The sequence below is a fragment of the Cyrtonyx montezumae genome, unplaced genomic scaffold (genome assembly GCF_038088225.1).
Source record: "Cyrtonyx montezumae isolate F1298 unplaced genomic scaffold, pur_monq_1.0 scaffold_3, whole genome shotgun sequence".
Classification (NCBI taxonomy): Eukaryota; Metazoa; Chordata; class Aves; order Galliformes; family Odontophoridae; genus Cyrtonyx; species Cyrtonyx montezumae.
This window is the reverse complement of record NW_027072034.1, coordinates 1,181,020-1,469,377: the sequence shown is the minus strand read 5'-3', so window position 1 is coordinate 1,469,377 and position 288,358 is coordinate 1,181,020. Positions and strand designations below refer to the sequence as shown.

Genomic DNA, 288,358 nt, shown 5'->3' with positions numbered 1-288,358 from the left:
GCCCTGCCTATACCTCTCCTCCTGTATTTACACTACAAAGTGTAGATAGAGGTTCTTCTCACTATCTACCTTTGAAGACAACACTCAAAAAGCCATTTGTTTCCCTCTACAACTACTGTAAAGTCCTCAGTAATTCATTAATGGTTGAAAACAGGAGTTTGCAGACTGAAGTTAACACAGTGATTTTGTCTGACATTACTTTACCAGCAGATGAAACAAGAAAGCCTGAGCAACAGAAGTTTTGAGGTAATGAATATTAAACATTGTAGTATCTTTTTCTCAGTACAGTGTTTTATTGTAAACTTTCTTCTAACAGTCTCTTTCAGGGAGAAAAACAACAACTTTGTGTGAGTGGGTCTTTGAATTTGCCTTCATTATTTAAGAAATAACTAGTGCAGAACTATACCTTGTGATAACTAAATGAAATGTTGTGTCTTCAGATAACAGCAAGTGGTGATTTAAACATATGCAACTTTATTATAATGGATGGTGTGTGGGAACTGTGAGGAGTCCCATCATTTAAGTCTTTGAAAATGGTGAGTCCATCCATCACGAGGAATTAGGAAGGCAATTCTGACTCTTTCATGAGTCTTTGGCCTGGTCTCCCTGTACCTTATTGAATCCAAAATGAGCAACAAACTTAGAATCATAGAATCACAAAATCATTAAGGTTGGAAAAGACCTCTTAAGATCATCTAGTCCAGCCATCAGCCCATGTTTTATCTCCACGTGTCTCCTCAGTACTAGAGGCTCTACCTGAGCTGGAGGAAGAGCGGTGAATACCCCAGAGGACCTCCCACACCCCTGCCTTCCCAGAGGATTACTTTTAGCTCTCTTTAGCTTTTTTTAGCGTTATCAGTACTTCTGCAACTAAGTTTCCTTCCACAGCTATAGTAGAGGAAAGTCTTCCATGGGTTCCACTCTGAGAAAAGGGTAAAGCTGTGTTTAACAACTTGGTTTAGAGGCATTGAGGTCCTCCTAAAAGCTGACATTTTATAATTACTGTGCATGAATTCAGTCTTTTTTCTCTCTGAAAGCCAAGTCTCAAATGTATTCCTTGGTATCAGTTTTCCACCACTGACAAGTGAGTAACTGTGACTCATGGGAAGAAATGTTTGCCTCATCCTTCCACTGTGGTAGTCTAGCAGCAGGTATACAGTTATTTCTGTACTATTGCTATAAATCATTAGCACAGTGGAGATGGTGTGTCACTGTATGATAATAATATGAAAGGTGGAAATGCACAGTCTCAAATAATGGTCACACTTAGGGATCATGTGTGCTTTGGCGCAGGGCATGCAATTCTGGTTGCTTATGTGTGGTTCTGTTGCACGGGTTGCACAGGCACAACTTCAAGAGGGAAGCCATTCCACTGGCAGGAACTCATTTCACTGTGTTCAGAGAAATGTGAGAAATGGGATCCATTTTGTAAGAGAAAGGTGATGAAATGCATGGGCGGACACTTGGCTGCAGAGTTCATGTTCCTAGTTGTATTCAATGTACCCCACCCTGTGAAAAGCTAGAAGCAGTGTTGTATGGTTGGCATGGGCTTTTCTTCAGGCTCTAGTCGGACCACACAGCTTATCCAAACTCTGCATGTGTGGGAATACGGGTGCTGTGTCACTTGGGACCACAAAAGAAGTTTTGAGGAGGTGAATTGCACATGGAGACTTCATCCTACTGTAAAGGTATGTTGTTAGAGCAGTACTCTGATGTGGTTCTTTTCAGCAGCACTGGAAAGAAGGGAAGTATAATAAATCCAAAGCATTTTCTGAGGCCTTGTCTCTGCCTCTCCAGTCTCCTTCAAGGTCATCCAGGCTGGGAGTACTGGTACTGTAGTGTCTCATTCTCCCTCTCTTCCTCAGGCAGTTGCATCCCTTCTTCCTAACTTTGGGTGTTATTTCAAAACCATTTTTAAAGAGATCAGTGAAGCTGGCAAACCACTGCTACCTTAAGTAATAGTGTGGCAGACTCCATGCTGAAAGTGAAACCTAAAGAAGGCAGTTCATACCACCCAGTCTGAAATCCCTGAAGTTGATCATTTAATCATAACTAATAATGCATGCTTCTTCTTTAACCCATGAAAGAGGGACAGAAACTTCCAGAAGGCAAGTACTAACCCAAGGAAGACAACTAAGATGAATGGAATTGGTGAAACACAAGATAGACATCTACTTCTTGTCCATTTACAATAAAAAACAGTTTTGCAGTGTCATTTGCTGAGTGACACTTTATGTTACATACCCATGGTCAGCTGCAGAACTGCGTGAAAAGGAGCAGACCATGGCAATACTATTTTAAGCTCAGAAACTCATAGCTGTTCACAAAAGCCAGAAATGAGGCTCTATTCTGTGTTGCTGCACCACAGATACAGATATGGTGATTGAGGCTTAGAGAAAGGCGTTACTTGAGGTTAATTGAGAAAACCAGTAGATTGAATGTGTGCAGCTGCTAAGCTATATATTTGTTCACCTCCTGCTAATGGTCAGGCAAATTATTATCTGATGTCAATTTTTAGTGCTGAGAATGCTTTTCTGTGAAACTATTTTGTAACAGTGTCAGCACAAACCTTTTTATGGTCAACCTTTTTATGATCAGTCTTAGTCTCAGATTTCCTAGGACATAATTGCTCCTCATGTAGGCTGGGCCCAGCTGGCTGGAGAATGTTTTGCACAAAAGCACAAGAAGACCTGGTGGATGACAAGTTGAATGTGATCCAGCATTATGTCCTTGTGGCCAAGAAGGCCGCTCACATACTGGGGTTATTTTAAAAAGCATAGCCAGCAGTTCAAGGGAAGTGATTACAAGTTCATATTCAACACTTGTAAAACCACACCTGGAGTACTGTGTCCAGCCTGAGACTCCCCACTGTGAGACAGATATTGATACGCTCCAGCAGAGGTTGACAAAAATGGTCAGGAAGCTGAAGCAGCTGACATATGAGAGAGACTGAAAGTTGGATTTGTACAATCTGATGAGGAGATGCTTGAAGGGAGGTCCTACTACAGTGTTCAGCTAGTCAAACTCTTCTCATAAGTTCAAGGTGACAGCAGAAGAGACAACTGGCACTATCTGGGAAATGGAGAATTCTCGTTAGATGTAAGGAACTGTTGGTCAAACAATGGCTCAGATTGCTGGGAAAAGTGGTAGTTTTCCATCCTTGGAGATATTCAGCAGGAAACGGCCCTGAGCAACCTGATTTAGTCCTGCTTTGAGCAGGGAGGCGGATCTGATGATGTCTCAAAGATCCTTTCCAAGTGGAATTATTTTATGCTTCTGTGTCTTTCTTGAACCTGCTGAAGCATTAAAAGTAATCTCTTATATTTAAGGTCTTACTGCATTTGAATAATATATAGGACTTTTGTGCAATCAGATTCTGAGCTGTATGTATTAAGTAGTCTCTTTCTTGTGCATGCAACGTCTGCTATTGCTTTGCACTTCTCTTTAGAAATGTTCTTGCAAGAGAAAACAAGAAAATCTGATTTGCCAGAAAAAAAATTTGCAAGAGGAAAAAAAATGAAAAAGCATATATTATACATTACGTTAAGTTAACTGAGCCTGATTGAGAAGAAGCACCCTTTTCAGGTACAAACGAGGTTTATGTGTGATGGTCGTAAAATGGCACTGCGATAAATCGAGCCCAGAAGTATGTCATGACAACAACAGCTTGTAGGGGGCTACAGGCACTGCATGTTGCAGCTGCAGAATAGTGGAATTGTAGTGTAACAAAATAATCTGCAGTCTTGACCTGGCTTTGAACTGACAGTGAGGTTGAAGTCACAAGACCTACCTAAAGAGCTCAGGAGAAAAAGGCTACTTCTGAACCTTTTTGGGTTCAATAACAGTCCAAAATGATGACAACCCTGTAGTCTCTATCTCAGCAAATAGCCACTATCGAAGAAGGCAAAATACTGTCATTACTGTAGGCCATAACCCAATTCTACTCTCAGCCTCTCCATTTTGTTAAAATTTTTTGTCTGATTGTTTGTTTGTTACACAAATACCTATTCTTCTCCTATCACAGGAAAGAGAAAGGAAGAGATTGTGAGGGACCTGCAATCTTTATATTTCTATGCAAGCATTCACGAGTCAAATTTATTACTATGTGAGAGTCTTGTCTGTGTTTGGCAACAGAGGATATAAGTTATTAGATTCAGGAAGTCTGCAGAACACCTCTCATTCAGTCTTTATTATCTAGTGTTTGCTTTCCCCTAGGAAATTCTTTAATGCTTGACACCCTTATTCATATCATAGATGCTAATGATGCCCCTGACAGCAATACTGTGGAGGATGATTGGAAAACCAGATTCCATTTTATGGCAAACAGGAAAGGTGAAGAGGAAAAACTGATGTTCAGATCCCAAGTGAAAGTATGGCATTGTTTCTTGAAGCAGAAAGCTGCTCTCAGCCTGCAGGTACAGCCATTAAAGATTCAGTATGCATGTTGCTGTATTTAATAGCCAATGTTCATTCCAAGTATCATTTCGCTTTGCAACATCATCCACAGGAAAATAAAAAGAAAAAGAAACCAATCTTAAAATTGTTCCTGGACAACTGCATGAAAAAGAAAGGACTAGAATGATTCAAAGTGGTTTTGATAAAATTACAGCAGCTGTAGGAATAGTTCTTTTACATGCTTTTCTTCTATAGTTCCCTTGCCTAAAGACTCCATCGTTTATTTATTCTTTCCCCTGTACTTTCACTGTCTTATTTTCTTTCTGATGCATCCTGCATAATTTTCATGGCATTTGCTTTGCATTATACCTTCTGCCAAAGTGTTTGTAAAATTCAACCCAAATTATGCCAGCACCATCAGATGTGGAAAATGAGAGAAAATCCCTCCTTCTTTTGGTAAGAAACCAGCAGAGATTTCATATTTCGGGGTTTCCGTGAGCTTGTCTGATGATAAAAGCTTTGTACACTGATGGATGTGAACCAGCCGTTGTTAACAGATAAAGCTTCAACCAAATCCATATTTGAATTCTCTGCCAGAATTTGTTTCTGACTATAAATTAACGCAATGAAATTGTTTACTAAGCCACCTTTATATAATGGTTTGTAGGTTTCAAACCACTGTCTGCTGCAGGCCTTCTTCGGAGTAGGAGTTGGTATCTGGATAAGCAAAATCTTTCTTGGAGGTAGCTAGTGTTTCACATGTGGACTTTAATATCTCAGAATAAATATATCTAGTCAAAAGGTAGATGGGGAAAAACTGATCAGGGGTTTGGGGAATAATTCTAGCTTGTACTTCCTGGTTTAAATGTATCTCAGTCTTAAGCAAGTGCTCTGGGTAAATTAACTGTAAGTATTTAATTCCTTTACTGGGATCTTGAAAGAACTGGTATTATAGTTTCCCATTCTATCATCTAGAAAACCTATTGAAATGTCAGTGTTCCCAGTGAATTTGTTAGGTATCTGAAACTGCTCTGCTGTGATGTGGCTATCTGGAAGAAATGATAAGTGTTTTGTGTTGTTTGCCAGCAGCAATATGGTAAAAATGTTGACTGATACCAATTTATTTTAAAGTTCTCTGCTACCATATGCATAAGAAAAGTTGTTATCGAATTGAGCAGATTCTATTACTTTATTATCCATTTCCACAAATTTCACCAAAATGGAAACTGGCGATAACAGGGATGGAAATACCAGAACTATCATCATGAGCTGTGAGTTCTCTTTTTTAGTACTATAAAAAACAATTATTGATTTTTCACCTTCTTGCCAACAGTACCCTTAAGTGACTGTAGAAAATGATATTTATAGAACTTATTTCTCTTTGCTGAGAAGTGGACAATTTTTTAACTCTTCTCATATATTAATAACCTCCAAAGCCTCCGAATCAATGGAGCTGCTCCACACTTTACCAGCTAAAAGCTGAGAACCTCAGCTGATACATACTCTTTATTTTATTCAACTTATCCACATTTTACCTAGTAATTGTTAAGAGAATTATTTGCTGACATTGCTGTCATTCTGCAGATACTTTGAGATGACTCACTGGGCCTCACCACATGCTAACAAGATTGGTCATCACTGGTGAAATCTTCCTTGTTGAGTCTTCTTTGAGCTGAGTCTTCTTTGTCTAAGGTATATTTCCTCTGAAGCATTAAAAAAGAAGTGTAGATTCATTAAAAGATGAAGTGACAATATTATTTTCCTGGGTCATCAAGAAATTTCTTTCGTGAATAGGAAATATTTTTCTCTGACTGAGAAAGGTATTAGGTATGAAAGCAGGTTTTCATGCAACTCTACAGTAAGTATTGCTTTTGTGATTGAAGATGTAATTAGAAGCTCCAGCAAAAGGAATCCTTTAACTAAGTGATATCTAACCACAGGTTTTTTTGTTATTAGAGAAATTTATCTGGCTTTTAGGCTTTTATGATCCCACCAGCGGACAGGGACCAAAGCATCCAGCTCACTGTCTTGTTCTTGGAGAAGTTAAAGAAAGAGTTCTGTCTGAATGCAGAATGTGATGAAAAAGCCAAACCTTCTAATACACATGGCCCAGGAGCTGACTCCAGAGCACTCTGAAAAAGGCAGGGAGGGACAGAGATACATCCCTTTTCCAGTCTCACTGGCTGCCAGCTCTCCTGCCTGGGTTCAGCTGGGAATTCCAATGCCATCATCTGCTTTAAGCCGAAACAGGACAAAATTCTGGAATTTGCTGCTATTTCAGAAACCATTCACTCATTTAGGAACAGAAATACTGTGAACTGAAAAAGGGAAGGGCTTGTTCATGAAGCAGAACCACTTTAATTCACACAGCTTAGTAAATGTCAAGATATTCCTTCTTAGGTAATCATGTTAATTAGAAGGCAAAGTACCTCTGTTTTTCTTCTACATCTTCAAATATGGTTGTTTAGAATCAGAAAGAACTGTTGCAGCTGTTTGCCATAGCTCTGAACTTGGTTTCATATGAAGAACTGACACTTGAGAACTCATCTGTTCATAAATTACCCAATTTGAAAGAATTCATCAGCAAAACAAATTTAAATCCATGACAAAATCCTTCTAGTATTTAAGTTTTGCTCATACAACATCTCTTGAAGATTTCACAAGCACTGGCGAGAACGTCTGTACTGGATGTTCAATTCTGCTAGAAACATTTTTCCTCTTTACAGTGAAATTTTGCGGATTTTTATTTATTTATTTTTTTGACATCTACAAGAATTTCCAGTTTGGATTTCAATTTTAAAGAAATATAAAAAATCTTGGTGCAGTCCTGCAGTATTACCATGGGAAATCTTCAAATAAGATGTTGTTTTTCCTGCAAAACAGATTCAAGGAGTCTAAAAAAATTCTCAACTTCGATGCAGCATGTAAATCCCATTTCATTATAGTATTATCCACAATTTATGTTCATGTATCGATTTATTATAACTCTTCAATTGTATTGTATTATAACCCTTAGATTTACACTTGATATGACCACTAGCAATTTAGTAGATAGTGTAAGTTATGTATGCTGCCTATGTGCCACGAAAATGACAATTCTGGCTTACAAGGAACAAGATGCTAGGCTCATATATCCCTTAAGGCATATTTGAAATTGTATGTGACATAAATTAATTATTATCTCAGCATTTATATCATTAGAGGCTGTATAGGTGAATGGGAACTGTTGAATCATGGCCTGAACCACTGATGGATCACCTGAGGCAGGCACTGTGGCAGCCATGGGAGCACAGGTGAAGGCAATGCACCTGTGTGACTGGAAGGGGTGGAGTCTGGCTCCACCTCTCCCAGACCCCATTTAAGGGCTGACCACCACTAGGGAAGGTTCTCTTTCTGGAGATTGTTCCCTTTGGAGTTTTTCTGCTGCAAGCCTGGGACGCAGGTGAGCATTCCATCTATTTTCAGTTATCCTCTTCTACTGCAGTAATCTTTCTCATTATACATCTTGACTACCATACTATTTGAACTACTTATTCTGTTAACTATGCATCTGTTACCTCTACAGATAGGTAACAATATCCATGTGTTTTCCTGAGGGGTCATAATAATGTAGAAGCAGCACACCCCCAGCAGAGCTTAGTATAAAACTTCCCATGTTAGAATTGAAAGTAACGTTTTAATAAAGGAGCAACAAAATGAAGAAGAGTTTTGCTGCCTGATGTTTGGATTGCACGTTTTAGAAGCATTGGATCCACTTTAGAGAGTATGCTCCAGGACTGGACTAGATGGGTTGAACTATTAAATCAAGTATGCTTTAGGAAGGTCACAAAGGGAAGTCTAGTATAGTTTGAACAGCATTAAAAAGCAGGGGAAGAAAATAAGACTGCAAGCCAAACATTACAGAGCTTTAGGTAGCTACAGAACTGGGCTGCTTATTTAATGGAACAATTAGGAAAGCAGCTAGAATGAGGGCACTAGCATGAGAGGAGCTTGGTGCTCTTAGTGATTGCAGGTGTAGATATTGCATCAAGTCTCTCTGTGCTCTATTGCATGTTGGTTCTCTGATCTGTGTTAGGAAAATATTCATTAGTCTACAGTCTTTTTTAGTGTGCACAAACAACTCCCTCTACAACAAAAATTTATTGTAGATCTGAAAGTAGCACCTGATTTATCTTTCTTTTCCATGTTCGTTGAATGCTTTAGGGCTTTTCTTCCTGCTTTTCTTCCTCTATTATATAAACCATTGCATGCTCTATTAAGTATGGCAGGCTTCAGGAGATGCCCTCGTGTTATTTCAAACTGCAGTCTGAAAACAAAAACAAACCTTGCAGAATAGTAATTATAAACGAAAGCAGAAGGGAGATCCATAGCCAAATGTTATGCTGTGTAAGTGCAGTCTGTTCTCAAGTAGGTGAGCCAGGCAGGGCATGTGCCACGTGACCCATGGCAAGGGATTGCTTTTGATATTTTGAAAATGTAGAAATTTACATTCTGGACTGTGCCCTCACTTGATAAAAAGAGGTTATTTGGATGCAATAGAAATGAGGAGGAATGATGGTGAAGGACTTCGTGGCAAGAGGGAAGATGGGCTAGGCTTTGGGGTGCTAACACTGTCTTCAGGCATATCAGTGGTGCTGCTTAGGCTGACTCCATCCAAAGGAGAATCAAACTGTGGCATTTGTGTCATGAATGTTACATCTGTGAACCCTTTTGGAACTGTTCTTAAGGATGCTGCTTATTGCATTTAAGTGAAAAGACTGAGAGATTTCCTTATGTTGCTGAGCCTTTTTTTAATATTTCTTTTAGGCTTACTTTTTGCTTCACCTTCCAGACCTGACCCTTTGATGGATACTTTGTTCTGCACTAACTTGCTGTTTAATAATTTACTCTTCTTTCCTAAGGAGGTATGTACTGCTCATTTTCCTGAACTTCACTAAAAATGATGCAAGTCTGGAATTCTATTGTTTGGATATAAAAATTAACATTCAGCAAGCTGTGGTTTAAATGCAAGTGTTATATCACAGCTGTTTAAAACAAAAATAACAGTTTAGTATTAAAATATGTATGGTTACCTGGGGTTTTGTAAGAATTATAGGAAGAGTCACAGAAGTCTTTGCAACTGTCCTCCCAGGCTCCTGTCTGCTCTCACAGCTGATGACCTGGCTCATCTGATGATGCAGACTGATGTATCCATGTTGGGATGCTGTGGACATTTCCCTACTTTTTGTTTTACCTGGCACTGCACAGTGTAGCACACACACACAGTTCTGCTCCCTGAGGCAGTGGAAGCTACACAGTTACATGGTCTCCTCTGTTCAAGCTATGTTTGCATTGATAAAGGCTGTCCTTGGCCAATCTGATGGTCTAGATACAGACTGGAAGGGTTCTGGATGTCCTCCAGTCCAAACTCCCAGTCAGAGCAGTGCTACTTTAGGCCTTCTGATGTCTTCCTCAACAACACAAAGCCCCTGAGCTATAGGAGGCAGAGCAATATTTGTCAAGCTTTTCCAAAATGTGATCCTGCCTTTCTGACTCACCATCTGTACGCAGCCAGGCATACAAGAGCTTAAGAAGTGAGATGAATAACTGAAATAATAGTACTCCTAGTAGTTAAGTTTCTTTTGGAAACTTTCAACTTTTTTTTGTGATTTTAATCCACGATTTGAAAAACACTGTGGTAGTCCTTTCAAAACTAGGATTCATAGAATCATAAAATCACCAAGGTTGGAAAAATCCCCAGGAACATCCAGTCTAACCTTCCACCTACCTTTAATATTGCCCACTAAGCCACATCCCTCAGTACATCTAAATGTTTCTTGAACCCCTTCAGGGACAGTGACTCTCCACCTGCCTGGGCAGCCCCTTCCAGTGCCTGACCACTCTTTCAGAGAAGGAAATTCATCAAGTTGAAGAATATTCATCAGGTTGTTTCTGTAAGGTCTTTCTAAAGACCAAACAAAAGGTATTTTTTCTCAATTTCCATTCACATATTTTTAGCAGAAGCATTTTTGAAGTAGACATAATAGAAATTGAAAATTGCATCTTAAAAAATGCACCAACAGAAACAAGGCATATCATCAGAAATGCTGAGCGGCCTTAAAAACCAGGAGCACTAGCAACTCTTCTTGCAGTTCTCCATTACAGTGTTGTGTGATCAATCCAGTAAATGATTGGCAATTGTCTCATGCAGTATCTGCATTAATGCTGTCTATATATAGTAGTTGTACTAGCTAATCTTATTGTATTTATTTCCCTGTTCTTCCAGCATAATATACTGTTACTAGAAATGCAGAAAGCTTACAACAGATCAATGACATGCTGTATGAGGAACAGCTGTTGGTTTTATCATTCCCTGTCCTCTTCCCTTCTCAGGTGCTTAATGTTAAATCTTTACAAGTCCTCATGCTCCAGTGCAACCCCATTAGAAAAATCCCAAATGACATTCACAGATTGAAGTCACTGAAAAAATTTACAATTTCCTTTAATTTGCTTTCAGAACTTCCATCTGCATAAGTTATTTTTTCATTAATTCCTGGAGAGGTTTGTGGTGTTTATAAGCATGTACATAGATTTATCTTGAACTGCATTCACTGACTTTCATTTTAGCCATGCCACTAAGCCAAACAGAAAGACTTTCTCATGTCAATAGAGAATAGAAGTACTGAAGTAGTTAATTGTAATTGCTTGCCTTATTCAATCTTCACTAAGAATATACAGGTTTACTAGTTTGCTGTAGCTCATTTTCAGTAAACAGGCATTTTAGCTGAAAATAACTTGGAAAGACAGTCTTGTGGCTTCCTTTCTTGGCTCTACTGTCTGCCTTTGTGTTGCAGTAAAAATAGGTGGATTTTAAAACTTAGTCAATACATTAAAATGTGACTGTTCTGTTCAGATGCCGTGGTAAGGGAGTAAAATTCCTTTTTAGAGCATTCTGCACTGCTAAAACTCAGCTTCAACCCCTTGGCTTTAGGTATTTGAGGCATCCATCTCAATATCCACAGCCAGTGGAGAGAATACCTCTGGAGGTCATTTCAGCTCATGTCAGAGCTGGACCATAGTTTTGGATACCAAACAGAAGCTAAAACATCATACATTTTCATGCAAAGTATAAAAAATAAAGGCCTACACACTGTGAAGTAGTAAGGAATGGCTTGAGCTTTGGGGCTGGACTAGATGAACTCCAGAGGTCCCATTCAGCCTATATTTTTCCAATTGTGTTTCTCTGCCATTTCTATTTCTAATTTTTAATTCTTTCTTTATAGCTTGTTTTTATTAGATTTCTGGTATCTAGGCATTGCCTATAATTAGCTCTATTCCTAGTGACATCCAGATTCTCAGATATCTAATTTCAGTTTTTGTTGCTTATATACCTACAATGTAACATGTGGACTGTATTTGGCCATTAATTTTATAAGTGAACATGTGGGAAAGATTCAGTGCAGCCTCTCTCCCTTCTATCTTATGTGAAAAGCTCATTTAAACTGAAACAGTAAATGACAACTGTATAACCATGTCACTTGATGATAGCTCTAAGTCAAATATCCACATGCAGAACATGCTTATTCTCTCACTTGGACTATATATGTACATATACTCTTGATTCCTATAATGAGGAAAGAGAGGATGTGTTTCCAAGCCATGTGTGATTGCTTTCAAGCAGTGTTGTTTCAGGTTAAACAAGATTTAACACCAAGCTCTATGGAACCTGCACAGTAGAAACTGTAGAAAAGTAATTAGTCATACATGTCCTTATTGCTAGTGATCTCTGTGTATATCTAATGCATTAAGATACAACCAGCCTTGTCTTCTGAGATAACACAGATATTTAAATTGTGTAAATTGTACATATTTAGAAAAATATGCACGAATTTTATCCAGTATGTAAAGTGTGCTGTAAGAAAGTGTTCTATGCATACGTGCCATCTTGGCTAAGTAGTTAATCTAATAAGAGTTAGGGAATTATATAAACCATGGTCATGTTAGGATACAGTGTGAACAACCTAAAATGCCTGGTGGTCCTTAAGATTATGGAAAGCTTGAGGTTTTTGAACATTGAAGGGAACCAGCTCTCTGCTTTGCCATCTGGGGTTTTGAATCTCCCACTAAAATTCCTCAGAATAGAAAGTAATTTCAAACACCCATTGTTATGGAATAAGAAGTTGCAGAACCAACCTCAGAAGTTTATTTATCTGGCTGCCCTCTGCTTCTCCACAGATAACCTGAAGGAAAGATACAGCAACATCACAAAAGATGCTAAATTGATTTTGGGCCCCTAATCAGAGAGTCTTCAACTATTAGGAGTGTGGAAGTCCATTCTTTGTCCACTCTTCACATGAAATTAGTGTTGATCAGTGATACTCAATACTAAAGTGTATGTAATAGTTCCATGTTAGGTATACTCAGTTTGTGTTTTGAGCATACCTGAGTGAATGTGAAAACACAAGATTTGTCAGATGCTGCATACAACTACTTTCTTCCCTTTAATATTCCTAGGATTTTACACAGCCACCTGTCCTTCAGACAAAACTTGCTTACGTTGCAGCTTCATGTTCTGGCTCTGTGTCGAGCCAGTCTGTTGAGAAGGGAGATTGACCTGAAGCTTACAGCTGAGAAGAAAATGATGTCAACTCCATTTCTGGGAACTGTGGAATTATTTTCTTCCCTGCCTCTCCCCTCCACCCTAACTGTACAGCACATCTTTCTATTTTCAATGTTCCTGTCTCCTTCTTCCCCACGGGAGCCATGTAGACTGTGCATTAAGGTTAGAGTAATTTTTTGGAATAGAGTGGGCCTCTGCTAAAGTGGAACTGAGGAAGTTTAAGCATCTTTTGCAGTGATGAACCACAGTCATTTTAAACTTCTATAATTTGTGCTAATTTCTTACCATTTTAGTTTTACTGTCTGTGACTGCTGCAGCAGACCTTGGTATAGCAGAAGACTTCAGCTCATCCAAATGTAGAGAAATGTATTTCAATTTGGAAGGCTTCCCTTTTCTACGGTGTGACAATGAGCAGGCATAGAAGGAAACTGTCTTGGTTTTATGATTTTTTTTTTGTTATCAGTATTCTACATCAAAACATCATGTAGTACTCTGGTGCACACTGCACTCTAATGCCCTTGAGTCATGAAGGAACAGAATTGATTTATGTTTCTGGAGTGACTGGGGGCTCTCAGGAATTGACTGTACTGGAGGCAGAAATAAGTCTCACTGGTGAAGACTGGCAAAAGCACCCTATTGTGATGAGCCTGGGGCTCCTTGTGTACTTGGTACTGATTACCTCAGAAGGGAGCATTCCAAGGATCCCAAAGGGTATCTATGGGCTTTTGGAATAGCTGCTGTGGACAGATGACATTAACAGCTGTCTGTTTTGCCTGGCCTGGTGGATTATCTGTTGCGGGGTTACTACAAGTGGAGGAGCAACAGGTACCAGTTGCTACAAACACGGTGCACAGACAGCAGTCCCACACCAGCAGGAACCCCTTGCTCCCCATTCATAACTTGATTTGTCAGCTAGAGAGCCTGGGAGTGATCAGCAAAACTCACTCACCTTTTAACAGCCCCATATGGCCGGTGTGTAAAGCCCTAGGGAGTCCTCCTTCCCTTCTGGGGTCATCCCAGCAGCGTGTGAGCTCCATAGCTGTCTCACCTTCAGCTTTAATGTAAGGCCTTCAGTTTTTGGACACTCTCTCATTTCATTTGCTTTGTTAACCTCAATTCCAATGATATTGCATTTTATTTTGTATTTTGATATCTTATTTACTAAATAGCTTCCCTCCTCAGATCATTGCTGCTGTTTTGCTTTCAGGCCCATCTCCCTGCCCTCTCCCTTTTTCCCCTTCCTCTTTCCCAGGGCGTGGGACCATAAGTCCCCCCCACCTATTAATCGTGGAACTGGGCCAAACCAACCAGTAAACCATTGATGTTCTGTGTCTCAGCCCAAAGCTTGACTGCAGTACTTCATGAAATGGCATCTGCATTGCAGAGAAACTGTGAATGGGATCAAGTAGTTCAGAAATGAGATCTCATGTTGTGTTATTCAGGTGGACAGCCTGTGACTCTGCTGGCGTGATGGGATCACTTGCTGTGACTCTGTCTTTCGTAAAGTGCTTTCAGCTCTGAATGGTCTGCTTCATATCAATGAATATGTACTGGAATGAAATGCAGGCTCAGCCCTACGAAAAGTCAATGGAGCTAGATGCTGACCCTGTGTTTCCTCCAGTGATACCTAACAAGGTATCAGATACTTCCCCACAGCTGGCAATGTCCTTTTACATCAATGTTCTTATCACTGCTTTAAAAACACATCACTTTATTCCTGAGCTGTGTATTATAGCCTTCAGTTAACTGTCAAATCTGCAGTAATTTTGCAAGTCATGGAAGGCCTTGTAGATATTTTATTTATAAGCATTTCTTCTACTGTAGCAGGGAATCTTGGTTTCTTGTTGTTTTTTTTTGATTTAATGAATTTCAGTCCCCAAATTTGAAATGCCTGATGTTTTTCTAAACATAAAATAATAATAAAACAAAGCCCTCATCAGAATGATTTGCTGAGGAAGATGGCCTACAACAGAGCTGGGATCAGAGCACCTTTCTGCAGATTTGGTGCTCCCTAACCACAGTACTTGTCAGTGTTGGCATGGTCAGTGCTTTGCGTTGTTTCCCACTTTGTAGCAGTGAAAGTGTTAAACTATACACAGAGGTTGAAAGCCATTTGCCATTTTAGGAAAGAAAAAAACCAAACCATCTGGCTTTATTATCAATCAATACAGCTATTGAACTATGAAGTGTAACACTTTTTTTTAGTTAAATGACAAAAATCCACTGTAAAGGCAGCTATGACCCAGGGTCAGTCCAAAGGGAAGAAGAGGGGAAAGCTAAGGGAGAGATGAAAAACTGGTTGTGTTCTTTGTATGCATGCCCTCCCATGATCAGATGACAAAACTAGTCTCGGAATTATTGTTGTATAAAGTGTGTCAGCAACATCAAGGCCGTCCTCCTATAACAACGTCATCAGCATTGGACCACAAAGTCATCTTCTGCAAACTTCTCTGGTCCCGTGAGTTCTGGATGCCTGATGGCAGCTAGGTAGTATCAGTACACAGCAAGAAGAGCAGTCCCTATATCCATCCCCATCACTTCCTCTGCTTTCCACCCCTTATCACATTGCTCCTGCTGACTGACCTGTAGCTGCTTCACTCTGCTGATGTGGTTACAGGGAGTCCAAACTGACTCAGGGTAAGAAGTGCTTTGCGCCTCCTAATAGGTGCTCCAGCCTCTGCACGGGTCTGAAGGAGCTGAAGCAAGTGATGACAACCACAATTCAAAGACAAGAATCAGGGACCTGAGGATTGCCATTTGCTAAATTCTAAGCCTTCGCATGCAGAGTAGGAAATGAGTTAAGATACCACAGCACCTGCAGTGCTGCCACTGAGCAGGTGATCTGAGCAACCACCTTGTAATACTGAGAGGAACTAGAAGAAACCAGCTCCTTGGCAGAGGAGGAAGAGAGATTTTTTTATCTTCATATGAAGTTGTCTGGAACTTGGTAGTCCTTCCAAAAGCATTTGCTAATGTTGAGATGCTCTGGGGACGTCTTTCAATAGTTTCTTGTATTATTTTAGGAATGACTGCAAAGCTTCCCAGGACTAATTAATAGAAAGTATCTGTGGATTGAAAGAGTTTCAGATGCAGTCAGGGTTTCTGGATCAGAACCAGAGCCTCACTGCCAGGCTCTGGGGAAGATGACCATACTCTCTCTGCGTTGCTAACCAGGCAGCAGCAGATCTGGCAGCTTGCGTGGCTACACCCTAAGTATATGTGCACAGGGTGAGGCTGTTCATTAGGACTGCGCTGGACAAATAAATGCCTGCAGGGGAACCGAAGCATTAAGACAGGTACCGCGCTGCTTAACCCTGCAGTTCATAAACCGGAATTGAGTTATGTACATCCAGCTCCCTCTGGTGGTACTTCTCCCGAAGTTCTAATGCCTTGTGAGATTGGGTTTTGGTTTGAGATTTTGTTTGGCTTTGCTTTTTATACACACACCCTAATGTGAAGAGGCTATGACACGACCAAGGTTTAAGCTCTCTGAATCAATTCCAGGCTCTTCGGTTCTTGAGGACAAGGCACAGGGAGCAGCTACCTGCTGAAACTCCTATCAAAAGGTGAAATGAAAGTCACAATCCAACCAGGCAAAACTGATCAAAGTTGCTTGTTGGCAGTTGAATAATGGCTTTTCAATTCAACTCTTCTTTTCTCCCATGTGAAGGCCTTTAAGCTTTCTTTTTCTTTGCCTAGGGTAAGCCAAATGAACTTCCTAAACTATACCTGAGAATTTTCCTAGTAGTAGTTATTGCAGTGTAACTTAAAAGTGAGCACAGGCATCATCATTCAGTGCCAGCAACTTTTCTCTTGCTTGCTCTTCCCCTGACCCAAGTGGAACTCATGAGTGAAGTCCTGGCTAGATCCAAGTTGTGTGTTTGGAAGTGTTTTGTACAATATCTGTGGTCAGTCAGCAAAAGTTAGTGGCAAAGAGCGCTGGATATCAATGAAGGGCTTTACACTAGAGGGCAGTGGGCACAGCCCCAAGCTGTTCGAGTTCAAGGAGCATTTCAGGTCTCACAGGAAGTCAGGTAGAGATTGCAGAAAGGATGAGCGGTGAAAACATACTGGGCAGAAAGCAGTGGGAATTTGAGTCATAGAGAAAGAGAAGTTAGTGATGATCAGAGGCTGATTCTTGGGATGTGCTCTGGAAAAGTAGAGTTCTTTGTGCCACTGCTCTGGAGGAGGAGCAGCAATAGAGAACAGCAGTGTACTTGGGCATGGGGTAATCGCCCAAGGAGATACAATGGCTGGGGGCAATGAGCTGCAGCCATATTTGCATTGGTGGCAAGTGAGGTGGAAGGAAGGAAGGCTGAAGGTTTTGGAAAACCGCTGTTGGCAAATGCTAGAGGAAGAGGAAAGGAAATGCTAAAGGGAGAAGGGGTGGCTGTAGAAAGCTCTACCCCTGATAGAGTCCGAGTGAACGGTGTGTTTGTAGGAACTCATAGAGAAGAGGATGGAGTAGCATGGCCTGAGGAGTCTTCCCATAGAAGGGAGACCCGAGGAGACAAAAATGTGAAGAATACTACTGTGAAAATGTCAGGTTAAGGTAATCGTACTTGTTCAGTGAGCATGAAACATAGTATTGGGATGAGACCTTCATGGAGATGTGCCCTGGGTCCAGCAACAGAAGCCTAGGGGCTGAATCCAGGGCCAGCAGATGGGCTGTTTGTGGATTTTCCCACCTCTTGGAAAGGAACACGGAGCTGCAGGGAGCATGTGAAGGGTCCCAGCCAGCACCTGCTGGAGCAGCAGTTGCATGTATTTGTGTTGTAAAAGGGGAAGTGCATTTGTTAACTAGAAAAGGGTTTTGAAATAGGAAGTATGTAGGATATGCTAGTAGTTATTTCTGCTTTCCCGTCAATCTGTCAAATACAGAAATCCTGGGGGGAAAGGGGTCTGGCCTCTCCAGTTCAAGAACGGAGCTTGAGTCTGACTGCTGGAACTTCCTGAAGGTGCACTATGTCAGCAAACACAGTGCTGCACAACATGAGGAGTGCTAGGCATCTTTAAAGGCATTGTAGTGTGCTCATGGACACTCAGATCACTCATTCTAAGCATACTCTGATGAGTGAAGCTGTCAACATCTTGGCTAAAACTGAAGAAACACAGCAGAGCCAAATTTCCCTTTACTACAGGGAACAGACAGCGCCTCTTCGCCCTTCTTTGTGCATTTTGTCCTTCTCGAGAAAGTCTGCCTCCATTCCTCTTTGTCTCCAAAAGTCAGAGAGAATGACGTGCCTCAGCTCAGGATGCTGGCCTAGATGTGGGGTGTGCTTCCTGCTGAACCAGCATCTTTGCTGGGGCTGCTTTAGACTCAGCTCCACTTTGCTTTCATTTTGCTCTGCAAAAGAATGCCAACCCTTTCCTCAAGCTGCTCATCTTTTCAGATTTCCTTACTTCAGCAACTGCTCAGTTTTTCTGTGTGCTTCTATGCAGCCATGGGGCTCTGCTTCAGTCATAGACCCCCCCACTTTTGTCTAGCCTGATGCAGACACATGTGGATTTCATTCCCAGCTGAGAAACAGTCTGACCCTGCCAGCACTGTGCTGAACAACTTATCCTGCCATTGCTATTACAACCAGATGTTACTCGGGTCTGAGTTAGATTAGGAAATCCTCTGCTACAGAAGAAGCATAAACATATCCTCTGCTGACTTAGCACAAAAATACTGCTTGTATTCATTTGTCTCATCCATGAAACGTGTAGGAAGCCTGAAAACATACTCTGTGCCAGTGAAACCATTCCAGCTTTGATCTAGTTTCACCTTCTGAGAAACTGGAGAGAGGGAACTTGATTTACAGTAACCATTGGACTGAGATGAGAGCATGGGAAAACAGCTCCCAGTTACCGGTGAGGCAAATAAATTCCTTTCCGCACCGTGCTCCTTAATGCACAATGAGCAGCATTTCTCAGCTACTTCAGAGTTACTGGCTTGCTTTGAACTGACCACAACACCACCTTCCATCTGCTTTATGCCTCTTTCTCTCCTCTCCCTCTCCTCCTTCTCCTTTCTTCTTACTTCTTCTTTCTCTTTTCTTCCTCTTCCTTCTTGGTTCTTCTTTCTTCCTTTTTTTATTTCTGGCTGACACCACCACAGTGAATTTGCCTCCTTTTTTCTTAGGTTGTAGAGTAGCATTCTCACGTATAGAAACCAGTCCCTCCACAATTACATTCATATTTTACTATCATAATTAATCATTATATCTCAAAGAAATTCAGCTGGGCTGTAAAGAGAGAAAAATGGTTTAGTAAGTGAATAAAAGAGACTTAGAAGAATGGCTGGTTCAGTCAGGTTCAGGCAGGAAACTAGTGATGAGCTGTTCAGATGAGGACAGCTCTGGATCTGAGGAGACCTCTAGGCAATGGGAAGAACCTTACTGTGAAGAACCATGGGAATTTCGGCCTCTGTAAAGTTGCCCTTTTTGACTCAGTTCTTCCTTAATCCCAATTTCAACACCTTTTTCACTGGATCCTGGCTGTTGACGTCACTCTGCCCGCACCTACATAGGCACCCTGTGGTATTTTCACAGATACGCTCACCGTAAGGTCTGCAAACACTCTACAGAGAAGCTGGCTCTCGCTCAGCAGAAAGAGCTGGATCATTTCTTCAACTCCTTTTTGATTCTTCTGTATAAATCAGCTGGCTTTTCAGGTAGCCTTGATGTTTCTTCCCATGTCTTCAGCATGCTCAGGGCATTTACTTAGCCCTGCATTCCCTGTTGGCACTGGGTTTTGTTTGATTGTAAATAATAACGAAAGCGATAAGAGAAATCTGGGGGCTAAGGGGAAAGCTGTACTGTGGAAGGAAGAGAAAATGGTGAGATGCCAGCACTTGCTGAATTCTGACAGTCCCAGTCCCTGAAGGTGTTTAAGGCCGGGTTGGATGGAGCACTGGACAACCTGATCTAGTGCCCAATTTAGGGATTGGCAACCCTGCCCACAGTAGCGGGGTGGAAATAGATACCTTTGGGTTCCCCTCCAACCCAGGCCGTTCTATGGTTCTATGATTCTGGTAGTGCTTGTAACACACAAATTAAGCAGCAGCTCTGGGCACTGCAACACAGATATCTGCACTGGCCAGTTGTTGGAATCAGTGTGGCATAATTATGCCCAAGCCAACAAATGCAGGCTTTATTTCTAATAAAACACATAGGTGTTTTCTTCTCTGGAAGTGAATGGGTGTGACAAGCATCCCCGGAATTATTCAGCTCCATAAAGCTCCTTAATTAGTCAATTTATTTGCTTACAGCAAGACTTGTGTTTGTGAGTCCATACTAGACAGCAATTAATATTATTCCATTATTCACAGTGACAGCTGCATGATGGACCATGAAAGATCTTGTCAACAAAACACTGTTAGCAGAAGGAGTGAGATGTTCGTACCCTTGGAAAACTTGTTCCTACAGAAATTAGTGATTGGACTGTGTCGTCTTGAACTCTGTTAGCAGACTGAGACAGGCAGCTACCAGGAGTTTCTCTGCCTTGTATCCCCAAGAGCACCCAGCCAGTCGAATCCTCAGCAGTGCTCCTGTTGTGTGAACGTGGCATCATGGAGTATCGCTGCAGAGAACAGGCATTGGTCCACACTGCTTGAGCAGTGCCTGATGAGCTGTGTCTCTTGCATGGCTGTTCTTTGTGAAACACATTCATCTTCCCAGCTAGCAGTTTGCCTGACTTCTTGAAAAGACAGTCTAACCCTTCTTTGAATTTGTAGAGATTTCCACGTGCGGGACTTCCTGCAAAGAAATTCACTGCAGCTGCATCCATATTGTTGTTGTTTCTTACCTTGGACCTACATTACAGTCTAGTTTAACCTCATAAAAAATCAAACTCCACACTTACTTACAGAGATATGCTCAATAACAATATATTAGTATATACAAACCTCACAACATGATTCAGAGAACACTGTTCATAGAACAGTATTCTTGTTTGAGCTGGAAGGAATCTTTAAAGGTCATCTGATCCAACTCCCCTGCAATGAGCAGGGACACCTACAGGGAGGTCAGGCACTCAGAGTTCAGCCTGACCTTGAAGGACTCCAAGGATGGGGCGTCCACCACCTCTCTGGACAACCTTTTCCACTGCTTCACTACCCTTACTGTAAGACTTTTTCCTTATTATCCAGCCTAAGCCTCCCCAGTTCTAGTTGGAAAGCATCTTCTCTCATCCTATCATAGCAGACCGTGCCAAAGAGTCTGTCCCCTTCTTCCTTGTAGCCCCTCCTCCCTCCTTTAGATAATGAAGGGCCACTCTCAGGTCTCACTGGAGCCTTCTCCAGGCTGAACAGCCCCAGCTCTCTCCATTATTACCAGCATACCTGTACTGCTCACTAGCATGGGTACACCTTCTTGTACTTTCCTTTTCTGGTTACTGTGCCTGTAGAAGCCTTTCTTGTTCTTTTTTGCACTCACGTACCAAGCCCAGTTTCAATCAGGCCTTAGCCTTCCTGACCCCATCCCTACACAGTCTAGCCAGTTATGCCCTAAAGACACATAGAGGGGGTATAGCATAGAAGTCACTCCTTCCTTTACAAAGCCACATGATCACCACACACACAAAAAATGTTTTCAGTTTTGATCTCATTATTTTGTGCTATCCCAAGATGGCAGCTGGTAAGAAGAAACTCTCCTCAGTGGCACTGAGAACACATCATGGGTACAGGCTTTAGTCACTCATGCCCTGCTTCTCATGACAGAAACAAAACTATGGTCTCGGCAAGTTCCTGTCCTGACCTTCTTCAGTCCACTACCCAAGAACAGCAAATAGCCCATTATTGCTTCCAACGTGACCGACAGTACCAAGGACAGGTGCCTCCTCCAAAGAGTCCAGCAGAGGGCTACAAAGATGATAGAGGGTGTGGAACAGCTTCCTAATGAGGAGAGGCTGAGAGACCTGGGGCTGTTCAGCACAGAACAAAGGAGACTCAGAGGGGATCTGAACCACATCTATAAATATCTAAGGAGCGGGAGGCAAAGGGACGAGGCTGGACTCTTCTCAGCAGTGTGTGGTGATAGGATGAGGGGAAATGGCCACAAACTGAAGCACAGGAAGTTCTGCACAAATGTGTGTGGGAACTTCTCCCCAGTGCAGTGACGGAGCAGTGGCACAGCTGCACAGAGAGGTGGTGGAGTCTCCTTCTCTGGAGACGTTCCAGACCCGCCTGGACGCCTACCTGTGCAACCTGGGCTAGGGAGCTGCTTTATTGTTATCAGCTGAGCATTTTTACTAGTTTTACTTAATCTACAGCAGTAAAGATCCTTTTGGGTCTTCCACTTCCCTCTAACTACTCAAGTTCATCAAGAATACTCTCTTGTAATTAACTATATTCAACTTAGGAGGAAATGCTGAGATCATATTAGCCATGATTAGCAGGAGGGATAAGCTGTACATGCTCTACGGAGACCTGGACTAAGCCTGGACTCAACTGAGTGGATGTAAAAATGGGAAACTTGCCCTCTGGTTCCCCCCTACCATGTACATCTTCATATCTCAAACATTTGTGAGAAGCACGGCCAGAAACCAGATTAGCACTTCTAACTATGTGACTAATGAAAAAGATGTATTCAGTTGCCCAGCAGGTTATCCCACAGAAGGATTATTTAAGTGAGCTCCTTTGTAAGGAGCAAATCCCTAGAGCAAGGCCTTTCATGTGATTCAGTTAGTTGCGCACCCGACTTAAATGAGAATTTACCCTTGCATAACATTAAACACAGTCAGCTATAGAAGCAGGCTCCTTCTCACCACATCTTACTGTATGTCAGTCCTCATTTGGTGATCTTGAGTAAGAGATGATAATCTTGCTCGAGCAATAAGCAGTTAGCTATTTTTTTTCTGTGGCCAAAAACAGATTAAGTGGAACAGTTGGCAAGTTCACTCCTTTTGCATACTGCGAGCATTAGTGGAGAGGTGGACTCAGAACAGAGCCTGGTTACAGACAGCCATCCTTTTCCTTACAAAATACTGGAGCCAGAAGGCAGAGAGATGAAGAACAAAATGCAAAATGGAAATCAAAATATTAGGAGCAGCTTGGTGGAGAGAGCACAGCTTCAAGTACATGCTTTCAGGGTCCGAGGTTTCTCTGGGCAGGACTGTTGTGGCAGTGGGTACATCATTGTTGGAAAACTCTGTGAAGGACTGTATCCCACGCGAGGGGAAAGTGGGAGGAGAAAGGAGCAGCAGTTCTCCATTGTTGTGGTGTGACCAGCACCCCTATTCCCCTGCACTGCTTGGGATGAAAGGAAAAGGGACAGGAGTAATGTTAAGCCTGGGAAAAAGGAGGGGAAGGTGAGAAGCTGGTATTGCTGTCTTTGTTTCTCACCCTCCTACTCAATTTTTAATTGTCAATACACAAAACTGACTTTCCCCAAGCTGAGTCTATTTTGACCATGACATCAATCATTAAGGGACATACATGTCTTTATGTTGGCCCACAAGCACTTCCATCTTATTCCTCTGTCCTGTTGAGGAGAGGGAGTGACAGAGCAGTTGGGCAGGAGTTTGGCAGCCAGCAAATGGAAACCCACCACAAGCTGCTGCAAGTCTGTCTGAAAGACAGTCTTACAATCCACGGTTCACATCAAGTGTTTGCCAGATGAGAACTTCAAACCAGCTTCTACATAAAGCTTGCAGACGAGCTCTTTATATTGTAAAATCTTATGTGAAAATGACTTCAGATTTTAACATTTTTCTTTCTTTTTTTCCAAAATCTGACACAGGAAAGGATTTCCAAGACTTGTTTACTATCTATACATTATTTGCATAATTACAGAGAAGAATCATTTTTACACGGAAAAAAATACAATATTAAAGATTTTATATATACGAGGACTAAACAGCAACAAAATGCAGCTCCCAGAATTAACATCCAGTCTTCCTGTTACCAGTTCTGACAAAACTCCTTCAGGCAGAGTTCAAGGATGGCATGAAAGGCCTTTTTTTTTTTCCCTAAAGGAAACATGCATTAAAAATAGTAATGTCTAAAACAACATCATTCAGCTCTTAGTCAGGCACCTGAAGACTTGGCTTTGAGCAATCACCATCAGAGGAATGCAGTTTCACAGAGGCACCTGTGATGGGGTTTCTGAAAGCGTCCTCCGAGCTGCGATCCGCAGACACTTAGGGCAGCCTCCAGATTTGAAACAGGCTTTGTGAAAGCATGTTTTGCACTCTGTTTGTGAACACAACTAGTTTAGCATTCAGGTACAAAAAAAAAAAAGAATCAGTAGCTACATTCTTTTAAGAATGTTCTACCTAGCTCACCCAAGTGTACAAGAGAAGCAACATAAAAACAGGACAACATTAACCAACCAGCCAGCACAGGCTGGTTCTCAAACATCCTCATCTCAAACAGTTTTCAAATATGCAGGCAATTCTCAGTCTTTTCCTACAGTAGAAGTTGGAACAGCTTTACACAAGGAAGGGGGAAGAAGCGTTTGCTCTGGAACGTACCTGTGCACCTTCTGCATTTGGAAATCTGAAATGCAAAGAGCAGATCTGCACTCTGACAGAATTCGCAGATAAATCCCTTTGCTTGACAGAGCTACAAGAGTGGAAAGAAAATGTTTTAAAACATTTAACCTAAGAAAAAAAAAACAACAAAACTTGGGAATGTCAACAGGACTACTCCTCACCTCAAGGACCCCGAGGGTACCGACTCTTCCTTACCTCACAGCCATCAACATGAGAAGTGGAGCTTTTCAGAATTTCTTTAAGAAGGGGCAGTAACTGCCCTCGTTTGACCTTCACCAGATCATCCAATGAGAAGAGATGCAGCTCCTCTGTTAGATGGCTGGGGACCTGCTCAAATTCTTTCAGTACACTGCAAAGAAAATAGAAAAAGAAATTCCAAACCGAGTTACAAAAGATGTCTTTCAAGCATATTTTAAAAATAAGCCTCTTTCACTTCTCCAGTCACTCAGAGATCACACAAATCAGATTCTTGCTAAATACCGCCTCCTTCTCTTCCAGTCCCAGTTCACATTAACAAAAATTGAGTGTTTCTAACCACTGTTCATGCCCTTAGTTTGGGGCGGTGTATGCCAAAAGTCTGTAGGTTGCAGCAATAAGCAAGACGAGCTTCATGCCTTCTCATATTCTGTTATTTATCACACTGGGTTACTACTTTCATTTTAATATGTGGCTACAACAAACTGAACTGAGCATGACAGATTTCTAGAAGAAATCTTTGAACATTTAATGATTTTCCTTTTGTGTTTGCTTTTTTTTTTTGCTTGAGACAAACCATTTCAGAGAGGTTGATAATATCTGGCCTTCTAGGAGCTAGTGACAACCAAAATGATATGAAGCGAACAAAAATACATATGTAGCAAAAATCATTCAGCTTGCACAACTTAATGTCTGAGGAGTTATAAGAAACAAAGCTGCCACTTATTAGCTGCTCTTCACTCAACACTTGTAATGCAACAGAAGGAAGTTCTGTTACCAGAATCTTCTCTGATGATCAGATTAGCTCATGGACAATTGCACTTAAACATCTCTAGAAAAGAAGACTCCAGGAATACTGTACATATGTTTTAATAAGCTGTTTTTCATGCATGAGCATGGCCCATACCTTTCACCAAACCTGCAGGTTTTCAAAAGCTTTTTTAAATGAAAAAGCTGCTCTTGTGCCTCCTAAAAGATGAAAAGGAGAAACAATTTGTAAATGAAAAAGAGTAGTACTTATAAGTGAGAAAAAAACAATCAGGAACTCATCAGTATATCATCCATTATCTGAAAGATATAATTTCACACTCTGCACAAAATTTAACAAGTGGATTTTCTAACGCATGAAGGGACAAGGAATGCAGGGACTGCTTTTAATTCACTGACATGAGAAACAGTTCTCAGTACTACCACCTGCTCTACATCAGCTCACCAATGTGCTAAATCCAAACCCGTGTAATAACAAGTATCAGTCTCTTCAGAAAAGGAGGCAGCTTAAAATCTTCTGCAGAGCAGCCCTCCTCGTAGGAAGTACAACCTTTAGATGAGTCAAGGGTGTTTTTTTAATGGCTCATAAAATTAAGGAGTCATTCAAAACTTCCGGAGCTGTCCAACAACCAATTGCCAAGTTAAATATGTGCTGCAGAAGCCCAGCTGTTCAGTGAACTAAAATCAATTAAGGGAATGCCCCCCAAAGATGGAGAGACATGAAACTCCTGGCATAGGTTGGAGACTTCTCCCTGCTCCCCCATCATCTGTGAGGAAAGAGGACAAGTCCCAGTAAGTACTGATGAGACAAGTGAGAAGAGACAACTTAGCCTCCTTCCCCTACACACAGCAAAGGACAACTGGCTCCAAAGAGCTCTTCCCAAAAAGTCTCAGATCCAGACTCAAAGCAAAAGAAAACCTGCCACTTACCCTCACTCTGTCCATTTCCTTTGATTTTGTATAGAGGGCTTTGTTGATAGACGACACGTTGAAAATGGGCTGCTTCCAGATGCTGTCCAGTAGGTGTTTGGAGAAGTTGCATACGTAATATTTTTTGAAGTCCCACTTCATCAGTATTCGGGCAGGAATGGCAGACTGAGCATAACTGTGGCAACAGTCACAGAAGTATTTCCCCAGATAGTCACAGTAGCGGAGTCTCCTGATATATTCTGCAGGGACACAGATAGCAATGACACTGTGAACGGATGCACCTGTTGTCTGTATGCATGTTCTGTCTGAGTAACATCTACAAAACTGAACTTACATCCATCGCCATGAAGCCTTAGAGACTCCATTGTTGCTTTACCCAACAAAACACAAGCAACACAAAAAACACCAGTCCAAAACCAAAACCACAACACCAAAGTACTTCCACCGATCAGAAAGACACTGATCTTGGTGATATGTTTCTGTAATAATTTTTTCCCCTTAAAGCCTTTTTCTTCCTAGCTCTCTCAGCATCTCATGCTTGCTCAAGTTCATGTGCCACCACAAACTCTTGCTACTTCACAGGCCATCACAAATGCTGCTCTTTGTCAACAAACCCAGGCCTTCCAAGTGGTCCTGAAAGCCATTTCAAAGACTCCTTATGTAAGGTGTGGTTACCAGACCTGAAAAATCATCGTGCTGTCAAGCAGCTCTCACAAAGTATCACTCCTTGGATAAGTAGGATTTTGTGATCAGGATTAAAAGAAAAAAAAGAAGTTTAAGAACATGCCCAAAAGAACAAAGGTACACGTTTCATCAGCTTGCTTTTAGAGACTACTGGAAACAAGTAAGTTGGAAGAGAGGAAGAATTATTGAAAGAAGCTGTTGTAAAATGCAGGAGTATTTTCCAGCCTGAAGGCTTAATTATTTGTAGCTTTTCCTGTTTTGTTGTTGACTAATTTTAACTGTGTCTCACAAGGACATCGAGTATCAAGTACTGTATTCTGTCCACAGTGAGAAATTCCAGGCAGTGGTAACAGGCTACAGTGCTTCTTCTATTGTAGGCACAACCAGCAGTGAGATCTTCCTTCTAGCTCAGACAGATTATATAACTAGGCTGTATCTACACTGATAAGTATTATAACTTGATTATCACTTACAAATGTATTTTTTTCTTTTGATAATACTTACTGCTTTCTATTGGGGTTCCACAACCAACGCACGTGAAGTTTTGGGCAGCTACCACTGCATCTCTCCTGCATAGAGATAAATGGTTACACCTGCCACTATGAAATGCAGTTTTTATTATTATTAACATGCAAGTTACACCAACATCAATATGTCTATTACACCAACATTAATATATCTAAACTGGGAGCTGACTTCTCCACTAAAAAAAAAAAAAAGAATTTCGGGCAGAAATAAAGTATTAATTTAGTGGGAGCCTCTAAGCTATTCTGTGGAGAATATCAATTACTGCTTTTAAAGATGGTCTTTTGCAAGAATTTAAGTTCTCTGTCACTGCTTAAGAAAGCACCAATATAAAGGGGAAAAAAACCACACATCTGTAAGTGAAAAAGCAGCTGGATCTGCGGTAACATAAGGAATTAGCCAGTCTGACTCTTCTGTGCGTTCAGCAACACCTTACGCAGAATGAGACTGGCAGTTTCCCCAAACACCACCTGTTTTCCTCCTCCTTTCTGAAAACCTACTGCGCATGAAATATGAGATGGGAAGAAACAGGGAAAGCTTTAAACATTTACTCCAGTTAATCTTGCAAAATGGAATTCCAAAATGGAGTCTGGGTAAGCACTCCACTGCTGTAATATCAAACAGTATGTGTATTATCACACAGAATCACAGAATCTCTAAGGTAGGAACAGAGTTCTGAGACCATCAAGCCCAACTGTCCACCTACCACCAATTTTGCCCACAACATCACGTCTGTAAGCACTAAATCTACTCTTTCCTTGAACACCTCCAGGGACAGTGACGTAACCACCTCCCTGAGCAGCCTGTGCCAGTGCCTCACCACTCTAGGAAACTCTTCCTAATACCCAACCTGAACACCCCCCAGTGCAACTTGAGGCCATCACCTCTCATCCTATCACTGTTACTTAGGAGCAGAGGCAGAGCCCCACCCCAACATAACCTCTTTTCCAGGGAGTTGTAGGGAGCAGTGAGGTCTCCTCTGAGCTCCCTCTTCTCCAGATTGAATCATCCCATTCCCTTAGCCCCTCCCCACAGGACTGTGCTCCAGAAGTACACACAGAAGTACACACACTGTGTTAATCAAGGGTGTGCCAACAGAGGCGAAAAAGATGCCATCTGCTTTCTGGAGCTGTTGACAGACACTGCAGAATGCTACGTCAAGCTAACCTCTAGCTTCTGTTAAATCAGCCTGGCTCCTTCCATTAATTTCAGCATGTTTTAGACAAGTCCCCATTGCTATGACAGTGATCACTTAATTAGACTTACTTTACTGAAGGGTGAATGCTAAAAATAATCTGGGATCTGGGTGGGGACCAGCCAGAAGATCCTCTTAATTTGGACAGCAGCTTTATTTCTTCAGCCAGATTCAAACTGGACTCCAGCTCTCTTGGAATCTCTTCTTTTGCAGACTATTGGGTAAAACAAACTCATGAAGATCAACAGTTCATACCCAGGCATATGTTAAATGCTAGAAATCTTCTCCCTTTATACTTCAGGATTTTAAACTTTGATTTTCACCATGCAATCCCCACACTTTAATTCCTTCACATCAGTCCCAGGAGAAGGGCTTCCCACTATCCATAACAGGGAGACAACTGCAGTAAGATAATTACTTGGGGAACCAGAATAAAGAGCCCACTGTTTTTGGTTCAGACTCACTCTCTGTTTAGATGAGCTCAGGCACCCAGACAGTTGCAATGCAGATTCTGTCTGCAACCAGTGTTTTCTGAAAGCTCTGCACAACTCCTGAGCTATTGCTTCAGCAGAATTGCTGCCTGGTTCAAAAGATGATCTGAAAGTTAAGCAACAAAGACAGTGAAAAATGGCAGCATGACATCAGCAGCTCCACTGCCTCTTCTGCATCCCTGGAGAGCTGTCTCCTTCATTCCTATTCCCTTGCTTTGATACACCCAGGCCCTTGAAGAGCCACAGACACCACCCTCCAGCAAGACTCCAGGACCTGATGAATGCTTTGTAAAGCCAAGTAGCACAAAAACATTTGCTGTCAAGCAGCATTCCTTCCTCTTCCTTGGTGAGTACCAAGTTTACAACTCCCACACCTTTCCCCAATCTGTCCAGAAGAGTCCCCAGGCCTAGCAGAAAAGGTAGTGCCACTCCACCGGGCTTATGTGGCAAGGGCTATTATATTAAAGTACAAAGCATTACCTTTCATTTGAGGTCACAGACAGATTTTCAAGGTGTTCAAGTTCTGTGGTAAAGGAGAAAACTTTATCAAATTATCCATGAAACAGAGCATGTATTACTCAGCACTGTCTAATACCTATCTTCTATTTTTATATGGGTGTCAGTCTCAAATACATTCATCTTTACAACCATACATCTTTAACCCTTGTTAGATGTGGGAAATAACCTAAGGTTGTAAAAAGGCACAAGGAGCCCAATTTTCTGCAGTTATGACATAAATAAAAAGTAATAATAATCTGTTAACAGGAGCGAAATAAGATAGAGGTTAAACATTGCCCAGGCCACTTCTAAGGGTTCATATTTCTGTATATGTAAAAACCAGATGGAAAGTAGAGAAACATCAGGATTCTCTGGAGAAGAGAACACTGGCCACTAAAGCCACAGCAACAGTCTGCTCTAGTCCAAGAGCAGAGGTAGGGCGGCCTAAAACCTAATCATTTTCCAGTTAAACTGACAACATACTGCCCTAAATTCTCCTAGATGATGCTGCTACAGTTGGCTGAGGCTGTGAATTAAATGCTAACTTAACATTTGCTCACCTACATTTATTTGCTTTAAGCATAGCTGTAATCCTTCAGACCAACAAAGATATTCATTTGCGGAAAGGAAATCCTGCCCCACTCAAGGGCTTCTGCATGCTTTCTTATAATACTCATGTCTACACAGCTCTTTCCATTTTGCCATTCAATCTCCCATTCAATTTTCCAAGCAATGCAACGTATTCAGCTGAACAACAAAGCTGTTTCTGCAATTAAAGTTTCAAAGTCTTACCAATGATGACATATTCGTCCTCTGAGTCACTGTGGCAAGGAAGTCCAGTAGCCTCATGATGCAGTGGTGGATGTACGGAGGAGCCGCCCACCAGCAGGGCACAGCCTGTGCAGAACAAAGAAGGCACCAATAAAGCTATATCCAACATCTAAAGAGTAGTTGCAATTACAGTCATCGCTTTTCTCTGCTTCCCTAAACTTTAGGGCACGGCCTCCTATATGTAGAACAACTTGTGGACGGACAGAATGGACTCTTGGGAGCCTGTCACGAAGCATGCTTCCTGGTTTCTTAGGAAGAAGCTTCTGGAAACTAAAATAAAAGTTTAAACAGCAGTTTCTCCAAGTGCACACCATTCATTTTCCCTAGAAGCTGTCATTTAGACTTAAGTGACACCTCTAAGGCTTGTATTACACAAGAGATTTAAACCTACTTCAAAATGCATGTGCTGACACAAGCATTACAGTGCCAGAAACACTTGTTACCTTGCCTCAAACTGAATGTGCATGAATACTTGGGGCACTTTCACTCCAATCAATAGCATGGCCCGATCTGCAAACTGCAGAACTATGCACAGAAGGTACTCGGGAGCTACGCTTCAAGTCCTGCCAAGGAGGATTTAAGCAGAGGAAAAGCAGAAATACTTTATAGGGAGCTGTGCTCAGGGTGTGAAGTAACTTGCCTTCATAACCGCTGTCTGTGGAGGCAACAGAAGAATCAGACTTCTTCTCTCCAGGATAAGAAGATAACTCTGAGTCAGTGTGATAGCTGCCATCCGACCCGCTCGTTTCATCCACACCCCACGACTCTGCTTGCTGGCTTAGGATATTGCATTTCATCTTTTCCAGGGATGCTATAATCATATCTGCAACAAAGAAGTGCGCGTTCTCCTGGACACGAGATGGGAACACTCATCAGTACGCTGCGCACTCCATACTCACTTAAGGGGATATTAAGCACATAATTTTCCACATGCTTTTCCTATTCAAGAAATGAAAATACAAGGCTATTTCACCTCCAAAAAGAAAAACCACCCCGAGGGCAATTTGGAGACAATACTCACAAGGTGACTGCCCAGATAATTGTCTTGCCCTTGATTAAAATACACAGTTTATCTTTTATCTTGCCCATCTTTAGAATCATAGAATCATAGGGGTTGGAAGGGACCTCAAGAGATCATCGAGTCCAAGCCCCCTGCCAAAGCAGGTTCCCTACACCAGGTGATAAAAAGAAACTTCGGATAAAAAGAAACTTGATTACACACCTACCAGATGAATATGTATGCATTTTGGGGCTTCTGGTTACACTGCATTTTTTAGTATACAAATGTTCACCCATGGGTATTTAAGAGGATTTAATTCCAAGTCACAGTATCATTGCCAGTTGAGTACAAGCAGTTTTGTGTGCATGCTAACGTGGATAAGGCCATAAGTGGTAGGCTATAAAACAGACAGCAGGACCTCAAATCTGTACAGAAGCTCAGCACTCCCTCCCTCTCTCCCCTCTCCTGTATATGCACTGTTAAAAACCAAACCTCTCAGTTCCCACAGTAATACCTGAAAGTACAGATCCTCAGTGGAGAACAATTCAAGTTTTCTTGAAGTGACTTAAGATCAGGAAATTGTACCACTTGTGTCGGTATTCAGGACAACTCCTACAGCATGAGGAGTGCTCAAAAACAGCCTGAATCTTACAGAGCACAGCAGACATCTCTACTGCATTCTCACTGACCACATTAATCTCAGAAGTCCTGGTAAGAGTCTAAAGAAACTTATCTATCACCTAGCACTGATCACTATCACGTGCTTAGTTCCCCAGCCAACTTCCAGTGAATCTCAAGACATGCCATTAGCAAAGGAAAGTAATGTACAGTACTACAGTACTGTCTTGTCATCTTTATCTTTGTTTATAGGCTCAAGTGGGCTGCCAAGCTTAAACTACTGCAGATGTTCCAGTTACACAGTTACTCATTTTATTGTTCCTTTACAGTAATCACTCATGCTCTTCATAAGCAAAGGCAGAGAAAACAGACTCTTCTCACCTCCTGACAGTAAAACCACAGGTAAATCCCACTCACATGAATGTGGCTCTAAAAATTTTTATTGCAATGTGCTCTGGTATAGTTACTATAAAGTTATGGTAGAGTAACTCAACTTTGATCTTGAGGAATTTCACTGGGAAAACGTATTGGTGATGGGTGGGTAGTTGGACAGGATGATCTTAGAATCACCAAGGTTGGAAAAGCCCTCTATGATTCTATATTTCCTGGCCCTTCCTAAGCAGGTAGGCCATAGCAGATGGCCTCCAGAGGCCACTTCCAACCTCAATCCTTCCATGACTCTGTAAAAATGATGGAATTAAAAGTTCTAAAATATGTCCATTAGTTTAAAATAACAGGAAGAAAAATTAATTATGTTGGAGCAAGAAGAAAACTAAATGAAGATACAGGCATTTTAGGTCTGTAGGTTGACTCACAAGGGGAAGAAGAGGGAAAATACAGTAGGAAAAAAAGAACTTTCTGATAAGTCAACCAGACAGTACAGTCCTGCAGAGATGACAGCAACTGACAGCAGTTACTGAGAAATGCCTCACATCACATGGTTTCATCACTATAACAATGGAAAGTAACATTATAACAGTGTATTTTTGCTGTTCTCACCTTCTCCACATCTTCTGGAAGCACAAAGATGTCCTGTAATGTACGATTCACGGGTACAGCACTCACATTCAAAAGGGAAGCAGAACCTGCAGGTGTAACAAGAACTTTATTAGTAATAATAGCACACCAAGATCTGATGAATCTTTGTCCAAGACTTCCTAAAGCACTGCTGGTACTGTGCACCCACAGCAGTTTGGAAGAAATTTTGACGTTATGTTTCCATATCTCAAGGGAACCTCCTTTCTTTTTTCAAAAGCAACCAATGCTACATGGCAATACATGCAACTGGGGCAAATGCATTAACTACAGCACTCTCTGCTTTGCAAAACAGCAGTCCAGCAGTCTTGTTTTCTTGGCTGCTGACTCTGATGAGCACCTGGAAAAAAAGTAATCTCTTTTTCCCACTAAGGACATTCACAAGAGCAAGCACACGTTTTTTTCTGCAGACTTGCAATGCAACAAGGACTGGTTTTATGTATAAATGAATGCAGCCACAGTCTTCTCCAAAACAGTGAGGGTGTCAAATCATACCTTAATGCTTTACACTCAGATCGCTCACAGATGGTATAAGAAATTTGCTAAAAATGGTGGTTAACATTACACTTATTTCCTGAAGCTGTACACACCAAGGAGGTACAAAAGGAAATAATGGAGGGGCTGAGGATCTGATTTTTCAGAACAATTTTAATCCTTGAAGCAAACTCGTCACCTAATTAGGTTATTGCCATACCTATCCCTTGACTCATTTTTTTCTGGAAAAGCAGTTCCTGGGGAGTAAAGTAAGTGCTAAAGACCCTACAGTTTGATAAAAGCCTATGTTCTTATCAACTTAGTTCCATTTTACATGAAAACGAAGTCCTGCACCACAGAAGAGTTACAGCATGTCACATGTTACTAAAGCTGCTCAGGAATGTAAGGAGGGGTAAAATTAACAGTTAACAAGATTGTTTTCATTTTTCTTAAACAGAAAAAAAATAATTGTGGGAATGAATTTTCAACGAGATTAAAAAAATAGACAGAAAAGGTTCCAGAGACAGACAAAAATTTATAAGAATGGGGAATCTCAACAGGAGGCAGAATGAGATTTATGTTCTGCTCAGGAAATTCACCAGTAGATATTAGTCTGCTTCCCTGATTTTTCAATAGAAGAGGATGCCATGTCCACGCTGAGGCAATGTAGTTGGGATGACAAGAGTAAAAGCAGGAAGAAAACTGGACAAAGACCCATACTAAGGGATGTATATTTTGTAAAAGCACTAAAAACACAGAATGCATCACTACAGATGGGTTTTCCTGGAATCAAGTTGTGCTATGACACTTAGCTGAACTAAGTGTGAAATGCTTTACTCCCTTTCCCAGAAGCCAGGTGATGAATGGAGCATGTCGTAGAGATTTGCAACAGACCTCTGGACTCAGGTAACAACCAAATGAGCAGTGTAGGAACCATGCGAAGCAAAGTCCCTTCCCCGGCAAAGGCATGGGGAGAGAGCTTTGTGCCAGCTATGTGCCTCAGCAGACTACAGGGAAGGAATCCAGTGCATCAGGATTCACTCTGGGTCTGAATCAAAGTAACGTGGTTGCCTTCTGTCCCTAAACACCATCCACTGCCTGGAGGCTGCTAAGGCTGTGGAAGGAGTGCTTACTTGCTCCAGGAGGAAATGACCTTGGCATACCCAATGGCTACATGCAGGAACAACTCTCCTGAAATTCCTGTGACACAGCAGCCTCAATAAACTGTCACAGACTCTTTGTTAGCACCATGGACCCTTTCCAGAAGGCCACACGGGCCACTGAACTATGACCCTTAAAATGGGACAAGTCCTAGCAGGAGTCTTGCAGGATCAGCAGAAGGAGCAATCTTGTTAAATCCCACTGAAAAAAAAATTATTTATTCTGATTTAAGTTGTTTTCTTGTGCATCCCTCACCTGTTCTCCAATAAGAAACAAAAGAGAATCTACCATCCTTGAAACAACAATCAAAAGGAAGGCCAAACAGCAGATGCCTTTTGTGAAATTCTTGCTCTGAAATTAAACATTTCTTCTTTTTCAGCTCGCCATTCTTTTTCCTGTCCTCACTGTCCCAAATATCATAGGGGAAAAAAAAAAAAAGAAGAAAAACCATATCACACTTCACAATCTCTAACAACCCCATTCTGGACCACCCAGCAGAGATTTAAACAGCTGGAAGCAACAACAAAAGATGAAATCTGTACTGAACAGAAGCCTAGGACTGAGGCTGAGCCTGCCTCATTGCACAGTGTGTAACAGCATTGTAGATTATAAGCTAAAAGTCAACATCACTGCTTCTTCAGCCACCTGGCTGCTCTGTTCCTACATTCCCTTTGCAGAGGACCACGAGTATTACTGACCCAACAGTCCCACATGTGCCAGAAACCTGAGTCACAATTTACTCCGTCTCACACACGTGCCCTGTGGTCCCTGATGACATTTGGAGCCTTGGCTGCTTCCCAAACTGAGCAACCAAAACCTGCACGACTGGCTGAACCCAGCTTCCAGAGCACGGGGTGTGGTTTCCTTCTCCTTGCCTCTGCCCTGCACGCTTCAAACACTTTGTGCCTGGGTCAGCAAACAAAACAGGCAGCGGAAGCAAATAACCAGCATCCCCACTGTCCTAACTGTCCACAACAGCCTGCCCCAGATGACAAAGCACTGACTATTAAAGGCTCCCATTCCTGCGGAGGGGAATTCAAGGCGTCACAGTCAACTTGAGGTTTCAGCAAACAGCTAGGAAGCACCAGTCCTTGAGCTTAGCAGAGAAGGCCCAACACAATTCATTAGCAGTCATTAGTCTTCCCCTTTTTGCAGAAGGCATGGAGAACAGACATCCATAGAGACTGCAACTGGTAAGGAGCAGAAGGAACCTGCAGAGGTTTTGAGACAGTTGGTGCAATTGAGAAAGAGAAGAAGAGTGAAAATAGCCTAGCTCCTGTACAAGTTCACGTAGTCGAACTGAGAATGGATGTTAATTCATTCTCTCCAAAGAATAAAATAAATAAAATCAGAATTGCAGGACTGCCTTTCCTCTAGTTCACGTCAAACACAGGGAGATGTACCAAGGAGTCTGTCCACACTCACACCTATGCTATCTACTTTCAGAAGAACAGCAGTGGTGAAGAAATGATGAAGCTACTGGAAGTCTCATCTGTGGGATGTTCTAGATTGACTGAAGCTCAGTGACACTGGCAGGCACATACCAAAGAAGCATTTCTGTGTCAACAGGCAGCACCGCAAGCAGGAATGCCTTGTTTCACTGCCTCCTTCATTTTGAAGCTTCCTCTTTCTTTCCTCCCCCCTATTTTGAATGACAGCATTAGCATTCTCCATAAGTAGGGCCAATTTCAGTTTCACCTACATTGCCTTTCCTAGCACAGACGCCTCAAAACAATAAATAAGGAGCCTGTGAAATGTACAGTTACCTGTTTGACTGAATGGCTCCAACTGAGGAAACTCACTGGGAGAACTGCTGTCAGCATTGCTGACTTTTGCAGGCACTGAAGCAGCAGGGTATTTGGATAGATCTGCTGGCTTACTAACAGTTGAATCTGGAAGAAGCCTGGTACAAGACAAGCCTTGTTCAGGGCAAAGATATTGGCATTCTTTCTCAGAATGCACCACAGCTGACATGACGGTGCCTCCTGTTAACGTCACTTGCGTAAAGCAGTCTCGCTTCAGAGGGGATATGTCTGAAAGAGTAAAGCCATTCAGGGAGGAAGTAGCAGGATCCTTGTCGGAATAACACGGATGAAAGAAAGCATCCAGGTCAGGTGCAGAGGAATGGCAGTTCGTATTGTCCCAGCAGGCTCGGTGCCGTGTAAACCTAACGTCTGTTTGTGTGCAGGCAGTGCTCTTATGTGCAGGATCGCCGTCACTGTCGTCGTCGTTCTCCCCATCGCTGCTTTCCTCCCATCGCTCCGTGTCACTGTCAGGGTGCTCGGCTCCCTGCATCATGGTGTTCTCTGACAGCAGAGGGGGCTTCAGACCAGATGCACTTAGAACAGACACCAGAATGTCTTTGATAGCTTCGGCACTATCCGGGTATGATGCAAAACTTCCGGCATGTCCAATCACTGCTGGCCTGGAGTACTCATCTGCTCAAAAAAAAGGAGAGCAAGACAGTTAGGAGACAATAATAAAAGAAGTTCATAGGTTCATAAGGTTGGAAAGGACCTACAAGATCATGTAGTCCAACCATCCTCCTATCACCATCCCTACCCAACTACTAAATCAAATCCCTTAGTACCTCATCTAAACGCTTCTTGAACAGCGCTGGGGATGGTGCCTCAACCACCTCCCTAGGCAGGCCATTCCAGTGCCTGACCACTCTTTCAGAGAAAAAATGTTTCCTCAGGTCTAATCTAAATCTTCCCTGGCGCAACTTGTGGCCATTCCCTCTCGTCCTGTCATTATTTATCAGGGAGAAGAGGCCCACCCCCTCCTCACCACAACCCCCCTTCAGGAAGTGGTAGAGTGCAATAAGGTCTCCTCTGAGCCTTCTTTAATCCAGACTAAACAATCCCAGCTCCCTCAGCCGCTCCTCATAAGACTTGTGCTCCAGACCCCTCACCAGTTTTGTTGCCCTTCTCTGAGCACGCTCCAGGGCCTCAATGTCCTTCTTGTAGTGAGGGGCCCAAAACTGAACACAGTACTCGAGGTGCGGCCGCACCAGAGCTGAGTACAGGGGGATGATCACCTCCCTGCTCCTGCTGGCTACACTATTTCTAATACAGGCCAGGATGCTGTTGGCCTTCTTGGCCACCTGGGCACACTGCCGGCTCATGTTGAGCCGAGCATCAACCAACACCCCCAGGTCCTTTTCCTCTCTACATTCTTCAAGCCATTCTGCCCCAAGCCTATAGCATTGCATGGGGTTATTGTGGCCAAAGTGCAGGACCCGGCACTTGGTCTTATTGAACCTCATCCCATTGAGCTCAGCCCAGCTGTTCAGCCTATCCAAATCCCTCTGAAGGGCCTCCCTACCCTCAGGCAGTTTGACACATCCTCCCAACTTGGTGTCATCTGCAAATCTACTGAGGGTACACTCAATTCCCTCATCTAGGTCATCAATAAAGATATGAAACAAGATGGGCCCCAAAACTGACCCCTGGGGAACACCACTCGTAACAGGACGCCAGCTGGACTTAACTCCATTAACCACTACCCTCTGGGCACGGCCCTCCAGCCAGTTCTCCACCCAGAGAAGAGTGAACCTGTCCACACCACGGGCTGCCAGTTTCCTCAGGAGAATACTGTGGGAGACCGTGTCAAAGGCCTTGCTGAAGTCCAGGTAGACTACATCAACAGCCTTTCCCTCATCTACCTGTCTGGTCACCCAGTCGTAGAAGGAGATGAGGTTGGACAAGCACGACCTGCCCTTGCTGAACCCGTGCTGGCTGGGTCTGATCCCCTGGTTGCCATGCATGTGTCGTGTGATTTCCCTCAAGATCATCTGCTCCATAACTTTCCCTGATACCGAGGTCAGGCTGACAGGCCTGTAGTTCCCCGGGTCTTCCTTACAGCCTTTCTTGTAGATGGGAGTCATATCGGCAAGCCTCCAATCTTGTGGGACCTCTCCAGATAACCAGGAATTCTGATAGATGGCAGAAAGTGGCTCGGCAATCACCTCTGCCAGCTCCCTCAGCACCCTTGGGTGGATCCCATCTGGCCCCATGGACTTGTGGCAGTTCAGATGGAGGAGAAGATCTCTGACCGTCTCTGCTTGGATCACAGGGGGTACATTATGCGCCCCATCCCGGACTTCCAGGTCAGGGCAAGTACCCTGTGGACAACTGCTCTGTCTATTAAAGACAGATGTGAAGAAGGCATTGAGAACCTCAGCCTTTTCCTTATCATCTGTGGTTACATTCCCTGCCTCGTCGAGTAAAGGAGAGAAATTTTCTCGTTAACCTCTCGCGAGAACAGCCGTAGGGACTGGCTGCTCTCACTCGGCTCCCGAGAGACTGGAACCTCCCGAAAACCCGCCCTGTACCTCAATCAGCCACTGCAGCTCTGGCTGTGCCGATTTCAGAGCAGTTGATGACGAGGACTGAGTGTTACTTCCGGGTTCTGACCGTTTTAAATCCCCCGCCGTTGCCTGGCAACGCCTACGCCATGTCAGCCTCTCGCGAGAGAGAGCTGCCGGGATCTGTCGGGACTGGCCGCTCTCACTCGGCTCCCGAGACAGGAACCTCCCGAAAACCCACCCTGTACCTCAATCAGCCACTGCAGCTCCGGCTGTGCCGATTTCAAAGCAGTTGATCACGAGGACTGAGTTAACTTACAGCACAAATAAAATGTTCATTATTTTCAGCACGAGTGAGAAGAAAGGGGAGAAATGAATGCACACACCACTGCTTCCTCCTTCAGGAAGGATTTTGCTTTATGCAGTCAGGAAGCAATTCTATCACTGATAAGGCCAATCATAAACCAACAGTAAAGAATGCTTCTTCTAGCCAAACATCAGTTAAGACTTTAATGGTGGCCAATTGTCAGCACGATCAGAAACACCCCAGCTCTGCAAGCCTGGATGAGGTACCGTTGGGTAACTGTTACAGCCCCACTACCAACTGCTTGCATGGTTTGGTTCCATGGCCAGTAAACAGAAAGTCACATTACAGCAGGACACACGCAGGATCACTACAATGACAAGGAAGAAAAAAAAACCCACAGCAAGTAATAAAAGGTCACGTGCTTGCATGTTTCAGTTCAGCCACACATTCCTCCATCAGAAAGAATAAAGTAACCTTCACTCTCTTATTCAGGAGTGGCAACATTTACAGTAATCCACACGGGAAATCAGTCCTGTCACAGTGAGCTCATTAGAATGCCCCTGTGTGCCATGGCCCTAAAGTGATGCCCCTACTACAAAAAAGGAGCTCAACAGAAAGCTGGAAAACTGTGTTGAGTGGCAACAGAAACGCAATGTAGGACTGCATGCTGCAGTCAGTAGATATTCAAGAATAAAGTGAAGTCCTACACCTTCCATGGAAAGCTTCATAGCAACTGCCATCATCTGAGAATGGAAAGGTCAGACACAAAGTGTGTGTTCAGAAGAAACTATCAACCACATCACGACAGTGCTAATAACTGTCTCCTTCAGGGTAGATAAGACTGTTGTAAAACACTAAGAATAGGTACAACCAAGGAGATTCATTTCCAGGGCAAACAGCTGTTAGTTACGACCACAAGGAATGTTAAACCCCACTGGTGAAAAAAGCAGCAAGTCTTGCAGACAGCAGACTTTGCCCAGAGGTTGTTCTCCTTGGGCACATCTCAACGGAAAACAACAAACCTCCCCATGAGTAACTCCCCTGGAAGCCAGCATGTGCTCAAACTGCTTCTGAGATAAGAAAGTTTAGTAATGAAGAGATCCAAAACAAAACACGCACTCTGGAAAAGCACGTCCATAAACAGCAACCCCTTCTCAAGAAAGAAAATGGAAAAAAATAACTGTTTATCATGTTCAAACTGTACTGTGAGAGCTCCTGGTAAATTGTCCTCATGAAGCCAGGTCAGGATTAGTTCACCACAATCTATCATTGGTTGAGAGCAGCCACCAGGAACAAAGCCCTTGCAGGAATAGCAGCAAAACAGCATTTTTTATTGGCTGCATTTGCAAAGTAGACTGTGCTAGAAGCACCTTGACAACACAGCCAGCAGGAATGGGAAAATGAAACCTAGCTGATTTTCAAACAAATATATTTTCATCTTCTAAGGAGGAGAGTACAATTTTGATAACTATCAGGGGTTTCAATTGTACAGGTATACTGTAACCTGAGCTGATAACTTCTGTGCAGGACACAACATTTAGTCTTACTGTCTCCAATTCTGCTCTGCTGACCTATTGCAAAGTCCATCCTGGCAGCCTTCCTGCTCACTCCACAGCATCACAGAGCACAAATCATACAACCGTCCGATGTAATCTGTTAAATTTGTGTTCTCAGGTGATTCAAGAAAAAGGAAATTTAAAAAACATAACACATTTTTCTACACTGTCAAGTCTGGGGGAAAAAATAGACAAAAAAAACCAACACCAACACCACATCTTAAGCAGCTTCCAGAAACAGCTTGGTTCCAATTAAAAAAAAAATAATCTCCATTTCCATTTTGTAACTGATAGTCATGTGAGTCATTATGGTAATACAAAAACCAAAGAAATGATTCCTTCCATAGTGTACAATGCGTTTTGATTTGTCCTGTGTTAAAAGCCAATTAGCAGAGCTCTTTCTCCAGCAAGACCGTAGTTTTAGCTCACACCAAGATCAACAGCTTCCACCAGCACTACAAATACCAGTAAAGTTCCCTAAGAGGCATCTTGGAATGAATTAGCATACCTGAGAGAACTGAAATTTGAGGTGTTGGAGCAAGACAGCTAATCCTCACCGAGAGATCTGAAGAATACGCCGACTCTGTAAAATCCACCTTTAGGCTTTCATCACTTAACTAGGATAAGAACACACAGACAAAATTCGTTTAGAGGACAGCAGTACAGTGACACCTCAGTCACACAGTCGGGGACAAAGAGCTGCGCTGTGCTAAAGCCACCGCCAGTGCTGAGCATTCTGCTTGTCTGACAGTCCCCCCAAAAGCATGCTCTGCATGAAGACCACTGGCATGGCACCTTAACTCTGTATTCTGCATCTTATTTCACAAGGCAGGTGACTTCCAGTGCCTAAGCCTAGAGTTCTAAACACTTAACTAAAAAAGTAACAAGATAGAAAAAATGATCAAGTCCTTTAATAGACTCTTCAGAATCAGAGAGTTAAATGTGTGCATGTGAGACAAAATGCTCAGTTCAAATGTATACACACTCGTGAAAACAGCAGGAATGGAGTGGAAAAGAATTCAAGGAGCTGCAGTGCATATCTGGAAGGAAAGGCCTGTTCAGATGTACGCCAGGCCCTGACCTACAGGCTGCCTGACCACTCAGCAATATCAGCTGACATCAAATATGGTCACGCACCCATGGTGGCCCAATTTGTTATAACATTACTGCACAGAGTTGACGTCAGCAAGGTGGTTGCACAAAGCCAGTGACACAACTGGATAATACTTGACCTGGCATACAGCCTGCCAGTTTAAGCTGGCATAAAAACTTTGAACACGTTTGAGCAGATTGAGCAGGTTTATAGCAGATAAGCACTTCGCTTTGTGTGGTCAGAACATTTCCAATTTCCATTATTTCGACCCTCTAAGCCAGATTTAATCAGATTGTCCATCCAGCATGAGCTGAATCAGGGCAAGCAGTTTAGCACAGGTTCTGAGGGAAGTAAGAGACACTAAAATACTGCCGTAAGAAGGCAAGATACACCTGGACCATCAAAGCAACAGGTCTCCTGCCTAAAACTGCAAATTCCTCGTAAGGCTCATGCATTAACCTCTCATTCCTTCATAGAATCACAGAATGACTGAGGTTGGAAGGGACTTTAAATCCCATCCAGTTACCATCTCCTGCTGTGCGCCAGTACCCAGTAGATGAAGCCACACAGGGTCCCATTCAACCTGGCCTTGAGCACCTCCAGGGATGGGGCAACACCTCTAAAGATGGGCTTCAGCACGCCATGGATCTGCAGAGCACACTGCAGAATCCAGGAGAATCAAAGCAGTGCCTGGTTCTGAAGGGCATACTGTCTCACAGTTAGATGTGTCCATGCAGAAGCATCTACAGGATCACATATGGGATCACCGTGATCACATACAAAGAGAATGGATCAAAGAGGGGGAACTGCTCTGTGCCGCCCGACATTTCCCTTTACATGGTCCTGTGGGAGAGCAAGGTGATCCAAATGTCTGATATAACCCAGATACCCTCAGACTCATGGAAAGCAGAAGTTTCCAAACTACAAACCACAAAGCATTTCCCTTTCAACAGAAGAACAACGCTCCAGAGCAAGAACAGCATGCTAAACTGCAAATGCTCAGTGTCAGCACTTACTAAATACTCTGTTTGTTATCTGATTGGGCCTTTACTCTTCCTCTCTACCAGAGAGAAAACAGGCAGACTTTATACATATATTATTGATAATATTTGATAAAATAGTTCTGATATTGCCTTCTGATATTTAAAGGGCGTTTATCAACATGAGGGAAATCAACTTTATACACGGGTAGACAGTGAATGGGCAATGAGGAATGGTTTTAAACTAAAGGAAAGGAGATTTAGATTAGATGTCAGAGGGAAGTTCTTTTCTGAGGGTGGTGAGGTGCTGGCACAGGCTGCACAGAGAGGCTGTGGATGCCCCATCCTTAGAGGTGTTTAAGGTCAGGTTGGATGGGGCCCTGGGCAGCCTATCTAGTGCTTGGTCTAACAGCTGGCAGTGCTGTCTGCGGCAGGGATCCTCAAGGTCCCTTCCAACCCAAGCCATTTTAAGATTCCTACAGGAACTCGTTTTTTCAACAATTACTTCGAGTTTTCATAAAAACAAATGGTGCCTTTTTGCCTGGCCAGTTTGCAAAGCCAGCAGCTAACTGGTTCTACGTCTGAGGGCATCAGTGCCACAGCTATTGGACACTGGGCTGAACACATGGATATTACAGGCAGGCACGAATGGCCGAGCTTCAAGATTTTATCTTTAAAAAACAAAACGAAGCCCTCCCATCTCTCAAATCACATCACAAGCCATCAGTGTTCTGAGAAATCCGACAAAAGACGCTGCGACTTAGCTGCACTACAGAAAAAAGCTCTTTTAGTACTGAACTACCAAACAGCAACAAGTAATCAAGACAGAAGAAAATAAACCAACAGGGCTGCACGAGGTGCAGCCAACCCCACAGCCATCGGCGATAAAGCCGACTGACGCTCCACGCTCTCCATAACATCCTCCCAAAATCCGGCTCAGCACTTAAAACCACGGAGGGAGAAAAGCCCCATCTGACAGGCTGCATCCCGCAGCCTCATCCTCCTCACCTTTGCGGAGCCGCGCTGCCTGAAGGCTCCCAACCACTGCATGGACAGGCATGACGAGGGCACGTTCATCTTTCGCCCGCTGGAAGCAAAGGGTCGCTACGAGTCCCGAGCGAGGACGGGGAGTTGAGGCGGGGCGGACCCTGCCAGGCCCTCGCTGCCCACCTGCAGCCCGGGCAGCTCGGAGCAGCTCGGCCCGCCGCGGTCTCCAGAGGGAGGGATGCGGGAGCGGGGCGGTGCTGCGGGGCGGGGCGGGGCGCCCGCCCCCACTCCTTCCCGCCCCCATACCTCCCTCCCTCACGGAGGGGGGTAGAGTAGGTCTGTGGGAAAACAAGGAGAAAATATAAAGCTCGTTGCCTTTGGGTTGGATTTTTTTTTTTTCAGGGCGCTCAGAAATTGTTGATTGACAATAAAAATGCAAAGGAGCTTAGCAAAGCGCGAGGAAGTAGGAAGGACACGGAGTCCAGATTATGCCACGCAGGAGTAATTGGAGGCACCGAGCGAAATGCAAAATAGAGCTGCAGCTGAAAGCGTGAGCTTCCAGAAGCCCTGCAGTCACTGCTGGCCTTTTTATATTGTAGTGGCATCATTCAGGCTCAGATTTGGACTTGGCCAGCAAATAGAGCAGTGGATTCAGATTGTGTAAACAGGTTTCGCTGCTGGCCAGGCTGCACAGCTGTTGTCTGAACTTGGTCTCTGTGTCATCCAGTGCTGCGTATTTCGAATTCCCAGCTATAAAATGGTCATTTCATACCATTAGATGCAAAAATAAATTCTGCTTTTCGGTCCACTTTCAGGCAGGGCAGAAGAATTAGTAAGGGAAAAGCTACAGACATACCCTAGTTCTGCTACGTTTCTTATTGAAGCCTGGCAAAAGTCAGCAAGAAAAGGGCAGACGTCACATTGAGGGACATGGTTAGTGGGCATGGTTAGCAACAGATTGACAGCTAGTCTGGATAATCTTAGTGGGTTATCCAACCTTAATGACTGTCTGATTCTCCAGTTCTGTAATCTGTACTGCACTCCCATTAAGTTTTCCAGAATCCCTACATGAAAAGCAAATTGGTAAATATGTCTGAGAGCAGTAACGTGCAAGAAGAATGATACCATTTCAAAAACTTTGTGACCCATTTGGTGCTCTTTTCTTTTTTTTCCCTCCATGCTGCCTTTTCTCTATATATATTTTCTTGGGAACTCTTGCATTGCCTCATACCCTTTTTGTGGATTTCACCAGCAGAAACATTAGAAAACGTGGCAGATGCAGAATCATGTGGAAAAAGAGGAAGGAACTGACGGCCTCTTTTTAAAGCTGACAGGGGGCAACTCAGCAAGTGCTGGGGCACAGCACGTGAACGTCTTGCCCTAATACCAGAACAACTCAACACTGGATTAGGAAGAGTCAAAAACAAGCCAAATTGTGTAGTGCATGTAGCAAAGTAAAAAGTTTGCCTGAAACTCTCAAAAAACAACCACTGAAAATGGAAAAATGAGTTAGGGAGGAGAGAGAGTGGATTAAGTGCTCATATAAATGTTATTTTACAGAGGAATCTTCCTACTTCCCTCAAAGTTAATGGGGACAAGGAGGTCAATGGCTTGTAAACTTTGAAATGTATAGCTCAGTGAGACCTCTGAGCTACAGGAAGATGCAGTGCAGGGAACTGGAAGCCCACATCCGTGGTGTCTCCAATACTGTTTAGCTAAATGCATACAAGGCATCGCTCCTGACAGTCCAGGGCAGTGCTGACTCCATAATGTTTGTACTGAACTGTATGAATTGAGCAAAACTGCTTTCTAAAACAGGGAAAGGAGTTAATCACACAGCTAAAATAGTTTGATCTTGGCAAGTACCGTTTTGAAGACCTCTGTAGAGAAGCCCCAGAGGCTTTTAAAATTCTGTTTTATTTTTTAGGGTTAATGTTGTAGAAAGACTGAATTCTACTGTTTGAGCAGCATCGTATTTCTTAATTCACAAGTAAAAAGCTGCCAGGAACGGGCTGAAAGTTAAAAATTGACATCAATATGTTGACAAAACGAAGAATAAAAATAATTACATGTAAAAACAAAATAATTGCAAGGGTAGGATAACTATCACAAGCCAAACACATCCAGGAAGTCAGTGGTCAGCTGACCTCCTGAAGAATTCCAAACATGCTGATTTGCAGGCATCTGGGTTACAATACAAAGCGTGGCTGAGGATGCCTGTACCCTGGCAAAGGAAGATTGCTGTGATGATGTTCTCAGCTCTCCACCTGCTGCTGGGTCTGTGGCCACACTTCTCCTGAGCTAGCTACCACAGCTTCAGATTGCTGGCAGACGTTGCAGTTGTGGAGCACCTATCCATCAAACAACGCACGTTCTGCTCTGTTTAAGCAGATATTTCTCCACAGAACGATTGCCCTTAACAAGGAAGAATTAAGTTTCTGTTTGTACTTCTTTTTAACCAGTGGAATTTATAGAGAAGAGGGAAGGATGGAGCAGAGCCAGCCTTAGGAGGAACAGAACTGGCCTCAGGAGGTCAAAGGAAGAATAAAGAGCACCTTCCAGTTTTCCATTAGAACAGACTGCGAGGCAGATGGGAAAACTTGGCATCCTGGGAAACGGATCCTTGCAGCTATGAAATGAACATCAGAAACAGTTGGAAAAACATCTCTTTTGGATGTTTTTAATAAATAATTGTACCGATACAACTGCTGAGGCCGGGATTGTACTGCATCTTAAATATTAGCAAATACCATCTGTGCACACATATACAAGTAACTTCTGTTTTTATTCTGTTGCGTAACTTGGGACATAAGAATTACTTACAAGTACAACTAAACCCCGTATTAATTTAGAAACATGATTTGCATAGCAATTTGTGAATTAAAGCTCCTCCGGAAGGGTGGACTAAATAGAAAAAGTAAGAAGGGTGAATCACAGGGAGACACAGGAAATGGAGAGGCTTGAGAAGTTGCCCTCTGCTGTAGTAATGCCCCTTTCTGTAGGGTAGAGCTCTCACTCTAGTTCACTGGGAGAACAGATACTGCTAACACTACTGTATTTCTCCACGTCTCATTGGAGTAAATAGATCATATATTTTCTCTGATGGTAAAATTGGCTTAAGAAGTTAATGTCTTTGCTGCTGCCCATCATGTTTTATAGCTATTTCTGTAGCGATGTCTACTTGTCAGTTGCCAGTCCCTCTGTAATTTGGGCTGCACATTAAAAGCAAATGTGAAAAGCTAATGCAGATTGCTCTCAAATTTCATTATTTAATGAAATAGCTCCACAGGCAATCAGGCTGCTACAGCTGTGGAGCTGTGTGTGAGAAGAAAAAGCAGATCAGGCAAAGAATGGGGCTGGTTTCTTGTTAAAGCAGCTTTGTCTCAAAAGAAAATGCATCAAGGAACTACAGCAGTATCACTAATCGCTTACAGAGAAATGGTTTTGTTTTGTTAAACCAGTAGACGCTGCTCCTTTTCCTCCAGTCTTTTCTGGCACACTCAGGAAAATAATGTGAATCAAATGAACATGTGAAGATAGTACAAATATACATTAAACTTTCTCCTTCATTTAAAGAGGACAAAGGGAAAGGCACGGTTCTTTTTGATTCAAATGTTTAGCTCCTGACAGGTGAGTGATAAATGGTTTATTCCCAGAATGACAAGTTTGACTTCTGACATCTGAACCTTGTAATTGCTGAGCTGGGGAGCTGCATGATGAGGAAGTGATTCTTCATCTGTTCTGGTGAGAAGCGGTTCTCAGGCAAAATAATGGAAGAACTGGGTATTTTCACAGGGTGCCATACCCTGTGAAGTGTTAGAGTGGCTGCTGGGAGAGATCCACATCTCAAAGGCAGACCCTACAGAGCTGTTGTGTCATAATGCCAGAGAGCATTCTGTAACATCTTATGCCATTTCCTCTGGCTGCTGGGCCTCTGCTTCAAAGGTCAGTTTCTAAAATAAGTCCTGGCAACATCTGCTGTTTTGTTATGAAATAATAATAATAAAAATTTTATAAAGGAATTATGGAAAAAAAAATCACTACTGAATGCTGAACAGAATAAGCCAAAAACAAACAAAGAAACAAAAAGAGTGACATCATATTTCTGAAGATGATCAAAGGGCTGGAGCATCTCCCCTGTGAAGAGAGGTTGAGGGAGTCAAGCTTGGGAGGTTGAGGGAGATCAGCCTGGATATAGGGATACCTTATTGTGGCCTTCCAGTAATTAAAGCAGGAGGGAGAGCGACTTTTTCGTGACAGTGATAGGACTGATAGGACAAGGAGGAGTGGCTTTAAAGTAAAAGAAGGGAAATTTAGGTCAGATGTTAGGAAAAAGTATTACAGACAAAGGGCTGTGAGGCGCTGGCACAGGCTGACCAGAGAAGCTGTCCATACCCCATCACTGTACTTAGAATAATAGAATAATAAAATAGCCAAGGTTGGAAAAGACCTCCAAGATCATCTAGTCCAACTGTCTACCTACAGCTATTATGTCCCCACTAAACCATGTCCCTTAGTACCGTGCCTGAATGTTTCCTGAACACCTCCAGGGATGGTGACTCAACCACATCCTTGGGCAGACTGTTCCAGTGCCTCACAGCCCTGTGAGGATAGTACTTTTTCCTAACATCTGGCCTACATGTCAGTGAAGAATTTTTTCCTAATACCCAACCTGAGACTCCCCTGGCACAACTTGAGGCTGTTCCCACTTGTCTTATTGATAATTACCAGGGAGAAGAGGCTGACCCCCACCTCGCCACAACCTTCCTTCAGGCAGTTGTAGAGAGCGATAGGTCTCCCCTGAGCCTCCTCTTCTCCAGACTGAACAATCCCAGCTCCCTCAGCCACTCCCCATAAGACTTGTGCTCCAGACCCTTCACAGCTTCATTGCCCTTCTCTGGACATGCTCCACATCCTCAATGTCTTCCTTGCAGTGAGCAGCCCAAAACTGAACACAGTACTTGAGGTGCGGCCTCACCAGAGCTGAGTACAGTCCTTGTTCATCCAGGCCAGTCTTCTTCCCCATGGCTCATGGTATGGCACAGAGGGGTAGCCTGCTCCCACACCTTTAAGACTTTCTTCCTGAAGGAGCTACCAGCCTTCCTGGTCCCCAGTGTGTGCCTCCCTACCAGTGTCCTGAACAGTTCGAAGTCTGCCCTCTGGAAATCCAAGGTATCAGTTTTGCTGGCTCCTCTCCTGACTTCACCAAGAATAGAGAACTCCACTGCATGTTCAGTGCCAGGCTGGATGGGGCCCTGGGCAGCCAGATCTGTTGGGTGACAGCCCTGCCCACAGCGGGTGGGTTGGAACTGGGTTGGCTCTAAGATCCCTTCCAACCTAAGCCATTTTATGATTCTGTGATTACAAAATTGCTTGTAGGGCAATATCTATTTGGTAAAGTACATAAAACTTGTGCAAGTTTAACAAAAAAAGTATTTTTTCTTTCCAAGCTTCTTGTCTTCCTACTAGACTGTGAAGTATAACTACTGGTACTCTTTGTTGCAGTTAACAGTGTTGATGGCAATGCACATGTTCACATTTCTGCACCTTTGAAACAGATGGCTAACCACACACTTCCATGTTCTGTTTTTAAACAGGAGTTGTGCTATTTAGATACCCGCTGTCACTTCAGCTGCATCATGAACCAGTCTGTAGACTGAGGTTATTTTATTAACTTCTGCTTTTCACTACTTGCAACTAAACCAATGTAGCAAAAGCAGTTGAAGGTGATCTCCAGGACAGCCGTGCATTTGTTTAAAGAAAATCAGTGGCAGTACTTGCCCTTCAGTCTGAACTATTGCCAGTGGCATTAATAATAGATAGGTGATTTATTGATGAAAATTACCTGACAATCACTCTGCTCCAAATTTAGGATCACTATCAGCAACACAACAGATAAACCCTAAGGTTAACAAATACCTCAATACCTTAATAAATACAACACTGTCTGTGAATAATCCCCCCAAATTCACACCCCCTCCCACATACACAGAGCTACAGGCACCCATACCAGACCCATCCTGTGTTAATGGGGTGGTTTCTCACACCATCAGGTCAAGTGTGAAAGCTGCCCTCTTTCCTCTCTCTACTCTCATCACGAATCTGGATGCCTTGTTTGTACTTCTTATGATGCTGACTCTTCTATTCTTTTTTTCTCTCTCTCTTTTTTTCCCCCACTTAGAAATCTAAATAACTGCCAGGTTACTGTTTAATCCAGCTGATGGCCATCTCTTAAGCAAACATTATTGTTTGTTTCCGCCTCAGCATGACCTGCTGTGGGGCAAACATCCTCTCAGGTGGTTTCAGGGATTCTGTTCACTCATGTTTTTCCCACATTTTCATGTCACACCAGCTGCTGTCACCCACCCTGGTGCATTGCCCCTGTATTGCAGGCGAGGACCCACACGTCTCACCTATCACTTGCTCCATTTCTGAGCTACAATCCTAAGGCAGGCTGGTGCTCATGCATGCCAGGGTGTGTTTCAGTCCTCCTAGGAGGAGGTTTCCAGAAGAGATTTGAAATGGATGCTGCAGACATTTAAATTAGGATCCCAGCTTCAGGCTTCAGAGAATGAATATGTTGTTTAAAGCACTTTGTTGGATGGGAAAGCAGAAACCAGGCCTGGCTCATCACGACATGGATAGAACTCATCACAAAGTGTATCAAAAATACATCACAAAAGCTTCTGTTCTTGAATTCACTCATAAGGTGACAGTGAGTGACCTCACTTCATCAAATTTAGTTAAAATTCTAATTTCCTCCCACTTTTCTTTGTGCAGCCCAAAATACTTCTGTAGCAGCTCTGTGAGGGGCTTGGGCTTTGGCTGTAGATTGTCCTGCACATCTTGAGTCCGTGCCAGTGGGTTGTGAGCCAGCACTTGTTTGCACGCTACGTTGGCTCCCTTCGTTTCCTTGCAACACGCGCAGTGTCAGACCCCAGTTTCAATTTGGTGCTAGTGCTGCTGAAACTGCTTTCCCAGCTCAGCTCTCTCTTCATGAGCACTCACTCCTTTTACCAGTGACCCACCCCTGTACCAACCCAGCAGACAACACTGAGGTTGTTTGCCAGCCAGGTCAGTTCCTTGGCCTGTTTTGCCACACAGCTGTGCACACACATGACTTGCCTCAGCCAAAGGATGGGATGGAGATGAAAATTTGATGGGGGAAATGGGAGCTCCAAAGCCAATTAAAAAAAAAAAAAGTTGGTGCCCTCAGAGTCCATCAATTAATGTAAATGAATTGGCTGTCAGGTAGCATGCTACAAACTTGTTCTTGGCTGCTTTGTGTGCTTTGGGAAAAGGATGTAGTGGTGAAGCCAATGGCCTTTACAGCAGACTTGAGTAAGGAGCTCTGTGCCTGCGCCTTTATTGGCTTCTTCCAAGACACAGTTTCAAACTGTTGTCTCAATATCAGTCTTGGTTAAACGCATTAGAGTGCTGAGCTGTACCTCAAAGTCATCACATGGCCTGTAAAAGGTAGACTGCTTATTTTGCATCATTGATGCTGTCTCTTAAATTCAGAGCTAAAGGGCAGTGGCTAAGTAATTAGCAGCAGCAGCCCTCTGCTTCCTCCCTGAGATACCCCTCACCATCCCTCAAACATCTGTATCATTTTGTTGCTATTTTGAGCAATTCAGAATTATTCTCCATATGTAATTTTTTTTCTTTCAGAAAATTCCTCTGTAATTTTGCTAACAAATTAGTTGCCTTTTATGTTGATGGATGAAAAAAAAATGGCAAGAAGCATCAGAATTTCAATTTTATTATACTGAGGCAGAAAATTAAGTACTAACAGATACAGCAATACTTCAAGTTATCTTATTTTTTCTGTTGCTGTGTAAATGGGAATATCAGCTGTTTCTAATACCATAGAATGGGACTGCATTACTTTACCAAGATATTAAAACCAGCTGCTTTCAGGTCAGTTCTGTAGCTGAAATATTTTGCTGAAATATTATATGGGTACAGTTAAACTGAAAAAATAATAAAAAATCCTACAGTTTGTAACAGTAAAACCAAACCAACTCCTCGTGCACACCACTTATTTTGGGCACCAGAAGCTATCAAAAAGTTTATATACTGACCAAACTAAATTTCAAAATCAAAATGGCAAACTAAATTTCAGAATCTCCTACAGATCCAAAAAGCTGTATTTCAATCACCTGACATGAAAGAAAAAGCTCTTTAATGAGTCACTGGGTCCTGCTATAACGTTTAACTTATAATGAAGGAGCTGGTTTTTTGATAGTTCAACACAAAAGTGAGCTTTTGTGAAGGTTTTGGTTGAGATTCATATGGAGTGACATTATTTGCAAGAGCATATCTGAGCAAAGGAGGTGAATAAATGTGCATGTTCTCACTTTTCAGCCTGATACGATCTAACAGTTCACTGCTGCGAAAGGGAAACCATCTCCCCCAGTAATAAACAGCTCTTGGGTCAGGGAGGTGAACTCACACAGGTACACATTTGAGACAGGCACTGTGAAAATGGGACTGAGCTGGACCTGGGGGAAAGGTGGGGGAGGAAATGTGGAAAGCATCTCCCATTTCAATGTCTGTATGTATTTTGTCTCTAATGAACACAGTGAGTCTTAGGGTACCTCCTACCACTCTCCATGGCTGATTCAAGATGCATTTTGGCAGCTGTTCAAAGCTGCCAGCAGAAACCTGTGCTAGCAGGGCTTCAGCTGGCAAAGCCCTTCAGTCCAGATAATATCTAAATTACCTGTAAGGAGCAGGACAACCAGTTATGAGAAAAGCTGTTTCTTTTACAATACAGAGGAGACAATCCAGGTTTCAAGTTGTTTGTCAATTAGACAGCAATTTGTAAATCCACAGTGGACAGCAAAAGTTGGTGTTGCAAAATGCAGGGTGTGCCCGTATTGCCAGATGAGCTTGGGTTTGAAGTTGCTCTCAAGTGCAGACTTGTCACTGAACTTCTCTGTGTGCGTTACGAACATGGAATTAATAGAAGCTCTGGAGTCTGCTGGGTTTCATTGGATCCAAACTCTCATTAATAAGATATATGCAAATGGCCAAAAGCCAAACCAAATCAAATCTTCATTTCACAGCATCAACCAGCAGCTAGGCTTCATCTTATGGGGTCTGGGGAACACATGTGAATAAATATGTATAAGGAGCATCTGACAGCTCTTCAGGGAGCAACTTCATTCGAAGTGACCCTGCATAGTTGCACTAGCTTAGTACTTGTGTGGTTTTAACTGAGAAAAACAGACCTATAGGTGTTGTAGTACTGCGAAGTAGAATTACTAAATAAGGAAGGGAGCTTTGTGAAGGAGAGCTGAAGATTATGATATTTTAGAGCATTTAACATGTAGAGCATGTGAATTATGCTGAAGCTTGGGCTACTAGTAGTGTTTCTATGGGTGCCATCAAGCCAAGTGAAGTTTTTGCATAATTCTTAAAAATCAGTTCATAATGAAGGTAAATTGTTGCACTAAATAACATAAACTGTTTTCCCATGTGGAAGAGAGCACCACCTCTCTGTGCAGGCCCAATAGTAAGGGTGCAGTTATATGTGAAAATTTGGAGTGCATTCCCTAAAATGAGCTGTTAACAGCTGCTGAGAAGCTCAAAATGTTGGAGTAAGCAAGGTTCTAGGGAGGGACAACTTTCTTTGACCCCTAAGGTCAACTGGCATTAACTGAAGTGAAAACAAACAGCCTTCTGGATTTGCAGTCTCTTATCATTTCTCAGAAATATACTGAACCATGCAATGACTACTGTAACCTCAAGTGGTTCTGTGTTAATACTGGACCTTTGAATTTAGGACTTTACAGATTATGAACACATGGCTAGGACTATTCGCAAAACTCTTATTTTAATTTGGCTGCTCACCTGAATGGCTGAAAAAACAAGAGTTTCAAACGAGCTTCTCAAAACTGTAAACATTAATAATTTAGCTTTACAGAAAACTCAGTGGGAATTGGAGAAAATGCTCCATTTCACTGGTGGGGAAGCAAAGAGCTATGCCCTCTGAACGAAGCAATGATCTTGCATCTCATTCTTACTGAAAAAGCTGCAGGTTTGTTTGGTGGATTCAGTTTCTTCCTCATTGTGAGGAATAGCAATTACATATGGAAATCAGCTCTGAGGGCCCCGGCACCATCTTTTGGGCTACTTGGACCTGTGTGTGCTCAGGCTTCTTTTAGCTGAAGATGCAACATGAAACAAAAATTAACTGAAAGCCCCAGAAAAGAATAAGTTGAGTCTGTAAATGAGTTGTCAGAACATTCACCTGAGGATAGGGGATACAAGGAGCTAGTTCTCGCTTTGAACCCAACTCAGCATAGAGTTTCTTGGCCAGGAAGTCCGCTCTCAGGGACATGTTGGCCTACTGTGTTGTAAGCTTAATGACTGAAAAAAAGAGACTCCAGACATCCTTGGTCACCTGAGGGAGTGTTAATCTGACAACAAAGAGTCCAGCATTCATTTCATAGAATCATAGAATCATAGGGGTTGGAAGGGACCTCAAGAGATCATCCAGTCCAACAGCTTTGGTGGAACCAATAACAGGACCTGCTTGGTGTCTTTCTATTCTGCCTTCTTTGTAGAAGCCCTTAGGACAGCTGCTTTTCTTTTTATCTTTCCCTCTCTGTCTCATTCTAGTTCTGATTTTTTGCTTCCTGATTATGTCTGCAGCGATTTTGAACTGTATGTATAGACATCCTGAGTTTTTATCCAATGAGTTACTAAATTTACATGGTCAGCAGAAGTCAGCTGTCCATACCACTGCTTTTCTTGGTTACTTTTCAAAACTAAAATAGCTCAGAGATCTCTGAAAAGAAAATCAAAGATCTAGTTTGAAGGCAGAGATGTTGATATGTATAGATGACTCTAGAGATATGACTTAATTGTGAAGAATGAAGGTACTGGTTTTTGTTGACTTCAGTGGCTAGTGAAGTCCTTGAAGCTGGATGAAGCCCTGGCAGGTGACTGTGCATGAGTATCACAGTTTGTCAGAATTGTGTGGAGCCTGCATGGGTAACATCCCTGAAATACAACTCACAAACTACCACCCCTTCTAAATGTGGGATTGATGATGATGAAAATTGTCAACAGGCAGGAGGACTTACAAAGGAGGGAAGTACTGAATCTTTGGAAATCACTTCTACATGCAGGGGTTATTCCAAACAGAAAACATAGATATCCTATTTTTCAGTCTTGCAGGCATCAAGCCAAGGTATGATTCTGTTCTCAATGAAATCAGTGGAAATTTTTTTCTCTATTTGAATGCCACAAGTAAATGCAGGATTTGTTCTTTTGCTTCAGGCATGCAGTGTTCCTTACACATCCTCTTTTGCTCTTTTTTTTCCCCATTCACTTTCTGTTCTCTATTTAAGTGAATTATACTTGTTTTTTTTCTTCCCTTTGCTTGACATTTTGATTCCTTTTTATAAAAGCTAATGACATAGCTCTGACTTCATGGGATCGGAGCCTTGAGTGACGAGTCCTTCCACGCTGAATGAGATGACTATTCTGCAGAGCTCTGGTGAGGCCAGCATTGGAGGGCCACTTGGTAGCTGTTATTGGCCAAGGCTCTTCTCTATTTCACTACTGTGTTGATTAACCGGCCACTGTATACCAATATCTCAGGGAATGATGTACATTTTGATAAAGAGACCAATGCTGTATTTAGACTTGAGGGAATTTAGAAGGACTGAGTGGGTGGTGTAGAGGTACTGGATTTTTCTGCCTCCTGGGGTCCTGAGTGACAACAGGCCTTAGGTGTCCTGACCAGCCTTGCTGGGAACCTCTAGCTCCCAAGGTTGGCCTTGAACCAGACTTATCACCTTGCATTTGTGCAAAGATCATTACACCCTGGTTACTGGTTACTGGTTACTCAGCTCCTTGCTATGTGCCACAGGGCTTGTCTTGAACCATGGCTACGTAGCAGGGGTTATGGTACTTGGTAAAACCACACTCCTGTGGCTCCATGACAACTACCTAAGAATGTCTAGAGCCCTAGATCAAGTGCAGTGGGACGTAGCCCTGAGGTATGGAGAATCAGCCCCCTATCCAGTTCCTCCACAGTCCAAGGTGGAGACCAAACTGTACAGGAGGCTATGACCAGCTTGCAGAACATCCAGAGCCCTGACGGCTCTTCTAATCTGCTTTGTGAAGCCAATCCTAGCTCCCCCAGCCCCACATTGGTTTGCCAGCAGAGCTTTAGTAGTAATCAGGCATGGTTAATCCATATCATCTACCAGGGAATCTGTTGAACACATACAGTTACTTCAGTGGTAGTTATCTTCCAGCTACTGGAGGTAGTCCCAGATTGGTTCATTTCGTGTAGAAGACTCCCTCTTCCTGAACCATAGAACTATTCATTTTTTATTGTCTAATCTGGTAAGAAGATGGCTTTTTCTAGCTGAGACTCAGATAGTTGTCACTGATGACCAAACAAAGAAAAGGCTCATAGGTTCCATAGGAACTGTTCATAACATAAACTGAGACCTTGAATGAAGGTAATTACTGAGAATAATTAAGAATGAAAGCACTGGCAGCAATGCAGGCTTCTTGTTTTGAAGGTAAATGAGCACAGAAGCCTCCCTCATTTCTCAGCATTACTTAGCAGCAGTGAGACGTGTCAATAGTTGAGCAGAGAAAAATAATGTGCTAGATTTAATAAGTTGATAATTAATGTATCTGAGGCATTTATAGCAGCGAAAGGAGGAATTAATACTTGAATGTTATTAAAAAAGGATAGCTTTTTAAAATAAGATTTCCAATTACTGCTTTCCTGAGGTGGGGGGTTGGAGGGGAGTGTTGATGAGTTCTCCAAAACACTTTGTTTCATTTCTTGATAAAATCCAGGTCAACTGACTTAGGTGATCTAATCAATCTGTGAAATAAAATGTATTGGTATCCTGAGAATAGAAAGTATGCTGGTGTTTCCAGGTTTGTTTAGGAAAAGTACTAACTTAATCAGAAATCACAGAATTTCAGGGGTTGGAAGGGACCTCAGGAGACCACCGCTACCTGCCCCCTGCTAAAGCAGGTGCCCTACATAAGTAGGCATTCAGATGAGTCTCACCATATAATGAGATCCCACAACCTATCTGGGCAGCCTGTTCCAGTGCTCCATCACCCTTACCACAAAGAAGTTCTTCTGCATGTTAGCATGGAACTTCCTATGTTCAGTTTTTAGGCTATTATTCCTTGTCCCGTCATTATGCACCACTGAGAAGAGCCTGGCCTCATCCATTTGCCTCCCACCTCCCTTTAGATATTTCTAAACATTAATCAGATCCCCTCTCAGTCTTCTTTTCCCCAGGCTGAACAGACTCAGCTTACTCAGCCTTTCCTCACACAGGGGATACTCCAGGCCCTTCATCATCTTTGTAGCCCTCAACTGGATTCTAGGAGATTTCTAAGAGATCCCTGTCTTTTTTTTTTTTTTTTGAACTGAGAAGCCCAGAACTGAACACAGTATTCCAAATTTGGCCACTCCAGAGCAGAGTAAAGGGGGAGGATCACCCCATTGCATAGTGGCAATATAAGATTATGCCAGGAGTCGTTCCAGGCACGCCTCTAAACTAAACTTATACCTTCCTCAGACTCAGCTGGGGGTTGAGTGTCTCTCTGGGAAGCCACAGATGCCAACTTCTGGCAAGAGAGGGAAGAAAAAGAGGGAGATGACCATGTTAGCCTCAGATGAGATGGGTTTAAGGCATCACAAAGTAGTTGTTTCTTATTTCATGCTGTCTGCTTGCTTTGGTGGGTACGTGACTGGGAAAGCACAGTTGTGGGATCTAGCCTTGTGCCACATCTGTGCACATACTTCCCAAAGCTGGAGTTTCTAGTCTGAAAAAGGAGAAATGGCCATGGAGAAATCATCATACTGGCATCTTTGCTTATAGGTAACTAAATAATGTTAAGTGCTTTCAGTTTCAGCAGCCCATGCAGAGTATAGCCTTCAAATATTGCTTGCTGCATGGTACTTAACCAAACATATTTGCTATGTTACATTTCATACCTAATGCTGTATAAGGACACCTTTTTCTTTCTGCTTTTGTCTTAAAAAAAAAAAAAAAAGCAAACATTTTGTATTATTTTTTCCAGGAATGGTTACTGGAATTAAAGAAGTGGAGGAATTGTTGATCTGCCTGAGGGAAGGAAAGCCCTACAGAGGGATCTAGTCAGGCTGAGGGTAATTGGATTAGCTTTAACAAGGCAAAGTGCCAGGACCTGCAATTTAATCACAACAACCCCATCCATTGCTACCGGCTTGGGGCAGAGGGGCTGGAAAGCTGCATGGAGGAAAGGGATCTGGAGGTATTAGTCAACAGTTGGCTGAACATGGGCCAGTAGTGTGCCCAGATGGCCAAGAAAGCCAATGGCACCCTGACTTCTATCATAGATAGAGCAGCCAGCAGTAGCAAAGAGGTGATTATCTGCCTATACTCGGCACTAGTGAGGTCACAGTTTAAGCACTGTGTTCAGTTTGGGCCCCTCACTACAAGGAAGACATTGAGGCCCTGGAGTGTGTCCAGAGAAGGACAACGAAGCTGTGAAGGGTCTGGAGGACAAATCTTATGGGAAGCAGCTGAGGGAACTGGGATTGTTCGGTCTGGAGAGGAGGAGGCACAGAGGAGACCTTGCTCTCTACAACTGCCTGAAGGAAGGTTGCGGGGAGGTGGGGTTCAGCCTCTTCCCCCAGGTAACTGTGATAGGATGAGAGGTACTGGCTTTAAGTTGTGCCTGGGGAGGTTCCGTTTGGATATTAGGAATAATTTATTTTCAGAATGAGCGGCGACAATACCAGCAGAGCCTGCCCTCAAAGACCATTGCCCCGCTCTTATCGCGGGAAACCACAGCATCGAAGAGGTGCCCTCCCGCCGCAGGAGCCATGGGAGCCATGCCGCGCTGCTGCGCGCTGCTTGCGGGGCTCCAGCGCCCAGCAGAGGGAGGCAGAGCCCGCCGCTGCCGGGCCGCTCATCCACGGAGCGAGGGGAGGGGAAATGGCCACAAACTGAAGCATAGGAAGCTCCGAACAAATGTGTGTGGGAACTTCTTCCCAGTGCAGTGACGGAGCAGTGGCACAGCTGCACAGAGAGGTGGTGGAGTCTCCTTCTCTGGAGACGTTCCAGACCCGCCTGGACGCCTACCTGTGCAACCTGGGCTAGGGAGCTGCTTTGGCAGGGGTTAGTCCCAACCCCTACAGTTCTGTGGTTCTGTGATTGGTGATGCCCCAGCACGTCCTGCAAGCCAACCTGTTCCCAAAAATTTAAGAGCTTGAAGCACTCCTGCACTGGGCCATGATCCTTCAGTCTCTTTGAACCATTGCAGAGACCTTTTCCAAATCCAAATTCAGAAAAAGGGATGTGTAAACTCATTTACACACATAACCTCAGTTACATATCTGTGTAATCCATTTTGCCACTCAGTATTGTGTCTATACTGTGTTTTCCCATGCCAGCTTATTTCATTTCAAAGACCTATATGAAATGATGTCTTCGTGACTTTTGAATTCAAGCATTGCCATTTTCAAGACAAGGTAGACATAATGGCTGCATCCATTGAAGGCTTTTTTAACTTTTGAGAAAGTGGGTGGACATTGATTTCCAACATGGTCAGATAGTGCAAGGGTAACTATCCAAAAGCTTGTAAGTCAGCGGAGGAACAGTGAACCCTTGTGCTGATATTGCTGGCAGGTACAAAAAGGAGTGAGGTAAGCTGTTTCTCTTACTTCCACCTGGCCTGGCACAGCTTGCAGGCATCAGTGCCTGATCTCAGCGAAAGCTGCCATTCACATGTACAATTGCAGAAAATGCAACTCTGCATTTAGGTTGTGTAACTTCCCAAAATTGTGCTTCAGTCACAAAAACATTACACTGCCTCATGATATCAGCTTTATCGATACTGAATTTATGGGGGAAAATAGTGAAGGAAGAAATTGAGATAGAGTGAAGGAGAATATCCAGAGGTAAATAGCAGATAAATACTTTTCTGAGCTGACAAAGGCATCATCAAATATCCTGTGAGAGAAGATTGTTTCCCTGGCTCATGCAGAGTTATAAGGACAAACAGTATGCGGCATTCAGATCTCCCCTATCTGATGCCTCCATTAAGCTCAAAGGCAAGAGAGCTTCAGGTTGGATATCAGGAAAAATTTCTTCTCAGAAGGAGTGGTGAGGCACTGGCACAGGCTGCCCAGGGAGGTGTGGGGTGTCCCTGGGGTATCCCTGGGGGTGTCCAATAGCTGTGGAGATGTGGCACTGAGGGACATGGTGAGTGGGCATGGTGGGAATGGGCTAATGGTTGGATTAGATAATCTCAGAGGTCATTTCCAGCCTTGGCGATTCTATTATTAGAATTATAGAACCATTAACATTGGAAAAGACCTCTAAGATCATCTAGTTCAGCTGTCCTCCTACCACCAATATTTCCTCACTAAACCATGTCCCTTAGTTCAACATTTGAATGTTTCTTGAACACCTCCAGAGATGGTGACTTAACAACTTCCCCGGGCAGCCTGTGCCAGGACCTCACCACTCTTTCAGAGAAGAAAGCTTTCTCAATATCCAACAGTGCACCCGTCCTTAGCAGAGAGATCCATAACTCCTTTAGACTTACTGTCTCCCTTTGACTATTAGTAGAGGATATCAGGTACTTCTAAAGTGACAGCTGGGAGATCAGTGGTCATGTGGGACACAAGAGGAACAGGTAGAAGGCGCTGTTCACAACCCTTGCTCCAATGTAAGAAACAAACCCAAAACAAATCAGGGAGATAAATAGTAAGCAAAGTAACCAAGCTCTCAACCCTCACCTGAAAAAGGCCAGAGAGAGTTTGGCTTCTGGTCAGATAATTTCATGTCCTTGCTTGGGTTGGACAGGTCTGTAGTGGGAACACTACCACTCTCCTTAGGATAGCTGCAAGTTCCAGGAGAAATATAACTGAAGCATCAGCACCAGGGCAGTGTCCCTTAGCTTCCTCATGGTCAACATAGCTAGAATCAGTATAAACACCCATGTGTGAAGCAGGATGTGCTGCAGATCCAGCTTAGAAGTTTGCCTTGGCTCAGGCTCCAATGCAAAGGCAGTGGCTGCAATGGCGTTTTCAGGTAATTCAGCAAGTGGTTGTCCTTTGGTTAATCTTTGTTGCCTTATTTGTATGAACAGAGCTAGGTAAGTTCAGTTAAGCGTTTAATACACTGAACTTTGTTTTGATTGGTAAATATATATATATACATTATTGTTATCATTTTTACAAAATATGTGGTAAGTAAGTCCATTAATCATTCACAGAATCATAGAAAGTAACAGGGAAGATGACCAGTGAGTTTAGTTCTGTCTGTCTTGTTTCTATGACAAATTATTCCCTGTACTGCATTCTGAATATTTAATCCAATTTTAGTTGGGTACAAGAAGTTCAAGGTTATTCCTCATGCAAGACAGTCCACAATCCAGCATGCTTTACTGTTCCTATTTAATGTAAATTTTCCAATGTTTTATTTCAGTCACACCTGTTTCCTCCACTAAGAAATTAAAAATCATCCTGTGGTTCCATGAGATGACATTTGTGTGTGTTTGGTGGTACAGCTCCATGCTCTTGTGCCTAATAGTGACTGACCTGTGGATTTGATACTGAGCACAGCTATTCCTTGAAGCAGATAAGTCAGCTGGAGATGCACTGTGTACTGCCAGTACCAACTCCCAGCTAGATATGCACTCCTGTAGTTCATCTTGTTTTCACACTCAAGCTTTGATCTCCACTAACGCCTTCTGCACCATGCACCATTCAGTCCAGCAAGCCCATTGCCTTTCAGTTGTAACTTAAATGAACTGGATTTGCATCCCACTGGTCTATCAAGCAGCTCTTGCCTCAACCTGCTCTTCCAGTCTGTGTCCCAACAGCTGATATCAACCCTGGCTGAGTACTTCTGGGTATGGCATTAAGTATGTGTGGTAACACCAAGTCTCATCAGCACCTCTGGGCACTGGAATTGTTAAGAGTTGATCCTTCACCTTTAGCTGCACTGACATAGAAGCCACTGGTGCTAAATAGCTATGGGTCTTCCAGTAGGGTCTCCTTAAAAACCAGTAGGAGCCTTTCTTAAATTAGGGTCTTAAATTAGGTGCTTAATTCAGCTTACTGAACTTAAATTCAGACTCATGGGAATATTGATAAGGTAACTTTTGCAGTCTTTACATGGAGAAGATGTCACTTAGCTTCCAATAGGATGGGAAGGGCTGGTTGGGATAACTGATCTTTAAGGTCCTTTCCCACCCAAGCCAATCTATGATTCCAAGATAAGACTAGCATAAGAAATTAACAGTGCGTAGTGCCTCATCTCAGAGATTCAATAGATATGCAGCAGTGTGTCCGTGTTTGGACATGAAATCATACCACTGCCTGACCAGGTAATGTACTGATGAGTATTAATCATAGAATCGTTACGGTTGGAAAACACCATCAGCCCATCACCACCATTCCCCTGAACTATGTCGCTCAGTGCCACATCTCCATGTTTCTCGGACACCTCCAGGGACAGTGACCCCACCACCTCCCTGGGCAGCCTGTGCACTCATTCTGAGAGGAAATATTTCCTAATATCCAACCTAATGACCAAGGAGCCAAATGGGAGTCAGAATAGCCAGGCTGTGCTAAAGCAGCCCACTGGGACAGGAGGTCTGTGCTGAGATGGAACAGATCCCCCTCACCAAGCACTGCAGCAGCCCATGTGGCTGTGCCATCAAGTGGATTATTGAAATAATTGAAGTGAGGGACTAAGGAAAAGGTTTATTTTTAAACCAAGATCGGTTAGCTGATCGTGTTTACAGAGCAGTCCCCAAGCCAGCTGCCTCTGCACAGCCCGGGGGAGCACGGGCTGCTGCCTGTGGGAGGCAATGGGGAAGAGCAGATTTTTTCAGCTACTTTTGTCACTGTTGGGGATGTCTGCTCTGCAGTGACACCTCTGAATTTTCCCCACCTTCAACCTTAGTTATTGTGAATTTCAGATTTCCTAAATGGTGCAGTGATACCACTGCAGGCTGCGTTTTTCCCGTTGGAGGATAAGTGTTTTGAAGGGGGGAGCAGGGAAGGTGACCTGAGCTGCTGCATTCCTGTTATTCTCAGCTGTTACAAAGCCCACGAGGGGCTGCAGGGGGGCGGGAGACAGCAGCTTGTGGCAGCTGAACATAAACCATAGGAGAAAGGAGATGTTTGCCCCGGTGATAGGGAAGGCAGCCCAAGGGAGCAGAAAAAGGGGCTTAAAAGCCCTGTCTGTTCCCTGCCTTTTGTTCTGTGCTTGACAGTCTGATTTCAGAAAATGGACAGGCCCAGGAAGTCCTGTGATCACATTCCTCATCTCCAGGAAAGCGCTCTGCTGTAACTGCACTGTGTTACTGCTCAGCTGGTCTGGTCCCAGCACTGTGAGATGCTCTCGCAGCACGGAGTGAAATGACTGAGCAGGGAATTACAAATACCAAGAAGATCAGGCCGTGCACACTAAATCCCAAATGCCGACGGTAAAAACATTTCTCCTTAAATGGATCTCATCTGACTGCTGCTGACAGGCACAGCTCTGAGGGGGAAATGAAGATATTAGACAAAGTCCAGGATGCAGCAGTGAATGTCTCTTTCATGTGAGCGAGGATCGTGTGGTTAATCCACTCTCCGAAGTCACTGTCTCATTAATTAGGAAAACATACTTAGCTCGTAATGGAGATTTACTGGATTAAAGTGATGCCTTATTACACAGTCATTTGGCTGTGCATGGCAGCTTTCATCCTAAAATGTACCCAAATCACCGTGCCCTGGCTCGTTTCTGCTGCAGTTAGTGCTGAAATTAAGCCTGACTCTCCGTCACCCTGCAGACCTGGCATCACCAAGGGGACATCCCTCCTGAGTCACCCCTTGCTCCCTCTGACCCCATCGGGGCTCATGTCTCGTTGAGGAATGGTACTTGCATTCCAGTCTCCCACAGGCAGCTTACCTGTTTTGCATTCATCTGCATAAGCAGCCCTCGGAGTAAGGATTAAACTAGTTTTCTTCCGCCCTCGGTGAGTTGCTTGATCCATGGACTACAGCTATGCTCTTTCTTGTATGCCTTCTGTTGCTGTCACCTTCAAGCTTTGCTGCAAAGTAGGGCAGCTTCCTGGGGCTAAGCAGAGCCTTCCCATCAGGTGTGGCAGGGAAATATGGGCTTGAACCCTCTGGCTTTGCTTCTGTTGGAAGGAGATTGGGCCCTGAAGTCAGGGCTGTGCTTTATTCCCCAAGACTGCTATGGACAGGGCGTTGTGGCACTGAGCATCTCAGCACCCAAGAGCCATAGTGGGTCTAATCCATGCTAACAGTGGCTTTGGCATCCTCACTTTCTTCTCTGAGTTAATGCCTGAAATATCCAGTGAGACAGGAGTGATTTTCAGCTGTTAAATAACTGAATTGATTTCCCTAGTACTTGAAGACTTAGTCCTAGAAAATCTGCACCATAATTTAGCCTTTTTATGTGGAAGGAAAGAAGACAAAGTGCAAAGGAACTGAATATTTTTAGGCTTAAGAATCCAATGTTCCAACCTAATCTGAAGCTGAGCAAGTCTCTACAGGAAAGATTTAATGTGTCACTGACTTGAAACAGACAGACATTATTGTTCTATATTTATAATTTTGTCTATATTTAAAGATCATGTATAAATTATTTTAATAAAGCTCTGGGTTAAGAAGTTTGGAATTCTGCAGTGCTCACAGAAGACCACAACCCCTTCTGAAAATGTGTGTATATTAAAGTTAATGGCTCTTTTATCCTCAGTACAATCAACCTATTTTGAATGAGACTGAACGCAGAGACAAAGGAACTATAAACCAAGTGATTATATGTGGCATACTATGATCTTTCTTTCATTTTGCATGTTAACTCTCAGGACTGTGAGCTTCCATCCACATTTCTGAGGCAGAACACAAGTGCTCTGATTGTGGACCAAGGTCAGAGAAGGATGTAGCACCGATGAAAATAAATCCATCATTTATTCATGCTCAAACACAGGTTCAAATGAGATTTACTACCCGATCTGAAAGATTTATATACAGCAGTTTATTATCATGAATTAAATCCTGAAGGCTTTGATAGGCCAGCAAGCCCCACTGCAGTGATATAACCCCAGCAGCAGCCAGAACATGTTAATAATGGAGCTCAGTAAAGCAGAAACAGAGTAGCCAGGTCACATTCTGATTTACTGATCTTCCAGCAAAGTTTTTATCAGTTAACTTATGCATTATCAGTTGAGTCCTTTGAAGTCTCACTAGACACATACATAAGGGCACACAGTGTGGCCTCATCTAACAGTATAATAAATTGCCATTCCAAAATCCTACTTTTAAAACATCTCTTACTTTCTTCATAGAAGAAATAAGATTTTTATGAAGGACTCGCAAGCAATTCCATTGATATTTCTGTTATTTCTCTTTCAGCATGTATCTCTCAAGCGGTCCAAGAAATATCACACTTACAGGGAGCAGGGTAATTCTAAACTTAACCAGATCACTTTGGCTGTTTGCTGCTGCTGACATTCATGAAGAATTGTCCTGTGATGCGTGGTCAGTGCCACCGAATTCAGCGGAGCTACGGATGTTGAGCAACACAACACTCCAGGGGAGCGTGGCAGACTTTACCAAGAAGTTGTCTCCACTTAAGGGCAGGGACAATGTTTAGTGAGACAGCACATTCAGTCTGCTTCTCAACTGGAGCTCCGGGCACTGCCGTAGTACATATTAATAACAATTTTGTTGAAAGGTCTCATTGTAGTCTTTGATTTTCTTTGGCCCAGCCACACGAGAGGGCATCCAAGTAAGAATGAAGACTGCAGACGGTGTCCAGGGATGGAGGCAGCTCACTGGGAGCATTTGGGGCCAGGAGCTGAGGGCCCCAGCAGAGCAGACTGGCTTCTGAGCTGCAGAGCTGATACAAAAAAGGCTGTTCAAAGCTGAGGAGAGGAGAGCCATGGAAATACTGAAAACCTTAAGGCAAACAGGAGAGTCTTTTTTTTTTTATCATCTCAAAAATAAAATGGAGATAAATAAAATGCACTGTGTAAGTGCATCAACTGAGAGAAACTACTGGACTCTTCAGGAGGGCAAGGGTTAATGGAAACAAATGGCTGTAATTAGCTCATTTAAACTAACATTAAAGTCTAAGGACAGGGCAGGAGTTTTTACACTAGGGTCTCTTACTATCACAAGACATGAAGGAAAGAGCTGGATGCCTCATCTCTAGGGCCTTGAAGTAAAGCATAAAGTGTGATTTCTTTGGTCTTTTATGACTTTTAAGCAACTTTCCAGGATTTCAAACATAAAGCTGAAAATGTATTCTAACAAGAGGTCTCTTGTGTTACAGTTATGTGCACTGAGTGTTTTTGCACTCAGCAAATGCACTGAGTGCACTGAGTTATTTTATAGTGGAAGTTCCTGCCTGGTTTGCCCACAAAAACCTTTCTAGAAATCAATGCCTTCATGATCATAGGAGCAGGGACATGGCCGTCTCCCTGTGCTCAGCCCTGGTGAGGCTGCATCTCAAGTACTGTGTTCAGTTTGGGCCCCTCACTACAGGAAAGACATTGAGGCCCTGGAGTGTGTCCAGAGAAGGACAACGGATCTGTGAAAGGTCTGGAGCATAAATCTTATGGGGAGTGGCTGAGGGAACTGAGATTGTTCAGCCTGGAGAAGAGGAGGCACAGAGGAGACCTTGCTCTCTACAACTGCCTGAAGGAAGGTTGTGGGGAGGTGGGGTTCAGCCTCTTCCTGGTAACAGTGATTGGATGAGAGGTACCGGCATTAAGTTATGAGAGGTACTGGCATTAAGTTGTGCCTGGGGAGGTTCAGATAGGATATTAAGAATAATTTCTTCTCAGAAAGAGTGGTAATGCACTGGCACAGGCTGCCCAGGGAGGTGGTGGAGTCACCATCCCAGGAGGTGTTCAAGAACCACATGGATGTGGCTCTGAGGGATATTATAAGACCAAGTGCCGGGTCCTGCACTTTGGCCACAATAACCCCATGCAATGCTATAGGCTTGGGGCAGAATGGCTTGAAGAATGTAGAGAGGAAAAGGACCTGGGGGTGTTGGTTGATGCTCGGCTCAACATGAGCCGGCAGTGTGCCCAGGTGGCCAAGAAGGCCAACAGCATCCTGGCCTGTATTAGAAATAGTGTAGCCAGCAGGAGCAGGGAGGTGATCATCCCCCTGTACTCAGCTCTGGTACGGCCGCACCTCGAGTACTGTGTTCAGTTTTGGGCCCCTCACTACAAGAAGGACATTGAGGCCCTGGAGCGTGTTCAGAGAAGGGCAACAAAACTGGTGAGGGGCCTGGAGCACAAGTCTTATGAGGAGCGGCTGAGGGAGCTGGGATTGTTTAGTCTGGATTAAAGAAGGCTCAGAGGAGACCTTATTGCACTCTACCACTTCCTGAAGGGGGGTTGTGGTGAGGAGGGGGTGGGCCTCTTCTCCCTGATAAATAACGACAGGACGAGAGGGAATGGCCACAAGTTGCGCCGGGGAAGATTTAGATTAGACCTGAGGAAACATTTTTTCTCTGAAAGAGTGGTCAGGCACTGGAATGGCCTGCCTAGGGAGGTGGTTGAGGCACCATCCCTAGCGCTGTTCAAGAAGCGTTTAGATGAGGTGCTAAGGGATTTGATTTAGTAGTTGGGTAGGGATAGTGATAGGAGGATGGTTGGACTAGATGATCTTGTAGGTCCTTTCCAACCTTATGAACCTATGAACCTATGTTTAGTTTGGTCTGGCAAGTAAAAGGTAAATTGGCACTAAGTTGTCCAGTTTTGAATACAACAAATCCCAACTTGATTTTCATAGCTAGTAAATGTTGTTTTAACAGGTTGTTTTAACAGGAGACAGGTTTGGGACTATCCTGACTCACTGTGGGGGCTAGCAGGGTTTGTACTCCAAGTACTTGCACAGTGCGTTTTGATCCAAGTCTGCGCAGGGAACACCATATCCTGCAGAAGAAATGCTCAGAATAGTCCCAAATACCACCACAGCTGGGTGATGATAAATGGTGACCACAATATCTCCTCCTGCATGCTTGTGGTGTCACTCTGGGAAAGCTGGTGCCACAGCACAGCCCTGCCCTGTGCAAGCATCTTCCTGAAGCCTCGCCGCTGTGGTGGGGTCGGCTCAGTTTGCATGGCTGGGGAGAGGCCATGGTATGCTCCTATGGACACAGCACTAAGAAGCATGACAAAAGGTTACAAATTATGTGGGCTAAAAAAAAAAAAAAGGCCAGGAGGAAATTTTAAATCACACCACTACTGTGTAAATTATTTTAGTAAGTGGATGAACAAGATGAGAGTGATGTCAGAAGCATTTTATAATTGTCTTCCCTGACTCAAGGGAGACAGCACACACATAATATTTGGTTTGATGGCCATAAAACTTGAGATAGAAATCACCTCTGGTGGGCTGCTCAGAGCAGATCAGCCTTTCTGACAGCGGTGGTGATGGAGTTTGTCTTCACATCAGGATAAACTCCCCAGGCAACTCCTCAGCTGGTCCCTCCTTCATTCTGAAAGCAATTAAAAGGAAACAGTACTCTAATTTTGCCCAGTGAAGGGAGGGAGCCTGAGTCAAATCTTTTCCTGAGGCAATTAATTATATCCTTACCCTTTAATGAACTTAAAAACTCTTATTTCTCTCTGACCAGAGGACGATGCTGCAGGTGGGAGCCAGATGAAAAAGACAAAGCTATCATAGAATCATAGAATGACTTGAATTGCAAGGGACCACAAGGATCATCAGGTTCCAACCCCCCTTCCATGGGCAGGGTTACCAGCCACTAGATGAAGTGCTAGCTAAGATTGCCAAGGGCTCCATCCAACCTGGCCTTGAACACCTCCAGGGATGGGACATCCACAGCCTCTCTGTGCCAGTACCTCACCACTGTCTCAGTAAAAAGCTTCCCTCTGGCATCTAATCTAAATCTCAATTCTTTTAGTTTAAAACCATTCCTCCTTGTCCTGTCACTATCTACCCATGTAAAAAGTTTATCTTCCTCATGTTTATAAACTCCCTTTAAATACTGGAAGGCCACAATGAGGTCTCCCCACAGCCTTCTCTTTTCCAGGCTGAACAAGCCCAGCTCCTTCAGCCTTTCTTCATAGGAGAGGTGCTCCAGCTCTCTGATCATATCTGTGGCCCTGCTCTGGGCCCTCTCCAACAGCTCCATATCTTTTCTGTAGTGGGGGCCCCAGACCTGGATGCAGTACTGCTCATGGGGCCTCATGAGGGTAGAATAGAGGGGGCAGTCACCTCCCTTGCCCTGCTGTTCACGCCTCTTCTGATGAAACCCAGGATACCAATGTCCTTCAAGACTGCAAGCACATACTGCTGGCTCATGTAAAGATTTTCATCAACCAGAACCCTCAAGTCCATCTAGGTGCCTGGGACTGGGCAAGCCCAGAAAAATCAGTCTCCAAAACAGTTCCTCCTTTTTGCTGTGTTTTCCTGCCTTTTGTTGAGTTAGTTTCCTGCTTTTGGAGCTCAGATCACTTCAGTGCATGAAGTTCCAGTATTCCTTGTGATTGTAGCAATGCAGAATCATAGAATCATAGAATCACAGAATGGTTTGTGTTGGAAGAGACCTCAAAGCCCATCCAGTCCCAACCCTGTGCCATGGGCAGTGCCACCCAGCATCTCAGGCTGCCCACAGCCCACCCAGCCTGGCCTTGAATGCCTCCAGGAATGGGGCACCCACAGTTTCTCTGGGCAGCCTGTTCAATATATAATCAGTAACTATTAAGATAACTCTCATCACAGCTTCTCCAGCTCTTTCACTGAGCTGAAATATTGATCTGACTAACATGATGCTAAAATCATTTTATTTAGGGGTGATTTTAATTTATTAGATGTGTGTGTCTTTCAACTTATACATGTTTTGTACCAGGGCTGTATGCACTGATAACTATAGCAGCATTAATGCATAGTCACAAGCAAGATGGTTGATGTACTCAGTCTGTTTTCACACAAAAGGCAGTGAAGGGTGTCAGGTGCATCCTGATTAGTGTAGGATTCTCATCAAAACTTTTATATATTTTATATCTCATTGTTTCTTACATATCTTACTGGCAGGCTGTGATATTAGAGTAATAGAATAGTGGTATAAGGAAGGTTGGAAAAGACCACTAAGATCATCTAGTCTAATGATCATATCACAGCAAGCATGCCATCATTAGAATAATTTATGTCTCATTTTATTTTCATAGCACCCATACCACATACTATAACAAATTTAGACAAAAAATGAGGAAACCACATCCTGATGTGAGAGAGTTACAGAAAGAGATCTCATATTATGGAATGAAAGATGTCAGGAAGGATTTTACTGTGAGATGTGAGGCTTTAATCAGGTTTGGTCTCTGATTATTTTACCTCGCCAAGGCAAAGGACATTTGTAAATATTCTGGCAGGCATTACCTATGAGCTGGAGGAATAATCTTCTGGTACAGCACCAGCACTAACATCAGGATGACAGAACTGTTTAATACCATGCCCAATGGGAGAACCAGTTTCTTTTGCTTTGACTTCTGATGGGTCCATTTCAGCCCTCAGTTTACATAGCCACAGCTCTGCTCTGTGGAGCGGGAATACATAAATGTACCTTGAGGAGCAGACCACCAATCATCATCTCATCATGGAATGACCCAGTGAGATCACCTTGTCTGCACACGCGTTTGGGAGAGCTGAAAGAAGGCACAGTGTCCTCTTCTCAAATCCATTCAGGAAGGACCATCACTGTAATAATGACCAAGTCCCCGCAACAAGAAATTGCTATCCATTTCCCTTTCATTTCCCTCCAGCATCACTGGTTTGTGACTTTTCTCCTGTGGTCAGGTTACATGTAATCTGACATTTCCTTGAAACTGATGCACGGGCTCTGAGCACAACTGACATAGCCCAAAGCCCGAACTGGCCCTACATCCTCCACAATCCTGGGCAGCCTCTGTGTGGATAATCCCATGCCTACAATCCCAGGAAGGCAGTGCACCACTTGGTCAGCAAGCCTTGTGTGTAATCCCCTGTTGCTGATAAGCCTAAAACATCCCTGCTGATTTTCTTGGGGCATATACGCAAGTCATGTACGCCCTCTGTAATTTTTCCTATGGTTTGTCTGTCCCATGCAAGTGTCTGGTTTGCTTGCAGAATGAACCTACTCCTCCTTCTCCTAGTAATTGTACCATCCACAGCTGCCAGGGGACTCACATCTCCACACGCCAGGTCAAGCCCCCCCTCCCCCTTCCAAGAGCAGAATAGATCAGGCTGGGGGCACACATCTGGCTGGAGCTTCCATATGCAGACAGTGGAACTTTCTTGTGGTGGTATCTGTGGCCTGCAGAGCACACTCAGACACCTCTGAGGCTGGCTGAGCAGCTGCAGACGTCCCAGGAGAGTGTCCATCCACCAAGAGACCACACCAGACTTCATTCCTCTGTTGCCTGCAAAAGGAGAAATCTTATTGCATCCTCTGAGCCTCCTTGTCAGAAGTTAACTGGGCTCTATCCTTTATAAATATATGAATTTATCTTGTATTTATATCTCAGTGTCTCTGCTGTCAGAACCGTAACAGGCTGGGATTTGCCCTAATAAAAGCCAGTTGTCCAAAGCAACCACAGAAATTCCTTCTGCCCTATTAGCTTGAGGTGGTATGGCATGAAACATGAAAAGGAAACTGTGGATGAGGCAGCCTGATGGAGACATTGCCTGCTAAAATGCAATGCTGTTCCTCCTTTTACATTTATTGCTAACAAGAAGGTAACTGCTGCTATTACAGCAGCATTAGCCATAGTTAATCATGTAGCTCAACCTGTCATGACTCAAAGTAATTAATATTGATTGTAAGGTGGGCCCAGAGCTAATATGATACCTTTTGATGGGAAGAAAATGTCTTGATTTGTCCACAGGTTTGAACTTCAATTTAAATTGAGAAAACAATGAAGATGTGGTTGTGTGATAAAAATGAGTGCTGTATTTGTTAATCAAACCGACTTGAGACATACGGAATACAGCTGATTTTTCTCTGTCTTTTCAACCTGACATGTCAGATAATTTCCCATAGGTAACCATTATTGGACAGGTGTGAAAACCATAATTTGTCTTATTATTTTCAAGGTATTTCAAATATTATTTACAAAGATTTCAATTAAAACAAAACAAATCACGAGGAATATCTGAAAATGTAAAAAGTGAAATAGATTCAAATTATTTAAATTCGGTCAGCATGTCATCAGTAGCTTCTGGTAAAGCAGATGTTAACTTTGGAAGATGCCTCTTCAGCTGCAGATGAGCAGAAAAGAAAGTGGTGTTTGCTTCTAATTGTTCCAGTCTCCCTTATGGCATTTGACTTTAAAAGCTGTTTTACAAAAGATGTGAAGACCTTTTCTTAGTGCCTGAGAGCTTTAGGAATGCAGGAGAAGTTTCATTTTGGCAAACCTGAAAAGCTCAAAGTCTAACTCCATGTGATGACTATCTCCATAATATTACATTAAAAGAATCTAAAAAATGTTTTCTAGGTCAGTAGATATAGAAAAAATAAACAAATAAAGCAATTCTTTATCTGATGGAACATGAAATACAGATTTCCTAATTGCACTCTTAAGATCCCGAATGATCACTCAGATGTGGCTGACAGAAGGGTATTATCAGGAGATTAATGCTACCTGTATTTCATCTGCAATGGGCCACGAGATGTCATTTTATGATAACCTTAAAATTAAGAGCTTTATGGTACACGTGCTGGAGTTAATTATGTCATGCATTCACCGGGAGCACAGTCACAAGACAGAATTGGTAGTTCCTCAGTCAGAAATGGAGATTTTATCTAAAACACTTCTTAGTGAAGCAGAAAAAAAATACATGTATTTGGTCACATACCCAAGAAATTGACTTTACATTTTAATTTCAGAAGAAGTAAGTCCCTGGTCTGAGACACTTCTCTGAAAACACACTGACTTTTGGGACACTGTAAGTCCCCCTAGGTGACCTCAGGCTGACAGAAAGCTGAATACAGCATGTTTGCATGTGTTTTATTTTATAGCAAGAGACTCAGTGCTACTGTTGGAACATGTGTCAGGAGTCTTGCATTAAGAAATAAGCTGAATCCTGCTCCTCTCACTATCTCATGCCTCTCAGAACTTATTACTCCATTCCTGCTTCAGGGGCAGAGCTAAGCAGAGTATTTGCCACTGGTGAACCAGTTAAATTTGACTGTATTAATACTATGCTGAGAATGGAACTAATTCCAGTCATTCAGGAAGTAATTGTAATAACCAATTTCAAGTCACAAATGATAACTTAAAAAAAATGTATTGGAACAGGTTGTTGTCAATAATGACAATGTAAATTGTAATTGTCCCCAGAACAGGTTGCCCAACGAGCTTGTGGATGTGTGTTCCCCAGCCTGGAAGCATTCAAGGCCAGGCTGATTGGGGCTTTGATCAACCTGATGCATAAGGGAGATGTCCCTGCCTACCAGGGTGCTGAAACTGGATGATCTTAGAGATCCCTTCACCCCAAACCATACTGTGATTCTATGAAACAGTGCCCTGAAACTCTCTGTAATTTACTTGGATGTGGGATGGTATGTGAAATGAACACTCCTGACATAATCCCTCATCCTATCTAATACCAGGCATGATTTGCTCACAAGAAGTGAATACCTGCACATATTTGCTCTCCCAGCAAGCCCTGCCCCAAGTGGGTCCCAAAATTTATCCACTCCCATCACCTCCTGTCAAGCCCATCCAGTCCTCACATCCCTTTCCTTCTCTTCATGCATTTCTCAGGGGAAGTTAGAGAGGCCCAGGGTAGCCCAGCTTTGCCCTGCCCCCAATGTGAGAGGTGCCCTGTGGCGAGCAGATGGGTCAGCACAGTTCTGTGACAGGAGGAGGAAGGGTCAGTATTGGTTCCAGCCCTGTTTCACAACTTCATTAATGGTCTGGATGATGGGGCAGTGTACCCTCATCAAGTTTGCAGATGACTCAAAACCAGGAGGAGTGGCTGAGCCACCAGTGGGTCGTGCTCTGTCCAGAAGGACCTTGACAGGCTGGAGAGGTGGGCTGGCAGGGATGCATCGAGAATACAAGGTCTTGCACCTGGAGAGGAACAACCCTCAGGCTCCAGTGTATGCTGTGGGGCACCCAGCTGGCTTGGTGTCCTGATGCACACTGAGTGTGAGCCAGCAGTGTGCCCTGCAGCAATGTAGGCTAATGGCATCCTCCACTGCATAAAGCAAAGTGTTGCCTGCAGGTCAAGGGAGGTGATCCTTCCCCTCTGCTCTGGTGAGGCCGCACTTGGAGTGCTGGGTCCAGTTCTGGGCCTCCTGGTGCAAGGGAAACCTGGATGTTCTAGAGAGAGCCCAAAAGAGGGCCACCAGGATGACAAAGGGCCTGGAGTACCTCTCCCACTCGGAGAGGCTGAGAGAGCTGGGACTGCTGCTCAAGAAGAGGAGGCATGGGAGAATCTCATCAGTGCCCATAGAACCCTGAAGGGAAGCTGCCAGAGGCCAGAGGCTCTGTCAGTGGTGCCCAGTGCTAGGACCGGAGGCCATGGGCACAAACTGGAGCACGGGAAGATCCCTCTAAACACTGGGAGTGTTTCTATGGCAGAGCACAGAGGCTGTGGGGTCTCCTCCTTTGGGATCTTCCAGAGCCACCTAGACATGGTCCTGGGCACCTTGCTCTGGGCAAATGACCTCTGGTGGTCTCTTTCATCCTTAGCCGTGCTGTAGTTCACCAAACTGGCACGATAGCCTCCCTTAGCCCCCACACCTCCCAGCTTCTGTCCCTTATTCCCCAGAAGTAACACTTCAACACAGCTCCCTGCCCACCATGGTGCCCAGCCATCTCTTGCCTCTCCACCAGCTTCGTTCCCAATTGACCTTTCCATCCTCAGTACTTGGCACAAGTTGTCATTTCCATGAGCCTGGTAGTTCCTCATTGGAAGGTGTTAAAGGAGAAGAAGGGCTGGGTGAATTTCTCTGGCAGGATGTGGGTGGCCCAAGGCCACTAAATGCTGATGTGGGACCTCAGCCACCACAAAGGTGGCTGGCCAGAGCACAGCTCACTTCCTATGTGGTCCTGCATGCTGAGCTGCAGGAATTCAACTGCTTGTCACTGCTTCAGCAGATCCCAAAATAAAGAGAAGCCTGGCTTTTTTGGTGTGATTATGCAAGTATTGGATGGCACTTAGTATGCAGTCAGGCTCTTTGCTGTGTGTAATCAGCTTCCATGGTGCATGAGACATCAGTAAATGCTATTTCTAAACAAAGCTTGGCAGGACATTCAGGATAAGGTACAGTGCTGCTCTTAATCTTTTTTCCAAAAGGTTGGATTTCAAATTAATGACTCCTGAAACACATATATTGGCTCCATAGGAACAACTAAAAACATTTTTTTTCCTTGTTTGCGGGTGAGAGGGGAGCTCTGCACCACAGATTACTTCTGTCTTGAAAGACAGTTCTGTGATCTGCAGAGTATTTACATGATTTTCCTGGCTTAGGAAATGCACTCAGGGCTGCAGGAACAGGAAGCAACTACTGTGGATATTTTAGCAGAGGCTGTGGCTTGTTAGCATTGCTGCAAACACAGGTATGCCTACAAGGGCTCTGCTGCTTCCAGGATGACGTTGCCTTGCTGCTGGCATGTGACTTGTCCAATCAAGCAAAGTGTGATAAGACTCGCAGCATGATTTAGCAGTGCAGGAAGATGGAAAACAATGATTGTTTCTGAGAATGTCAGGAAAAGAAATCCAGATGCATTCAACTGCTTTTTTTTTTTCTTTTTTAATTGTTTTCCAGGGTAACTCAAGCTTGGGAAAAAAAAAAAAAAAAAGAAAAGAAAAGAAAAAGAAAAAAAGAGCTTGTTCTCAATGTGAATTTTTCCTGTGAGCGATTATCTGGACGTACATAAAACTGGGTCAGTGGTTTCCACCCTTTTCAACTCATGTTTGCAGCTACTGGCTGTCTGCCAGCCTTTTCAGTATCCCTTATTACCTTCAAGGGAAGGAGCCTTGTCACATCAGCCCTGCAGAGCCCCATCACCTCCAGAAGCAACTGGGCTGCCAGTGCAACTGTCCCAGTGACTATTTCGATGGCTTTGATGGAGCTGCTCTTGCTGAAACATGGCAGAAAGCTTGGCCTCCAGTCCTCACACCTGTCAAGGTGATTTTAAAATATAGATATTCAAAGCTATGAATGTTGGGTGATGAGTACTTACAGAACCCCATGAAGGGTCAGAACAAAACACTGAAATCTCTTTTAGCTGATAAATTTTTGTCTCAGAGATCTTGGTGTACACTGCTGAAGTGTCCTGAGAGTCCTGCATCCCTCTGCAGTTTAGGAACGTCTGCCATTATGGCTCTGAACAAAAATAATAGTTTTTCTCTCCATCAGTGGCTCTCCCTTTTGCCAACTGATGTTGTGATCATTCCTGTTAAAACTCTTCAGGCTTGTTGCAGCCCAGGAAAGATGATCGATGTTCACAGGGAACAGCACTCACCAAAGGATGGAGCTTACCCAGCAACAATGTTCTTGTGAAAATAAGTTGTAAGAGTATACATCAATTCACATGTTTGCATCTGTCTAATGAAGAGATGACTATAACCAGTAACAGCACTGGAAGCAATACCGTGGGACGTAGGCACACTTTTCTCTTTAACCAGTAGGTCACTTGCTATTAACAGTAGGGTTACCTCATGAAGGCAATGCCATAAATTGTGCAACTCAGCAGCTTTCAAGTTGAGAAAGCCAACTCTGAATTCAGAAATTCAGTCTCAAGCTATGAATGCCACCTATAGCTCCATGCCCTATTTATTATGCTTGAATCTGTGAAATTCTTGGTGGTTTGTTTTAGTTCACCTCATAAAAACAATGTCCTGGGTGATCAAAGCTCTACTTTGATCTGCAAGCCTTTTCCTTTGTCTTAAGGCATCAGCCTCAAGCACCTCAAGGACGTCTACTTATGAATCTGAAATTAGCATGTCCTTCACTGTGCTGAGCAGAGCTAGGCAGACAGGAATGAGCTGCCTTCGAGCCAGTTTGTACAGTAGCATAGTGGCTTGTTTGTCATTTTGGAGATGGTCCAGAGGAGAGCCAAAAAGATGATCAGAGGGCTGGAATGCCTCTCCTATGAAGACATGCTGAGGGAGCTGGGTTTGTTCAGCCTGGAGAAGGTTGCAAGGAGACCTTGTTGCAGCCTTCCAGTATTTAAAAGGGGATTATAAAAAGGAGATGAATCAACTTTTTACTCAGGTAGACAAAGATAGGACAAAGGGGATTGGTTTTAAGCTCAAAGGAAGGTTTAGATTGGGTGGCAGGGGGAAGTTGTTCACACAGAGAATGGTGAGGTGCTGGCACAGACTGCCCTGAGGCTGTGGATGCTCCATCCCTGGATGTGTGCAAGGCAAGGTTGGATGGAGCCCTGAGCAATCTGGTCTAGTGCCAGATCTGGAGGTTGGTAGCTCTGCCTTAGGCAGAAAGATTGGAACTTGATGATCCTTGAGGTCCCTTCCAACACAAGTCATTCTATGATTTTCCTGAATCAGGACAAGGGCTCTCAAGTGTTGTAAGGCATCCTATCTCTGACTTGACCTACCTGACAGAGAACTGTTTGCCTCAGTTTCATCAACTGCCTTCAGTTCTGTCCTGAATGAATACCCCAGGTGATGTAGGACATGAATTTGATGGAAGAGCTCTCAGTCCAGCAGACCTCGGAGAACCCTGTTTCACCAGGGACAAAATCACCTCTGACTGGCTTTTCCAAAACTGTCTCCTTGTGAGAGCCTGGAGAATATATGGTTGAAGATAGTTGCCAATGATAGGAGGATTGTTCTACAGAAATGACTGGGTCAAGAAAAAAAAAAACAACAGAAAACAAACTAGAATTCTGTGTCTAGTATTTGTTTTTCTTTTTTTTTATTGTAATTTTTTTGCTCACAGACTAAAAAAAAATTGCTATCTGGGATCTTAGAGACTCTGAAATATCCTGAATGTTCACAGGGAACCAGCACATGGTCTTATGGGAGAGTGCCTGTGCATAGGCATATGATCATCAGTATAGCAGCAAATGAGCAAAGCACATGGGCTAGAGCAGGAGGTATCAGGCTGATGCCATGATTCCTTCATTCCTTCACATTCTAATGAGTATCTGCTTCAACTTCTGCTGGTTGCTTGAGTCACATCAATCCATATACAGATCCAAAATCCAAGGCTGCTTGCTGGAAACCAAAATTTTGATGTTTGAGAAGTTAGGAAACAGGCCCAATGGATATGGGTTCCTCTGGTATTTATGCTCTCATTTAATGCTTAGAGAGGAAATTTGCTTAGAACTGGAGATTCCTGAATCTGATGGATAAAACAATATAGAACAATGTATTGAATACTAGAATCATTTAAGTTGTAAGAGATTGCTGTGATCACCTGCTCCAACCATCAACCCATTCCCACCATGTCCACTAACCATGCCCCTCAGTGCCACATCTCTACATTTCTTGAACAACTCCAGGGACAGTGACTCTACCACCTTCCTGGGCAGCCTGTTCTCCCATGCCTCAGCACTCTTTCTGAGAAGAAATATTTCTGAATATCCGACCTGAACATATATAAATATACACACGACATATATACACGTACAAATGAAACAGGTCCTGTTTTGTTGGTTTATATATGTATGTTGACATGCTGTGGGTATGTAGCGTTGGAGGAGTGTCCTGCTCATGATGCTACGTCACTCTTGGAGGAGCTCCATCTAAGAGAGCAAGTGGGTCAAAGCCTCGTTTGTTTGGTTTGTGGAGGGAAATGGGCCCTCTGATGGCACAGTTTCTGATCTATCTCAAGATGAGATGACTCATCTCCAAAAGGATGTGGAATAAACGGGAAGTGAGGGTGACTAGCTCAAGTGGTGACTTGTTAGTGTGTACTTTGGATTTGTCTATGTTTAATTATATGATAGAAAAGTCTTCAGTGGTGTCTGAACAACCATACTGGCTTTCTGCAGAAATGTGCCTTTGGAGAACAGCTGGAGCAAAGCGTTATTGTTTAGGGGTAAGCAACAGATTGAGTGCTTGCATTCACAGAATTACATCATTTTCACCAGAAAGAAGGCAACTTATGCTTAATTTTATGCTTCATTCATATACATAATCCACTGGTAGACAGGCTCATCTAATCCTCTTGTCAGGATGACTTTGTGGGGTTTATGTTCTCTAAGATGACATATCCTAGCAACACCAGAATTAAGCTGGCTGCAGCAAAATGGGAAAGCTGCAGGGCTGTCTGAGATGTGCAGCTGCTCTCAGCAAAGTTTTCAGACAGCTCGGGGGCTCAGGGATGCACCCCAATAGCAGGATGAATCAAACACGGTGTGGGCCACTCATGTTTTCCTACCCAAAAAATTCCCTTTGCTGTCACACTGATGGGTAGAGGCGCAGTAAAACAGGTACCCAGGTAGTGCTCAAAGTCAGAGTGAGGCATGTGAGGAGCTATCAGCAGGGCACAGCACTGCTTCCATTTCTCTGAAGGCAAAGAGGCAAACTCCCCTGTGCTGAAAGCCGGGGGTCTCCTGGCATGTGAGCTCACAAGGGAAGTTTTCATTTTAATAACTGCATTTTTCTCCTCTTTCTTTTTCTCCTCTTTTTTTTTTTAATTGAAACAGAATTATCTAAAAAGGGAAAACCAATCTGAGTCCTGCTGTAAAAGCTGTGTCCAATCTGGGACAGCAGCAGGGCAGCGCTTTGATCGACAGTATTCTTGGAATAGATTTTGCATATGCTCCTGTGTGATGCCAAAAAACATCAGTGAAAAATAAAGTCCATAAAAGTTCCCTTATTTTTAAACAAACAAACAAAACTATAAAAAAAAACAACCCACAAAACAGTAGAAAAAGTTTTTTCCCACTGACACTGGGCATCAGCTCGGATGGACGACTGCCTTTCTCCTAGTACTGGGCCCTGTTTTGTCTTTGTCTCATTAACTTCTGTTCACACTCATTCATCTCACCCATTCTGCAAGCAGACTACATCCCTCAGCTCCATCCTTCCATGCCAGCCCACCTTTAAAGAAGGTACAGGCAGAACTGCACACTTCCAGGCGTGACTTTCAGTCCCATCCACTGCTCCTCCCAGAGCATCCCTCCAGAAGTGTGCACGCCAAGAGAGAGGTGGCACTGTGGATGTGGGAAGGCAACCAAAGCTGTGGTCTCTCAGTGCCTCGCTCCTTTTTGGATTTACCATCCCCCTTCTTCCCCAGGGCTGACTGAAGTTCATCGTATCATTATGTCCATTCTTCAGCATGTTCTTAAATCCCAATTTTCAAAATACTAGGGATCTAGAAATACGGTAATACAGTTGATTGTCTTGATAGATACCATATCTGCAACATTAAAAAGACCATACTTAGACCATCTATAGAGCACTATACCCTGTACAAGAAAGACTGGGAAAGAGTCCAGTGGAGGGCTACAAAGACGATTAAGGGCGTGGAACAGCTCCCTTAGGAGGAAAGGCTGAGAGACCTGGGGCTGTTCAGCCTTGAGAAAAGAAGAAAGAAAAGAAGACTGAAAGGGGATCTGATCCACGTCTGTAAATATCTGAGGAACGGGAGGCAAAGGGACGAGGCTGGACTCTTCTCAGCAGTGTGTGGTGATAGGATGAGGGGAAATGGCCACAAACTGAAGCACAGGAAGTTCTGCACAAATGTGTGTGGGAACTTCTCCCCAGTGCAGTGACGGAGCAGTGGCACAGCTGCACAGAGAGGTGGTGGAGTCTCCTTCTCTGGAGACGTTCCAGACCCGCCTGGACGCCTACCTGTGCAACCTGGGCTAGGGAGCTGCTTTGGCAGGGGGTTGGACTCCGTGATCTCTGGAGGTCCCTTACAACACAAACAAATCTATGATTTCCAAAGCCGTTATAAAATCAGGCTTTGCAAGTCAAATTGAATAAGCCCTACAGGCTCAGCAACCAGAAACAAGCTGCCATCTCTTAAACAAACAAACTAACTAACAAAAAGCAAACAAAAAGCAAACAAACAAACAAAAAAGGGAAATCTTTTATGGTTTTCAAGCTGATTTCCTGCTACTCAAGGACCTGATGCATATGGTTTAAAACCCTGGACCTGACAGCACTGCCAAACTCAAACCTTCTCAATGCACCCTTTATTGAGTGGCTGACTGCTCCTTGCTGGACACTTAAGAAGTGTCACAACTCCCTGTTCTCTTTTAGCTTTTTCTTGCTCTGCTTCAAACTCTTCCCCACTTGTTTTTGGTTTTGCTTTTTTGTTTCAAATATTGTTTGCTTGAACTTCTTCCTTGTCCCTAGGACGTAGCTGCAAATCGATGTCTAGATGCAGAATTACACTAAGGCAGCCCCAAAAGGGGAAGGGATGTTGCCAGCCCACAGATTCCCAGGGATGATGTGAAACTGTGGGCAATCCCCAGCACCTCTAGCACCTTCTCCTCTCCTCTCTTTGCCTCCTACCACCACAGCTTCTGCTTCCTTTTCTTCAGCAGTTTGTACTGTCACCTTCTCCACCGGCCCTTAAGGGGAAGGTGGACAGCCCTTCTTGGTCCCATCAGAGTGCTAGAGGAGATGTGGTGCTGTGGAGAGGCTCGTTGATGTCCTCCTGGGAAGCAGTGCTGGTGGATGTCCCCGCGGAACTGCCATTAAAGGACATCATGCCCCCTGCACAGCCCCGGTTTCCTTCCCACTTTCCACACCCACAGTGCTACTTCTCCTTGTCCTTGCTGCCAACCTTTGGTTTCCTACACTTGTTCAATGACAGTAAAGACTTAGATCATGGAATCATAGAATCATTTGAATTGGAATGGACCTTAAAGGTCCATAGTCCAACCATCTGCAATGAACAGGGACACTTTTAACTACATCAGGTTGCTCAGAGCCCCATCCAGCCTGAAATTGACCAGAGATGGACATCTTGAGATGGGAGAAGGACAGATGTAGGAGACTAATGCAACAAACCTAATGGAAACATTTGCTTTAGCTGAGGGAGTGGCTTTGGCCATATCGAGGTCCTTTTCTGTAACCAGTCAAACTGCACTGGCAATAAACCTTCAGGCAGGTGGGTGGAGATGTGACGAGAGTTATAATTTGATAGATGCTGTGAAAATAATTGCTATAGCACTGCAATGGTTTTGGAAAGCCTTTGTTGCAAGTTTTACAGTGGCGTTCCTGCTAGCATATGCTTATCACCCAAATTCTGCTTTCCTCTGATTTTCTGCTCTTCAAAGGGAAGTAAGAATGCCCTGCTGTGAATGGGAGTATGTATGAAAACCCCAGATTACTTTCTGAAATGAGATTTGAGGTCAAAGCCGCATCTGACTACTTATTACAGGGGAGCTGGTTTCTGAGCCCAAGGTGTCTGCAACTAAATGCTTTGTAAAGCCGAAGCAAAAGTAGCACTATGGCTATGCTGTTAAAATCACATCCATCTCCACCACTCCAGACAAAGTCTAGTTCTAACAAATTACACTACTCCAGCAGTTAGCAGTAAGGAAGGCTGAGAATGCAAAATCACCTTTTATTTGAATGAATCCACTGCTATTTCCATTTTGGCACTTGAAAAAGATGTGAATTTTTCCCTGGTGTATTCAGTGTTGTACACTAGAAATCTGAAAGAGAAATTTGAGGAATGCTTCCATGCTCATTGCCCATACTGGCAATAAAAGCATTTGGTCTTCTCTACAACTATCTGAGAGGAACTGCTGTCCTCTTTGAAAGAGGGAAATTTAAAAATGTCTGGTCATCTTCATGGGTGTTACAGTCAGCTAGTAGGAGGAGCAAGAGGTCATTTTGATGCTGTTCCATCAGAGAAATACTGTGAGGTGTGTCTTCTTTGCAGCCTAGAGAGCTGATACCCTTCTCACGGAGTCAATTAATCAAATAATCCCAAAAGAGAAGTCCTCTCTTGGATGGTTACAAATTTCTCCCTGTGGTTTGACTTGAATGTTTAGTGCTCTTGATAAGTCTGATAGACCAGGCCGGTCCCTTGTCTTGGTAGGTGATAAAAGGACTCTTGTGGGTACTGAGAATATGTCGAACTGTGTCACTGCTCTTGTGCCTTCAGCTCAGCCTCTCAGCCCTGCTTGGGATGCTGGTTCTGAACAGTCCTACTTGTTTCATATAGGCTTGGCATATCTTGGTAGCTGGGTAAAATTGTAGCTCATCTGTATTGTGGTAGCTTTTCTTTCCCATGTCTTTTCCTGAAAAAAACAGGTTGTCATTTGGCTGCTGATGTCCCACAAAAAGGAGCATCAGGTCAGCATTAAAAATCTTCTGCCTGGGTATTGATCAGAGTACTTTGAAATCCCTGGAATTTAGATATCAGCCAAAAATAGAGTTATTTTTTAACTAAAATGTTTAAAAGGAGCTGGGATATTATCTCTCTATGCACTGCAAATCTATTTAACATTCCTCCCTTATCTGCAAGTGGTACCTCTACTGACATTAATTGGGACTTTACATGATAAATTCAGTAAATTGCAAAGTCCTATATGCAAGCCATAGAGGAAAACAAATTCCAAACAGAAAATCTCCCCATGGTAAGCACCCAAGATGTGGAGAGACCACTGAAAATCTCAGGTGTGTTCTTTTTGTGCTTTGTTTTCTTCCTGTGACAAAGGTTTGCAGCACTGTATGGATAAATCCATCTGAACTCATTTGAATGTCTGGTTCATTCAGATATGATAGAGCATCACATAATAACTTGTGAATAACTACGTAGGTTTATCTCAATTGAAGGTCCCAACAGATGGCAGTTTTGAATGCACGCCTGGAACTCAAAAGAGCATCCCACGCGATGTTACTTGCATTGACTCATGGTCTAGTCAAGTATGCACACATATGAGGAAAGATGTCAGGTCATGATAGAGTGTATCATGCACCCTAGTGCACAGCTGGGATGACTGCTGTGTGTATGAATAGCAGGAAAATATGAATCCACTTGTGAGCAAGTGAGTCAGGAGATGCAAGGGTGGGGGGAAGCAGCTATGTGAGAATGCAATGTTGGGACTGCTCCAAGCATCCCTGATCTGTACAGAAGGAGAGCTTTTGGGGTACCAGTGGGTTGATGGAGACAGCTATGCTCACTGGATGGAGAATGCTTCATCAGAAGCTGATAAGTGACATCATCATGGATGCTTAGGACAGAGCCAGGAGTTGGACTTGGTGGTCCTTGTGGATCTCTTCCAACTTGGGATATTTCATGATTCTGTGATTGTTTTGTAGCAAAATGCCACAAGACCATTTTCTTTGTGTTTATTTTCTCAGCTTCTCCCAGAATTCACGCTTGCAATCCAGGAATCTAACAACTTGGCAAAATCCGGTGCAGTCATGCACCATCACAAACTGATTTCCACTGGGCACACATGCAGAGGATGAAAGGCTCAAAATGGGCTGAACCATGGTGGGTCTGAAGGCTGTGGAGAACAACCACCCCCAGTGCAGGTGCAGTCAGGATATTCCTGGGCTACTTTTTCAAGTGTTATGTTCTTTCCTGAGATGGAAGGTTCATGGTAATGCAACTACAAGCAGTTTCTTATCTTTGGCTGATTAAATATGCCATTTTGTCCTCATCCCTTTGGTGGAAGGCCTGTGGGGCTGTGGGATGACACCTGCAGAGCCGATCCTTTCTGACAAATGAGCAGCACTGTAGTCACGGCAGCCTGTCTCCAAGAAGAGAAAATTGCCTGCAAGCCTTCCAGGCTCTCTTCCATCCCAACACAGCCCTAATCTGATCGGAGAAGCAGGTTTTGCAACTATGGGGCAGTGAGGACATGCTTGGAGTTCTGGTGGTTTTGTCTGGGAAACCCCATGATTGCTAACAAGTCTGTCCTGCTTTGTTTAGGGAAAGGGGGGAGAAAAGTAGAAAACTGACATTTTTTTCACTGTTGGTTTCAGATTGTTTCCATGTCCCCAAAGGTGAAGGAAGCACTTTTTTGGGGGGGATGAAAAGGCAGGCAGAAATGTTCTTCAGAGAGACAAAGTCAAGATTTCCCTAACTAGACCAGTCTGGTATCTCCTGGGCCAGATAGAGGTTTGCTTTGAAATGGGTTGGAAAGCTATGAGAAACTTCTATTTTCTACAGGAAGAGCACCCGTCAGTCTCAGACAGAATGATACTTAAATGTAGCCATCAAGATACAATCCAAAGCAAATGAAAGTTGTATGCCGAATTGTGTAGCAGCCATCAGTCCCAGAATGGTTTCTCCTGCTCTGTTACACATGCAGCAGTTGCTCAGACCCATGGCTTGCCTTCCTGTGTGACAGATCATGCCCAAGGATCTGCTGTGATAGTTGTGCTTCTGACAGGAATGCGACTAAACTGGAACAGCCAGATCAAAATCATCCAGTGCCTCTGTGAGCCTACAGCAGGGGAACAGTGTCTTGGAAGGGAGTGAACAGTGTGAGAGGGGAAGAGCAGGAGAGCAAAGAAGTTTCTGGATTTCATTCCCTGCACGAAGAGCAGACCTGGCTTCTGTGGTGCTGGATACATCAGATGTGAGCTGCACTAGAAAAGGGTGGCTATGTGCAGGTGTTTGTTATGGTGAGGCACTCAAGGGGTGCTCCAGCCCCTGGCATCATCCCACTGAAGCCAGCACCCATCAGTGTGGGATAAGGCATGGCCTCGGGGCTGGTACTCCAAGGTCTCATCTCCTACCTCTTGTCATGGGGCATCCGTAGTGTCCAGCATCATTGCCTCTGAGAAGACCCTGGCTCTTCCCATCTATTTCTAGCTGCAGAAATCACTTTTGCTACGTGATTCATGGACTCAGAGCAGGGGAAGATAAAATGCTGAAATAGCTCTGAAGATTATTTAATGGTCAGCAGGAGGTAGAGTCCATAGAGACAAAAACCTTGTGCAGATCTGTTGGCAGCACAGGAGCTGGGACATAGAGGTGTGTGTGTGGCACAGGACAATGGGGAGAGTGGTCTGGGGAGGGTCTGGAGAGCAGTCTCTATACTGGGGCAAGAGTACTGAGTGACTGAGAAAACAAACTCCATTTGGATTTTGTGACATTTGCCTACTGGGCTCTTAACACTACTTACCATTTGGAAGAGTGAGCCAACATGGGGACACCAAGGCAAACCCTTCCTACACATACACACATACACTGGTGCTTTTCCAGGCCACTTTACAAGCAGTCCTGCAGTAACTTGGGCTTCAGAGAGTAGCAAACCTCTCTCATCTCCTATTTCTCATTTACAAGGGCTTAAGATGTGAAGGAAATGACTTTTCCTGCCATTTCATCCAAGACATTGCTCAAGATGAGGTATATAAATGTAAGGTGGAGAGGGATAATTTATGAAGGGAGTGACAAAAGACGCCCTCAAAAAGGTGAAAAGCAGACTGTCAGCAAGCAGTTAGAACACAACAGGCTCTCACTAAACGTTGGTAGTTGCAGAAGGAACAAAACCCAACAAGAGCAAAACCTGAAAATGGCAGTGGATGGTGAGGCATCATGAGTGGAAGCTTTCAGAAACTATTTAGACCTTCCTAAAAGGCAGCAGGTACGAGGATGATGCTGCAGGATGTATTTGGCATTCTTACTGTGATCAATATTGGCCCTGTATGTAAGCAGGAAAACCTTGAAGCTCCGGTGACTCTGCTTGACAGAGCTTAAAAGGACAGTAGAAGGTAGAGAGGAAGAAAACTGGGACAAGGCAGATGGCAGAATATAAAATAAGACAATCTGTGTGTTAGAAGTGCCTTATTCTCTCCTTTGCTTATAGAGGTGCCAATTCAGGTATAGACATCTCTCTGTGTAGATCTCAAACTAGACAACAAGGATTTGTCCCAAATCTTTCACACGCTGTCATTCAGGTAGATGTGGCCCTGGTCATGCTCTGAAGACCCACCAAAAGATTCTGCCTTTCTCTCAGTATGGACATTGGCTTGTGGCTGCTGCTGCATCTCTGCCATAGTTGGACAGATGGTTTATTTGCTTGTGCATTAGCTCCCGATTCCCTTCCAGGTGAGGCATGTCAGACTCAAATAGGAAAAATCTACTGTATTTTTGGAGTGAATGCACATTTTTTCAGCTGAATTGTGTTATGGAATGATGTCATGGGCAGTCCATCCATCAGTGGTGCTCACTGGGCATGGAAAGTGGATGGCAGATGCCACTATGAGGGTGGTCACTTGGAACCCAGGCCAATAAGGGCCAGTAGAACCACTTGACCAGGCCTTAAGGCAAATAACATCTCTGTTGAGTTCAGAGTGGAGGGCTGTCCCAACAGTGCTAGGAAGGTTTCCAGCCCCAGCTGCTTGCAATGCTCTGGGGATTTCTTGCTCCAGGATCATGGGTGCTCTCCAGCATGTGTTCAGCATGCTGCTACTGCTTGTGGATGGGCATCAACTTTTCAGTTCTGAAATTGCAGACATTTCCCCAGGGGCAGTGGGGATTGGCCAGTTGTTTTCTGCACTGCTGCTCTGCATTTGGGTGACACAGTCTGCCAAAGACCAGCTTCAGGCATCTGTGTGTCCTCTGTCAATTGGCAGGCAAACAATAATGTAGTGAGAGAGAGCCCAGCCTTGGGTGCTGCTCCTGTTCTCCAGCACTAGCCCAGTTTTCACTTCTTGTGTGTTTGCCAAACAGAGAAGAATAAGTTTCTGCAGTAGCTTGCAAAGTCCAGGAACATTCATCACATTAATTTTAACTTGTACTGAGCTAAGATTAGGATTAGGTTTGCGTTGTGTTGTCATTCATCAAACGTAAATAAAGCCCCAAATTCTTGAGCTTTCTTAACGCATATGTGGCCAATGGTAGGGAAAAAAGAGGAGCTCTTGATGAGTGGAAATCAGCAATACTTTCTATACTTTCTTTTAAATTAAGCCAGCCCCTGAGGAAAGCAGCCAAAGGCACAGGGGATTGGACAATAACTAATTTTATCATTTATGATCTGGAATTTCTCTGTACCAACCTGACTTATCTTAAAGCCTGAAATATGTTGTTGGTGGTCTCTAAACTTGCACACATCAGCTCAGGAGCTTTTGTGGGTGGAGAAGTCCTGGTGGGCAGTGCAGACTGTCAGACATGACAGTCCTGGGACATGATCTGTTGCAACCAGTTGGCCCCTCTGCTAAAATCCAATTTAGTTTATATTTGAATTTGTGGAATTCGCTTGGTGGAAGCAAGGGAAGAACTGAGCCCTTTAAGTATTCTACATCTAGATAGTCCTTACATCTGATAGAGGCATAATAATATCATGGCAAAATCTCACTTCTTCTGTTTGCCAAGCAGATGAGAATACGTACCCATAGCAGCCTGCAGAATTTAGGTATGCACCCTTGTATTTTCCAGTTTATTTCTGATCCAAGTTCAGCTGTGACTGATGATGTTTCAACATGGGCACGTAATGATTTAATCAGCAGATTAGTACATCTCAGTGTGCTGAATTAACTTGTGGTTGGCTATAGAGAGGCAGGGCAAAGGGCAAGGAAGAGGCAAATTTACCTGTCATACCACATCACTCTTCACTGAACCACAGCTTTAAACCAGTATCTAGGTACAATTTTGTTAGTCACGGTTTCAATTCTGATTCAAAAAAGGCTTTGAAAGACTGAAAGAAGTGCAAATGCAGCTTGAGAGAAAAAGCTGTTTCCTTGTTCAAAATAACAGTTCAAGTTTCTCAGTTCTCAGAATGTATTACTGTGACAAATAAGCTAAAATGACTTATTTTCATTTACGCCAAGCACGCAGTGTGAGAAGGATCCTCTTTCTGGTAATACTGTTGTATTACAAGGAACCAGCTTTGCTTTCCCAGCCTGTAGAATCATACAATCACAGAAAGGTGTGGGTTGGAGGGTCCCCAAAGGTCATTCAGTTCCAACTCCCTGACATGGGCAGGGTTGTCAAATGCTACATCAGGAACTAGGGCAGTCTTCCCAGAGTCCCATCCAACCTGGACTTGAAGGGATGGGGCATCCATACCTTCTGCAGTTGACACCTTGCTGCTGGAAGTGGTCTTGGTGCTTGGAGCTAGAAACAGGCTGAAGCCTGATGAGAAATCTCCTGCTGGGAGATGCTCTGGCCTCTGTCATCACTGCTAACCCCACCCAGCCCTGCTGGGCTTGCCACATGTACTGTCCTGAGGAGATTGAGCTGGTGGCTGGCAGTAGCTCTTCATGTAATTGTAAACCTCCTAGAGTTCAGAAATGTTTTGGTAAAACAAAGCAACTTGTTCTCTTCTGTTCATTCTGCATATTTTTTTAGTAAGGAACAAACAGTGAAGAAGGTTCAAAAAGCCTTTCATGGATTGTCTGCGTATAAAAACATAGAATTATAGAATCTTTACAGTTGGAAGAGACTTTTAAAGGTTATCTGGTCCAACTTCCTTGCACTGAACAGGGACACCTACAGCTACACCAGGTGCTCAGAACCCCATCCAGCCTCACTTTTCTGCAGGGGAGGTACTGCTTTCTGCTGGATGCTGGTGTGTGTGTTTACAGAGCAGTGGCCAGCCAAGGCATATTCTTAGCCAAGATTCAGTGAGCTGAAACTTTCCTGAGCAGAGTCATTTTTATTTCAGTGTAAAAGGAGAAAACTGCTTGGAAAACAAGCCAAACAGAAAACTAAGGAATAGGTACATCCGAAGCAATGGTTGGGAATAAAAATCACATACAAAGGGAGAAAATGAAATACAGAAATAATTTCCTTATGGTACAAATGTATATAGCAAACCAAGAAAAGTCAGACTAAAGAATCAACGTATCAGAAGACAACCTAAACAAAACATGGTGCCATATGGAAATGTACACATAATCAATCTTACCTTTGTCCTCGTTGTGGGACTTGGCACTCCCTGTGCTTATGAATTATAAATGCAGCAATGTTTACTACAGAGAAATGCCTCTGGTCCAAGAAACATTAAACCAGTTGTTAATCAAAGCAGACTGTTCCTCTTGTTCTCTCTATCCTATAAATATAACACTAAGTTAAGGCAGTTTTAAGTATGCATTTGGAAAGGTTAATGTGTTACGAAAATTCAGATTAAAAAAGATCCAAACTCTGCTGATAAAATGAATTAGTTAGGAGGGCTACAAGGCTTTTCACCCCACAGTGTTGCAATATCCTGCATGGCACTTGTGCATAAGGACATGCTAAGCAAGTGGCAGCTTGTTAGGTCTTTGTTCTCTCCTAAACCATTTCACGCTCTCTTCCCCTCAGTCCAAACACTAAGCTCGATTTCTACACTTCAAACAAAATAAAACAAAACAAGCAAACAACAGAAACCCTACCAAAAAACAAACAAAACAAACCCCAACCATAGACTAAAGCGGCATTGCTTTAAACTGCAGTCCATTTTCTCGCCTGGCTGAATGCAGAGATAACTCTGGGGCAGGCAGAACAAATAGGACTGCTTGAGCTGTCACTGACACTGAAAGGAGCTGCTCTTCAAGTGACTTTGCCACTGTGACAGCTCTTTCAGCATTGCAGCTAAAAGCATTACAGGCTGCTAAGGCTGCAACATAATTGGAAATCCTCTGTGTCTTGGTGTTGCTTACCGTGCCTCACATTAAATACAGATTGCATTGCACGGCTTCAGCCTTGCTGTAGGTCTGCCTGAGGGTTGAACAGCTTACCTTGCTGCTCTTCCTCCTCATGGGCTATCAAATGAGCCTTGAGAGGCTGTAGGTGAGGAATACTTGGGGAAAAACTTCATTTAAACTCCATCCACCCTTTGTATTGACTGAGCTCCTTAACAGTTGCTGTAAAACCGAAGGAAGGCAGGACCCCTTCTCACAAGGACATTTCATTTGCTTCTCGGTTACTATAACTTCTGTCCTGGGTGATACCCTCATCACCCTCACCCCTGGAGGCTCAGAGGGCAAAGCACCCTCTTCTCCTTCCAGCTAAATTGCATTGTGGTGCCCAGAATGATCAGTTATGGTGCAATTTGTTGCTACATGTTGGAGTCAAGCAAGGCTGGTATAAGGAGCTTGTGTAAGAAAGATAAAGAAACCTGAACACATCTAAAAAATGCAGGGAGACAGAAGGACTTGAAACCCTTCTATTCCTTTCCAGCAGTACTTGATTCATGTGGTATGTGGCAAATTTTCCACAGATGCATTGTATTCTAGTGGAACATTGCCAAAATTTCTACTTCATGACTAAGCCCTTAAGTTATCTTTAAATTTATAATTTCCTTCTTTAAAGCTCTTTACTACTTGCATCTGATCCCAGTAGGTAAGACATTTTAATGCTTTCACGTGCCTTGCATGTTTGCTAAGCTGAAAGTTTTGAAGGTCCCCAGACTACTGAAACTATTCCTTCTGGGATGTGTTTAGCTTAAGTTTCAAGCTAATCCTTTCTGTGCAATATGGATATCGTAAAACAAAAAAAAAACAAACAAGTTTATTGCTATCTTGGACCTTGAAAAATGTGCTGAGCAATAGTAGAAAAGACCCTTTTCTGGCCTTCTCCCATCCATATAAAAATATAAAATATAAAAATGGCTGCCATATAAAAAAATAAAAATGGAATGGTATTCTTCATTAGTGATAGTTCTCACACCACTGTAATATTCTGAACAGACCAGAATATGAAAACAATGTTCTTAGTCACAAAGTAATACTGTTTTTTCCAGCCAAGAACATCGATGTAATTTTCTCCATTTACTTGCCTGTATCTACCACTGGAGGAGAACAACAACTGGGGCATCCTCTCCAAGCACCTGACTGCTAGGACCTGAAGGGAAATTTTAATCAATGGTGATGTCTAAAGAATAGCTTTGTCTGTCACGTCTCATAGCTTTGCAATAACACATTGAAAATATATAGATCCAAACACTCAAAGGATGATAGGAGATGACTGCTTTTAAATTGCCAAATTTCTGCCACTGATGGCAAATTCTACTGCATTCTGCTATAACCAAGCACGTACATAATCCAGCTTTTGCAAGATGCTGAGCATTGGAACAGCTATTTCTATTAGATCTGTTAAACTGCCTCACTGGAAACAAATGGGTTCTGAGTCATTTTCATTGGAATGAAATGCTACGTTGCTGTTTCTGTTAAAAATTAACAAGAGATTATCAGTATGCAGTCACACTTCTATTGTTCTGAATCTATCTGTATTCATTATCTACATTTCTGATAAAAGGCCCAGACAGTGGAATTAAATATTATGGGAATGCAAATGTTAAACATTGTTTCCATGTGTTTTGGCCGTAGTGACTCAGAGTGAAAATGCAATCTGTAGATGTCTGCCTGCTTATATGCTATAAACTGTGCTCTGTGGTTCTGCTGTGTTAAATGTGCTGCTCTCCAACCTTTCTGCTCTGTAGGAGGACTCAGCTCATGGACATTAGTGCTGCTGGAATGCCTCCAGACCTCCAGAAGAAAGAAAGTGGAAATGCAAAGAAAGTGGAGATGCTGCTGCAGGGAGGGATGACATAGACTATCACATCCCTGTGTTGCCGGGGTTAACAGCATTGCACAACACCACATGATATCTTGTCATGCTGGTAAGCAGCGGCTCTGCAAGAAGCCTGATTTCTTCAGACTTGCTCAGCAAAACAAGCCTTTTTTTTTCCCCTCAAACTAGACATTTGCCATCAAAGTACACTTTGATGTATGAATAGTGCCTTAGTTAATAGCTTGATTTAATAGTTTTTTAAAGTTTTCCCTAAAGATAGCTGCTCTGGGAATATACAGAGCATGGAATAACAGAATGACTGAGGTTGGAGGAACCTCTGGAGGTCGTCTGGTCCAACCCCCTGCTCAGAGAAACCTGCACAGATCTTTTTGGATTAGTCTTTGCTATTATTACTTGTATGTCTCCTATTAGAGCTTAATATTCAAAGTGCACAGAGGGTCTTAGCTCAATAGTTTAGATGTATGCATAACTGCAGTTTGATTTAGCTTTTGTCATCTTGCTATGACCCACTTCTGAAGCATATGCCTCCACTACGTTCAGAGCCATGTGTACAATGCAAATGCACTGGATTGACCTTGAATAGAAGTGCTGAAGTGCTAAGAATAGTGTAGATGCCTGCAGTCACCCGGCAACAGTAGCAGTCAGCCAAAGCCAAACTGCCTCGATCTGTGAGGTCCCTGCAGGCTGCCATGGGGCCTCCCCTCAGCCTCCTCTGCTCTGGGCTGAGCAAACCAGGGGACCTCAGCTGCTCCTCATACATCTTGCTCTCCAGACCCTTTGCCATCATCACAACCCTCCTTTGGGCACTCTCTAATAGTTTTGCGTCCTCCTTATGTTGTGGCACCCAAACCTGCGCACAGCACTCGTGTGCCCTTGTGGCACTGCTGTGCCTGATGCACCCCAGGGCACAGATGGCCTGACAGAGCACACTGCTGACTCAAATTCAACTTGGTGTTAGCCAGAACCCCCAATTCCCTTTCTGTGGGGCTGTTCTCCAGCTTTGTTTCTCCCTGTCTCTACAAGTATCCGGGTTTGCCACGTCCCAGGTGCACAGCCCCTGCCTAAGGCCTCTGATTGCAGTGTCTTGATCTTGCTCTTTCAAATTCCAGTCAGTAAAATGAGATTTTCCATCTTCACTGGGCTGGTGTCAAGAACTCAAATGTTATAGTGTGAGGCGAAGGCAAAAGTAGCTCGTAGGTAGGTGTATATACCTGCCTAATGTATATACACATAGGAAATAAAATCAGGACAAGAGGGACCTGTTAAATATTCTTCATATGGTAGCTGCCTGAAAAGATACTTCCATGCTAAATCTGGGTTTGTATTTCATGTAGGAAGTAATTTTACAAGGCAGACACAGTAATATGTACAGAATCTGATACTTCTGAATAGCCAGTGTAGATCAGTACTCACTGATGGTTCAGACCATGGAAGGAAACAGAGAGTGCTAACCACTACTTTTATGGGGAAACTACAACAAAAACAAACAAACAGCAGAATCAACCTACAGTCCCCTGTAAAACCTAGTGGAAATATGACTGTGTACGCTCACATATATTCCTGAAATTTTTACAAGTCCTTGCTTAGGAGACCAAGGTTCTTCAGACATTCAAAGACAAGGCACGCCACTTGTTCCTTGTTTTTGAGGAGCAGGGACTCTTGTTACAAGTTTGCTGCTTAGCAAGATGTTCTTGTTTTCCAGTTTTTTTTCAGAATTGAAGAGTGGCTTTAATGTGTTATACCTGAGGTCCATCTGGGTCACTGCTGTATCTCCACCAATATTTACCAGCAGATGCCTAGGAGAGAATGTAAGAACAGGGCAAACATAAAGGATACTTCTCACCTTCTGACTATTTCCCCCCAGAGACTTCCTTAGAGGGAAGTTCTATGCATTATATGCATAGTAGCTTTTTAAAAATAGATATATATTTCCTAAACATTGGTGGATTTCTTTTCCATAACTTTATCCAGACATTTTCAGAAAGAAAAAAATACAACAGAGCTTTATCAGTAGCTCACATTCAGATTGTTGAAAGAAGCTGCTAAAATTCCCTATGCTTTTCTGGAAAGGTATCTGAGCTTCTAAGGGAAGAGAAGACTTAAAAGAAGCAAAAAATGTTACCATAGAGATGGACAAAAGAACCAAGAACACTGTATGATGGGTGGGTTTTTTTTTTTTTTTTTTTTTTGTTTTTTTGCTTGTTACTTTTGTTGTTTAGGGTTTGGGAAAGAATAGATCTGCAATCACATTTTTAAAAAGCCAGTTTTATTCAGCTTGCACAGAACAGGGCCAGGACTGCACTTGGCCATGACTAGTGCAAGTCTCAGTTGGCTGGAGGAGCTCAGCCCCTTAAGAACTGCACTGGTGCGCATCCGTTGTGACTTAATGCTCTATTTTTTATTCAATACTGAAACATAGAAAGTGAGCTCCCCATCCCTTTTCCTCACTGTTGGATTTCTGTCTATCTGTGTAATTAATATAAATTTTAGAGTATAATGTCCTAAGTTGTTCATTTCTATGGGTTTTTTCTTCTAATTCCTTACTCCCCAATTGCTTTGCTTTTGATCACATCCTTACAGTGTTCTCATTGTTATTCATTTTCTTCTATGCATTAAAATAGATTCTCTGTTACCATGGTGGGAACTGTTATATAGGCCCAACTAAGAGATGCTGAGGTTGTAGTTCCCTTAGCTTTCTGGTGCATTTCATATTTTCTTTAAATATTTTTAACCAGTAAGCCTAATTTCATAACATCCTGTTTGTTGTTATAAATAAAGCTAGCTCCAAAAAGTACTCAGCTTGTATTCATCTCAGAAGTTGGTTTGCACTTTCATTGGTGCTTTAGCTCCCATTGATTCCCCAGAGCTTTCAGAGGTTCCATGTAAATGCAGTGGAAATTGGAAGTAAAACAAATCCTCTGCATACTTTATAAAGATTTTATACAAAAACTAAAAATAAAAAAGATTTGTGTTAATAATGGCACTGTCTACTGTTGTTCATCTAATGTTTTTCATGATGAGCTCCTGTTCTTTGTTGCTTATAACTTTGCCAAATTTTAACAATTGAAAATGAGAATTTCCCTGCTGGGCTTCTGCTCGTTTAGCTGAAATTTAAGTGCATAAATAAAACAGTTCAGTCACTTCCAAGAATGTGGGTAGAAAAAAATGTATTGTTTTGATGGTGTTAATTTCTGTCTTTCTTTTGGGAACTCTAGCTGGCCCCTGTGATTTAAAGGAGAAACATGAAACTGAACAGTAGACAAGTTTTGTGTATTTTGTATCTCCAGAAAAATGAACCCAAATATGGCTAAGTTATAGGCCTTTCAGGGAAAGAATGCAGTTAGCATATGCTCTGTAGATCTCTGCTGCAGCTGTGAGCTGAATACCTTAGGGAGCCTATCTGCACGGACACAATTCATTCTGGACATTGCAGTTATGATAGCTCCATGCTACCATGGCCTCGGATCCTGTCTTTCCCTGACACTCCATACCCCTCTTTTTATGGCAGTGTGGAAGTTTGTTTTAAGTACAGGAAAAATAGGAGACTGCTCACTGGGACCTGTGTGAGCAATTTAGGACAAAAGGAGAGGAAGGAGAGAATGAGGGGAATGAGAGAATGATGGTTTGGGGCTGGGTGAAGATCTGTAGGAGGCTGTAAAAGGACAAAGAGGCAGGAGAAGGAAGAAGTGAAGCTGGGTGGGAAGGCTGAGAGCAGAAGAGATCACACATCTGAAGAGAGGCAAATGTATGGTGGCTCACCTAAACCAGAGAAATCCAAGAGATTTTGTATAGTCTTTGTGTAGTCCACAAACGTTTTAGACTCTTGACACTGAAAGGTGCTCTTCCTCTCCAGGACCACAGAGCCACTGAGAAGAAGGCCATCTGCCAAACAGTCACCGTGTCCTGCAGACCTCTGTCACTCAGTGGGTCTATCAGCTCCAGTCCAGGTGCTGAACCTTGCCTGGGAAAGCAAAATCAGAGGCAGGGAAGAATTCCCAGGGTTCTTTAAAAAAGGAAAAGTAGAGAAACAATTTCTCTGCTCTCCTACCTCTTCCCTGAAGCCTTACTTTAGAACTCTGTTTTGTGTAGCAAAATCCAAAGGTAGGAACTTCTGGAGTTAATGTCATCTGCATGGCTTGAATTCAGCTGTTGGCTCGAGTATGATATTACAGTCTCTGTTTATTAAAATCAAAAAATTAATGGCTACGTTGGACAGCTTCAGTTGCCTCAGGGACAGTGATCATGATCTGATTATGTTCAGTATGGGCAAGCACTGAACACTGGCCACCAATAGTGCATGAATTGGTTATTCTGAAAACTAATTTCCTGAACCAGGGGTAAATTACAAGAAAATTGAATGGGATGTAAAACACAGGTAGAAAAATGATAATAAATCTGTGAGTGCATTCCAGAGTGTTTTATTTAAATGGAAAAAAAAAAATCCAATTTCCCCCTTACTCAGGGAAGGACTGCTTGGCTAAACATTAATCCTGATTCAGTGGCAGAAGGAAATCAGCTGTTGGAAAGATACTGTTTCTACATGAACAAAAAAAGGGAAAGAGAAATTCATATAAGCAGGAAATTATTAAGTGCTGAAATGAGTAGAGATTTCAGAAAAAAAAATGCAAGTGACAGCTAATGATAATGTGAAAGCCTGCAGTTATTAGGAGCAATGACAATGGTTTCCAGTCTCACCACTGGAAACAGCAAGCAAAACTGGTGTTGGGGATACCATATAGGAAAAATGTTTTCTAAATGTGCATTTTTATTTAGAATGGAGCAGGATTTGCATTTGCATCAAAGGAGAATAATATAGAAATTTCAACACATTCACAAACAAACAAACAAACAAAAAAGAAGTTACTGAGAAAACACCTTGATACTGAAAATAAATTCCAGAAGACTGGAAGGATACTGTAGCTGTGCCAGAATTCAGATGCCATGATTCCTTAATTATAGAGTTGTTAACCCCACATAAGTTGTAGGCAAAATGACAGAAAAATGTCATGAAGCTTCAAAGGAACTGATATCTGCATATAATTATCACCCATCAGTACAGATTAATGAAAATGAATTCTTGTAAATCAAGCCTGATTCTACTCTGGAGGATTATATATACATATATGGCTTATAAAAGTGCTGCAATGTGTTTGGATTTGTTAAGACTTTTGACTCAATACTAGGTGGTGCTCTGCTGAAGACATGAGTACCAGCCAATTTGCAGAGGTTTTATTGCTGTGGAGTTGCAAACGTGATGCAAATCTGATAATTAGTCTTTAAACACACGCTTGTTTTGAAATCAGTCCTATTTATTTTGTTAGATAGCTGTGGCCTGACTGAAGTCAGTGTGTGTGTGGGAGGCACTGGGTCATTTAAAGGTGCTGTGTCTAAAACAAGCAGTGCTGCTGTCAGTGAGTTCCTAGCATATGTAAATAAGTAAATGCAACACAGATCAGGAAAGAGATATTTTCAGTTTTCTTTGTGTTTTTCATCCTATCTGAATACCAGTTTTAACAGACTGCAGTGTCTGAAAGCAGGTTACTCTTGGTGTAGCTGTCCATATACATCCCAAAGATGGCCTGTGTGGGTATAGAAGTTTACCCCATTCATTCCAAACATACTCAAGGACTGGATCAAGAGCTCCCACGTCCCAGTACTAACAGGGACACGCTGAGAGATGCAGAGCTGTTGGAGTGGGTCCCAGAGGAGGGCCACGAAGGTTATCAGAGGTCTGTAGCACCTCCCCTACAAGGACAGGCTGAGAAAGCTGGGGCTCTTCAGCCTGGAAAAGAGAAGGCTCTGAGGAGACCTTATAGTGGCCTTCCAGTACCTGAAGGGGGCCCACAGAAAACCTCGGGAGGGAGGGGCTTCTTATAAGGGCATGTAGCAACAGGATGAGGATAAATGGTTTTAAACTGAAAGAGAGTAGATTTAGAGTAGATATTGGGAAGAAATTCTTTACTGTGACGGTGGTGAAACACAGGAACAGGTTTCCCAGGGAGGATGTGGATGTCCCTCCCTGGAAGTGTTCAAGGCCAGGCTGGATGGGACTTTGAGCAACCTAGTCTAGAGGGGGGTGTCCCTGCCTACAGCAGTAGGGTTGGAACTACATGATCTTAAAGGTCCCTTCCAACCCAAACCATTCTATGATTCTACAATTCTATAATGTCACATAATGTGACAGCTGGACCAGCTCAGCTGAATGATACTCCTCTGGTCTCCACTGCCCACACACCCTAGGAAGATGCACTGTCAGTGATGTGGTCCACTGGCTCTAAAGCAGAACAAGGCTTTGAAAGCAAACAGCTTTCAGGATGTGCTGGCCTGAAGGACAACTAAGATGCCATAAAGGAGAAGCAAGTAGCTTGCCATTGCTCTGTATTGTACAGAAACAAAGAAAGGTGGTTTATGAGTTCAAAACAAAACTTCTGTAATAGTTTATTAAACCATGCCACATTAATAATAGATTTAATTAAAGAGAAGGGAATGATTTAAGAGCAGAAGATATTTGCATTACAGTTGCAATCAGTTTAACAACTTCTCAGTGTAATGTGTTGGAACAATCAGCGACTTCTTTGCAAGCAAGGAGTTTTGGGGAAAAAAATAGTAAAACATTGATTACAATTTCTGATTTCCATTTTTAAAAACAAAAATAATCTCTATATCCTCCTATCTACCATGCAAGTCCTCGAATGCTTTCCCTGACCAGCATATTGCTTCTCACTTCTTATTTTCAGTTTGTTTGCTGTTTTCATCCTTTCTGAACAGCTCTACAGGCTCCTATAAAACAGATGAACGATGTACTCTTCCCATTAATATGCTCAGATTAAGTCAGGGAAGAATAGCAAGATCCCTGAGAGCTTTTTCTCAGAGGTTTATTCTGTTTCTCTTTTATCTGTTAGAACCACCGAGGAATAACAGTGTGCATTACTACTTGGGTGTTTTTTAATAAATGTATTCAGGGCTATAGGCAACACGTGGTAAAAACATTCTTATTCTACCTGCTACATCTAATGTAGGCAATACAGGCTGCTCTGTGTTTTACATATTAACAGAGATGTACAGATCGCAGAGCGGGGGATGGGTAGAAAATGCCTTTTCCTTCCCCTTCTTCGTGCACTTCATGCAATTTCAGCTTTCAGCTTCTATTGTTAAAAATAGAGTGTAACACATTGATTTGAAGGAAACACCTGAAGACACAAGGAGGAGATGGCAGAGCACCCATCACAGGCACCTGATGTCATCCTGGAGGCCGTATGGGCCTCCATCACATGCAGGGTATGAAGCTCTGCAGCTAGCTGGATCACCTTCATTTCACCATGCCAAAAAGCAAGCTGTAACTCTATCTGCCAGCAAGAAAAAGTTTTCCTGCTGGGTCTGCACTGCCCAGTCCTACAGTGTTTATCTGGAGAAAGAGGAGAAGTTAAAGGAAGGAGTGCTGCCTTCCTGCCCAGCGAGAGCCTGGATTTATTCCATGTAAACAAATTTTGAGCTGTCTTTTGCAGTCAGTCTTACTAGATGAACTGCATGCTATTTCCTCCCAAGAGGAACCTAATATTTCCATTGTGTTCCTTGATATTATGCCTTTCCCCTATATTCCCTGATACATACATTGGTCACCAAACATGTAAGTTGGTGTGGATAAAAATGATTACATACTTACAATTTGAGATATTCTGGCCAGTAGCTGTCTTTTTGCACTGTGTAGTGCTAAGAAGTCTTGGTTTAATGAGGTCTCACCTCCTCAGACACCCTCAGGTTATCCTCTGCACCAACCCACAGCAGTCTCCAGGGCTCCAGTGTACAAGCTGGGACACGGGCTGTGGGAAAGCTTATTATTGAGTAGCTGCTGGGGATTTCATGGGGGGAGCACTTAGGATAAGGTGGTGGGACACGCAACACCATGTGCTGGAGGGACAGCATGAACAATAGTCACAGAGAAGCTCAATAACTGGACAACATCCTTTCTATAGTTGGAGGCCTCCTGAGATCCTGGCCTGCTCTGTCAGACAGGCGCCATGTTGAGGTGTTTAAGAAATGTTTAGATGTTATATTAAGGGACATGGTTTAGTGGGGAAATATTGGTGTTAGGTGGACAGTCGGACTAGATGATCTTAGAGGTATTTTCCAACCTTGATGATTCTGTCAGCATAGGCTGTATTTGTGCTTCTAGTCTCACTTTCACTGGTGTATGAATGTCCAAAGTTAAGTGTCTGTAGTCAGGATGGATGGTTTTTATGTGCTTGAAGAAGACAAGATTTCTCTAAATAATGTGTTGTATTCTCTAGCTAAATGGGATTAAACGCCTCTAAAGGTTCCTTATATGCTTAATAGGTATAGGGTTATTATAGTTAGTTTGGATGTGTTAGTGGTTTTCACTGAAACAAGCTGAGTCTTTTTCTCTCATACAAGTAAGTGTGTCTTAGTCTCAGCTGGGATGCAAATGTTTTCTTCAGAGTGTCTTGTGTGATGTTTTTGATTCTAGGAGAAAAACAATCTTGATAACACAGAGATGTTTATAGTTGCTGCTAAGCAGTGTTGTACCAGTGTTGTACTTCACTGGGAATGTGCAGAGCCATTCTCAGTGAAGGGCTCAAGGTGCTGGGAGGGAACAGAAATAGGACAGATGACTTGAACTGGTCAAAGGGATATTCCATACCATATGATATCAAGCAGGAGGAGTTTTGAAAGGGATAGGAGTTCATCTCACTCTCTTCTGCTGCTCAATGAAAAAGCTGGGCTGTGAGTGAATGACTGTGTGGTGCTAAGCCACCTGCCAGGTTAAACTACAACAAGGTATTATGTTTCTTTGTAGTTATGTCAAAGTTACTGCCATTGGGATGTTCAGTATAAATCGCTCAATGCCTTGATTTTTACAGAAGGGCTGAGCACATAAACTGCAGTTAAAATTGGGAACTTTGATCTTGATTCCTCACTGCTGTTTTCCAAGAGCTGTCCCACAAGAACTACAGGAGAGCAGACACGGGGCAAATGTGGATTGAAGTTACTTTTGAGCACTCCAGGATCTGCAAGACTCCTTTAGCTTCACATGTGAATTAGAAAATATTTGGAGGAAAAGTGATTAAAAAAAAAAAAAGAGTGATTAAAAGAGAACCAGAGAACTCAGTTTCCTATCCAGGGAATGGGAAATTCCCATTCAGGACTTGCATGCATGCTTTTTCCCTCAGTGGAAGATATTTGAGCAACCTTTTTGCAAATCTACCCTCTAGCTTACTGTGGCCAGTTGAGTGGTATCAGCAATGCAGTTGGATTGAGTGGTGAAAAAGCACAAATACAGTGTTAGTAAAATAAAATAAGTTACCTGACTCAAGTCAGATGAGTGGTTCACAACCATTGGGCTCATTGTAGTGCATGGCTCTTACTGAGTTCCCAGGTGTCTTAAGGACTTGTTTACACCAGTGAGGTGGTTTGTGTGGTTTTGTGTGGATTGCAAGGACACAGCTTTGAGGCTGTGTGCAGAGAAGGGCAAGGAAGTTGTAAAGGGGCTGGAGCACAAGTCTTATGGGGAGTGGCTGAAAGAACTGGGATTGTTTAGTCTGGAGAAAATGATGCTCAGGAGACCTTATTACTCCTATGATATTATGAAAGGTTGTAGAGAGGTGGGGGTTGGCCTCTTCTCCTGGGTAACAGTGATAGGAAAAGAGGAAATGGCCTCAAGGTGAACCAGGAAAGATTCAGGTTGGATATTTGAAAAGCCTTCTTCTCAGAAAGAGTGGTGAGGCACTGGAACAGGCTGCCCAGGGAAGTGGCAGTCATCACCCTTCGAAGTGTTTAAGGAAAGGGTAGATGTAGTACTTAGGAACATGGTTTAGTAAGCAATATTGTTGGTAGGTGGATGGTTGGACTAGATGATCTTAGAGATCTTTTCCAACCTTAATGTTTCTACGATACTATGATTTGAGCTGATCTTCAAGTAGTTATTTTTGTCACTTGCGCTGCTGCTTTTTGGCTTCCAGGCCTTCGTTTCTCCTATGTATATCACAATTGCCTACCTGAAAATCTTTGATTTCAGTGCCTCTGCTCTTCTTAGCAGGGTCATGAAGCACTTCACCTTCTGTCTTGCTTAAAGCCATGAAAATGGATCTTATAAATCCCTGCCATATGTGCCCTTGACACTTTCTAGATTCTACCCAGAAACTAGAGTTCAGCTGGCATCTTCTCTCTCCTTGCATTTTCTAGATTTTGCAAAAGACTGAGGACTATATTTCTGTTTTAATTCCATGTATCTGTGCTAACAATCTGTTGTGGGTAGGAAATCAGGTTTGTGTAGTTTTCTTGCAACAGATATATAAACTGTGGACTTTCAACAGCACACAATGGAGGCATTGTGGAACTGCCAACGGAGTCTTTCTGTGAATGCTGTCTCATTGTCCAGTGACAATAACTAATTATCTCTTATATAATTATCTATTTTTATTAGAAGACAGGTTATTTTTTACTTGGATGGCTTCTTCTACGAGGCACTGTTTCAAATTTTTGTGAAGGCAGACTCCTGCAAGATGTTCCTTTCTCAGCTTAGGTGTGTCTTTCTTCCACTGATTGTGGTGCAATGCTGTGCTGGCTCTTCCTCTTTGGAGAGGAAACCTCCTACTTAGGTTACTGTCCCATGCACCTGTACTGAATCTCTGTTGAAGTTACGTTTCAGCAGTGGATTCAAGGTAACCATGGACACAGTACTTGTCTATCACATCAAATGTTTCAGAGTCATATGGGGAAGGTGGAAGAAACTCTGCCAGTTTACAACTGCTAACAGTCTTTGAACTAAATTAATACTTCAGGTGTGGGCATGTTATTGTGTTGCCCTTAAATGTTTATTCAAGTCAGATGTTTCAGGGATACTAAGACAGTTTCATCTTGGTTTTATTTTACCCTTAGGTCTGTTTGTATGACCTCATAGCTGAGAGAAGAGCTTTCGGTTGTGATTCTCCCACCTTCTGCCCTGTTGTACTCATGTCTGTGTAGCAGTATCAATACCATTGCCCTTATCTCCTGTGTATTATCAATACACTCTTTCCTTCCCTCTCACCCCTTTTTCTTTCTGAGTGTTCTGTGAGGCGCGTGCTATAGAGACGGATTTGTCTGAGCTATCTCCTGGCACAGTTTCCCACCCTCCCAACTCACTTTAGCAGCTTTGTTGCAAGGAAACTGCAATGCATGCTCTGGGTTCGCTATTTGTGTGTCCGCTGTGAAGCAATTGCCTTAGGCATGCTGTAAGCAGGATCAGGAGTTTGTGCTTCAGTTGAAAGGATCTTTTTTATCTGTGCCACTTGAAGTGTCAGCCTGGATGCTTTTTCTTTTGGGATTCAGATGATCATTTTCTTAGTCCCAGTGCCAGTAAAGTCATGTTATCAAGGATGTATAAATGGGATTTTCTTAGTGATAGGTGGACGGTTGGACTGGATGTTCTTGGAGATTTTTTCCAACCTTGATGATTCTATGATTTGCATCTCTAACTGTAAAAGAATACACAACCAAGTTTATTAACTTTAAATTTCAAAAAACATTTCCATCATAGAGGAAGCCTGACAGTTGCTCTTATTCACAGCTTATTCAGCTCAGTCTACTGTTCCTCAACACTTTTTCTCCAAATCATTGAGAAGACACAACTATTCATCTGTTTCCTTATGTCTTCCAATAGCAACGCGAAGCTGGAATAAAGCCAAAATACGCTATGACTAATGGAAATTTGTGGGAAATATTATCTTAATAAGCCACCGCCAAGCCTTGACAAAAGCAATGTGATATCTGGACACGACCGTGGATGCAGTGACAGTTGTGCTCCTTGGGGAAGATTTCTTTTTCAGCTGGAGGCTGTTACATGGAACACTGTTAGGAACTGCTCTCTGCTACACTTAAAATTGTCTTGAACTGATAGGAGACTGTATTTGTTATGTTGGAACCCAAAACCTCCATCACACACGAAAAATTGCAGTGAGGGCAGTTTGGACTTGAATTTATCGAGGAGCTTTTATTTTATGTGCAGTGTAGAAGTATTTATAGTAGAATAATCTCCCTCCTACCCATCTAACCTTTCAGCTCTTTCCTTTAGGGTGAGACTACCCTATTTAAAAATGCCTGAAACACTTCTGCAGTGTAAAAATGCTGATGCCCAGAGCTAAGCGTTTCTCAGTTGTAAGGCACAGTTTTTGATGTGCATTGTCATACTGCTATTTGAACACACCTTCCCCCAGCACCCTCTGTCCCCCATTTAAATGAGGGCTGTTTCTTGCTGTGGCTGCCAAGCTTGTAATGCTTTCTGTTTTCCAGAGGAGCTCTCTTGTGGCAGTTCAGCCATTTTTTTGCCCTGCATCTCTTGCTGTTGAACTTCCTGCAGCCAGGAGCCTTTGGTTTGATATCAGCCCATCATCACAGTGCAGGGGTACTGAGGGAAGTGTAGTGTAGTGGCACAGGTCACGCATGATGGTGTACAGGCTCCTCCTTAGCACCAAGACCTCCAAGTGCCATGAAAGCACGAGGGCTCACTGCTCTTGCACTCTTGGCCTCAGCTTTGCAAAACTGAAGAAAAGCTTCAGAAAATTCATTCCCTTGAAAGCTGAGTTGAAGCGACCAGCAGTCTGTCACCCTCACTCAACCCACAGAGGGTCCCTCTGGGGCAGAAGGGGCCACGCACATGTACAAGGCTGTGCCTGGAGAAGGACTCAGCAAGTCCTTCTTCAGGGCAAGTGCTCGAGGTGCAGCAGCAGCAGCAGCCTGTGCAGCTTTTAATTTAATTAATAATTAATGTGCATATCACGTTAAAATAATTAACGTGCAGCTTTCGCTTCGGGCCGTTCCGCGCACCGCCGGCAGGTGGCGCCACAGCGCCCCGCCCTGCGCGACGCCCTTCGGGGAAAGAGAAAGCGGAGGGGGCGAGGCGGAGCATGCGCAGTGCGTGCGCCTCGCCCGCCCCGTTTACCTCCCCTCCACCACAGCGAGCGAGCGGGAGGTGGAGGAGGAAAGAAGCAGAGAGCGGCAGCTCCGGCGGCTCCTCCTGGCGTTCCCCTCGGCGAGGGGGAAGATGGCGACGCTGGGAAGCGAGCCGGTGGTGGCAGCGGGCGGGGTGGGCGGCGGCGGTGGTGCGTTGGGTGTGCAGCCTCTGAACCGCGGTCTGGAGCGGGCGCTGGAGGAGGCGGCGCACTCCGGGGGGCTCAAGCTGAGCGGCAGGAAGCTGAAGGAGTTCCCGCGCAGCGCCGCCGCCCTCACTCACGACCTCTCCGACACGGTGCGGGCAGGTGAGGCCGAGGGGACGGGACCCACAGACAGGAGGGAGATGGGGGGCGGTGAAATGTCGGGTGGACCCCTCTCTCTCCGCCCTCAGGCGCGTTGTTTCCATTCCTAAGTCCCGGTCAGAGCAGCTCTGCGTGGATCTTGTCGCTGTGCGTGGAACTGGTGTCTTATCTTTGGTGCCTGAGGTAGGTGTCGGCTCCCAGATGGCTGCTGCCACCCCCCACCTCCCCACACGCACGCTCATACACGGAGCTTTGTGGGCTGCTTCTGCATCGGGTGTGAGGCAGAGCTGCGAGAGAGGAGGGGGTTCAGGATCACGCCTGGTTTATGCACTAACCTTGAGGACTGCACGGCTCTGTGCCTCCCTGGGTTGACACCTGCTCTTGTATCTTTAAGAGTCATAGAATGGCTTGGGTTGGAAGAGGCCTTAAAGATCAAGCTTCAACCCTCTACTCTGAGCAGGGTTGCCATCCGTGAGATCAGACTGCCCAGGACCCTATCCAGTCTGACCCCGAACACCTCCATGGATGGTGCGCACACAGCTTCTCTGGGCAACTTGTTCCAGTGCCTCACCACTCTCTGAGTACAGAATTTCCACCGAACGTCTAACCTGAATTTCCCCTCTTTTAGTTTACAGCAATCCTCCCCTTGTCCTATTGCTATCAGGCTGTGTAAGTGAAGTCATACAAAGTCAGGCACCAATATTTCCACCACTGTATGTATTGCTGTCTTCCAAGAGAAAAATCCTCATCTTTACGTGCGCTGTACTCATTTTACAGTGGTGGATACCATCATTACATACATTCAGAGAGGAGTTAGGCCTAACAGCCTTGTAGGTAGGAATAGAGAGGAGAAGCATTTCCAGTCTGCATTCACCTTGCCCTTATGCCTTCTTCCAACATGGAAAATACCCATTTGTTTCTCATCTCAAGGAGCAATTCCCCACAGAGGACTGGTTTTCTGTCCCTCTGTGCAAGGGGCTGGAATGTAATTCGTTCTTTGCATAGTGCCACTTGATAGAACAGTACAAACCCACACTAGAGGAATGTTAGTATGATCTAAAGATATTTATTGTACCACCTCCACATGCCCTTTTGTGTCCCCATTTGCCTGCTGAAGATAGTTGTGTTGTAACAGTAAAGGAGCAGGCAAGTAATCACTTGTTCCTGTCCCGCAGAACAGCAGGTGCTATACCTGCATGCAAGCGTGTGATAACTTGAGCCTCAGCTCTCACTCCTGCACATGAGGATGTGTGTGTGTTTCTGTCTGTGGAGACATAGCTGCTTACTGCATGCTGGTGTCTATCCCAGCTGCAGGGAGCAGTCACGTCTCCAGTACTTCAGATTTAGTTGTTCTTTTTGCTCTGCCACTTGCTGCTAGATGGATTTCACAGTTTTTGTGAATGCTCTTATAGGTGAAAGAGGAATATGAAGGAAACTTCATTTCATTTATTGATGAAATTAATCTGTAGCATGAATTGCCATGCTGACAGTTAAGTAACTCGGTGACAGATGTGGCAGTTGATGCAGTAAGATGCAGGGTCATAGAACTGCATGCAGTCAGAAAAGTGACTTTCAGTTTGTCTCCCAAAGCAAGATGTTTTATCTGTTGTTTTTTAAAACTGTGGTCTAAGGAAAGGTATGCTGTGATATAAGATAAGTAGTTTGGAAATCCAGGAAGTTAGGCTTGTTTGGCTTGAGGTAATACTGACCTAAGGTGTTGGTAAAACAAATTGCATGCTGAAAAAAATTATTTGGTTGGTGATGAATACACGTTTGCATATTGCATGGGTATTTTCATGAGCTATGTGTTGTATGTACAGGTAGCACCTGCCTGCTACTTATTTATTCCCTTTTCTGTTCTGTTGAGAATAGAAGAAAAATAGTCTTTGCCTTTAGCATTGATGTGCCTTTATCAGAATTTACACAAAAGATACTGAATGCAAAATGAAACATCAAATGGGTTTTTCTTTTTGCTTTATTTAAGTGGCAATGTGGAGTGGCCCTGGCTCAGTTCTGTGACAACTGTCCTTTATTCATTGTTCCCATGTAGGGAAACCATGTGCTAATCTATGGTTACTTCATGTTTTTGTTTATAACAGCATGTTGTAACTGATTAGTGAGAATTGTTTGCCTTGTCAGTTCAGTCCTGTGTTGAGATGGTTCCAAAAAATCTGTACTCCTTTTCACTTGTTACGTTGTATAAGTAGAATATATAAACAGAAGAGACGATTGGCTTCAATCCACATTTCTGTAACTCTCAGGACAAACTCTTGATGGGAATTTTCTCTCTCACTTCCTCTCCATAAATGTGCATGATACAAAAAGCAGTGCTTTCTTGTACTACTTGCAGTATGTCCTTGCAGCGAGTGGCTTCTACTTTTGGTTTTGATATGCTGTTATGTCTCTGAAGTCTTGAAACTTTGATGCTTGGGGTGGAAGTAGTCTTTAGCAAAAAAAAAAAAAAAAATTAACAGAAAGAGGGCTTATCTCATAGAAAAATGTAGTCAATCTGTGATGGAGAGAAGACAAGAGTAGGGGATTGAGTTCTCTGAGGGGCATTTTCAAAGAAATGAATCCCTGACTGCATCTTGACAGTGTCTCAGATACTCAGAGTTCATGGTTCAAGAAAATGATGGTCTGCAGGCTTCTTTAATAAAATGTTATCAAGCTCGTCTTCTGCAAATATCTTTAGTGCTTTAAATAAGTCTGTGGAAGGTTGAAGTCTTAAACTTGAAGCTCTTTGTTAATGTTGTTTCTGTTTTTTCTTGAAGTTAGGAGTCAGACTATGTAACAGTTGATAAATTTGCAGAAGGGATGTGTGCTGCTTGCCTTAATAGCTGGGAGCGAATCGCTTGACTTTCCTAGTTCTTACTGTAGTTACATTCTGTAGCATCTGCGAGACTTGTCACTTGTCAGTTTCTATTAATGCAGTTGCTTGAAGTGTTTTTTCTTTTGTAACTTTTCTTTGCATTGAATACATCTGGCTTATAGGCACACGGTTCTGCGCGTGTGCGTATGGCTTTCTAACACTTCAACCATTTCTCCTTTCTTGCTTCTGAAAGTTCTTCTCAAGAGCTGAGCACGACCCAGTCTGCTGAACTGTGAGGGAGTATCTTGCATGCAGAAGAGGGTTTGCGTGGTGTGCAGTACGCTGAGAGGAAAGTACACTCTCTCTGTAGAGGATCTTGAGTTTAGTCAGATGTTCTCAACCACATCAGTGTGGATGTATTGCAAAAAAACTTTTCAAAGTAATAAACGCTATTCTTATCGCTTTTATTGCAGGGTGAGTTATGCGAAAGACAGTGGCACAATAATCACATAGTTCTTAAGTAATAGTATGCAATTATAGTCCTCAAAACCACTGGGAATGCTATAAGCATGATAGTTTATAAAAGAGGAAGAAAAAACCCCAAACCTGATACTTAAATGTGTATCCAGGGCTGCCTATATCACTTCAACCTCTGTCTGTAGGCTTTGGCTGCTTATTTATACATTTATGGAAAGGGACCTTGGTGTCCTCATGGACAGTCATCTGAATGTGAGCCAGCAGTGTGCCTAGGTGACCAAGAAGGCCAGTGGCATCCTGGCCTGTATCAGGAATGGTGTGATGAGCAGGACTAGGGAAGTCATCCTGCCCCTGTACTCAGCATTGGTGAGGCCCCACCTCAAGTACTGTGTTCAGTTTTGGGTCCCTCAGTACAGAAAGGGCATTGAGATGCTGGAGCAGGTCCAAAGAAGGGCAGCAAGGCTGGTGAAGGGCTTGGAGAGCATGCCCTATGAGGAGGGACTGAAGGAACTGGGGCTGTTTAGTCTGGGGAAAAGGAGGCTGAGGGGAGACCTTATTGCTCTCTTCCAGTATCTGAAATGTGCTTACAGCGAGAGTGGGGTTGGTCTCTTCTCACTGGTGACAGGACAAGGAGAAATGGCTTTAAGTTGCACCAGGGTAAGTTTAGGTTGAATATCAGGAAACACTTCTTTACAGAAAGGGTTGTTAAGCACTGGAATGGGCTCCACAGAGAGGTGGTGGGGTCACCATCCCTGGATGTGTTTAAAAACAGTTTGGATGTGGTGCTCAGGGACGTGATTTAGCAGAGGGTTGTTAGAGTTAGGGTAGTGTGGTTAGGTCATGGTTGGGCTCAATGATCCTTAAGGTCTTTTCCAACCTGAGTGATTCTATGATTTGAAGATAGGGGTCTGCGAGAAAAAGTTCAGGGGATCTATTTCATCCATTTCAGTTGTGTGAGTTAGGCACATAAGGAAGAATTACTTGCGGTTGGTTGTGATGAGATGGGAGAGAAGCTTGTGACTCCTATAAATGCTCTTTGGCTTCTTCACACTGTGAAGGATGTTTCCAGTACAGACTTGTTCATTTGTGCTACTGTGCGCTTTCACGAGACACTAATAACTGCCAAATGGACTCTAGTATTTGGTTACTATTTAGAAATGAGGGGAAAGAAAGTGATTTGATATATCACTTTCCTTTTAAGAATTCTCCTGGGTAGTTACTGCTTGTGATCTGGAATTTATATTTTGATTATCTTATCCAAAATTCCTGACAATAAAGCAACATGGTACAACTAACTAGGCAGATGCAAAAAACAAACAAACCCTAAAAGTTATTTCTTCTTATATTCAACAACTGGTCTCTTTCTACGACCTTGCTGTGATTATTAGAAGATTTCTAATCTTATTTATTCCCTTACACAAGTATCATCTTAGGTGCATTAAGGAAAGTGGGGGCAGTGTGCTTTATTCTCACAGGTGAACTGAATGCTATTCTGCAACCAAAACTTATGGAATGCAACTCTTTTTTGAGATTACTGTTTACTCTGTCTATATCAAAGCTAAAAACTGAACATAATTTTAATTATCCAAAAGTATAAACGGCAGACTTTACCTTCGTAATGCAGTCTGTCTGGTTGTCTGTTTTAACTGTTTCTTTTTTTCCTGACAAGCAATGCTTCATGAAGAAGCTTTATCAAATTAAATGGATATTGAGGACCATAAACATCGTGAGGGACTTACTACTACAGCGCGTGTCCACTTGGTTTGTGAATCTTGTAACATCGAGACTATTGACTCCTGTTGAAAAGAGTCTGTTAGTTCTTTTGCTGTGTAGATTGTAGCGAGATCTGCTTTCCCTACTTACCTTTTTTGTCCAGAGATTTACACTCATAGCTGAAATGCGGTCAGTGACTTCGCAGGTGCCGTAAGGCATTTCTCAGCACTAAATAAAGTGAACTAGCTCAGGGTGGCTTTTGTTACATAAAAGCAAATTAGGAGTACTCAATTGCCTGGTTACCCTTTCAGAATGCGGCTTGGGCAGATTAATGGCTTTCTACCGTTGACTCTGTAGGGGTTGTGTATGTGTATTCATCTTCTTCCCCAGTGTAGTGTTTTGTTTTGTCATTTTTAATTCATTATTATTATTTTAATTTTTGGCTGACTTCCTTTGTCATCAGGGAAGCTCCAGAAGTACAACAGCTAAGAGTAAGAGAGGTTGACAGCATAGACATCACAGCAGGAAGGAGAGTGGAACATCTGAATTCCAGCTGCAGCAACCTCAGCTGTTCATTGAACCCTTCCCCTTAATGTTCACTTTCAATTTAGGGTGGCTGTTTTTTTTTTTTGTAAACGGCTCTACCTAGAACTGCCACAGCATGTCTGACTATGCTCTGCAGGCAAATGGATGAAAATTGACTGCTCTTGTGGACATCTTGTCACTGTGTGTCCTTGGCCCATCTGCCTCGAAGGTGACTGACTTGGCGCTCTGAAAGAGCTGTTGTGGTAGAAGTGCTGTGCTGGAACTGCCGTGTTTGTGATGAAAGAAACTCATGTGGTCACAAGCCTTGTTGGGAGGTAGACAGAGTATTCCTATGTGGTTTGTGTGTCTCCTCTTCCTCCTTCCTCTGGTCTGTTTCTTTTGTGTCTTTCATGCGAAAGACATTTTGGTTTAGACAGCTGTACAGCAGGAGTGGCAGTGTGAATCTGACTACAGTTACTATACAAGAGTTTTGAAAATACCAAGTATTTGAATGAGAGGAAGAGACCAGGGCAGAATCAGCTGTGCCAAAGTAGAATGAATATCTGCTCAGCAGGATTGTAACTTGCAAGAGGGAAGGGGTGGACATGCCAATGTAATATTGTTTTGCCTGCCTGTGTGACTTGCTATAGGGAACCTACTTTGCAGGGAGGTTGGACTTGATGTCACTAGAAATCCTTTCCAAACCCTGTAGTTGTGTGATTTTTGTGAACCAGAAAATGGGTGTAAAGAAGATGTTATTCAAAGGCAGGTGGTAAAAAATGAGGGGAGGAAATACATGAAATACTGAGTGAAAATGTATGAAGTGGTGGAAGTGAAAGAATCATAGAATGGTTTGGGTTGGCCCCTGTTACAGGCAGGGACTCCTCCCTAAAGAATAGATTTCTCAAAGCCCAATCTAGCCTGGCCTTAAATCCACAGCCTTACTGGGTGACTTGTTCCAGTGTCTCACCATCCTCACATAAAATAACTTCTTCCTCATATTAGTCTAAATCTACTCTCTTCCAGTTTAAGACAATTTGCCCTTGTCCTCTTGCTGCATGCCCTTACCAAAAGTCTCTCCCTAGCTTTCCTGTAGGCCACCTTGAGGTTCTGGAGGGCCATTATAAGGTCCTCCTGGAGCCTTCTCCAGGCTGAAGAGCCCCAGCTCTCTCAGCCTGTCCTCATAGTGGAGGTGCTCCAGACTCTGATCATCTTTGTGGCCCTCCTCTGGACCTGCTCCACCAGTTCTGTGTACTTGTCTTGAGGGCTCCAGAACTGGACGCAGTACTCCAGGTGGAGTCTCATGAAAGCAGAGTAGAGGGGCAGAATCACCTTTGTCCTGCTGGTCACACTTCTCTTCTTGCACCTCAGGATATGGTCCAGCTTCTGGGCTACAGATGGAAAGGGACTGCAAGCAAGCAGGTGAGTTGTATGTTCTTGACTGAATGTAATTGCTTTGAATACTCTGTGTTTGTAAAATTGAGGAAAAAACACATTTTCTGGGCAGTTAAGTTAGCAATCAGAATTTTGTGAACAGACACTAGGAAAGCATGGAGGAAATTATTTGACTTAATATATGGCATTTACAGCTCTTATGCTACTAATCATAGTTTATAATTCATGCTTTAAAAAGTTAACTCTTGAATTTAAATTTAGAAAGCTTAGCATTCGTTTGCCTGCAGGAGAGAAAGCCAGCGGGCTTTCAGCAGTGGCACTGCCTACGATGTTGCAAGAGCAGCCAAGCCTTTGGAACTTATGTTTTGCATATCAGAATGACCATTCTGGGAAGGATGGGATGAGTGGCTTCCTCTGGCAACGGAGTGTGCTGGCTCTGCCAGTGAGGCATCTGCCCAATTGGAGAAAATTCCCAAACTGGTTAGATACCTAAATCACAGAGTCAGTGTGATTTAATAATCTAAATAGCACTTCTGAAACAGGAGAGGGAGGTATCGGTACCATTTTCTAGTGAGACCAGAATTATGAAAGTAACGTAGCCATTTATTTATTGTTCTACCATGTGTGAAGAGCCAGAAATGTTTTCACCGTATTTGGAGTGCAGATCAGTGGGAAAGTGGAGATGGGTGTTCTGTCTCCTGATTTCTGATGGCGTTGTACTGATGGTATTTTGTTAGGTAGAAAACCCATGCAACAGAGCAGTTCCAGTCTTTGTGAAGTGAACTTTGCAAAGGTATGGAGGAGTTAAGCTTCTGAAGAATTAATTACTTTCTGCTAAATTTGTGGGGAGATGCATCTTTGTGGGAACAGTTCTAAAATGCCAGTGCTTCTCCCCCACCCTTTTTCCCTAAGGGTATCCTGCTGGACAGCTTTTTTTGTCCCTTTTTTCCTTGTATGGTACAGAGCACCATAATATCCGTAAACCTCCTAACTATTTAAAAATAGAAATAACGATAACATTCTCTCAGTCTCTCTTCCTTCTGTCCTACTCTGCATGAGAAATACTTGTTTAGGAAGGAGAAAGAAGTCAAAACTTGTGAGTGAGAAGATGATCTTGGCAGAGCCAAGTGAGGGTTAGTTCTGCATTTTATTTGAAGCTTGAGGTTTGCACTCAGTTTTGAAGACGCATGAAATGTTTCATGTTCTGCTGAACTTGTGGGAATTCTGCCCCCCTTAGTTAGAAGCTTGCTGGAAACCTTATGGTGCTGCTGTAAGATAGCTTTTCTGGGTGTGGTTAGAGAAGTCACTAGAAGTAGCTGGATGTTCTGAATATGAAAGTAGAGCACTCCGGCAAGCTGAGTGTCTTGTGCTACTGAATGGATAACGTGTTTCTGTTGGCTTTCTGTAGATGGGTGATTTTATTCCTTAGTGCAACCTGCAGTAGTTATGTATTGAGGCTGGAGAATGGAAACTTGTACACCGTGTAGAATGGAGGGAATTACTAGTACTGAAGAAATAGGGAAGTATGTCAAAAGTTCCTTGTTGTCTGCTACCTTATTCACCTTTCTTGATAACCCTTCCTTACTGAAACTGTTTTCAGATAGCAAGGTAGACTTGAGACTCCTGCTTCAAACTTCTGTTTTTAAATTGCAGTGCCATAAAACAAGACATTTCACGTTCAACATGAAAAGTACCAGTGACAAGTCAGATCTGCTGTCAGTGATCAGAAAGAAACAGGTTCATAAAACGTGTCTCCAGAAATAAACTGGTAATCACTGAAACTGGTGGGGAAGTTGTGGAAAATTGGCGAGAAATACGATAGAAAAAGAAAATTGAATTGGAGATGAATCTCATAAGGAAAGAAGTAGAGCAGAACGTACACTCAGATGAGGTTTACTGGAAGTGAGGCAAGGTACCAAAATTAGAAACATGGCAGTTCATTTGTAGCCTTGTCTGAAGATTTAAAGATAGTGAAATTGTTGCAACGGCAAGCAAAATTATTATTAAAATGACTTTTTTAATACTTTTGAACTGTTTTTAAATATCATGGTATGAGAAATAGTAGATAAAGCAGTACGTACTTGATATGTCGTGCCCCTGCTGTAACACTTCCTTCTGAGGACAGCAATGCCTAGCTGAGTTTATTCAATTCAACCACTTTAAGACTCAGCAAATGTAGTAACAACAATGCTGTCTACTTATTCAGTGGGGGAAGAGGAGCATCACGTCATTCACATGTTATATGATGGCAGAATGTTGGCTGGGATGAAGACTTCTGGGATGGGATTTCTGATCAAAGATGAAAGAAGCCTTCTCAGCAGCTGGGGTTGAAGGTTGCCCTGATAGTTCAGCAGCTGCTCTGATGGGTTAGGGGGAGAAACTTATACTCAGGTTTCCCACATTTGCTGGCTGTTGTGATTCTGAGGCTTATTTATTTATTTATTGAGTTCATCCAAGTTCAAGAAAACTGTCTACTGCCTTCCACTATGTATGGTGTTGTTTCCCTTCTCAGTGAGTATCGCCTGCAGTCCCTGTTCCAAGACTTAAATTTTGGCCTGGCTGAATGCCCACTCTTTGCCTGTGTTCCATTTACCAGCATGTCCGGATTGCTCTATATTCATGTCTTGTCTTCCTTTCTTGCTTTGTGTCACTTGGGCATTATACCATAGGTGCTATTATCCCCTCTTTAATGTTTTTGCAGAAAGGTATGTGAACAGGGGTTTGCTTGTGGGGTCTGTATAAAATGTTGTGTTGCCACACTGCGATTCACTTTAAGACGTGTTGCTATCAGTACCTTATTTCCATGCAGTTTCAATGTACTTCATTATTGCTTGTAGTTCTTGATGTTATTTTTTTAAACGTCTTCTGAGCAGATGATGCATTTTGTTAGTCAAATTATGTGGATGCCAATGGAGGTGCTGAATTGTGGCTGTATTCTACTCATCTGAACTTTAATGTGATAGTTTTCCATCAAATTTTAAAAGCTTGGTTTCCTTCAATCTGGTTCTTTAAAAAAATAAAAAGGCATATTTCTTCCATATCTTTGGAATTGCTCTTTTTTCTTTCTTCACCATGTACTTATTTAAATTCAACATGAAAAACCTAGACCTTTAGCTAGCTCTTCAAATAAAATATTTGATGCAAGTGGTATAGGAAAACATATCCAAAATGAATTTCAGTTTGTTAAAATTGTGATTTTTAGAGATGAGACAGCTACTCTGTTTATTTCTTTTTGTCATAGTATCACAGCTAGTACTGACATATTAAAGTGAGCTGAATTAAGCTTTTAACCAATCAGGACCTTCTGAAAAGAAACCAGTTTTGCTACCCTGGCTTCTGTTTTTACAGCTCAATGAAGGCAATGTAAGATGTTTGTAAGAATGGGTGTTGAGTCATTTTACTTAAAGTCTTCTGGAAGATGGTGGAATAGTTGTAAAGATTGAAACTTTGAAGCTTTCATTATGATCCTAAGTCCTGGGAGTGACTTAATATATTGATGCAATATAAGAATAGATTGTTCTACGGTAGCATTTGTTACAGAAAGATGGTAGTGTGGTTCAGAAACATTTAGTCTCTAAAAGAATGTCATTGTAGATTTGCTCTTGGTTAAGAATCAGGTGATATGAAAGAGTATGATCTTTAAAGACATATATATTTAAAAAAAAAGTAGCTGTTTTGGCAAGAAGTGCTGTATTCCCTCTGTCAGTTTTCATATCTTTGTGTGTTTGGCTTCCTAGAGAACTGAAAAGGTTATTGTTGGCCGATAGCCCTAGGCTAAAAATGGGTTCTGGAATCTTATAGCTCAGTTTGGTGTTGAACAGTTTAGTGTGGTAGTAAAGTAACTGCAGTAATTGGTAGTCCCACGGAAGCATTTCAGTTATGCACTTAAATGTTAAGCTGTGGGAGAGGTGGCAACGTGATACCTCCAACATCAAGTTTATCACAAAAATGTAAGTCATGTTTGTCTGGGAAGCAGTGATAACCTGAAAAAAGACAGACTTTTCTACAAGTGCTCTTTAAAAGAGAGTAAGAATGAACGTTTAGCTCCTACAGGGAAAGACTCTAAAATAAAGAATTAAAATGCTGTTGCTATGGGAGTGGTGAAACACAAGCATTGCATTTGAGACTCTGTGTGTGGGGAATAGGACTAATCTTTGAAGTTTCCCTGTGCTTCTATCCAGTATAATAGGATTTAACTAGAAAATGAAAACAAACCAAAACCCAACCAATTACTGTGTCTGTATATGTATGTTACATCATTCTGAATGTTTGCTGAAGAGTTTGGGTGATTACATAACTAGGAGTTTGGATCAAGAAGCGTTTAGATGAGGTGCTAAGGGATTTGATTTAGTAGTTCAGTGGGTAGGGATGGTGATAGCAGGATGGTTGGACTAGATGATCTTGTAGGTCCTTTCCAACCTAATGTATCTATGAAGCTATGAAACAGTCATGAGTATGATGAGAGGCCATTTATTTAAATCTGAAAAATCTGACATCCTTAAAAGGATTAAACAAGGCTTGTATATACTGGAGAGGTAGCTCATGAGCTCAGTCCCTTTGCAGTATACTAGTGTATGTATATTAAATATGTTATATTAAAACTAAAAAGTTTTGTCTGTTCTATTTTAGGCATGGTGCAGTTTTATTTTGTCATGTCTGAATACATCACTGATGCATTAAATAGGTATAGTTTGAGGACAGGACAGTCAGTGTGTTTTTCCCTACGTTCTAGCTTCTTTCATGTTTCTTATTTGATAGCTACTATGATGAAGTTATTTAGCAAAGGATATTTGAGCATGAGTGCTCTGTCTTTACCAGAAAATAGCGTAATTAATTCCCCAAGAAGCAGTTTTATGAAAAAGAAAATGATAGGGGACAAGAAACTGGTGTGTGTGTGTGTGTATATATATATATATACACATACATATATATAATTTGCCTTCTTTTTTTAGAAGTAATTTTAATACTGCATATACATTTAGTCATTTCTGTCATTCTTTGCCTTATTTCACCTGCTGCTGCTTTCATTCTGGGGTCACTGGATTATATTTGTTGAAGAATGGAATAACTGACATGTCTTAATATTAGAAGAGACATTTATGTTGATACAGTTTGACCCTCTGCCTAATACTGCCCATAAATTACCCTGATTGAATCTTCAGATCTAGACCAAAAATGTCTGGTTCTTACTGTGTTGATCCTAAAGCACATTATTGACATTAGTATGATTAATCGTTTACTTTGGAAGTAAATAAGAGTACAATATTTAGGAGTACAATATTAAATATTACAAATATTTAAATAAGAGTACAATATTTTAGCTTCAACTTACAATCATTGTTCTTTATTTTCTTGTCATACTACGTGGGTGCATGCACTAATTTAAAGTAAGGATGTAAAGTTATTGCATGGAAAAAAAAATACTTAGATATATTTAAAAACACCACTAATCTGATCGTACTATCTACTAGAAGAGCCTTTCTTATTTGTTCATACCAGAACTCCAGTCATGTGGGTTTGGCTGTGGTGTCCATCTGATGCTTAGTCTGAAGAACTGAACAGTTTCATCAAGAAAACAATGTAGCATATATAGAATATCAATTTATTTAGATATATTTCTTCTGGAATTCAAAATTAGTGTTGATAAAATCTGCAGTGACAAATGTTAATGGTACAGCAAGTAATTCTGGGGCCATGTTCTTGATATCCAAGGACCGCACATGAGGTTAGACAACAAACTCAAATGTAACCCTGTCAGAAGAAAACAGAAAAATAGAACATGAAACATACAGTCATGGCCTTGGGAAGTGACAGTGGAAGCTTGGAGTGATGATAGCAAGCTGTCACTGACTCCAAGGTGCAAATGACTACCAGGATGAGTATCTGGTGTAGTACGTGAACCCATCTAGTAATTATAGTCTAATTTGAGTTGCTGAACTCCATATGAATCCATTATTTCAAGATCATCAGTTAAGATAAATGAGACAATGGTTGGTGTTAAGACCTTAAATCCCTTAGTTTCTTGGTTTTCAACTGTGATGGACCATCTGACTCAGAACTATTTGTGTTATAACAAGTGCAGACCGTGGTTTGTTCCTTTGAGTACTGTGATTTGAGGTGTTCTTGCTTCAGCAAACATTTGGATATTCTTTGGGTGTTTTGCTGTATGAATTAAGGACACAAAAGTGAAGGTTTTTCTAATGCTAAAAGCTCCTCAAATACAGAATGAGTTATTTCTTAAAGAATTCTTCTTCTTCTAGAACATTACTGCTTGACAATTCTGTTTATAGAAACAGGATGTTTTGGTTTTATGAAATGTGGATTTCTTGGGAACTCATTTTAAGAAAGTGTTTGTTTACCTCCACCCTTGGTGGAATGTAGATGACATCAGTTTTTTCTTGTGTACTGGTGCTCCAGCCAGTACATAAAGACAGGTTTAGATGTGTTAGCAGCGTAAGAAGAATTGAATGCTAGGCAGCCTTGCTGTTTAAGGTGACTTGATGCTGGTGATGTCCAGGTGATCATATCTAAAGCAATAAAAATAAAGCTGGAGGATTAGTTGAGGAAGGATTGAGGACAAACAGAAAATGGACGAAACATCTGTGTTAGAAAAGGCATATGAGTGATGAAAGGTGCCTTGTTATTGTGTAAACTTTGCATGTGATGGCTGCACCTAAACATTTTCGGGTATTTGGATTAAAGTTTGTTGTGTTTTGTCTTTTTTTTTTTTTAAAGGCAAAGGGAAGGGCTATTTTTGTTTGTTTCAGAGTATTCTGAAATTTAGAATAAATGAAAGGCACTAGTGGTCATTTTCATATTTTTCTGTACTGCAGTATGCTTAATTGACCAGGTTTCTCCTGCACCATTTAAAATATTCTAAACAATTGTTGCATTAGTTTCACTGTAGGTTACAGTGTGATTCGTTTTCAAAACATGCCTCCTTGATTGCCTTTCTTGGATGGCAAAGCTGTCCTCCCTTCTTTTCATCTGCATCTCTTATCTTTAGTCTTCTCCCACTTGAGATGATTTTGGTTTGGCTGGCGTTTGTTGTTAGTAGCAACTTTTCTCTGTGGAAACTTTTGAATAAAATTTAGTTCCATCTTCACAAAATCAACTCCTTTAAAAATAATTTTTTGTGTACCAAAAGTTAAGTACCAGTTAAAAAGTACACTTAATAAAGTGTATTATAGGCTTATTCTAACTTGGTCTAATTTTCACAGGATCATAGGATAACCTGGATTAGGAAGGATTCCCAGGGATTTTCTGGTCCAACCACCTGTGCAGAGGAAGGTTGAATCTGAGCCTGTTTAACGTTGTTTTTCCTGCTGAAGCATATTTCATTCAGCTCAGCCACTTCCTTGTACCATAAACTCCTGCATACGATGAGTAGTGGGCCATTTGAAACTTACCTTTTTTACTTCTCTTTCAAAACTCTTTGGCTTTGCAATGAGATTTTGAACAGAGAAGCTGACTCCTGTATGTGGGGAACAGGCATGATGTATTCCTCCTGTAGTGAGTTCCTAACGTTTTTGTGGTGAGGAAGTATCTGAGTTTAATCTGTTTATAATGGCTTGTGTTATGCCTATACAGAATTTACTTGGATACCTTTTGTCCACTGGCATATTTACCCATAAACCTGCTAGCAGAGTCTTGCTCAAATTGTATATTGATGTAGATTTTTAGATGCTTTGTGTCTGTTGCAAATGGAGACTTTCACTGTGATAATCTGTGTGAGAATAAGAGAGAAAGGATTTAGCATAAAGCATTTTGCCAGTGCTTTTGCAAGACATTACAAGCAGAATGGTCTTAGTTATCATTTTAAAGCCTGCTTTGGGTAGATTAGGTGGTCATGAGGGGCTTGTAGACTGAAATGCTCAATATGAACATTATAATATATTTGTTTTCTGGGTTGACATAGCAAGTTTTTTGGGTTTTGTTGGTTTTCTTTTAAGTACTCGTGACAGCTGTAGACGAATGTCTTTGCATTTACTAAACTGCTGAAGTGTAAAGTGTACTTACAGCAGATAATTTAAAATGAGAAGGTCCTAAAGACCATTAGTTAATCTTTTTGTGCCAGTAACAAGTATCATAGAGTGGTTTGAGTTGGAAAGAGCCTCAGAGATCGCCTAGTTCCAACCCTGTGCTGTATGCTGTGACTCTTCCCTCTAGACCAGGTTGCTCAAAGCCCCATCCAGCCTGGCCTTGAATGCCTCCAGGGAGGGGGCATCCACAACCTCTCTGAGCAACACATTCCAGTGTCTCACCACCCTCACAGCAAAAAATTTCTCCCCAATATCTAGTCTAAATCTCTACCCTCTTCTAGTTTAAAACCATTTCCCCTCATCCTGTCGCTACATGCCTTTATAAAAAGTAAAGTATTTAAGTTAATATAAAAGTTTTATACATACATACATATATATATATATATCCTTTACTGTCTTTTCTTTGTAAAAAAGAGTCAATAGTGCTTTTTATTAGTCAGATTATTTGAGTGTGTCCGTAGGCTTACTGTTTAGGCAGTAAGTTAGGGTATTAGCCGTAGCTTGACCATGATTTAAACAGGTGATGATTACTGCACCATGAGTTTTTTTGTTTCAGTTGCTGGTTTAAATATACCCTCAGAACTGAGTTATAGTTTTCCTTCGCCTAAATCTCTGTATTGAATATTATGAACTTGAGACTTAGGATGTTTAGTAAGCCTGTACTGTGCAGTATAAGAGTAAGAACAAGCTGAGCAGAGCCATGTAATGAAACTGTAGTTTGACTGCTAAAGATATAAAAGTGTTCAGTGGGTTTTTTTATTTTTGTGAAATTAGGCGTTGCTGTTAAGGGAATTACTGCATAATTGTCTTGTTGAAGGTGAGGATAATACATAGAAATATGGTTAAAACTTTTCCTAATGTTTTATAAATAGAACAGATGGTATTTCAACAGATTTTCTTGTTTTCTTAGTTTTCATGTGCAAAAAAAATTCAGATAGCAGAAAGAGAACTCAGATGGTCTCGCTGTCTGAGCATGACTTACATGTGTTATCATAGAATCATATAGATTGGAGAAGACCTTTTAAAACTGTCAGGTCCATCCATTACCTAATACTACAGGTCCACCTCTAAACCGTTATCTGCAGAAGGTCCATACTTTACTCACCATTTTCCTGTTCTTTTTTCTTCACTGGTGAGTAATACAGTTGGGAGATTTCTACTTGCTGGTGAATAATGTATTCTTTCAGGCTGGCAGTCTTTCTTTCAGGCTTCAAATCTAACTAGTAAGTTTTTGCACATCTTTTCTTTTTTTCTTTTTTTTTTACTGAATGTTTTAAATACCCACAGTTAAGGTGATCAGTTTGCTCAGCAATTTTCTACTCTTGCCTTTGTGGCAAAGTAGCAATTAAGATCTAGATGTTCTAAGTGCAGTTATAGAACTAATTGTGGTAGAAATTTGAAACAAGGTTAAGACTCCTCTGTGATGTTTACTGCCAAGTATGAATGTGCAGTATGATTTTTGCTGCGTATCTTAAGTTTCAGTCATCACTTCTGACCTTGGGATATGTATCAGGGCATATATATTTTACAGCTTGATTCCCAGATGCAGGTAGAGTGAATGCTAGGCATGACTGAAATGATTAGTAAAATCACAACTAAATTATGTATTTGGTATTGTCACTCTTTTGCATTTCTAAAAGAAATGATTGTTTATGAGGCTGAACTCTTGGTGAATTCTGAAGAAAAAATACGTGCATGAAGAAATTTGCCTTGGTACAGAAATCTGTAACTAAAAGTCTTCAGTCTTCAGCTTTCTTTTACTGAGGGTTCTGTGCTTGGAGCAGCATATAGCTCTTCAGCTGCATGAACCTGTGCACAGGTTGTGGAACCTGAGTTTGTTTGGTTCAGTGAGCTTTGGTGTGTCGGTGTGACTGTGAACAGCAGTGCTGATATCTGTACATACTGTGACTTTGCAGTTACAGCTGCTGGAACATAGTTGTTCTTGCTTACTAGCAAGGTGTATATGGTCACGCATGTTAGGCTTTTATTTTAATTCTTAGTTTCAGGCTGTCATGGGGGAACTGTAATGCCATGTCGGTAGTACTGTAAATAGAATAGGCAAATTTGTTCTTATTTTGGTATCTGAATGTTGGAAAATAATTTTGATATATATATATATATTAGTTGCAGATTTGCAATATATTTTCATTGTACTCAATGTCCCTATTGTATAACTGGATTAAATATGATTTTGTTGTGTCATTTCTCCACTGTGCTCTACTCTCCCCACCATCAAAGGATGCATTTAATAGAGAACTATTGCTTCTTTTCCTTTATCCTCTTCTTTGGTATTTGTAGGAGAACACTTTAAACTTTCACCATTAAGAGACAATTAAAGCTTGCTTTCTGAATCTAAGCAGATGAAAATCTGCATCTGCAGAAGTAATGAAATATGCTGAAGGCTACTGTACATAACAGTAGTTATGTTTGTTTTAAAGAAAAAGCGCAGTGAAGATGATAGTTTAGTTTGCTACACTTACACTATTTCTGCAGTTCATTAGTATGCAAGTATTTTACTCTGGAGATTGACAATGGGGTTAAGTGCACCCTCAGCAAGTGTGCTGATGACACCAAGCTGTGGGGTGGAGTCGACACCAGAGGAATGGGACGCCATCCAGAGGGACCTGGACAGGCTTGAACAGTGGACAGGCTTCACCAGCTGAACCTCATGAGGTTCAACAAATCCAAATGCAAGGTCTTGCACCTGGGCCAAGGCAATGCTCACTACCAAAACAAGCTGAGAAATGAAGGGATTGAGTGCAGCCTTGCTGAAAAAGACCTGAGAGTACTTATGGATGGGAGGCTGGACCTGAGCCAGTAATGTGCCCTCGCAGCCCAGAAAGCCAAGCATATTTTGGGCTGCATCAAATGCAATATGGCCAGCAGGGTGAGGGAGGTGATCCTGCCCCTCTGCTGTGTGCTGGTCAGGCCTCACCTGAAGTACTGTTTCCAGATGTGGAGTCCTTGGCACAGGAGAGATATGAACCTGTTGGAGCACATCCAGAGTAAGGCCACAAGAATGATGCACGGAATGGAACACCTCTTCTGCAAGGACAGACTGAGAGAGCTAGGACTGTTCAGCCTAGAGAAGGCTCTGGGGAGATGAGACCTAAAGATGAGCTACAGGAAATAAGGGAACAGATTCTTTAGCAGAATATGTGGTGATAGAACAAGGGAAAATGGCTTCAAGCTTAAAGAGGATGGACTTCAGCTAGCTATAAAGAAAAAATCTTTTTCAGTTATGGTGCTGATGCACTGGAACAGATTAGCAGAGCTGTGGTTGATGCCCTGTCCCTGGAGACTTTAAAGGCGAGGCTGGATAGGGCCCTGTTGTAGCTGTGGTGTCCCTTTTCATTTCAGGGGAGTTGGAAGGGACCTCTGAAGGCCACCTAGTCCAACCCTAAGGATTCTGTGATTCTATGATTACTCTGTGTTCCTTAATTTTCACTTAAAATGTTTGTCAGTTCATGCACCTGGCAGTGAATTACCTGGAGGAGGTCAGTGCTTAAGTAGCAGCCTTTCACTGCATTATCTGAAGTGTTTTTAGGGACTTTCCACTGGATTCCCACTGTGATAAAAGTTGTTTTGCTTTCATTAAAGAAACTTTGTCTTCTTGGTCTCTCAGAACATTACAATGTAAACACTGAATTACAGGTGGACCCCTATCCATTTTTACTATGGCTTACTAATCTACAGCACAGTTTGTAACTTACATAGCAGGAATCTGCTTTGCAGTGTTTTAGTAGTTAGCTTGGAACAGCTCAATGAGTGTATCTGTACTGTATGGGAAACAGTCAGAAGCCAAGGCTAAATCTTAGGGCACCTGCTGGAAGTTTATTCCCCCCCTCTTTTGCTTTAGCCTCTATTTTTACAGCAAGAGAAATGGTTAACTCACAACAGGGTTGAGTATCGATGGGAATACCTGTTAGCCTTCCTCTGACAGTAAGGAAAAAATGAAGAGGAAGGGAGTATGAATTCATTTTATCTATCTGGAGAAAAATAAATCCTGAGGCATAGCCCTTTGAAACAGTAGCTTTCAGCTTCTAATAGAAGGACACTGCACTGTACGTGTAAGTACCTCCTTGTTTGTAACTGAGTTTAGTGATTTATGGCCATGTGGAAAAATCTTTTGCTACTTTTATGTGTCTTATTTATATTAAGGGAGCCAAACAATATGTAATTGCCTCTGTGGTATGGCTCAAGTGAATGAGATGAATTGGTTCATCTTTGATTTTTATATTTAACAAAATAAATACAAGAAGAGATAGCCCCTATCTCCCTGACCAATGTTCTGTAACATCAAAAAAATTCTTTCAGCATGCATGCTATAATCTGACAGACCAGAACTTACTTGTGTGTTGTAACATTGCCAGGTCAGCTTCTCCTGTTTTGGTGAGCCAATAGATGTGCTTTATATTCGTTGTGAGACTTCGAGGAATAAATAATGTAGAGATCACTTATTTTTTATCCTTGTTTGATTTGTATATCTGTTTTATTCAAGTCCAGGCCTCTGTGTGTGTGGAGGGGAGGTGGTGTGCCAGATAAAGCCACAGCCAAGCCATGAGAATGCATTGCCTTAACAGATGCTCCCTGGGGTAACTATTCACATAAAACTGAAAACAGATAGTTTTTTTGTTTGTTTTTTTAATAATTATATGCAAGCAAAATATTTCTAACTGTACTGACTGTTGAAATTACTGTTTACCAGAGTTTTGTGTAAAGCGGCTTCTCAAACAAGAATGTTGTAGAATAAAGGACTGCCTCAGTCATTGTGCATTGTGTTCTCTCATTTGCAAGGGTTTGCGAGCATGTGTAGGCATATGAGAGAACTGCACATATACCCTTTGGTCATATGGGTTTGAACTTTGGACCTTCTTGTAGCTGGAAAGAAAAGGGGAGTTTCTACATCAGTAATCTGAATTGGAGGTCTTCCTAGTGCAGTCATGGGAGGTTTTCAGAATCAATGTTAGGAGCACAGATTTGTGATTTATGCACAGTTTATTCAAAGCAGTAGTGTATATTTCATTTTGAGCTTGGTTGCTACTTGGAGCACATACTTAAGGAAATGTGTTATTTTTGCAGTAACTTCTACATGGTTATGTTTTCGTGCAGTTATGTAATGGAGTAGTATATTTGGTTACACAGTTAAGTTACATAGCGATCTTATTTGAAGTAGGTCACAGGCTACTGAGTTAAAATCCCTATCCCTTCTTTTGATGGAAAAGGTAAATACTGGGAGAGCAAGCGTCTCAAAATCCTAACCTAATCTTTTAGATTTTGCATGCATCCTTGTGCAATTGGTTTTCTAAGCATTCTAGCTAAAATATAGCAAAGAATATTGATTTTTTTTTCCCTCCATTTATGATTATGAAGTCTGTCAGTATTTGCACATATGCTTTAATATTAGGTTTAGCAATGTCTCAAAGACAGTTTAGGATCTTGTGTGAGTGTGCCAAGGTGGTTATGAACATCTTGTTAGAGAGCTGCTGATTCCTTCTTAATGATCATCATAGTGCTTTGCAAAGGAAGTGTGTCTTTGTATTTTGGGTATTTGATTACATTCTGTTCCTGTATGTGATGGGGAATGTTGAGCCTCCAACTCCTCCCTGTGTATAAACCAAATGTGTTGCTCTTCAATTCAGAATTGGATTGTTCACTCAGGCCAGGGCTGTCCCTTAGTTACATAACTTTCAGATTTTTTTTCTTTTTGATTAAACATCATTTCACAAAGTATAAGAGTGGCTACTGAAAATCAGGGTACTGTAATGCTCACACAAGTGTATGTCTAGCTGTGGTGGGTGTATGCTTGAAAGTTTCCTTAGACAACCAAGGGAGCTGTGGGGATGAGGATCTCTGCAATAACCAATCATGGCTTTAGATAATCAAAATGTGTACACTACACGTCTTGAAGGAGAAGCTTTGGTGTATTTTAGTGTTAGGCAAAACATTTTAACATCTAGTAAGATTATGTACATGTAACTGTTTAAAATTGTGCTTTTAAGTATTATTATAAGTATTCCTTATAAACTCATTGAAACAAAGGTGTAGGAACTTTCCCACTGAACTTGTGTTGCTGGGCCTTCTGTATTGTATTGGAAGGGCTGGCTGTGTTTTGGATCTGTTGCAGTTGAGGGTGGAAGAGATGCTGTGTTATTTTTCACTTGAGAGAGTTTCTCTAGAACAATAGTTTTCAAACTGAATAATACTAATTACATGAAAGTTTGAGAGTGTTATTCCAATCAAACTGTTTACGAAACCGTGACATGAAACTGAGGATTTCCTGGAAGAACATCCTCTTTCCTTTATAACTGCTAAAAATACAAGGAATAGTCAGAAACAAAACCAAACTGAATGTTAAGCAGCTCTTTAAAGAAGGGCCAGACTGAATGATGCAGAGATTTGAAGATGGAAACTGATTGGTTAAGAACAGAACTTTTCCTGTTCTCAGTCTTACCAATTTCAGATGATCTTACAGATGAATATAAATCCTGGGCAGAGAAGGATTAAGTTTCCCCAGGTAGAAATGAAAAGGTGTAGAAGGATGTTGTGAAAGTTACACAAGCAAATAGTAAGGATGCCAACTCTGCTGTGTTTAAAGAAAAGCTTTGATAGGAACTCTGCAGGCTACTACTTCAATGTGCATATTGTGTTCAGAAAACTTGCACTCATTTTGAAGTGGCTGCAAAACTTAACTCCTTGACTCTGTACATCATAGTTACATGTTGTACCACTTCTAGCTTAACCAGCTCGTTAGCAATGCTTCTCTGTACATATCTAGAATTGCAGTTTTCCTTCTGGTTATTGTTGTGAGGCTCTGCGAGACTTGCTTCTTTCATTGCCACGAAACGTCCAACACGATAAGGCTGTGGAAGGCATGGACAAGAGAAAGGTAATAAGCAAATAACTGTTATAATAGGAAGTGTATGGTAGCTGTCAATTTAAAAGTGAGAGGTAGTACTGTGGGCCGACTGTGTTCCTCAGATGAGGAACATGACACGAGATGGTATTTCTCAGATCTCTTGGAAAGGAGTAAGTACTTCTCACAAAAAGAAAAATCCTGTGAAGATCTGGTTGTGAGAGTTTCTCCAAACAGTGATGGTAGTTGAACCTTTCTGAAGATGCTTCCATACTGTGGTAGTGGCAGTCTGGAGCTTGCTTTGCTGCAGTGGCTCTGTCATCTGCCACCGTACCGATAACTCAATGTCCTTTGTTCAGAGTTGGGTAGATTTTGTCTGGGATATTACAGGTAATGTTTTTCTCTTGTTAGAATGTTGTTCCTTTCAGTTCCGAATAAATGGTTAAAAATCAGCAGCTATTGTTCTGTGTATGTTGAGACTTTGGGGATGACAGTTGTCCCGTAGCCGGACCTGAGAGTTGAGAGAACTTTCCATTGATCTCAGGACTCGCATGTGGCTTGTTTATTATTACCCCCAGTAACAGAAGTGGATAACTTCAGCAGTAACTTTCTCAGAATTGTTTGCATAGTAGCAGGCAAGCTGGGAGGAACAAAGAAGACTGAGGAAAGGAATATGGCTTTTGTGGGAGAAACAGAATGAACTTGGAGGCTGAAACATAACCAGAGTGGTTTAAGCAAGGATGTCTGTTAAGCAGAGGAGTATGCATTATCTTTTGGAAGTAGAGATAAGCAAATGGAACAGGCTAGCTGGGGCTGTGAGATGAAGTTAATGATTTGCTTCTGAAATATGTAGCTGATCTTCTATCTTGTTGGCACCAGGGAGTTTTTTAGTAATGCTCTGTAAGTTGAGCAGTAATCTGTTTTTGTATGTATTTATTTATTTATTTTTAATGAGATAAAGCTAGATAAATTTGCTTAATTTAAAAACTAAATAAGGTGTTGGATTTATGGCTGGTTGTATTAATAAAGCTCATTAAGCTGAGTAGAATATTCACCTAAAAGGCTTTATTTGTATTACTAGAGCTCTTCACATTTGTAGTGAAAGTGTATGAAGAGAGGAGTGTCTCTATAAAAGTGATAGCTTTTATCTGTCTGATTTTTTTTTTCCTTATACTCATTATGTGAACATTTTAGTCTCCCCCAAAAGGTACTTGATTTAAATATCTGGCCCACAGTCAATTTCTGAACTAACTCTTAACTTAGAAGGAGAGTATATTTATAAAATACATCCAGGAATATTTCTGATGGACTCTTAACTTGGGAATTGGAAATGAGTCTATGCCTTGATAGTTGAGATGCTTAGTTTCCAAAGCTTACAAAGTAAAAAGGACAGGTTCATAGGGGTTATGCTGAGGCTGTGGCTGTGCTCGTGGTTTCCTTGTGGAATTGTTTGTGAAATGAATGAGAACGAAGACAGGACGCTGGGGAAAGAGGAAAAAGCAAATAGAGGTCTGCATTAAAAAAGGCAACAAAACCTTCAAATGACATAGCGAATGAGTATCCTGCGGCTGGCCATAATGACTAGAGTAACCACAGTATAGAAACAGTTACTGGATGATGTTGATTGCCAAGGCTAAAAAGTAAACCCATTTTTTGGGCACATCATTATTTTGTGTGATCTCTAAATTCTCATCGGAGCTGAACCTTTTTCATTATTGGCAATGAATCCTGTTTTTAAGCACATCAGAAGTGCAGAGTAAAAACATTTTGACTAATAAGATGAAAGCCTAGCCCTCAATTGTAAACAAAGCAATTGCTTTTGAATTCTGAAAAAGTTTTGAATAAAATATAGTTGCTGTAAAACATTTTGGGCTTATTTTCAACTAGTAGCGAAAGCTGAGAAAACTTTGTGTGATGAAATATAGCAAAAGTATGCTGGTACTAGTTTGTGGTCCACACTGTTGCTTACAGAGGACCAGTACCAGTGAAGAGTGTGTGTCTGAACTTTGCCAGTGTTTGCCTTGTTTTCTGAATTTTAACTTCTGCTCTTAGGTTTTGTAAGCGTTGGGCAACGTAACTCGTTAGACTGCAGCAAAACCAAAAATAAACGGAGCGTCTTGGATTCCTCAGTGCAGAAGCTGGCTTCCTGTCCTGGTTTTTGGAATAGTGCATGTCTACAGTAAAGAAGGGAGAGATTCTCTCTTTTTTTTTTTTTTTTATCCCTTCCCTGCCACATTCAGTGGTACTGCCATGCACTTTTTTCCTTCTTTGACTCCTTTGCTAGTCTCTCTACCTGATTATCCTCCCTTAGGAAAGTAATATGTCATCTGAGAGCAGACATCTGGGGTGAGACAGACAAATCAGTCTTTCCATTATAAATCTCACTTTGTTGGCTTGCATTACAAATTGTTTATGGATAACAGAATGTTTTCTGCACTTGAAGCAAATAATTGTGTGGCATCTTTGAATAAACTAATTCCAGGCACTTTTGGCTGAACAAACCCATAAAATTCCACCTCAGGGGTCAGTCTCTTGTATGCTGTGGGATGCCAAGTATCTATCCTAAACTCCAAAAATACTGAAGGATTTTAGGAAGGGTAAATAATGCTCATTGTATCTTGCCTTAAGATGTTGTTTTTTTCACTAAGCAGCTTTTTTATTAATTGTACTGGAGAGTAGAAACACCTGCCAGGAGCCATGTAGAAACACCATAAAAATCAGCACAGACAAAAACTCTAGAGAACGTGATTTTGTTTAGATGATGTAATTTATGAGCAAGTTCAGCTTGAAACTTTATCTTGATTTTCTTTAAAATGATGTAGTGGCACACCATTTAAAGTATTAAAGATACATTCCTGCTGTTTTAAATGAGCCAGTGGTGCTTGTAAACTCAACTGCTTGATAATTAAGGACATTCCATAGTGGACTGAACCACTGAATTTAATTTCATCACTTGAAATTAAAAAGAAATACCCATTTTGGGTCAAATACTTCTTTTGTGAAAAGCTTTCTAATTACAGGAAATAGAGAGCCAGCTGTTTTTCTTTTTTTCAACTGTCTTAGTCATAGCCTTATCATTGTAATGTTGTGAGGTAGTGATGCTTGGTGTGTGTGGTGGTAGGACGTTTGAGTGATGAAAGGATTGTCATGAAAGGGGCTGGTTGTGCCCTATACCTGATCAGCAAGGCTTAGCCTATCCTACTGAACAGTTTGACTTTTTTCCTTTCCCTGTGAGTGTCTGTCCTTGGAAACAGGGCTGTCTGTGCTTCTGTGGGTATTCATAGCAGTACAGTATTCACAGCAGTACAGTCTTCTCCTTGCACTTATCTGTGGGGAGCTGTGTTTCCTACAGTGTCTGTCTGTCCTTCTGGAAGTACTGCTCTGTTTTACGACTATTGTGACTTGGAAAGTTGCTAAGGAGCAGTTTCTCCTGCTGACTATACTGGGATAGGAGAGAATCTCTTAGTCCCTTGGTACATCATTTTTGGTTCTCCATTGGAAATAAACTGTTAGCTTCCTCCATTGTTTATTATCTGTGACCTTTTTACTTATCTTGCTTGGTGCTGGATGCTGCCTGCAAGCTTTTCTGTATCAAGATTGTACCCAACACCACAGAACAAAATTTTCTCTCTTAAAGGCTTGATATTCAAAAAATGGTTGACACCTTTAGCTCTCTGCTGGAGGCTGATATGTGCTTCTGGTGATTATCACCTCTGGAGGTTAAACTGCTTTCACTTTTGGATTTTAATGCTTTCAGAGTCCTAGCAACTTTGTAACAGAGTAAACGGTGTTACTGATTTAAGTGTACACTAAAGTATTAACTTTTTAGTATTTCCTTAATTTTTTTCTTTAAAATTGCTTGATAAACTGAAAATGGAAAGGGGGAGAGGTGAAGGGATTTCTAGGTGTAAGCATGAGACACTTTTGCAAAAGTGATTTAAAACAAACCATGGTAAATTTTTAAAAAAACATGAGTAGGTAAGAAGTGCCTCATAAGGTTTCTCCAGTTCCTAGGCCTTGCCATACTACTTCCACAAGTGCTGTTAATACAAAATTTTCTCTGAAAACTGTAGATGAATTTACGTAGGCTTGTCTTTCGTGTCATCCCAGTTCTGTTGTCTTGTCACCATAGAGAGGCCAGCTCATGAACTCAGCTATCTAAAGGGACTGAACTATTGTACATCTGGATTATAAAGAACTACGTGTGTCAGGAGAAAGAAAATCTGCAAGACGTAATTGAATATGAGGTTTTTAAATGGTTTTCTAATTAATTGGTTTTCAGCATTGCCCCTGAAGAATCCTATTTGCTCTTAGGAGGAAATAGCAGTGAGTGTTTCATTCTTAAATTTATGTCATTGTAAACTTGTGAAAACATGTGAAATTATTTGTGTGAGAGAAGCTGCCTCCAGAACATAAGTTGTAATTACATGTGATATTTATTTCAGAAGGCATTGATGCTTATTGTTTTCTGATTTTGTTTTAGTAAAGCTTATGTGGTTGATTAAGATAGTAATTAGTTTTGTTAATAAAAACAGCGGCTGAAGTAGAGTTCTATAACATGATTTTTATCTCAGAAGCACAGATGGTTTGTTTTATTCTTCATGTAAATCAGCGTTCTTAGAAGGCTGGTTCTCAGTTCCTAGATGACATGCTTCGTAGTCATCTGTTCCTTCTCTAGCTTAAAATGTAATGAAGTCCTGCTTTGTTTTACTGTTTACTTTCTCTTTGTTCACTGAGTGTTTGGTTATTGTGCTTCGATGAAGGGAGATTAACTTCAATTTGTCGCTCCCAGATTCGTTAAGTCACATTGTTTTGTATCATGTAATTGGATAATACAGACAGTATTACACTGCTTCCTCTAGTTTAGGGATTCTATGATAAACAGAGTGATGGAATATTGCCAAGTAATACTGCAACTTACGTGAGTTTTACCAGCTCTAGTTAAGACATAAAGCCTGGTTTGTTATGGTTCTGACATAGACCATCAATATGATCTATAAACATTGTAGAGGTATCTTGCTGCCAAAATACATAATCTCTTCCTTGTACCTTCCTGATTTAAGGCAACTCCATGTAACAGGGATGGCATAAAGTTTTACAATAAATCTAAGGTTTCCTAAAATCTTTTTGGAGCCACTCATGATTGACTTCTGTGCTGTGCTTTGTCTCTCTGGGAGTATCCTGTAGTCTTGAAGCAATAGTAAGTTTTTGTTGTGGGTTTTTTCTTCTTTCTTATAAACAATGAATTCTTGCTGTTAGAATCAAAGAAATTGAACTTATCTGTATTGCTACAGTTGTGAGATGTTGCTACACTGCTTGGATACTTTGTACCAGCATTTGCATAGACATAATCTGTGCTTTCTTGGCTCCTGTGTGAAATTAAGGGTATATAATCATAAAGGTTTCTTCCAACCCAAACCATTTTATGACTCTTAAGATCCTTTAGTTCCAACCCCCTGCTATAGACACCTCCCACTACCCCAGGTTGCTCACAGCCCCATCCAACCTGGCCTTGAATGCCTCCAGGGAGGGGGCATCAACAACCTCACTGGGCAACCTGTTCCAGTGTCTCACCATCCTCACAGTAAAGGTTTTCTTCTTAATATCTGATCTAAATCTGCCCTCTTCCAGTTTAAAGCCATTCCAAAAAGCAGTGGTTATTATGTAGCCTATCACTATTACTTTTTTTTAGTAGTGTGACAACTGGGCTATTTGAAGCTGTTTGTGTATTTCAGTCACCTTGTCCTAACTTGTGTTAGTGAGAGTGGGAATGTATTAGTAGTGCAAATTCTTATGTCATAAAACGGCCAAATAGATGAGGTATGGGGTCAATTAAAAAACAATAGGTACAGTGGTTTTTGTAGGCATTCAAAACTCGAAGTTCATGTTAGGAAACAGAGAATGGCACTGGCAGTGCCTGCTGTCTTGTAGCCAACTTGGGGAGTGGGGGGGAAAGAGGACAAAAAAAAAAAAAAGGAAAATGTATATTCAAGTCAAACTAACACTTCTATTGGCATATTTAGGAGAGAAAAATCATAGCAGAAATGATCTTTATTTTGGCTGGATTCTCATACAGCTATGTTAGCTGTTGGCACTGCCAGGTGCTCATCCTTTTTTCCTTCCCAAATGTTGCACTTGCTCATTAAAGCATGCTTTGACCTGAGGCTGCAGTTAGCCCTCCAATGGTCGATATGGTTGTGCTGCACTTTGTGAGCCCATAGTTGATGAGTTTCAGCCTTTGGAGATTCTCTTCTTGTAGCAGAACAAGCTTTGGGCTTCTGTGCCTCATTTCTGACTAGTACTAACTACTCTTTTTGAAGCATTTCTTGGGTATAAAGCAGTCCTTAAGTTTAAGGCAGTGCTTCTCGTATGCTGAGGACGTTATGATATTTTCAGTTCAGCTAAGTGAGGGGAATCTGTGGCAGCTGTAGGAATACACTCCCAGCACTCATTTCTTTCCTCATTTTGAGAAGTTTAAAACATAATTTGTTTTTTTTTTTTTGGAAAATTAGAAACCATTTGAACCATTGCATGTTGTAGAGCTGTTACATGGCTAATCATATTTCTTGTCAATGAAACCCAAATAGCTTTTATGTGGCAGCTTTGATTAAAAACTTCTGTGAGGAGAAAAGAGACCAGTTATTGCTAAATCTCCAGCCTGTGAGAAAATCTGGCAAATGGCCATTTTAATTGTTTGATTTCAATCCTGTGATTTTTAGAAGGCGAGCTTTTACTTTCCAGGGTGATCCACAAACTCTCTCTTAATATCGTGCTCCTTTGCAAGAGCTCTGGAAGAGTCTTTTCTGGTTCCAGGACAGGCATTATCTTAATCATGTATATTGTTGTGCTGCATGTGTGCTTGTTCTTAGCTTCTCCTTACAGTATCCCAAGTTATTTTCTGAGCTACATTTGTGGATTTAGGCAAAATACTGATTTTCATTTTGCTTTTGCACTTCCAGAGATGTTTTTTAGTGAGTTGTCCTTTCTTTCTTTCTTAAAACTAGTGGGCTTTTCCCCCTACCTCCCCTTTTTCTTACTTTTGATTGAGTTGAGAATGCAAGTATATGAATTTACCTGAAGGAAAATCATTTCAGTAGTTCATAATGGTATGACTTTTTCATAGTACTTCTGTATTCAACTGCGTGTTCTCTGGTGGCTTCAGAACGATTGGTGTTTAAGACTAAAGTGTTATATTTAGTCATCTGGACACGGGGTAATTCTGTTTGGTGGTTTGTTGGAATTGCAGCCAACAAACAGAATAATTTTGGCATTATCAGAAGCACCACGTGTGCTGTTGCTTCAAAGGAAGGCGATGTTTATTTTGATTCATTATGTTGTCGTGCCACCGAGGTGAATACTGAACATCTTTCAGAATGTTTTCTCCCATTAATGCCTCATTTTGAGATGGTGAAAGGAATTCTACATTCCTGCAGTACTACAGATAAATGGAGAGACTCCAGTTATGCTTGTGTGGTCAGGAGCAAACAAGTTCAAAAATAATAGATTACATTTTAAAGCGTTCCTCTTTTTTATTTGGATTTTTTTTAAGTCCTCAGTACTGAATGGCAGCCTTGGTTTTTTTTAAGGCCTGTGTCAGATCTTCCAGTTTTTCATGATGTAAAAAAGCCTGTTTCTAGAATGTAAATGAGAGTTTTATCAGATGAAAAATAACTTAGAGGAGTCCTTAGCAAATGAACATGGTACGTAAAAGTTGAGTCTCCTTCTCTGGAGACGTTCCAGACCCTCCTGGACGCCTACCTGTGCAACCTGGGCTAGGGAGCTGCTGTGGCAGGGGGTTGGACTCCATGATCTCTGGAGGTCCCTTCCAACCCCTACAGCTCTGTGATTCTGTGAGGAGTCTTGTATCCTTAGTTAAGTATGCTGCTTGTGTTAGGAGATTACCGAATGCATTACAGCTGAAGTAGGAGTATAGTGATTATGAGCTATTACAAAGAAGCAAAACTCAGGTCTGTTAAGGTAACTAAGGGAAGAATGAGTGTTGATTGTATTTATCTTTCTGTATGTTTGTCTCTGAGTGACATTATATTTGCAAAATGCAGAGTTAGACAATTATTTTCACTTGGGTATTACGTGAGGCGTGTATGTTGGGGTTTTATTACCTGCTATATACAATTAGTGACTTCTTTGTGTTTTTTTTTTAATGACTAGTTAGCTAAGACAATAATAGAAGGAACAGTGCTGTAGACCTCTGAAATAAGTTCTGTGCTGCTAGTGTTAGCTTGTTTAGTTGTATTCTGAAAACACATAAACTTTTGATGAATGAATAGCTCTGGCTTTTGAGCCACTGCTTTTCTTGTGTTATATTTCCCTATAGTTTTCGAATAGTGATATTGTTAGCATGTTATCTCTTTTTAACCTTGCAAAACAGAAGCCTGTTGACTTAGCTGGAAATTTAGAGTCAGAATTTAGTGGCAAGAAAAGACAGATTTCATTTAGCTACAGTATAAGCTTTTATTTTTGAATGCTCCATAACTTGAAAATTGTTTTAATTTGAACAAAACTCTTTTTTGTTAGAAGAAAAGGTCACTCACAGTCCATAGGGCATTCTGGAAACTACAGGCTTGTCTTTTTTATGCTATGTAAATAGAACATTTCTGTAACATACCACAGATTCTTTGTGACTTTTCTCTGAAAATCATCTCAGATCTTAAGAAATTTGTTTTAAAGAAGTTTATTCATACCAGTACACAAAGTCTCAGCCTTCAGGTCTGCTTTGTAATGTATAGTGGCTGTTAAGAGGCCTTGTACAGTAAATCTTCTAGGTTTTGTTTCTGTTTTTTAGTGTTTATTTTTTCCCTATGGAAACTCCAGGATACTGTATCTTCTGTAGCTGGCAAATGCAGTTTGTCTTCAGCTTCACAGCCACAAATGGAAATGTGACTGAATACAACATCCATTTTGTACTTGTTTTTAACCTACTTTAAAACATACCTGTGAATATTTGAAGTACCACATTGAATAAATTATATTAAAAAAATAATCTGTTTTGTTTATAGTTCTCTTAACTAAAGTTATTCTGCTATGGTAAAGAATTCCACAACCTAATTGCATTCCTCAGGAAATGAGATCTAGATCTTTTGTATCTGACCTCTTCGTAATCATAAGATTTTGACTTTCATCAACTCCTTCTTTTGCCTTACACAAATGTTAGAATTCCACTGTTGAAGTATGTTTGTTGTACTACTACTTGAATACAAACATATTTTTTCAATTTTTGTTTAGTGTGGGATTTTGGATGTTTTTTTGTTTGCTTATGAAGTAGCTGTGAGGTTGGTTCATGCTCTGACCAAGTTTGCAGGGAGCCAGTTGTACCAGTTGGAGGATGAAGACAAGATTTTCAGCTGTTCAAGTTGTACTCCAGCTTGAAAACATGTGTGTATTTTCATGGATGATGTGCCTAGTTTTGATATCCTTCTTTCAGATCTGCAAAGTGCTAATATGTTGCCAAATTAAATATCGTACTTTTTGTGTTTATTTGTATGACTTCATGTTTTCTCTCAGTTGCTCACTCCAGGAATTGCTTCAGAATCTGTAATCTGTTAATAGCTTACAGTGGCTGCATGCTTTCTCTTGTTTCTTCAGTTTAAGCAATCTAAGAGCTCGCGAGTACATTCTTCTGCCTAGAATGATTTCAATCCATCTCTCCCTTCAATCTTAAGTATTGCCTTTTCTTCTGAAAGGATTGTGAAACTGAGTTTGTAGTTTTGTAGTGTTAGAAGTACCAAAAAGGAACCCAGAGAGGAATACACACAAGGAGGTTGGGTCTATTACTTGAGTTTCTCGCACTTAGTTTTTAGTTTTTCTGTCAGAAATAATTAGAGAGTTTGTTAATAGAGTATGGCTTTTGAATCTGATTTTTACTTGTAAGATGGGTTGCATGGTGCAAATTGCAGAGAATATTGATCAGTGCTGCAGTAACACTAGGGTAAATCAATGCTCTTTCTTCAGGTGAGGGCTTTTTTTTCCCTCATGTAATTCTGGTGCAACTCAGAACTCTGGCTGTTCCTGCCAGGTGCTTCAGAGAGAGGCAACTGACAGAAACAAATCCTTGGGGGGATCTGGGGGTTGTGCAAGGTCTGTCTTGCAAACACAGCCAACTTTCCGTTTAGGAAGGCGCTCATTGGATAAAGATGCTGTTTAGGGATCATGTAAATGTTTTTCAGAATAATTAAACAGTTTTCATGCTTGCTTTTCTTCTGCTATTATGTCTGTAGAGTAGCTCTTCAGGGAAGAGGAATGTTGATTCAGAAGACCTAAAGTCATCTGGTCAGGCTGAGGCATTTTCATAATTGAGGAAGAAAATAGTAGTAGGAGTTGCATGGGTTTGGATTTCTTTAACCATGGTAACTGTGTGTGGGCAGTGCTGGCAAAACACAACGTAGATGAGGTATTTTGGTTTTGCAAAGGTAAACTTGCTCAGGCAAGACCTGTATGTCTGTCTGCCTGAAACTGACCTTGCCTATGGTTTCCCTAGAGGTAAAAAAAAAAAAAATTCTTTTACCTTACTCGGCAGCACAAAACAAACCTGAACATTTGCAGCTGTAAAAGGAGATTGAACACAGTTGTTCACCTGCAAGAGTTTTAACCTCTTTCTTCATTTGTATCTATGAACCGTTGTGTTAAGCATTGTCTAGTTAATGTCAATGTATTCTTTCTTTTTAGATCTGCTTTTAATTAAAATGCATGTGCGTGGGATTTGTGATTATGCTGGATATAATGGTAGATCCCATGAAAGCAGGCTAGTGGAAGGTTTTTAAGACATAGAGGATAGAGAGATTTGCTTTGAGTGTGACTCGAAATGCTTTCACCACTGGTTTGTGAAGGTACCGAGTGCTTCTTTAGGTTAATATCCCCCTGTCTAAAACTTGTTGCAAGCTGTATGTTTTTGAGTAAACTGGATGAAGCTGAGCTGTGCATCTTATCCAAGGAGATGTTCCATTTATATTTTTCTAGGTGGAAAAAAGAGGCTGTTCTGTACTGTATGTAGAAATCTGTTGAGGGTTGTTAGAATTGAATGTGAAGACTGATATATTCAAAGGCTCATATTATTGACTGTTGGACAGAAAGAAGTTCATTTCATTTAACTTTTGAAAAAAAATAAAAATAATAAAAAAACAACAAAACCACCCTAGTTTATTGATTTATTAATGTGATGCGAGTAAGTGGCAATCAGTGGACTGCATGCTTATGAGTGGTAGCAGCCATGTAACAGTAAGCTGGAGCCCTTGATAGTAATAATAAAAGAAGTTAAACATCTCCAAATATCTGAATGCTTTTTGTAACTAACTAATCACAGAAGCTCTAATCCTTCCCACCTGTGCAGTTACAGGCAGCATGGGTTACCAGTAATGGGAGCGAGTTCCCTGACTTCTAGCACCCACCTCTTGGAGATGTAGATGCTCCAGCTTCATACCAAGGCTGTTCTCTGCAGTCTGCAAATCCCCGATGAAGGCCAGTGATGAGGCCCCCAGCCTGAGTTTTACCCTATTAATTGATGTGCTCTGTCAATCTGTAATGAAGTCATTACGTATTAAAAATAGAGATATACAGTAAGGACAGTTTCACCTAAAAATGGATTTGAGAACAGTGGAATTTAAATTATTTCAGCCCATGTCAGTAGACGACATTGCTGAAAACTTTCTGATTTTAATGTTTTAAATTGTTACCAGCACTTCATCTTTAATGTTCTTTTCCTCTAGAATTCATCAGCCCTAATAGGACTATTGTAAGGTTTGTCTTTGTCTCCTTGTGGCAGAAAAAGTTGCTGCAGGGGATTGATTGTGCCGGAATTTGCCAAGGGAATAATCCTCTGTCAAGCCAATTTCTTCTCCCCAGGTCATGATTCTGTCAGACAGCAGAGCACTGTGTGACTGAATTACCATAACATTTGATCCAGAGGAGGAAGCAAAATGTCAGTGGTTACCCTTGAGCTCTTGTCATTTCTGCAGAACAGTTAATGTAACTAGTCAAGTGGTCCCAGTGAAATGCACTCATTGAGTGTCAAATCCCAGATGTAATGAAATCAGTGCATTTTTCTGTCTCATAGGAACTTAGATTTTGGGTTTTTTGTTTGTTTTGTTTTTATCAGCATTGTGTTTAAAAACCTGTGCTCCGTGAAGTATGAGATGCAGGTTCCTCATCCTCATAGCTGCAACTGCTGCTTGTAAATCAATAAAACGTGTTTACTTCTGCATGGAAAATAAAAGGATATCTTCAGAGAGAGCCTTGTCCAGAGCTTCAGGCTGGAGAATGATGCCTGTGAAGTTCTGCACAGGACACATCTGCACTGTACACCTCTGAATTTAAACAGTTTTTCAGAGACTTTTTTTTTGCTTTGTGAAGGACAAACATTATAGTTCATATATATGTGGATAGAGCCTTTTTATTCTTGTTGTGCTTTAAAACAATACTGTGTATTATCTAATTAAGTGAGCATATTGATGGTTTATAAAGAAGCACTTTCTGATCTGTTAGGAGACTGCAGATATATTCAAGTCTATGTTCAGTTCAAACCCGAAATTATCACATTGTAATTGCAACCATTTTCCATGAGTAGTTCTATTTCTTTTATCTGTCATCTTAAAACACTAAGCCGTCATGCACACAAAAGTTACTTCGCTAAGTCTCAAGGAACTAGATTGTGGTATATTCAATATCTTCTTTAGTCTCAAAAATCATTCTGACATTAGGCTTTGATGTGCAGGTGCATAGTGAAGTGGCAAAAATGATTTGTACGATGAAATGGCAAGTAGCTGTTTTGCTTTCTTTTGATGCTGAAGGACTATGTTAAATAAATGAACCCTGTTCAGTACTTGTAATGTACTACTATCCATTGGCAGTTTTAATGGAGCCATTGCCCTGAGTTGTTCAGGCTTCATCTCAGAGTCCTTCTGTGCGTTTTTTATACTCTGATAAAAGAGAACATTTTAAAGGTAACTCGCATGGCCCAGAAGCCTGGATTAGTATTTCCTCCAGGAAATTTGTTCAGCTTCTTTTGAATCCCTGTACACTCTTGTAAGGAGTTCTGTGTGTTTGTTTTTTTCTTGTATTGCAAAAGACAGTTAAGTTACCATTGTTTGTTGTGTAGATCAGATTCACTCTTGACTTTTATTCTCATATCCCTTCCACCAGTTTATCCAGCAGCCTGAAGAATCTTAAACTATTTGAACTTACTTTGTATGGAAATTTTTTGCAAAGCTTTTATTGTTTTTACTCTTTGTTCATCTTCTTAGTTTTGACTGTCCTTTTTGTAACAGAAATGTTAAAAATATATGTGATCCTTGAATTCGGATGCTGTTGGGATTTACGTGAGGGTATAATTGTTTCCTGTTTGGTCTGTTAATTACAGAATCTGTAGGGGTTGGAAGGGACCTCCAGAGATCATTGAGTCCAACCCCCTGCTAAAGCAGCTCCCTAGCCCAGGTTGCACAAGCAGTTAATGTTCTGTTCCTTGTTACATGTTCTAAATCTTCATTACTTTTTGACTTATGTTGAGCATTGTGGTGTTCTTTCATAAACTTGTCTATTATAACCTAAAAATCCTTATACTCTGATGTAGTTGAGAGTTCAGATGGGCTGCATGTCTTCTAACTTGTTTTATGAAATGCTTCTTTTTAGGTTGCAGTATAAAGCATTAGGCATGTTGCAAACAATGCTAATGCTTTGTGTTTCTCTGGGAACTTCGTATTCCCTTCGTCTCTTGCTTTGTTAGATTAAGACTTTTAATCTCGGTGTTTTAGAACCTGTTATTTGATAATATCATCCACATTACATAATATTTTAATACTTCATTCATTTTCCTGTGTAACAGTAGTTGCTTAATATCACAGGGTCAGTTGACAACAGTTACACTGGCCTTTGTCTCTACAGTTATAAGGTGTGTAGTGTTATCAACGGTGGAGTTGTAATGTTTTATTGGCTCCCGATCTAGCAGGCCACTATTTGACTTAAAGAATGCAGACAGCATTGTTGACTTAGCAAGGCTACATATATATAGCTGCAGTTGGACAGCTGCTTTTAAGTTCTCCCTTTGATCAGGATAGAATTACTTCATAGCTTACAAAATAAACATTAAAGCAGGGCTCATTTTGAAAAATAAAGTTTTCTAAAGACTTTTCAATCATACAGTGATAACTCTATCATATTTTCTCATTAATCCAATGCCTGTTTTGAATTTTTATTTCCAGAGCAATAAAGCAGCCAACCTTATGAGCTGCTCTCCTGCTGACTCACATTCATGCACGTGTGTGTGCACACAACATCTTTGCATCACTTTGAACAGTTCAAATACGTGGAGTGTTGAGACAGCCCTAACCTTTCACTGTTTTGGAACTAAGTTGAAGGTGGATAAACACAATTTTTCTCATCTAGTGATAAAAGGCATGGCTGTAAGTGATGGAACTGGGATCTTCATTATAAGATTGAAATGAGCTGGAATGATAGACAAAGCAATACCATGTGCAGTTTCTTCTTAAGTTTGGTTAACTTAAAATTTTTGAATCTCTACAGTGTACTTTGTATTAGATCTGTAATATTTCTAAATTTAGCACTATATATATAGTTTCAGTTTGACATGCAGTAATGCACACATTAATTTCGAAACTCTCAAAACATTTTTTTTAGATGGGTGAACACATTTGATGCCAGTAGTTTGGATCCATAGTACTAGGATCACATGTAAAGTGTACGATGGCTAAATGATTTCATACCTCCTGCCAGCAAGCATAGCAACACTGAAGTCAGTTCTCTGTAAGAGACACATAGTGGATAACAGGTTTTATTTAGGAAGTTTTGTGTTCAGTATCAAAAGCAGTACATTTGCATATATTTTACTCAGTGAACCTGTGCTCTGTAAACAATGGTATAAAAGGGAATTTAAACCTCTGTTGCATCTGATGTATTCCTGAATTGCAGAAATGTTTCTCTGAAAGTGGTCAGGCACTGGAATGGGCTGCCTAGGGAGGTGGTGGAGTCACCAACCCTGGAGGTGTTCAAGGAATGTTTAGACGTGCTGAGGGACATGGTTTAGTGAGAACTGTTGGTGCTAGGTGGATGGTTGGACTGGATGATCTTGTAGGTCTTTTCCAACCTTGGTGATTCTGTGATCTTTTTTAATATTTGGAGGAGCAAACTGAACTGAAGTAGTGTCAGAACCTTCTATCTTCTCCTGAGTACTTGATATACTTGAGTGATTGCTGGTGAATTAGAAAACCACTCTGTGGATGAATCGCTCACTGTGGTGGGTGTACTTGAGTTTTGGGATGAATGGAAAACAGTACTGTAATTTGCAGTGATGTATGTGTCTAAATGCAGATCTTGCTTAAGCTAAGAGTGGAACTAAAATGCCTTAACCTCTTGCCCTGTATCTCTGCATTATTGGGATATCAGTGTTGCCAACCAAATTACAATGAAACCATGAGAAATAGACCTTGAAAGCCTTATATATTGGGCTTCACATTACCTTCATCTTTTTAATAGAGACCTCTGTGAATGCCTGTGTTTGTACTGTTGCTTTTTTAAGTTAACATGTGTACTTGAAACTCCCTGTAAGAAATTTAAAAATAAATAATCCTTCAATCTCTCATTCATTGAAGTAAAATTTAGTATTCTTATCAGTAATAAAAATAACAAGAGGGCAAACTGAATTCGTCTGAATTCATTCATAGTATTAATAGCAGGGTGGTAACTGGTAGAAAAACCTAGGGAATTAAGAGTCTCTGGCTTAGCATATTTGGGAAGTTGCTATGGCAGGGGTCACGTAACCCCAGTCAAGAGGGTGCAGCCAAGAAACATAGCCAAAGCAAACTGGAGAAAATTTGTGCTGGAAATTTGTATGAGTGGATGTCTGGACAGTGCAGCTGAATTTGAGAAGAAGCCTTTTTTAATTCTGAAAGTGCAGAGTCACAGCAGTTTCCTTCCAACTTGTGTGAGTGTTCTGGATTCTTAATTTGTGTTTCTTCACTTCATCCGTGTCTTGCAAAAAGGGTAACAATTTAGAGTCCAGCTTACAAATTTAACTAAGAGTATTTTTTTCCTTTTACATCATAGGCTTTTGATTGAACTCTCAGTCTAAGTACTATGTGGGTTACTGCTTAACCTGTGAGATCCTTTCCAGGTTCAAGCTACTCAGATGGTGATTTGGCATATGTTTTAATGCACTTCACAGTTCACTGAGGTTTATTATGGGGTTAGTGAACTGTGTAGGTTGTTAAACTTAGGACAATAGGAACTAATTTTTTTTAGAAGGAAGGAATGCCATCCAGAGAGATCCGAACTGGCTTGAGAGGTGGGCCCATACCAGCCTCGTGCAACAAGGGCAAGGCATTGGGGGAACCCTTGCACCTGACTGCGGTTGGGCCAATCCCAAGCACTGATACAGGTTGGGCAGAGAATGGATTGAGGGCAGCCCTAAGGAGAAGGTGTTGGGAGTGTTGACTGATGAAAGACTCAACATGAGCTGGCAGTGCACATTTGCAGCCCAGAAGACCAACCATATCCTGCCTTGCATTGAGAGGAGTGGGGGTGGTGGGTTGAGAGAGGTGATTCTGTCTCTCTACTGTGCTCTGGTAAGAGTCTACCTGGGCACCTACAGCATCCAGTTCTGGGGCCCCAAACACAAGAAGGACATGGAGCTGTTGGAGCAGGTCCAGAGGAGGGCCACGAAGATGATCAGAGGGCTGGAGCACCTCCACCACAAGGACAGGCTGAGAGAGCTGGGGCTCTTCAGCCTGGAGAAGAGAAGGCTCTGAGGAGACCTTATAGTGGCCTTCCAGTACCTGAAAGGGGCCTACAGGAAAGCTGGAGAGGGACTTTTTATAAGGGTAAGTAGTGACAGGACAAGGGGAAATGTCTTTAAATTGAAGAGGGTAGATTTAGACTGGGTATTAAGAAGAAATCCTTTACAGTGAGGGTAGTGAGATGCTGAAACATATTGCCCAGCGGGGCTGTGAATGCCCTATCCTGGAGGCATTTGGAGCCAGGCTGGATGGGGCTTTGGGCAACCTTGTCTAGAGGGAGGTGTCCCTGCCTATAGCAGGGGGTTGGAACTTAAAGGTTCTTTCCAATCCAAACCATGCTTTGATTTCTAAGCTATATCCAAGTGACTCAAATGATATTTTCAGAATTCAGGGCAAGAGTTCTTTTTGAAAAGTGAATATTGGAAACCAATGTGAAAGCAAAGATTATAAATAGGTCATTCTTCAGTTGGATTTTCATGGAGGCACTTAACACTTAAAAGCTTCTAGAAAACCTGAAAATTTATATAAAAGTGTGGAGATAAATATTGAAGGGATCTGCAATACTTTCACCAGCTGCCTTTACAGTGCAGACCTTCATATACAGAAACAGCAAGCACTAGAGTATCTCATCAATTACAGTTTTTTTGCTTATGAGTTTTTAAAATCTATTTATGATTTGATTAAAATATATAAGGGATTCATAGAGTTATTTTAAAGGCACATTATGGTACTGCTCTATTAGCTAAATTGCACTTAAAGGTTTAAAATGGACTTTTGCTGCTGAGGAATGAATGAAAGCTAAGGATTTGTTAGGTTTTTTGGCTGCCTTATTTCTTACACCTTTTAAAGACAGGGAGAGTGTGTTTTGTATTCAGTTGTGGCTTTGGAAGATAGAAGTGGCCAAGTGTCAGGCTGCACTGAAAGATGTGAATTGGTGCAAAACAGTAAGGCCCAAAGAACAGCTGGAAGTGACATGAGTGCACCACATGCAAATAATATGACAATCTGTATACAGAGAATGCAGAAACAATTTTGAAAATGTAGACTGCTCTTGCTGGCAGTAAATTCTGTTGCCTCTGACTAAAAGCAGTGTGAGGCAACTCAGTAATAAGCATTTTATCAGTTTAGTTACGTATGTGCCAGAAGAAAATAAAAGAAATGGATATTAACAGAGATATCAAGCAATTATTTCTGTTTAAACAATGTTTTCATGCAGTCATTTAAATGCATTTCATATTCCCTGTGTAATAATCTTCTGTAGTACGTTTAAAACGTTAGTGTGTTAGTGAAACTGGTGATTTTGAGCTTTTTTTGCCTTTTTGTTTATGTGTTGTGCTTATAAACAAGGATTGAGAATTAATTTCCCTCTAATTTTGTTGTTCTCCTCAGTGAAGAACTGATGTAACAGTCATACGTGACTACATACATGTTTGAATTGAAATTAGTTTTCTTTTATGGAAAACTAAAGCATTTTGGATGCATTTGAACTTATGCAAATGGGAAAGTATAATAAAGTGATTTTAAGATGACCAACCTTGAATAACTCATCTTAATATACCATCAATTCTCTATTGCATTGTACGTACAAGTTGTTAAACAGCAATTGCCAAACACAAAGGTAATGCGTTCTTATTTCTAGGAGTTGTTTCTAATAAAACATATCTGTATATTGTAAACTTTATTGGATTGTGTTTCACTAAAACAACCATGGGTGTGATCCTAAGCAACCGTGTTAGTAATACCTAAAAAGAAAATACTGCTTTCAGTTTTGAGACTTTATTAGCATTCAGAATCTGGACGGACAGTGTGATTTTGAGTTGTTTTCCCTTCAGTTTCTGTAGTGCAAAACATTACAGGAAGATAAACTGTTACCTACTCAAATGGAGGAAAGTTTGTATTGAATTTAATGGAAAATATGCCTCTGTTCTGTTCTCTTATCACAGAGTATTTTTTTTTCCCCAGTGACAAATCAAAAATAAAACTACACTTTTATGCCCTCGGAAAAATAAAGACAAATGAGTAAAGTATTGGTTGAAGTAAGCATCCTGCTGAATGAAAAGTATCTGCAGAAGCTTAGCTCTGCCTTTTCTTTGCTTCTGCCAAAGGCAGTGGTTGTCAAAGACAGATCTGTTGATGACTCCAATAGTCATTCCTTGATCCATGACCCTGAAATCTTTTTCTGAAGTGTTATGTCATGCATCCTCCTGGATTTCATTATTTGTTGAATTTAGACACCAAACAGAGGTTTTCCAGCACTCAGTAAGAGGTGTTATTCCCTTTTCCTACTTTTGTCTTTGACACGGTCAAGTGTGAATTGCAGCAGGACTTCACTGTATTTTCTGCTGTTATGTGCCCCGTTGTGCAGCAAGCTGTGCAATTCCATGGTGAAGGGAACATTGCTTCAGGTCTCTTGTCAGCCTTTTCTGCTCCTACAGTTATCCCCTCCCCAGCATATTTTTAATCCATGTACTGTTATTAATTGTTGTGGAAAATCGGTGTGATTTAACCAGGAAACTGTTTTCCTTCTGAAAAATGCCAGGCATTCTGTATAGATGCTTGCTAATTTGGGAACACTTGCAAGATGATGCACATGGCTTAGTGGGCATGGTTGGACTAGATAACCTTAGTCATCTTTTCCAACCTTAATAATTCTATGATCAGGTAATGTGTATTCACTTAATTTACCTCCTGAGGGAGTCCTGTGGTGTGTCGTTGGTCTTGCTTATTCACATGACAGTTAAGCAGAAAACACCTTTTGCATGAAAGATGCTGGAGAGAGCTGTAGAAGAATTTGATATCTGCAGATGATTCTGACAGGAGGCTTCAAGTGCTAGCTTTTATTGTAAGTTTCTTAAATATATTTAATTCTGGCTTTTTTGAATGTAGTGACGCTTGTCTCACAAGAGTCTCAGCTAACCTAGTAACAGACTTCAACCAACCTTTCAACATTCTCCATCAGTTAAAAAGCGTAACATGTAATAGGCATTTCTGTTCTCAGTCAATAGCTAAAATTAGCTTTCTGTGAAATCGAACACTGTTGCATGCTGAAAACATATCAACTGCAGGTAATTTATAGCACAGCAGTTGTGTGGGATCTTACACAGCCCATATACCTTGTGATAATGTAGCCTTTTGGGTAATGCTGTCAGTGTGTCTGCAGGTGATGCTGGCAGAGGGCTCAGTACAAGTTGCATTGTGTTCTCATTCATTTACTTCTTTCTGGATCATCCTTGAGTAAGTACATTTCAGAGATGAGACTTCATTAAGAAAGCATAGGGAACACATGGGAAGTGTGGTAATGCCATCTCTTCAGGAAAGAATTACTAGTTGAACTTTCTGCTTTATCATTTCTAGGCAATCACCACCACCTCTTCTTTTTCTCAGCAGAAAGATGTATTTAAAGTAGTATATCCGCAAATGTATCTCTTTAGATTTCTTCCCAAAGGAATGAGTTTACTGTTCAAATTATTGAGGAGGCAGGGGAAAACAGAGTAAGCTGCAAATGTGCGCATTCTTTAGTTCATCATGTATAACAGTTAATTGGGAAGACAAATGCCATCACTCCTTCCTTACCCCAGCTTTAATTGGTATGGGATTTCTCTTGGCTTGGTCTAAGCTCTTTCTTCACCCCCAGCCCATCACTGGCAGGGCAGTGCAAGAAGCTGAAATGTCCTTGGTTCTGTAAGCAGTGCTCTGAAACAACTAAAACATCAGTGTGTTAATACTATTTTGATCAAAAACCTGAAACATGGCATCATAAAAGCTTCTTTTACCTTTCATAGTACAGACCAGCTTTATGTTGGTAAACTGCCACTGTTAAGTTTTGCTGGGTTCAAGGATGGTTGTGGAGGGGAACATGTGAATAATGTGGGTAAGGTTGATTAACCCCAGCATCTGTGCGAGATGTACAGGCAGAAAAGTAATTAAATGAGAAATATTTGCTTTTCTTATTGCTGTAAATTGGCATCAAGTAGCTCGTCTGTATATTGCTTACACACCTTTGATATTCCTGAAGATCAAATAATTTGTCATAGAATGGCCTGGGCTGAAAAAGACCTCAAAGATCATCATGTTTCAATCCCCCCCCCCTCTGTGGGCAGGGTTGCCAACCACTAGAGCAGGCTGCCCAGAGCCACATCCAGCCTTGCCTTGAATGCCTTCAGGGATGGGGCATCCACAACCTCTCTGGGCAGCCTGCTCCAGTGCATCACCACACTCTGATTGAAGAACTTCCTCCTAATATCTAACCTAAATCCCTCCTGTCTTAGGACAAGGGGGAATGGTTTTAAACTATCACCCGTGTAAGCAGTTGTTCCCCCTCCTGTTTATATGTTCCCTTCAAGTATTGGAAGGCCACAGTGAGGTCTCCCTGGGCCCTTCTCTCCTCTAATCCAAACAAGCCCAGTTCCCTCAACCTTTCCTCACAGGAGAGGTGCTTCAACCCTCTGATCATTTTAGTGGTCCTCCTCTGTACGTGTTCCAAGAGCTCTGTATCCTTCTTGTTCTAGGGGCCCCATAAGTGCTGAGTAGAGCAGGACAATCCCCTCCTTCTCCCTGCTGGCTACTCCTTTCTTAATGAAGGTGAGGATATAGTTGATACTTTGGGCTGCAGGCGTGCACTACTTACTCATGTCCAGCTTCTCATCCACAGGACCCCCAAGTCCTTCTCTGTAGGGCTGCTCTCCATGAGTTCTTCCCTCAGTTTTTAATAATACCTAGGCTTGCCCCAGCCCAAGTGCAGCACCTTGCACTTGGCCTTACTGAACCTCATTAGGTTCACACAGGCCCACTTTGCCATCCTGCCCAGGTCCCTCTGGATGGCTTCCCTTCCCTCCAATGTATCAGTTGCACCACTCAGCTTGGTGCTGTTTGCAAACTTGCTGGTAGTGCACTTGTCTCCATTGTCTATGTTATTGATGAAGATGTTGAAGAGCACCGGTCCTAAGACTGACCCTTGGGGGACACCACCCATGACCAGCCTCCACCTGGACACAACTCCACACTGATCACATTGAACCCATTGGCTGCCATCAACCAACCAGTTCCTAATCTATCAAACAGTCCATCCTTCAAATCCATACCTCTCCCATTTAGAGAGAAGGATGTGACAAGGGACTTCTGTTACAGAACGTGACGCGGTTGAAGTGTAAAGATGAATTAAAAATAAACATATCTGTATTTCAGATATGAAAAATAACAATCTTTGTAGTGTGGGCAGGTGAGTTGCTCCGCAGAAATCCGTTATGTTCTAGCTTCCACAAAGTGGAAAAGATGAGGTAACCCTTCTTTGAATGGTCACCAAGGCAGATAATGCATAGCATAGATGATACACTCTCTTTACAGTTTGAGGAAAAATAGGAATAGCCATTACAACTGAGAACGAAATGGGAAGCCATGGGTTGTATTCAGCTTGTTCTTTCTGGTCGTGTTGTCTGTGGGCTGGAAAGGTTGTAGACCACTAGGTTGGATTTTAGCTGTGTATGAGTGCATCATCGGGAGTTCCCCAGTGGAAAATGTTAATTTTTAAAGGAAACATCTTGAAGAAAGGAGATGTCTCTGGCTGAGACGAGAGATGCATAGAAGGCAGCAGAGTATGTCCTTGCAGGGATTCACTACCACCTTTATGATAGAATGCAGTGCGTGTTTTTACTTGATCTTTCCCTCTTCCCTGCAGTAAGTGGCTTGTCTGAAATGTGTTTGCATACACAATTCACAGCTTTTGAACTTCTCTTTTGATCTCAGTGAAAGCTGTGGTAATCGTTCTTTCAGGAAAGAGCTTCTTAATTCATGTGAGTATTATTCATGTGAGAAGATACCTGAAAATCCCTTTATAGTTTGCCCCCACAGTTTACCTAATTTAATGTTCTGTGCTAATAATTAAAGTGCACCTGTGATGACTGAAGTGGATCTGGAGGACTTTTCAGCATCAAGGTGTCCTCAGTTTATTCAGAGGAATCGGGGAAGATCCAGTTTCCATAGTTGACTATTCACTATTGAGTTTTCGTATACATGCCATTGCTAACAATTCAAGCAGACAACCAGGATATTTTGTATGGTAAAGGTGTTCCCAGCTAAAGCTAGTATGTAGGACAGAGCAATAATGAAGCAGACTGCTGCATTAGCATCCCCTTTCTTTGTCCATATGTTACTTGCAGGGAATGTGCTTCCATGTAACCATCACAGAGTTAGTACTTCCCTTATTCTCTTCTCCTGCTCACTTTTGAAGTTTGCTCAGTTTTAGCTTCAGGGAGAGCTAGCTTATGACTTTGGGTTCATTCATGATAGTTAGAGCCCTACCTGAGAATAAATGTGGATCGCAAGTGGTTTACACCAGCAATAAAGACACTTTACTGGGAGGTTCCATTGCACTGTGAAAAGTAACCCACGTATTCCCTAATGGAGTGGCAAATGAAATACAGCAGAAGAGCAAGTGAGGGTCTCTGGGGAAGAGCAAGGCTGTGAGCAAAGTCTTTGACAAGTGCATCATCCACCTCTCATGGAAAATAAGTTCCTAAAAAAGATCAGTGAAAAAAAAAATGGTGAAGAATCCAGAGGAGAAGACTATGAGGAGCAGCTGGTTTGCTCAGCGCAGAGCAGAGGAGCTGGGGGGAGGCCTGATGGCGGCTGCAGTCTCACAGGGAGCGGAGGGGCAGCGCTGAGCTGTGCTCTGTGTGACAGCGACAGGGCCCGAGGGAACGGCATGGAGCCGTGCTGGGGAGGGGCGGCTGGGGTCAGGGACAGGGTCTGCACCACGGGGCGGTGGGCATGGCATGGAGCTATTGAAGTTGGAGTGTTTGGACAGTGCTCTCAGACATAGGAGCACCCAATAATCTGACACTGAGCAGGGCCAGGAGTTGGACTTAATGATCTTTATGGGTTCCTTCCAACTCCGGGTGTTCCGTGAGTTTTTGCGTAGGTGTGCTTTGCTATTTCTGTACTTTCCATTCCTTACTGATGGTCCGGGCAGGGTTGGCTGGGTCTGTGAGGGTGGGACTCCCTCTTGCGGTAACATCTCTGCCAGGCTCTGCACTTTGCTGCTCTGTGATGTTTTCTTTCAGTCCGCTGTCACTTCTCCCTCTGAAATCCTGAATTTAGGCTCTCTCTGATAACTGCAGTCAATGTGTGATTGCTATAGCTATTATTTCATTTGACAGTAATACATCGAGTTCGTTGTGGAAATCAGTGACACTGAGAGAATAATGTTTATATCGTTAGTTTTTCATATCATTAGTGTTTAGCTTGCCCGTGCATTTTAATGCTGTGCAAAGTTGTAGAGTAGGGAAGAATCAGAGTGCTATTCAGCGCCACAGTCAAGGAGAATCTTTTGGATGTGTTAAGTCTCAGGAATAATAAGAAAAAATAATACAAAAGTACATGTATGATCACTTAGAAAGTCACTACACCTGTAGCGTGCTTTTAATTAGTGGCTTTGAAACAAACATTTCTGAAGTTAATTGTTAAAATAGCAATGGAGGCCAAGCAGAAAAGGAAAATACACTGACAGTGCTCCACAAAGTAGTGCCTAGGTTTTGTGTGTGAAACAGCAGTGTACTTCATAATCTGCTCACAGTATTTTTCTGTGTGTTTTTCATGCATTACTGTGGAAACCAAACTGTTTTGATTTTAAGGAGCATACTTTGTCTTCTGTTATTTGTTCTTCTGCCTGCTAAATAACTTGAGTAGAGTTGTCTCCCTGGTTAAGAAATTCCACATACCCATTGTGTCCTAATTAAAATGACAAAGGCAGAATGCATTAGACACCAGATTTAGAGGAATGCACCCACTTGGATATGTGTGTAGCAGCCCTGGCAGTAGCAGTGGCCTGCAGCAGTAGGAGTTGGTGCCCCTCCAGGGCATTACTCAGTGACACTGCCAGCTAGGGATGGGAAGTGGTGGGGCCAAGGAGCACTGCCCTGCTCAGTAGCATCCAGTTGTAGGGCATATCTCAGAAATCTATAACATCTTATTCATTCTTGCATAATTTTCTGCTGAAGTTAGAATTGAATTTACTGCACTGTTTTTTTAAGCTCACACAGTGCTTGAATTGTCAATCCAATTTTTCTGTCAATCCAATTGAGATATCTCATGAATACCTTGAATGGTATCTTAGTACAAATGCAAATGCCTCCTTCAAAATAATTCCTGTCTTTTGTTTGGTAAGAGCTGAAGACTACAAAAATACAAACTTGGTGGGCCTTAGTGAAGGTTGTTTGGGTGGCCTTTTTTTTACCGTGCAATTTCTGAATTTTGAAACCCCATATGGAAGAGTGATTTCTTCTGTTTCAAGTGTATGTCTGTTACGACAGATTCTCAATTCCAACTTTGGCCTTTTGAAGGCTTTTCTTATATAAATACAATTTTATAACATATTTTTCTATACTCTGAACATTTTAAATCACTGCTTTTTAAGAAACTGCGTTCTTTAAAAATCTTGTCAAGTTTCATGTCCTTGTGCATGTTTATTTAATGGATTACTCATCTTAAAGCTCTGTATGGTCTACGAGCTGCTCAACAAATCAGTTGCAAAGATTGTGGTCAGCAGTGGGTTTTCATAGGGGCACCAAGAATTGCAAGGTTCAGTCCTGAGGGCGGGCTCAGCCATCTGTGCTCTGTTGACAGCCTGGAGCGCTGTGCCCGGTCCCCAAAGGTGGCTTGGTGCCAGCTGTGAGCCGCTCCTTGCTGGCCTCAACTTTTGCTTTTCATTGTTCACTCCCAGCTGAGGAAGTGCTTATTTCATGTAGTTCCCATCCCACTTCCAACATAGTAACATTTCTTTTGTACGACAGCGGTGTTGTTGCTCCGGAATTGGAGTGGTTCATTTAAAGCTCAGGAGTCTGTCTATTTTTCTAAACAATCTTGCTTATTTTTTTGGGTTCCATTCTGTTGTTTTGGAGTCTTAACAAACTTGTTCTTGGCAGGAAGAGGTGAAATAAAGCCAAATACTGTTTGAAATAAAATAATGAATGAATAGTGTATTCCATATAAAACACACAAAGCTTGCTCTGGTGCCCTCCCCACTGGTGGGCTATTTGTCTGTGCTTGTGTTGCCTGTTCCATAGTGGAATAACAGGAAGCAGTCACCTTCAGTTAAACCCATGTGCAGTTTTAGTGGCCATTAATGTACCACAATGGATTCATTACTTTGTTATATCTCCTGTGGCTTAGAAACTGTAATCAGCTTAGTCAAAACTCTTTTAAAAGTCTACCAAATCCAATCTGTCTGTTCCTTTCTGTTTCTGTAGCAAAGTCTGTATGGTAATGGCATTATTTTTAGTTGCCCTGAGGTGTTATTTTTTCAAATTGATGAAGCAAGGCAGTTGTGATTTGGGAAATGTGGAGTTGGAAAACAAAACAAAACAAACAACCAAAAAAAAAAGCCCTCACAACAGTAAAAAAAAGCAGAGGTTTGCTGACTGATTCTGTGTTTTAAAAAGTCTTCCAAAGCTGTTGAAAAATAGTTTCTGCACTCTTCTTTTTCCTGAAGTAATGAACTCAATAAAACATTTGCAAAAACTTCCTGAAAATATTTTGAATTGTAACAGAAACAAAATGCGAACACCATTTTTTTTCTCATACATTTCCAAGGACGGGGCAGTTTGGTTCAGGTCAACGATGCTAAATCCTTTGTATTTTATTTTATAATTTAAATATCAGAATATACCTGGCATACATTAAAGCTAATTGTAAGATGCAAGACTTAAGAGGCAAAAGTACCTGAATATAGGAAGCATCAAACTAATTGTGTAACTTTCAGAGGTTTGTGTAAATGTTTACATGTGTTAATAACATACATTAGCAAGTTCATTTGCAGAATGTTTCCCTTACTTTTCAGTGTCTAAGATGTACTTTTCTTCATGGGATTTTTGAAGTCATCTAGAAGCTGTCAGGCTTTCTTCTCACCTGCATCATGTACTGAGGCTCATGTTTTGATTGAATAAAATTAATCGAGTATTAAATAAGAGTATTAAATAAAATGTGTAGCTTTTTTTGCAGGGGTTGGAGGGACCTCTGGAAATCAGAGAATCCAGCCCCTGTTAATGCTTGTTTTCCTTCAGTGTGTTCCACAGGAAATCACTCAGGCAGGTTTTGCATATCTCCAGAGGAGGCCCCACAACCTCTCCACCTTACTCAGCAGATACAATTCTTTTCTTATTATTATTTAGGAAGCAACAATAGATATAACAGTGTTGAAATGAACCGAAAACTGTGATAAGTGGACAATAATAAATAATTGGCTTCCTCTGCTGTAAGTTAATTGAATTCCTTTGCCGTTTATACACAGTAGTGTCCAACAACCCAGTGTCCTGAGGATAACAGGAAGAATTTTGTCTGCTATCATCTATGGGTGTTTTGTTTTGTCCTTCTTCAGATTAACAGTCTCGAAGCCCTTGAGAACAAAAGATAGCAATAAAAACAATTCAAAAATACAAAAATATTAATAAAAATAATAATAAACTATTCTACTGTGTTCTTTATTGTCTTTTACAGGAATGGGATCAATTTATTTGCTCTTTCACTTCTTGAAAGTCCTAGAATTTTTCAGGGATAAGTGCAAAGTAATGTAACAGAACCTTTTAGTTGCTTTGAAGGGAAGTTAGAACAGAAGTGAAGCTGGGGCCTGGGTGGTAGGCTGCAGCTTTTGTAGCATAGAGAGAAGTAATGCTATTGTGCTCCTATCTGAGATGTGTGTATCACTTTGGGAGGATCAGAACAAAAGTGAGACATGGCTCCCTATGTGCCACCCAGGTCCCTGGAGGCACTCTTCAGTCTAGGCCTGAGTTTTGTTTACTCTTCTGAACCACCCTGCTCTATCCTCACTATGGGAGAAGATGATAGCAGTGGTGTGGAGATGTCAATGCAGAAAGTGTGGCTTAGAAACATGGAAGGTTTTCTTTGAGACAGAATTGTAAAATAGGAAGATCTGATGTGTGATTCTTAAAATGTCAGTTTTGAAATGTCAATCATTTGTTGCCAGATGTATTTATTACCAGTTATTGTGGTAGCAGGGAAGGGAACCAACCTGCGTTAGGTCTTTTTGGATTGCCATATTACTTGCACGGGAAAAAGAAAACTGGGGAGGATTAAGCACTAAAACAAATTATCATTGAAGAGCTTTCTACCACTTTGAAGAAAGAATGGCTTTCACAGAGTTCTGTCTCTCAGTTTGGTTGCAGAAGTGAAGGAAAGTAGAAGTAATGCTGGACCTAACCACCATCAAAGTCTGCTAAGACAAAGCAGAGCAATTCAAGCGTTGCTGTTGTATAGTAACCTACGGGTGAATAATTTTGACTGGGGTGCCCAGTTCAACCATGTTACAATTTGAGTTAGCAGAGCTGCTTTCCTTTTATGCACTTGTTGGCCATTGCTGTCATCTTGGTCAAGTTTGGGGTAGTGAGACTGGATTATTGTTGGAAGTGAGGCGAAGTGGAGGCTGACAAGGGGAACGGAGAGTGCTGAATTGCAGCTTGTGTTGCAGGAAACGGGAGCAACACTAATAAAACTTTCCTAGTGGCAATAGTTTTGAGCTCATGCTGTGCCTATCATGAGCCCAGTACATCAAAATCAGAAGATTTTCAGGCTTCTACTAGTTTGTTAATAAAAGCAAAACTATTTCATGGTCCTTATGAGATGATGCACTCTTAATGTATCTACTAAACTTTGGATCCTATACCTTCTTGCAGTTAAAGAAAGTAAGCCTCAAGAAAAGCATTGAAGGATCAGGGTTAGAGTTGAGCTAGTGGCAGCAAAGATGTGAGAGAATCGTGAAGATCCGTTTTCCTTGTATCCTTCCCATCAGATCCCTAGGGGTTTTTTTGTTTGTTTGTTTTTCCTTAGGCATAATCTTGTTCCTTCCTCTTAAGAGATGAGCACTCTCCAGATCACATTATCAATCTGACTGCAGGAGTAGTGGGTTTTTGTGTGGTTTCTGATGGTAGAAAATGGTGGTTGTTGCACATATCTGTTCGTGTATCAGTCTTGAGACATAGTATATGAGCTTTGGAGTCTTTACTGGGTTGTAGTTTCAATTATTTTCTCAGCGTATTGAATCTTGCAAATAATTACTTTTTATTAGGTGGAATAAAATTTAATTGAATGTTTGCTCTTTTATATGCAGTCTGTTCCATTTCAAAGTTCTAAAGGTTAGGGCTAGTTTTATTTTGTATAATAAAACATTGGCTTTACTTGTCTGGTTTTAGGATTACATTTATTCCCTTAGTTTAATAAAGAAGAATAATTTTTTTAAATATGTATTTCTGATGGTTAAAAAAATGTACTTTCTCTCTTTTCAGATCTATCAAAGAACAGATTAACAGAGATTCCTACAGAGCTGTGCCATTTTGTATCACTGGAAACACTAAATCTGTACCACAATTGTATTAAAATTATACCAGATGCCATAGTGAACTTACAAATGCTAACTTACTTAAATTTGAGGTAAGTTTGTTTACATGCTTAATGTTTAATTGCAAATGCATCAAGACTTTCTGTCTGCACTTTTTGTTCTATGCTTTTATTGCAAACAACAATGAAAAAAATGTCATTGCTTGCAGATATAGCTCTCTACATGAGGACATTGTTAATGCTAAAATGAAAAACTTAATTATTTAAGGAAGGACTAAGTAACATGAATCATTTTATTTCCTTTTTCTTTTAATAAATTGAGAATGCTGATTAAAACCGTATGGTTGGATTCTTTTCATTTCTACTTGATAATAAATGTTGTGAAGTTAGGTATGCTTATTGTAGGGACAGAGGACCAATACTTTTCTCAAGGAGGATGGACAGAAAAAGCATGATTTTTATCACCAATATCTTCCTCTTATGACAGATTTGTAGTTGCTACATTTTTTAGGAAGAAGTAACTGAGAATTAGACACCTCTGTCTGTCTTCCAGGAAAACTGTGCATGAATACTAATCAATATTGAGAATTTCTGTTGGATAAAGTGCAACTGAATGTGTTTTTGCTTTTGAGAGAAGATACGTGTCAGCACTTTTTCTTCTGGGACAAGGCATGGAGGTTTATTTGCAGTTGAGTAGATGTAGAAACTGTAATAGTGAAGATATAATAACATGGGATTCCAGAATGAGGTTCATGCATCATGTAACACTAATTTTGGTTTTGAAAACCAAAAAATGCATCCTCACTACCTGCAACATGTAAAGACCAGGGCTTGTAATTTTGAAGTAGTGTTACAGTTAGATGTGCATAAAGAAATTTAAGACTGGATGAAATTAAATTTGCCCAGAACATCTAAAAAAAAATTAGGAGTTAGAATGAATTATCTCAGTGTAGTGATGTAATTTGAGTCATCGCAAACCCAGAATACTCGAAAGTTGCTAATGTATCACAGTTAAGTTGGACATTTTAAACAAATGGAAAACTAACAAGTTTTACTAATTAAAGGTGTTTCCTTCAGATTAAAATCTCCTGAAATAATTTTCTCTTCACTTGGATATGACCTTCCCCCAAACCAGTTGAACACCATAAGCAGTCTGTAGAAGATTGATTTTGTTGCCATGCTGCTTCCTGGCAAGAAAATGACAGCGAATCTAAAATGAATATTTTTGTCTTGTACCAGGAGAGCCGAAATTTTAAAGAGAATTAGAAAGTAATGCTGAGGATGAGTAGTATCCATGAAAGACCCAGAACTGTATACAAGTTTTATTTAAGGGAGTTGTTTTTAAGCAAACAGGAGCATTTATTGTTCACATACCCTGGTTATGTGCTTTTCCTTATCTCTCAGTGGGTTGCTTCTGAATTCTGTCAAACTTTAATGGCTTTTTTATTTCGTTTTTATTTTTTGTCTGTTCTGTGGGGTAGACACTGATTCTGAGCTTCCTCAAATTGATTTGGATAGAATTTAAAAATGATTTCTACTTCTATTTATGTATTTTTTGGTCCTCAATCTGCTGTTTAATGGGTCCTTCTCCGATTTCAGGCTTCCTTAGTTGAATGTTAAAATAGTAAACAAAGAAAAACACCCATATTCTAGCTAGGGCATTCAGATTCTTGGAGATTAAATGCATGCAGACAATACATATATTATTTTATTGAGTTTAAAGTCTCACAGATATGATGCTTTTGTGCTTTTATTCTGTAGCAAAATAAAAATTTCTGCCTGTCTTGGCAAATCCGTGGGAATTCAAAACTCTCGCACGTAGGAAAAGTTTGTGCATTCCTTGTTTGGCCATCATGGATGAGAGAAAACTTCATACAGTGGATCAGTCTGTGAAATTTAGCTTCACATTTATGAAGTGATTATGATGTTTTAGTTTGTATATTTTCATAGCTTTAAGGGTGACTGGAGAATGTGCTCTCTACTGCCTGTCTTATTTCATGATTTTAGGTGATAAATTATGCAACAGAAACAACTGTTTGTGATTTGAGATGACAGTTCTGGACTGTAGTATTTGTGGATAATTTTGAAGAAGATTGAACAGGACTGCTAAAGCTTTTGATTGTTTTTGATGAACATCTGGGGGCATTTATTTGGTCCTTGAACGTCAGCATTGCAGAACTAGCATTTATTTTTCATAGAATCATTAATGTTGGAAAAAACTTCTAAGATCAGCTAGTCCAACCATCCACCTACCTCCAAAGTTGCTGACTAAACCGTGTTTCTTAGCACCATGTTTACACTTTTCTTGAACACCTTCCTGGACAGTGGCTCAACCATCTCCCTGAACATCATGTTTCAGTGCCTGACCATTCTTTTGGAGAAGTTTTTTCTAATATCCAACATGGACCTCCCCAGTACAACTATTGAGACTGTTCCCTCTCATCCTCTTGTTAGTTACTCAGGAGAAGAGGCCAACCTCACCTCACCACCACCTCCTTTCAGGTAGCTATAGAGTGTTCTCTACTGATCTTCCTCTTATCCAGACTGAGCCATCTCAGTTCCTTCAGATATTCCTCATTAAGACTTATGCTCCAACTCTTTACAGCTTTGTTGCCTTCTGTGGACACACTCCAGGACTTTGATGTTTTTTGCCCAAAAATGAACACAGTACTCAAAATGCAGCCTCACTAGGGCTGAGTACAGTACCTCACCTCCTTGTTCCTGCTGTCTATACTATCTCTGATACAAGCCAAGATGCCATTGGACTACTTTGGCTACTTGGGCACACTGCTAGCTTACATTCAGCTGTGTCAAACAGCACCTCCAGATCCTTTTACTCTTTTCAGTCTTCCAGGCACCCTGCCACATGTCTGTAGCTTTGTGATCCAAATGGGACAGTCAAATTCTACTGTAAACTTTGTGGGTTTTTTGTTTGTTTGTTTTTCAGCTACTTCTGGGTAGTAGTAGGATTCTTGTGTCTTTGAATTTGTTATTTAATACTCATTTGTCTCCTAGCCTGTGTAACAGAGACAGTGGTGACTGTTTATGAAACATTTTGAGATTTTGAAACATGAATATGTAGTTTTGTAGCACACCTCTTGATTTGAACGTTTTGAGACTTGTAGAATTTGTATGTAATTTCCTTTCATCTCACCTAAACGTTGTCTTTTATTGAAATTAAACTGGGCAATATTTATAATCTGTTTTTACAGGTCAGTTATGCATATGTATTCTTTGGAGTCTTACACTGCCATGCAGAATATGACTAAAATGGTCCATTGTTTCCTTACATGTTAATACCCATTGAATAAAAGCTGCATTATATTAAAATTGTCAAGTTTTCTTGGGAAGGTGACAGCTAATTCATTATTCTTTTGCACAGAATGAAGTTTCTTCTTGTGATTTATGAGTTAATTTCCAGAAATTAACATTTATAATCACATGGCATTTACCATCTTGAAGTTCAGGCTTCCTGAGGAATTCTTACTAGAATGAGAACTGAAGTCTCTGAGTAGTTTTCTTCCAGGTTTTTCTTTTACTCGCGATCCCTTTTCATGAAAATCCTCTACTTGTTTTTCTTTTTTTTTTAATAATCTGTTAAGTATGGAATGACTTATGTTAGAGTTGTCTAAAATTGTAAAATATTAAAGATGTACCTTTTCCTTGTGCTTTGGTTTTCACATTATCGAGATGAAAAATAAAGTTGTTCCCAATATAGTGAAATGTTTTTAGGTAGTCAGAATTCAGTGGTATATATAATAGTTTTTGTAAATAGATGCTAAATTTAATTGCTGCCTGGCTGCCTTCTGTTAACTTAGGAAGGAGATAATGGCTTATGTTATGTTATGGCTTATATACTACATTAACCAGTGAACAGGAAACAGACCAGGAGCAAAAAGGATGCACTTAAAAATACTTTTTTTCCTCCAGATTTTGATTCCTTAGAAGAATGTTCATCTTTAAGTTTGGGATGTCTGTGAGGGTGGAGAAATAGTAACAAGTACCAAGTGATCGCCAACTATAAATGTACTATAAAGAAATTGGGAAAATAGCCAGTTAATCTGGAATTCATTTTTGTCCATTTTCAGTTCAACCCAAAGCCATATAGACTAGACTGTATTGAATACGTAGCAATATTTAAATACATGCAAAGTACTGTCTCAGCTGAGTTTTGGGTGTTCATTAGGAAGGGAAACAGATCTTGTAGATGAAAGTCACTGTTAAATTGTTATTAAAGTGGCAGAATACATTTTGTTTTCCAGACTGGTAATTCTCCGCAGTGCTGTTCAGTCAGTAATTGCCGGCATTTTTGATCTACAAATGTTTTCCTGATGATTGCAATTCCAGAGCTTGTATGGTATCTGCAGGAAGTCTGACCCATCAAAGTGATGGGGTTATGCAACTAAAACGTCATGCATGTGTGCAGCAGAATGTCATTGGTGTTCCTAATGGTTGTTTTCTCTCTTTGCTTTATTGCAGTCGAAATCAACTTTCTTCTTTGCCAGCTTGCCTGTGTGGTCTCCCTCTAAAAGTCTTAATTGCAAGTAACAATAAGCTAGGTTCCCTTCCAGAGGAGATAGGTCAGCTAAAGCAGTTAATGGAACTGGTACGTTACTAATTTTGCTATTTTGTTCTTATTTGTATATAACTAGAATCAATAAAATATTCTTTGCAAAGATATTGGAACAAATGCCTCTTACTATAATGCCAGTTAAAGAATATTTCTTCTGAAGTGTATTGAGTAGTAATTTTTCACTCTTCAGGGCCGTTCTGGTCAACATTACTGCCTTTGTTCATTTCTTTACCAGTTGTACAGAGTACATGCTCTGGCTCCTTGTTTTGCTGTGCTAAGTTTCTACTTCTGGGATCAGGTTCTGCAAAGCTGTACTGTCCTCCACTGCCATCTTTCTTCTTCCTTTCTTTCAGTGCTGTCTGCTTACCACACTGCATTTTGCTCAAGATATTGGTCTTATCAGTCTGTTTCCATTTTATTTCACTATTTTTGTCATGCAGCTTTGCTCCAACATCTGTCTAAACAGATTTGCAGACTATATTCCTTCCGGTTTTTCAGAATTGACTGGATGACTGCTGTTTCTGAATGCAGTAGTATTCCATCTACAATGCATTGTCTAACAAATGAGAATCAGTGCAGAAGTTATTTGGTACCCAACTTAAATTTTATTTGTGCATGGTTTCTAAAAGTTTGTATGTGGAACTGACGTATATGAGTGCTTCCCTTTCCTCCCCCTTTATCTACATCTTTTCATGTTGTACATTTCCTGAACTCTCTCTGGCACATGTGTAATGCCTTGTGATTGTATTTGTAAACCTTGACCTCTCAGTTGGCAAACAAACTGTTTTCTGAATCTGCCAATTTATGCAGAGCAAAACAATTGCATGTGAAAATTTCTCCCAGCAGCTGACATCATCACTGGCTGCATTTATCTTGTGTATCTTTCTGTTAACTGAAAGTACCTGCTTGTCATATTGACTTTTTCATAATAATAATTTCTCAACTGAATTCTGTTGAGCTAGCATTACTTTAGGAGCCAATGCTGCTACTGATTCCTCATATCTGAAGCAACAACTATGGGTGTTTTCTCCTTTCTTGCATTTTTCTTATACAACACCTGGTGGTTTCACAGAACTGTAGGGGCTGGAAGGGACCTCCAGAGATCACGGAGTCCAACCCCCTGCCAAAGCAGCTCCCTAGCCCAGGTTGCACAGGTAGGCGTCCAGGCGGGTCTGGAACGTCTCCAGAGAAGGAGACTCCACCACCTCTCTGTGCAGCTGTGCCACTGCTCCGTCACTGCACTGGGAAGAAGTTCCCACACACATTTGTGCACAACTTCCTATGCTTCAGTTTGTAGCCATTTCCCCTTGTCCTATCGCCACACACTACTGACAAGAGTCCAGCCTCGTCCCTTTGCCTTCCACTCCTTAGATATGTATAAATGTCGATCAGATCCTCTCTGTGTCTTCTTTTTTCTGTGCTGAACAGCCCCAGGTCTCTCAGCCTTTCCTCATAAGGGAGGTGTTCCATGCCTTTTATTATCTTTGTAGCCCTTCTCTGGACTTTTTCCAGGAAGTCCCTGTCTTTTTTTTTTACTGGGGAGCCCAGAACTGGACACAGTACTCCAGGTGAGGCCTTACCAGGGTAGAGTAGAGGGGAAGGATCACCTCCCTTGACCTGCTGGCCACACTCTTCTTTATGCACCCCAGGATCCCATTGGCTTTTTTGGCCACCAGGGCACACTTCTGGCTCATGGCCAGCCTGTCAGGCTTATTCTATTTTTTGTAATGAATAAGGGTAAGGTTTGGGGAAGGAAGCAATTACCTTTTATACCTGAGTTATACACTGCCAGCTTTGTTTTATTGTTACCGATTTTTAGTAAGCATTAATAATTTATCTTAACTAGCAGTTTGAAATACTCTTCTTACAGGATTTAGTCAGGTTACTGAAAGAGTTTTGATTGAATTACCATAAAAAACATGTAATATTGTTTCTGTTATACTTAAAAATAGGTTCAGTAAGAAATTATAGGTCCAGTTTTATTTATGGCTGAACAGTATTAAATACATCCTAACTTAGGGGCTAGAATGACAGATAAGAACTCTCAAACTGAAGGAAGTCTGATGCTAGCTCTTTGTGATTTTAGGAAGCAATGAGTAACAATTCTTGTTAGATTTGATGTGCTTCTGTTAAGATGCCTGATTACTTAGGTTGGTACTACCATGCGTTCTTCATACATTTCCAGTGAAATAAGTTGCATTATCAAGCTGGAAATGACAAAACTGATGAAGCACTGAATTGAGAGCTGTATGTGGATTGTTATCTTTGCCATGAGGCAGCTTAGATAATAAGGTGATTGTTGTTCTACAACTAATAGAGAAAAAAAAAATGAAATCATGCTGCAGTTGTTGTTTCTTGAAACGTTCAGCTGTGTGAGCAGTGCCAGCCTGAATAGCATGTGGCCTGCAGGTGATACTAGCAGCCAGCCCTTTGGCAGGGCACTCTTTGTTTTGAGACACACAATACTGATGCTGGCCTGGCCCGGGGATTGGTCCAGAGAGGCAGCAGGCACCAACTGGCTGCATTTAGTTCTTGGATTACCAGCACTTCGGCAAGCACCCTCAGATTTTCAGTGTTTTACTGCTTTTCCTAGGCTGCTTGCAGTAAAATCTGTGTGTACATAGCAAATGGATTTTCTTTTTTATTCTAATTTTATTTTTATTTTATTTTATTTATTTTGTTTATATATTTTCTTTTATTTGATTTTTATTTTTGAAACATTTTATTTCTATGGTCACTCTAGAAAGTTAGCAGCAGTTATGCTGCAGGTTAGGGCAGATCTTTCCAATTGTTTTCTTCCTTCTCTTCTTTATTACATGTTTATATTCAGAAACATTTTGTAGTTGTGACACTGAATGACTGGTATGTTACATGCTGTACATTTTTATGTTCTCTTTGAATTTTAGAGTAGGGTTCTTCTGTGTAGTCTGATAGCTATCTTAAAAGCATTCAGCTGCATGCTGCAGAAGTTACTGTTAAATTTCAGGAAGCCTTAAAATTCTCTAATTGTGAGAAATTATCCGTGTTGTCATGCCAGGAAATAAAATGAGGACATAACATTGTTAATGCAAGAAGTCTGACCTTCAGTAAAGACTAGCCCCACAGCCTGAGAAGTAGTTTAGTCTTGATTTCAACTGTCTGTGGATGCCCATGCCGAGTGAAGTTCCAAACTGCTAGTTGTCACATTTTTTCAAAATGTAATTGGCTTGGAAAAACATAGGCATTTGTCTTTGGCAATAGTGAAAAAAATACTATCAAAGTAATTGGAAAGTTTAAGGTAAACACTGTCACTTATATACACATGAAGTCTAGTAAGTATAACTGGAAATAATATTATAGGTCTCTATTTATGCAAAGTAGTAAAAAAAAATAATGTTGGATTAGAATACAGGATACAGCTGTCTTTAGTGCTCTGGTGAATACTGACATGCTGTCATAAGAGATTAGTCTTTCTGTAGATCTTTTGAGCCTATGCACTGCCAGACATTCCTTTTGCACTTCCTTTAAAACTCTCTTTCCCTGACTTGTTCTGATGTGCATGTAAGTGTACTTGATCCAGAGTTTCTCTATCACAAGGTGACTTTAAATTTCAATTTTTTGCTCTAAAAATGAGTGTCTAATTATAAACTCATTTCAAGTTTGTAAGTTGAAAATAGGACAGTAAAAAGCATTAAAAATAAATGATCTGGGAACATTGCAATTAACAGCACCATAGTTTGGGTAAAAGAAGCACTTTGTTAACTGGCATTTTTAATTTCCTTGTCTAAAAGCTAAAATTTCCTGACTGCTTTGACAAGGGAAGGAAGTTTTGGCAACAGTGAGGTCATGAGAAGAAAACGTTTGATAAAGAGAGTTTCATTGCCAGATCAGATCTTGAAATTACTGTTGGTTTTTATTAACGACTTTTTAGAACGGAAGTTTTAAAGTTAATGTAATGCTTTTTGCTAGTGCTAAAGCAGCCATCTCTTTGGAGATGACTTGGAAATCAGACAGACTTTTAGAAATTACATGGTTGAAGAGCTCCCAAGTACTGTATAAATCCAGCATATGAAACTGTCAAGGGTAGGCATGAACCCTCTGAAGGGGTTTCTAAAGGTTTTACCCTTTATCTGTTTGGAAAAATTTGGCATTGCCCCACTTGACTCTTACATGCTGGATGGTTTTTATTATGTTCTTTTTGGAAATGAATGTGAGTGAAACCAACAGATTACCTGGCATTTAACCACAGGTATCAATGCCCTTCCGATCTCATACTGAGTTTAGAGAATTTGTCCGTAAAAGTGATAGCTAATATGTGAAAACTATCTTGTTTTAGACTGCAAGAAGTTGATTTTTTTTAGTACAAATTCGTAGCAGTTTTGTGATAACTCAGTAGTGATTAAGTGTGATATTTATTACACTAATGCTAGTGTGTAGGAAATGTTTCTTTAAAATAATCTATATGTGTTAAGCAACACTCAACACTTAAAGCTTAGTTATTATTACAGCAGTTATTCCTTTGGGAATGCTAAAATGACCATGGGTTCTGAGACTCTTAAACTGGTTGAATTTAGCCATCAAAATCAGAACTGCTTACAACCTGTCTAGACTCATAAGAATGAGCTGTTACAGTAATATGTTAAATACCTTGTAATAACAAGCAAGGCCTACCTTATTTTAGTGTGCCCTGTGTTTGATCAAATGAATGCCTCTTCTGATCATTATTATAGAATGATATTACTGTTTTATTTTTAAATTTTGCTTAAATATTTTCTCTATAAGAATCATAAAACTCAAATCCACACAGTAACAGTTTTAAATATCATCCAAACGCATTTTAGTTATTAAAATCGTGTTGCTGATGTATGAATAAAAAGGTAGAACATCTTAAATTGTTCTGAATGTCTGTACAGAATTAACTTTGAAAGTTAACTTCAAAATAAATATTTGTTCTGCATTATGAGTATTGTGTAAATATTTTCTCAAGCATCTGATTTTGCCCACTGAAGGCCAGCTGCAGATGGTTGTATGTTTTCAGGGTAATAAATGTTACAATGGAAATAACATTATTAGCTATAGTTTCTCACTTTGGAGCCAAAAGTTCATTATTTCTGTTTCTTCTGCTGTAGGATGTCAGCTGCAATGAAATCACAGCTTTGCCACAACAGATAGGCCTGCTGAAATCTTTAAAAGAACTGAATGTCAGAAGAAATTACCTTGAAGTTTTACCCCAAGGTATAACTTACAAGAAGATAAAGGCATTAGGGTTTTTCTTCTTTTCCAGTATTTTGAAAGTATTGTTTAATTATGTGAGTAAATAGAAAACAACTACTAATATTACTAATAGGAAATAACCACTAATATTACTACTAAGTTACTTTCTATTACAACTACCTTGTGTTGGAATGTTTTCTGTTTGAAGTCACTGTGTGTCTGGAGACAATAACGTAAAGTAGTGCTTACTAAAAAGATTTTAATTAATCATCTTTATGATTCTAGGTATCTTAAGCTGCACAGATGCTTACATGTGAATGCAGATGGCTGTCAGCTGCTGCCAGTAGTTTGAATTCTGTTGTCACTTTGTGTATCAGTAACACTCTTTTCATTTTCCTGTCTGAAAATTCCTGTCTGAATTTGTATTTTTAAAAAAGAGAGAAAAAAAAAGGAAAAAGGAAAGAAGATACTATGTCCTGTCTTTTATTATATGAAGAATAATGTTCCTTCTTTTCTGATGACACAAAGAAAATAAGTTTATTCAGAAACATTATTTTATGGCAAAAAACAGTACAGATATAATACCTTTTGTCTTTTCTGTTGCTTTTAGAACTCGTGCAGCTTCCCTTGGTCAAGTTCGACTTTTCCTGCAATAAGGTGCTTGTGATTCCCATTTGTTTTAGAAAGATGGCTCAGTTACAAGTACTACTTCTTGAGAACAATCCTTTGCAATCTCCACCAGCACAAGTAAGTAACATCTATCATATAAATTGTGCCTTAATATTGGGTGGATGATAACTTAGTCTGTAAAACATCGTATTCTGCAATTGCAGGTGTCTGAACTGGAGTAATCGTAGACATTACCTGTGGATATATAAACAAGACAAAGTACCCTATACTCTGTGTGTCTGTACACCACTTGAACCAATGCTGTTTTAGAAGATTTCCATTGTTAGCTGCCTATTCACTTTTGTCCTTCCTATCTCCATGTGAAACTTACTGTGTGTATAATTTTGAAAAAGAAGGTTGTTGGGAGACTTCCTGGATAAATCATGGAATCATAGAGTGTCACAAGTTGGAAGGGATCCACAATGTCTAAGCACGTGCTCACGCACGACCACCCAAAATTCAAACCTTATGTCAGAGAGCATTTACAAGCAATACTTCAACTCTGGCAGATTGGGATTGTGCCTGCTGCCCTGGGGGGCCTGTTCCAGTGCCTAGTCTACCCTCTGGTGAGGAAGCTTTTCCTGATATCCAGCATGAATATCCCTTGATGCAACTCCATGCCTTTCCCTTGGGTCTTGTCACTGTCATCGGAGATCAGCTCCTGCCCTTCCCTTCCCTTTGAGAGGAGGCTATGGGCCTCCATGGGGCCTCTCTTCAGTCCCTCTTCTCTAAGCTGAGCAAACCATAGGACATCAGCAGCTTCTTATACGTCTTCCCCTCTGGACCTTTCACCATCTTCATAGTCCTCCTTTGGGCACTTGCTAATAGTTTTATGTCCTCCTTATGTTGTGCCCTATGTTGTACACTGGACTTCCGGTGAGGCTGTACCTACGCAGAGCAGCGTGGTACAATCCCTTCCCTCACCTGCCTGGCTGTCCCGGCCCCACAGCATGGTTGGCCCTTTTGCTTGCCTGTGCACACTGCTGACTCCAGTTTACAACAACCAGAACCCCAAGATCCCTTTCCCCACGACTTCTCTCCAACCTCTTGTCCTCCACTCTGTATATTTATTCAGGACTGCTCTGCCCCAGATACTGCTCTTGTTAAACTTCACGTGGTTAGTGATTGCCCAGCCCAGTTTATCAAGATCTCTCTGGGAGTCCTCTTTGTCCTTTAAGGAGGACAAATTTCATTGGGCCCTGAAGACCAACTGAAGCAGCAGGTCTTGCACATGTTCAGAGCTGGCTGGGATTTTGTTTTCAACATTTCTTTCTTTCAGCTCTGGGTTCTGGGTTAATAAAAGGCCATTTCTAGGAAGTTTTTGCTGCGATTTACTATATGTTATATATACATATTCTGGCAGCTTAGAACATAGTCCACATGACTATTTTTGTTTTACTTTGTGGATGACAATAACTTTACGATAGAAGGAAATTAAGATTCCGTTCTGAATGTAGGCCATGCTGAATAATGATATTAAATGGCACTTCTGTTTGTTGCTTAAGGACAACTTAGTTGACTTACTGGACTCTAGTTAATCTGTTGAAGTACTTGAGAGTTTTTATTACATTAGAGAAACTCCTTTATTTAACTACCCATGGTGATGCAATTATTAAGCTCAGAACATATGCAGAAAGTTCCAGCAAACATGTGAGTTAAAGAGTACAGTCAAACAAAAGAATTTGAAGGCAAGTGTCATGCATCATAAAGATGCTTGAACACCATAAAACCAGTGAGACAGTATGTAAAGGACATGTTAATAAAATGTTACTATTGACTAATTTTGTAAAATAATGACTTATTTAGGCCTATTACCAGTCATAGGTAATTGTAAACTATGTTTTATTAATCATACTCCTTTATGAGAAGATTTGGATTTTTAAAAACATAATACATTCTTTTGTTATTTTCTGTCCTAGAATATCCGTACTGCTGCAGTCAATTGATTCACTTATTTAAGTTGTTCTTAACCAATTCTTTAATAATAAAATCTGTTTTCCTTAACATTATTTCTCTTGTGACCTTATGAGTTGGTTGTCAAGTAGTTTTACACTGAGTGAAATTTGAAATACATCTCCTTTTTTTCTACCTATAGAAAAATATAGATAAACCTATCTTTTTTTCCTAACAGATTTGTACTAAGGGGAAGGTGCATATATTCAAATATCTGACTGTACAGGCCTGTCAGATTAAAACAGCAGACTCTCTGTACCTTAATGCCATAGAGCAGCCGCATTTGCCACAACCTGTGGAAGAAAGGTATGAATAAATGTCAAACATTTTTTTGCATGTAATATTATCTTGGAACAAAGTGAAAAATGGTTTTATCCTTAGGTTCTACAGTTTTTGTTGTGTAGGTGCCAGTTAGATAGCTCTTTTTCAAGCAGAACTTTATTTTGCTTTTTTTATTCTTGTGAAATCCCTATAAGGATTTAGAATAAAATGAAGTATTTTTAACAAAAGATTCTGATTAAAGTCAGCAGCACGTTAGGAAAGAGCTTGGAAGTGAGTCTTTGTTTAAATTGAACCTCCTACTAGTATACTACTGGAATATATTGAAAGTAATTAAGAGGGTAGTATCTCTTGGTATTGGAACTTCATTGTAAATCTATTAACATACTAGAAAGAAATTCAATTGTTTCATTTTGCGATTTATGTGTTATTAGAGTTGCATAATTCTCTTAAGCTTTTTTTCTTCATAGAATCACAGAATGTCTTGGGTTAAAAGGGACCTTAAAGACCATGCAATTTCCACCCCCCTGCCACCGGGTGGGTATGATTACTACCCACTAGGTGAGGCTGCCCAGGGCCCCATCCAACCTGGCCTTGAACAATTCCAGGGATAGGGCATCCACAGCTTTCATGGGCAGCCTGTGCCAGTGCCTCACTCACCTTTGGGTATATAAATACCTTCTAACACCTAATCTAATTCAGCCAGCAAAGAGAATTGAGTGGGTGTCAATATTCTTTTGAATTGAAATTAAATTTTATTATTCATTTATTTAACAAATGAAAGATGTAGAGGTAAATCCTTTTATGGGAATCTTCATAGCTAATTGGAAACTGATTTGTAGCCAGCTCTTTCTTTGCCAACATGAGAAGTTTAATATAAACAATCATGGAAAAATTATGAGGATGCCCAGTAAAGACCAAATGCTGACGAGAATAAAAACAGACATGTTGCTGCTATCACTGAGGTGAAAATAAAACAAACTCCTGTTTTGGAGTCTCCCTGTCAGCCGTCTGGTAAAGGGCTAGTACAGAGAGGATACCAGCTGCTAACTAGCAGTCCTGTGTTTTATCACAGAGTAAGTACTAAAGCTAAAATAGATGCTTGAATATGTATTCTTACCATTCAGCCTTTGTCTGTCTTACGATATATTTTATTCAGTTTATTATTGTATTTGAGTAAGTCTGCATGTTGTTTATCTGGAAAACACAATGCTTTAGTTTAGAGATTTCATGCTTCAAAAGGAAAAATGCAACCTGGTTAAGATTTCCACAGTACTGAACGAAAATCACAGAATACCTTAGATTCAGACTGTCTAACACTTCACCATTTCCCTCTATATCTGCCCCCCACCCTGCCCAAAGGAAGAACAGATTGCTGAGGTTCACATCCAGGTGGCTATTGAATGTCTCCAATCTTCAAATTTACTGATAACAGATAATTTGAGATTAAGCTGAATCAGATACCTTGTTGAGGTGAAGTTTGTTAAAGTACTTTTCAAAAATCCTGTTTTAATCTGAATAAGAAGAATGTAAAGGAAGAATAGTTAACTGATGAGTGTGTTGCATCTATGGATGTACTTTAATATGAACAGGGGTCATCTTAGGCAATAAAAAAAAACCTAAAGAGATAGCAGTTGCAATTATTGTAGTCATTTTCTGAAAATTAAATTTTGAAATCTATTTTAAAACCTCAAAAGGAGGTTTCTGTGTTAATAATTACTCCAAGCTCCAGGGAGTCAACAGTTCATTTTTAATGCATCAGTGGTTACTTTTAAATTAGTTGACTCCAGACTTCAGCTAGTTCAGTTTTCTGTGACATGGCTAAATTACTTCAGTCAGAATCCTGTGCTGCTTGACCAATAGCTAAATATTTTTGTCCAGTGCACAGACAAAAGCAACCTTTAGGACAGATTATTCTGTTGTTTTCATGAATCTTAAGCTAATGAACCATTCCATCCTCTTACTTTACTCCTAGCAGGCTGCAGATGTGTTTGTATCTATACTGAGCTAGTTTTTGGATCCTGATGAAATACGTTCTGGAGTACTGAGGGAATTAGCTGATGTAGCCTCCAAGATGCTCTCATTGATATTTGAAAATTTGTGGCAATCAGATGGTGACTGGAAAAAAGGCAACATCACATCCATTAAAGAAGGGTGAAAAGGATGACCCCAGGAAGCTGTGCTAAGGCACATGGAAGGCAAGGAGGTGATGCAGGAGAACCAAAGTGGCTTCACCTGGGGCTTGACCAACCTAGTGGCCTTTTACGATGCTGTCACTGTATCACTGGACGAGGGTAGAGCCACTGGTACAGTCTATCTGGACTTGAGTAAGGCCTTTGACATGGCACACCACAACATCCTTCTCTCTAAATTGGAAATATTTAGGCTATTTGATCGACGAAGAATTGGCTGCAGGATGGAGTCCAGAGAGTGGTGGTCACTGGCTTAATGACTGGATAGAGATAAGTGATGTACAGTGACCCACAGGAGTCAGTGCTGGACCAGGACTGTTTAATATCTTAATCAGTGACATTGATAATGGGGTCAAGTGCATCCTCAGCAAGTTGGCTGATGACACCAAGCTGTGAGGTGTGTTCAACACACTAGATGGACAAGGTGCCACCCGGAGGAACCTAGGTAGGCTTGAGCAGTCTGTCCAGGTGAACCTCATGAGGTTCAACAAATGCAATTGCAAGATCTTGTGCCTGGATCAAGGCAACCCTTGCTACCAATACAAACAAGAGAGAGAAAGGATTGAGCACAGCCCTGCCAAAAACAACCTGGGGATACTGGTGGATGGGAAGCTGGCCCTGAGCCAGCAATGTGCCCTTGCAGTCTGGAGGGCCAGCCATGTCCTGGGCTGCATCAAGGACAGCAGGGTGAGGGAGGTGATCCTGACCCTCCACTCTGTGTTGGTGAGACCTCGCCTGGATTACTGCATCCAGATGTAGAGTGCTTGGGAGAAACATGGAGCTGTTGGAGCGCGTCCAGAGAAGGAACACAAAAATGGTCTGTGGAATGGAACAGCTCTGCTACAATGGCAGGCTGAGAGAGCTGGGTGTGTTCAGCCTGGAGAAGAGCAAACACTGAGGTGACCTGAGAGTAATCTTTCAATATCTAAAGGGGGAGCTACAGGAAAGAGGGAAACAGATTCTTTAGCAGGGCCTATGGTGTTAGAGAAAGAGGAAATGGCTTCAAGCTTAAAGGGGGTAGATTTAGGTTGAGTATAGGGGAAAAGTCTTTTACAGTAAGGGTGGAGAGGCATTGGAGTAAGTTGCCTAGTGGTGTGATTGATGCCTTATTCCTGGAGACTTTCAGGGTGAGGCTGGATGGGTGACCTGGGCAACCTGATCTAGCGATGGTATCCCTGTTCATTGCAGGGGAGTTGAACTAGATGTCCTTTAGATGTCCCTTCCAACTCTAAGGCATCTGTGATTCTATGGTTTCTTCACTGACATTGATAACTGTTGGAATTTTTCTCTAAGTGAAAATGGCACAGAATTCCAACTGTACGTGCTGTGATAGCTTTCAGTTGTTTTCTGTTCACATCTAGCATTGATGATCTCTACCCAAGTAAAAAGGACTCGGATTCAGGTGTTGGTAGTGACAATGGTGATAAGCGTTTGTCAGCAACAGAGGTAAGTTGCGTGAATTTTATGTCCACCTCCACTTCCTCCACACTCCTACTCCTTGCATGTGTAGCTACGTTTTTATCTATGAAAACTGCAGCCACATCTGTGGCATGAATTCTCACTGTTAAATGTTTAAAGTAAAGATAAAAGAAGATTGGGATTTTTTTTCCAGTTTTGTATCCATGTTTTTGGGAGATAGCAGTGAGATACTTGACCACAGATTACTAACATCAGTAGGGAAAATTCAGTACAATTTTCATCCAGTTTAAGTGATAATCTAGAAAACAGAGACTAAACTAGAATGCTGTCTACTCTTTCCAACAAAATAAGTATTACACAAATGTTATATATCTGGCTTCTTCTTAATAGTTTCCTCTCTAACTTCTGAATTTTTCATGTGGGAGATTAACTGGAGTTCACTGTGCTCATCCTTGCTATGTTCTGTGGTGCTGTGGTTATGGCAGTTTCCCAGAGAGCAGAAGCTTCAGAATCTTTGCAGATCTTCATGTACATCCATGCTGTGTGTTTCCATGCTCTTGCAGTTAGGCAGTGCTGGAAATAAGCCTTCAGAATTTTTCATGAGTTATTTTGTATGACTGGGCAAAGAAAAAGGATGATTTTCTGAGTGTAGTGTTCTTCAAACCAGTTACAGCTACAGTTACATGTTTCCTAGAATTTCTTTCTGCAGCTCTACTCAGCTGAACAGAGCACTAGTTCCTGGAAAGTCTTTTCTTAGGTATTCAAACAAGCAGTTAGAATTAGACTTCATAGATAATTATAAATAAGTAAATAGCTTGTACTTCAGTGATGATCTTTCTGAAATGTATAACTAAAAGAGTTTGTGGTCTGACCTAATGAGTGTAAAAGAATAGACTTCTTCTCATTAAAAAAAAATGGCACTAATTTTCATGTGTTTTTCTCTTCCTTTGAGGAAAAGTCTATTGCTTTTGACACTTGTTTGAAAAGAATCAAGCTTAAATACTGAATTTGCAATTACTGCCAAAGCAAATAGAAAATGAATCCAGTTATACTCTGTTAAATAGAGAAACACATACATACACAATGGTTTCCAGTTATTGGAGCAAGTCTTTACGTAACTGTACGAACATGTAGTCCTTTCAAAGAGGTTTACAAACTATTTTGCCATTTTTATGCTTCTTGAAGATGTTAGCTTTTTAGTGAAAGCATGTTTTTTTGTCATTCTTGGATTTAATGTGGAACTATTGTTTCTCTGATTTCTTCTTAGCCGTCTGATGAGGATACTATCAGCTTTAATGTTCCAATGTCAGACATTGTGGAAGAAGATCAGGCTGTAAAGGAGGATTCAGGTCATGCTAACTCAAGAAAAGGTTAGAATGTCAAAACTGTGGAAGTTAAAAACAGGAAATTTCTGTTGATAACGGTATAAGAGTGTAAATGGAGTCTGTAAATGTGTAAATATCACAGTGCAACAAGTATTGATGAGTGTTCTGGTTTAAGAACACGAACTTTAACTTAGAACCATCATGGTTACCTCTGTTTTTTACTGGAATGTTCAGTGTTTGATTTTGCTCTGGATAAATACCTCAAAATGATTTTTCTTTCTCATAACATAATTGGTAAGAATTTTCACAGTAGTTTTTTTTTTGTAATAAATGCCTTTTTATCCAAGAGTCTTTCATGCACGCATGTACAGTTGTTTAAAACAGAAAAATGTTACTTGTAGAAGTTTTAAACTGTACCAAATTGAGTATAGTCATTTTTTGTAACAGTTCCAGTGAATTTCTTGCGCCTTGTCTCAAGAGTTAATAAATTCTCTTTCTGACTAGGGGAAGAAAAAAGTGAGCATCAACCTGATCTAGAGGGAGATGTCCCTGCCTATAGCAGGGGGTTTGGAACTAGGTGACCTTGAACGTCCCTCGCAACCCAAAACATTCTATGATTCTATGATTTTAAACCATGCTTTCAAGTTAGTAATCTCAGTGTCTGATAACTTCATCAGATACCAGCTCAGATTCTGAATTAGCAGTGTATAAAAATTGAGTGTCAACGTGTGTAGTTATATCTATATTTTGTTGAAGTTACACCTTCATTAATGATATCTCTATGCTGATAAATGATGGTTCCTTATGGTCTGCACATATTAATGATAAATTGGAGGATAGTGTCGGTGAAATGGAAACCACATGAATAGAAGACCAGCATTTCATGAACGTTTCATGCTAGATTAAATGAATTTCAGTTGAGATTCTCATCAGAATGTAGTAATACATAACTGACATAGTAAGACTCACATTCTACAGTATTTATCACCCCATCAGAGAGGGTAAGTTGTGAGTTCAAACTGTTTCAAACAGGATAATTAAAGACTTATATAGTCCTAGAAGCAGTATAGGTAAGCAGTGGATTTGTGTTGTTTGCAAGACTGAATCATTCTGACCGAGTTCTGCTGAGAGTTTTGAGTGTTCATTACAGCATCATAACTCCTAAATTGCATGAAAGACTGCTAGTCCGTGGCTGAGACATGACTGTCCTAAAATAATACTGTAGCTTTCCAACTGAGTTCTTGTACCAGTACTGGCAAGACATATTTCATGTACTTAAAAACTGACGCAGTTGTTGTGCTGTTTTTGGTCTGCAACTGTATAAGCCAAGGATATTGATTTATTACAACTTTACAATGAACTGACATCGCTCCCTTGAATGCAAGAGTCTGAACTTTTTTGAGGTTTTTCAGTATGGTTTGAACTTAAACTTGAATTCATTTGTTTTTGAGCTCATAAATTGTTCTCGTAAGCAAAAATTTTCAGCTGAACCATAAATAATTTTGTCTTTTTTTTTATTGTTTTAGTGGAATTCCATCAGGGATCTTCTCACTTGATTGTCAATGATAAATCCAGAGAAGCAGGAATCCAGTTTGATGAATCAGATGCTCTCACTACTGAATTTATGAGTTACATTAAGGCAAGTATGTGTTTGGTTCTTAGTGGCAGAAAATATTTTTCACTGCTTTCATAAGTATAGAGCAAGCAGGAGCGACAAACTGCAGACATCTTGATTTATAAGATACCACAGTTAATATTCATTGTTGTAAAAGAAGCAGAATGCAAAAATAGATTTAAAATTATTATTAATGTAGTACAAAGCTAAAATAAGATCCATAGAAATGAACAGTGAATCAGTAGTGATTACCTCTGTGTGGTAACTCATGAAGTGCATAAGTTATTATGTACTTAATTATGTAGCAAGAGCTGCCTCGTAATTTATTTTTAAAAGCATAATTAGGTAAACTGAGGAGTTTTTGAAAGATTCTAAAAAGTACTTGCTTGAAACTTCTTTATCTTGACATACATTTGCTGGATATTTTTGCTAGACAATTTGTAATGCAAAAGATATTTGAGAAGGTAGTGTTTTGTAGCATTCCAGTGGAAGTGAGATCTCTACTAGATTTATTGACCAGAAAGGATTTTTTAATATGTGTATTTTTGGATCAATATTCTCCTTTTGTGGATATTTCTGAGGAGTGTGAAGAGGCTTTGTACCATCTTTATGTTCTGTCCCTTGTTGAAAATCATGTGCCGAGAGGTAACATTTGTAAAGAGAAAAATTACTACCTTTCAGCTTCATGGAAATGGAAAGAAAGAGAAACAACAGACTGCTGGTTCTGCAAAAAAAATCTCAACTTTTATTTTTTCTAGCAACAAAATTTTACAGATCCTCTTTCACTGTTTCCAGTCTCTGAGGTGACAGCCACAGAGGCCTAGCATTTACATGAAAAGAAACAAGCACCCTTCTCCCTGTTCTAGTACTGAAGACATATATACTGTTAGTTATCAGGAAACTTTATTTACTCAGTGCTTATTCATTCTATTACATGTGAGTACTGATCTGAACTCAGCAGCATTGAAGGTGACCAATGATTATTGCTTATAACTTCACTTACCATAAGGCAGAATTATTTAGGCTGAGTGTTTAGGACATTGAGTTACCTTTTATTGGCTTGTTCTTTAGTGACTTCTTTAGTAAAAACATGTAAAAAGCCTAACACATTGTAAGTTTCCTGCGTACAGATATTAAATAGATGTAAGCATTTGAGGTGGATGAACTAGATAGAAGGGGATAGAATGCTTTCATCTTCTCTTGACAAAAGTAGAAGTGCAGACATCTGAAGCTGACAGGTTTTATTCTGTATATGCTTGTTATTTGCTTGTTGTCCATTCATTATGATTTTCCTTAGCAAATACTATTCCCTTGGGAATGGCCTCTGTTATGTAATAAAATAACAGATTCATAGGGGATCTGATCCACACCTATAAATATCTAAGGAGCAGGAGGCAAAGGGATGAGGCTAGATTCTTCTCAGCAGTGTGTGGTGATAGGATGAGGGGAAATGGCCACAAACTGAAGCATAGGAAGTTGTGCACAAATGTGTGTGGGAACTTCTTCCCAGTGCAGTGATGGAGCAGTGGCACAGCTGCACAGAGAGGTGGTGGAGTCTCCTTCTCTGGAGACGTTCCAGACCCGCCTGGACGCCTACCTGTGCAACCTGGGCTACGGAGCTGCTTTGGCAGGGGGTTGGACTCCCATGATCTCTAGGGTTCCCTTCAAAACCCTACAATTCTGTGATTCTATGATAAGAAATAATGTGTTGCAGACAGAGGTTCAGTAGAAGAGGTTACTGTATTGAATGGCAGTATGACAATGTTGCCAGAGCGAGCACTTTGATTTTTCAGTGTTTTGTTATCTTCTTAACATTATGGCAGTTGAGAGCAGTATGTTTTGTTTTTTTTCCTGAGCATTTTCAGCCCTGAGTATTTTCCTTTTGCTGATTTAAGTCTAGTTGGATTCTTTGGTTTATATTTACTCATGTACTAGCATGCATTTTGAGGTTTCTGAAGCTGAATTTCTGGTTAAAAAAAACCATACATTAAATCAATACCAGAAACAGTGTAGAGGAGGACTTTAGGGTTATTAAATTGTAGTTTTCCTAGTCTGTAAGGCAGTATCTATTTATGTAAAGATGTCCAGAGGCAGAGTTTTGCTTTCTAGAACAATTGCTAGTTTTTTGGGGGGTTTTTTGGTGTGTCCTTCCTTATGGGAAAAATCATATACTTCATTTCTGTATTAGTAACTTAGAATAGGATGCGAAGAATGGCTTTATTTGTTATACTAGAAATTGTTACTGGAAAGTGTATCATCCTTGGGGAATGTTAACTGTTTGGGGAGCTGGTATACCCCTCAGTGACACATCTGGCAGAATTAGATATTGTTTATTGGTACAGGGTGATGCAGCAGATGTGCCAAACCCATGACACAAAAAAGGATAGGCTTGTTTTCTACTTCTGCCTTTAGTGACAGCTGAATTACTTCAGTAATTCATCCAAGAAGAAAGAGAATTTTTCAGTTCTTGCTAAAATTGTAAATGAAAGCATAAATAAGGAATTTAAATTTTCCAATACATAGCATTTCATACTTATAGATAGGACAATGGAGGCTGTGATTTATTCCTACATCAAATCTGAAAGAACTGGCCAAATGATTTGAATTATAGCACGTTGATTTTGTTTATTTTCTAAACAGTTAAAATTATCAAGTAAGAATCCTATTAAGAGTTATGAATTAAATATGTGTTAGTTTGTATAATTTCCTTGCTCTGTAAATGTATCTGCTTGTGGGAGGAGGGCAAATAAGATGAGAGCTATAGTCATGCTCAATTGAACCATTGTTTGCGTACATGGGTAAGGCACAAATGAAATCTGGGACAAAGAATGAAGAATTCTCATGCTACTTGACTTTCTTTTTACAGTTAAAGGAGGGTAAGGGCTGTTGACCTCAATAAAATTTCAACAATTACAATAAGATCATGTAATGAGTATCTTAAAAGGAGATAGAGTGAGGCGTGAAGCAGAAGTGTTGGATTGCTTCAACTAACCACCCTGAACTGTTAAATAAAATAGGTCAGTGCCGAGTCTGAAAGGAAAACTTACCTGCTTGCTTAATTGCAAAGTTCAATTCTTAATATCACTTTGCGTACAGAGCAGAGCAGCAGAGTGTGATGAATTACTGAGAATAGAAGAGGACGCACAATGGCAAACAGAAGAAATGTAAGTATTTTTTGTCTGCAAGTAATTAACTGTAACATTTAACTAGATGACCAAAACTGGTCTTTTCTTCTTTTCTTTGTAGACTTAGAAGCATCCAGCAGTGCAGCCTTCTGTGTGTGAATGTGCAGTGTTACATGTTATTGATTAATACAGTGGGTCTTAGCTTGCAACTATGTATATGTGGCATATTTTAATTTGGCATTTTTTAACCAGTGCAGAACCCAAGTTTTTAAATGAGGTGTTTTGATATGCAGTCTGCTAATGGTATTGTTTTAAAAAAATAAATTTAGGGAAAAAGAAAAGGATGTTGCAGAAGCACCAAAATCTAATGCACAAGATTTTTTTTTTTTCAAAATCTTCTTTCTTATTGTGTTGTAATTTTCACCCTGAAACAATCAGTAGTTCGTAGATATTAGTTCAAGAGCAGTGTAAGTGAACATCAGTCAATGGCAAGAGTTCATAAGAAAAATAGATCTGGCTTGACAGTGTGCTGTGAAGTTCTCACTTCAGAACAGTGGAGTCCTATGTGATTAAAAAGAAAATGGAAAGGAGGGAAGAATAAGCGTGTTCCAAAAGAGCCTTGTTGGCACAACTGTCAGATGATGTTTTTTTTAGTAAATAAAAAAAATAAATTACAAATCCTGAAAAGCAAAAGAAAGCATGCTGTGGTCCATTTTGAAGAATCATCATTTTTAGCAATGATATGTGTGGTGAATGTGCTTAGTAGGAGTCAGCTTTTGAAGTTGGTTTGTTTAATTGAGATGCAGAAATTTTAGTTCATCACATTTGTGTATGTATGTGTTTATTATTTTGGGAGGTTTTGTTGAAGGCAAAGTGCTGGTGACGTTTCTCTGAAGACTCTACAGAAATATAGCACTTACTAGTTTGCACAGAGGCTGTTTTTACCCTCCCTCTATGTTATTTGCATGCTTAGTTAGATGGTAAATTTCACACATTGAAATTGAGACAACCCCTGATAATTGTTGTTTTACCTCTTTTTTTTCTTTTTGAATGCTTTTGTTTTCTGTAGAATAAATATGTCAGAAGAACAAACTATTGATATAGCAATGATAGAACAACTAAGAGAAGCAGTAGATTTATTACAAGATCCCAACAGGTATGCTTAAAATAGCAGGTGTCTTATGTCTTGTATTTCAAACTTTTGTGAATAGATTTTGGAGTTCTTTGTTTTTAACTGATAATTGAAAGTTCCCTGAAGTTTCCTGTAGAACAGTCATAACTCTTTTAGACTGTAAACTCCTTTGCTTGTTAGTACTTGAGGTATTATGTTGGAACTGGAGAAGGTTTTCTGTCTGTGTTTCATCCTGTCTTGCTGGGATGCATAAAGAGGGTAATTGAGGTAGTGACAGAGTTCTGGTAGTCTTCCTCTGGAGTCAGAAAAAGAAAAAGGAAGAGGCTACTAGTGCAGGTGATTTCTGTTTCTCCTTGCTATAGAAGGCAAGGTTGTCTAACTTATATGCATCTTTTAAGTGGCTAAAGTCGGGTGGAATTACTCTGAGTCTGTGAATAAACAAAAGATTAAATATATAAAAGAAAAACAAAAAGCTTGTCCTGCTTGAAAGGACTGAATGTTGCAGGTAATTCTGTCCCTGTGCTTGCTATTGCTTTTTGTTGTGTAATCCCTTTAAAAAATTAAGCTCATTTTAAAACTAAAACTAGTTTTTCATCATTTCTTATGATGTAGTGTTTTCAGAGCTTTAATTCTCTGAAGAGTAGACACCTCCTTATCGTTCCCAGTCTAAAATATCCTTGTTTCTCCTTCCTTCCTCAGCCACTTCACTCAGCTATGTCTTCTTATGACTACACTGTTCTGTAGCTTAAAAGTCTGTTTTGATACTGCTTTTTCACTTAGCATATCTTTCTGCTTTTTAAGACTGAAGTTCACTGCTGTTATTCTAGTGAGGGAACAATCTGGCATGGTTTTGAATCATACAGAGAACAATTGAATTACTGAATCGAGTACTAAATATGTAACATAAATAAATAAATAAATAAATATATATTAAGAACACTTTTTACATCCCATGGTTTCTGTGAGATAAAATTCTGTTGCTTCTGTATCTCTTCTGTAACTTATTAGTTTGTGGGTGAAGTGTCGCAGGTAAGATTGAAAAATAGTCTGGTTTGAAGGAAAGTGACAGTAAAAAATTTCTTAGCATTATAAAATTCGTTACTTTGCTGTTGTTTGTCAGATAGTACCTTGACATTTCCTACATTTTTTTTTTGCTTACAAAATTTCAAAAGGTAGTAAAATACAACCTGTGTTTTTTTTCCACACATGTTCGGATGTACTTTCAATAGCATGACAATGCATGAAATATGGCTTTTAAAGATGACTATAAATATGTCATGCATGTATTTATTTTTGCTTAGCCAAGTGCTGAACATTCAGATGTCTGTTTTATGCTAACAAGCAGACTTGTCCATTATGACACTTCTGGGTGCATAGTACATATCAAATGAGGCTTGATTTTGCATTCTCTGTGTTGTAGATGCCTCATCATTGCTTGCAGCAACAGGCTGAAGCAGTAGGTGATGCTGAAGCAAAGTGTACCTAGCACACACTAACTAGAGCCCCATATAGAATATATCTCTTAGTACTGTTTTCAGAAAGAAACATGACTATTTAACTTGTGAAATAGGACCACAGTAAGTGGACATTTTAACGTTCTGCACGTTGTCTGTGCACATTAGCAGCAGTTCAGTTCAGGAATGGTGAAGGATTTCAGGCTCAGTCTTTTCCAGTATTTTCAAGTGCTTCCTTCAAGTGTATTTACTCTCTTTCCTGTATTCATTGCTTTATTTCAAATTACTGGCTACTGAGAGTTTGCTGTTGGGCTGCTTTATTTTCATACACTGTAAATTAAATGTAGATATTTAACCAGGGTTTAGGATGCTGTTAAGATACAGGATGCTAGAGGTTGAACGTAGATGTTTTCAGTGTTTTTTCAGTGTTATATACAGTGATGTGACTGTTAGGAGTAAACTGGTCCATTTGAGTTGTTGCTCAGAGTGATATTTTGCAGATGTTAATGTTGTTTTGACTAAAGCAGTGACAGTTTTATAAGAAATAGAGCAGGTTAATACCGTGACTGAAAATATTTTATATATCCATTTGAAACTAAATACTGAACATAATGGTTACCAATGCTATACCCCAGTGCAATGTTTTTATTTCAAACCTTACAGATTAAGCATGGATATTTCAGAGAGCAGTGATGTGAATCTGTATCCCATGGAACCAGCAACAGCTTTAGAATTTCAGGAATCTACAGTAAAGTGTGTTTATCTACCTCTTTTGATTTAAAACAAATAAAACCATTTGTTAGATTCTTTGGGTTTCTACAAACTAAATTACATCTTCACATTTGTTTCTTTATACATAGCAGTCAAATGCAGATGGAGATGTCCTCCCTTGGTCAGGTATGTTAATGAACATATTACAAAGTATTTGACGAGTGAGACTGGAAATGAGCTGATAATTTCATCAATTTTTAACCTACCAAATAAGTAAAGGAAAACTGTGGTAGACTGGATGACACAACTAGTTCTTTTTTAAAATTAATTTTAAAATTTAAAAATTTTTAAAATTTTAATGCAATTGTTGTTTATATATGTGCGTGCATATGTAGAGAGATTATATATTTATATGGAATGTGTGTGTGTGTGTATGGACATAACGTATATACACACACATGAACTTCATCAGTAACTTTATCAGTTACTTTTGCATATTACTTTTTCCTTCTTTCCACTTGGTGTATAGAAAGACAGTCATCTTTCCATACAGCCATCTTTTTCGTGTATTGTATTGGCTATGAGAATCAATTGCTGCTGTTCACAGCTCACTTATGTGTATTCTTTTACACTTCTAATATCCCTATTCTAGTGTAGGAAAAGAGTATTCATTAAGGGTAACCCCAGAATATTTTGTAAGTGAAGGATTACTCTTCCTAATGCACTGTCACTGTAGTTACAGAAGGAATATTTAAAACATGATTTGGAATTAGTAGTATGTTATGTACTACTTGTTAATTGAACTGTATCTTGACTGATGAATTTTTGTTATTCATAGAATACAATAGTTCAGTTAGAAGGGACTTGCAAACATATCTACTCAAACTGCATTTTTTTTGAGGCTAACTAAAACTTAAAGCATTCCACTCCTGCGTCGAGATCATTGGTAAAAACATTGAGCAGGAATAGCCCTAGGATTGAGCCCTGGAAAAAGCCACTAGTGGCTGTCTGCCAACCAGTTGTAGCTCCCCATTTACTTACAGCCCTCTGAGCCATTTCATTACCCAACATAGCACAAACCTTTTTATCTCACAGTTGGGCAGCTTGTCCAGAAGGATGTGCTGTGAGGGGTGGTTTCAGAAGCCTTAGTGAAATATGGGGAGACTGCGTCTGCTGCCTTCCCTTTCTTCACCAAACAGGTGATCTTATGGAAGGGCATCAGATAACTGAGACAGGACTTCCCCTTTGTGAATCCATGTTGAGTATGCCTCACAATAGGTTTGTTCTTTAAATGCCTTTTGATATCCCCCTAGTAGTTTCTTTAAATTTACAAAAATTACCAGTCTGTTAGTACTTGAACTGCAATTGTGTAGTATCTGCTATTTTTTAGTTTGCTTTTCATCACAGTACTTGTCAGAAATAATTCTGATGTAACGTTATATAAAAAAAGATACTACTGTATTCCCAGTGGTTCAGTCTAAAGAATAACATATCTTGCAGAAAGAAAATGCTGAAGAGGAACTAGAATTTCAGAGGAGGAGAGAATTAATTATGGAGAAAGCAAAGAGTGAAATGAGAACATGTGAACCGGGTGATAAATGGTCATTGAATCAGGTACGTAGGTGTCTAGATAGAAAAAATATGGAAACATTTGGAATGTGTCACTGCCTTCATTGGTATAGAAGATTAAGCCCCTTAAGATTTTTGGTGGTGATATTTTTTTTGTATTTTTTCCCCTTAACCTTGAATGTAAATGGGATGTTAAATAAAATCCATCTATGTCACGAAAAAGGCTGAAATTGATGTTTTGTCTTCTAATAAACATTACTGGCAAAAATAAGTATTATCAGAGTTAGATCTTCAGTGTAATAAAAGACCCAACTCCTCTTCCCCCCCTTAATCCAAATACCCCAGCTTATGTGGTTATTAAGCTGCTAAGGTTTTGCATGCAGCAATATATTTAATGCGCTCTGCAATACAAATAAATCTTTGTATGTTGAGGTGATATTTCTAAAGTATCAAAAATATATTTCAGTGATCTAGAAATGAAGAATTGTGAAAAACTCAAGCTTAAATATTTGGTGCATACTTTATTACCGCAGGACTTACTTGTGAGCATTCTTGCAAGGAAATTCTGAGAACAAAATGGCATGAATTTCTGCCTGTATTCATAATACTTTAATAGAATATATGTCATGCAGACATGGATTGACTTGGTGTATCTTGTGCTTTTCAAATATAATTACTAGTAAATATTCCTATGATACCATTATGACTTAATTTTATCTTGTCTTTCTTCTTCAAACAGTAAAGAAAAAAGGTTTGTTTGTATCTCCATTGTCTAATTGTATTGTTGTATGTGGGAGTTACCATATTATTTGGGATCAGTTCTTAACTACATTGCTAACGTGTTACACAAAAGGTTAATTTGATGTCAGAATGCACAGTGTGCACATTCTGTATTTTAATGAAACTGTTGCGACAAGAATGCTGCTGATCCATTATTTAGAACCTTTTAAATGAGGAGATTTCCTAAAAACTTTTAGAGGGCCTGATCTAGTCCTATATGCAGGTGGAAGCACAAGTTGTGTTCCATTCGAAGGAAATGTGTCTTGAAGGAACAAATTCAGACATGCTGCATTCAGAAAACACCTGTAGTTTTCATGTTAAGTGTAAATGTGGATTTCTGACTGGTGACTTGCATGCCATGAGATAGTTTTGTCCTGCATTGTAGACATAACTATCATCTCTGTCACAAGGACAATCCCTCAGCCTAAGAATGCTTAAGCATGCCAGGTAGAACTGACAGGGATGAGATTACTAAAATTTCCTTTTATGAATTCTAGCTAATACAATGGTTGAAGTAAGATTGTGAAAGAAGTTGGTAGCTGAAGATTATATTTTAATTTTCAAGCTTAAGAAGTGTGCTGGAAAGGTCATTTAGCAACATGTGTGTGTAATCTTCCTTCCCAGCTCAGCAACTTCCAGAAAATTCTTTGAGTGCTGGGACCATGTGTTTTGAGGGTTATCTTTTTAATCTCTACTTTTTCTCAGTTAAAAAGGTTTCCCTAATGGAAGGGTTTTGAATGGATTTATAATTTGTTTTTACCTATGTCAGTTGTATTTCTACTGAGTCATGATTGATACATAATTGTTTGATATTTTATTGACATGATTTCCATGTGCCCAGTTTAGCTACAGCAAAAATTATATTTTTGGTATATATAAAACAAAGGTATATGGCAGTTACCAAATGAATGCTTGCAGAATGGTTCCCTTTTCAAACCTGTATTTAAAATCTTTACTTGCCTATTAACTCCCTGCTAACAGTTTAATTGCAAAATCTGCAGGGTTAGGTAATGCACTTGAAGATTCAGGTTTTATAAGTGCACTTATGAATCAGTTAAGACTGCAGCTAAGAAATTACAGACAAATTTGTGCAAATAATTTCCACAGAAAGGTTTTTAAATGGTATTTTGGTTAGTTTAGCATGAAAGTGTATATCAGTCATGAAAATTGTTCTGGTGAAAAACAGTACAATACTGAAAAATATTATAAAAATGAAAAGTGTATTAATGAGTATCTGACTTTCATTATTAGAACACCCTATGACTATATATGACCAATACATTTGCTGAAAAGATCTTTTTCTTTCTGTTCTATCATGCAGAATGATGTAATTGTTTGGAATACAAGTGGCCAACCCTCTCACAATGAGGTAAGATGATTGTGTGTTTTGTTTGTCTTCAGCATGTGGATGATCAATAGGCTCTTTGTGGGATCTTCCTATTTTCTGTGCAAAACCATAGTTTCTTCCTCTATGTTACACTGTATGTGAGCATCTCAAAAATGTGATAGTGCTCCTATAGTTTCCACTCTCATTAATCATTTTTTAAATAGGTTTTGTTTTCTGGAGTTTGGTTATAAGATTTTTCCTGTGTTATCATTGTATAACCATCATGGTTGTACTTCACCTTTTTCTTCTTTATGCTTATACTCAGTTCTTCATGCTGCATCTGTTTGCTTAGTTCACTGTCAAGAGTGATCATACTCTGAGGTGCATGATTGTTTTCCACCTTTCTGCATTTTAGGCAGAATTCATTGTTGCATGGAGAATATTTAAGCAGAATGGTAATTCTGATTCATCAGAAGAACTGTATCTAAGGATAAATTTGTCTTTGTTTTGTTCTTCTAAATGTACTGTGTCAGAAAAATGTATCTTGAATGGAACCAAATGGTTTTGTGGGAGAAAACTGAGAAGCTATCACACTTATTTATAGCTAGGGCCAATATGCTGCAGACTTCAGTCAGAAATTTCAGCTTCTTTTCCAATAAAGGAGTGATATTGAATAAAACTGGGAGATAATAGGTTTGGGGTTTAGGTTTCAGGTATGTGATCAGATTGTGGTGAAATAGTTTTAGCCTGCAGTATTGTTAATTTTTGTATTTTATTCAGTCAGTTTTGCTGTAATATTCTGAATTTTCCTCATTTTAATTTGTGTTCTTAAATTATACAGAACAAGGATAAAAGTCCAGCGCTGTCTCCTACTACAAACAGCACAATCCCTTTTGGCTTGAAGCCACGATCAGGTAATGTAGGAAAGAAAATCAGCCAATTTTTGTACTTTTTTCACATCTGTGCTATGAATAGATATTTGTATTTTTATTTTTTCTTTGTGAAAGTCTATAGGTTTGACTTGAGATCAAAATTGTAACAACTCTGTTTAACACATTTTATGTAGATCAGTTTTTACCCCTTACTGATAAATCAGGTGTTCTATAAATTATATAGATACACACGTTTAAAAATAAGCACATACAAATACACATTTTATACCTGTATGCATATATAGAATGATAAAGTATGTTGATGAATAATATGTGAATAATCAGATTTGTTTAGAAAGTGCTTATGCATGAGTCTGTCAGTAATTGTCTACGGAGTAGTGGTTGCAGGAAGGTGAGATGTCTTTTTCAGCCATTAACTGAGTTTGATGAATTTGCAATGCACCAAATCTGTATTACCATCATCATCATGCAGCAGTTTATCAGAGAGGAAGGGGAAAAAAGTAGGAGGGAGTCAACAAAATAAACTGTCAATGTATTTGACGGCTTCCTTTAAAAGCAGAACAAGGTGCAAGTAAAGTCAGGTCACCTCTCAAGCATAACCTTAGTATTTTAAGTATGCTTCAGCATTCAATGGGTGTAATTCTGTTTTCTCACGGTCACCACAAATGCTTTTAGCCAAATGCTGGTAAACCACTACAAGCTGGTACCTTCCATAACAAAATATCTTGGCAATAATGGCAGCAGTTTCACATTCAAATGTATTTTAAGAAATTGTACCCATAGTTTGTTTTTGAAAAGGTTTACAGAGCAAAGAAAGTGTTATTGAACCAACCTTGTTTCATGAAGAAAGCATTTTAAATTTCCTGCATTCTTATAATGTAATGGTTTGGCAGATGTGTTAATTTGAATTTCATAGTTTGTTGCTGAACTCTGAGTCTATTCTTTTTAGTTCTTGAACCTTTAGAGGGAGACTTATTTCTTAACATACAAAGTATGGATTAAATGATGAAAAAATGAGACCTTTCAGGACTTGAAAAAAACATAAATTGGATAATATTGTTGAGTCCAGTGACAACTGCTAGGAGAAAGACATGCAAAGGCCATTTCAGAGTACAGACTTTCATAGGAGGTAGCCTGTGCTCTGCTAAGATGCCAGTGAAATCTGCCGCCAGAGACTGGATGCAGTGTTGTAGGAGAAGAATGCAAGACTGTAACTTTGTATTCACAGAGACACAGACTTGTAGGGGTTGGAAGGAACCTCTAGAGATCATCGAGTCCAACCCCTCTGCTAAAGCAGTTATCCTACAAGAGTTTGCACGGTTATGTGTCCAGATGGGTCTTGAATGTCTCCACAGAAGGAAACTCCACAACCATTCTGGGCAACCTGTTCCTGTGCTCTATCACCCTTACTATAAATATTTTATTCCGCATGTTAGTATGGATCTTCCTATGTTCAAGTTTTAGGCCATTGCTCCTTGTCCTATCACTACGCACCATCAAGAGGAGCCCTGGCCTCATCCATTTCCCTCCCACCACCCTGTATTTATTAGCATTTATCAGATTCTGTCTTAGTCTTCTTTTCCTCAGGCTGAATAGTTTCAGCCCTTTATCATCTTTGTAGCCCTCCACTGGACTCTTTCCAGGAGATCCCTGTCTTTTTTGTACCGGGGAGCCCAGAAGTGGACACAGTACTCCAGGCGAGGCCATACCAGGGCAGAGTAGAGGGGGAGGATCACCTCAACCATGATCTTTTTAATGCAACCCAGGATCCCATTGGCCTTGGCCACCAGGACACACTGCTGGCTCATGGCCAGCCTGTCATCCATCAGGACACCCAGGTCCCTCTCCTCAGAGACTATCTCCAGCAGGTCAACCCCCAACCTGTACCGGTCATGCGTTCAAGTTAGTTTAATACACATTTCCTAGTCTTGGAGTATCAGTTGTCTGAAGATGTTCTATATCTAATGACTGTAATACATAAAGGGAAATATACACTTTCCAAAAATAGCCTAGTTAATTTTTTTAGAGAATTTCCAAAAGGACTAGATTGCAGGGGTTGCAGTCTCCTGCAATATTCTTACAAGACTAGTGTTGGGAGACCCAGACCTGCACAACTCTTCCATCTCTTCCCCTCATGTATACTGAATCCATGTAATGTCATTAAATACTAATGACAGTTATAATCTTCTGTTTTTCTGCTCTGTACCAATGCAAATTTCAGTATTTGAAACATTGACTATGCCATTACTGTAATGTTTGGTTACATCTGTGGATTATAGAAAACCCATTTCTCTGAATTTATTTCCCTTTCCATTATGGTACACCACAGAGTCACCAACTGAGCACCATCTCTGTGGTCTTTTACTTCATTGCATGGATTTCAGTGATGTTACCTTAGATTTATATGTCAGTAAGGCAGTTGAATTCAACAGTAGTAAAACTTTAATTCTAACATCAGATAAATCAACAGTATGTTTGCTATGTAACACAATGTGGCAAAATAAAACCTTCTGTTGGAGTAGGGACAATGAATATTGTTTCCTCCCATCTTGCTGCTCTATAATTGATAAGGAAGTAGTATTGAAATCTGTTTTGCCAGCACCTAAGAAAAAATTACAGATAAATGTATTATGTGGCTCAAAATACTAGCCTATTTGTGAATCCTGCATGTTTTTCCTGCTAGTTTGCCGCAACTAGTTCCTTCTCTGTCTTTCTTTTAAAGCTTTTGTTACAAGTCTTGTGCGAGTTTGAACGATTCTCTCAGTGTCTTAATTTCTGCTTCTTAGTTATATATTTCATTGCCCCAAAGCTGAGCAAGCTGGTCTAGAGGTTCAGCAATTCTGTGGTCCAGAAAAGGTTTTCAGCTTAGTGTATAGTTAATTTTGATAGCTTTTTCATTCAAGTTCTTCATTACTTTAGGGGAAAGTTTAGTAGAACTCATCAGAAACAGTTTTTAGCTATTTACTTAATTCTGGCTTTTTACTTGAGTCACTTACTCCTGCAAATCTTCTGAGTGCACTATAGATTTTTAAAATATTCTCTGTACATCATGTTCTCTGGGGAAAAGCATGGCAAATTTCCATGAAAATATATGCAAACATACCTTTCTGAAATTGGAGAGCTTATTTTCAGTATGTTTGTTTTCATCTTTTTGTAATGAATGTTGCTTTTTATTTGGTTTTGTTCCCCTCACTGTTTCATGACTTGAATTATATCTCTTCCAAATCTGAAAGCAAAGTGTTCCAGATTTCTGGTAGTGCTTTGTAAAAGTAGAATCACACACTGTGGCTTAAGCTTCTTTGTTAGTATATACTATATTAGTACATTCTGGTATGTTTTCAGGACTGAAGGTCTTTCATTTTAATGCTAGGCAAAATATTGGGAAAATTTATATCTGATGGCTGACTCAGTATCCAAAGAAAATGTTTTGAGAGGTAATAGCATTTTGATTTCTTGACAGATTCTTTTCAAGGATCGGTTGCTTACACAGAAACTAATAAGATCTAAAAAAAAAAAAAATCAGATTATTTTATACTTATGAATATTCTATAGTGAATGGGCTTCTCAAATCCATCCTCTATTTGAAAAGAGGTAAAATCACTCTTGAAAAGAATAAATAATCCTAATCTCAATTAGGACCACTGTTTTGTTCTTGGTAGTGGAGTTCACTCAAAATAGCTACTAAACTTGAATCTTCTGCACTTGATTCATGAATTAATTAAAATATCAGATGATAACAATTATAGAAACTGAGTTTCACTAAGTTCTTGCCATATTCATTAAAATGAGATATAAACATCTCACTACTAATACAATTGTCTGTGTACTTTGGAAAACCATACGAATCCTAGTTGCCAGTATAATTAGACTGCTTTTTATTTTCCATAAATCAGTGTTCTGTTACCTCGTGTTGAAATCTGCTCAGTTTGAGTGGTGTTGTCTTTGCTCAGGTTTGGCTGACCTATTGTCCCAGTCATCAGAAGCAGTAAAGAGGCTTTTAAAAATGTGTACCTGAAGAGAGAAAACTCTTGAGTAGTTAAACGTGGAGGAAAGTCTGAGGTGAAGTTTTGTACACCATTGCCTGAATTGTCATCTTGTTAATACAGATTCCAGAATTTTGAGGGAAGGAGAAAGTATACAATTAAGTTCCCCATTGCTAAACTGGAATGGTATAAATTGAGAGCTAAGCTTTACCTTGGACTCCCTCCCAATACTAGTTCTTGCAGTTTTTTAGTCCTGTAGTGGTTTTCAGTGGTTGCAGTTTACCATTCAGAGCAGAGATAGTATGTAATCTACATTTCATTTTGAGGAGAATGTGTGTGCAGTGAAGTAGATGAAGCATACGTGAACCAGGAAGAGAGGAAGGAACTCATTTTGGTGGTGGAAATGGTATGGAGCTGTCATCAGATACAGGAAAAACTCCTTAAGGAGTGACATTTGTGAACGGTAAGGAAGGAGAGATTTAAATTCTGTGATGAAAGGTAGGAACCTGGTGGAAAGCCCTGAAAGGATGGATGATGTGCTGAAGATAAACAGAGATGAGATAGTTTAAGGATATTTGTGTTCATTTCTGAAACACTGTGGAGTGGAGATCTGAGGAAAGCTTTTCTGCAACCAAGTCAGGAGACGTGTAAAGTAAGATGTGTAAAGTAAGAATGTAAAGGTCCACAGGAGGATTTGAGAGGAAAGCAGGAGGTGTAGTAGGAAGACAGAAGGCAGAAAGGATGGAGAGGCTATGTTGTTGCAGCATCTCTGGACATACGAAGTCATGTGTGCTCTAGGGAGCCCTGTTGAATTATCAGTGATTTGTTCTTGTTCTAATGCTGTATACAGAGCAGCTGTGCCAAGGCTTGTGGTACAGACTCTGGATCTTCCTTTGGAGTTGTGGCATGTCTCTACTCTTATCCATGGAAACTGCCAACGTTGCTAAGGACTGGAATTTTCCGAGGGCCTGTAGTAAATTTGGGCTTAATGGTGGGGGAGTTAGCAAGAAGTATAAGTAGCGCTGCATAAACTATTATGCGACCAAAGCAAAAGGAAAACATTTCTGCTGCACATACTTACAGGACATATTTCAACAGGACAAGAATTCAAGGGATTAAATGAGAGTTCAGTGTAGTTGCTACCAATTGAAATGAGCTGGGAAGTTAGTGTAACAATATTTTCATATGTATGCATACATTTTCTTGAGGGGTGTAGTGTTCTTATGACAGTTGCAAAAATAACTAAATTCTTCTTTGCCAAACTACTTTGAAAGTTGAAACTTGACAGAGATGCATTTACCTATTGATTCACAGGCTCGAGGCTTTTGTCAGACTATAATGAAAAATCTATGGGTACTTTTTCTTAAAATGTGATTATAAACAATTTCTGTGAAACGCTGTGGTTACGATGATCTTGTTAGGCTTAACTGCATGTAGGATGTATGATTTGCAAGTACTAACATATAACCTTTCGTTCTTTTTATTCTGCACCACCTTCCTTTCATTCTTTTCTTCCAAAATTACGCATTTTGTATTAATCACCTTTGAACTGCATTTTCATTGCCATACAACCCTAATACCATATATGAAATGCTGCTGCCCGCTCTTTTCCCCCCACCCCGGTCCTTATGCCACCATGGTTGGACTGGCTGTCACTCTCCTCCAGCAGACCCATCCCTCAGTCTTCCTTCTGTCTCCTTCAACACACTTACACAGGCACAAACATGGGACAGCTTTAGCTACAGTTTACCATCTGAAGGAGACAGTGACAATGGTAGGTGTTCCATACATAATTTACTTAACTTTCTGTTTTCAGAAAACTCTTTGTGGCTGATGTCCCACATGGTTAAGAATGAAAGTTAGTACTCTTAAATGAAAGTTTATCACACCAAATGTCTCAGAGGGTGCATGCTATCTTTCTGTAAAATACGTAGTATTAAAAGGAAATGAGTTCAGAGTGTCACTGTTTTCAAATCTGGCAAAACAACTTTTCCTGTGATAACCATTCCTGGAGTTATTTCCAGTACAGATTTATTTACTACAGTTATTTTCAGGAGTTTATAAAAGTTACACTCAAGCAACTTTTCTGTATTTATGACTTTTTAAAAATAAAAACTGACTTAAAAATATTTAGCTCCCATCTGCAATTGTTGATGCAGGTGTATTAACTTAATTAGAGAAGGAATCCAAGAAGAAACAAAGCTGAAGGATTCAGATAAGCAAGAGACCACTGACATCTGTCCAACAGAAACCTAGTCAGGATGGAATCTACAGCTGTTTGTTACTAAAGATAGACAAGGTTACTATTGTACTAAATGATTTCTAGCAATAGGCATTTTTCCCCAGTTCAGAAAAGAAATCTTTTAATTCTTTGTAATACAGTCTCTTTAGGCATATTACACCTTTTAAGTTGTATTCTTCCCTCCTTCTGAACTGCTTTTAATTCAGAAATAACTTTCTCCAGTTACTATTTAAACAATATTTGCCCTGTGCTAACCTAATACTTCTAACTACTCAAATTCTTTCTTTTCTAATTATTACTGCTCGCTTCAATTTTGATACCATGTGCAGAATTCTGTGGTTGGATATAATATTCTATAAACATCAACCAGCTAAAACTTTATGTTACTAACGTACTTAGTTTTTGCAAGAAAATCTTATATCAGTAATATTCTTTCATCAGTTATGAAACTTTGAAAATACTATAAATGATACAGTTCGAGAAACTGGCTAACATAAGGAATTGTATTAGTGGAGCTTTTGTTATAAGGAAATTAAGGGCACACAGAGGGAAAATTGTGCTGGAAAGCTGTGTTTGAAGTAAGTTTTAATTAACAAGGTCACTATCTTCATCTTCTAAAATCCAAATTAGTTTTTTTCCTTGCTGTTGTTTAGGTTTATTATGGAAAATAAATTTATTATATTAGTTCAATTTTTTTAATAAATATATATACATGCACTAAAGAATTATGTCATGGAAGGCTGGCAGTAGCTAGGGACTCAGTAACCTGCAGGGTTTGATTCTCTTCCTGACTTTCAGGTTGTGTAATCATTTACGTCTGCACTGTATAGTGACATAATATATTACAGTGTAACCTGAGCTTTCACACTCACTTTTGACTTCTTATGTATGCTCACATAAACTGTGCTATAAATTCCAGTGGTACTTCACCAATTTCTACCGGTTTATGATTCAATCTTAATTTTGGTGATATTTTTAAGAGTTCAGTAAATATTATCATCTATGTTAAACTAGCTTTGTTATTGTTTTACTATTTAGATGACATGAGCAATGCAGACTAAGTACTGCATGTATGTTTAGAGCAGCTACATCTCTTGTGCTATCCAAACCTGAAGACAAATGCAAATATTAGTGTTTATTACCTTTGGCAGTTACAACAGAAAACTGCTTTCACTGTCTTTATTATTATTATCATTAATATTATTTTAAAAGCAGGACTGTTGCCTTTCTGTTTAGAGTTTTTCAAAGGCTGATTGTTATCTTGGACATATCTTACTCTGCTAGGAAGTAAAATGAACTAGAAACCATTCTACAGCACTGAGATTAGTTGGCATGTGATTCAAATCCATACCAAAACACTCTTGTTTTCCAAAACAGGATGTCTACATTCAGTTTACCTTTCAGTACCTTTGCCTGTGCAAAGGGTATTCCCAACTGAACCAAGATATTGTGTAGAAGAGAAGTAGATTTGCACAGAGCAAAACTGTGCCAGGAAGCAATAACTTAACAGCATGGATGTTCACAGGCCAGTGCTCAGATCCAGGCATCATTGCTGTGCAGCTTGGTACTGTAGACTTAGCCTTTGATATAGAAATGCCATCACAGTGGCATCTTAATACTTTATTCAATGTCATTTCTTCTGTAGTGGAATTTCTGGCAACTGCTCAGTAATGGGGGAGGAGGAGTCCAGAATTTCTGGCAGATGATAAGGCGTGCAACAGACAGGTCTCATAAGACCAATATCCATAATACAGAGAGTTTTTAATCTAGCAAATAACAGTATAACAACTTCACTGTTACTTAAATTTGAACTGAATAAAACAAATGAAGATATATCTGACTATAACTTTTCAGCTTTACTTCAGTTTTTCCTGTCATTAATCTTACCCTTCTTGTCATACATTAGTAGACACAGGTTAAACCATTTAGTTACTTGTCTGATGGATAATGTTGTCAACTAAGTACTTAGGATACTCAGTTCTTGATGGGCTTTAAGTAATACACATACGTTCACTGCAAAAAAGTACAAGTTTTACAAGGAAATTTGTCCCTTACTGTAATATGCAAAATACATACTGCATGCTTCTTAATTATTAATCAATGAACTTGTTGAAATGATGTAATACATAATAATTACTTAACCACGGATTCAGAAAGCAAAAACTCTGTTTTACTACCTATAAGAGGAAGAAATAGACCCTCAGGCATGTGTTTGACGTATGGGCTCCCCTTGCTGGAAAACACGGGTAATGCAGAGAAGCAAGCAATAGCTAAGACTGCTGAACCTTCCTGTATTAGAATATTTTTCTTTAGATTGAGTAAGTAGCTGGAACTTTTATAAGTAATACTTTCAAGTTGTGTGTGTTGGGTTTTTTAATATATAAATTAGTTAATCTGATTTCATTCATTCAGTTCTAATTGCAGTTTCCCATTGCGAGGAGATTAGCCTTCAGTTTTCCACTTAGTGCATTCATGAATAGAATTGAATAACTAAGTTTGGAATTTGCATTTCTTTAGCAGTGTTTGTGGTCTGAAATCTGAACTATGTTTGGAACATTCTTTTGGACTCAGCAAAGGCTTGAACAAAGAACAGTTAGGGCCAAACTAAATGAAGACCATATTAAAACTGCATTTTACCTTTGAAATTGGACATAATTAATAAATGATGCTTTAATAGAGAATCTGACACATTGCTGCTGCTACTAAAGCTACAGTGCTATTCTAATACCACTTAAATATGGTATTACTCTTTGAGCATTTAAGTATTTAATATGTGGAAGAAAGAATTGCTCAGTTTTTAAAGCTGTGCAGTGAACTATTTCCGAAATGAAAGTCTTTACTTTAAATTACTGCTTTTTTATAAATGTGGCAAAAAAAAAATTCTTTATTTTAGTCTCCTATAAATTGTTACAGATTTCCTAATCCAGAAAAATAAATGTTACTTCAGTGCTCTTCTGGAGCTTAATAGAACTCCTTGGTTAAGAATTCCTGCACATTGAGAAGCTGGGAGTTACTTTAGGACTGTAAAAAAAATCATATGCTTTATTAGATAACATTTTTGATATTTCCAGTGGTTTGATTTTCACCACATATGCTTTCACATATGTACTAATTGGTAGTGTTTAAAGTTATCTAAATTAATAGGTAATACTTTTGAAATGTCTTAGTTAAGCCATATACATAGATTGTTATGCTTCATGACAGCAGTTGCTACAGCAGTTATTTTTAACAGCCTCTGTATGTTTGGGTATGAATATATTCAGAAGTCAGTTATACCTCTGTACAGAATGTTATGAAACATATATCCGTTGACACACAGTGCTCTGTAAATAGAAGTCTACTCTGTGATTGCCCTTAAAGAAAGGCAAAGATTAAACGTCACTACAGCCATGAAAGTGCTGCTTCTCAAGACATGGTTATGTTACATCATTTCTGGGAGGTCAGCACAATAAGTGACTTTAGTTGCCATGTACATGTACCTATGCATAGGTTCTTCTTGATGGTGACAGTGGTGAAGCTATATAGACCACCTGGAAAGGGGTATGCAGTGCAGCCGTTATCTGTAATTCTGAGCTAGTGGGATTTCTGATGACTTCTAGGAGGAAGATTACTAACTCTGTAATGTATGAGTGTTCTCATTAAAAGCAATTTTGTTTAGCAAATGGCCTTTAATATGGCATTTCCTAAATTTACTGATTTAACAGCAGAGTAACAAATTTCAGTTGCCTGAAATGCTAGTTACATAATGATTCTGTGAGTCAAATAATGGAAGAAATAAAAATTGATAACTTACTGTGTCTTGTGCCTTTAGTGAGTAACCTATGGGTATGTCTGGAGCTCCATCTTCAATAAGCAAGCAACAATCACTTCCAGTTCGCTGAGCTACATTAGATGGTGTCTGTTCCCCTTTGACTAGAAAAGTAGCTTGGATTATTTTATTTTACTTATTCCACCTGCCTAAAATTAGATGAGATGTCAGGTCAGTGGACTTGTCTGGTATTTCAGAATATTTCTCACACACAGACTTTGTTTTGTGTATCAGGAGTCCTAGACGCTAGGGAATGCAGTTTCATATGTTGACCCTCTCCTGATTTTGGGGCTTCATTAACATTTTTCTTTGTCAGAATGTAGATGAAATTTCCATCTACCAGGATCTCAATTTCTTATTTTGTTCTGTATTTTATTTGTTCTGACTGATTTTGAAAACTCAGCCTATCGAGTGAATTGTGTACTAGATAAAAATTGAGATGTCATAATTTTCACTAGAATTACTCTGGTTACGCTTATGAGTACCTACTTTATAATTAGTAATTAATCTTTTGTTTGTTTGTTTGTTTGTTTTTTACTGTAGGGGTAAAATTTGCTGATTTGTCCTTTAGGGAAATTAAAGACTGTCATGTTTTATCATGTTACTGACTGACTCAGTGATTATCCTCTCTTTTCTTCCTCAATTTCAGCAAGCTGCAGTCATCCTAGATGTGGCTTTCTTCCCTTCCACTTCCCTCTGTTGACTGCATAACAGAGGGGGAAGATACTAACACAGGGGAGGGCTGTGGTCTCCTTAGCTTCTGGCAGTCAGTTTTGTTGTACAATCTTAACAGCCATAACTAGAGCAAAGAGGCATACTGTTTTGAGCTTTGGATAGTGTTCCATGAAGATATAGCATGGAAAAACTGTTTGTAATGCATTTAGTCCTCAGTGAGTTAACCTCCTTGGAGAGAAGCCTGTTAGTGAATTTGATGCAAGAGTCTGTGCTGATTGCTGTTCTTTGCAGGAAACTTAGCCTACTCACAAAGACCAAGGCTCCTTCAATGTCTGGAAAATTTCTCTAACCAGTCTGTTACATTTAGTAGTTGGCTTTTCTGTAATAATGGCTCAGCAGGATACAAATCTGAATGTTTAGCTGTGTTAAATTAACAAATTAAGATTGAGAGGTAGCTGTGTGTAAAGCAGGTGAAAAAAGGTTTTGCACTCTTTTAACTGGTACTCAGGATGTCATGTTGCATTCAGGAGAGAGGAAATTAGTGATACAGAATCCTTCTCTCTCAAGCATTAGCTTTTGCTTTAGTAATTAGGTTGGCACGTAAATTGTCTGAGCGGTGACGATTGTGTTTTGTGTCACTATAATTGAGCATGTGTCTTCTTGTTCTTCATACCCATTCAAAAAGTCCTTCATCAAAAGACAAACTATGCAGGTGTATATGTCCAAAGATTTCATGAAATTATTCCAAGGTTCTATAACTGTTGAAGTCATACAGTCCACAGACATAGGATTGATGGGAGGGAGTACTGGGGAGTGTTTTTGCAATGCTTGTTCACAATATGACTTTTTAATGTAGGCAGACTTACTGAATATTTATAAAAACAAAGTTTCTAGAAATCAAGCACATTATTTTGTTTGGCAAGTTTGTTTTTTAAATGTAACCTTATCCAGTAAGCAGTTGTGTCCTATCTAGGAGGATGCTTGTCACACCCGGTTACATGTCTCACCAGATTGTAGGAGAGAGTTCTGCTTAAAAGAAGCGCTGACTGCCAAGTTAGAGCAGAATGTCTATGGTACAATGCTAGTGCTTAGTCATCTGACAGAAGCTGCTTTTCAGGATTAGTGTTTGGTAAAAAAAATAGCAACTCCATTGGTAGTATCTGATGCTATTTGGAGCTGTCCACCTCATGGCAGAGAAAATTTTTGTTGGAGACAGTGCTGAAGGATTTTGCTTCATTAGAAATGAGTAAATCAAAGTGGTTGTTTTTAAACTAAAATCTGTCATCTTAAAAACCACAGTGTTCTTAAGACCACAAAGAAATTTGGAATCGATCGACCCACAATTTACAATTCGAAGAAAAATGGAGCAGATGAGAGAAGAGAGAGAGCTTGTTGAACAGCTACGTGAGGTATGTGCATGTTGGTAGAATTGTGCTAATCAAACGTCTTCTGTTTCCTTTGGGAAAGTTGCATAATTAGGAAAATATTTAAATATATATATATTAAAAAAGACAATATTACTTCTGTAAATAATGTGTTGAGGCCTATCTTGAAGTGCTTTGTTCCAGATCAGTATTTGTACTTAAGAAAAGGTTCTTGTAAATGGGAGATAATCATGGGTGTTACCTGAGTGATGTACAGTCAAAGAGCATGCCAAGTGCTGATAGAATTAATGGTTCATGTAACTCTCAGAAAAGTTGAAGTGAACATTTGAGAGAGAGAGGATTCCCTGTAAAGCATTTCCTAACAACTGGAGAAGTCTTCAATCTGGCAAGTAAAAGACATAATGAAATTTGGATGAACTTTTTCAATCTGATAACTAATGCTTGAAAGAGTTTTCTTAGAAATGCAGTGAATTCATCGTCACTTGGTGATGCACACAATACAAGATGACTTCCTGATTCATTGTCTTGAATACTGAAGCTAGATCAACCCTGTTAGGGTCCTTTAGAAAGAGAAGCAACCTCCACACCACTTAACGTGCTGTACAAGAAAATACCTGAGAACATATCAATAATTCATAAAGTTCACAAACATGGAATAAGCATATCTGTTAGTATAAAATGCATTTGATTTTTTTAAAGCATGTCAAAAAATTAGCTGCAACTCTAGTCTGCAACTTTAACTACACTGAGCAGCAGGCAAAAAGAAGAAATGTTAGAATGCTCAGGTTCCTTATATAGAAGTCCAAATTCACAGTTACCCTTAGCTCACTTTTTCACCCGAGCTGCATATTGTGGGAACATAGGTGTTTTCCTGTCATTCCCCCCACTGATTAGAATGATGGATTTTTTTTTACAGAAATTGTTCCGTTTCATAAAACTTGTTGCTTCAAATACATAGTTACTTTTTCCCTTCAGTTGAGCCATGTGAATTTGTGTACATATGTAGCCACCTCGTACACTTATCGTTCCAAGTGTAATTTTACTCTTGCACAGTCCAGTCTGGCAAGAAATTGGGTTGATTTTTGTCACTTGAAGGGTGCATGCTCAGCATTTCTGACATGCTAAGTGGAACAAGTCTGCTGCTAAAACAGAAGAGAATTGATGTGCTAATGAAGTCCCAAATTAATTACTTCTAATCAAAAACCATTCATTCCATTCAACAGAAAAGTGTACTTTTCAGTGATGGCAAAGACAATATTTTCAGCATTAGAAAACTTTCAGCCAAGGTTTCAGTCAAGTCTACATCTAGCTACATCATATCTTTTAGTCCTTTCAAAAGTTCAGTTTTACAAAAGGCTCTGTGTAATAACATCAGCTCCTGTAGATTTGGAGTAGAAAATGGCAATAGAAGTGTTGTAGATGGGCTGTCATACAAATACACCCTAAACTGTTTGGAACAGTCTCCCAACATGCAAATCAGTGTGAAGAAATTTTTTATCTGTTAACGTGTATAGAACAATTTGTAGCAGATTTGCCAATTCTCTCATAAATGCCAGAAAGGAGAGTGTGTCATGTGTGATTATAAGATTTGTTTTGACCTTGGGCTTAGAAACCATTTTTGGTACATGGGAAATATGCAGAACGTTGCACATAAAGAATTTGAAACGGCTTTCTAAATCTGCTGCAAATTACTTTATTTTGCAATATCAAATTCTTTTCAACGGGACTTCAGTTTTCCTTGAAAGAGAATTCTTGGGTATGAGTTATATCTGAATGTTCTGTATTTTATTACGTATCTTTTCTATCTCTCTAACTCTTCATAAGTAGTTTCCAGACTATGAGGGAGCAGTTACCTTTTTCTCCTTGTTCACAATGCATTTCTGATTCTGCTGATAAAATTTGAGGTGGTTAAGTGGAAGTCCTGGTGAAAGAAAGCACCCATGTATAGTGCCATCACATTACTAATTATTTGTGCTTATGTATGTTTTTATATCCATGTATATATAAAAATAAGTGCAAATTATGACAGCAGCATTTGAAATGTATGCTTCCTTTAAAGAAATTTCCATACTTCAGCAACCATCATAGGCTAGAGGGAGTTGCTTTGTAGTTTTGTAAATAATTAGTTATGTAACAGGTGGGATTACCAGTAAAACAAAACTGCATGTTTATCTAGCAGCATGGGAGATTGTGAGAAAATATATGCTTTTTCTTTCTTTATTCATTTTTATGTTGAAGCGTGTACATGTTCTTTATTTGCAGAATATTGAAACAAGACTAAAAATATGTTTGCCTGAAGACTTGGGGTCTGCTCTCATGGATGGTGTAGTTCTCTGCCATTTAGTAAATCATATTCGACCTCGGTCAGTAGGAAGTATTCATGTACCTTCACCAGCAGTAGTAAGTTGAATGTTTCTTGTGTTTTTCTTTGTTTCAGTAGGGGAGGATTGTTTTAAAAAAATAAATAAAACAAATAATCCCCCACAAAACTTACTAGTTTAATGCGAAATGATACTTGGTTACATAAATTGTAACACAAAATGAGAGTTTCCAAGAAGACAGATGTTAAAAAAAAAAAAATTCTGACGTCTAATCATGTTTCTTTTACTGTCACTTGGTTTAAATTATTTCTGCAAAGTCTTTGGTGAAGGTATGATAACTGCCAAAATACACAAAACTGAATTCATGGTGGAAAATCTTGAAGTTCTGTTGCTGACTGGAATTATTATCTGTAATAGCAAATATTTTAAAACCAATTTTTTTTTTCAGCTTTGTATCAATGACCATTTTCATTTTTCTCAGCTTTATATTGATGATATTCTCTTGCTTGAAATAGCAAATGACTTGAGCCTTGGAAATTAGTTCTTTAAAGTCCCTGATGTGAATTCTTGGTTGAAATGGGTATTCTTACTCTTGTTTTCTGTCTTGTATTGAACAAGTGAAATAGTGATGTGGGTGGTGTTTTGGTTTTTTTTTAACATGGTATTTCTTAAAGTGTTAGATAGTCCCTAGAGAGACAAATTTGAAACAGTAACGGGAAATTTCTTCTTCAACCATGAAAATTGTGTATAGCCACTTCATATTTTTGAGTACATAAATCATGAAAAATATGTAAAAGCTATATTACATGGAAACCTGTTCCCCTTAATGTACATTGAAATGTGTCATCAGTTTAATTGCTGTCTGTTCTATCACAGAATGTGAGGTTTTAGAACCTCAAATGCTGGAGATGAACTAATAGTGTTAAATTTGTTGATGACTTTACTAAGTAAAAGCACATAGTATCCACAGCTTTCATACTGTAATTGTGTTTGTATGTTTTTGTGGTGGGGGAGGAGGGAAGTAGAATTTTATGCCTTGATTTCAGGAGAAATATAATGGAAATGGTGCATCAATACAAGAGTTACAAATGAGTAATTTACTGACTGAATGAATGAATTCTTCTTTTGTCATAACCTGTTTTTTACCTGTTTCTGTAGCCTAAACTTAGCATGGCCAAATGCAGAAGAAATGTTGAGAACTTCCTGGATGCATGTAGAAAGCTGGGGATACCAGAGGTAATTTAATTGTCTACCATTTCCAGATGATAAAGTATGTAAAGTGAATGAATTTCTTTAAGGATAGCTTTATGAAATAGCAGTTTTCAACATCAAGGACATCTTACTTAATTCCTTGTTTTGCATTGTATGATTTAATGCTGCTTTAGTGCATTTAAATGTTTGATGCTACGGCACTGAAGAATGCAAATTTTGTCTTAAGTTTATAATTCAGCATTATCCCCAACGCAGCCTTATGTTTGCAATGGAAAATAACTAAGGAATGTGGTAAATGGCTAATAAGAAGACTGTGATTAAGTGAAAGTTTACTCATTTTTCTCCATGCAGCTTTAACTACATTTTTACTTACTACTTTTTGAAGATGGGCTTCGTTCTTTTTAACTGATGATTTTTCCTTTTTTACCATATGACATACTCAGTGGTATGTATTGAGAAAGTGACTAGTAACACCCATGTACTGAAACATTTCTGCAGTGATGTGAAGCAAACCCTTCTATGTGTAAAGGATGGAATGTACCTGTGAGTAAGGTGATCCTGTATGTATAAGTTGTGGAAATAGGGAAATAGCAGTGCACGTTGTTTTCTGCTTTTCATGTAAGGATGATATTATTCATTAGGTATCTGTTTTAAAATTAATAAGGAAAAATGCCCTTCTAAATAATGTAGTGAATTATGGAGTTTCAATGGGAATAGTTCAAAGATTCTGTTGTGGTCTAGAAGCATGTTTTAAAAAAAGGTTCATTTAAAATATCGGATCCTGAAAATAATGTAAAATTGTTATATATTTTTTTATTTGAAAACATGAAAATTGCATGATCTATTTTCATTGTTTTAGTATGACATATAATTAAAACTAAATGGTTTTTAGCCTTTATGTCAAGAGTGGTGAAACAGAAGGACATTCTGTCTTTCTTCTGCCTCCCCTGCAACCTACTGAGAACATATGATACTGGAAAGATTTCACGCTGGAAAAGAATTCCAATTTTATTTATATTTTATCTACATTCTAGCACTTCATTTGAGGGAAATCAGAAGTAACAGTTCATTTTTGCTATTTGTAGGAATTTTGAGGGGAGGACTTAATCTTACAACTCTAGTGAATGATTCATAGGAAGTGTGATGAATTCAGCATTACGGGCTGACCTCTGAGCTGTCATTAGGTAATTTATTATGTTAGAACTATTTAAAATTTCATGAAAATTTCATTTTGAAGAAGGTGCAAAATAGAAAAATCAAAATCTCAGTGCTGTGGGCTTATGGGCAAAGTAGGTACGGAGTGTTTGTTGAGCTGCCCTATTGTCTTGTGGTACATTATAAATTATTCAGTGATTAGAATATGCATCAGGTTCTTTTCCCAGGAAAGAAAAGGCCAAGAGCAGTTGTTGTGAAGAGTTCTTTCAAAAACAGAAATAAAACAGAAAATTTTAGAAATCTTTGCTGCTCCAAATCATAGAGGGGTAAAGCTATGCTTTTACAATATTTTTTAAAATTAGTTCTGGATCTCTATAAATAAACTTTCAGGAAAAGCACCTTTGTTCTCTGAAAATAGTCATTTTTGATGTATTCATTGCTTCGCTTTTAAACTTGCATTGAAACCAGTGTAGAATTCTTGAAATTTTTAGGGGAATATTCCATTAAAGCTTTTTCGTTGCACAGAACCTTAAGTAAAGGATCAGATCTTATCAGTATGACTTATAAACTGTCCATCCTTAACGAATCTAAAGAAGTATTACCTTCTGTTGAGGGAAAAACTAATTCACTTAAATTTTAAGCAAACTGGTTGCAATTATGTATTTATGATATGTGTGTAAGTGCTCTGAGGATATGTTTGATTTTGTGCTGGTAACTGGCAAATATACGTTTGCCACATGTTGTGAAAATCCACTGTGTTGCAGAACAAGGTGGTAAATAATAGAGCGTTTCTGTGTGCCAGGAGAAAGGGAATTAAGAATGTAGACTTGTATGCCAGCTGGCAGGAAGTTTCTGAAGAGCTGAGGATGGTGTGGTTACTGCTGCTTCACTTACCTACCTCTGAACAATGCAGCAAAAGGAGTCAGTTGAACCTTCTCCCCTTTTTGAGAAGTATCTTATTTGGAGACATGTTTTCTGATGAATCCTAATACTGACAGATTTTTTTATAATACTTACATTTCATTCCCAAGAATTAACATAAAAATTCTGCTGGACTTTTTTTTTTTAAAGGGTTTATAATTGTCACAAGTTCAGTTGTTTACCTATGGAATGGAGTACACACTATTTCATGAATTCCACAGCTTTAGAATAATGGTACTATCAAATTGTGTAAAAAGCAAACAAGAAATTAGCAATTCTGCATGGACTCTTAAGGACTTGGTGGTTTTCAGCATTCAACTCTTGTGTTAGAATTGCTCTGTCCAGAAAGATTCTGGCAAACTTCCTGCTAGGGCAGAAAAATTCAGTAGGCATTCAGATCCAGGTGTGTCATGATGAGCCTCCTTGACCAAAATCACAAAAACAGAATGGAGGAACAAGGGCTTCTCTGTATAATGACCTGATAAGGATTCTGGATTGTTTGTTCCAGCTGACATGGCAAAGCTGTTACTTCCTGGGGAAATATTTCAGTACGGTGGGTAATGCATTAAGATCACTTTGTTACTGACCATTTGATGCTGCTGATCTTGTGCAGAGGGATGTTTTAAGGGTATGAGTGGCTCTTTAAGAGGAAGCTGAATAGTTTGGCTCTAAGCTAAGGAAAGAGTGAGAATAGAAGGTAGGATAAGCAGAGTATGTCCAATTTTGCCACGTTTTTCTCCTAGGGCCTTTTTTATTCCAAGGTATCCTTGTAAACTATCATTTTTTGAAATAAAAAATTTGTTCTTGATATATGATAGTGGCAGATAAGCATCTGAAAGCCAGAAGACCATGTATTATGCAGTGCCCTCGAACTTCAGCCTTACTTACTGAGAAAAGTACGAATGAAAACTTTATTTTATGCTGCTGACTAAAGCTGTGAAATTGCCTGATCTCTTCTTTAAAAACTATAGAATGGGAAATTCCTGCTTTTTGTCTGATACCAATTACATAAACAAGTGGCAGCAGTGTGACAAGTAGGAGTGCATGTCCTACTGCATTTTTCAGAATGACATGCTGTATGTGGATGGTGCCATTCCTGGGAATGCATTGTTAGTGTCACATGAACCCACTATGGATACCAACTGTATTGCTTACCATGACCACCAGTATTGCACCTATCATCTCATACTTTGTGGGATCCAAAAATAAACCTATTTTTTTGGCTTTATTTTGCACGTTTATAAGTGTGGTCTCTGAAGTTTCAAAAGTCCCAGTTCTAATGCAGTTCTATTCTTACTGACACCTTCTCTAAGAGCATTGAAAGTGATTAGGAGAGTCTGAATTGCTGTAACATGAGCATACATGTAATGTTATGAAAATATTTTGGTCTCTATTTGGGAGAACACTACTGTATTATAAAACTAGCAACAGTGTGTCACAACAATATGACAATATTCATATACATTTGTTAGTTAAGAGATGAAATTCTCACCCAATTGTTCGTGTACATTCTGAAAACAGTGTCATTTGTAATAATCCATACTATAGGGAATTTTCGTAGGCAGTTTCATTAATGATAACAAATGTTTGTATCAAAGCAAACATGAGCTGTGGTGGGCTGAATGATGCTTTACTACAAGTGGAATTTAGACAGAAGCAAAGCTGCAAATGCAAAGCATTATTTGAAAGGCAAAAATTGTGCAGGTTTTGGTGTGCATTCTATTATTTGTCAGTTAATGAAAAAATATGCTGTATCAGAAGTAGGACTTTATAGACATCTTGTAAAAAAAGAAATTCAACAAATTACTTTCAAAATTTGTGAACCAGATGCAAAAGTTACCTTTTTACAAAGACACAGATTATTTCTTATGATCAGCAGTTTACACCAGTGTAATATCTTAACAGTGTGGACATTTGAGGTTCTTTTAGTCCTTTATGGGACCACTTTAGTTCAGAGCAGTTAAATAGTGGAGTTGGGAAAAAGAAAGACAGGCTTTCCCTACACACACACAGCTTGTGAATCTTACGTAGTTTGAAACAAAGATAGGCATAGGTTTATTTGATTTACAATGGTTTATAATGATTAATATTAAACTGCTAATTTCTCTTGATAAAGATGGTGATAAAATCTTTCACAGTTGGTTATTAAAGCAGATTTACTGAGCTCCTGTGTTCCAGCATGTTAATAGTGATGAGCAGCCTTTAGTGAGCCATACAGTTATTTTCTCAGGTGTGAATGTGGGAGTCTTCTGCAGTCTTTCCCAAGTTTGGGGCATTTTTTTCCAAGCTATTTGGACCACACATATTGAATGGATAGGAATGATGGTAAGAAATGGCTTTTTAATATGAAATGATCTCATGAAAACTCGAGTTACAGAAGACTTTACTGTGACCATTCTGGGGGCTTAAGAATCCTGCAGATAAGATTATTACTGCATCTCATCTCCTCTGAAAACCAATCCCACTTTCTTGTAACAGCAGCCATATTTTTTCTCGAGATGACTAATTTGTGTCAGTGTAGGAATTACTTATCATGTAAAACGACCGGAGAAAAAAACAGTAGTTTATTTTTTATATGCTAAAATTAGCAAAGCAAAGTAAAAGAATCAGCCAGAGTGTCAAGAGCTTTATCTTCTACCCACCTATTAGAAATTCATCTAGTAATTACGTTTCTCATTTTAATGCAAGGTATGTTTTCATTGCTGCTTATACTTGTATTCTGCTCAATTCACATAATCAGTTACTTTTCCATAGTTTCATCATGAGACATCCATGGCAGTACAGTAAGTTTTATCAGGTAGGACACCTATCTCCACCCTTTCATTCTTTGCTCTGTAATGTATGCTATTTACCCTACAGTATGGACTTAAGTGGCTAAGTATCCCATATTGCAATATTTAAATCCTAATTATGAGGTTCCTTCATTTGTGTTTTGAGTACAGTGCATACGTACTACAGACTTCATTCTTTCATCCAATTCTGATACCTTACCCTTGACTTTTTTTAGGATTAAAATCTTGAGAGGTTGGTTTTGAAAAGTGCATATCTGTTTCCACAGTCACTGCAAGAGCACATAGACTGAGTGGGTTCTGCACACAAAGAGCTGGTTGTGCTTTTGTCGTTCACCTGTGTCTTTGTGTTTATTCTGCATGCATGATTTTGGCAGCTGTATGCTATAATCCTGTAGCATTTTGGACTCAAGAAGTCGGTCCATAAGTGTAATGGTTAATTGATACAAATCTTTTTAGTTTTTACTAGTGATTTCAGTCTCTAATATGAGAAGGACAGTGCTTGAAGTGGATAGATGGTTGCTTATGTTTGTCTTTGGGTGGGTGTTGCACTGAAGTAAATACCACATATTTTTTCACTATCTATTGATATCATATTTTAGTTTGGTATTCTTATTTCACAGTGTCTGTGAAATTATGGTAACCTCTAGAGTTGTGTTACAGAAGCTTAAAATGCATGAATGTTTTAGCTAAGGTGAGAGCAAATTATTAATTGTTGCAGAATACAAAAATAAGCAATAGTGATCAGAAACTTCTAAGGCTTTCACAAGTGTCATTGAATTTCACTGAAGCACAGCATGACAGTTTCTTAGGAAGTTTCTTCAGCACACGCTGGCTGTTTTTGTATGCTTTGACATCTCCTGTATACTTCTCGGTGCATTAATTTATGGTTAGCAAGTTCTTAGATCTTTGTTTTAAAAAATAAAAAGTCAACCTATTACCCTCTAACTCTGAAATTACTTCCTTCTTCATTTGACTACAGCAAGAACTGTTTTCAAATGCAGTTGGGTCTGTTGTTTTTCCTTCCTGACAAAAACTCCAAAAAAGCCTTGTTTAAAGTTTGTGAAAATTTCACAGAAGTATGAGTTTGAAGTATCTTTGATATTTCTTTCGGAATATTTGTGGCAAGTATGATACAAGTCTTGTATGTCATTTTGAATAAAAGTAGTGTTTACTGGGTTGATTAGTGTCTTTAGTGGAAGTGCAGTCTATTATTACATGGTCAACAAGTCGTTTGTTTAACTGAAATTAGTTTCTCTGGGAAGCAGCTTACAGACAGTAAGCAGTATGCAGTAGTAGACCTCTCTCACTTTTAAACAAGACTGACATGTTTTGTTCTCTCTTTGAGATTTCATCCTTAAAAAAATAAATAGGTAAGAAGTCAAATAAAATGACATCAGCATTTAATATCGCTCTAAGTAAAATTACTGTTAAAAAATACCAGTCTTGTGCTAGCCAGAGTATTTGTCCCCTTCTATGTGTCAGGTGGCCTAGGTAAAATTAAAGTTTTCCAGTTTCACTAATCACTTTTCAAGATAGAAAAGCATTTTAAATATTTTAAAGGTTAATTTCTTCCTAGCTAGACACTGAAACTTCACAGTAAGAGAAAACAGGCGTCTGAACTTTGTTTATTTGGTGCACTGTCAGTTCATTGAGCAAGTGAAACTGAAAAACTTTTTCAGAAACACAGTATTCCTCCAAAACATAATCTTTTTCCTTACCTGCGTAATTTTCTTTCATAAATACTGACCTTTATTGATAGTAAATTCTCCTTTGCCTTGGAAAATAGTATACTATTTTAGATGGCTGCATTTTGAAAGTACAAGTGGTTGTTTGGGGTGACATTAATATAAATATTTTGTGTGTATCAGTATTACTTTTGCATGTAATGCTTCATTTTTTATAACTAGCTTAAGATAGTACATGAAGTCATTGGTACTTTGCAAGAGGAATATAGAAGTTTAACCTGCTAGTACATTTTTTAAATGTTGGTTCAAGAATTTAGAGTCTAATTCTTCAGCTTAGAAACTTTACTAAAGTTAATGATAGTCAGCCAGGGGTGGTCTCAGTTTCTGTTCCAGGATATCATACTAAAGTCGTATTTGAATACCAAATTCAAGGTTATATGTTATGTTAGAGAATGTTACATACTTCTAACAGCTTAAGTATTTTCCATGAGATTCCATGCTGCTGCTGCTTGTACTTTTAACAGCTTTCTAACCCACTGTCTGCTATTGTATAAGTGAGATTTTACAGCTGATTCTATTTAAGCTTTAAAGGCATAGAGGGACAAAGGTGTTGTAGATCCCATTGGAATAAATGGATCACATACACCTCGCCACACGTCTGGGCATAACTTTGGGAGAATTTGAGGGGCTGAGCTCTTCTGTCTTAACTTTGATATTGTACAGTAGCCTTAGTATTTAGGAGAAATCAAAGAAAGCTGGGGAGCCTAGCACTTAAAGCAATATTAGGAAAAAACTATTCCTACATGTTTATGCTAGAATATTGTGATAATTTATCAATATCTTTATATTTTTGTATTTTTAATTTTATGCACTGTTTTTTTCTGTTCTAATGGCTGCCCTTCGGGATAGGCTGACCTCTGCTCTCCGTATGACATCCTGCAGTCGGATATTCGTCACATTCGAAAGACTGTTGACACTCTGCTCGCCCTCGGGGAGAAACCCCCACAGTCAACTTCTACCTTTCGCTCCTGGGATCTATTAGGCTTTTGTCTTTTCCACATACTTTTTGTAGTCTTGATGTTTATAACTTATCACTGGAATGTGCTAACAGCATAACCTGTTCGCATGTGCACACAAACTTTCTGCTTTGTCTCTGACAAATTACAGGTACTTAATTTCCTTCCTTTGTCTTACAAAATTCTCCTTTTTCCTTCACTTCCCTTCACTGTAATATCTTTGTTAATCTCTTGAAATAGGAGAGAGAGGGATTAGCGTCATGAACTGATCCGAAGGCAAGTCCTATCTCTTTCCCCCTCTCCAGCTCTAGTTTAAGACGTATGTCTTTATAGTTTGTGTTGCCTAGACTGTACACTGAATGTGGTAAAGGGTTGAAACAACTCTTATTCCACATTTGAATGAAGTCTATATGTATTTCAAGCTAAACAGAGCCTACCCTTTCTAGGAAAAGACAAGTATGCCTTTGTGGGAGGCATTCAGAAGCATTTGTGAAAATCCAATAATTCTACAGATATTGAAGCAACTGAGGTGGCAGTTCAGCAGATTATAGTACTTTCTGAGCTGGTGCCAATTTTCTCAACATGCATTATGTTAAAGAGCACTTAATGGTAATTTGAAAGATAGTTCTCTATTTTAAATCCTTTAGTTTAACAAAGAGTACTGTAATTTTAAAGGTGATTGGTCATCTCTACTGTTCCAATTAAATTCCATACTGGAGTAGTTATTTTCCTACTTATATTTTGTTTTCCTCCAGATACCATGGAATAATCTTCTTCCTCTGTCTCACAAAGCAGAATTTATCTGCTTTAAAACACTTGAAGATGACTGTAAATTAGCACTGGGCATGAGGAACACCTCACATGCAAGGCACTTTACAATATTTTTAGAATGAAGATCACAAAAGGCGGTGTGATACAATACGACTGAGAATAAAATTCCTTTATCTGTCATTCTTATGTGTGACATCAAGCAAGTTTTGTCACTTACCTTGTCTCTGTTTCATCACCTGTGAAACTGCTGGTAATGTTTGTTTGTCTTAACAAGTGTAAACACAATGTAGCTAGGAAAATTGATTGTCTAGGAAGAGGTTAGATTTTCCTTCCTAGGAGGGGTTAAAGAATTAGGTTAAGCAAATGTTGGGCAGGAAGCCTTTTGGTATCTTTGAACTTTGCCTATGGTTAGAGCACTGGACTGAATTACTTCCATTTCCTTCCAGTTGTGTTTTCTGTTTATTTGTAAAACTTGAGTAAGACAAATCTTGTAATTATTTTGTATCAAAGTGAAATATACAAATGAAAATTGATTATAAGGCATAGTGAGACTTGAAATTATAAAGCTTCAAGTATAGACCCATTCTTACTACTGCAAGATGCTACTGATAAAATTCTTAGTTCAGTGTCAAGCTAGCTAACCAAAGCATCTTAGTTTTGTGGCTGAGAAATAAATGCATTTATTTCTCACTGGCTGTTATATCCAAAAATTATCATCTGACTTTTAGAAGATAATTAGCGTATGAATTTGTATATTACAGATTATTCTGGTGATATGATTATGATTTAGGGCTACTTATTAATATCCTAGTTCTGTAGACATTTGTAAAAATGTATTAAAAAGCTTCTAAATGCAGTTCTGTTCCCAGTTTTCTTGGCTTTAATACATAAACGTGTATGCACATGTAAAGGAAGTATGTAGTTAGGTATTTTAAGATGGAAAAATGTATAATGATTCCATTAGTTCCTTCTGTGACTTGGCACACATTCAATTATTGTAGGTTCTTAATTCCTTCAAGAACTTTGCTAGTTGTTGAGTGCATAGCTATGGACTTGTGCCCTCATCCTGTGCAGACCTGTCTTCTAACTGTGCACCTAGTTTCAGTGGTTCTGATAGCAGACACTCGCTAAAGAGTCTGAGCTTAATGTTTAAAATTCCACTTTCAGAAGGTCTTGGTTTTGTCTTGTTTCAACAGTGTTGCTTTTCATGAAACTGAAGAAGTGACATAAATCACTTAGAAGCTATTGATGTATGACTACTTATAGTCCAGTGTATGTATGTGAGGCAAAGTGGATGTCTTCTGTAGGGCTTGGTTTTTCCCTGCGCTCTTATAAGTGGTAAACAGGTCTGTTAATGCTTTGTGTCGTGCATTTCTTATGTAGCAGCAATCCACGTGTATATTTAAACATTTTTTGAAGTGAGAAAACTAAGTGGCAAAAGCTGTTGCTACCATCCTGTAGTTCATATCTATGTCATGGTTTTAATATTATGTGGTTATTCAGTGTTCAATAGGTTGGTGAGGAAAGTGAAGAAAATAACAGGTCGCTCTTGTAGGAGGTGTGTTAGTGTAGACCAACTGCTCTTATGCCTGTGATGCATGATTCTCAAACTTACTCAGTCTGAACTGTATATATGCTTACCGTGAAGACAGTTGTCTTTAACTTGGATTACATTTTTGCACTTTTCTCACCTTTAACCATGTGCAGCAATTAAAGTGTATCACTGCAAGCAATATTTGGATTTATGGAGTTGAAGCCATCTTGAACCAGACTATGATAGGTGGCCGTACTTGTTTAGTGACAAGTATAGCCTTACATACTGTACGTGAAGGTTATCTATTTTCTGTGTTTTTTCTAGTTGTTATTGATAACACTTCAAAATACTTGCAAATCTGAAAGGGAAAGAGATAATAGTATCCTTACTTTTCATAAAGCGTTTGTCAAAATACTTTTAAGATGTAGTAAAGGTATGAAAAGTGCCAGTCTTTTCCTCCCTGAAGACAGTAATTTGTTTAAATAGGGAGGTGGAAACTTCAGCAGGTATCTACTTAATGTGGACTCTTTGATACTTCTGTGCTATTCTTCCTGTGGTGTTATATTCAGGAAACTAAGAGTACTGCTGGGTGGTGATTCACCTCTTAAGAGATCCCAGTATTAAGATGTTGCTGTGCAGAGCTGGTATTTCAGTCAGTTGCATGATTAAGGGAATAACTTTGGGCTTTAAAACAACCTAAAGTGTTGTTGGGCATCACATTCATTCAACACTGACATGAATTACACTTATTCCACCTTTTGATTTTCCCATTCTGTTTTTTTTTTCCTTGCAATGGTAGCATGTTAATCAGAAATTTTCAAATTGTGATTTCTTCATAAGTTGATCTACTCAGATCTGTACTATATTAATTACTTTTTCATCCTCTGGAGATCATCACATCCTTAGTGCAATAAAGTAATAAATACGAATTATAATGGATTAATTTATTATATATGCAGGTAAAATATGTTTGCACTGGATTACAGCTGGGATTTTGATGTGAAGATCTGACTTTGTTTTTCCTTGATCCAGAAAACAGATAAATATGTTCAAGAGCAGTGTAGTAGATGTTCAAATGCCTTTTTCTTCACATATCTATTAACAAGCTTTTACAGCTGCCATCTGTTAATAAATCCTATCATGTTTCTAACAAGTTCAGTGGAAGTCTGCACTTAATGTGAATGGAAATTTGACTAGATCTGAGTAAATATATATTCAGTCCAGTCTTCTATTCCATAGATATAATTAAGTTTTCTAATTGCCATGTAATTGTTTTCACAAAAAGAGCTATCTTTTATCATCTTACCCCTGATAATACAAAAAATCAAAGCACTCTTACATACAGGTTTATAAAAAGTGGTAGATGAGGTTTTGTGGTCCATTATCATTTCCAGCACATAATCTGCATAATGCAGAAAAGAGCAATATGAAAATATTTTCAGGTAATGACCCATTCTACTTGGATGATACCAAACATTCTCATTCCTTCACTTCATCTCTTAGATTTTAATGTATATGGTTTGATATAACTGGTATCTCCCCTGTAAGTATGCATTTTCTCTAACTGTTTAATGTGTGTCTGTCTTTAGTAAGCTTCTAGAGCTTTCTGTTCCCTCCAGATTCAGGACACTGTTTTCTTAACGTGTTAGAACGAAACAAGGAGGCATTTTGGCAAAACATATTGTCTACCTTAAAATTGTGTGGCTTAAGGCCAGAATTTGTAAAAGGGTCTAAAGCCATCATCTGCAATGCAGTTTTGTAAATATTTGCAATGTATTGCATGTTCAGAAGGTGCACATACCTAGGTATCTCATTGGCTCTAATTCTAAATACAGAATTGCAGCTATAGTATTGAAGTTCTGGGTTGTTGGGGGTTCTTTTTGCGTTTTTGAATCTGGTTACGAAGTGTATGATTCAACAAAACATACTAATCTTTCCTTTGGAAATTAAAAGAAAAACTTGATGAAATATACCTACAGCCTGGATTACTGTGCTTTTTGATCTTCTGGTCTTTTCTGTTGCATTTCAAATGGTAACTGCAGGACATTTGGGCTTATACAGACATCATCAGTGAGTCATTAAGGAAAGTATATTTACAAAGATAAGATACAAAGATTTTCATATTCCCATAGATAAGCCTTCATCTAACAAAAATTCAAGACCTATGTGTTTGACGTGTTTGCTTAGTAAGGCTTTTAGTGACTGTCCATTTCAGAGCAGTTGGCTTCAAATGTTCATTAAATAATGAACATTGTATGGAGTTACTTTTAATAAGAAAAAAAAGTACTTGGAGAAACTACATATTCCAGTATTTCATTGCTTTATGACTATTTCTTTTACCTGTTGATCTGAATTACATATTCTACACGTCTGAGAAAGAACAAAATGTTTCTTGCCAAATATGTAGAATTCATTTTCACTTTTTTTTTTAGCTAACATCATGGCCCAAGGAGATTTGTTACCGTGATGTAAACAGTTCATTACTTGCCCTACTGTCATAATGGCAACAATTACTTTCCTGATAATGAACTTCTCTGTATGAATTGTCCCTCTTGTCCTAATTGTCTCTGTATGCTCAGCATAATCCAATTCAAGCAATTGCTTGACTTGCAAGGCATCAAACGTCAAAGAAAATAGATGCATATGTGTAAAGAGTCATGTAGCCCTGTGGGATTGATGCATTCCTTATGTATTGCTGTTTCAGTCTCTACATCACTTAAAAGCTTTGTTCCAGGAATATAAAATTGCCTTAGCAGCACACGTGTGTGCATGGTTGTGGCTGTGCCTGTTGTGCTGTCTTTTGGTGTTGCTTTGTGCTTCAACCTGACTGCTGCCTCCTCTTGTGTTTGGATGGTTTGTTGATTTTCATCTTTTGATGAGCTAGTTCTTTTTGCTTCTTAGGAGTTTGAAAATGTCTATTCCAAGTGGGTATATATCTGTAGAAAATAGTGAAGCTCTTCTGTGCTTCTAGGGAGAAAACTGACACCAAAAATTTCAGTCTACAGTTTATACTAGACAGAAGAGAGTGGATTGACTATGAGTGGACTGACGGCCCTTCCCTCTGTGATTGTTTCTGAAGATTTTTAGCCAGTATTTTTTCTTTTCTGGGCCTTGTTCAGGAATGGTTTCAACTAGGGTATTTTTAGGAGAGGTGATTCATATTCTGTGTTGAAGTTATGTGTTCAATGCTTCTGTAAAATGGATAGGGGGAAATGAGTGAAAATGAGTCATGTAAAATCCTTGGAGACATTGGGTGAGTTCTGCTGGTATATTATCTCAGAATGACAAGTTTTGGGAGTCTACCATGTAGCTTCCAATGGTTAAAGGTATCAGTTCTGGAGGGCAAGAGAGAACAAAGCATGGGAAACAGGCCATGCCACAGGGACAGTGGTTGAGTATGAAGTCTTGGACAACTGAGATCTTCAGCCAGTGTTGCTGGGTGAAGTAGAAAGTTGAATTCATTAGTAAGATTTGATTCTTCTTACTCTGAGAAAAGTTAAATATATTATTTTAAGCCTGTGATTTGAAAAATACGTGTGGCATAGTTGGTGATAGCTGCTTGCAAGGTTTGGTCTGAGACAAGCAAATTAGTGGTTAGGTCTTAGACAAGCAAATTACTTAATGACACACTAAAATGCACTTCTTTAGGAGTGGATGGTATAGGTTTGATTGAGAGGTTCAGAAAGACCATCAGAACCACATGATAAATAGCTTATAATTTATCTTATAACTTATTAGAATTATACAATATTAACTGAACTCCACCTTCTTCCTGAAGAAGGAAAGGCTCTCGTTTGTTCATCTTTCAAGAACTAATGCAGAATGATGTATAATATAAACAGTGGTGTGTCCTGAAGCTTCTGAATTGTAGTACATAGTTGTGCAGTTCTGGTTGTTAGTAGACCTTTTAAATATTTTTTTTTATTATTTAAATAGCTTGAGTGTACGTCTTGTAAATATGGCAGAGGGAGGGAGGTTGTTTTAATGCAAACTGAATTACTACAGCATATTTTGACGTTAGATAATGCATTAAAGGAGAAGCATCTGTGTTGGATCAGATTGGTTTTTTTTTGTTGTTGTTTTTAAATATGAAATGAGGCATGAACTCCTTTTATGCTTTTAGTTAAAATGTGCATATAATTGATTACAAAACAAGAAATCTGTTTCTGATGAGAAAGAGTGACAGGTGAAAGAATAGCTCTTTGAATGCTGTAAGGTGTCAAAAAAAAAGGCAAGTTAGAATTTCATTTTTCTGAAGGAAAAGTCCTTAACTCTGTTTTTTTACAACATATTTGGCTGTAAAAAGAAAGAATTTAAAAAAAGAAAAATTTAGAATGTTCTCAAACATAAATAAGTAGCAAAGTAAGTTGTACTGGTCCTGGGTTTTTTGGCTTAAATCCCTGTCCTTCAGCACTGTAACACTGATCTGTTGCTTCATTCAGCTGATATTAAATATTAATGCCTTTTAGCTTGAGTGGAAAACTAAATATTGGCACTTTTTGTGCCACCAAAACTGTGAAATAGGACTCCAGTGTGCTTTGGCTCTTGAAAGAAGTCTAGAAGTACAAAGAATAACTTTTTATTTCATGTGCCTTTTGCATTCTCAATAAATGATAAATATTTTTGAAACTCACCAGAGCCAGAGTATCGTAAACTTTTCTTAGAACTTTGGAGACATTAGATTGGCAAAATATTTTCAGTAAATTTATACAGTTGAAGTAGAAATGTATTTTTACTTTTTATGTGATATCATTATTTCTAGCTTCCTCTGTAGTTACTCTAGCTACGTTTTGTTTTAGGAGTTTGCATACTGAAAATATTGTCTTAAAATATCTTCATGTAGTTTTCCAGACAAAATACCTTCTTCCAGAGGAACAAAAGGGGAGAACCATCTCTGACAGTTTGCAGGTTTGCAATATCTGTCGCAGAAGAGTTAGCATGAATGAACTTCAGAATCAGTTTCTTAATTTGAGTGATCAATTCAGAGAAAGTTTAGAATAGGAATCTGAGTGATGAATTAGAAATGACTGCTTGATAGGGGCGTTCCTTTGTGCCAGCAGGACAAATAAAAAATTCTTCCTTATATCCATTCTAAATCTACCCAGTTCTAGTTTTAAAGCCATTTGTCTTTGTTGCATCTCTACATGCCCTTGTGAAAACTCCTAGTCTTTCCAGTACAGCCTCCTTAGGTACTGGAAGTGAGGTTTCCCCGTAGCCTTCTCTTCTCCAGGCTGAACAAGCCCAGCTCCCTTAACCTTTCTTCATAGGAAAGGTGCTCCAGTCCTCTGATAGTCTTTGTGGGCCTCCTCTGAACTTGCTCCAACAGGTCCATGTCCTTGTGTTGAGGGCTCTGGAGCTCATTGCAGTACTGCAGGTGGAGCCTCATGAGAGAAGCTGGAATAGATCTATCTCAAACTAAACAAGGATGCAGTCTGGATGCGGCTCAAATGAAAACCTCTTCTTGATGAAGGTTTTATTAGCAATTACTTGTGGAATTTTTCCTCTTAGATGAAGAAGAATCTTTGATGGATCTCCCTTTGAGGTTTTGTTGTGGCCGATGTCCAGGGCAAAGTGGTTTCAGTTCACCTTTAAGGAAGAAAAGTATGAGTGAGAGATGAAGAACTGCTGTGAAATGGAGTTGGGCTGATACTGTAGTGGTGGGTGATGAGTTTTCATCACCTCAGAGAGTTTCATCACCTCAGTTCGATGCCTCACGCATCGTTTTAGTAAAGTTTTCAGATTCTCATTTGTCAAAGTGGAATGGGTTGCAAGGAGCACAACAAAAGTTACAAAAGAAAGCTAAGTATGGGTTGTGCATGAAGGAGATCATGAGAAGAGGTGTTAAAGAGATGAGTGATGTCTAAATTGGAGATATCAGTGGAGTGTGCATAGAAGGAAATGGGACAAATGACTGTGGATTATATAGAGATAACAAAGAGACTCTTAGCTGACATCTTTCACATCACCAGAAGCAAGAATACTCAGTAGAAGACAGGCAAGTAATCACAATGTAATCTCAGATGGATCCATAATTTGAGAAGCTTATTGAACAGCTGATAGGTTAGGTACTGAGAAAGTCAGTACTGACTCTGCTGATGGTCATGTATTGATGTCTAGGGAAAAAACAGAGTAGGTCACGTACGTGGTGATTTTTCAGAACTTAATTGGTGTTAACATACAGTTTAGGAAGGGGCTTCATGAGCCAGATGTTGTATCCACGTGTTTGTGTTTAATAGTATTTTATTTTTCCCTGTGTTCTTGTCATCTCATTTGCACTCTTGCCTTCCATCTTGTGACAGTGAGTCTCACAGTTGTAATTATGGTCTGTGGTGTAGTCATGTATTATAAACTCAATGCCTGACTTCATAGTCTCATATATTTCATTAACATAAACACCCCTTTATGTTGAAAACTTTCTCAAAGATGGAGCCAGTCATGACACAAAGCTGCCTCTCCACGGAAGCTTTTCTGCAGTTATTCACTGTGGGGTCTCCTTTTACCTGTAGGAGATGCAGTATTTGACTACCTGCTGATAGAATAGCCTGTGTGGGCAGCTAGTAGGATTTATCCTGCTGTGTCCTGATGGTAAATGAAGTTGGTTCCTTGACATTGCAGAATAATCACCTAATTACTTGGAATGAAATGCTCAATCTGTTGAATGCACAACATTGCACATACTTATCTGTAAATGCTAATGGGTGTGAATCCTGAGACCAAGACCTCCCCTCCTAAAGCTCAGTGGTAGAACTCCTTTTGACTGATAAAATCCAGCCTTCCATCTCCAAACAGTGGCCAGATGCCTCATTATCTTATGTCACAGATAACAGATAAAGTTCAGCGTGTACCTGGTGGCCTTCCCTCTCAGTTAAGATGTTCACATACTGTAAAGATCACAGAACACACTGCTTTCCCTGGTAGGCCTGGAACATGAACAGATTTCACACTAATTCATAGATCTAATGACAGCCAAATTGGGAGGCTTTGTCAAAACCTGGTTAGTTCTTTTGAACTGCCAACAGGAAATGGTTCCTTGCTTGTTGGGTGTTTGTGTGTAACGTGGGGTTGCCAGGAGTACTGAGTAACCTGATCTTTATCCTTTGTTTGTCTTTTTCTAGGAGAAGCTCTGCCTACCACATCACATCCTAGAAGAAAAGGGCTTGGTAAAAGTGAGCATAACAGTTCAAGCATTGCTAGATGTAACCACAGTGAAACAAGCTTTATTCACGTGAAAGCACTCTCAGCTGTTACCAGCTCCACTGTGCCATCAAAGAATCAAATCACTGCCCGTCTTTTCAGACTGCATTGAAAATGTGCTCCAAGAGTATTCTGATACTTCTGATTTTAATATCATCTTTGAGACTGTACACATGCTTCGAACTACAAGCCAGAAACTAAAAGGAAACATTTTATAGAGCAAATTGGGGCCTCACTGCTTTTCTAGCTCGCTTTGTACAGTACTTACTGAAACAGCCACCTCTGCCACCTAAAAATGTGTGGAGTACACAGCTGTCTTGCAGCAAGATACCTTCGTATTATTTAACCTCGTAATCATTTTGGGAGGGAGGGAAAGTAAATCAGAGTTCTGCCACATCAGGTTTTTCAGCAGTCGCTTCGGGCTATTGCCTTTTAAAAATATCCAGACACAAAATATTTATATAAATATTATTTATTAGTGAGTTGTTATTCATCCTTTGGATGCAAAATGTACATTAGGAAACTGTATTTTATTACTGCTTTTTTTGTGGTTAAACACTTTATTTTAATATAAATATGTAGTTATTTTTTATTCTACTAGGTGTGCAGTAGCTCTAGATCTCCGGAAGTTGTGTTTTCTAATAGTTCAGATCAAAAGCAAACCAAGTAGGTGCTTCGATTCAAAGAATGGCTGGCTGGAATGGCATTTATTAGTTTTCAATGCGTGGAACATCGATGAAAGTTTGTCTGCATTCCGTTTATATCCTGCATTCCAGTAGCACTTCCCACACACACACTTGATTCAATTGGCTGAAGCAGAGCACACCCACAACTTGTATATAGACGTTTAAAATAGGGAAGTCGTAAACTTGAAAAATGAATGTGAATATTTTTGATGGCTTATTTTACTATGCACAAGACATTTAACTTTTGCCACAACAAAATGAATGATGCGCATTAGGATTGTGTGTCTTGAAATATGATTTTTGCACTGTAACTTTGATTTTCTTTTGAAGACTACAGCACTACGGAATGGATAATAAAGCAGAGCACAAGAACGCTAACAGGTAGCCAAAAAATGTTTCTTCAGTAATTCCTTCGAGAGGAGATAGATAGATAGATAGATAGATAAAAGTATTGGAGTTGCTGAGAGCAGCCTTACATCTGATCTTCCAGCTGCTGGCTGCAGGGCTTCACCCTGCAGCCGCCACTGTTCTCTGAGGTCACTGGTTTTCCCACGTTCCGTAGTGAATGCTTGTAGGATCAGACCTCAATCCCACATCAGCAATAGGATATAAGTTTCTTGTTACTACTTTCCATTTTTTGAAAACCTTTTTCAAGAGCATAATTAATTTATTACGAAAACATCATCTTTAGATCCAGAAGTCCCAGAGCAGTGATTTTCAGGGTGTCTGAACTTCCACTTTCCATATGTAGGACAGAGGCTGCAGGTGTGAGCTGTGCGGGCAGGGCAGCAGAGCTTTGTGCAGGGGAAGGTGAGCTGAGCAGCCAGCTCTGTGCTGCACAGGGGCTGCGGTTGGGAACGCACTGAGATGGAAACGAGGTGACAGAAGCAAACAGGAAGAGAGTGTGGAGAAAAATATTGTATAAGGGCTTTCAGAAAGCTCGATGCATACTTGTCACTACTGCACATCTAGGTAGAGTTACCTGTGTGTCCACACAGGCAGTTAAAAACAGCTGCGCTCCAAGAGCAGACTTTCAGTCTTTAGTACAGTATTTGAAGGCAGGCAGTGTGTTGTAACACCATGGACTGCCAACGTCTGTACTGAGAGCAACTTGTTAGGAGCCAGGAGAGCGGGCTTGCACACACACACACGGTATGCATGGGATAGCAGTTACTTCAACCAAAGCAAAAGCATTTATTTTAGAGAGGGAACAGCAACTTAAATGGTAATTTGGATGGGCAGCTATAGCATATTGTTTCCTATAAAATGTACTGTGCACTTTACCACTAAATTAAAATGTATTTTAATATTTACAGAGCTGCACAACTCTCTTGTTTTGTCAAAAAGCACGAGCAATGTAAAGAAAATAAGTTTTCAAGGTAGAGTTTATCAAATTATAAAGAGCATTCAAAGATTGATTATAAAATAGGAATATTGCTTTCTGCATCTCGAGGGATCAAATGCAGGTTTCCTAAGTATTTTTTTACAATGTATATATGGCAACATGAAGCTTTGTAATTATTATTTTGACAAATCTTGGGTTTTTCATAATTAAACCGTTTGTTTTTCTCCTGATAGTGTCTTTCGGTATTTGCTCCAAGTTGGCTGTAAATAGCTCTAAGTATTTTGTAATACAGCTTTTTTTTATGCAGTCTTAACCTGTACGGCTAAAAAGAGGATCTTCATGAGTCTTTGTACACTATTTATATGTGCAATAAAACATGCATGGCGGATCTATTATACCATAAGCAGTGAACATAATGTACATAGAAAATCTTTCCTGTAGTTACAATTAAACTCTGTTCTTTGTAGAAGCCACTCAGGGGCTCCCCCTGGCTGGCAGTGTGTTGTGAAAGAGGCAATGCCTCGAGAGCTTAAGAGTGTGACCCAAATAAAGGAAGCGCAAAGCTAAACTAGGATGAGGACCCACTGAGTAGAGTGCTTCAGGCAGGGCTAGCTCAGCCTTGGGAGAAACAGCGGGCGAGTGACCGCTTGAACTTCAGGTAGAAGAGCACTCTGGAACAACCTGTGCTCTTGCACCACAGGAGGGAGAATGGCAGAATTACACCACTGGGAACTACTTGTGGTCTACAGCTCTCAGGCACAGATTCTGCCATCTGTGAAAGAAGCAGACGTTTTCAGCACTGAGCTCTCGCATCATACACGCTTACGGACTGACTGCCTTTTTCAGATTTACTTCTCAGTGTTCTCTCAAGTCCAATCAAACCTAAGAAACTTAGGAACACCATAAGCCTTAATTGCTCAGCAAACAGGAGTGGAAGACAAGTCATAGACTGCTTCCTTTCGTATAGTATCAGCCCTTGTGATGTTTGTTAGTGTGCAGAATGGGAAACCACAATGCACAACTCAGTTAAGTACCTTGAAGAGTTGTGGAACTGATGATTTCATTTAGCACTAATGGATAAAATGAACTCAGGTCTTCCATTAGTGGAAGAGGCATAATGTTGTTCACTGCCTTTGTCTAAGACATGCTAGATACAGGCCTGAGATCCCAAATACTCACATTTTTTAAAGCTAATCAACTCATCTGCTAATTTTCCTGTTGACCCAGAATGCAGCATTCACTTTCACAGTGTTGAACTCTTAAAGCATGCAAGAATATTCAAGATAACACTGAAGCATCAAATTAAGTGGGACTTTTATTTTATTAGCAGTGCGCAGAAGAGCTCTGTTTTACAAACATTGCTTCAATAGATGATTTTTGTTCTGTTCACCTGTACCCTTTGACTCCCACTGGTCAGACAGCACTCCCATTTGAGTAGTTCAAGCATTAAGGAATTTTGCATGGTGTTTGATGTGGTCATTGATAAATGTAGCGATGAAAAAATAGCTGTGATCATAGCCCTAGAAGAACAGCAACAAAGAAAACAAAGAAATCATCAAACATGCTACACTCTCTACTACAAAAGTTAGTATCTCTTATGTTTTCATTTCTGCAAGAGCTCTCTGTCCTTGAAGAAGTCAAGCACAAGAGGCAGGAAATGGGCATGGCTGAGGTCAGGCTGAGGGAAAAAGAAGGAAAATGACAACAATGGAAGCAAGGATAGGCAACCTGGGAAAAACAGCGATGCCATCTGGATATTTAAGGATAAGAAAAGCCAAGGCACAGGTGGAACTGAATTTGGTGAGAGATGTGAAAAATAACAAGGGATTCTACAGGTGCATTGGCCAGTTGAAACAGGCCAATGAGAATGTACCCCCACTGAAATTGAGGAGAGCTGGCAACAACAGATACAGAAACTGCTGAGGTACTCTACAAGTTCTTTGCTCCACGCGTCACTGACAGGCTTCCTGCACCTCTCAGATCCCTGAATCTCTAGGCAGAGTCAGGAGAGCAAAATCCCCCCCAGTGTAAGAGCTTAGCAAGTCTGAGACCGCCTCGTAAGGCTGAAAGTGTATGGCCACCCAGAGTAGCTGTGGGTACCCCATCTCTGAAGGCACTCAAGGCCGGACTGGATGCAGCCCATGGCAGCCTGAGCTGCTGGGTGGCAGCCCTACCCCTACAGCAGCAGGTTGGGTTTTAAGGTCCCTCCAACCTGAGCCATTCTGTGAACAGCAGTGTCAGCTTCAGAGCAGGATACAATTGGAGAACAGTTCCCCTCACTAGCATCGTCCTACTGGTAAAATATGGGTTGTGACCTCATATCCTAAGTCCAAAGGCTCTATCACTGTGTGAAAATAACAAAGATTTAACAGCAACCAGAGATACCCCTACCAGATCAGTTTGAAGGAAGTGCAATCGTGGCCTCCCCCTAGCGGTACAAGGCAGCTGAAACTGCAACATCTTTCCTCACTCAGCCAGGGACAGACTGACAGGTCAGTAAACTGTCAGTAAATTCCCAGTGACAGAACACCTCTGGACTACCTGCTGTATGCACCCCAAACTCACACCGCATCAACCCAACAGCAGGGACTGCAGATGCAACTTGCCTGCTGCAGTCTGAAGACCACCGGGATCTTCCGCTCTGTGCAGGCGGCAATGAAATTATCTGGCAGTAGCTGCCCTGCTGATAGGAACTGATCATCTTTGCCTTGATCAATCAGGATGTCCAGGTGAGAGTCTGGATAGGACTTCACAAGCTGCGTGGCGTCGTATGCCTGCAGAAGTAAAAAGGGAGACAACACTCAATTCCGTATGTTAGACCACATTTGTACTACCCTGTAACTATGCAGTGGTGGAATAAAAACAAGAAACGTGCTTAGTGACAAAAGACTTCAGTCATCAGGCTCACCTGTGGCAAGCTGGAGTGGTGGCATGGGTCTACTCTATGCCTTAAGTAAACTAGAGAAGTGTTTTCAGTGGATCCTTCTGAACTACACACTTGATGTACAACACGTGGTCCCACAGCAGGACAGTACAATGATGTACACCCAAGAAACACACCCACAAGCACACAGACTTTTTTTTTTTTATACCTTAGCAATTCTTATAGGACTACCTACATTTCTAAATCAGGGCCTTAGAGCTAAAACCTAATTCCTCGTTTAACCATTTATATGGGATACAATTTCCAAGTACCAGTGTGCTCCTCCACTAGCTGCCTCTGCCAGGCTGCTCCTGCAGATACCACAAGGCTCTGCAGTCTCTGACCAGGCTGTAGCAGTCTCTCTTTGCAGGCTACTCCTTAAGTTCTGAACACTGAGAACTGTTTTGGAGAGAAGGGCCAAAGAGTGTCTTTTACAATTCTTACACTCTTTAAAATATTCTTACTTCCATGTGTTAGTCTCAGATTGGCCTTAATTCTTCTTAGCCCAAATTTTAAGATCTTCATAAAATAAGGAAGAATTCAGTCAGTTTGATGAGTGCCTTCTGTCTTGTGGTGTTTGTCACAAGTACCATCAGGCAACAGCAAGGCATACCCCGCAGACCCGTGCAGTGTTTGCTACACCCCTAAGCATGGATGAAACAGCACCATCAGCTCATGGGCAACCTGGTGCTTTGTTCCAGACATCTGCTGCAGTGCATTTACAGATCATTCATTCACACATTTCTCAAGACCTGCAAGTTGCAGCACATACCTCCCATTTGCTTACATCTGATCCCAGATATCCACCAAGGGCTTTCTTCCCCCACTGGCACTGCATAGGGTTGCAGATAGGAGCAAAAGCCGATACAGACTGTTTGGAAAGAAAGCATGAGAACCCATGAGAACCAACCAACCAACCAGCACGAATTACAAACAGCAATTCCTGATAGCAATCAAACTAATAGCGTTTTCAACTGCTGTTTTAAAACTACTGCCAGAACCCTGAGTCTGCCACCAGCCCTTTGACCTAAGTGCCACAACTGTTACACACAATCACAGAGCTGTAGGAGTTGGAAGGGACCTCCAGAGATCACGGAGTCCAACCCCCTGCCACAGCAGCTCCCTAGCCCAGGTTGCACAGGTAGGCGTCCAGGCGGGTCTGGAACGTCTCCAGAGAAGGAGACTCCACCACCTCTCTGTGCAGCTGTTCCATCACCTTATTTCTATACTATTTGCTCTCCCCAGAACTACAGTGTTCACTTTCCTTTTTGCACAAGCCAAGCATCAAAGCTAAGGGCTAGACACCCCATTCCATTATTTGCTGGATGTTGTCTTGAATTCCTTTAAGCAGTGGATAAGCCCTCTGCACATGCTGAGGGTGTGGAACTATTTCACCTCCAAATTGATTTTGGAACAACGTAAGAAAGGCCTAGGGCATGGAGCTCAGCCTGTCTGAGCATGCAGCAGTGTCTCTTGAATTTAGCTAACTTAACTCCATTTCAAACCAAAGGCGTTGGGGGAAGAAGTCCAAGCTCCACTTTTTACATCCTTCTTTCAGATCTGGCCCATCAGTGTTTCCAATTTTATGCCTTGCAAGAAATAGCAACCAACTATTTGAGCCACAGGCAGTTTCTTGGATTCTGGCATTTTCAGTACGTTTATTTCTCTTTGATAGTACAATCAGCATTTGAGTGCCAACAGTGAAAACAAATTTCTGAACTACTGGCTCCACAAGATAAAGCTCTACTTTCGTATCACCTTCTTTTTCATCTTACATTCAGCTGCCATACAAAGTCAAATGAATGACACTGAGCAAATTTATTCTATTTTCTAAAATGGCAGCTGTGTTTTTGTGACAGCACATGCAGCTGATCACAAAGCTCAGGGACAAGGCAGCCCATGAAAGGACAGAGCCACTAAACTCCCAGCAAACAGCAATAGCCAATTCTCCTTCAGAAACACCTGACATAAGCACGCCTCCAGAGCAAGCACTTCCCCTTATGAATATAAAAGACAAATCTGTTCCTGTGTATTTGATTTAGGTTAAAGTAGAACGTGACTGCAACTTCAGACACCTTGTGTAGTTGAAAAAATAAAATCAATGTTTAAGAAAGATTACATGAAATATCAGAGAGAAAAGGGGGAGGGGAGACGTGATTCTATTTCTTGTGTAGTGGAGGTGCTTATAGTCAAATCTGCTATCACTGGAGCTAACAGATTAAGCAAACATAGTAACATTGGTGGCAAATAAGTTTCCTGGTAAAAAAAAAACGCTCCAAAACAAGACAGGATTTGAAAAGATATGGGAAAAAAAGCTATGGTGGTGTTTCTGGCAATCTATATTCTGATGTTAGCTATCAGTGAAGTATCACAACTAAACAGTGTAACATACGTATATGTATACATACGTAACACTGATATGGAACATGGCATTATGTTTTATTTCTTGTATAGAGATCTGTATAAGGCTGAGTACACCTCATGTAACATTTATTATATCTTACTTTGTACTTCCCGGGATTCTTCAGTGCAAGAATGAGAGCTCCATGACCTCCCATGGAATGCCCAAAAACAGACATCCGTTCGGGGATGGTTGGAAAGTTGGCATTTATCAGTTTAGGCAACTGGAAAGGAAGAGTAAAAACATTAAAGCAGCTTTTAGACAAATAAGCACCTGAGTAACTGACACATTTTAATGCCACGAAGATACTGAAACCAGAGGCACATCTTTGGCTCTGGTCTAACGTTTATGATCACGGGAAAGATTTCATCCAATAGCATTCCTTCTTTAGCTTCACCTACAACTCCACTACAACCCAGTGACAAAGTTACCTCATCCCTCACGTAGGAGTACATCCTATAGTTTGTTTTCCAAGGATCTTCAGTAGCATCCACATAAAAACCAGCGCCGGTACCAAAATCCCAGCTTTCATCTTCCCCTTCAATATTGCAGCCACCTACAGTGCAAATGGATTATATCATTACTAAGTCATCGTTATTACATGTTCAGACCTGGATAAACTGTGAAGACTCTGGACATCAGTTTCTCAATCAGTACATCTCTACCACTCTAGAAAGACAACTCACATTTTCACTCATGAATACAGTACTCTGAAGCATACACACGTCCCCTTTAAGACTGCAGCACAACAACACCAGCCACCTCCCCTTCTTACTGTTCATAGTCCTGCACACTATAACTCCCCATAAAGCTTCTGCCACTTCTTCTCTGAATAACTGCAGGATTGTATCCTCTCTTCCACAGTTACACTTTCCAAATAGACTTGCAGAAGGCTCCCTGAACATCAGCATACCCCATCTCTAACTCTCCCTTTGATTAGCTGTGATTTTCTAGCCGAGTTTTCAGAACAGAATGTAATATTTCAAGTGATATGCAACAGGAAATAACCACCTCCCTTTCTGCCACTTTTTGCAGTTCAACATTAAGTGGGCTTTTACCACTGTCAGATGACACTACATACCCACATGTAACCCCAGTCACATTCCCTGTCAATTAGTGAGGATACCTGCCACCTTGTCACAGGGTACAAGCACATTTCTGCAAGGACCAAAGCTGAGTTTGCTCCTGAACATGGAGTGACCTTCTAAATCAAGAGTCCAGCAGTGCCAGGGACTGGGGGTGCTTATACAGCTTGTTGGATATAATAAGTCTGTTACATTCAGTCCCTCAGAGATGATCACAAACTCCAAGTCCTGCCATGCAATGAAGGCAGCAGTGATTCTGCTAGAAGAAACTTAAAGGAAATCCTGAAAAAAGGAATTTGAAAAGGAACTAAAAAAAAAATAAACAATTTGGTAAATCTGTCTGGAAAAACAAATCACTACAAAGAAAGAAAGGTAAATTCTTTCAGAGTTGGGCAGAGGGGCTGTAACTACAGGCAGTTCAAGTTTTCATACTGAAAAGTGATCAAAACTAAGGTGCAAAAGTGTTTTCTGGAAAGCACATCACCTTCTTCCCCTAACACCTGTGTTCAGCTCTGATGTTGCTAACGTTTGGGAGACAAAGCTAGCACTCTCCTGAGACCTGAGCAGAATCTGATAAACACTAAACACTGTGCACTGTTCTCACCACAGGACTGCACTTCAAGCAACTGCAGATCCACTGCACAAGTTTCCCATATCACACACATGCTCAACCTTACACAAATAACAGCACGTCATTTCAAAAAGCCATTTCACCAGCAGACTATCACAGGTGCAGGAAAGACTGTTCTGGTTTGCTTTAAACTTTATTCCAGATACCAAAACCCTCTGGAGACACACACTTAATAGCCTACAGGAGACAGTATAGAATAAGGAGTAAACACGACAGCTTTGTGTGACAATAGAGGTGGATTTTTTCATTTGTTTGGGCCTCAGCAAGCCACAGAGTAGAAGCACTTCTGGTAACACATACTTCCTCCTTTCCATCCCTTCCCTCTCCTCATTTGTACTCAGTTCAATGGCCCCTTCATAGACACAGTCCTAGAGAATACCTTTTCACCCAGTGCAGCCCAGGCAACCCAACACACTGTTAAAAACAGTGATGGTTTAATCCAGCTACCAGTAAGGCTAAGGGAAGGCAAAATGCCATTCAGGTGGGCAATGTACTTTATAGCAACCCACAGCGCTCCACTTGATAATAAAGACAGAAGACTTCACGATAAGGACTGAAGTACCTTCTGTCCTATCATTTGTGAGAACTTACGTGGGCTTGTGTCTGGTGCAACTACAATAAGGCCGTGCTCAGCTGCAGCTTGCTGAAAACCTGCTTTTGTTATAAAATTCTGCTCCGTGCAAGTTAACCCTAGAAGGAAGAAAAACACAATTCATTACACATGGCCCATGGCATTTCAGTTTTCAAAACCCTTCTGAAAGAAGAGGTTTTGAAGAATAGAAGGGATTCCTACTGCCATAAACATGCAGGCCACAGTAACTTAAATATGTTTAAGATTATCTTTCTAAAATCCTAACGTTATTTACCTGAGAGCCAATACAGCACAGGGCACTTTCCAGTTTCTGCTTTTGGAGGCAAGTAGATTCCAAATTTCATTTTGCATTTTAGCTCCGTGCTGCATCAACAAAACAGTCCTTGTTATCAGCACTATGTAATTAGCAAGGTTGATAACATCAAAAAAAGAAAGCAGAATCAGTGCACTTCATTCAAAGACAGAAATGAAAGAGCAAATGCCTCCCTGTCCACCTTCACCAAACAGTAAGAAAGTATCCCTTCTGTATCTGCTCACAGCACTCTGTAAGAGCAAAGAGAAGCCAAACATCCAGTAGAGGGAACTGAACTTTGTACAGACAGGGACTCCCGGGCCGCAAGTGATCTTAAAAGGGAGAAACACTGGTTTCCCACCTCAGGTCTGCAGCATTTCAGGACACTAAACATGTTCAACAGAAATACAGTTAGGCAGGCAAAAAACCACAGGCCACATCTCCTGCTGAGATACAGCAGCCAGTGAGAGCACACGTCCTGCCTGCAGCCTGAGAACACGGACAGCAACGACATCTATTTACTGCCCTGTTTCAGAAACAACCGAGGTGTTGTTATCGTTTACCTGTCGTGCTCAAACACCTTCTGGAAACCCTCAAAGCATTTGTTGCTAGAAACCTGTTTCAGCGCCATGGCCTTAACTGTTAAAAAACAAACAAACCAAAAGTTAAACCTGAAAACAGAGCATACCAGGACTTGGCTCATCCCGAGTCACAGGAGATGAAGAAACAAACCTAACTTAAAACGTCTTTAGTAGCGCTTTCTCTCGGAAGATTCCCTCACCAACCTTTTCCGACCTTTCATTAACTACCATTTCCAGTTTCACATAACGTTATGTTTTCACGTTATTTCTTTATATCTTTTTTCACACTTCGGTCTCTCCCACCGCCACAAAGAAAGCGACCGCGATGCGGGCAAAGGACGGCAGCGCTCAGCCCTACAACGAGCCGGGAAAGGAAAGCCGTCCCCTCGGGCCGGCCTGGTTTCCTTTCCGAGCCCCGAGGGGCTGGACTCCGGCCTGAAGGAAGCTGCAAAGCCGCTCCCGAGCAGCACTCGGCCCCACCGCTCTCCTCGCTCCCCCCATCCCTTTCTGCCCACCCGCCCGGCACCGCCGCACCCCGCACTCGCTCCCTTACCTCGGCGGAGCGGTGGGGCCGAGCAGCGGAGCGAGAGAAGGAAGGGGCGGTCCCTGCGCGGGCACGGCCTCTCGTTGTCCCGCCTGCACGCCCTGGGCACGCCCCTCGCGAGGCTCGTGTTGTTTTTCAGCTGCTAGGACCTGCGAAAAAGTTGCTAAAAGCACTTTGAATGCGAACCGTGGCGTAGAATCGTAGAATCCTTGGAGTTGGAAGGAAGGCCATCCAGTCCAACTCCCCTGCAGTGAACAGGGACACCACAGCTACATCAGGTTACCCACGCCTCATCCAGCCTGGCCTTGAAAGTCTCCAGAGACAGGGCATCAACCACATCACCAGGCAGCCTGTTCCAGTGCCTCACCACCCTCACTGTAGCTTTTTCCTTATATATAACCTAAATCTACCCCCTTTTCATTTGAAACCACTTCCCCTTGTCCAAATACAACAGGCTCTGCTGAGGAGCCTGTTTCCTTCCTTCTTAAAGCTCCCCTTTTAATACCAAAGGCCGCTCTCAGGTCTCCCAGGGCCTTCTCTTCTCCAGGCTGCACTGCCCCAGCTCTCTCAGCCTGTCCTCATAGCAGAGCTGATCCATCCCTTGGATCACTTTTGTGACTGAGGTGTTCCATCCCTCAGATAATTTTCATGGCATATTAAGTTTGAAATATGTTACCTCTGCTAACTAATTTGTTCTTCTCAGAAGCTACCATCTGAAGGACTCCAGATTTTATGATAAAACCAAATTCTAGTCTAGATAGGTTTTATTTTATTTTATTTTTATTGACAATTTGGAGATCAGACACACACACACACAGAAGGCATTTAGCATTACTTTTATCCTGTTTGTATTTCAAATTATTCTCACCTCTTACTGTTAATGGGTCAGTTTTTTTTTTTTTTCAATTTGCATGCACATAAGATGTTAAAAAAGGTCCACAGTAAAGCTCTCTTCCTATTTTTATTCTTCTAGCCCAGACTTTATTAGCAGTAACTATTCTTGCCTATAGCACTTTGAAGTCTGATCATCTGTTACTTTGTCAGTGTGACAATTCTTCTCTATTTATAATCCCTCATTCTAGCAACACACAATACTGTCAACTTTGTCCTCCTATTACTTTTTGCTCTTCTCAGCAGAGCTGATAGATCCATCCGTAATGCAGCTGCTGGACCTTGGACCTTGGCTACTTGCTCTGCATTCCCAATTGCTTTTCCAGTCCTGTCTTTGTACACTGATATATCTCATACAAATAGTCTATATCAGAACTGATTGAACTTTCTTCTCAGTTTTTCTTTTGCAAGCTGGGTTTAACTTGCCCTTAAGCAAATTAACAGTTCTTCATTAGCATTTCTAAAATGCTCTTCACTTTTCTTCTTCCTTCCTATCCATCATGTTTCATTATTTTTTTAATGTCCTAGTCTCACTATCAGGATATTGCCCAGTTAGTTTGTTACTTGATCCAAACTTTAGCCAGGCTATTTTCTGTCTCATATACATAGCCAGCTGTCATTACACACATCTCACATTGGATGGTATCTGCAGTTGCTTTTAGCTATTTCTCTCTTGGCAGCATAAAACCTGCCTATCTCAGTGCTGATGCTGATAAGATTTTGATTTCCTATCCAAGTCTTTTTGACAAACTCCATTCAGTTTGTTCCCATTTCAGAGTGATTATATTCAGAAGGATCCAACTGGCAGCCCACTGATGAGCTTACCTGACCTCCCCACATACCCCTGACGTCAAGACATAATTATTATTTTGTATGTCTTTTCAGACAGAAATGACCCCTTGGGCCAACAGTGTGTTGCAGCCCTCCAGAGAGCTGTTTTCATGACACACAACTGGCTGTGTGTTAAGAACTTGTGAAGTGGAAAACACACCAGGATAGAACTGTGAACAGGGCTGCCACACTGGTGCAGTGTCTTCTATGCTCTTTGTGTAGATCTTGTTAATGTCCCTAGGTTATACACATTTGATTCACTCCAATGCAGTTTCTGTATCTGTAGAGACAGTGCCTGACTGTGTGATGCAGTCGCCAGTGAACTGATTTTTGTATCATTCTATGCATCTTTTCAGACTGTCTATAAAAAATGTGGCATGGATTGTGTACTCTTGCCTTATGTATTACTTTATGCCTCTATTCCAAGGATAACACATACTTGGACATACCTGCTGTACGTACCCCCTGCAGCACCTTTTCACCATTTCATCACTGGTCTCATGCAGTAGTGAGATAAGATTTCATGTAGTCTACCTATTATTTTCTTTTCTGGCATTTGTAAGGATGGCTTTGTATTCTGTCAAAAGCTATTTTGCCTTTTCATCTCATTTGAAATATATTTCTGGGGCCTGGGGAAATCTACCACCTGATCAAACGAATCTGCAGTAAAGATTCCAGCAAGAAACTTCCCCACTGTAGGCAAGCAACCCACATGCCATAAGCTTGAAGTACCAAATTCAACTCTTCTATCTTCGCTTCAGTACACAATGTACACTCTGCCATGCATCTGGGTACATGCTTTTCTGACACTTCTGTTGTGGTAGTTTGAATTAAGGATGTAAGTTGCTAAACTCTTTTACCTAATAGCTGTGAACTCCATCTCCTCATAGGGCTTCTCATCTTTTTTTTTTTTTTCCCTTAGTATTTTTTGCATGTGATCTCATTATCTCTTTGATTATTCAGACCACTGTATTCACTTTCGGCTGTCTGCTTTGCCAGATTTGACCAAAATAAATGCATAGGAGAGTAACATGAGGGCTGTGTTCCACCACCACAAGACAGATATAACAATATCCTATAGCAGTTGTTCATAATTTAGTAATTTAGGATAGTAGTGCCATACTTTCTAAATTGTCTTAAATCAATATCATCCTATTGGTCATTTTGAAGCAACATATATGGCTGCCAAAAGTATTACTCTGTGGTGTATTTCAAGTTGATTATACTGACGTAATCTGCTTTGAGTATTCAGCTTTTCAAGGCAGAAGCTTTACAAGAGGAGAAAGAGAATTTATTTGCCACTTCATTATTATTGATTTATTTTCCAATTTCTCCTTCTTTATCACATCCATCTATTTTACTTTTTTTTTTTGGCCTTAAATGAAAGTGAGATCTTCTGAAGTTTATTTCCTTCTCTTTCCTTCCTTACTGTCAAGATTTCACCTTGGTGCAACTTGTGATGTTATTTAACTGCTCTCCCTTCTGGGCAGTTCTTTATCCATGATTTGCCCAAGCTGTTTCTTCTCCACCAAAGCCCATTGCAGAGGCTGGAGACTATACAATCACAGTTATTTTATCTACTTCCATTGCAGTTTTTCCTTCTCTGTTCCATTTCTTGCTTGTATTGCTTCTTTTTTGTTCATTAGAGACTTAGTAAGACAATTGAGTCCATAGGTCTTTTGGTCTCGCTTGCAGTGTAATGCAAGTTACAGAGTGGCCAATGCTAACTGTCTCCTCTTTTTGCGTTCTTTACAAGTTTCCTCATTCTATAAGGAAAGAAATAAATCCATTCTTCAGAAAATTCCAACTGTGTTTTAAGCTGAAAAAGTGGAGTAAGATGCTCATGTTGTCCCAAGAGAAATTGGGGCAAAAGACTCTGATCTTCTAAATGTCCTCATTTAATTTGATTCCGACTGACTAAGTGGAATTAAAGAAAGGAACATACAAATGCACTCAGGACAGTGGTAGGGGGAATTAATCTGGAGTCAGACCTGAAGGGTAGAGGAAGGCTGGGTGCTCCTCAAGAAGGAACTTGCAGAAGCAGTCTGTCCCCCCTGTGCCACAAGATGAGCTGGTGGGGAAGAAGGCTGGTGGGGAAGAAGGCTGGTGTGGATGAACAGGGAACTTTTCCTGACACTCCAGAAGAAAAATAGGGTCTAACTTCTGTGGGAAACTTGGGGAGAGTGCAAAAAAGTTGTTAGAATGTAAAGGGAGAAGAAAATGAGGATCAGGCCCAAGGGAGAAGAAAATGAGGATCAGGCCCAGCCAGCATTGATTCATGAAAGGCAGGTCCAGTTTGACCAGCCTGATCTCCTTCTGTGACTGGGTGACCTGACCTGGTGGAGGAAGGAAAAGATGTTGATGTACTTAGACTTCAGCAAAGCCTTTGACACTGTCTCTCACAGTACTGTCCTGAGGAAGCTGGCAGCCCTGACCTGGGAAGGTACACTCTTTGCTGGGTAAAGAATTGGCTGGAGGGCTGGGCCCAGTGGTGACTATAGGTGAATGGAGTTAAATCCAGCTGGTCACGAGTGGTGTTGCCCAGGCGTTGGTAGTGGGGCCTGTCCTCTTCAATATTTTTATTGATGACCTGGGCAAGGGAATTGAGTGCGCCCTCAGTAACTTTGCAGATGACACTAAATTGTCAGGAAGTATCAATCTGCCTGGGGGTGGGAAGGCAGAGGAATCTAGACAGGCTGGATAGCTGGGCTGAGGCCAGTAGGCTAAAGTTCAGCAAGGCCAAATGCTGGGTTCTGTACTTTGGTCACAGCAACCTATGCAAAGCTAAAGGCTTGGGGCAGAGTGTCTGGAAAACTGTATGGAAGAAATGGACCTGGGGGTGTTGGTCAGTGCTTGGCTGAACATGAGCCAGCAGTGTGCACAGGTGGCCAAGAAGGCCAATGGCATCATGGCTTGCATCAGAAATAGCACGCCAGCAGGAGCAGGGAGGTGATCATCTCCCTGTAACTCAGCTCTGGTGAGGCCAACCCTTAAGTACTGAGTCCAGTTTTGGGTCCCACACTACAAGAAAGACATCAGGGCCCTGGACTGTGTCCAGAGAAGGGCAGCAAAGCTGATGAGAGGACTGAAGCACAAGATTTATGAAGCATGGCTGAGGGAACTGGGATTGTTTAGTCTGGTGGAGACTCAGGGCAGACCTTATTGCCCTCTACAACTAACTGAAAGGAGATTGTAGGGAGGTGCCATTGGCCTCTTCTCCCAGGTAACTAGTGATATGACTAGAGGTAATGGCTTCAGATTGCACCAAGGGAAGGTCAGGTTGGATATTAGGAAAAACTTATTCTCCAAGAGTGTTCAGGCACTGGAACAGCTGCCCAGGGAGGTGCTTGAGCCACTGTCCGTGGAGGTGGTCAAGAAACATGTAGTTGTGGTACTAAGGAACATGTTTTTGTGCACAATATTTGCAGTAGGTGTATGGTTGGACTAGACAGTCTTAGAGGCATTTGCCAACCTTAATGATTTTATGATTCTAATAAGGAGGATCCAGCAAACTAAACGATTAAAGGCTGCTCAGCCTTACCACTGTCCATTGCAGTGTTATAGAACAAATCCCCCTGGAAGCCGTTTCCAGGTATGTGAAGAACTTTGACTGGAAACAGCCAACCTGGATTTACCAAGAGCGTGGCATATCTGACCTGACTAATCACCTTTTGAGATGAGAAGTTTCTCTCAATGAACAAAGCAAGAGCAGTGGATGTTGAATACTTAGGCTTCAGCAAGGACTTTGCAACAACTTCCCTTGGTCTTTTTTTAGCCAGATTGGTGAGATACAGGCTCAATTAGTGGGCAGAAACTTGGCTGACTTGCTGTGTTCAGTGTATTGATCAGCAGTGCAGAGTCCAGGTGGCGGACTGACACCTCTTGGGGATCGATATGAGAGCTGGGACTGTTTAGCAGCTTTATTAATGACCTGGGTGATGGGATGAAGTGCAATCTGAGATACACAGCTAATAAAAAAATAAAGGATTATTGGATTTCCTGCAGTAGGAAATATACAGAGACAAGGATAATAGGCCTGTGTGAAAAGAGGGCGCTTCTGTTCAGAGATAGATTTTGGAGTAAATAAAAAATTGAAGCTGCAGTAAAGAAGGGCGATGCTCTTCTGAACTACTGATGGTATAGGCTATTTAAAATGAAAAAAAGGAAAGACCTTATTATGATTGACAGTGACCAGGTCCAAAGTGCAAAACACTGTACAAAGCCTAGTGGAGCAACGCTTCTGACTTGAAAAGTTCACTGACTGTGAATCAGTGCATCATCCACCTGCTACTTGGGTGCATCAGAATAGGGCGCAGCGCAATTTTTTTCATCTTTTCCCAAGTGGCTGTTGCTCAGGAAACACGTTCAAGAAGCAGTCTGTCTTCTCTCTTGGGGACCCTAAACTTGGCTGTTAATCGTTCTCTTGCAGGTGGGAAATTTATCCCCTGCATTTTATCTCCAGGCTTGTCCTTAGGCCCACAAGTCACAATTTAATATTGAAAAGCAGTGTTAAGCATCTGCGTTGTAGCTGCTGTTAGTTGTGAACTGACTGGTTGGATTTGAAGAGAAGGAATTTCTCTGGCCAATTCCAAATGGAAATACTTTCCATTTGCTGTAAATACTCATTTTAGATCATTTGTCTTTCTCCATTGCATTTCAGAGCTGTGTCAGCTAGCTTGGACATGAACCCTTAACTAGCAGACTCCCAGTAGTTCCCAGCCTCCATGACTAGCTCACAGTGAAAAATGAGTTTTGTTTTTGCTACAGAGAGAGAATATCTTTGTCATTTAAATGATTCAGTATCAATGATACTACGAAACAGGCTTTTTGTAAAGTTAGAATCATAGAATAGTATGAGTTGGAAGGGATCCTTAAAGGCCATCTGGTCTGTCTCCCCTGCAATGAACAGAGACACCTACAGGTAGATCATATGCTCAGAGCCTTGTCCAGCCTGACCTTGAATGTCTCTGGGGATGGGGCATCCACCACTCTCTGGGCAACCTGTGCCAGTGCCTTACCACCCTTATTGTAAAAAACTTTTATCTTATATCCAATTCTAAATCTCCTCTCTGAGTTTGAAACCATTTCCCCTCCTTCTATCACAACAGACCCTGCTAAAGACTCTATTCTTTCTTATATCCATCATTTTAACTACTGTTTTGCTGTGTTGATTTCCTGCTGCCATTGTTTGGTTGCATGAACCATTTTATTTCCGGGTTTCTGGAAAAGTGTGTAAGGATTGTTAAGCTGGCAATTTTTCTGTCATTGCAGAACATTCATCATATAACAGGAAAAACTAAAGTGAACTGATGAAATACTAATACTTATGTTGTCAGCGAATTGTGACCTAAGAAACTGTGAACTGTCTCCTTGATGTCTTTTAGGCACTTGCACAAATATTTATGGAAGAGCAGGAATCAAAAAATCATATTTACTTACATACATACATACAGAATCAAATAATTGTGGGAGTTGGAAGGGACCTCCAGAGATCATGGAGTCCAACCCCCTGCCACAGCAGCTCCCTAGCCCAGGTTGCACAGGTAGGCGTCCAGGCGGGTCTGGAACGTCTCCAGAGAAGGAGACTCCACCACCTCTCTGTGCAGCTGTGCCACTGCTCCGTCACTGCACTGGGAAGAAGTTCTCATGTGAAAATAGATGTTAATAAAAAAAAAAAAAAAGATTTTTCTACTAACATGCTAGGATCTCTTAAGGAAAGATCCCAGGTCTGATTGTTCATGCTCATTTCACACCAAGAGTGGCAAAGTACTCGTAGTCAAAATATGTCACCTTACACATTTTAAATAAAACCTGAGCAAGTCCAGCTCTTGATAAACCACAGTGCCTGCCCACTCCCATTTTTCTCCACAGCCACCTAAAATTCTTTGTTTGAGTTCATATTTAATTTTCCTTTATAGCCATTGCCTATTTTGCCTTGCTGAACATACAACAATATAATTCAAGCAATTTAGATAGAGTTAATTACAATTTATGTCCTGTGAAGACTGAGTAACTTGGCACATGTAAAATGATGCACTGAATTTCAATGAAACCTTTGAGTTTGGCAGATTTTCTCTACCCTAAAACTTAGATTTCAATGAAAAATGATGAATGTGTGTGGTTAAATAACTCTCAGTGCAAGTCACTGCAGTTTGCAGAACCATTGCTAGAACTATTTCAGCGTTAGATAACATGGTATATCTTTGATTAAATTACAGATATCGATACTGAATATAATATGATTAAATCAAGGAAGGTCATTGCATTATATAAAATTTACAAATGCCCTTTTGCTGTATTTCAGGCAGCCTCAGAAGATTATACTGTAAGCCTGAAGGCCAAATATCCTCTTTCCCACATATCTTGTTTGCTTTTAGGGCTTGGAGTGCCAGATGGATAAGGTGGATTTGTTCTGTTTCAAGGGTCAGTGCAAAGCATGTCAGAACAGGTAAATCTGGCAGTGAGTTTTCCAGTTAATGTGAGTAATGATGGTATCTTGGAGCCTATGTCCAGTAGATTAGTCCTGTAGAGGTAAAAGTGAGTGGTAACATGGCAGGGATTTACCAGACACATATCACTCTCTAGTGCCTCACAGGTTTGTAACTAAAATAGCGTTTATCTCTATTGGATAACTTCTGAAAAAAAGATGTGTTTGTATGCTCTGCACAACACATTTTAAAGCTTGGTGAATCATTAGGACTAATCTAGGTTTGGAGGGGACTTCTCATTAACAGCCCTGCTACTCTGATATTTGTTGCAGTTGTAAACAAGAGCACGTAAGCCATAAGATCAGCCCGGAAGAATACATTTGTTTTGGGATTTTTTGGGAAAAAATCAAGTGGTAATAAAGTCCATTTTGAGTTCTTTTTACAATACTATGAAAAAAGAAATAGTACCAATAGATGGCACTGTGATTCTGTGACTCAGGTGTTATTTACTTTTGCAAAGCGTAGTGCTATTTATATACGATGCTTTTTAATTGTAATCTCATTGTGTGACATTTTGGGGAAATTTATGTAATTGGTTTATTACTATTACGTCATTTCTGAGACTGAACATTTTAAGCTGTATGTATTTAGCCGAAGAGTACATCCTTTTACATTAGGAGTGCTATTTTAGAAAAAAGGAATGATTCCCATGGCTCATTGTGGACTGCAGTCTACTGAGACAGAGTTAAACTCTGCAACATGTTCTTCCTCTCTGTCAGTCCAGCAAGAGCTTTAACGCGACCTTAGCTTTCAGCAAATATTGTACTATGTGGTTATATGGGATGATTAAACCCAACTAAAACATACCTCCTGTTTATAAAGCAACTGATGGCATTTGAGTATTTTAATCTGCTTTATGAGCAGTGGGGTCTGACAAAACAATAAAGCTTTAGAACACTGTTTTACATGAGCATTTACAAAACACAGCAAACATTTTTCTCTATGTATTTACATAAGCAAAGATACAGGTATTCAAAATAGAATGCATCTTACCATTTGCCAGTAATTACATAAGTACAGTGCACGATAGGCTGGATGGGATTGATGCTTTACCCTGAAGTATATAAACTATGCACACCAGCTTAGAAGATACATGGTGAGCTTCATGTCTTTGGGCATTTTTCAGGTGCAGTCACGGCAGTAATATAATGTAGAACTGCTTGAAAAAACTGTCAGTTAAAGCCTTTTTCAGAGGAAGCAGTTCTGTTGGACACCAGTGTGACAGACTGACTCGTCATGCTTTGCCTGTATGGCAGGGAAGGGCCCTGACCTCTGATCCAGTCGATGTGAATGTCTCTTTTCTTCTTTTATTCCTGGAAATTTTGAAAATTTCTGTCCCATTCTGATGCATAATGAAAGCAGCCACTTTTTTGCAAGATGGAGTTGTTGCTCTGAAGCTGGTCATATCAAACAGTAGTGTTCGTCCAAGCCTGTAAATAAATTCTGGTTGGAAATGGCTGAACTTTGACATCCTGCAGCAGTATAATGACTTACAATTGCCATCTTCTGCTTAACAACCTCCTGCAGAACTGGCATGGTGGCTATTACACTTTCAGACATTGACTCTGTCATCACCCCTATGGCAAGCCACACAAAAATCTATTAAAATTTTGGTGCAAAGTGGCAGGATCAGTCCTTCCAAAACTGTCAGACATCTTCATAAAGAGCTGGAGATCGTGGTTTACATCTGCTTCACATTTCTGGCTTAGAGAGGTTTCTCGGGCAGAAGCTGCTGCTCTCTCAATAAAGCCATCTATCTGAGTGCTAGCAGTGTTATAATCTCTGGCATCAGATATCCCCACCTCTAACCAAAAATAAATGTTATGTTGCCTCCAGCTGTTCATTAAAGAAATGCATTCTAGTCTCTTAGGCCCCAAACACAGGTTTTATTTTAATAAGCGGGAAAGGATTTCATGTTCTGAGTTGTCTTCTAATGAAACATCAAGCAAGTAATTGAAACCCTTTCTATTTGTATTGAAACATTCCCTGTCAGTATTTGCAACCTGAGCAATTTCACATAATGAAAGAGGAACAGAAGGTGAAAGGAGAGAGAGACGGCAGGCTGATTTATACTGCCATGTGGCTGAAATGCAGACGGTAAGCAGAGAGCATCGGCAGTGGATGCAAAATATTTAGCAGCCGAGTGGGGGAGACTGTGCTGAACAGCAACAGGAGTTTCTGGAAGAGCTGAGCTGTGGAAAAGTGCAGGATGCCCATACTCCTGTTATGGCACACAGACCAGCTCTGCTCCCTGGCACAAATGGACAACAGGACAAGGGCTCTCTGTTCTTTCTGCTTAAATCTCTTGAAGGGACAGAAATGCAACAAAATTGGAACGAATTGCACTTAAGGTGGCAATTCCCTCCACTTTTAGTAGCACCTGTCTTTCCTCTCCCCTCATGCTCAGAACTGGAGTCCTTTGATCAGTATTCCTTGTATGATGGCAATCTGGTTTAATGCCAGATCCAGAGCTCCCTACTCACAGAACTTAGGTTTTATTGCTCCCTACCCTGGAGTTCTCAAGGGTGAATCCTCAAGGGATGGTGATAGGAGGATGGTTGGACTAGATGATCTTGTAGGTCCTTTCCAACCTAATGTATCTATGAATCTATGAATCTCAAAACCATCTTTCATCTGCAGAATGGAGATGTCTGGGCACCGGGAGGTTCTCAACACCCCGTTCTGAGGGATACCCTGGAGTGATGCTGGCTAGATGGTGTAATGAGAGCTGGTGGTTGTCCTAGGCTCAAACCTCCTGATTTAGCGTCTGTATCAAACTCCTTAACAAATAGTGGAAAGTCCCACTCTTCCCACCTACTTCAGCAGATGTTTCTCATCTATGTTTTGCAGATTTCCCCTGAAATCCCTTCTCTGCCTGTGTGGAGGTATGGGCTTGCACCCCTCTTGTTCTGTCATGAAGGAGTTGGAAGGGTATAAGGAGGGAGGAACAGTGAGCTGATTTTTCCTTCTGCTAAAGCTCTTTCACTTTGATTCTGGTGTCCGAGTGTTTCCATCTATCATCTTGGTGAGCACACCAGTTGATTTGACATGGGATCCAAAGGTCCCAGGTTTTGGGGGGCAAGCATTAATGGCCACATGCCCATGGATGACATGCATTCCATTGCTGTGACCTATCCCATGCTGGAGGAAACTGCCCCAAAACCCAACAGATTTAGTTATGTTACAGGTAGAAGAATAATAAAAGTGGTTGCTTGGAAATCAGCTGAACAACCACCCAAGTTCTAAGTCTTCTTTTACCACAGAATTCAATATTTTAAATTGAAGGTCTTCCTTTTCTGAGCTAAACCTTGTTGGATGAATGACGTTTGTTTACCTCTCTTTCTTTACCTAAGCAGGTATTTAATTGTTCTATGGAAACTGAACAGCTTCTTAAATGATGAAGGCATTGGAGTTTGGCTTCTGGATAGGTAGTACTACCTTTCAGATTTGACAGGATCTGAAACTGGAATGCATCCGACCTATGGCTGTAAAATTCATTTAATGAATCAAATGCTTGGACTGAAGTTTTGATGCAGCATTTGTGTTTCTGCTCTCCAGCACAGTCCCACTGACTTGAGTTAATATGATGCTTAAAAGTCGTCAGACAATGATTTTGGAGACATCATATTTGGTGTTCTTTATTGTAATGTGTTCTGCCCTTGGAGCTGTGCAGGTGAAATATGGTGCTGTTTATAAGACCTGTTATTTTCAAGTGGGCCCAATTTGCCCAAACATATTTCATTAAGGCTGAGTCCTAATAGTGCAAGCTACCTATCATTCCTGAGCAATCTACCGTAACAGCAAAACAGCGAAACCAGGGAAAACAACTTTGAACCAAGTAACAAGTTTTGAATAATTCTGACTCTATGAGTGCTAAAAGAAAACCAGGACAACTTCATAATGGCCTTTTTAACCAATGAGAAATGGCGAGAGAGAATCTGCTGAAAACTTTCACTAAAGGATTTACTCATGCAAAACTTTCACTGACATTACTTAAATCAGGCTCTGCTGGAATCAAGCAGAGGCATGGAATCATTCTTGAAATTACTTAGCAGTGCTGTGTTTGATTTTCCACTCTTCTCTCACTTCACTTCCCTGCCAACACCAGTGGGAAGGAGCAGAGAATCAAGTCCAATAATGACTTTTGAAAAAATTACTTTGAAGTTTTATGTTAGAACAGATGGAATTTTTAGAATGGAAATAAAGTGCAAGACGTGAAATAAAAGATTAAGAATGGTGGTAGAAACAAAGGATCATTCAAGTATAATTTACTTCTGAAGATTGCTAATTTGATCTCGGAACAAGTGGCAGAAGAGTCCATTAACATTTCAGAATGGTCACTTGGAAGAAAAAAATTAGCCATAAAAACACTATTACCAAAATTTCTATATAATTAATCTATACAGATTTTAATAGATTTTTCTTTAATGCTTTAAAATGTATTTTAAATATATATATTAGTAAATTAACCATCATTTTATTTAAAGTTCCATAAAGTGCTCATTCAGTTAATGATAACAAAATCCCATTGCAGCAAAACGAACTAGCTGGAGCCTACCCTGCAAGGAAATTAAAGGACAACTTAGCTTTCATTTGCAAAGAGGAAATAAATGCGTAGATTTCTTTACAGCCCATAATTATAACACCAGAAATTGCATTTTTCTTTTCTTTAAGAAATATATCCTTTAGAATATTAAAAAAATAAGTTTAATAAAGCCTGTGCTTAAAACAGCCAAAGTACTGTATGAAAAAAAAATTGCACATTTGATACCATTCAACCCTGCTTTTCTTCAATAGGATAGGATGAGGTGTATGTGATGTTACTGGAGGATCTCCCAGGGCTGATTTTTTTGCAATCTCAGAGCATCTCACCATGAGATGAAATTTTCAGTGTACACTCGGGGTTGTCATGGCAGCTGCCAACAGCTGGCAGAGTCACACGCCGCTGTCCTTTTCGTTCCCTGGACTGATGCTTCCCTTTGAGGTACCATCCATATGGCGTATTCCTATTGTGACCATCGAATAATCCTTAGTCATCAATTTTGCCTCTTTTTTCAAATTCTTCATTTGAGCCAGGTGGAGCTGGCTAGAATTATATGCAAGTGCTGGGATAGTATTCACTAAAATCAGCTGGAAAGGTTTCTTCTCCTCCTTGTAGCGACACTGAATGTAGCGAGAGAAAGCTGAGCGGTAGGTCTTATTAAACAGAGTATATACGAGTGGGTTGACAGCTGAAGAAAGGTACCCAATCCAAACAAATATGTTAAGTAGCCCAGCAATGACTTCCTCACTGCACGACTCCTTACAAATTACAGACATCACATTGGTGATGAAAAACGGGCACCACATCACAACAAACAGAAAGAAGACGATGCCAAGAACCTTGGAAGCCTTCTGCTCATTGCTGATGGATTGCATGGTTCTCCTCCCAGAGGTCCCCATGTCCCTGTTCAAAGAGCGTTGGAAGAGTTTCTCTGAAGAAAGGGAGCTCTGAGGGAGGAAACTAAAAGAAGCAAACTTGGTCTTTGGGCCAATGTCATTCACGCACAGCGTGGCTTCTTTCTGCAGAGACTTGATAGTTAAAAAATAAGTGACCACCATGATGGTTAGAGGAATGAAGAATGCCGCAAAGGACCCTACTAGGACAAAATTCTCATCTGCAAGAAGACAGTGGCCTTTCTTAAACACTTTGGAGTCATCTTGTAGTCCAAAGACAGGAATAGGCATGGAGATACCTGAAGGTACGTTAGAGAAAAAGAAGGTTAAACACAGAAACAAAAGATAACACTTCCCAATCTTTAAATAAGATTATACAAAACACTCTTAACAGTACAGATTATTTTTTAAAGAAATAGTACTTACAGAATGTAAATGATTGCTAGCAGATACAACGATTGGTTGATTCATCCCAAGGCAAACTCAGTTTATACAGGGGAAGGGAAGATTTTGTATTATAAGTTTTGGCAGCAGCGTGATACAACTCCCGTCCTTGTGCCACATTTACTGGGGCCATGCTAAGAAAGGATGCAGTGTGAAATGTTGGTCTTGCAGATGCTGAGTCTGGTGAACAACGCTGTGGTTTGTGTTTTGGAGGGCCCCAGCGAAGAAGGGCAGATAAGAGCAGCACTGGCAGCACACAGGATTCTGCAGTTACTCTAATATCCATTCCCTCTCCCATCCAGCTACACTCAGCCACAGGTAGAATATGTTTACTTTCATCACACCATCACATAACACCTGAAGGCAACAGAAGTATAAATTATTATTCTTTGGTCTTGCCCCCTTGCAAGGATCTCTGGGCTTGCCCTTTGGTCCTACTACCTTGAGAAAGGCTTTTCTCAGCTGTGATCAAGACGACATCCTGCTTTTCTTTTCTAGAGTCAGAGTTAAGAGTTGTTGTATTCTCTTTGTCTGTTTTTATTTTTATTTATTTGTTTGTTTGTTGTTTTGGAATGAGGATTAGAAGTGTCCTCAGTACAGTGAAATGCTGATTTTATGAGGAAAGATAAATTTTTAGCAGGTCTGAATGTGATCATCCACTGGGTTATTTTCTTCCCTCCCTGTAATCTCCATACAGTCGACAGCCTAAATGTGAAAAAAAACTTTCCATGGCAACGGCCGGAGGAAAGATGGGGACAAATTAAGCACTGATAGACATGGCTATGAGACAGCCTGAGATGCAGTGCACCCTGCAGACTGGCAGGATCCCTTTTGGGTACTGCCAGCTGCCTGCTGCAGCCTGCCCTCTGAAAGCACAGCCCCAGGGGCATCGGCAGCAGCACAAACCTCATCTTCCCACGGAGCTTGTGCTCTATTCATACTCAGTAAGGAACAGCAAAGCCAGGTGGTGAAGTCCATTCTCTTTATTCAGGTCCTCTCAAACACTTTCTTGGGGACTTCTGCACATGCTGCTAGTGCCCGTCTGAAATCAGACAGCTGCTGTTTTTTGCTTGTTTGCTTTGTGGTTGGGTTTTTCTTTAACATTTCTTTCCCCCCCTCCCCCCAGACGGATGCTGTCTTTCCAAGAGAGGCGATATTCAGACAACAAAAGGGATGATGTGACATGAAAACAGCAAAAATGAAGTTGTGAAGTGATCATACAGCCCGGCTTGGACAAAAGCAGCTGGGAGTCAGAATTCTGTGGAAAGTCAGTGTCATGGTGGAGCCCTACTCCCCTCTGCATCTTCAACAAGAAGCCCTGGGTGCTGTGTTTGTCTTTTGGGGAAAAAATAAATGTAGCATTTTATGATCTGACTGACATAACAGCATGATACTGTGCCCTCTCTTGTCTCTTATGTATCCAAGAATGTCCTTTCTGGCTCTCAGATGAGTCCTGGCATTCATCTCCTCACTTCCAGCACTTAAATGGCACCTGCTCTCTACCTCTCTTCCCCTTCTACCCACTCCTGTGCACAAGCTGCGAGCCCTGTGGAAGCACGAGCTGTCTCTTCATTTCATACGTTTCCAGTGCCAACAGATCTCCAGTCCTGCAGGAAGGCTCTGCAGTTCAGGCACAGTACAAAACAATAATTATAGTAATAATATTAAGCCATTGTTCTCTTCAAATGTTCTGTTCTTTTGGAGGCTTCTATAAGGCTCACTCTTTTTCTAAGCAGTGTAGCTTATTTTATCTGCACAGTTTTGCACTGAGTCACGGCAGTGCCTTTGGCCTTTTGCAGGAGTACCCCCCTTATCTGCCTGGGGCAGAAGCCAAAGGAGAGCCTGTGGTATTGCTTTTTCTATTTCTGTTTCAAGGCTGCACAAGCCTACATGCTTGAACTTGGGCTTTGAGAAGGCAACATGGGAGGTGTGACCTCATGCTCCTGAGGTGAGGAGTTCTGGGGAGCATCCTGCTTAGAAAAGTTGAAGTCACAAAATCACAGAATCACAGAGTTGTAGGGGTTAGAAGGAACTTCAGGAGATCATCGAGTCCAACACCCCTGCTAAAGCAGTTCCCTACAGTAAGTAAGGAACCCTTTGGCTGACAGCACCACAGGAGAGGTCACCTGCAGGTGCCACATTGCCCAAATAGTTCAAGGTGATAAATACTTTACAGGAGCTGGTGCAAGCTTCAAATTCCTCATTTGTTTTATAGGATGAGATGAAGGGATACTGAAAGCACATTGTGTTTCTAGCAGTCCGTTTCAGCTGTGTGGAAATAACAGTGCTACTTGAAGCAATACCACAGGTTTTCCGTCCGTTTCTGCCCAACATAGATAACAGCAGGGCTGTTTTTTTCAGTTCATTCAAGGACCTAGTGTGAGCTGCAGAGATAAAATAAGCAATGATATTGGCAGAGTAAAAAGATGCCTTTCATTACTATGAACCTTATGGTTCATCTGCAACAAGAGTTGTGGGAGAAGAGTCAGCAGCACTAGAACGAAGCAGTTTGTCTCTCTTTGATGAGTGGCATGAAGATGGCAAATGCATCCCAGTGAGGACAAAAAATTCAATGCCAGTCATTCTTAAAATGTAAATAAAGAAAGCTTCCCTGTGCATCCCAAATCCACTATTATGAGGGTTTTTTTAAGAGATATCACACATGACTGTGAGTATCACACACATTCTACTGAGGTCTGGACAAGATCAAACTCATACTGCAGACAGAGATAGTAAAAGGTCCCAGCCTACTCTCTATTCAGCCATTCATTGATAAGTGACAGATTCATGCTGATCCACCAGTTAACTTTGTAATAAAAGGCACAAGGAATCTCTTGGTACAGAATGAGAACATTCATTCAAGCTCTGGAGGTACATTAGCTACTGCATTTCCAGTTAATATTCCCACTTAAATCAGAACATCTTTCTTTGTGGACAAACCCTAAATATTATGTACCTCCAGTATAAAGTGATTTATTTATACAACTTGATTTATACACAGTTGGCTGTTTCAAACTTGATAGAGTTTAATAAACTACGAGGCAGAACAAAAACAGTGAAGAGGAGTAATAAATCCTGTATTAAACCCCAACCATTTGGGCACAACTTCAGAATGACAAAAGGTTCTTAAGAGCACCAAAGGTTAAGAAGTAAAACAATAGCATCCCTTCTATTGTTCTCTCTGAAAGGCTGGTAAAACTGACAAAAGTTGATTTAGTGGTACACGCTGCTGGCTTGCAAATCTTCAGAGATGCACAGCAGCCATATAACCACTTTAAGTGGACAGCTAAACTAGGTTTGACACCGCCTTGAGCTATTGAGATTATAAATGAATCACAGCCAGAATTCACCAGTAGACTTGCCCAGAAGACTGACAAATTGGGCTACCTAGGGGGAAGAAGGAGGGGGAGTGAACACATAATGTCAAGGTTCCTTTCGTGAAATCTCCTTCAAGGAGAAACTGTAAGTCATGCTATATGTCTCATGCTTTCAGCTCATATATGCCCATTTTGATTGATTTGAATACAAATTAGCATTATTATGCACCCTAGCAACTGTCCAAGGGATAGGAAATACCTTTAGAAATGTCACTACAGGTTCTCAACAAAAGTCAGTGCCGTTGTTCACCTCTGAATGAAGAAGATATGAAACCTTCCCAGCCCAAATTATAGCAGTTGCGTTGATTCAGACATACCGAGGGCCAAATCCTGGGGTGCTGCTTTGGGGCAACATAGTCATGTGGTCATTACATAATTTTCAATATTTTGGACCAGAATAGTCACATAAAATAGGGTTTATTTCTTTGATTTACCGTGGTTTCTATGTGGATGAGTCTGCTTGCTCCAGGAACACAGACCCTAGGGAACCACTTCTGGGGGTATTGTGGGGGGACCATGTCTTCCTCTGCACGTCAAGCATGTAAATGTGTCTGGGTCTTATATCAGCTACCTGTGCACTTCCATTTACACCTCAACAGGAGAGCCACACAGCCTGGCTTAATGTCTCTACTTGATGGGTTACCCAAGGAGGTAATTGCTTCCCTAGACCTGAGATTTCTGTGTGCACCTGAAAGTGTTGTTTCACAAGTGACCCACCTGAAGTCATGACAAACCTTTCACTGTTGGAATGTCATTGCTGCCCAAATTGTCCCAGACACATAGTCGGTAGTATGGCTGTGCAGTTTGCTGGTGGACGGCAATACAGAAGTAGAGAAAGGATTTGTTGAAAATCTGTGGGTATTTTGGGAATCACCATGTGAGCCTCCATCTAGTTCATCATGAAAACTCTTCCTTTCTTAGTTAGGGTTCCCAGAATCCACAGCAGGAACTTCTTGGCAGATGGACATGCTGGTAGGGATGGGGATGGGTGAGGAGCTTTCTCTCACAGCCCCCACACTGTATTCCTTTCATATGGATTTCCTTGAGAGGTAAGCCATTCACAGTGCTGGTGAAGAACCATCTCCTTTCTGCATCCCAGAGACACCATCCTCAAAGGGCTGGAATCAGAGCAGGTCCAGACAATTCCCTTATCTCTGTCCATAGGCCAAGCTTAGGTTTTTGTAAGAGAGGACACACAGGGGGCTTCCTATAGCATTCCGTTGGAACATTGTCTTTGGTAACATGTTGTGTTTAATACAACCAACAGTAGAGCCACGCTATATTTAACTTCACGTAGTGGGGCAGCAGCCAATACCTGGATTATTCCATAAATTTTGAAATGGCTTTGCTGATGGAAGCTCAGAAAATCTTTTTGAAAGCATATTATTTAGCCTAGTGGGAGATATATTCAATTCTTTTCATATGAGAAAATTATCATATATCATTATAATAATATAATGCCGTAACTGGTCTATTTCACTTAAGAAAAATAAAATCATAAAAGTATCAATATCCTCCTGGTATATTCCTCATTCACATTTTTGATCTTGAAGCCTATTTCTTAAAGTGCAGAGATCTGTCTGTCCAAGTTAATTTGCAGGAGTGTGATAATAATTTAAATAGAAACAGAATTAGTGGAGCAGTACAGAACAAGGATTGAAGGCCAGCTGCCTCTTTATCACCCCAATGATTAGAAATCCGGGGTTCCAGGGTAGGCTGAGTTATGAGAGGAAACTGCTGATGGAGTTGCTTACTGCTTCAGAATAATCCTGTTCACTTACAAAATGTGTGTGCTGTTCTATTTCCTAAATGCAGCAGGAATCAAATTGGGAAACAGTTTCCTTGCTCACATCTCCAAGTGCCATTTCTGCCCATACACTCCCCAAATTCTCTTTCTTATCTGTGTGCCAGGATTTGTTTCTGGCAATTGTGTGCCCTTCACAACTGGTCATTCTCATTTCCTTGCTGGATTTTCTCATCCTTTAGAGTAATAAGGAAAAGTTACACATTTTTGTATTGCAATTTCCAGTTGAGCTTCTCCACTTTTGTCTGTTCTCTTCATCTAGTGACATTATCTTTGATTTGTGCAGAAGATTCTGCCAAGGTGCTTACTGGCTCCTGGCAGGTATCTCAGATAAAGACAAGTTGTTATCCTTCTGTGTAATATGATTATCCACTCACACAGGGGACTAACAGGAGCCTACACATGTCAAATGACTAGAAAGAAATAAAGAATTATAAATGTCCTAAAGAAACCTACCTTGAGAAAGGATTTAGGGACTGAGGATTTCAGATTATGCCATTAGTGTATGTAGCAAGGAGCAATGGGGAACAAACCCCAGTTTGATTGACCAAGTTGAAATAGAGATCCTTGCTATTGCAACCAAACCATGTTAGCTTGGTGGACTGCCTGGGCAGCCTTCTCCTTCTGTTCACTGTCATGGCCAGAAGGGAGGTCTCCAAGGGGAAAGGAAATGCTGGAGTAACCTGTGCTGCCTGGTCATAAGCAAGGAGTCTTCCATAGCTAGTCTAGGTATCTAATTTCAATATTACTTCTTTTTAGTTATTTCCTAACCTATTTCCTTCAACCCTTGCCTTCAAGTCTTAGAATTGTTAAGATTAAAAAAAGACCGCTAGGTTAATCTAGTCCAACTGTCAGCCCATCCACACCATACTAACCATGCCCCTCAGTACCATGTCTACATGGTTCTTGAGCACCTCCAGGGATGGTGACTCTATCACCTCCCTGGACAGCCTGTTACAAAGCCTCACCGGTTGTTCTGAGAAGAAATTTTTTGTAATGTATAACCTGAACCTCCTCTGGTGCAACTTAGGGGCATCACTTCTCATCCTATTGCTGTTACCTGGGAGAAGAGGCTGACCTTCACCTCACTACAATCTCTATCCAGGGATCTGTAGGGAGCAATAGGATTTCCCCTGAGCCTCCTCTTCTCCAGACTGAACAATCTCAGCTCCCATGCTCCCCATGAAATCTGTGCTCCAGTCCCCTTACAGCTTTGTTGCCCTTCTCTGGACGCACTCCAGGGCCTCCATGTCTTGTTTCAGTGAGAGGCCCAAGACTGAACATGATACTCAAGGTGCAGCCTTACCAGTGCTGAGTACAGAGGAATGGTCACCTCCCTGTTCCTGCTGGCTGCACTATTTCTGATACAAGCCAGGATGCCATTGGCCTTCTTGGCCACCTGGGCACACTGCTGGCTCATGTTCAGCTAAGCATAGACCTACAACCCCAGATCCTTTTCCTCTGTGCAGCTTTTCAGCTACTGTGTCCTAAGCCTGTAGCATTGCATGGGATTGTTGTGACCAAAGTGTGCTTGGCCTCACTAATCAATCCAGACCATCCATATCCCTCTGTAGGGCCTTCCTTCCTTCAGGCAGATCAACACTTCCTCCCAGCTTGGTGTCAAGCAAACTTACTGAGTGTGCATTCCATCCCAGTAGCCCCATCTTAACTGAATCTCTTGACTTTTTAGAATAGAAGCCTTTCTGCCAGGAGTTAGCACACTGGTGACTTGCAGCACTGGGCTCCCACATATAAAATTTTCCCTTCTAGAGCCAGCTAAGAGAATAATGTTCTCCTTGAGCAGTCGAGATCTCAGAAGATTGAATTTATCAATTTAGATATAAATTTCCTTTTTAGATGACAGATATACTTGAATTACAGCTCTTTGTTTACTATAACATTTCTATCAATTGAAGCACAAAATTTTCATTACTTAATAGGAAAGATCAAATTGCCTAGTAAGTAAATTTTTGTGCACAAAAAAAGAATGAAATAACATGTACCACATGCTGGATTCTTCCTCAGATCTCCCATGGATTTGATGGATCCTCCTTTCACCATTCTCAGCCAGGTCTCACAGTGAATATTTTAGTCAGATTAAGTCTGGAGAAAGTTGTCAAAGGCCCCAACCCTAGACTCAGCAAGTGTGATAATGTTTAGATTAAAAGTAGATCTCAGTGTTTTGTGCAGATTACTGTGCAAAAGCAAATCATTATAAATGCATCTACAGAGACAAAGGTGGAAGCAGGAATGCATCTAAGTTTTGCTTTCGCAGCAGAAGGCTCTGTGGATACACAGGAGATTAAAAATCAACACTAAAAAGATCTTGAATTATCTTTTCTTCTTTACTGATTCTTAGGGACCTACTCAATCTGATCTCCAGTAAGGAGTATGTCATGGCTCTATGATCCTTATGGGTCCTGCTCAACTTGGGATATTCTATGACTTTACAGTGGCACACGGCATTGACCTGTTCACCTGAACAAGAGCCATCCCTGTCTTCCCAGGATGACACCTTATCTCATCCTTACAGAACCCTACTCCAGGTAAACAAGAAATATTTGTGATTCATGAGTGTTGTGGCACTCTGTTACTGTGTGACATCTCAGATGAAGTATAGCACCTGCTTTTACCTGCTCAGTCCCATGTTCCCAGATATTGAGAACTTGTGGACAGAACCCCAGCACAGCTGAGGCTGGCAGGGCCCTCTGCTGCAGCCCCTGCCCCAGCAGGGACAGCCAGAGCAGGGTGCCCAGGGCCATGTCCAAGCAACACTGCAAGATCCCCAAGGAGGAGACCCTACATCCTCTCCAGGTAGCCTGTTTGTGTGAAGGACCAGACTAGATTTGCATCTGGAAATGGGCTTCTCTTTCTCATTAGCTCACTGTCAGCCCACTTATTCCTTCTGCTTTATAACCGGGAAGAGCCTGAAGGAAAGGAGGACAGGGAGACCTGTCTATGACCTCAGGTGTGTTTTAAAATCTGTTGGAGTGGAAAGCTGATGATTCTTTACCACCTACTCATCTCAGAGGCATGTGGATACCATAATACATCACATCAAATGAAGTAGGGCTGAAAATAAGCATTAATTTCACATGGACACACACACATCTACAGATGAATACACACCTGCTGAACGAGTGCACTGAATTTTCTAAATGACTGAGCTACGAGCTGTGTTTTCATGATCCAAAGTCATCACTAAGCTTTTTACTACTTGCATCAGACTTGTTTTGACAGCTCTGAGTGTAGCTAGTTACAAACACTGTAACTGGTGGGCAACCTGATCTAGTGCTTTATCTAGTGGGTGGCAACCCTGCCCGTGTTGTGTGGGAGATCTTAGATGGCCTTTAGGGTCCCTTCCATCCTAATCTATTATGTGATTCCATGATTCTAAGACCAATCGTGAAAATCAGCAGGGCCAATGCTGTGAAACCTTTAGCCTGAAGATTGGCAATGCATCAGTGCTGCTGTATCTCTTAGCTCAAGGAAGATTTTCTGCCAGCCCTCATGTGGGTAAAAGGGAGGGCACAGGTTAGCAGTGGAGGCTTCTGCAAAACTGGTAGCCCTACAATATGACAATACAACTTATATTTTTGTATGGGTTTGTTGAGGTCTCTGGGAGTCTTCTTGCCCCAGTGTCCATCCCAGGGGCATTGCATTTCAGGTGAAGTGAGCAGGGCATGTGGCCCAGTGTGCCAGTTCTCCTGCATGGACCTTGGTTTTCTCTGCCCATCTGTCCGTGCTTCAAGTCCCTGTCTCCAACCAGGGTGAACCTCCCAAGTGGGAGAGAGGATGCTGTGCTGAATTACACAGGGCCCAAAGGAAATCACATTGCAGCTCCAAAAATGTAGGGGCTGGGAAAGTTTCTCCTGTGGTTGTCCCATCTCTGGAGGTGTTCAGGACCAGTGGGATGGGGCCATAGGCAGCCTGATCTAGTGCCTAGTTTAGTGGCAGGCTGGAACTGGATGATTTATGATCTTTCTTCCAACCCAAACCATTCTATGATTCTATGACTATGATTCTGTGATTCTATGACTCTATGATTCTACTGTAACAGTAACACATTTTTAACACCTCCCACCTGCAACTTATCTGCAATATTATTTGCAATAGCAATTTGTGGGTGAGATTGTGACTACCCCTGAATCTGGAAGGAATGGAAATGTGTCTGGCTGAGCAAGGATGGGAGACAAAGGAAGAGCCTGGGGGAGGCTGCTGAGCAGCTCCAAGCCCAAGGTATCCAGATAACATCCACAGTGCTGCTGATATTTGGGATCCACTGGGAGCTGGCCTTGGTGCTCAACTCTGGGGGACAGAAGTTGGTGATGGCTGTGTAACCACTTCATCCATGATGATGTGAAGTGATTGACTTAATGATAAAGAGCTGAATGATTTGTTTGAAAAGTGTTAAGATGTATCATGGGTCTCCAGCCTCACTCTCTGCACAGGGGCAAGGTGCTCCTCACCCTTCCTTAAAGCTCCCTGATGGACAAATCTGCTACTGGCTAAGTTTAGGTCCTTCCAGCCTAAGTTGTTCTATTGTTCTATGAATCTATGATAATGCTGTTGCTCAGAAAAATACAGAAGAGCAGGTCAAGGATTCTTTTCCCTTTTTGTGTTCACATTTAATGTTCTTTAAATCACATTGGTGTTTTGAAGTTCCCTGTAGCAACGGCTTAATTTCTCTTGGAAGAAGTTACAAATTTGTAGTTTTCACTGGCTTAGTGAATGTTGCTCTTTAAAAAGCAAAAGGCTCCAAGTGGGATCAACTCCATCTGTGTGTTGCATTCCTCTTGTTTAGCAAATCACCTTTTTGTCTTCTATGTCAGTGCCTTCCTGCCGTGTTCACTGTTCAGCCCCTCAGGAGAACAGATTTGGGTATAATTGTACTTCAGGAATGAAAGACACGCAATGCATTTTTATCAAGATCTTCCCTGCTCATGTGTTATCAGTCTGCTGTTTAGCTGTGAAGCTCCTGAAGGCTCCTCAGGGCTAACTTATTATACTCTCTACATGCTAAGTGCACAGTAATGCTTTAAAAAATATAGTAGCAATAAGCTAGAAATTACAGGATGATCTTAGATATTCCACTCTCATAATCAACTAATGAGGTGGCAGTCTAAGAGGCAAGATCCTTCACTATCCCAGTTTTTACCCTTCTGGGCTTTTAGTTATTAGTTTGTACAATTTGTTAAATGCTGTTAGTTTGCTTAACAATAGCTTAACCCTCTACTGGCCTGGAGGATTTCTACTGGTATCTATCTGAGATCTCTCCTGCATTTTGGCTTGATCTCATGTAGTTTAGCAGGACACTGAATGGCAGATAAGTTATTATACATATATATATGTATATATAATAATAGAGATGGTTTTCTGTTTCAGTGCAAAAATTGCTGTTAAAAAAATATATACATATATATACAAAATCGCTGTTAAAAAAATATATTTATTTTTTTATTTTTTTTTAACAGCAATTTTTGCACTGAAACAGAAAACCATCTCTTCCTCTGGACTTTCTAGACCTTGGCCTACCACGAATTATTTTTGCTACCTTCTGCCTCTTTACGGCAGTGATCTGTACCTCACTGCCCTGGCTCTGGCTGAGCTGCTGTGCCAAGGTTCCACTGTAATACAATTTTTTATGGGTTCTTGCAGAGACTGTTCACCAAGCAAATGATCAGCTTTTGGTTTGTTATACAAAGAAGCTGCACCAATGGCTTGTTACTGGGTAGCTGTCCCACTGCAGTGTTTAATTTGGAAAGACAAATGGGACATAAAGCAGCTTACTAACATATACTGGTCTGAATACAGTGATTCAGGATACTCTACTTCATGCTTCACTGCCCACCTGATGGATAATGCCCTTCACACTGACTGAACTGCTCTTTTCTCAGTTCAGACAGTGCTCTCTTCATATCTGGAAAATACCAGAGTCAGAGAGTAGAAGAAAAATGGTAGATGATATCTGCCCATATTTCCCGCCTACAGGTTGCAATGTATGTGTTGAGGAAAAATCCCTAGGCTTATCTTTCTGCTAAATGTCACAAACCACCTTGACACTGAAAAAAATATGTTCATTAACTACTCTTGTAACAAAAAGCTATGCTTGCTGGAGGAACCTCCTCATGTCCTGCTATGGTAGGATGAAGAGCAGGACTTGTTTTACCCTGGGAACTTTGTTTCAGGTAATCAGGAATATTTTGTCTCAGCTCTGACTTGCATTAGCTGGGCATCTGCTTAGAAATGGTACCAGTGACATGGGCATGGGGAAAGTTAATTGCAGCCCAAGTCCGTGATAGTTTGAGATGTTCATGCTAATTGGGGTATATGTATGATTTTCTTTTAAAAGCACAATTCTGTGACACATTTATCTTTTCTAACGTTATAAAATGCAAATTCTGGCTCTAATAAATTCTCATTCTTAAAAATACATAAAAGATGTTGTGAAATGGCTCTGTGCAATTTTAAAAGGACTTGAAGTTTTTTATTGATAATTTTTCTTTATGCAATTGAGTGTTATTTAACACTATTTTTTTAATTTATAAGGTCATTAAATGCAATTAGAGGGTACAGATGACAGAGTTTATAAATCTCAACACCAGTCCTTGTGCACTTCTGCTCATTTATACTGCATGTGGCTTCTTCTATGCAGAAATCCTGGTTCCTCTGAATAGACATGCTCAAGTAATTTTTTGGTCAATACAGGATCCCCTCCTGTCTGTATACTGTTGTAGAGATCTACCAGATCTACCAAAGAAGCCTTTGTATGTGTCCCTTTTGCATTTTGCAATACCTCATGTAGCGCATTCTGCAGAAGTGTTGGCCTGGGGAGGGACATAAATTCATTCTTCCCTCTCCATTCATGGAAATCCTTTCTAGATTCTTCTGTGTATTACTCATTGTGCTAAGTACACAACTGACCGAAAAATATAGCCTTTCAGAGAAGGAGGAGTAACTTATAATACATGCTGTACTGTTACTGCCATTTTTCTTAAAACATTCCAATTACTCTGAAATGTCCTACAGAAGAGAGACTGGCTGATTATAGGGCTTATTGCAAACCAAGAACAGTTACTTATTCATTCAAAGAAACCTAATAATAGGACCAGCTCAGACCAACTGAATTTAATGGGTTTTTTTGTTTGTTTGTTTGTTTTTGTTTTTGCCAGTAGCTTAAATGAGAAGAAGAGCACAGTCCTCATGATCTCCTAAGTGAAGTTAAAAAAAACAAAACAAAAAAACCCACAATGAACAAATTCTGTCATCAGCACTCTGATTAACCCTGCTCCTTCCACATAGCTGTGCTATTAAAAATACACATCTGTTGTGTAAAACTTGCCTTTAACAATAAAACCAAAGCAGAAATAAATGACATACATTAATATCAACATAGTATAGACAGACAGACAAAAGAGGTAATTCTCCCACTGTATTTAGCTTTGGTGTGGTCTCACCTCAAATGTTTTGTGCAGTTCTGGGCTCTCAATGTGAAAAGGGCATTAAGGTCCTTGAGAGCATCCAGAGGATTGCAGCAAAGCTTGCAGAAGTGCAGCGTGTGCCCTGAGAGGAGAGTCTGAGGACATTGAGTTGTTCAGTCTGGAGAAGAGAAAGCCGAGAGGCAACCTCATTGCACTGTGCATCTGAGGAGGGGAAGCAGAGAGAGGTGCTAGTCTCTGCACCTGGGAACAATGACAAGACTGGAATGGAACAATGTTGAACCAGAGAAGGCTCAGACTGGGCATTAGTAAATATTTATTTCCTGTATGAGTGGTCAAGACCTGGAACAGGCTTCCTAGAGAGGTGATTGATGTCCCGTTCCTCTCAAAACAATCTTAAGTAATGCCTCATAACCAGAATATATGTGCTAGCCAACTCAGAAATGTGCATCACAGCATTTGATGTTAGATTTTTTCAGACAACACGCACATGAAGAGCTCGTTTATTTGTTAGATGTCACTGCTGATGAGATCATTAATACAGCAATGAACTCCTTACTGGCATAACTGTTGCTGACTAGTGAGCTTCATGCACGGTGTTTCTTCAAAATTCAACAAAGAAAATCCCGTTCCTATGAATGACAATGAAGCTTTAATACTGTATTTATGAAATTTTATGCCATGACCCTTAATCATCATTAATGCAATTTTCTCCATGTGTTGCATCACAGCTTTTGACAATACCTTTATGGCATTTGATTTTTATGGTGGCATTTGCATCTATATATGGAAGAGGTTCCAAACATTCCTAGATCGACCGAGCGTGAAAGTTATGTTTGCCCTTAAGATCCTCAGACTGGGAAGAGCAAACTGTGCACTCAATCTCTCAAATGTTTTCACAAATATATTAAAAATATATAGAAGTGTTAACTAAGAAAATGATGATAAATACTGCTAAGAATTCAAAGACAAGTTTTCAAAAAACAAATTGAAGAAAAGTGACTGACAACTTGATAAAGAGTGTAGTGTAGCAGATATTTTAGGGTTAGCGGCAGGACTTCCAAATTTAGGTGCTCAACTTTAGATCTTTTTTGTCAGAGTATAGAACTGTGTGTAATGATTTGCAGTGTTGGTAAGGATGTTCCATGTAATACCAAATGGTCTTCTCCTATACCAAACAATCCCCAAACTAGACTTAACAAACTGGAAAACTGTAAGAGGGGGATATATATGGGGGTTATTTCACCAACTTTGTTCAATTCCACTTTACACTTTTTTTTTTCTGCCTGAGAATCACAGAATAAATCTAAGCTGTGATGACTGGGGAGAGCAGAGACTGCCTGAAGGCAGTGAGCAGATGTGTAGGCTGAGTGAGAAATTACAAGCAAAGAGAAAACTCAGACTAAGAGGATTTGAGCTTCATCAAACTTCGACATTAACAGAAGGATAGAAAGAAATAAGGACGGAGGAATGGGATCTATAAGGGCTTAACGTTCATGATCTCTTTCCTGTGGCCCTGTCAAGAATTTTTTAAAGGAGAGGATGCTGATTTTGGCCTCTTGCAGAACAATATGTTTCCTAGGCTCACCTAGGACTGGAAGGTTCTTTACCTATCTTTTTCAGTGTAGGCTCTATTTGTAATTCTATAGATCCCAGCTAAATGCTATTGAATAAATTTCACTGTAATTCTTTTTCTAGGAAGAGAAAACACTTGGGCTTTTTACACCTGCTCTCACTAATGACCTCTGTGCTTTAAAACAAATGGAATAATTTTCAGGGTTTAATGGGCTTTTGCCTTCAACAGCTACAAATAATCTAATTATCTAGCCACCCTGGGTACTGGATGATTTAAGAATTAAAGACATGATTAGAATCTGTTACAGTAATTAGAATCCATTTTAAACCAATTGCCTGTGGCATTACATGGTCTAGTGAAGGAAAGGCTTCTGGCTAAATGCTCTTCTTCCAATAATGCAAAAATAAATGTTAGTACAGTAGTTTTTTTACTGAGAATATCAAGACTTCAGAAGTCAAGTCAAACAAATTGCCAGTCCTTCTTTATGCTATTTGTTTTTTTAAATATGTCACACATCACTGAAGCTAACAGCTAACAGAAAGATGACCACAGATTGACTGGGCTTTGGATGAGATTCATTGAATGAATCTGTCCTGTTAGAAAATACATGGAAAATTAAAAATTTATTGAATGAAAATTTCATTACTTACATAACTTAGAAGCGATAATGAAAGAGATATGGGTAGATTGGGAAATCTGGAGAAAACCTCTGCAGAGAGAGAATGCCATGACCCACAGATCAGATAGAATCGTTTGTGGGAGTCAGCAAGTAGGTGTATGACAGTGACCCAGCTGGTATAACAATCCTGAATTTCCAGAAAGCTCTGTCAACACTACTTGATCCAAAACTGCTTAGGAAATTAAGCTCTGATTGCAGAGGAAGAAGAATCTTCTCACAGGTAAAGGATGAGTTGAAAGACAGAAAACAAGCAGTAGGATATAATGAGTGATTTCCACCATGATGGCGATAGAAGTTAGCATCCAGCAGCCTCTGTGTTGTCCAGTGCCAGTCTGCCCATCTGTGACCTGTCCACATGGACACTGGGATTGAGAAAACAGACTGGCAGCCCTTGGCTGGATGGAATTGTAAAAGCTACTCATAAATCTCAGCCAACAGGCAGCAAGGAAACATCAGGAAGCATTGTGCATTAGTTAGAAGGGAATATTTCCCATATGTGCATTGTTTAGGAAATAGACTTTGGAATCATACAGCTTAGTATATCCTAAAGGATAACAGCATGGTAGTACTTACTAAGGTGGGAACTGAGAACGAGAAAGAAAACATGATATTGGATGAACTTGTGATATGTTCATGCTTGGAATATTATAGTCTGGCCACCTGTCTCAAAGAGAATGTTAGAATTGCTAGCAGAAATTTGGAGGGGGGATACAGAGATGACCTGGACATGGGATGCTTCCACAGAAAAAGAGCAAAAATAGACTGGGACTCATCCTGGTACAGTAATTGTTAAAGAGGGATAACTAAGAATGTTGATAGTGAAGGAGCTATTTAGGCGCTTTGATTGAAAGGTTCCCCCTCTTTCTCCAGGCAAAATGAGCCTCTGTGCATGGGAACATAGGGCATTTCATTTCTTTCTTTGCCTTCTTACTCTCCATGTCATGCATCTCATTCACAGGGCACCAGCTGAGCTTCAAACTGCAGAGGCAAGGGAGTCAAAGGGTATCTGAACTGAGTTTAGAGGGCAAAACCTTGAGAAACTCCCATCCCTCTGAATTTGTCACTGAAATTGCAGCCACACTGTGAGCTGGGGAGAGTGTGCTGTGCCTGACACTGGCTCTGCCTGCGTTAGCTGTTCCTATGTGAACATGCAAGATGTTCAATAATTTATAGCACTGCCACTCTTAAGTAGCACTGAGAGCCTGAAGACTGGAAAAAGATACATAGAGCACCTCTTTGTTCTGAAACAATTTTCAATTAGTAAATGATGTATAAATGACCTCACTCTTCAGAAACCATTTCCTATCTTTCTGAGTCAGGTTGTGATGAGTAAAGATGGGATCAATGACTGACTGGCAGTAAGTTCCATGGAAGATCTGGGATCTAGCAAGTTTCCTCGTAATTCATTTCTTTCACACAATATAGAAACATGCCATGCTGCAATCCTAGTCCAGACTATCAATGGGCAGCTCAGGAACTCCTTTATAGCTTGTCATATAGCACGTCGCATTCTCCATAGATCATTCCTGACCCAGTTTCCAGGCAGGGAACAGACACTGTCTTCCTTCAGCTCACCTCCTCATGCCCCTTGCTTCCACAGCACTAGCAAACAGATGAGAACTGCTTTATTCCTGCATACCTCAGGGTCCTTTTTTTATTTCATTTATATCTATTTAACCTACATGTTCTATTGATTATGTGCTATCTGTGAATGAAATGGAGCTTATCCTATCAGCCCAGATATCTTTCTAACATCCACCACTGCATTACATATGTCCTTATCCATCTGCAGTAAAGTGGATGCCATCTTATTCACTTTTGCCACACTTGTGTGCCTTCCATTAAAGCAAGGAGATGCATTTTTTAGATTCAAATCAAATCTGCGTTTTATCACTTGCCACAATGACGACAAATAAAACCTGTGGCTCAAGATATCATAGAATGAACCCCTCCTGCTGTAGGTCATAAACAATGTTCTAACCAAAAAAGCTTAAAAGTAGTTAATTTTTTTCTGAATTCACTTTAATAGTGATCTTATTTGGAAGCTCTGGTGGAAAGTTGTTGCCTACAGAAAGATGCTGAGGTGTGCAGACCCATGATTTGCTCATTCTCATCTTTCTATGACTTTGTTAGTGCAGGCATCACACACTAACACTGACAAATGCATTACAGACACATTTAATGAATGCTTTGCTTTTTCATGCTGTGCAGAGAATGCTTACACTTAGAAATGCCTGATACTGGGAAAAAATGGTCAGAGAAAATGATGTTTTCTACTGGATCAATAAGCAAGGGGACTATCATTCTATGATTCCATGATTCTATGGCTATAGAGATAGAAGGTATAATTCATGCCATCTGAAGGGAAACATCTACATCTGAATGAGTTGGTGTAAGCTTTCTGTATAATCTGTAGAGAGCTAGGGTTTTTTTTTAGGGTGTAGTCCACGTGCCCTGTGCTAGATATCTACATCTGGTTAGATGGACACATTGTGAGCCCTGTGCAACCCTGCTGGATGTAATCGGGTCTGTGGTACCTTGAAGAGCGCACAACCACCCTTCCTGTTGAGAGAGAGCTACCACTATCTCTTGCAGTTCAGCAGAAGATTTGGCTGTTCTGAGCCACAAATATCCTGGAATGCAGATTGGGCTGAGAGAGGGAGACCAGGAGACTGCTCAGAGTGGCAGGCAGGCAACAGTGCTAGGCAGCATCTCCACCCCTGGTAATGGATTACTGGTACCACTCGCACTAATTTATTTTAGCAAGGGAAGCAGCTCATTGTTTTTGATTACTGGCAACTGCTCTTCCAGAGCAAGAGAGTGAGTTTTTATGGCTTCTGAATAAGTGAGCTGCCAGTGCTTGGGGTGCTCTGCAGAAATGGATGATCCAAAAGGAGTGGTGCTCTCAGCATGCTTGGAACCAATGCTCAGTGTGTGTGAAGAAAATCCTGATAGCATCAGATGCCAAACATTTTCCATCTCCCACATCATGAAACAGCTCTGGATCAAGGGCACTGCTACAACGTACAGTAACACATGACACTGCCATATCTGGTTTCAAGTCTCTGGGTTATGCCAGTGTAAAGAGAGATTCTTCTGGTGAATCATTCAGGGCACCTCTTTGAGGCTGCAGCTCTGGGATCTCTTGTCTATGGTATAGGCAGAGTATCTAATGCCTCCTAAATGAGATATTTTAAAAACCTCACCCTATCTACAAGGAAAAGACAAAAAAAAATCTGCTCACATATCTAAGCAAGTTACTGTAATGAGAAGCTGGAACAACTGACTTACATAAATCAGGAAAATCTTTTCAGTCAATATAATTTTTTTTTCAGATTTTATGGTAAAGGTGGATAATCAATATGGGAAATAAACACATTTTTATAACAAAACTGAACCTAACAGTCTTACTGCTGATGTGTATTCCCCGTATAACCGTGCTGCTCAGCTTCTCTTCAATTTTGTGCTGTCATTGTTGATTGTCTATTGCTTAATTACTACATTAAAACACTTAGACTGTGGCAAGAAAAGTATCACAGTCAGAAAACACAGTTTTAGACAGAGATATTTATCTGTCACATCCTTTCGAAAGCTAGAAATCTGCAATTACATGCTGAAATATTGCTCACTTACCAACTGATATGGTCCAAACAGCAATTATTTTTGCAAAAGCCTTTGTTCTTGAGTTAAACCGGCTGTGGTAGATGGGGTTTCGAATGGCAATGTAACGATCCAATGAGATGGCACAGAGGTGCATGATGGAGGCAGTGGAGAAAAGCACGTCCAAGTAGATCCAAATGGCACAGAGCTTCCTAGGCAGAGGCCACATGTATCCTGTGCAAGAGAAAGTTGACATCAGCTATAATGTGACGTAGTCACATCTTTTGTTGCGAAGCATTTTTCTCAGTGCACATGTACTCCTAGGAAGAGCTGGTAGTAAGGAAGCTGTCTGATAATTTATCTATTTCTCTTTTAAGAAATCTTGTTTTTTCTTTCATTTGCTTGAAAAGGCTCTGTTTGCTTTTTAATTTTATTTCGATTTTTTTTTCCCCAGGCTGCAGGGTGGGTGTGTATTTTTCTTTTCGGTTCTATGTGAATAATGTTTGATGTTCTAATCAACAATTACTGGCAGCAAATCTATAGAAAGACAAAGAATTTTGTCATTGCAAGTGTGGAATTTCTCAATTTTCCATTAGAATTTTTCATTAGTGTGATTATTATATTATTAATACCTGCTGATCTACAAAGTCTTCTGAATTCTGAAACTAGAACTTCTGATTTGGTGGCAACTGGAGAAAGAAATGTATTTAGCAGTGTATCAGTGATGTTTATGACACCTACCTTTAGATAACTTCCACTTATTTAGAGAAGGATGATATTCCAGTATCGTCAGTGAACATTGTTAGGCTTCTCCAGAGACAGCAATCCAAAGCTAATGCATATAAATATCAATTCTACATGTTCTATCCTGCAAACTAAGCCTTTCTTTTTCCTTGTTCTTTCCACTGGTAATGAAGAATAATTGATTACTGTCCTTTCTAAAAGCTATTGGAAGATGGCTATCATGTCTTGTCTTTTCCTCTTCCAGTCTATGCAAAACCAATTCCTTTATCTTTCGCTTGCAGATGATGTTTACAGAACTTTTATGCCTCTTGTTTCTCTGCCTCAGAATCTATTTAATTTATCTTTCTTTGACTGCAATGACTGATGCTGGATTCTGTTCTTCATGCTGCTGAGAAGGCCTCCCGACTGCAAAGTGAAATAAGAGAGGTCTTCCAGGGAATATTCTTACTTATCCAACCTGGAATGATGAGGGCCTTTTATATAAAAGTATTATGCTGCATACTTAGTTTATGATTCATTTTGACTGTGAGATCTGTTTCAATATTCTAATTCTGGCAACTAATTTCCCCAGCAGGTGTTGGTTTGATCTCTCTTCCTAAGTGGATAACTTTGCATTTATCCTCTCTAAATTTCATTTGTTCATTTTAGGCTTTCTGTTTTGGGTTTGATGATTCTGATTCTGTTCCTCTGAGTGCCTGTAGAGTCTCTTTAGGCTTTTGGAAAACCATGCAATCTCACAGTATACTCAAGTTGTTAAGAGCCATGTTGAGCAGAGCAGATGTAGGCTAAGCAGGGACCTGCAAGACCCCCATTCCAAGGTCCTTCTAGTCCTGCAGGGAGCCACTATTAAATCTTCTCAAGGCAAGTTTTGCTGATAACCTTCCCTTGTCTTTGAGTGATTCAATGTAGTACATGTTATTCAAGCTCCCCAAGAGTGTGTTGCCTAGGACAAAGCTGGTGTTGTGAGAAGATAGTAGTGTTTCAGGGAGTGCCTGGCTCATATGGAAATGCAGTATGACCAATATCTCCCAGATATTCCCCAAATTTGCAACAGAAGGATCAGAGGCAGAGAAGTTAGGTCTGTGCTTAACTAGATGTAGTCGCTCTAAGCACTAAGGAGACCTATCTCCTGATGCTCAGACTGACTCTAACAAACCATTCAGTATTTATGGATAAGTTTTATCTTATTCCTGATCTTCCAAAAAGGAAGCCGGTCTCTGGAGAACATTAAGTGAGGGCTGGATTTCAGAAGTATGCCTTCCTAGCAGCCTCTGTCAGGTCAAGGCAGTTTACACAGGAAAAAAGCATAAACTACTTTTGCACTCAACAACATGCACCTTGAAGAACACATTTATCATACCCTTCTAGACTTCTTGTCCTTTCTATAAAACCTGGATGGGGCAGGGATAGGCAGCATTCTTCAGATAAACCACCTTAGAGACTACACGGCGATGAAATGGGAAGGTGGATGAGAGATGACAACTGCAGATGCAGTGTAAGTCAAGAGGGGTGCAGATACCTTCCTCCAGCCTGACCTTAGGACATGTTAAGTGACATGTGGGATGGGGTACCTTTGCGCTGTGCTGTTCTCTGGCCACTGTCTAATTCACCTTTCCACACATCCATGGGAAAAAAGTAAAACAAAACATAGCTCATGAGAGCTCTAGATGTCCAAGAGGAGGGAGGGAGACCCCTCCAAGGAAGAGGCAGGTGATGCCTGCATATCTTTGCATTGTCAGGTTGAGAGGGTAGGAGGGTGGGGAAATAGCACCTGGATGAGATAAGATTTTTCTCCTACTGTACCTAGATAGTAACAAGAAAAGTATTTTCTCCCAAGTTCTTTCAGGAGAGGAGGTGGAGAAGTGAAGCTAGCTAGGACTAGTAACCAGGGATATAGGAAAACTGAGTGAAGAAGGGCTAAGGAAAGAGGAGATATGTCTGTAGGCAGGCATGATTTCTAAGAAGGCCTTGAGCACTGTCCTGCCTTGTCAGAAGCACCTCCCTCAGCTGAGGCCTCAGAGTCAACACTGGGCTGACAAGGAGCCCTCCAAAGCACCTGGTCCTACTGCTGCAGCAGGGAAGAAGCATCTGCCAATAATCCCAACAGCACGTCCATGCTGGCATGGGGCAAATCTCCAAGAGATGTTCAGAACAAGTGTGTGTTTGAGTGGGAACAAATGCTGCTCAACTGTGCACGTTTTCTGCTCCATGGGCACGTTCACCTTTTCTGAATGCTGTGGAAGTATTGCAGGATGTCTTTTTCCACAGGAGGCTGGAGCTGCTGGGTGGATGGAGAAGCCTGCCTGGCCACTGTTGTGCAGAACACTTGGCCAAGGCATCCCAATGGGAACTGCACACAGTAGTGATAAGATGTAGGGAAGAAATAGTATCTCTTTTTAACAAAACTGTCAAAATCCCCCTGCAAGGGGCTGCAGAGCAAGTGGTGGAACACCCCCATTGCATGACTCTCGCTACAGAGGTCCCTTGTTCTGACTGGGGATTGCCACCATGTGTGACATAGAATCATAGAATCATTTAGGTTAGAAGAGACCTTCAGAATCATCCAGTCCAACTATGACCTACCTTCCATCACTAAACCATGCCTTTAGTGCCATAGCCACATATCTCTTAAATACAACCAGGGATGGGGACTCCACCAGTTCCCTAGGCAGGCCATTTCAATGCTCAACCACACTCTCCATGAGGAAAACCTTCCTAATATCCAGCCTAGCACCCTGTCATGCCTTGAGGTCATTCTCTTGCATCCTGTCACCACGTGATGCCACCTGTCTGATGCTGCCTGCAGGCTGCCTTCCTCCTTTGCCCGCACCCTGGAGTTTTACAGGGCTGCCTGCAGGAATCCCAGTCCTTGTCTCCCAGATATTCCCCAGCCGTTGGGGTCTGGGGGCACTTTGGGGTTTCCTTTGCAGCAGAGCCTGGCCAGCAGGAGTCTCTGTTGCATGTCTCAGGGAAGCAGGCAGTGTCAGGAAGGGCTTTTGCTCACCTTTCGCAATGGGCGGTTTCTGCAGCTTTACTCTGCCTCTCCCACTGCCAGAGCGATTGCACAATTAGTGCTATGAATCCCAACCTTATACCCTCACCGATGTCAGCACCACGCAGAAATGTGGAAACTGGGAAATAAACTTCTAGTATGCTGGATGAAACCTCCCGTAAGTTACAGCCTCGCATTCAGAGAGCTCTACTCCTGAAACTGTGCAGTGACAGAAAGCTTTGCAAACAACCTCAGTTTCCTCCTGGCTTTGTCTGGCTTCTCCTTCAACTATAGCCACTTTCTTGTGGCACTGAAAAACTCATTTTGCTTCAGTTCAGTTTAGGGATGATAACAGCCTGACAATATTGATACTGAACATACAGGCTGCTGCTTTTTCCTACATGAGCTGTGCTGCAAATGATTTTAGTACGCATGAGAAGAAAGGTCTGCTATTAATCACCTACAAGAGTCCGAACTGTGAGTCATAATCCACTTAATTCTTAAATATCCTATGGAATTATAGCTGATATTTAGCTTTGCTTCTGTAAATGCTAGCAAAAATTAGGCAGAATTAATTCCCATCCAGTTTTTAACCCCAACAATGTTTATTGCAGCCTTTCTCTGTAAGTAGAGGTCTAAGTGAGAAGTTGGTATTAAGAGAATTTTTAAGTTTGAATTACTTCATTAAAAAAATTAAAGGGGTTGCCAGCCTTTACTCTAAAGGCAGTCATTAATACTTCCACAGATTTTTGCAAAGGAAAATTAACTGGCAGAACCCTATATTCTCAGCAGAACTACTGAAATTTATAAGCCAGGGAAAATAATGAAAGAATGAGAACAAAGCATCTCCATATTCCTTTTGAGAAAATTCCATCAGCAAATGAGTAAATATCTATCAATCTGTTCTTACATCCATTAACCACTTACATATATTTCTTCTTTCATGAAGCGATTACAGTAAGAACGAAATAAGAACAATGCCAACACGTGCATGCAATGTTTAAAGCTTCCCTCAACATGCAGCAGATCTCACAGCTCATACTCACCGTACAGTATGGTTAACATTGACACGGGCATGACAAGGAAACCCAGCAGCATATCAGCTATTGCAAGTGACATGAGAAAATAGTTAGTGGCATTCTGCAGCTTTTTCTCCAGTGACACAGCCATGATGACAAGAATATTCCCAGCAATGGTTAAAACAATCACGATCACTGTCAGCAGAGCTGGCCAGTTTTTCTGTGAGAGATGAAAGAGGGAAGAGTAGCACGGTGGACTTTCACATGAAAGATTGGTCAGGTTTTCGGAGTCCGCAGTCAGGTTAAAGAAATGTGACACGTTAATCTCTCCTGGTCCGTAAACATTTCTGTAGAGTCTCCTCTCGTGATTGATTTGTATTAAGGAGTTTACAGTTGGGTTCACAGAGCTTTCCTCATCACAAAGGGTATCCATTGCTACGTCCGAAAGTGGTGAGATAAATGGTGAAAAGTAGGAAACGGTCACCCTTTGTCACCATCAGGCTTTGCATTCCTCAGCTGTCCATGGCAGAAGTTGGTGGAGCACAATCCTTTGTCAACTGCATTTTTACCGTTAGCATGATGTAGAAAAACATACCAGAATTACTCCAAGTGCCGAAGTGTTTTGTTTTCTGTTCCATAGGAAGTCCAGTGCTGGCATTAAAACCTAGATAAAAAGCAAAGCCAAACTGGAAGCTAGAGACTGTGGACTTGAGGCTTGAGAGAGCAAAGATGTTGTAGAAATAAGAGAGAAAAAACTTTTGCAGCCACTAGGACTCCCCTCTGGAGCTACATCTTATTGCTATTGGTAACTGTAATCACACAATTTTGAACACAGCAGTATTAAAATAGCTTGCCATACAAAACAGCAGAGCACTTGCTTCCCTGTTAAGAAAGTTGATTAAAGATTCCATCCAGCATCCTTCTCTTGAAATAATTAGATACGCTCTTATTTATAGTGCATCTTCCATAATATGCCTGTAAGTCTCTGACTTCTGCTGCATTTCAGGATCATTTTCAGCCTCACATCAGAGGTTACACGTTCTGCTCCATGCTGATTTTTGTCACTAATTGTACCTTTTGGCCCAGCCTGGCTTCAAAATGGAAAAATAAAACTAGATACTATGATATAAAAACAAAACAGAACAAAGAGAGACTTACATTGCACTTTACAGCCCACACTCAAACTGCGTTTGGGTTCGCTTTGTGCCCTGTCTGACTGCATCCTTCAGCATTTAGCCAGTTTGGGGTTCTTTCTCTTCAGCCTCCTCCAAAACGGTGGCATTTGGGATAGGTCTTTTGGTTTGCTTTTTTTGTTTTGTTTTGACTTCTAAACTGCACACTCGAGTGAAGCCAGCTCCCGTGCTGCGAGGCTTGCTCTTTTTCTTCTGAGAGATAGGCTGCTCGCCGGCTCTTTCCTTGTGCGATTCCCCCGCCCCAGGGCAAGCTATATTTAAAATAATAATAATAGCAGAGCCCTTCGCACAGTGACACAGAAGAAAGCACGCACACGAGGAAAAGCAGCCAGCAAGGAGGAATTACTGATTTCGACAGGAACGGAATTTCTTGCTCACTGCCTTGTTCGGTTTGTCAGACCTCCCACTATTTGGATGTCACAAACTGCAAGGTAGCGACGGCAGGGGAGGGCAGTCCAAGCAGGGGCTTTGGTTTCTGCTTTTTTTTTTTTTTTTTTGTAAACTGGCAGTTTTTCATCACGTATTCTGGAGGTCCTCTGCTTGGATCTTTTTCACATACTTTGCACACGTCGCATTTGCAGAGGATGCCTTGCAAACACAGCTGCGTGCAATTACAGCGTTTCACAGGATGTAGGCTTAAAGAGATGAAATCTAAGGCTCACAGTGGTAGATACTAGTGAAAAACATAATGCAATGCTTTTTCCACATAGAAGGGAAATTATACCAGCCTTAGAAGGAAGAAATAATGATCATTCCCCTTCAGTTTTAACTCCAAGTCTGTGCTGGCACGCTTATCAAATTGGCAGTGGCTATTTATAAAAATGTAAAGTCAGCCTGATGTCCCTCTCATTTGCCAGAAGGGGATGTTACAGCAAACCCCAGCAGCCTGTCCCAAAGAAGCGTCCTGAATGAAGCAGGTCACTAAGGTAAACTGGCACACAGCAGAGGGGGGAATAAATCAGCCCCACACAGTCCCTTCTGCTGCCGGAACGTGAACGTGAAGAGGTAAGTGAAATTAAGCAAGTCTTGAATTTTCCACATAGCACAAATGCTCCTCAGAAATTCACCAAGACTTACTGTTGCCAAAAACTGAGCAGAGGAGCTGGGTGTGTGCTCCCATGAGTAGGTTGGCATTCAGCATCCCTAACTCTCCTGCAAATCCCAGGGGGCTGCAAGCACACAGAGACTTGCTGCAGCTCAGCTGCTACGTGCAGATCTCATCAGGGGTCAAAGCTTTATCAGAGGAAGTCCCAGGGCACACACCCCATAGCCATGAGGCATTTCTACTGTAAAGTCTCTCACAGTAACGTTTCTTTGGAATCAGTTTTGCAACCAGCAACACCCATACCAGAAACTACCAGAACAGGACAGAGCAGTCAGAGGGCAGCTACTACTTGGAAGTCAGAAATGAGTCATTCCAACTCATTTCTAAAGTTTCTCAGTCCTATAGATGAACCGAGGGACTGTCAGATAGCATAAGCTGGTAAAGAAGGCTGATAATGTTGAATTTAGTAAGAAACATTTTAACCCTAACATGTGAGAGCTCAAAGGCTCTTTCTCTCCCTCTTTTAATGTGGTAACTGAATTGGGTTACCACATTCAACAAGGGAATTCCGCATCTTTGCTCCAAAGCTTTCAGCAGCTGGCCCCGTGAAGATGCCCTCAATGTGAGGAATGCCACAGATGCTGCAGATGTGCTGTAGATGAGCTCCACTGTTGCTGAACACAGATAGCTACTTAGTGATCTTAGAGGTCTTTTCCAACCTTAAAGAGTCTCTGATTCTATTCAGGATAGATATTAAAAAAACAGAAAAAATTCTTAGTAAGGGTGGTGAGGCATTGGAATGAGCTGTTCAGGGAGGTGATGGAGACACTATCCCTTGGAGGTGTTCAAGAAACAAGTAGATGTGGCACTGAGGGACATTGTGAGTGGGCATGGTGGAGATCGGCTGATGATAGGACTGGATGATCTTAGAAGTCTTTTCCAACCTTGATGATTCCATGATTCTATTATATGATTCTGTACTTGTAAAGAAAGACACAAGACCCCTCACCTAGGGCTAGGTGGAAGTCCTTTCTGAGGAGACCAGATGTCCTGCTGTTTCCTCACGTGGCTCCTTCCAGGCTCAAATGTCTCTTTAATGTAATTGTTTCAATGGGAAATACTCTCTGGCAGGTAAACACCCAAACTGTAGGTCAGAGGCTGCTTACATCAGCAAAACCCAGTTGTACCAGACAGGTCTGCACACCTTTCTCCCACTCCAAGACTAGAAAGGAAATCTAGAACTTGGTCTTCCAGTTTCTTGTATGAGTACAATGTGTGTAATACTGTGTGTAGACTGTGTGTAAAAGTTTTGTGAACCTTGGATTCACATCTGCAGCTCCCTGTAGGCCTGAAGTAGATCCCTGAAGTATAGAACAAAGGCAGAGTTTTGTCACCTTCCCATTGTACTCTGAGTAGCTTCACCTCCCCTGTGTTGTGGTAGTGTAACTCTCACTCAGATACTTGAACTTTCCTTGGATCCAAAGTCTCATTTTAGAATGTGGCTCTACTCTGGACATCAGAAATGTACACAGAATGTGTTAACAAATTGGATGTTGCCATGATGAAGACCTGCACAGATATAGTCATAAGGTCTTCAGATTAGCATTGCAACATCTCCTTTTGTCTAGCGGTAGACACATCACCATAACATCTGAGTGTCTTCTGAACACTCTTCTGCCCCATTTGTCAGATGTGAATCTGAGGCACAGTCAGTTAAAATATCCTTCCTTGAGTGTGAAGCATGGCTGGGCTAGAAAATGCTTTTGTATAGCCCAGTATGTCAGAAACAAGCTCACGATCCTACGATTCCTTCCAGCAAAGTATGCTGCATATTCTACTGAGTGGAAGTATATTGTATTATTTACCTCTGGATTTCTGTTTAGCACTACAACTGCCCTGAAGACCTGAAAGTGGCTTTCTTCCATGGAATATCACTTACAGGTGTCAAGCAACCCAAAAGCATCCAACTTTTCCACTCAGTGAAAGGAGGGTACCAGGGATTTCCCATGTGCGCTCATTTCCTGAGAACATTCTGCACTGAAATAACAATTAAATACAACTCCTATATTATTTTCAGTCTCTTACAACTCCTATATTATTTTCATTCTCTAAAGCCAGTGTTGTCCATTGTTTTTCCTGAAGTTGAATAGGTCTGGAAAACTGTAGGTCCCATGGTGTTCAATTTTTAAACACTCCAACAGAGGAGAGCCTCACACACAGTGACCTGAAGTCCCAGGGAGTGTCTGTACTGAAAACAGACAGCTGTAGTCTGTTACAGTCTATGTAAATTAAGTGAAATCTTAGCTTAAAGTGGTGATAATGTGGTCTGCAGCTAGGCATAAAGCATTCTTCAGAAACAAAGCAGGCACTGGAACATACTGTGTTGTAATTTCTGGAATACACCAATATATCAGATTCACAAAAGCCCCTCTGTTCCCTAGGTCTGTTTTGCAGTATTGTAGGCCACTAAACTGATCACTTGGGCAGAGTGTTTAAGATTGGCATGGTATGTGTTACTGCTACCTGAAAATGTAGCTTTTCAGAAATGTCTTCTGATAGAGAAAAAAATCAGATCATTTGTGTAACTCAAACTTTGTCTTCTTATAAAAGCCTCTGAGTTTGTTATTGTCTTCCTTGATGTTTTGAGTAGATTGTGTAATCAGTAACTGTATAAACTGCAGAGGTTAATCATTCACTCTGCTATCTAGAAGTCAGGCAGGGAGAATGTGAATAATTTTTGTCATGGTTGAACCTGCAGTTATTTGGTTTCTCTGTTTACATTTACTGGGGCTGCTGGAGCAGTTCATACTCCGATGCCTGGAGACGTGAATCAGAGCCTAGTTATTGTAAACCAGAACGAATAACTAAATGGTGCTGCTCTCTCTGTGATATATGCTCCATGATTGAGCTCAGTCTGGATCTCTTGATCTTCTCAACCCTCAGTTCTGTTGCAGAAACAGATGTCACAACCTTTCCAAAAATCACCAGCATCCTTCATCCTTGCAGTCCATGGGTGAAGATCCCAACAAGCTGAATTCTGTGGCACCAGCACCCTGTGTCCTCATTCACTACTTTTAAGAGCTTCACTGGCTCATGTACCCCTGAGGTGTGGATGGATGTACAGTGTTCCTAGTGACATGTCATGTATCCTCTTTTCTTGCTGCATGTTATTCTGTCAGGATCCCCAAGCACTCCATATGCTTACAATCCCAACAAGGAAGTAAGTGTGCAACACTGCAGCACTTTAAGGCATATCTTAGCCTAGGAACTTGCACTGGAACCAGTTATTACTACACCCGATACCACTTCCATGTTGATGTGATTTCCAGTGGAGCTCAGTGAGATTGCTGTTGCACAAAACTTGTGTAATGATTGGTGGGCTGGAAATCACAGTTGGTAAAAATCCTGTCTTGTGAAACACTATTTAAACATTTTCTTCATATCATTTTTTTTTTTTCACAGGAGGAAAAGCTCTGAATAACTTCAGTTTCTAAAGGTATCCAAATATTTTATTTCAGTATTTTTGAACAAAATGTAACATTTTAATATTGCTGAATTAACAGTGTTTTCTTGTTAGCCATTTAACTGGCTGTAATGCAAATTATTTTATTTCCTTATTCTCCTGGACAATTTATATCCACTGTAGCAGCAAGCCCAGAGGCAGTTGCACATTGAAATGAATTGAAATCAAATATTCTTGTTCAGTTAAAAAATAAAGTGAAACATTTTATTTTGGTCAAGTTATTGTCCTGAAGAAAATATTTTGCTTTTATATTCCCAAAGGAAACCTGAATGCCTTGAGCAAAATTAGTTTTTTCTTGCATAAAATGTTGATTTTGTGAAAGCAGTTTTCCACTAGAGGCCATGTTATTGGCAAGCATCCGTTAAGTTTTTGTGCTGAAGCAATGAACAGCCTCTGATGCTTTAAGAATGAACTCTGTGTCCTTATTTATGGAAACCTCTATAAATATCTGTGCTTTGTTTTAGAGAGGCCTGAAGGTTCTTCTTCCTATCTTTCTCTCAGGTGTAAATGTCGACTGTTACAACTGACAGTAAAACTGGCAATAGTTTTTATATGATCAGAGACTTCTGCAGGCATTTTGTTTACTAAAATCCATTTGGTTTTGGATATTTCCATTTCAACTTTTCCAGAAAGAAGCTGACAGGTTGACTTGTTCTGCGTCAATGTAATGCTTTGATCTGATCAGGGTAGATGTGGCACTGAGGGACATGCATTAGTGGACATGGTGGGGATGGGCTGATGTTTGGATTAGATGGTCTTAGAGATCTTTGTCCATAGATTTGTAAAACTCTCCTCTACAGGTAAAAAATTTAATTCATCCAGACAAACATCACCGCATAAAGCTCTGTACTGCAGCATTAGTATGAAAATCTATTCAATTTGTTTCCTCGGTTTAAACTGCCAAGAAATAGTGATCATTTTCTGCTTGATTTGCTTCAGTCTCCCGCTCAAAGATGCACTGTCTTCTCCTGCTGCCCCAAATAACTTCGATCATCATCCAAAGCCTGAATCATCTCAGCTGTTATCCAGTGAAAAAATGTCTTTGTAATCAGGAGATCAAAAACATCACCATATTGTGGAACTGGCAATGTGTGAGCTTTGTGCCAAGCTGTGGAGGGTCTTGCATGACTATTAAAGGCTGCCTTATCCTTCCATCATGTGCTAGACACTGCATCCTTCCTTCCTCCCTCCCTCCCTGCCTTCCTCCCTTCCTCCCTTCCTCTCTCTCTTCCTCTGTTCTTCCCCCCCAATTTAATTTTCACTGATTTGTTAAAGATGATAGTTTATATTTTTTACTACTATATTTTGCTGATGTTTACTTGTAAATTAAGATCTTGCAGTATTCAAACCAGACTTTTTCCCCTCTCTGTGAGTTAGCAGCATTATGTGGTTGCTGATACTAACCCAAATGTTTTTGTACTTCCCATCTCCCCAGAAGCTTGAGGGGTGATGGTTTTACTGACATATGGCAGACATCAGCAGAGACCTGAGAAACAGGTGGAGACACACCAGACCAGCATGTGTTAAAGACTACAAGCACTTTTCTTGGCATGTCTTTCCCAATCTTTAAATGTGACAGAACCAAACAGCTGCAGCCTTGAAGTAATAAACATAAATATATGAGTACATATACATGTAATAGCTATATATGTACATATACATGTGTATGTATATAGATACTATTTGTTATTAAAATAGCAGTGTATTAGAACTAGCAGGTGACTGCTGTTACATCTTCCCTCTCATACTCCTACATTTTTCAACTTGTTAATTTACAATACGTAATTTATAATAATCACAGTGGAAAACATTATGCAACACCTGAATTAGCATCAGTATAAATGTCTGTTATTGAACGCATGTTATATCTCTATAAATATGCAGTTATAGCTATTCCTCCTTGGCAAACCTGGGATTCTTGCCATCAGGTTTTGTTTAATTATATTTGACCAATTTGAACAGTTTTAATGGATGCGTGCAATAATTCTGTAAATGTTGTTATGTTTTGGCAAACATAGGCCAGGAGTAAATCAAAGTCTTTTGGGCAGTATTGACTGGTAAGAAGTGCAGACTTGTAACAGAGAGAAACACTTGGGCTGATTGAGTCCTTAAATATTGGTCATGGCATTTCGTCTCTGGCTTACCAGCAGTGTCTGTCCATTTAAGATTTATTTCCACCTAATGGTACCTGCATAGAAAAACAGTTTCCTTCGTGGAAAGGCAATTGAGTCTCTTCACTGGTAGAATCAATAGAAAAAAATTCCAGAAGTGTTCTGTGTCACTAAATTTAAGGGCACTAATTCACTGGACTGCTGTGCTGGATCTCACCCTTCAATCATTTCATGTAAAATGGCAATTCACATATCTAAATGCAAAATGTGTATTCTTGGCACCTTCTTCTTAAAAGATCAGAAGCCATGACAAAATATATTTAAATAATTGTGTTGCCTCCAGATCGGTAAATATATTTTATATACTGATGCAGCAGTATCTGAGCTAATTGACTCAGCTGGACTAATTAAGCTGAGACTTTGCTGCTTGCTCCCAGTGTTCTAAATACTGTATTTCTTGCAGAATAATTTTACCATCATTCAAGGTGTTCCAGAGAAAATATGTCATTCCTTTTCCTTAGTAGTGCAATCCATTCCTACCTTCTTTTTTCAGACACAATTCATGAATCTGTATATTCAGAGTCCATAAAATTCTGCAGTGAAGGTCCTGGGGAGATCACAAAAACATACAGTTTGATTCATAGATGAAGGTTTTATTATTTACTCAGCTCAGTGGTTACTTCTTTATCTGTACTCTAGTTCTTGAATATCACTGGAATTCAAATGCACTTCTTTAGACACATAAGGCAATCAAAACTATTTAAGGCACTGGATCTCATATAGGAAACAAGTGGAATACTACTGAAAGCTCAAATATTTTCGAGTGGGGTTTGATAATTCTGTAAACATTTTGGCTTTCCTTTTCTTTCTATTAATTTCTGAATCCACCAAGGATCCAAATATCAGATTTTCTGTCAACTTCTATCAAGTACTGCAAGTCAGAGTGCAAGGGGAGAACTTGATCACTTTATGTAGCGCCATTTGTTCCCTCTCACTATCTATTATATGGGTGGTCACTGTTCTGTGGAGTCCAATAAAAGCCCAATGGATTGTTTTATTTTCTTCTAGGAAAATCTATGCAGTTGGCCAAGCAAAGGCCCATGCATGTTCTGCATGGACACACTGAGCACATCCATAGCTTAAAAACTGCAACTATATGTAAACTGAGCAGAGCATCAGGGCCATGCTGGGTAGGATGGGAATCTCTGAGGACTCTTCTGATCTGAATGTGAAATTGGTTTTATTGGACTATTACTTTCAGATGAACTGAGCCTGATGTCTCTCTCTTGCAGGAATATGCTTTCTTAATGATGTTTCCTTGAAAGCTGTTGATGAGAGACAGGAATGAGGAAAGAGTCATTAACATTAAGAGTACTAGTATTAAACAGGGAAAGTCATTGCCTTTCTTCTGACTGCATGACTTTATAAGGTCAATTAGTGCAATATAGAATACATCAACTTTTTGTGGTACACACACTGAATCACTGAAATAGTGTATGGATCACCCCCTTTTACACCAGTAACTCTCAATTAGCAGCTGGTCTGCTTCAGTCATCCATGGGAGTGTCCTCAGAGGCACTGAGGGATTAATCGATGGAAGACTTATGTGTTTTAAGGAGTCTCAGAACTGGACAGATGAGAGTACTTTTCATACCATGCACAGCCCCTGTGGAGTGGTTGCTCATATTATGTGGCCCAGGCAGTTATCCTGCACATATGCGTTTATGATACCATCAAGGACTTCATGAAGTTTGTCAGTGCTATGCAACAAGGACAGGAAGGGCACATGAGCACACTTGGTCTGAGAGTTTGACACGGGGTAACGATAGCCCCAGTCTTGCTATCCTGTAGCACAGCTATAATGTGGTGAGCAGAAACATAGGCAGAAGGGAAGGCACTTGAAATGCAGATGTGAAAGCGGAGGTTTGAGGCAATAAGGAAAAGAGATAGCAGGACCAAGGGCTGCTGCAAAGTGGCAGGACCTGCATAACAGAAAGACAAGGATGCATAGGAGGATGGAAGAGGATTTGATATTTGATGGATAAAGGGAAGAAAGGTTAGGGAAGGAAGATCAGCTGTTACAAAGATTCATATGACTCAGTTATCAGATGAGCAAATTCATGCAAGTTTTTAACATAAACTCTCTTCTATCTCCTGTGGCAATCTGGATACCTTTGTAAGCCCAAGAATGGCCCTTTACCACATCCATGGTTTGAAGTTTGTTACTTCAAATATGAAAACTCATGAAGTAACAAAAAATAAAATTAAATCTCCATCCAAAAGAGTCTTTGGGGTCTTAGAAGGCTCTCTTTAAAGTCTTAATCATTTCTTGGCTTTCATACACTGTCAAACCCTTATTTTAATGCCCTTTTTAATCCTCCAGTATTTCTTAGACTATTTTATCTCCATGGTTTGTCATGCATGCTATAGAAGGAACAACTCTGAGTAACTTAGAACCATGTCTCGTTTTGGAATAAGAAAATGAGAGCTTGGCAGGGGTATGCAGAATCTTGCAGTTTGAGTCAGTGGTAAATACAATGGACATGGAAAATCTCCTATTTTCACTTCAGTGTATTCCCAGTTACAGTAGGAAAACCACTTGTACAAGCCAGGTGTTGTAGGGGAGAAAATCTGGCCCATGATGATCTTGCTGCTGCTGCTCAAGATGCTTCCTGTTTGAGATTGACTCTTAATACCTCTGACACAGGAAATCCAATATCAGTCTGAGAGAAAACAGCAAAGAACCTGTCTGTAAAGGGCAGCAAGGAGCAAGCAGGAGAGCTTTCAGTAGAAAATACGTCTGTGCAAGAAATCATAATTAACTGTACAGGTGTTAATGGGGAGAAAATTCAGAATAGGGATCTGTGATCTTTCGTTTGCAGCAGCAGACTCCTGGTGTTCCTGGAAGTCCCACAAGCTAGCAGGGATTAGAAGCAGCGTGTTTATGTGTGCCTGCTTATTTATAGAGAGCTCATGGGTTTCACAATCTGCAGAAGAGCCAGAAGTGGGAAGGGAGTTTCTCCTTTCATGGCTGTCTTGTTGGAAAGATTTATCACGAATACAACTCATTTACCAACAACATATTTTTATCACAGTTAGGAGTTCTTTGTGGGGCAGTTTGGAAGTGAGGATACCAGTCCCTATCACACAGACTTTGGAGAGCTGCAACAGCTGCAGAGTCTGTCCCCGAGAAGCACGCTGCCAGGGGAACAGAAATCAAACATTCCTGTGGCACAGGAACACTTCAAAGCTCTGAAGCATACCAGTTGCATGTGAAGTGGGATTGATAAATTGCACAGGAGAGCTGCAAGCATTGCATGGAATCACTGCTTCGATGCTCTGTGTACAGCGTTTGATGTAATGCCTGGCGCTGAAGTGCAAAATTAAATCCAAAAAGTTGCCTCTAAACACAAATCGGGCACTAGTCCAAAGTCTGACAGGAGATGAGCCTTGTATTACTTTCTAATGGCCAAAACCCAAAGGGTGTGCCAGCTTGGCAGAGTATGAGTCTGGAGCTGAGGGCTGCTGATTGAATGCCTTCTCCTGTAAGTACGTGCTTAAATACTAGGCTAACAAACTGGCATGTTCAGCTTGATTTATCTTGTGCTGGTGATAGGAGAAGAAAGAAATTAGCATGATCCAAGAAAAATAAAGGAAGGCTTCATTAAAGGAAGAGGTTCTCTTTCACAAAGGTGAAATTGCTGAGGATGGGAGGGACATCTGAGGCTACTGTGTCCAATCCAAGTGGATCTCCTCTTCCTGACAGCAAATTCCCTGAAACCACTCCACTAACATAATTAGAGTGGAGAAAAACGCACCCACAAAAATGTATGCTGGGGAAAGCAGGACAGAAACGTGTGCATCAAAATATATGGATTACCATCTAAGTGGTAGGGAGCATCACACACAGAATCACAGAATTGCAGGGGTTGGAAGGGATCTCAAGAGGTCATTGAATCCAACTCCACTGCTAAAGCAGGTTCCCTACAATAGGTTGCATAGGTGCTTCGGGTCCTTTATCATCTCTGTGGCTCTCCACTGGACTCCTAGATTCTAGGAGATCCCTGTCTTTTTGAACTGGGGAGCCCAGAACTGGGCTGAGTGAGAGGGCTGTGCTCTTTTTTATGCATTACAGGATAATATTGGCCTTGGCCACAAGAAAAGTGATACCCACTTCTTTGCAAAGTTCCTTCTGGCATGAGTGCAAAATGCTTACTGGACTGGTAAGTGGTTCTCCAAAATAAATAAATGGATGCCATCCACCTCACTATCCAGAAGATGGAAAATTAATTATAGAGAGTCAAGGGAACCAGAAATCATCCTGGTGCTCAGCCCATCGGTGCAGGCTTTCAAGCTGATGGCAGTCATTAACCAAGATGTTTAGATATGTTGTGCCAAGTTCCTGTAACATCTCCAGCTTCTATGTGTGCTGTAAGTGAGAGCAGTTATTCCTGTAATGTCCAAACAAATGAGCAAATTACTGCCTGAACTCTGCCTTCTGGGCATCCCCCATGGATTCTGGAATGAGCTGTTGGTCTTGTTTTGCATATGCTGAGCTGATTTTTATGAAATAAGAAGCAAAGAGCTCTCACTCCATATCTCTCATGTATGCTGTCTCTCTGTTTAGGGACAGAAATGAGCCCTGGCTTCAAAATGTGAGAACTGTAAGTGCTCTGGGGTGTGTCATCAGCTGGAGAAAAATCCCATCATGGCCCTGCTACTACAGCATCCACTGTGTTTGTGCCTCCAACTCAAAAGCACTAAACTTAATTACACAGTGGTACAACTCCAGGATAGATTAACCATATCTGGATGGCAAAAGGTTTAAAAAAACACTCCTTCAGCAATAACTGAAGCAAAGTGATGCCAGCCTGTAGGACACAGTGCAAAGAAACAATTGTGTGCCATGTTAATAAAAACATATATACATGTTCATGGTCACTTAACCTAGAACATCGAGGCTGCAGATAGAAAAACCCACTGGGTGACCTAATGAACATCCTTGGCAGAGCAGAACCACTTGCTAGCAGTGGGTTTCCCATTGAACGAATCTAGTTCTCTGAGCACCAAGCAATGGGACACCCACTTCCTTGTGCATCTTCGTATGAGCAGACTTTGATTTCTCCCCTCCACAATGGGCAGTTTGCTTTTGCTTTGTGATTTCATCTACCGCTCCTAATTGCATCCCTTCTGCTGAAGGAGGTAACTCCCCTTGGTACTCACACTCTTCAAATATTGATAAGAAAATCACCATGCCGCTTTTGCAGATGTGTTCAAGCCCAACTTCTGCATATTTTGCCTTTCAAATCTTTCTTCCTGCATCCCCCGCATCCTTTTTGCTGCTCTACTTTTACAATTTCTTATTGTGTGTAAGTCTCAATACTTCAGCTTTGGTGGTAATAGAGCAGTCAGTAAAGGTTTGCCCAACCCTTGCATCCTAACTGTAAGATGATTAATCCTATTGTTCTTCTATTTTACAACTGGGGACAGACAATTTGTTTTTGCTTGGACTGTCTTCCCACTGCCTTCTGGGCTGGAACAGATTGTCCCCTCCAGTGCAATTTCAGTCTCGTTCAGTCCTTGAAATTGTGTTTGCAGATTTTATCCTCAGAAACAGGGAAAATGAGAAAAGTGGAAAAAAAATAGGAAGTGAGTTAGGGGCTTTTACCCTTTCCTTTTCCCATCTGCTTTGTTCCATTATTAACCCTGTCAGTGCTAAAATTGTTCGGGAAATGTCAGGCGTGGGGGGAGGCTGATGAGAGGGGAATAAAGCAATGCAGATGCTCTGGAGAACTGATGAACATGAGTGGGAAAAAGGCACTTTTGAGCAGAATGGTTGTAGAGAGTATAGTGAGAACTGCACTAAGAGGTTGAACTGGGGAGGCCAATCAGGCAGGAGCTGCTAAAAGGAACAGATAAAGCACTAGTGGCTAATGTGATGGAGAGAGAAGACCAGGATTCATGGTTCATCAGTAGAAATGTGAAAGCTGGATTTGTAACCTCAAAAAAGACCTGATGCTCTAGGAAAACCTTCTGATTTGGAAGTAGGTCTTGACATAGGGTGGTATGTATTGGAAAGATGGAAACATTAAGATAGAAAAGTCTTCCATCATCACGCGTGGACATCAGTTGATATATTATGGCACTGTAACAAAGCAGAAAAGGAGAAGTAAAAAAGATAAAAAAGATTATTAAAACAAAAAAGGTAAGAAAGTATCCTTTCGTCTAGCAAATTGACCTCAATATCTAAGAGAAACTTTGATGTAGGAAATGCCTTTTTCCATTGCTTCATGGACCTAATTGACTAATCTTAGTGGTGTCACCACAACTTGTTCCAGCAGTGTGAGCTAGGGCAGGGTTTCAGACAATGCAAGCTATCACATTTTGCAGTATGTTGTGTGTTCATGGCCCAGTTGGTAGTTTCTGTGGTGTATGGACAGGCAGAGTTATTTGCAGGCCTGCCTGAACACATGAGCAAGGAGATGGACTGATCCACCATGTGAAGAAGTTCAATCAAAGTTGATGGTCTGTGAGTAATTGCTGTAAACCAGCAAATATCCTCTTCCTGTTCCTGATAAGAAAACATTTATAAGTGCTTACCTTGTCCTATACATACAAATGAGCAAAACATAGCAGAACTGCCTCTGAGTGATATAGTGTTATTTGTTTATACCAGCATCTCATTCTCCCACATTGTCTTATGGGGGAATAAACAAATCTGTACTTGGGCAGACTTTTTGGGCAGGTTTTGCCCAAAGAAAGCCTGACCAGTGACATATTTTTAACTATATTTGATATACCTGGTGATATTACCTTTTATGAGTTACTAAATGATTTTGGTTGTGTTTTTTTTTTCTTTTTTCTTGCATGTGGCCACCCTAACTTTGATTCCATTCATTCGCTCATTGTGCTGCCCTTCTGACCACGTGTGCTCCTTGCCACTGATAAGTTTGAGAAGTTGCTTCTGAGACGTGAGCTGAAATTACAAGGAGTCTCATACTTTTAACTCATAGATTTCTTTACAAGATATAGCGTTGGATCTGGCACTACATTTCACAAACCACCCTGGAACAGCTTATTAGTTTGAACTTTGTCTTAAAATAAAAATAAAAACAAAAAACAACCACCACTCTCTTCTGCTTTGAGAAAGAAAATCATGCTCATTTGTCACTTAAGGAGAGGAGTAATTCTTCTGTCTGTTATGGCAACTGATCAAGTTACAGAGCTTTGATAAGTAGCAGAGAGGATTTTTATGCCTAAACTTATACTTGGGAGGCAATCACTTTAACTGGTGTCTGCTTAAGGATTTGAAACTTCCAAGCACTTTAATCTGAAGTATACTATGATTTGAGGGATGGAGAATGCAAGGTGGCTGCCATCAGCAGACAGAAGATAGGATAGGATTAGGTAAGACCTCCAGCTCTGACCAGTTTTGCTTGTGGCACTGTTGGTAAAAGAATCATATAATTATTAGGGTTGGGAAAGAGCACTAAGATCTAGTCCATCAGTTCAAAAACATCAAAAAGAAAAGTGACCACTCATCCAGTGCTACTAACCAAGAAGGTGTCCACCCTAGAGGCCACTGAGGGATGACAGGGATGGTGTTGATGTGCTGAGGAAGACACAAGATACAGAGAAACAACAATTAAGCACTAGACAAGCTCTGAAAGAGAACAGTATGAGTGGATGAGAACTTAACAGAGGAGATGTGCCAATTGACTTGCTGGATGCTAAAGGCACAATGAGATATTTTTGTTAAGGAGATCCAGCGTAGAAATTTTGGGAACGCAGTACCTGGACAGAATTGCTTTTATTTTCAACTGTGTAAAAGGCAGGTTCCCCAAAGTCTACAACTGAAAGCGAAAGCAGGGTGGGAATCATGCACTGGATTGTGGTTTAGAATAATTTTTTTCACCCTGGTTTAAATAGTTGTGGGTTGTGTTTGGTTTCTGTTCCTACTTGTTGAAGCAGTGCAGAGTGAGGGCAGGGTATCTCTCTGCAGATATGTTATAATCTGGTGCTACTGTGTAAGGAAAACATATCAAGGAAAACATATCAAGAGTTCTAAAACGTAACAAATAGGTGTAGGGGATTAACTCATCAGGAGAGATCTGATCTAGTTAATTATTAATGTAGGTATACAGGAAGGAATGATATAGACAGAAAGTAGTTGTAGAATTTTACAAAGCAAGTATAAAAGGATGGAAGAGAAGCAGGCTGAAGGTAAGAGGGAATTTCTCTTCCACTCTTACAACCTTCCTTCTCAAGAATAATCCACCACAGGGAGCCTTGTGAATGAGGATTTTAGAAAATACAGAGATGACAGCAAATGATTTACATTAAATGAACTTGATATCCTGACAGGTTTTTGGTTATTTTTTTCTCTCTTTTCTTGTACCTAGCTCTAATGGATAACAACAAAATCCGTGTACAATCCTAAATCCATGTACAAATTTGGATTTGTACAGTCACAATTAAACTTGTTCAGAACAATATTGATCTGAGGAAGCACAAAGAATGCCAGTTTCAAACAATTCTTTCTTCAAAGTCAGATGCAATGCTGAATTCAAAATAATTTACCAGTTACAATTTGAAACTATGATCTGTAAGAACTACAGTAAAGTCACTGTAACCCTGGTTTGCCTGAATTGTCTGTATTTTGTAGAACTCTATAACTTTAATTTCAAATTAAAATGTTTCATTTTCTCAGTTTATAACATATCCTGTTAGGATGCCATCCTCTTGTTTAGAAGATTAAACTAATCTTCATCTCATGGTGACAGCCTGGGTTGACATCCTCACGCTGCTGTTGACAAATGATTTCATGATGGTGTGCATTTGTGTTAACCCAAATAAGCAATAGGAGTCAGGCACTGGACTTACAGTATGTATCATCTTCACAGAGTGGGAAATTGATTGAAACAATTTCCTATCTAGCCACAGTGGGCAGCTTCTAAGCTGTTTTAGTCTTTGCACATAGGAAAAATTTAAAGGAATTTAGTACTGAAACAAGGTTACTCTGACAACTACATCCTCATCCAGAGTCTAATGTGATTGCCAGTGGAGAATGCAGCCCTGATCTGAATGGTGAAAAACACTGTGTAAGATTATTGAATCATAGAATCACAGAATCATTAAGGTTGGAAAATATCAGTGAGATCATCAAGTCCAACCATATTCCCACTATGGCCACTAGCCTTGAAATATTCTACATGAACACCTCCAAAGGACAGCGACTCCACCACTTTCCTGGGAAGACAGAGCATCAGTCATTGCATCATCACCTCCTGGCATGGACAGATAGAGGACATGGTGGTGCAGCACTAAAAACCTAACAGTATCCTGGAATATTCACTGCCTTACCTGGCCTATTTGGATTTCAGCAGGACAAACCTGCGTTATGCAAGCTCATACCTTTCACTTGGAATAATAACCAATTACATAATTAGTCACTGACATAAGCTATCTACTAGAACAGCTTAGAAACACTCTTTAGAAAAACATTGTTAGAAAAAAAAAAGGGGGAGTATATAAGAAAAATATTTTTCCTCAAATATTGAAGAATTTAAAAGAAAGAAAAAGATACTGCAGAAAAACTTTTTTTAATAAACTCTTGAAGTTTCCCATTACTGCAAAGTAAGAATGGAAAATACTAGAAGAGTCTCAGTGCTTGAGGGTGGATGACCTTATCATTCTGCAGGATGCAGAAAAGCAGAACCATGAATTCCCTTCTCTCCAGGGTCTTTGCTCAGGAACAGTCAATGAGCAAATCACGGCTGAGGTCTTCAGGTGCAACAGAGCATAAATGTTCCCACTCACCGAGGTGGACAGCATTTACCCCCAGAGATGTGATTTTGTGCATGTGGCTTAAAACAACGTTTACCTGGTTTTCATTTTTTTCTCTCCTATGAAGCCATTTCATTTATGCAAATTCATATCTAGATTGTTCTTTGTCTTTGAGGAAGGGCTCCATCACTGTAATCCACAGAGACATGGGGCCTTACAATAAGTACCAAAAACTTTTTTTACCTTCTTAATACTATACAGATTGCTGGTAAACAATTAAGTGCAATAAATCTGTGTAAACTGAACATATAATTCCTCTTAGGGATGTAAGTGTGAGAAAAGTAAATGTCAACATCTACCTTTGTGTCTATGTGTGGTGCCACAGAATGTGAATTCAGTGCCTATTCCCTTTCCTGAATTCCGATTTTGTATATATTACTGTTAAAGGAATGTCTTACATTTATTTTTTATTTATTTAATTTTTTTTTAATCCTGAGTTCAGCTTTGTAATCTCTTTGGTAGCACTGAGTATCCCACTTAAGAGGGACTTTCTGTAACACCACTGACTACTGACCCCGAAGATGCAGATGCAAAAACAACTGATACAGCTCTAAAAAAAGCAGTCTCCAAACCAGGTCTCTGGTATGTGGCTGTTCCCAGCTCTGACAGCATGTATCCTGGGCAAAGTCATTTTACCTTCTGTTGTATCTTTTTCTTTTTATAGAATTGCATGTCTTGTTGGACTCAGAAATTTCAAGAGGCACAAACTGCATCCCATGCTGATTTTAAATCATGCTTGGCATCATCAGAAGGCCATGGGCTCAGCTTCAGACTCACCTGAGGCTTATGCATGATTACAAACATAACTACAAATGGTAACACATCCACTGCCCACTCCTGTCTGGCCACGCGTTGTGAGCGAAAGAGGAGAAGAAGCAGGAGCATCATTTGCACTAAGGCAACACTGAGAAGCTCCTGCTGTTTGAAGATGAGGTCATGATTGCAGTGGCACAGTTATTTGCTTCCTAATGGACCAAGAACTCACTGCAAATAAAAAAGAAAAATCCTACCCTTCGCATATCTTGCTGAGTGAGTGCTGATTGCATCTCAAGAAATGGCATTCTTAGGTTAAAGTCATTATTAATATGCTTTTGTTTGTGTCAGGCCTAGTTTAATAATGTCACCTCAATGAGTTAGTCCTACTGAAATAGAGGAGGTGTTATTTTAGTGTAGGCTAGTATGGTTGGAATTTTTTACTGCTTTATTGAATTTCCTTATTTAGGAGAGCATAGGAAATGAATAAATCTTCTGTGGACATCACTGCTGTCTCAGCTACCAAACCACGCTCATGTGAATCCAATGCCACAGTTGCATGGTTGGCATAGTTGGTGTCAACTTAAGTAATGGCTTCATGATTTAAAAATAGGTGTAAAAAGGTGATAGTTTTTTCGTGGGTTTTTTTTTCCATTTGTTTGTTTGTTTTGTTTTGTTTTGTTTTGGTAGCTTCCAGTTTTCTTGTATTTTATGCTACTAAAATAATAAGCAGTGGATGCCACTTTATCAGTCTGATACCATCAGAAATAACATTACTCCTAAGGCTAACTTAAATACAAGCTGGAACTGTATCTATGAAGTCAATCAATCCTTTCTTGGGTTTCAGAAATTCTGATTCACTCAAAGGCAGTTAGAAGAATAACAGTTAACTGATTAAACTGCACTTGAATTAAGGCTCAAATATTTTTGGTGCATTTGACAGAAATTCAAAATATCTTTTATGCAATGAAGAATGGACTGAAAAAGTATTGCTGCTTTTTCAGTGAACAGAACAGTGCTCAGTTCAGATGAAGTAGTTATCTCGACCACTTCCATGTAGCTCTTTGATAGGTTAATCTGTATTTGCAAATACTTGCATGATTACCTTACTCATGACTTACTGGGGAGAACAGCTTCTGAGCAGATGCACATTGACAATCACCTTGCACATTTACGAGAGGACACAGTCTCTTTTCAGCAGACTTTTTGTTGGCCATAGACCCAGGTCTCCAGGTTCAGTTGTGCAATACTGTGGTAGGTTGCCTTGGTTAAGGGTCAAATGCTCACCTACTTTCATACTTCTGCTCTGTATTTGTTCTCTATCTGCCTCTTTCCCAGTGCCTTGCTAGGTTTTTGGTTATTCTAGCTATATTAATTGACTTCACCTTTGTCAAAATTCTCCAGGCATCTTCCCAGTTGGAGAGATGAAGTTAAGGTGCTGTCATATTTACTTCATTCACAGAATATGTGTCCTTTGCAATGTGCAGGCTAATGAAAATAGGAGCATCCCAATTTTGAATCTCTCTTTGTTAAGGTATTGAGTTTCTTATCAAAGAAGATAAAGAGTTCTGGTTCTGAAGATATCATTCCCTCCTCTCAAGTGAAAGATATCCTGTCAAGACTACCCAGGAAGATGCTATATGGCAAGAACTTTACTACGATAAATGAGATAAAGCCTTGAACTTGTAATATTTTTCTACTGGATATATTGAACGTTTCATAAACAGTTTTTTGAAACATCTGTTGAGAGCTGGTAGTTAATTGTGGCATTCTTGTGTATTAATATGTTTTCCTCAATTCAAAGAAATAAGCTATAATTGAATGCATTCAATACAATTTTAAATTTCAAGCCTTGGTGAAAACAAGAATAATTTTTACCTACTTTTTGCTGATTCA

At 40.6% G+C, this 288,358-nt stretch overlaps 4 protein-coding genes and 1 long non-coding RNA gene across 13 annotated transcripts; 2 read left to right on the top strand and 3 right to left on the bottom strand.

Annotated features, from left to right (window-relative positions):
- Positions 1 to 23,691: 23,691 nt before the first annotated feature.
- On the bottom strand, positions 23,692 to 44,309 carry RUBCNL (rubicon like autophagy enhancer). Its single transcript, XM_065743907.1, has 15 exons — positions 44,131 to 44,309; positions 41,558 to 41,666; positions 36,644 to 37,315; positions 33,207 to 33,292; positions 31,230 to 31,437; positions 30,551 to 30,655; positions 29,741 to 29,783; positions 29,234 to 29,366; positions 28,841 to 28,983; positions 27,554 to 27,618; positions 26,366 to 26,604; positions 25,575 to 25,636; positions 24,668 to 24,821; positions 24,452 to 24,542; positions 23,692 to 24,170 (listed from the first exon to the last, which is right to left on the bottom strand). The coding sequence occupies exons 1-15, from the start codon at positions 44,197 to 44,199 to the stop codon at positions 24,058 to 24,060; spliced, it is 2,292 nt and encodes a 763-aa protein (XP_065599979.1). The 5' UTR covers positions 44,200 to 44,309; the 3' UTR covers positions 23,692 to 24,057.
- Positions 44,310 to 105,454: 61,145 nt separating this feature from the next.
- LRCH1 (leucine rich repeats and calponin homology domain containing 1) lies at positions 105,455 to 220,690 on the top strand. 9 transcript variants are annotated; one of them, XR_010622604.1, is made up of 21 exons: positions 105,455 to 105,775; positions 156,637 to 156,781; positions 161,168 to 161,294; positions 166,370 to 166,475; positions 167,065 to 167,201; positions 169,255 to 169,382; positions 172,909 to 172,993; positions 174,234 to 174,336; positions 175,818 to 175,930; positions 179,003 to 179,070; positions 180,101 to 180,187; positions 182,281 to 182,370; positions 182,481 to 182,514; positions 183,829 to 183,942; positions 185,999 to 186,046; positions 186,846 to 186,918; positions 198,905 to 199,014; positions 201,253 to 201,390; positions 202,470 to 202,547; positions 209,986 to 210,243; positions 219,513 to 219,568. XR_010622604.1 is itself a non-coding variant. In XM_065743929.1 (20 exons), the coding sequence occupies exons 1-20, from the start codon at positions 105,562 to 105,564 to the stop codon at positions 219,624 to 219,626; spliced, it is 2,115 nt and encodes a 704-aa protein (XP_065600001.1). In that variant the 5' UTR covers positions 105,455 to 105,561; the 3' UTR covers positions 219,627 to 220,690. The 9 variants fall into 9 exon arrangements, 2 of the variants coding, with proteins under 2 accessions (XP_065600001.1, XP_065600002.1); XR_010622603.1 differs by having other exon boundaries at positions 182,478 to 182,514; XR_010622605.1 differs by lacking the exon at positions 180,101 to 180,187 and having other exon boundaries at positions 182,478 to 182,514.
- Positions 220,691 to 222,919: 2,229 nt separating this feature from the next.
- ESD (esterase D) lies at positions 222,920 to 230,353 on the bottom strand. The gene is made up of 9 exons (XM_065743905.1): positions 230,332 to 230,353; positions 230,110 to 230,185; positions 229,529 to 229,617; positions 229,254 to 229,352; positions 227,378 to 227,502; positions 227,050 to 227,169; positions 225,318 to 225,416; positions 224,229 to 224,396; positions 222,920 to 223,142 (listed from the first exon to the last, which is right to left on the bottom strand). Exons 2-9 carry the CDS (start codon positions 230,175 to 230,177, stop codon positions 223,062 to 223,064), a joined length of 849 nt encoding a protein of 282 aa, XP_065599977.1. The 5' UTR covers positions 230,178 to 230,185; positions 230,332 to 230,353; the 3' UTR covers positions 222,920 to 223,061.
- A 12,984-nt stretch (positions 230,354 to 243,337) lies between these two features.
- On the bottom strand, positions 243,338 to 268,738 carry HTR2A (5-hydroxytryptamine receptor 2A). The gene is made up of 3 exons (XM_065743944.1): positions 268,019 to 268,738; positions 263,270 to 263,470; positions 243,338 to 244,616 (listed from the first exon to the last, which is right to left on the bottom strand). The coding sequence occupies exons 1-3, from the start codon at positions 268,422 to 268,424 to the stop codon at positions 243,817 to 243,819; spliced, it is 1,407 nt and encodes a 468-aa protein (XP_065600016.1). The 5' UTR covers positions 268,425 to 268,738; the 3' UTR covers positions 243,338 to 243,816.
- On the top strand, positions 267,004 to 275,362 carry LOC136053234 (uncharacterized). Its single transcript, XR_010622613.1, has 3 exons — positions 267,004 to 267,150; positions 273,692 to 273,725; positions 275,188 to 275,362. It is a non-coding gene; the product is annotated as an uncharacterized LOC136053234 (long non-coding RNA).
- The last annotated feature ends 12,996 nt before the right edge of the window (positions 275,363 to 288,358 follow it).

What these genes read in the sequence shown, in the direction of transcription:
- RUBCNL (XM_065743907.1), bottom strand. Translation starts at nt 44,199, where the DNA reads ATGAACGTGCCCTCGTCATGCCTGTCCATGCAGTGGTTGGGAGCCTTC. An exon ending in TCAAATTTCAGTTCTCTCAG is followed by an intron (nt 37,316 to 41,557) that starts GTATGCTAATTC and finishes TTTTTTGAGCAG; the next exon opens with ATGAGTACTCCAGGCCAGCA. An exon ending in CTCATGTTGATGGCTGTGAG is followed by an intron (nt 24,543 to 24,667) that starts GTAAGGAAGAGT and finishes CCACTCTTGTAG; the next exon opens with CTCTGTCAAGCAAAGGGATT.
- LRCH1 (XM_065743929.1), top strand. Translation starts at nt 105,562, where the DNA reads ATGGCGACGCTGGGAAGCGAGCCGGTGGTGGCAGCGGGCGGGGTGGGC. An exon ending in CCACAACCTGTGGAAGAAAG is followed by an intron (nt 169,383 to 172,908) that starts GTATGAATAAAT and finishes GTTCACATCTAG; the next exon opens with CATTGATGATCTCTACCCAA. An exon ending in TTATTACAAGATCCCAACAG is followed by an intron (nt 180,188 to 182,280) that starts GTATGCTTAAAA and finishes CAAACCTTACAG; the next exon opens with ATTAAGCATGGATATTTCAG.
- ESD (XM_065743905.1), bottom strand. Translation starts at nt 230,177, where the DNA reads ATGGCGCTGAAACAGGTTTCTAGCAACAAATGCTTTGAGGGTTTCCAG. An exon ending in TGTGCTGTATTGGCTCTCAG is followed by an intron (nt 229,353 to 229,528) that starts GTAAATAACGTT and finishes TCTTCCTTCTAG; the next exon opens with GGTTAACTTGCACGGAGCAG. An exon ending in AGAATCCCGGGAAGTACAAA is followed by an intron (nt 225,417 to 227,049) that starts GTAAGATATAAT and finishes CTTTCCAAACAG; the next exon opens with TCTGTATCGGCTTTTGCTCC.
- HTR2A (XM_065743944.1), bottom strand. Translation starts at nt 268,424, where the DNA reads ATGGATACCCTTTGTGATGAGGAAAGCTCTGTGAACCCAACTGTAAAC. An exon ending in AATGTTAACCATACTGTACG is followed by an intron (nt 263,471 to 268,018) that starts GTGAGTATGAGC and finishes TCTCTTGCACAG; the next exon opens with GATACATGTGGCCTCTGCCT. An exon ending in TGTTTGGACCATATCAGTTG is followed by an intron (nt 244,617 to 263,269) that starts GTAAGTGAGCAA and finishes ACGTACCTTCAG; the next exon opens with GTATCTCCATGCCTATTCCT.